At 41.4% G+C, this 252,699-nt stretch overlaps 3 protein-coding genes, 1 non-coding gene and 3 pseudogenes across 8 annotated transcripts; all 7 read left to right on the top strand.

Moving 5' to 3' along the window:
- The first annotated feature begins 23,160 nt into the window (after positions 1 to 23,160).
- Positions 23,161 to 29,389, top strand: HMGN1 (high mobility group nucleosome binding domain 1). The gene is made up of 6 exons (NM_001168994.1): positions 23,161 to 23,175; positions 23,496 to 23,528; positions 23,623 to 23,652; positions 23,735 to 23,782; positions 26,942 to 27,070; positions 29,342 to 29,389. The coding sequence occupies exons 1-6, from the start codon at positions 23,161 to 23,163 to the stop codon at positions 29,387 to 29,389; spliced, it is 303 nt and encodes a 100-aa protein (NP_001162465.1).
- On the top strand, positions 26,760 to 26,864 carry LOC116274825. The gene has a single exon (XR_004183592.1). It is a non-coding gene; the product is annotated as a small nucleolar RNA U13 (small nucleolar RNA).
- A 51,052-nt stretch (positions 29,390 to 80,441) lies between the features above and the next one.
- LOC100999282 lies at positions 80,442 to 81,413 on the top strand (annotated as a pseudogene). The gene has a single exon (XR_001900444.2). The product of XR_001900444.2 is annotated as a putative uncharacterized protein encoded by BRWD1-AS2 (transcript).
- A 502-nt stretch (positions 81,414 to 81,915) lies between these two features.
- On the top strand, positions 81,916 to 216,413 carry BRWD1 (bromodomain and WD repeat domain containing 1). Of its 3 annotated transcripts, NM_001169085.1 has the most exon segments (46): positions 81,916 to 81,964; positions 82,105 to 82,163; positions 82,306 to 82,335; positions 82,510 to 82,569; positions 99,769 to 99,919; positions 101,973 to 102,071; positions 102,433 to 102,593; positions 104,002 to 104,223; positions 118,597 to 118,697; positions 120,028 to 120,098; positions 121,524 to 121,624; positions 122,671 to 122,713; positions 124,717 to 124,718; positions 124,720 to 124,732; positions 124,735 to 124,801; positions 124,804 to 124,807; positions 124,810 to 124,826; positions 128,822 to 128,972; positions 129,212 to 129,346; positions 134,491 to 134,619; positions 134,787 to 135,012; positions 140,884 to 141,069; positions 143,921 to 144,104; positions 148,487 to 148,580; positions 150,965 to 151,096; positions 161,631 to 161,725; positions 163,444 to 163,633; positions 167,684 to 167,809; positions 167,898 to 168,005; positions 170,712 to 170,836; positions 171,564 to 171,646; positions 174,918 to 175,029; positions 175,648 to 175,709; positions 181,987 to 182,142; positions 182,375 to 182,495; positions 185,172 to 185,297; positions 186,961 to 187,033; positions 187,850 to 187,891; positions 190,702 to 190,845; positions 191,483 to 191,635; positions 195,310 to 195,476; positions 198,795 to 199,015; positions 201,221 to 201,388; positions 201,935 to 202,834; positions 204,193 to 205,110; positions 214,484 to 214,875. In NM_001169085.1, coding segments are annotated over 46 exon segments (6,969 nt in total).
- Positions 164,109 to 165,049, top strand: LOC103882596 (annotated as a pseudogene).
- A 1,903-nt stretch (positions 216,414 to 218,316) lies between the features above and the next one.
- On the top strand, positions 218,317 to 226,658 carry PSMG1 (proteasome assembly chaperone 1). Of its 2 annotated transcripts, none has more exons than XM_017956202.3 (7): positions 218,317 to 218,764; positions 219,938 to 220,044; positions 221,377 to 221,528; positions 221,820 to 221,882; positions 223,167 to 223,365; positions 224,551 to 224,687; positions 226,452 to 226,658. In XM_017956202.3, exons 3-7 carry the CDS (start codon positions 221,397 to 221,399, stop codon positions 226,524 to 226,526), a joined length of 606 nt encoding a protein of 201 aa, XP_017811691.1. In that variant the 5' UTR covers positions 218,317 to 218,764; positions 219,938 to 220,044; positions 221,377 to 221,396; the 3' UTR covers positions 226,527 to 226,658.
- Positions 226,659 to 229,809: 3,151 nt separating this feature from the next.
- Positions 229,810 to 231,877, top strand: LOC101001032 (annotated as a pseudogene).
- Positions 231,878 to 252,699: the final 20,822 nt, after the last annotated feature.

Here is a 252,699-nt window from a genome sequence, read left to right as displayed (position 1 = left end):
TTTGGGAGATCCAAGCAAGGTGATCACGGGCCCAGGAGTTTGAAACCAGTCTAGGTAACATAGTGCGACCCCATCTTTACAGTAAAATATAAAAATTAGCCAGGCATTGTGGCACGTGCCTGTGGCCCCAGCTATTAGGGAGGCTGAGATGAGAGGATCGCCTGAGCCCAGGAGGTCGAGGCTGCAGTGAGCTGTGATCACACCACTGTGCTCCAGCCTGGGCGACAGAGTACAACTCTGGTTCATTATTATGAACCAATTAAAATAATTATGCGGCTGGGTGCAGTGACTCAAGCCTGTAATCCCAGCACTTTGGGAGGCCAAGGCAGAAGCGGATCACACCTAAGGTCCAGGAACGACTCCAGCCTGACCAACATGGCAAAACCCTGTCTCTACTAAAAATACAAAAATTAGCTGGGTGTGGTGGTGAGCCTGTAGTCCCCAGCTACTCCAGGAGCAAGGCAGGAGAATGGCTTTTAACCTGGGGAGGCCGGAGGTTGGCTGAATCATGCCACTGCACACTCAGCCTGGGCGACAAGAGTGAAACTCTGTCTTTAAAAAAAAAAAAAAAAAAAAAAAAAAGGCGAGTAGCGGTGGCTCAAGCCTGTAATCCCAGCACTTTGGGAGGCCGAGGCGAGGCGGGGATCCGCGAAGTCAGGAGATGAGACCATCACAGCTAACACAATGAAACCCCGTCTCTACTAAAAATACAAAAACTAGCGGGTGAGGTGAAGAGCCTGTAGTCCCAGCTACTAGGGAGGCTGAGGCAGGAAGAATGGCATTAAACCGGGCGGGCTTGCAGTGAGCTGAGATCCGGCCACTGCACTCAACCTGGGTGACAGAGTGAACTTCGGCCTCAAAAAAGAATTATGCAAGAGGCTGTGGTTCTACAAATTTCTTTTTCTTGCTTTTAGTGAAGTCTCAGCTTAGTAGCCCAGGCTGGGTCAGTGGCGTCTGACTCACTCTGTCATACTCCAGTTTTCTATTCTCACCTCAGCCTCCAGTGTTCGAGCACCGCTTCACTCCAGTGCATTTTTGAAAATGAGGCGAGGGTTTCCCGTGATAACCGGGATGATCCCGTCTCTATTATATCGCCCATATTCCTCCCAAACATATATGAGATGGCGTGAAACTCCAGCCATCAACCTCTTTTCTTTTTTTGAGCGAATACCGGTCTATTGCCCAGGCACAGATGCAGTAACTTGAATCCAGCTCATTTAAAAGCTCCTGGGTTTACGCCATTCTCCTGCTTCAGCCTCCACCTCGCCCGGCTAGTTTTTTGTATTTTTTTTAGTAGAGATGGGGTTTCACCGTGTTAGCCAGGATGGTCTCGATCTCCTGACCTCGTGATCAGCCCGTCTCAGCCTCCCAAAGTGCTGGGATTACAGGCTTGAGCCACCGCACCCGGCCAGTTCTACAAATTTCTGTTCAAGAAAACATGTGAAACAAAGCTATTCTGTAGGGGTTGAGTGAATCCTTTCCCTGAAAGGACTTCTTGGTTAGTAAGAGACTTCTGAACTGACCAAAACAAAGAGCAGGAGCCTGGCTCTCCTCCATGGCCTTCCCTTCCACCTGGATGGACCACGCAGCATGGCAGCCCGGCTCCTGGCTCCTCTCTCACTGGAGATTGAGATGGATTTAGAAGGAGAAACTGCCTCTTGAAAAGTGATGACAGGCCAAGCACAGTGGTTCAGGCCTGTAATCCCAGCATTTTGGGAGGCCAAGGTGGGTAGATCACCTGAGGTCAAGAGTTCGAAACCAGCCTGACCAACATGGTGAAAACTCACCTCTCCTAAAAATACAAAAATTAGTTGGGCGTGGTGGCGCATGGCGCATGCCTGTAATCCCAGCTACTCAAGAGGCTGAGGCAGGAGAATCACTTGAACCCGGGAGGCGGAGGTTGCAGTGAGCCCACGTCACGCCATTGCACTCCAGCCTGGGCAACAGAGAGACTCCATCTCAAAAACAAACAAGAAAAACAAAAGTGATGCCAGCCCCGACCCCACTGGACCCCTTTCATCGGCCCCTAGTCTCTGCCTCTGGCTAAAGAGAGGCTCACCACTACACCCCACTGCCACATATCTTCAGGAAAAGGATTACCTAATTCCTGGACAGTCGAGAATGCCTAACCAAACAACAAAAACCCTGGAGCGTGTCCTCAGCTTTGCAGCAGTGGTGGGAGAGGAGCAGCAGCACCCGGGCTTCACAGGCAGCCCAGTTTGAAGAACTCAACCCTCTCCTGTTGCTTCCTGTGAGAAGCACTTCACAAAAGCACCAACAATGGAAGGCTGAGACCTTCTTCCAACACATGGAAAGCACTGTGAGAGCCAGGGTGTTTCAGCATGAGTCAGTCTACATCTAGTACAGGTTAAGATAATAAACAAAGCTCATAACAAGAAGACGACTGTTCATTTCTCAATGTTGCTGTAACATATTACCATGAGCTTGGTGACTTAAGATAACCCAACTTTATGATCTCACAGTTCTGAGAGAAAGATTCCTGAAATGGGTCTTATTGGGCTAAAAATAAAAGCAAAGCTGTATTCCTTCTGGTAGCTCCACGGGAGGATTCATTTCTTTGCTTTTTCCAGCTTCTAGAGGCTGCCTGCGTTCCTGGTCTTGGGTCCCTCCTCCTTGTCAAATCCAGCAGGCACAGTTCTCTGACTCCTGCTTCCATTATCACATCTTCCCTGGCTCTCCTGCTTCCCTCTTTCACTCTAGAAGAATCTTTATGATTACATTGGATCCATGTGGCTACACCAAAATAATCTATCCGTTTAAAATTGTTAATTACATCTGCAAAGTCCATTTGCCACAAAAAGTAACATATTCATATGTGCTGGGGATTAGGTCGTGGCCATGGTGGGGGGACGTTATTCTGCCTACTGTAAATACCATAATCATTTGTGAAAATGAACCAAGATGGCAGCAAGAGAAACTCCACAGAGAAGCCTATTGTTCGTTTATTAATGAACATGGTGTTGGTTGCCAGAGGAAAACCATAAGCTTCCAAGCACCGCTGGAGAAATAACATCAGTTGCTTCCAACCAATCAGTGTTAGATGAATCCAGGCACATGCCCCACCTCAGCCTGACCTGAGAATAGGGTAAATGGGACATATGTCAGAGGCTCAGGAGTCCCTAAAAAATTTTCAAATAGAGTTTCTTTTTAAAATGTCTGAACACCTTTTATTGCACATAAAATCTACCTTAAAGTGGACAAGATGGGAACCAAACATTGAAATCTGTGAGTTGAATAAATCCAGTGAAGAGTGTTGGTTTCAGCCAGAAATCAGTATAAATCATGAAAATAAGCGGATTTTAAATTCCTGGTCAAGGCTGGGCACAGTAGCTCATGCCTGTAATCCCAATAGTTCGAGAAGGTTTTGAACCCAGGAGTTCCAAACCACACTGAGCAACATAGCAAGACTTCGTCTCTACAATCAATCAGTCAATCAATTCCTGGTCAATGTGACATGGGTATTCAACTCTTAAACCCCAACAGAAATGATGACCTAGAAATAGGTGCCGGCTGGGGGTGGTGGCTCACACCTATAATCCCAGCACTTTGGGAGGCCGAGGTGGGTGGATCACCTGAGGTTGGTAGCTCGAGACCAGCCTGGCCGACATGGCAAAACCCCGTCTCTACTAAAAATACAAAAATTAGCCAGGCATGGTAGTGCGCACCTGTAATCCCAGCTACTTGGGAGGCTGAGGCAGGAGAATCGCTTGAACCCAGGAGGTGGAGGTTGCAGGGAGCCAAGGTGGCACCATTGCACTCCAGCCTGGTGACAGAGTAAGACTCCATCTCAAAAAAAGAAAAGAAGAAGAAGACTAATAACTAAAAATAGGTGTTGTTCCACTGTGAGCTGCATAGAGCAGGTGTATGCAAACCTAGCCCCAAAGGCCAAAAGAGCTAAGAGGCTGAAGAAAGAAGTTGACAAAACTAAGTTTCTCAAAAATAAATATTTAATAGAGAAACAAACAGAAGTAGCTCATACCTCAGGCAGCCATAGTAGGTTTCTGAGCCTGCACTTCAGAATGTATTGTGTTGTTTTGTGTGTTGTGTTTTGTTTTGTTTAGGGACTGAATCTCACTCTGTCACTGTGTCACCCAGACTGGAATGCAGTGGCATGATCATAGCTCACTGCAGCCTCCAACTCCTGGGCTCAAGTGATCCTCCTGCCTTAGCCTCCCAAGTAGCTGGGACTACAAGTGCAGGCCACCACGCCCAGCTAAGGGGTGTGTGTGTGTGTGTGCATTAATCAATTTTTACACTACTCTAAAGAACTACCTGAGACTGGGTAATTTATAACAGAAAGAGGTTTAATTGACTCACAGTTCCACATGGCTGGGGAGGTCTCAGGAAACTTACAATCATGGCAGAAGGCCAAGGAGAAGCAAATATCTTCTTCACGAGGTGGCGAGGTGGGGGCAGGTACCACCACCATCACAAAAGATCTCACAAGATCTCTCTCAGATCTCATGAGAACTCCCTTGCTATCATGAGAACAGCATGGAGGAAACCGCCCTCATGATCCAATCACCTCCCACCAGGTCCCTCCCTCAATAAGTGGGGATCACAATTCGAGATGATATTTGGATGGGCACACAGAGCCAAACCTTATCAATATGTGTGTGTAGATGGGGTCTCACTATGTTGCGCAGGCTGGTCTCGAACTCCTGAGCTCAAGCAGTCCTCCTGCCTCATCCCCACAAGTAGCAGGGATTACAGGTGCACCCTATCACACCTGGCTAATTTATTTTTATTTTTACTTTTTGTAGAGTTGGATTCTCACTATGTCATCCAGGCCAGTCTCTAACTTCTGGCCTAAAGCAGTCCTCCCACCTCAGCCTCCCGAAGTGATGGGACTGCAGGTATATGCCACCATGCCTGGCCAGAAGGTATTCTTTATATACAAGCTTTTAGGGCAAAATATGTTCCAACAATGAATGAAGAATTGGTGTCTGTTGGAATATTGCATTTTAGTATACCTGAATTGTTAAGCCTTTGTGTGTGTATATAGCTAATCTGAAGAAAAATAGAATGTAATAGGAACTATCTTGCTATGTTTAGTTTTTGGTTGTTGCTGTTTGCTAGAGACAGGGTCTCAATTTGTCACTCAGGCTGTAGTGCAGTAGCATGACTGTAGTTTACTGCAGCCTCGAACTCCTAGATTCATGCAATCCTCCCACCTCAGCCTCCCAAGTGGCTAGGACTACAGGTGTGCAGCACCACAACTGGCTAATTTTAATGAGGTTTTTAAAAGTGTTTATAAAAGATAATATTTAAGGTGATGGATATCTAAAAAAACCAGCTTTGATCTTTAACACTATATGAATCTGTCAAATGATCAAATGGATCCCCAAAATGTGTACATCTATTATGTATCAATAAAAAAGATTCCAGGCCAGGTGGGGTGGCTCAGGCCTGCAACCCAAGCACTCTGGGAGGCCAAGGCAGGAGGACTGCTTGAGGTCAGAAGCTGGAGACCACCCTGGGCAACACAGCAAGACCCCCATCTCTACAATATAAAAGAATAAAATAAAAAGAGTCCAAGAAATAAGTTAAATTATATATGTGGAAGGGTTCCCTGAAAGAACAAGAATTTACATCTTTAAATAAAGTAAAATGTTAAAAAATGGAAGTGTAGGCTGGGTGCGGTGGCTCATGCCCGTAATCCCAGCACTTTGGGAGGCCAAGGCTGGCGGATCACGAGGTCAGGAGTTCGAGACCAGACTGGTCAACATGGTGAAACCCCGTCTCTACTAAAAATACAAAAATTAGCCGGGCATGGTGGTGGGCACCTGTAATCCCAGCTGCTTGGGAGGCTGAGACAGAAGAATTGCTTGAAACCAGAAGGCAGAGGTTGAAGTGAGCCAAGATCGCGCCACTGCACTCCAGCCTGGTCAACAAGAGTGAAACTCTGTCTCAAGAAAAAAAAAAAAAAAGGAAGTTTAAAAACAAGCATTTCTGCAACATTTTAAAATACAAATATTAAATTATCCTAAATGGCAGCACTATTTATATTGCTAGATGGTGGTGTGCAACATTGAATTGTATGCTTTCAAATGACTAATTGTATCTTGTATGAATTTCACCTCAATTTGAAAAATATTGCTAAAACCAGATAACCTTTATTTATTTTTTATTTTTTGAGATGAAATCTTGCTTTGTTGCCCAGGCTGGAGTGCAGTGGCACAATCTTGGCTCACTGCAACTTTCGCTTCCCAGGTTCAAGTAATTCTCTGGCCTCAACCTCCCAAGTAGCTGGGATTACAGGCATGCACCACCACGCCTGGCTAATTTTTGTATGTTTAGTAGAGACAGGTTTCACTGTGTTGGTCAGGCTGGTCTCAAACTCCTGACCTCAGGTGATCTGCCTGTCTCAGCCTCCCAAAGTGCTGAGATTACAGGGATGAGCCACTGCGCCCAACCCAGATAACCTTAATATTTTATTTATTTTATTTTATTTTATTTTTTTAATGGAATCTCTCTCTGTTGCCCAGGCTAGAATGCAGCGGCCTAATCTCAGCTCACTGTAACCTCCACCTCCCAGGTTCAAGCAATTCCCCTGCTCCAGCCTCCCGAGTAGCTGGGATTACAGGTGTGCACCACCATACCCATTAATTTTCGTATTTTTAGTAGAGATAGGGTTTTGCCATGTTGGCCAGGCTGGTCTCAAACTCCTGACCTCAAGTCATCCACCCACCTCAGCCTCCCAAACTGTTGGGATTACAGGCATGAGCCTCCACACCTGGCCCCAGATAACCTTTAAAATGTTTTTATTTTAGTCCTTATTTTACACCAAGCCCTTCTCATAGGTAAAGTTCAATAAGTTAAAAATTAATCTTCTTATTGTTATTAGTACAGCCAACTTTATTTAGATCATAAATTTTCACAGGCTTAGTACTATGCCCAGAAATGTATCTCTAAATAAACTTTCATTTGCATTTTAAATTTGTTTTTATTTTATGTCACGTCACCTCTGTTTTAAAAATAATTAAAATATTAAAAGTTTTTATTTTAAAATAGTTTCAAACTTGTAGAAAAGTTGTGGCCAGGCACAGTGGCTCCACCCTGTAATCCCAGCACCTTGGAGGGGTAAGCCAGGAGAATCACTTGAGTGCAGGAGTTCGAGATCAGGCTGAGCACCATAGAGACAGAGACCCTGTCTCTAAAAAATATTCTTTTTTCTTAATTAGCCAGGCATGGTGGTGCACGCATGTAGTCCCAGCTACTTGGGAGGCTGAGCTCAAGGCTGCAGTGAGTTGTGATTGCACCACTGCACTCCAGCCTGGGTGACAGACCAAGACTCTGTCCCAAAATGGAAAGAAAGAAAGAAAAGTTGCAAAAAATAAAAATGGTGTCAAGAACATTCAATGTAAGCAGAGCTGGTGGTTCACACCTATAATCCCAGCTCTTGGGAAGCTAAGGTGAGAGGATCGCTAGAGGCCAGGAGTTCAAGACCAGCCTAGGCAACACAGAGAGACCTTGTCTCCAAAAAAAAAAAAAAAAAATCCATATCCTTAACTTAGATTAACCTAGTTCACTTTACTTCATTTGCTTCTTCATGTTCTTTCTCTCCCTCTGTTAAGCAGAATACTATACACCAGTGTCAATCACTGAGAAAGAAACATCATGCACTGATTACCAATCCCAAGGGAGGACCCTAAACACCTCGTTAGTTTCTGCTAAGATTCCTGCATTTGCTAGGAGATTTTGCACAAACTTATCTGCCCGCCTGAGCATAAGTCCAGGGAGATAGAACACTTGCACAAGTCAGGCAAAGCAACTTTATTATACCCGGAAAGGCAGCAAAAGCCAACAGAAGCCTAGGATCCATGGTCAGCAGGTCCCCAAGCCTCAAGAAAGGTGCATAGGACAGAGGAAGTCTCATCTGCACGAGCTCCACTTCACACTGCAGCTGAGGGACTCAGAGAGCACTCCACCGCTCCACTCTGGGTTTTATACTCTGGCGAGGACTTGACTTAACTGATCACAAGTGTTGCAGGACATCCGTTCTTGGAGGAACACGGAGAGAGCCTGGCTTGTTCCTCCTTATCTCAGGATGTTGCAATCTTGGTACATTCTGCCTGGCGAATTGCAAGCAAAAAGGGGGAGAGCTAGGTTGACCAAGGTTCTTTGGGGACTTGTTCTCTGTCTCTCTCTCCCTCTCTCATTCTTTTCTCTCTCTTTCTCACTCTCTCTGATTCTCTGTGTGTGTGTGTGTGTGTGTGTGTGTGTGTGTGTGTGTGTGACTAAGAATGTGCTCTGACATTTTTTTTTTGGAGACAGGGTCTTGCTCTGTCACCCAGGCTGGAGTACAGTGGCACAATCTTAGCTCACTACAACCTCCGTCTCCCAGGTTCAAGCGATTCTCCTGCCTCAGCCTCCAAGTAGCTGGGGTTACAGGCATGCACCACCACTCCTGCTATTAGAGATGGGGTTACACCATCTTGGTAAGGCTGGTCTCAAACTCCTGACCTCAGGTGATCCACCCACCTCAGCCTCCCAAAGTGCTGGGATTACTTACAGGTGTGAGCCACTTCGCCTGGCCTCTTACATAATTTATCAACTTCCATAATGTTAACATCAATACAATACTTTAATCTGCTATTTGTGTTCCAATTTTGTCAATTGACTGCATAATTTCCTTTCTCCCCCAGTATAAGATCTAGGGTTGGCAGGGCATGGTGGCTCATGCCTGTAATCCCAGCACTTTGGGAGTTCAAGGCGGGTGGATCATCTGAGGTCAGGAGTTCAGGACCAGCCTGGCCAACATGGTGAAACCCCATCTCTATGAAAAATACAAAAATGAGCTGGGCATGGTAGTGGACACCTGTAATCCCAGCTACTTGGGAGGCTGAGGCAGGAGACTCGCTTGAACCCAGGAGGCGGAGTTTGCAGTGAGCCAATATTAAGCCATTGCACTCCAGCCTAGGCAACAAGAGCGAAACTCCGTCTCAAAAAAACAAAAAGAGGCCGGGCGCGGTGGCTCAAGCCTGTAATCCCAGCACTTTGGGAGGCCGAGACGGGCGGATCACGAGGTCAGGAGATCCAGACCATCCTGGCTAACACGGTGAAACCCCGTCTCTACTAAAAAATACAAAAAACTAGCCGGGCGAAGTGGCGGGTGCCTGTAGTCCCAGCTACTTGGGAGGCTGAGGCAGGAGAATGGCGTGAACCCGAGAGGAGGAGCTTGCAGTGAGCTGAGATCCGGCCACTGCACTCCAGCCTGGGTGACAGAGCAAGACTCCGTCTCAAAAAAAAAAAAAAAAAGATCCAGGGTCAGGTATTTTATTTAAATTACATGTCTCCTTGGCCTCCTTTAATCTGAAACATTTCCATATATTTTCTTTGTTTTTTATTATGTTGACATTTTTGAAGATACAATTCCCCTGCCTCTAAAAAAAAAAAAAACTTTATGAGCCACAGCAGTGGATGTGCCTGCAGTCCCAGTACTTGAGAGGCTGCAGTGAGAGAATTACTAAAGCTGAGGAGTTGGTGACCAGCCTGGGCAACATAGTGAGACTCCACCCCTAAAAAAAAAAAAAAGTATTTCAAGAATACATACATAGTGAGACTCCACCCCTAAAAAAAAAAAAAAAAAAGCATTTCAAGAAACCGTTCTGAAAAGTAGTATAGCATTGTTATAGACGGAGTCTCACTCCGTTGCCACGGTGGAGTGCAGTGGTGCGATCTCGGCTCACTGCAACCCCTGCCTCCCAGATTCAAGCGATTCTCCTGCCTCAGACTATCAAGTGGATGGAACTACAGGTGCACACCACCATGCCCAGATAATTTTTGTATTTTTGTATTTTTAGTAGAGACAGGGTTTCACCATGTTGGCCAAGATGGTCTTGATCTCTTGACCTCGTGATCCACCTGCCTCAGCCTCAAAGTGCTGGGATTACAGGCGGGAGCCACCGTGCCAGGCCAATTATACCATTTTACATTCCTTCTGTCAGTGACTAACAGTGTACAATAGTTCCAGTTTCGGCCGGGTGCGGAACTCAGGTGCGGAACTGAAACCGCGTGTCTACTAAAAAGACAGGGTATGGCGCTTCGCAGTCCCAGCTACTCTTGGGAGGCTGGAGGCAGGAGAATGGCATGAATCTGGGAGGCAGCGTTGCAGTGAGTTGCATCACATTCATTGCACTCCAGCTCAGTAATAGAGCTAGACTCCGCCTCAAAAAAAAATGTATTTCAAGAAACTGCTAACCTGTTTTGCTAACCTGTTTTGCAAAGTAGTGTAGCATCAAGTATGCTCTTTTGAGACGGAATCCTCGCCAGGTCTCCCAGGCTGGAGTGCAGTGGCTGATCTCGCTCAGTGCAGCCTCCTCGGTTCACTTCATTCTCCTCTCCCAGCCTGCCCTCCCCAAGTAGCTGAGACTACAGGCCTCAGCCCCACCCACTGGCTAGTTTTTGTATTTTTAGTGGTGAGACGGGCTCACCCATGTTAGCCAGGAGGTCTCTCCATCTCCCTGACTGCGGATCCACCTACCGGCCTCCCAAAGTGCTGGGATTACAGGCTTGAGCCACTGCCTCGCCTTTTTTTTTTGAGACAGAGTCTCACTCTGTCACTCAGCGCGGGAGTGCAGGAGGCATGATCTCGGCTCACTGGAACCTCCTCTGCCTCCCAGGTTCAAGCCGATTCTCCTGCCTCAGCCTCCTGGGCAATTCAGGACCTCACAGGACCACCACCACGCCCAGATAATTTTGTATTTTAGTAGAGATGGGTTTCCACCATGTTGGCCAGGATGGTCTCTCGACCTCCTGACCTCGTGATCCACCCACCTCAGCCTCAAAGTGCTAGGATTACAGGCAGGAACCACCACACCTGGCCAAGCCATGAATGCATTTTATATCATTCTCCCTTCCTGGCAATGACTAACAGTGCACAAGAGCCCCCAGTTCGCCGGGTGTAGCCGACGCTTGGGGTCTCAGCACTTTGGGAGGCCGGTGCGTGATCACCTGAGGTCAGGAGTTCAAGAGCAGCCCGCCAACATGGGTGAAACCCTATTTCTACTAAAAATACAAAATTAGCCGGCAGGCAGGGCACCTGTAATCTCAGCTACCTGGGAGATTGAAGTGAGAGATCAAGCAACCCGGGAGGTAGAGGTTGCAGTGAGCCGAGATCACGCCCACTGCACTCCAGCCTGGGAGAATCTAGACTCTGTCTCAAACAATGAACAAACAAACAAAACACAGGGACTTCCAGTTCCCACATCCTCAGCAATACTTGGTGGTGTCAGTGTTTTTTTTGAGACGAGTCTCGCCTGCCGCCCAGGCTGGAGTGCAATGGCCGATCTCAGCTCACTGCAAGCCTCACCCCGGTTCACGCATTCTCCTGCCTCAGCCTCCCAAGCAGCTGGGACTACAGGCACCCCACCACGCCGGCTAGTTTTTGTATTTTTTAGTAGAGACGGGGTTTCTACCTATGTTAGCCAGGGATGGTCTCATCTCCTGACCCTGATCCACCCGCCTCGGGCCTCTCCCAAAGTGCTGGGATTACATGTGAGCCATCACACCGCCTAGTGTCAGTGTTTTCAATCCAGCCGTTCTAATAAGGGGTGGTGGTATCTCATTACAGTTTTCTGCTATATTTGCATTTCCCTAATGACTACTAATATTGAACACATTTTCATATGCTTGACATTCTTACATCTTTGATGAACTATCTGTTCAGATCTTTCTTGCCCCTTTCTTTACTGAGTTGTTCATTATCTATTATAATCTTGAGTTTATTCTGTGTACAAATCCTTTATCTGTAATATGTTTTGCAAACATTTTATCCCAGTCTGTGACTTGTCTTTTCATTCTCCTAAAACTGTCCTTTGAAAAGCGGAAGGTTGTTTTGTTTTGTTGTGTTTTTGAGACAGGGTCTTGCTCTGTCACCCTAGTTACAGTGCAGCAGCTCAATCACAACTCACTGCGACCTCTGCCTCCCAGGCTCAAGCAATCCTTCCACCTCTGCCTCCTAAGTAGCTGGGACTAGAGGTGCATGACGCTACACCCAGCTGATTTTTAAATTTTTTGTAGAGACAAAGTCTCATTATGTTTCCCAGGCTAGTCAGAGACAGAAGATTTTAAGCTATGGTAAAAGAAAGTGGATCAGTGGCTACCTGGGGCTTCAGGAGTTATGGCCAGGATTGGCTGCAAATGGACAGGTGGGATCTTTTCCAGGTGATTTAAATGTTCCAAAACTGGATTGTAGTGATGGTTGCACAGCCCTGTACATTTACTAAGAATCCCCAAGGCAGGTGCATCACTTGAGCCCAGCAGTTCAACACAGTCTAGGTAAGTAAATGGTGAAACCCCGTCTCTACAAAGAAATTTAAAATTATCCAGGCATGATGGCATACACCTGTAGTCCCAACTGGCTCAGGAGGCTAAAGCGAGAGAATTGCTTGAGGCTTCAGTCCAGGAGGTCGAGGCTGCAGTGAGCTTATATAGTCATGCATCACCACTCCAGCCTGGGCACAGGAGTGAGGACTCCTGCCTCAGAGAAGTGGAAAGAAGGAAGTGGTGGTGGAAAGGGGAAAGGGAAGGTGAGGGGAAGGGAGGGAAGGGAAGGGGGAGGGAAGGGGGGGAGGGGGGAAGGAGGGGAAGGACGGGAAGGGAGGGAGGAAGGAAAAGGAAGGAAGGAGTGGAGGGGAGGGAAAAGGAAGGAAGGAAAAGAGAAGAGGAAGGGGAGGGAAGAGGGAAGGAAGGAAAAGAGGGGAAGGGGGGAAGGAAGGAAGGGGGAAGAGCCCCTGTGAAAAAAAAATTAACACCCCACCAGCAGCATATCCAATTGGGTAGAAAAACATTATTTTTTAAAATGAGGCTGGGCGTGGTGGCTCACACCTATAATCCCAGCACTTTGGGAGGCTGAGGTGGGCAGATTACTTGAGGCCAGGAGTTCAAGACCAGCCTGGACAACATGGTGAAACCCTGTCCCTACTAAAAATAAAAATAAACAGCAGGATGTGGTGGCACACGCCTGTAATCCCAGCTACTTAGGAGGCTGAGGCATGAGAATCTCTTGAATACATGAGGTGGAGGTTGCAGTGAGCCAAGATTGTGCCACTGCACTCCAGCCTGGGCCCTGTCTCAGAAAAAAATTAAATTAAATTAAATCTTTTTAAAAATGAGACTGAGTGTGTTGGCTCACACCTGTAATCCCAGCACTTTGGGAAGCCAAGGTGGGAAGATTCCTTGAGGTCAGGAGTTTGAGACTAGCCCGGCCAACATAGTGAGAACCTGCCTCTACAAAATAAATAAAATAAACTGAGGCCAGGTGCAGTGGCTCATGCCTGTAATCCCAGCACTTTGGGAAGCCAAAGCAGGCAGATCATCTGAGGTCAGGAGTTCGAGACCAGCCTGGCCAACATGGTGAAACCCTGTCTCCACTAAAAATACAAAAAGTGTCTGGGCGTGGTGGCAGGCACCTGTAAACCCAGCTACTTGGGAGGGTGAAGTGGGAGAATCACCTAAACCCGGGAGGTGGAGGTTATAGTGAGCAGAGATCATGCCACTGCACTCCAGCCTGGGGGACAGAGTGTGACTCTGTCTCAAAAAATAATAATAAATAAATAAGCTCAGTGGCCAAGGTTAGAGGCTCATATCTGTAATCCCAGCACTTTGGGAGGCCAAGATGAGAGGATTGCTTAAGCCTGGGGTTTGAGATCAGCCTAGGAACATAGCAAGACCTCATCTCTACAAAAAAAAAAAATTATTTAGTGGGCATGGTGGTGCACACCTGTAGTCCCAGCTACTCTGAAGGGTGAAGTAGGAGGATTACTTGAGCCCCGGAGATGGAGCCTGCAGTGAGTGATGATCGCGCCACTGAACCCAAAAGGCGGAGGTTGCAGTGAGCCTGGGTGACAGAGTGAGACCCCATCTCAAAAAAAAAAAAAAAAAAAGATTCTGACATGCTACAACATGGATGAACCCTGGCGACATTATGCTAAGTGAAATAAACCAGTCACAAAAAACAAATATTGTACGATTCCTCTTGTATGAGGCATCTAAAGTAGTCAAACTGAGAAACAGAAAGTAGAATAGTGGTTACCAGAGACTGGGGGGATGTGGATATGGGAAGTTGTTTAATGGGCAGAGTTTTGGAGATCTGTTGTACCATAGTACTTAACACTACTGAACTGCACACTTGACAATCGTTACGATGGTAAATGTTATGATATGTGTTTTTACAAGAATTACATTTTTCTTTTAAAAAAGATATTTTTAAAAAGATATTAAAGCCTTTTAGGTATCAGATACTTCACTCACTGCAGGGTAAAATATGATGATGAACCAAATATGCCCAGACCTTGTTCTCTTATGGCTTAACTAAACAAACAACTGTTAAGTACTATAAATAATTATAAGCATGCAAAGCATTTTGAAGGGACACATAAGTTTATCTTGGTAACTGTCCACATCCTAGCTCCAAGTTGGATGATAGGTTTACAGATGCACATTATATTGTTTGTAAATAATATAAAATAAAGGAAGGATATGCATAAAATAAAAATGGGGTGTGTGCATTATTTAAGACTTTTTCAAAAAAGTCTCGGCCTACGCCTGAGGCTGGAGCAAAAATCACCATTGTACTGGTTCACGCCATTTTCCACTATGGACTATTAGCCACCGCCTGGGGTTAGTTTTAGACAGGCTCACAGAGGGTTCTCGATCTGACCCTGATCAGGTATGTCACCCGCCTCGCCAAGACTTTTTCAAAAAGTAGTCCATGGGTGGTGGCTCATGCCTGTAATCCCAGCACTTTGGGAGGCTGAGGGGCAGACTACCTGAGGCTGGGAAGAGTTCAAGGAACCACTAACATAGAAAAGAAACCCTGTCTCTACTAAAATACAGTAAAATGGGCATGGTGGCATGTGCCTGCAATCCTAGCTGAGGCTGGAGCATTTGGTGAGAATTTGAACCTATAGGAGGCAGTAGGGGTTGCGAGCTGAGATCACCACTGCACCTGTCAAGGGTGGCAGGGCAAGACTCAGACCAAACACAAAACAAAAAAGTAGTATGGAATGCTATTAAATACAGAAGGCCCTGATCTAATGTGGGGATTGAGCACGCAAGGGTTAATAAGGGATTTCATATACTTCATTATTTTCATCTCCCTCCCATGGAAAAATAGACTAGACTGATTAATAGGTCTGTGTTAGAAAATTTCCAGTGAAAAATGCAACCTGTGATCTCCGTGCCTCCCCTACAGCCCCACAAGTGACACACTGAAGAGACAATTCTCCCCTTTTCTTTAAGGTCAGCTCAGAGATGAGAGAGCACCCTGGAATGTTCCAAATTAAGTTTCACCAAACATTTCGAAAGTATTCAAAATAAACACACAAGTAAAATAGACTAACCTACGAGTCCAAGATTTCTCATTCCATTTAGAGCTATTAATGGAAAGAATAACTTCGCTGGCCCAGGCAACATAACAGGCACATTTTGATAATGAGAAAGTCCTTTTTGGATCAAACCTAAATTGATGGTACTTCACATATAGTTCAGGGTGTTGAGATGACCACATGGCAGAGTGCCACGGAAAAAGCATTTTGCAGCATGCAAATATGATCAATACAAGCAACAAGAGGAAGATGCAAAATCATGTGATATTAAAGGCCTTGGCTGAGCCCGGGAGCTCATGCCTGTAATCCCAGGGCTTTGGGAGGCCAAGGCACGAGGATCTCTTGAGCCCAGGAGTCTGAAATTACAGTGAGCTATGATCATACCACTGCATTTCCGCCTGAGTGTCAGAGTTAAGTCTCAAACACAAAAAAAGAAAAATGTAAAGCATTTAGACGACATTTTTTTCTGCGTTTAGTTATTATCCTGGCCAACATTCCAAACCACAGACGTAGGGCAACATCTAATCAAACTTAAGGCAGCTTCCTCCTGCAGGCTTCAGAATGGAGCGCCCCTCAGGCCATGTCAGATACACATGTCTGTACCATTGCCTCTGCTTTTATAGCTCACAAGAGACAGGGAAACCTTTAGCTTGTTCATGTGATTTCAAGAGTCAGGCAGAGGCCGGGCGCGGTGGCTCATGCCTGTAATCCCAGCACTTTGGGAGGCCGAGGCGGGCGGATCACGAGGTCGGGAGATTGAGACCATCCTGGCTAACACGGTGAAACCCCATCTCTACTAAAAATACAAAAAATTAGCCGGGTGTGGTGGCGGGTGCCTGTAGTCCCAGCTACTCGGGAGGCTGAGGCAAGAGAATGGCGTAGACTGGAGAGGCGGAGCTTGCAGTGAGCCAAGATCACGCCACTGCACTCTAGCCTGGGCGAAAGAGCGAGACTCCGTCTCAAAAAAAAAAAAAAAAAAAAGAGGCAGAACAAGTGCCTCTTAATATCTGAGTAGGTTTTGCAGGGAGGGGTTTCACTCAGGTCTTGAATATTAAATGGCTGCCCCTTAGAGGGTGTGATTATCCTCTGAAGCCACAAAAGCTGAGCTATATCGGAGAAAAGCAAGGGACCCTTCCTTTCCATATTTGGAAAACTGGGCTTCATTTGTGAGCAGGAGAGAATAATGTGACCAATTTATGGCTGGCTTAGTGTTCTTTTTAAAATAACAATCAGTACTGTGGACTACTAGAGGGATACATGCAATAACAGAAATCCAGTCATCGTCTCTAATGACAATTAATTACACAGTCATGTATCCATAACGTTTGGAAACAGCCTAGAAACATATGCTGCATGGTGAGCTATATGTCTGTATTTGTGTTTGGGTGTCTCTGGCCAGCTCATCCATCATAGTGATGATAGACAAGCTGTGTCAAGCCCTGTGTTTTTGCTCTCATTTGCGTCTTTTGCTTCTCATCCTTCTGCAGCAGCCTGGATATCCAATAGAGTGATGAGTGCTGAGCACTCACACGTTCTGACCATCACCTCCCTTCCTACCTTCTCCTTGGTTCACAGGCTTGGGTCACATCTACCCTGTTTATCTTCTGTCTTCACCATGTGGACAAACCAGCTCAGATCCTGGGCTTCCAGGGAAACAGTGTGGTCCACTACAGCAGTGTAGGATCCAGAGCTCTTCCCATTTCTTCCCTTCCCTTCCACTCTCTACCATCAGCTTTTTTTCTGCCCTGCCACTCGCTGAAACTGCTTCATCAGGACAATGGGTGACATATCTAGTTGCCAGCTATAGGCATTTTACGTTCCCCATTTGACCCCTCCACATGCTGAGGTTTCAGCTCTCACCCGAACATCTCTTTTCTTTCAAATATTTCCTTCCTCCTAAGCTCCAGGCCTGTAGCTGCAACTGCCTGCTGGACCCGGATATTTCCCAAAACGTAAAGCATCAACACCAGACCTACCAGCTTCCTCTCAAACTCTCTGCGTCCCTGGCAGGACAAATGGCTCCCCATCCACACAACCTGGTAGATACTGCTGAATACCAGGCCACATCAACTCTTCTCATTGTCCTTCCTGACAGAGCCCTCATTTGTTCAAGTGTCTACTGTCTCCACTCCGGCCCAACTCCAGGGGTGGGCCTGATTTGGTCAAAAGGGTATCCGAGTCCCCCTCACTGTGACTAAATTCTAAATTCTAAGAAAAGTCCATTGACAGACACTCTGAGAAAATAGACATTATTTGTCTGGATGCTGTAATCTGGATATGATACCTAGAATTTCAATTTCAGACAGAGAAAGAAGCCAACTCAGAAAGAGGCACAACAAAAGAGGAAAAAAAGAAACAGGCTGGACGCGGTGGCTCACACCTGTAATCCCAGCAATTTGGGAGGTGGGGCGGGTGGATCACCTGAGGTCAGGAGTTTGAGACCAGCCTGGCCAACATGGTGAAACCTCGTCTCTACTAAAAACACAAAAATTACCCGGGTGTGGTGGCAGCCGCCTGGAATCCCAGCTACTTGGGAGGCTGAGGCAGAAGAGTCGCTTGAATCCAGGAGGCAGAGGTTGCAGGGAGCCAAGATCGCGCCACTGCACCCCAGCCTGGGCGACAAAAGTGAAGCTCCATCTCAAAAAAGAAAAAAAGAAAAAAAAAAAAAGAACTTGGGACTGTGATAACCCATTAAGCTGCTAAGTCCACGACCCAGGGCAAGCCTATTATGAATCCCACATCCATCTTCTATTGTTGGAGATGATCTCCTTTCTCGTGGTTGATGCTAATTTGGGTTTCTATTGCTCATGGCCAAAAGTCTCTGTGCTCTGTCTCACATCAGATTCACTGAAGAGTCCTGCCATTCCCCACCAATATATATCCCCACTTCACCACCACTACCACGGATCCCTATCCCTACAGCCAAGATCCTAGTCATTCATTGCCTAAACGACTTTAATATGTACCCCTGGTCTCCCCCATCCCAAGATAACCCGATCCTACATCTCAACCTCTCAGGCTAAACTCTGTGTTTTCTTCCTTCAAGGTGCTTACAACTATGTCAAAGTATCCTGTTTACTGGTTTATTGTCTGTCTTCTCATGCTAGAGCACAAGTCCTATGAGGACAGGCAGCTTGGCTCTTTTTTTTTTTTTTTTTTTTTTTGAGACGGAATCTCGCTCTGTCGCCCAGGCTGGAGTGCAGTGGCCAGATCTCAGCTCACTGCAAGCTCTGCCTCCCGGGTTCACGCCATTCTCCTGGCTCAGCCTCCCAAGTAGCTGGGACTACAGGCGCCCGCCACCTCGCCTGGCTAGTTTTTTGTATTTTTTAGTAGAGACGGGGTTTCACCGTGTTAGCTAGGATGGTCTCGATCTCCTGACCTCGTGATCCACCCGCCTCCGCCTCCCAAAGTGCTGGGATTACAGGCGTGAGCCACCGCGCCCGGCCAAGCTTGGCTCTTTTTTGGGAGGGACAGGATCTCTCTCTGTCGTCCAGGCTGGAGTGCAGTGGCACAATCTCAGCTCACTGCAACCTCTGCCTTTCAGGTTCAAGTGATTCTCCAGCCTCAGTCACCTGAGTAGCTGTAATTACAAGCATGCACCACTATGCCCAGCTAATTTTTTTCTACTACTTTTTGTAGAGGCAGGGGTCTCCCTGTGTTGTTCAGATTGGTTGTGAACTCCTGGGCTCAAGCAATCCTCCTGCCTTGGCCTCCCAAAGTGCTAGGATTACAGGCAGGAGTCACTGCACCCTGCCAACTCTTTTTTTAAACCACTTTATTCAGGTATGATTAACATATCAAAACTGTACATATTGAACGTAAACATTTGGATGAGATTCGGGATAAGTATACACTTGTGAAACCATTACCACCATCAAGGCCATAAACATACTTGTCCCCTCGCAGTTTCACTGCACCTGCTTTATGATGATTGCTGCTATTTTTGTGACAAAACACTTCACATATTAAGATCCACTCTCTTAGTAAACTTTTAGTATACAATACTTTTTTTAAAAGAGATAGGGGTCTCATTATGTGGCCCAGGCTGGTTTTCTCAAAGTCTTGAACTCAAGTAATCCTCCCTGCTTCAGCCTTTCTCTATTGCATATTCATGGTGTCCTTGTCAAAAATTAGTTGTCAGCTGGGCCCAGTGGCTCGCGCCTGTAATCCGAGAATTTTGGGAGGCCAAGGTGGGTGGATCACCTGAGATCGGGAGTTTGAGACCAGTCTGACCAATATGGTGAATCCCTGTCTCTACTAAAAATACAAAAATTAGCTGGGCCTGGTGGTGTGTGTCTGTAATCCCAGCTACTTGGGAGGCTGAGGCAGGAAAATTGCTTGAACCCAGGAGGCAGAGGTTGCAGTGAGCAGAGATAGCACCACTGCACTCCAGTCTGGCCGACTGAGTGAGAATCCCTCCATTAAAAAAAAAAAAAAAAATCATTTGTCCATGAGAGGCTGAGGCAGGACGATGGCTTAAGAACACCTCCTTACAAGATACAAGGTCAAGTGCAGTCTGTGGAACGTATGCAGAAAGGATGACAAGAGAAGTGGAAGAGCTAAATTTGTAAGTGAAAATTTCTGACTCTGACATGTTGAAAAAATACTTTATTATAGGCTGGACGCAATGGCTTCCCTGTAATCCCATCACTTTGGGAGGCCAAGGCAGGTGGATCACGAGGTCAGGAGATTGAGACCATCCTGGCTAACACGGTGAAACCCCGTCTCTACTAAAAATACAAAAAATTAGCCGGGCGTGGTGGCAGGCGCCTGTAGTCCCAGCTACTTCGGAGGCTGAGGCAGGAGAATGGTGTGAACCCGGGAGGCGGAGCTTGCAGTGAGCCGAGATCTCGCCACTGCACTCCAGCCTGGGTAAAGCAGCCAAACTCTGTAAAAAAAAAAAAAAATTATATATACCCAGAAACGTAAACATAAGTGAACAGCTCAATTAGTATTCATGAAGTGAACATAGTACAACCAACATCCAGACCAAGAAACCGAGCATGAATAGCCAGCCCCCCAAATTTTTCCATTGCTCTCTCCTCCAGTCGCTAGTTCCCCACCTCAACCCCAACCAGGAAGCACTATCCTGTCTTCCAACAGACTGGATTCGTTTTGCCTGCTTTTGTACATTATATGAATAAAATCACACAGTGTACACACTTTTGGATTTGGTATCTTTCTCTCAACATTATGCTAGTGAAATTAATCCACATTGTTGTATGTAGTAGCATATGGGTCATTTTCATTGCTGACGGTCTTCCATTTATTCATCTATTCTTTTGTTGATTGGCATTTAGATTGCTCTGTTTGGGCTTATAACAAATTGTTCTGCTATAAATATTCTATTTCATGTCTTCTGGTGAAAATATATAAGCATTTTTGTTGTGTACCTTTCCAGCAGTGGAATGACTGAGTCCTGAAAGTAAGTGTCTGTTTAAGTTTAAAACATATCGCCAGCTGGAGATGGTGGCACACGCCTGTAGTCCCAACTACTTGGGAACCTGAGGCAGGAGGATTGCTTGAATCCAGTTCTGGGCTACAATGGGTTGTGCTGATCAGGTGTTTACACTGTGATTAGCACCACGATGGTGACCTTCCAGGGAGCAAAAGACCCGCAAGTTTACCTATGAAGGGGTGAACCGGCCCAGGTCAGAAACGGAACAGGTCAAAACTCCCACGCTGATGAATAGTGGAATCACACCTGTGAATAGCACTGCACTCCAGCCTGGGCAACAGAGTGAAACCTTGTTTCTTTAAAAAAAAAAAAAAAGGATACTGCCAAATAGTTTTTCATTTGAGTTCTGGCTGCTCCATTTGTTTGTGTTGGCAACTTAAAAAAACTAGGCCAAAGAAAACATCTGTGGACCATCAGTTGTCACCTCTGACCTAGCGCATCTTCGGTTCTTATGGGAGAAAGATCTTTATAAGGTAAGTCCAAAAGCATAGTGTTCCCTTGCTTAAAACCTTGCAGTATCCCTCGATCTTTGGATAGTGATCGAACTTCACGACCGGCTGCTCTTCTTTTTTTTCTACCTCTTTCCCCTGATCTTTACGTCCATTTTTCATATCTCCATCCCTGACACTTTAAAGGTCTTGGTGGGCTGCCACACTCTAGTAAGTCAGCATGCCTTGAAATATGCTGACCAACCTATGCCGATGGCTTCCCCTTTCTTTACTAGGCCAATTGAGTACTTTCTCTCCCCACTAAATTACTAGACCCAGTGCTTGGGATACAAACCTGGATTATCTCTACCCCAGGGACTTCACGGTGCCTGCCACAAGGCAAGTGCTCAGTGCATGCTTTTGCCACAGACTTGGGTACTCCCTGATGTTGAATTTTTTTAAGGTAATCCATGCAGGTAGGAAAGTGAAAAAAAACACTACACACGAGAAAGGGAAATTTTACCCTCAATCTCCCCAGTTCTCCCCAGAGGCAACCGCTGGTACCACTTCCTTGCGTATTCTTGCTGAGATATACATGGAATGTATAAGGATATATATTCCATCAATGCTATGGAGAAAATGAAACATTCCTCTGGGGGTCCGCGAGTGCTGGAGACGGTCGCGAACGGTTCGCAGGAGCTGCAATCTGAGAGCTGCCCTACTCTGAGCCCAAAAACGACCGTCGTGCACCTGCAGTCCTCAGGGAAATCTGAAGAAAGTTCCACAGCTTGGATTCCCAGCACTTTGGCAGGCCAAGGCGAGAGGGTGCTTGAGCCCAGGAGTTGGAGACCAGGCTGAGCAACATAGTGAAACCCCGCCTCTACAAAAAATACAAAAGTTAGCCGGGCATAGTGGTGCACTGTGGTCCCAGCTACTCGGCAGGCTGGGGTGGGAGGATCGCTGGAGCCGAAGAGGTCGAGGCTGCAGTGAACCGTGATTGCACCACTGCACTCCGGCCTGGATGACACAACGAGACCCTGTCTTAAATAAAAGAAAGGAAGGAAGGAAGTTACACAGAAAGGCCGCCTGCCGTAACTTCGCATCGGAGCCCCAGGTGTGCACCTGGGCGAGTGAAAGCGCAGCAAGCGTCCCGCGCCTGCGCACTGGCCCACGCCGGGCTCTCGTCGGCTCTCCTTCCCACGCCCTCCTCCAACGCCTGCGCACCAGGCCCTGTTTCACGCAGGCCTGCGAAGCTGGAGCCCCTGAATAGCCTTTCTTGCCGACTGAGGCGGGAGGAATTTGCTAGTTCCTGTATCCCTTGTCCTTCTCCCTTCCCAGTCTAAGATACCAACTATAAATGTTCGAACCCAATTCACCCCAGAGGGGAGGGGCCAGATGCCAGTGGCCTGAAGGCGCCCAGGTATCCAGAAGGATTGTGGGTGGGGACCTGCGGTCACGTGGCATGCTCCCGCCAATCACCGCGCAGACCGCACTTCGCAGCTCGGCTTCAAACAAACTACCGTGAGGTCGGAGCGCCACTGGGGCCCCGCCCCCTTCGCCTGGGCCTGGGGCCCCGCGAGACGGCGGGAAGGGGTGGGGGGGCGCCCGGGAGGGGGCGGGGCGCAAGGTCGAGTGACGGCCTCTCTCACCTATTCCGGGCGCGGGCTGAGCCCCACAGCCAATGGGCGGGGGCGGGGGGCGGCCCGGCCGGAGGGGAGGGGGAGCCCGCGGCAGGGGACGCGGGGGGAGGAGGAGGCGGGCTCCCAATCCGGTTCCATCCGGTTCTCCCACCGCCCCCGCTGTGGGTCTCAGCAGCTCGGGCGGCGGGAGGAGTGGCAGCGGCCAGGCAGCCCAGTTTCGCGAAGGCTCTCGGCGCGCCGCGGCCCGCAGGCACCCGGCACGCGCCTTCCCCGCCGCCAGGATGCCCAAGAGGAAGGTGAGCGGTGGCCGCGGCCCGCACACGCCCCCTGGAGCCGCCGTCTGCCGGGCCCCGCGAGGCCCAGGCCCCGCTGCACTCACGGTGGCGACGGGCCCGGGAGGCGCTTGGAGACCGGCGGGCGGGCAGGCGGGCGCTCGGCGGCCGCGGGGGCGGCTGTTCTGGAACGTTCGGCGGCCGGGGGAGCCAAGGGGGCGATTCGAACGGGGCGGCGGGAAGCCGTGACGTCACGCGGCCGGGCATTGTTCTCGGGGCCGTGCGGGCGCGCGAGTCCTGGGGCTGCGGCCCGCCTGCATTCGCCCGTCTTCTTGTCCCCGCAGGTCAGCTCCGCCGAAGGGGCCGCCAAGGAAGAGGTGAGTTCGGAGCCTTCTGCGGGGGGTGGTGGGTTTCCCGTGAGCCGCTGGCCTGCCTGTCTTTCTCGCTGACTCTCCTTTTTCTTTCTCCAAGCCCAAGAGGAGATCGGCGCGGTTGTCAGCTGTAAGTAAAGCCAGCCCCGTAACCGTTTGTTTTTCGCGGGTCGTCCCGGGTAAGGACGTTCAGTGCTACTTTTGCCTTTCAGAAACCTCCTGCCAAAGTGGAAGCGAAGCCGAAAAAGGCAGCAGCGAAGGTAGGCGTCGAAACGCGCATTGGGGTGCAGCGGGGCCTTAGGTACACTGCTCCTTAATGCGGGACTTTTCATTTTGATTAGCTATTTGAGCTTGCATTATATTTTAATAACTACGGTAAATAACTTTTCTTCTGGTCGGGGTAAAATGTAATGGATATATTCGTCTTGGTTTATAGGACTATATCACACTAATGCTGCTGCAGATGTTAGGAGACTTGGGACGACAAAAAATATTAAATATTAGCAAGTCTGCAAAGGAAATTTATTCTTTGCGTTGCGTACATTGTGGCTGGTGGTTGGCCTTTAATTGCGTGCTTGTACTTCCTCTTTTGAGGATAAAAGATCCAAGTTAGGACTGAGGCAGGGAACGTGTAAGTTTTTATATATACACTTTCCAAGCCAACTTGGGGAAATCTTAACCTTTTTACGGGGTGGGAATGGGGAGGTCAGAAGTTGTGATCTCTGAGAAAATAACCGCTACTACTCTAAAAGTGTTTTATTAGCAGTTATACAAAACTGTGATTTTGGCTGCTCCCTAATTCGTGGTTGCATGATTCGAATTGCAGGTCTGTAGAATGAAGTTGGCTTTGGATATACGTGTGTTTGATAACTTTCAGAGTGGAAAAGCAGAACATGTGTAAAACGTGTATAAACTTTGTGTTTGGATCTAGCATTGAAACCACCATCTGTAAAGCTCTAATGTTCACGGGGTGATTAATTTCTATCCTAAACTTAGGTGAAAGTTTGCTGTTTGAAGTCTCAAAAAATTTTTTTGTTAATGCCTTCACCTCTTTCCTAAAAGTGTAGGTAGAAGTGTAGCACTGCACAATCATCAGAAGAGGCAAGATTAATTTCCTTGACATTGAGGAGTTCTTGGATAATTACTAAATTTGTCCTTGTTAAATAAAGGTATAAAACAAAGATGTTTTTTCTTTTTTAAATTTTGTACAGAGCTGAGTGCAAAAATCTTAACTATGTTTTCTTTAACAGAAAGTTCTGTTTTTGTGATCCTTTTAAAAATAAAGCTTCAAGGAAGGTATGAGAATAGTATTTTTCAAGTTGCAATCTCATTACCAGAAGACAATGTGGTAATTCTCTGTATACAGTTAGAACAGCACGGAAACTTGATGAAGGCCTAAAAAATTAGCTGACCTTGTTTAAAATGTTGGTGTGAGCGGTATATTATTACTTTTTTGATTCTGGGTTGTTGGGGTTTTTTTAAAACTAATTGGCTGAAATATCTGCCTGTTTCCCTCTTTACATTTTTCTTATTTCTTATTTATCTTTGTCCACCTTGAGATCTACTGTAAAGTAAATTTTTTAATGAAAACAGTTCTAAGTTGGACTCTCAGTGGGTTGGGACATCAGATGTAATTGAGAGGCTAACAGGTAAGTCTTCATGTCAGTGTTCGTTGAGGAACGAGCCAATGAGGTCAGCCTTCTCCAAGGAAAAAAGGGAAGAAGGGATTTGTTCATTTTTACATCTAGTTTCTGTAATACACCTTTGACTTCATAGTTGATCAGACTTTAAACAGAAGGTAAGCACTTGGTGTATTGATTTTCATACTACATAGTAGACATGTTTTCAAGGCGTATCTGTTACAGTGTGTCATTTCCCTAGAACTAAATGTTTTGAAGGTCCAAACATTCGGGAAACTTGATTAATTTTGTTTTATTTAGCTTATCAGCTGATAATGGTTACAGGTGGTATTTTTGTTTTATTTAGCTTATCAGCTGATAATGGTTACAGGTGGTATTTTTGTTTTATTTAGCTTATCAGCTGATAATGGTTACAGGTGGTATATTTCAAATTCAGGGTATTACTGTGTATTCTATTTTAACTGTTTCCTAGTTTTGTATTTTTTGTATTGGAATGATTATGAAATTAATGAGAAATCTTTAGAAATCAGTACACAAGTGATTGTGAAACTTCGTGATAGCAATGTGTGTAGTAGCAGTTTTGTCTCAGATACACTTGTTATTCGAAGGATGTTGAAGTATTAAAAGTCATTATGCTGTCTGTGGAATCCTACTGTTAGTACAGAACACCCTGCAGTGATTTTTGTCTGTGGAATCCTGCTGTTAGTACAGAACACCGTGCAGTGATTTTTGTCTGTGGAATCCTGCTGTTAGTACAGAACACCGTGCAGTGATTTTTGTCTGTGGAATCCTGCTGTTAGTACAGAACACCGTGCAGTGATTTTTCCACCCACGTTAGCATTGAAGTTGTGTGCTTGTCTTTATGGCCCTTTAACTCAAGTAATTGGTCAGTATCCTTATGGGTCTTTTATACCACCCGCTGGGGGCTAAACTAATTTAGCTGCTGTTGCATACTTACTAACAAGAAATAAATGTTAAGCTTTCTTCTCAGTATTGATGGATGGTATCCAAAAGTATTTTTATGTTTCTTTAACATGGCTTAAATTTTGAACTTAACGTGTCAAGTTAGTATGGTCATTTTAAATACCTGTACTTTTCAGATTCTTCAAACACCTATATGAAAATGATAAATTCAAAATTGATTCTTTTAATTCCTCATTATATGATATCAAGGGAGTAACTGTAGCAGGATAGTCAACCTGACCGTACGGCATGGTGCTTTTTTTCAGGTGAATGATCTTAATGTGAGGGTTAAGGTCTTGTGAGGACAGTATTGTTCAAGTTCACAACAAATTTGGGGATGGGTGGGAATACAGTTGACGAGACTCCTCCGGTATTCGACTTCATTTGTCTTGTCATGTGGAACTGCAGAGAATAGTAGATGATGGCGACAGTGCTGAAGTATAGCTTGGGCTTTAGGATTTGTCATACGTCTAATGAGGCTTGACATGCAAGTATTGTTAAAATCTCCTTAGCATACGCTGTTTTCCTGATTACTGGGGTGAACCCTAAGTTGTCGCATGTAATAGGTATATCAGCTGTTGTGTGATAGACATTAATGTGACAGCTATTATGGATACAGTCTATACAAAATGAGATCCTTTCATAAGCTTGAAAATTGGGTTTTCACACTAATGTGTGAGATGTCCCTCTCAAACCTTGCTATGAAGTCAGCACCATTGTTTACATTACTTGTCTGACATGAAGAGAGAAAAGTAAAAACAAAATGTAAATAAGGGGTAAAGTTTGTACTTAAAATATATTCTTATTCTATCATAGGATAAATCTTCAGACAAAAAAGTGCAAACAAAAGGGAAAAGGGGAGCAAAGGGAAAACAGGCCGAAGTGGCTAACCAAGAAACTAAAGAAGATTTACCTGCAGAAAACGGGGAAACGAAAACTGAGGAGGTCAGAAGCGTGTGTGTGTTTTCACTCTAAACAGTAGATACTACATTGTACGTTTTTTGTAGCAGATAACAGTATTCTTTATAATATTGAACAAAGTTTTGTACAGTATCCCAAAATGAGTGGACAAATGGTTTATGATTTATCCTATTGGAAAGTAAATACGTAAATGGCTTAAGAGCAAGAAATTTTAATATGCTCAATTTGAGATATAATTTAATGTTTGTTTTGTTTTGATATTCTGGATGTTGCTTTTAAATATATTTTCGAAAGTTTATTACCCTTACTTGCATTTTTCCTGGCATATTTTTCACACTTTCGTTTCTAATGAAAATGTTTTGTTTGTATTTTTCTTTTCTTTTTTTTTTTTTTGAGACGGAGTCTCGCTGTGTCGCCCAGGCTGGAGTGCGGTGGCGCGATCTCGGGTCACTGCAAGCTCCGCCTCCCGGGTTCACGCCATTCTCCCGCCTCAGCCTCCGAGTAGCTGGGACTACAGGCGCCCGCCACCTCGCCCGGCTAGTTTTTTGTATTTTTAGTAGAGACGAGGTTTCACCATGTTAGCCAGGATGGTCTCGATCTCCTGACCTCGTGATCCACCCGCCTCGGCCTCCCAAAGTGCTGGGATTACAGGCTTGAGCCACCGCGGCCGGCCGTGTATTTTTCTTAAAGGTCTAAATAATATACATAAAGCAAGTAAAAAGACTAGTGTCATTAGTCTTTATTTTTAGAGACAGTGTCTGTTACCCAGGCTGAATCTTTATTGTTTTAAGCTATGAGGAAAAGATGTTTTTTCTTATTAACCAAGCAGTGGGAGTAGAGAAGGAACAAAGAAATGTGTAACAGGTTTTGATTGATTTGTTGTGAACACCACTGTACTCCTCTAGCCTGGAAGCTGTTTCTTAAAAAATAACTGCAAGGTTCAGCTAAGCCAGGCCTCTTTATTTTATGTTTGTTATATTAACTAAGCTAGAAAAGATAAGTAATTTAGTATATTGATTTTTAAGTTTTGATATTTAAATTTTGATACCACTTAAGAATTTGATAAATATCAAATTCTTTGATATTAAATTTGATGTTTATCAAATTCTTAAGTTATAAACTTATTCCTAAATTAAGAAATTTACAATCACAGTTTGTTTTTTTTTTTAACTTGTATTTCTTAATTCCCTTCTTTGTTTTTTCTTTTTTCTTTTTTGAGATGGAGTTTCGCTCTTGTTGCCCAAGCTGGAGTGCAGTGCTGGGACGGCTCACTGCAACCTCCGCCTCCCGGGTTCAAGTGATTCTCCTGCCTCAGCCTCCCGAGTAGCTGGGATTACAGGCATGCACCCCTACGCCCAACTAATTTTTTGTATTTTTAGTAGAAACGGGGTTTCACCATGTCAGCCAGGCTGATTTCAAACTCCTGACCTCAGGTGATCCGCCCACCTCGGCCTCCCAAAGTGCTGCCATTACAGGCGTGAGCCACTGCTCCTGACTTGTACTTCTTAATTCTAACCATACATCAAATATTGTGTGATAATAAGATAACATTGCTAATCTAGTTCTGATTTTAAAGGAAGAACTTGACCTAGTACATATTATCAAATTACAGTTGGTTCTCTCTTGTTTATAGCTGTGTTCTATTAATATAAGGCTGTCACAAGTATGAAACCGTTTCACATAGGGGAAATACAGGATTGGGTTCCTACAAACCTCTGATCACATTTTCATCAACTGATAAATACGTGACTTTGTTACATGTGTATTTCTGTTCAGACATGCCTTAATTAATGTATGTTAAATTTACATGGAACTCACTACCAGTAGCACTGTAATTCGTACCTGAACAAAGCTGTCCAACACATACGTCCTCTATGTGGCACATCACAGCCTTGAATTTAGCAACATTAGATAGCACTTGGACAAGATGCTAAGGGGCCATTTTAAACAGCAAAATCATCAGTAAAAAGCACAAAGATGTAAAATACGTGGCATTAAGTAGACCAGAAAAACAGTTGTTACGGCATCAGAGCTGAAACAAGAAGACAGAGTGACCTCAGCTTGGAATGTACATGTGGTGCAACTCACATTTTTTTGCTGCTCTGTATATGAACATGACCATGGAAGTGCCGCAAGTATTGATTTGGGGTGGGGAGGTGGTTACAAAACTTTTTTAACAAGAGTAGGTGACTTTACAAATAAAGATTATTGACTTTTGTAAAGACCTGATAGTTGCATATAAATAAAATGACAACGTTTTAAGTGCTAAAGATCTCAATTTCCTTTCTTTTGCAGAGTCCAGCCTCTGATGAAGCAGGAGAGAAAGAAGCCAAGTCTGATTAATACCATATACCATGTCTTACCAGTGGTCCCTGTCTCCCTTCTTGTACAATCCAGAGGAATATTTTTATCAACTATTTTGTAAATGCAAGTTTTTTAGTAGCTCTAGAAACATTTTTAAGAAGGAGGGAATCCCACCTCATCCCATTTTTTAAGTGTAAATGCTTTTTTTTAAGAGGTGAAATCATTTGCTGGTTGTTTATTTTTTGGTACAACCAGAAAATAGTGTGGGATATTGAATTACGGGAGGCTTTGACTGTCTCGGGTGCCAGCTTAACATTCCATAGATGGGGGGTTAGTTTTTATATCCTATAATACAGAGCATATTAAATGGCAATATGGAGTCAGTCCTGCATTTAATGTCTTGAACATTTTATTTTACTTCTATTCTCATGTTTTTTAGTAGAATTGTTTCCTAAAGAAAACCACTCCTTGATCATGGCGCTCCCTGTCGGAATCGTGTGCACTCTGTAACAGCTTTGGTTGTGGTAGTCCTGTTTGCCTAATAACTTTGTTACTGTGCTGTGAAAGATTACAGATTTGAATATGTAGTGTACATGCTATTCAGTTGTGAACTGGTGGGCCATACATAACAGCTGACCAACATGTGAAGATACTGGTACTTGATAGCCTCTTAAGGAAAATTTGCTTCCAAATTTTAAGCTGGAAAGTCACTGGAATAACTTTAAAAAAGAATTACAATACATGGCTTTTTAGAATTTCGTTACATATGTTAAGAACTGTGTACAAATTGAAATGTCTGTACTGATCCTCAACCAATAAAATCTCAATTATGAAAATATTTTGGAGCACATAGATTAAATTCTGGTGTACATCTTATTTACGGAATTTCCACATTTGAGCCTGGCCAACATGGTGAAACCCTGTCCCTACTAAAAATACAAAAAAAGTAGCTGGGTGTGGTGGCTGGTGCTTGTAATCCCAGCTACTCAGGAGGCTGAGCCAGGAGAATCGCTTGAATCTGTGAGGTGGAGGTTGCGGCGCGTCCAGATTGCACCACTGCATTCCAGCCTGGGCAACAACAGAGTGAGACCCTATCTCAAAAAAAAATTCCCTATTTGATCTTACTTTTTGTTTTTTTAAGTGAAATTTTTAATTTTTGTTTAATACAGTCATGGGTCACTACTGACTGGATACAGTCTGAGAAACACATGGTTAGGCAGTTTTTGTGCGTGAACATCATAAAGAGTGTTTACGCAAACCTCAGTGGCATAGCCTATTACATATGTAGCGCTGAATGGTTTAACCTATTACTGCTAGGCAACAGACCTGTACAGCATGTTGTTATGTGAAGACTATAAGGAGTTGTAATAGAATGGTAACTACTTGTTTATCTAAAGAGAAGGTACAGTATTACATAATACGGGACCATGATGTGGTTCATTTTTGGTTGATACATGAGACATAACTGCTTTAATACTTGCTATGTCCTTTGAAGTTGCTTGACTTGGTTTAAGGGAAAAACAATCCAATATCCTTTGAATCAAAGCAAATACGTAATTCTTAGCTCTTCGTATGAGGTTAAAAAAAGTATCGAGTAGGCCGGGCATGATGGCTCACACCTGTAATCCCAGCACTTTGGGAGGCTGAGGTGGGTAGATCACCTGGGGTCAGGAGTTTGAGACCAGCCTGGCCAAGGTGAGACCCCATCTCTAATAAAAATTTAAAAATTAGCTGGGCTTAGTGGTGGGCACCTGTAATCCCAGCTACTCAGGAGGCTGAGGCAGAATTGCTTGAACCCAGGAGGTAGAGGTGGTAGTAAGCCGAGTTCACACCATTGCATTCCAGCCTGGGTGAAAAAAAAAGCTACAACTAAATCTACTATGGTATGTATTTTCCAGATTTGCTTTCATATACATTGTATTCTCATTTTGCCCTCTAACTATAGTCTTTAGAGGGGGTGTAGGGCAACTGTTGGCTTGGCAACAGTGAAAACAGCCAGAGAACAGCCCTTGCTGAGGTTATCACTAAAGAGGGGTCCTTGGAACAGAATTCAAACCTCTTTACACGTGGTGTGTTGTTTTGCCTATGGGCTGATTAGTAGGCAAGAATCCTTTAAAAACAAGCCCTGTGGGATCATAGATCTCTGCACGGACTGCCAGAGCAGAGTTTATAGGGAATAGTGAGGATACAGTAAAAGCAAATGCAAAGGTTGGTGACGTGGGATGAACTGACCGCAAAGAAGCTTTGATAACCCCTGGGGGATGGGGAAGGACTAGGAGCCACCTGAGCACTGTTGGTCGTTACATGATGGAGGCCTGAAAGGGTGATGAACAGATTTGCCTTTAATTCTGAAGTGTAGGTAGAATAGATGAGTTTTTAAGCCTTTTAACCATAGAACCCATCTGCCAGTGTTTAGTTAGTTGCAATCCCCAAACTTCCCACCCCTGAGAGTGGTCATAGATGTTTTCGAATCACAGATTTTTTCAATCGTTCTATACTCGTTGTAATGACACATTTAAAGAAATCACTAGTTTTTCTTACAAAATAAAACAGGTACAGGGTTTTGGCTTATAGATTAATACCAAAAACATTGTAGAAAAGCATAACGGAAGTACTTTAAGATCCTACCTTGGCCGGGCGCGGTGGCTTAAGCCTGTAATCCCAGCACTTTGGGAGGCCGAGACGGGCGGATCACGAGGTCAGGAGATCGAGACCATCCTGGCCTACACGGTGAAACCCCGTCTCTACTAAAAAATACAAAAAACTAGCCGGGCGAGGTAGCGGGCGCCTGTAGTCCCAGCTACTCGGGAGGCTGAGGCAGGAGAATGGCGTAAACCCGGGAGGCGGAGCTTGCAGTGAGCTGCGATCTGGTCACTGCACTGCAGCCTGGGCGACAGAGCGAGACTCCGTCTCAAAAAAAAAAAAAAAAAAAAAAAGATCCTACCTTGAACTACTCTGTTAGGCTTTTCTACGTTTTTTTGGAGCAAGCCTTGCCTTGTTAAATCTGACCAATTACTCGGGTGTTTGCTAGCCCTAAGGCTGCACATTATCCTTTTTTTTTCATCTTACCCACAGGCAGGAACACCTTTTGTTGTTTTTTCTGAGATGGAGTCTCTCTGTCGCCCATGCTGGAGTGCGTGGTGTGATTTCAGCTCACTGCAACCTTTGCCTCCTAGGTTCAAGCAACTCTCTTGCCTCAGCCTCCTGTGTAGCTAAGATTACAGGCGTGCACCACCACACCCAGCTAATTTTTTTGCATTTTTATTAGAGACTGGGTTTCAGCATGTTGGTCAGGCTGGTCTCAAACTCCTGACCCACCAGTGATCTGCCCACCTCTCGGCCTCCCAAAGTGCTGGGATTGCGGCATGAGCCACCAGCACCTGGCCCGGGACACATGGTTTCTGTGAGCCAGCTTCCCAACTGTCAAAGGGAAAAAGTTTTTTAACTAAATAGCCCTGGGGGAACTGGGTGTAGTCACACAGTGCTGGGAGGCCAAGGTAGGAGGATTGCTTGGGCCTGGGTTCAAGTCAGCCTGAGCAACAGCGAGACCCAGTCTCTACAAAAAATTTTAAAAATCAGCCGAGGCATGGTGGTGCATGTCTGTAGTCCCAGCTACTCCAGGAGGCTGATGAAGGACGATCCCCACAAGCCAGGATTTGAGAGCTCTTGATGAGCTATCCATTTCGCCCACGGCACTCAATACAGAAGGTACAAAAGATCTTCTCAAAACCACTTGAGGCATGTTTCTGGGATCAGTACAGAAAGTTAGTTTCTTGCCCTTTAAATGAGTCGACAATACTTTTGAGTGAGTAGGAGAATGGTTGACTGGCTGTACCAGTATCAGACATCTAAAAGTATAAGGAAGAACTACTTATCAGACAGCAATTGGTTGATTAGAAAAACTAGTGAAGAACCCTGCATTCTCTTAGCTTCTCAGAGATTGAGCTTGGCGTGCGTCAAATGTGGGATTCAATCAAGTTTAAGGCACAGATCTTGAGTACTTAGTACTTGGATTCTTGGTAATCATGGAGGCCCAGCCCCAGTTCTGTTCTGTTGTAGCAGTTTGGGAAATGTGTATAAAAGTCTTGCGGGGTTAGGGATGAGGTTAGGGGGATGGACAGAGGCAGGGAGTTGACAAATAGATGTGTGTGTCATCATGAGGAGCAACTAATACTCATTGGGGGAAAAAAACTCCAGGAACCCTACCAGACAAAGCTAAAATCACCCATAATTAAACTTACTTAAACAACTATTTAAGTAGCTATTTAAAGATGCATTTTCTCAGATCCTATTCTATGCTTACATGATTGTGTACAAAGTGGTATCATTACATCCTATTTTGTAGTCTTTATCATACTGTATTCTTTCTTCTATGTTAATGAATACACTTGCACAGCGTTTGTAAGCACTGTGTAGTATTTTATTCAAGAATATATGATTTGTCAGACATTTAGACTTTCGTTAACAAGCATTGTAAAACTAAAACTAATCTCTGCTAACCCACACAGATCAACCCTAAAGATGTGTCTGCTATCACAATCCCGTTTGTTCAGGAGTTTGCAACAGAAATACTTGGTTGAAACACCAAGTAATTTTTGAAATTAGAATTGAGAATTTCTAAACATTGAAACTTAAATAGATGATGGAAGCAGCTCATCAATTGGTAACAACTGTTTTATTTCAAGATTGGCAAGAAGCTAGGATTACATTTTTTTTTTTGAGATGAAGTCTCTCTCTTGTCCCCCAGGCTGGAATGTGGTGATGCGATCTCTGCTCACTGCAGCCTCTGCCTCCTGGGTTTAAGTGATTCTCAGTCTCACAGCCTCCCGAGTAGCTGAGACTACAGGTGCCACCCTACAGGCGAATTTTGTATTTTAGTAGAGAGGCGGGGTTCGCTTGTTGGCTCGGCTGGTCTCAAACTCCTGACCTCAGCAAGTGATCTGCTCACCTTGGCCTCCCAAAATGCTGGGATTTCAGAGGCACCATGCAGGGCCCCTAATGGTTTATTACTTTATACTTTTTTGAGGTTTTTAAAAAAAATGTAATCCTGGTCGAGGTGAGCGAGATCTGCCACTGCACTCCAGCCTGGGTGAAAAGAGCAAGACTTTGCCTCAAAAAAAACAAACAAACCATTTCAATCCCAGAGAAGCTAAGCAATTATTTTTAGACAGAGTGAATTTTCTTCACATGTTTGGTTTTTCCTTAACTGCAAAATTTTTTTTAATACTTAATAGTTCATGGGTGTGGCAAAACCATAATTTGGCCATTACACTTTTAAGTTGCTCTGTTAGGGATACTACTGCTCATCGCGAGCAACTGGTATACTGAAGCCCTGGCCACCAGGCAGCCAGTCTCCGTGGCCATCAACGTTTTGGAAGCAAATAATAATGGATATTTTTAAAATAATACCTACAAATGCATAAAACTGAAAGGGAACAAAATGCATAGGGCAAATTTAGGAGTAAAAGCTCATTTACCTTTGGAGTATTAGACATTTTCTCAGGATTGGACACAAATTCCAATTTTAAAAGAAGCTACTATTAGAAAAAAAATCGGCCGGGGCGCAGTGGCTCTCATGCCTGTAATCCTAGCACTTTGGGAGGCCAAGGCAGAAGCGGATCACTTGGGGTCAGGAGTTTGAAACTAGCCTGGCCAACATGGGTGAAACCCTGTCTCTACTAAAAATACAAAAAATTAGCCAGGTGTGGTGGCGGGTGCCTGTAATCAGCTACTCTGGAGGCTGAAAGAAGGCAGGAGAATGTGAACTTGGGAGGCCCGAGGAGTTACATTGAACCGTGCCACTGCACTGAGTATGGGGCTGACAGGGAGTTAGACTCCATCTGGAAAAAAAAAAAAAAATCCAGCATAGCTAGTTCCACTTTAGAATTACACATTAAGCGTGGCTCACGCCTGTAATCCCAACACTTTGGGAGGCCGAGGCGGGAGGATCCACCCAGTCAGGAGATCAAGGCCACCTGGCTAACATGGTGAAACCTATCTCTACTAAAAATACAAAAAAAAATTAGCGAGCGTGGTGGTGGGTGCCTGTAGTCCCGGCTACTCGAGAAGGCTGAGGCAGGAGGTGCGTGAACCGGAGGTTGGAGCTTGTAGTGAGCGGATCGTGCCACTGCACTCCAGCCTGGGCGACAGAGCAAGACTCTGTTTCAAAACAAAACAGAAAAATAAAAGAAAAATTACATATTAGCTTCCAGATGCTGATTCACAAAAATCTTTTCCAGTGGAAAGAAGTAGAAGTAGATGTTTGAGATTTTTTGAGGGCATGGAAATACAGTGCCACGGTTAGTAGTGATGGAATTGAGGCAACCGCGCTGCAGACACCAGCTGGGGTAGCCTTCGGATCGTCATCAGGGCAGGGACATAATCCGTAGCTCCATTCCACCACCTCGGTTGCAAAATGAGCATTGACCTCACAACAGAAGGAGCTAGGATACTTGATAGCAGGCTTAACTGAAGAGATGATATGCCTTACCCAGGGTCAGAGCAGATCAGATCGCGGGGCCTGGCAGTTAATTGCACCATAAAAGCGTTTAGCCCTTCTATGAGTGGTTTTGAACTACTTGTGGTTGCCTTTTACCACCTGGCTTGGCAATATATAGTGTTGAGGAAAGCCTTTGAAACTACACCTAATTTAACCTTAAACAATTGCATTCTAATGGGTAACTTCGTACTCCATAAAAGTCTGCTGTGCTATTTTGTTAGAGAGTGGCTTTGTTAAGTCCTGCGGTGTTTCCTTACATCCTTAACTGTAAAGATTGCCTTTTGTGTTTTAGATTTAATCCATAACTGCAAATTGTTAAAGGGTATATATAATTTTATAAAATTTTATCTCCTGAAAAGCACTTAATGTGGTTACTCCTTAGAAAATTCTACTTTAAAATGTATAGTTTTAATAGTAATACATTGAAGTTATGCATGAGAGATTTTAAAATACACTAATCTGTTATGCATGATTCATAGAGAAAAAACATCGACCCAGTCTTGCATGCTTGGCTGTTTTATGTAAGGATGTGGTTGCATATTAAAAGAAAGCGTGCAAGATGGCCATTTCCACCCGTGCCGTTTAGATTTTTCAAAGAAATATATTTAGAGGACAGCCTTAGGTCCATCCGTGATTTCTCACTTTCTGCTTCCAGTTCTCCTTATTTCATCTATCTTTAAAGACAACATGAATGAAATATTAAATTCAGCAAACTTTTTTTTTTTTTTTTTTTTTGAGGCGGAGTCTGCGGCTCTGCTCGCCAGGGCTGGAGTGCAGTGGCGGGATCTCAGCTCACTGCAAGCTCCATGCCTCCCGGGTTCCGCCATTCTCCTGCCTCAGCCTCGAGTAGCTGGGACTACAGAAGCCTGCCACCCTTGACTAAGTTTTTGAATTTTTAGTAGAGCCCGGGGTTTCACTGTATTTAGCCAGTATGGTCGCCGATCTCCTGACCTCATGATCCGCCCGTCTAGGCCTCCCAAAGTGCTGGGATTACAGGCGAGCCACCGCACCCGGCCCGAGTCCATGGCTAGCACTGAGCTAATATGAATAAAGCAGTCTCCGAGACACCAGGATGGGCAGAGCCTATGTGCTTTGGTAGAGGGAGTGCTCTGCTCATACATTTTCAGGTCTCAGGTGGCGTTTCAAATTGTTGAGAAGAGACCACTCCAAAGGCGTTTCAGGTGGGGTGGTGGCTCATGCCACCTGTAATTCCAGCACTTTGGAGGTTGAAGGCAGGCAGATCACCTGAGTCAGGAGTTGAGACCAGCCTGATCAGCCTGAGTGAAACCCTATCTCTACTAAAAATACAAAAAATTAGCCGGGCCTGAGTGGTGTGCGCCTGTAATCCCAGCTGGGGGAGGCTGAGGCAGGAGAATCGCTTGAATCTGGAGGCAGGGTTCCGCAGTGACCTGAGATCATGCCATTGCACTTCAGCCTGGGGAACAAGAATTGAAACTCTGTCTGGAAAACAAAATAAAAATAAAATGTTTCAGTTCAATTGGATATATAAATTAGTTCTCTACTTCACACCACACACAGGAATAAATTCAGACAGATGTAACAATCCAAATGTAGAAAAACTCTGAAAGCACCAGAGGAAGGTATAGGATAATAGTTGTTTTTGTTTGTTTGTTTGTTTTTAGGATAATAGTTTTATGCTTATGAAGTAAAAGAAAGGCCTTCCTTCCTCTGCCAGATAATAAATTCAGAAGCCATAAAAAGAAAGGTAGGAGTATTTGACCTCATAACAATTTAAACTTTTATATGGCGTTGGTTTGTTTTAGAATGGGGTCTCGGCGGTATGGTGGCTCAAGCCTGTAATCCCAGCACTTTGGGAGGCGAGGCGGGTGGATCCACGAGGTCAGGAGATGAGACAAAACCCTGGCTAACACGGTGAAACCCGTCTCTACTAAAAATACAAAACTAGCGTGGTGGCGGGGTGCCTGTAGTCCCCCACTTGGGAGGCTGAGGCAGGAGAATACCGTGAACCCGGAGACTTGCAGTGAGCCGAGATCCGGCCATTGCACTCCAGCCTGGGCGGCAGAAGCGAGACTCCGTCTCAAAACAAACAAACAAACAAACAAACAAAAAGAGAATGGGACCTCACTGTCACCCCAGACTTGAGTACAGTGGGGCAACCATGTAGCTCAATACAGTCTCAACCCCTGGGCTCAAGGGGATCATTCTGCCTCAGCCTCTTTCGGTCCCAGTAGCTAAGACTAATGCTGCTCACCTGGCTTGACAGTTTTATGTAAACAAATACCTGGGAAATGTTAGACTGGGAGAAAATGTTTGTGACACATATAAGAAGGGCTAGATGTCAAACTATAGAAAAGAATTCCTATCATCGGCTGGGTGCTTGAAATGTACCTGTAATCCCAACACTTTGGGAGGCCAGTGGTGGGATCACCTGAGGTCGGGGTTGAGACCAGTCACATTAACATGGAGAAACCCCTGTCTCTACAAAAAATACAAAATTAGCTGGTGGTGGCAGGCCCTGTCCCAGCTACTCAGGAGAACTAAGGCAGGAGAATGGCTTGAACCCAGGAGGTGGAGATTGCAGTGAGGCAGAAATCATGGCGTGCCACTCCAGCCTGGGCAACAAGAACAAACTGTGTCTCAAAAAAAAAAAAAAAAAAAGAATTCCCTATCGATCAATATGAAAAAGAAAAATTCAATAGAAATGAAATACCACCATCAGGCCCGGGTAGCGGTGGCTCAAGCCTGTAATCCCAGCACTTGGCGGGAGGCCAGGCCGAGGCCCGGATCCGAGGTCAGGAGTCGAGACCATCCTGGCTAACATGGGTGAAACCCGTCTACTAAAATACAAAAACTAGCCAGGCGTGGTGGGGCGAGGCCTGTAGTCCCAGCTACTCGGAGGCTGAGGCAGGGAGAATGGCCTGAACCTGGGGCGGGGCTTGCAGTGAGCGAGGTCAGCCACTACACTCCAGCCTGGGTGACTGTGAGACTCCGTCTCAAAAAAAAAAAAAAAAAAAAAAAAAAAAAGAAATATGACCATCAATATGAAAAAAATCTAATAGAAATATTAGCAAATAATATGAAAGATAATTCACAAAAGAAATATAAATATAAATTCTAATATTTTTTTTGGAGGCCAGGCAGAGGATTACTTGAGGTCAAGAGTTTGAGAACAGCCTGGACAACATATGGTGAGACCCCCATCTCTATATTTTGAAAAATTTAAATAAAATAAATATTCTTCTATTGTGGTAAAATATCACGTAAAAATAAATTGTACCATTTGGCTGGGCATGGTGGCTCCACACCTATAATCCCAGTACTTTGGGAGGGGCTGGCTGGAGGATCACACAAGACCAGGAGTTTGAGAGGCACCATAGGTAACATGGCAAAACCCCATCTCTACTAAAAGAAATACAACAAATTAGCCTGTGGTGTGGTGGCTGAGCGCCTGTAATCCCAGCTACTTGGGAGGCTGAGGCAGGAGAATGCAGCTTGAACCTGGGAGGTAGAGGTTGTGAAGTGAGGCAAAATTGCCACTGCACTCCAGCCCAGGCGATAGTCGCGAGACTCCGTGTTGAAAAATTTTACAGGAGCCAAAGGGAGAATAGTTCGAATAGTTCAGATTGGGAGTTTTGTGTGTGTGTGTGTGTGTGTGTGTGTGTGTGTGTGTGTGTGTGTGTGTTTCAGTTCAGAACTGAGCTGAGAGCTTCAAAACAACAACAAAAAATGTCAAAGAGAATGAGGTTTCCCTCTGAAGGTCATCTGGGCACATTTTCTCCAGTGGGTGTGGTGGTCCTGAATTAAAGAAGTTTGGACCTTCTCTGGAATCATTTCAACCCCTTAGCTGGCATGAATCAGAGTATAAGACACTGTAAAGGCGGGAGCCCAACTCAAGAGCTGAATTGAGTTGTGGGTGGCTGATGAAGCTGCTGTGGCATCACTGTAAACAAATGCAGGTTCAGTCACTTGCTGGCAGAGGTCAATGGATTAACCAGAGTAAGGTCTGGTATAAAGACCAGCAGAGAACTTTTGGGTTTTGTTGTTGTTGTTTGTTTTGAGACTGAGTCTGGCTCTGTATGCCCAGGCTGGAGTGCAGTGGCGGATCTCCAGCTCACTGCAAGCTCGCCTCGGGTTTCACACGCCATTCTCCTGCCTCAGCCTCCCGAGATGCTGGGACCACAGAGGCGCCGCCACGCCAGCCCGGCTAGTTTTTGTATTTTTTTAGTAGAGATGGGGTTTCACCCGTGTTAGCCAGGATAGTCTCGATCTCTGACCTCATGATCCGCCCGTCTCGGCCTCCCAAAGTGCTGGGATTACAGGCTTGAGCCACCCGGCGCCCGGCCTTGTTTGTTTTGGGAATGGTCTCGCTGTGCCACCAGGCTGGAGTGCAGTGGTGCGATCTTGGCTCTGCAGCCTCCACTTCCCAGGTTCAAGCAATTCTCCTGTCTCAGCCTCCTGGTGGCTGGGCCCTACAGGTGCGTGCCCACCATGCCTGGCTAATTTTGTATTTTTTTAGTAGAGAGACAGGGTTTTAGCCATGTGGCCAGGCTGCTCTGAGACTCCTGACCTCAGGTGATCCAGCGTATCAGCCTCCCAAAGTTTTTAGGATTATAGGTGTGAGCCACAGCCCAGCTAGTAGAAGCTTTTTTTAAAAGGGACTTGGCACCCAGTTGCAGTGGCTCCATGGTGAGATCTAGCTTCTGGTGCCATTGTGGGCACAGCTAGGTTGTAAAGTAGCCATTGTCTGGAGAGGCTCTCAAGGTGGGAGAGAGAGTTCTGTTGCAGGCACATTTTACATTGTAAATTGACTGTTGTCTCTCAGGGCTGTCCCAGTGGCAGAAAGTTCAGCTCTAGAGCCTCTGGTAAGCACACAGTTGGATAAGCTTGCCCTGTAGAGTGTCTGGTGAAGGGAAGGTCAAGGTTATAAATGCATTCCTAAAGACATAAGTAGGAAGTGGAGAACAGGGGAAAGGAGGAAAGAAAAGAAAATAGCATTTTAAAAATAACTCATTTTCTTTATCAGAAAAACTCTAGGGGTACTCTGTTACATGCTAATCTGTTGATAATTGGCAAGGTTTCTAAAAGCATTTCTCAGTCAACTCTTGGCTGATCCATGCCTTTGCAGGCAGAGGAACAGTATGTCTAAAAAAGTTTGTAATTAAACCGCAGTGTGGCCTCTGCGTTTGAATATGGACATCTCAGTGTCGGCTGAGTGCATTAGCTCTTTTGGATTAAGGCTCTAGGAAAAGATCTTCAAGTTGCCAGAAAAATGTTCTAAGGATGAATGGGAAGCATTCAAGGAGATGGAGGCCACTAGAGAAGAATCTGTTGCAATCCCTTGATGTCCTGATCACTCTCTCTCCTTTACTCTTTCCTAAAATCCCTCAAGAAATTCCCTTTGTTTCACCAACAAAAGCTCTGGGCGGGCAGCAGTGACTCACGCCTGTAATCCCAGCACTTTGGGAGGCCAGTGAGACAGATCCACGAGGTCAGGAGTTCAAGACCAGCCTGGCTAACCACAATGAAACGTCTGTACTAAAAATACAAAAATTAGCTGGGTGTGGTGGCAGGCGCTGTAATCCCAGCTACTCGGGAGAGCTGAGGCAGGAGGAATTCCCTGAACCCGGGAGGCAAAAGGTTGCAGTGGGCCAAGATTGTGTCACTGCACTCCAGCCTGGGCTGACAGAGCTAGACTCTGTCTCCTCAAAAAAAAAAAAAAAAAAAGCTCTGAACTGGCTTCATGGCTGAGGATGGCGATCACGTGAGGCTTTGATCTCCAAAGATTCTCTCTTTTTCTTTTCTTTTTCTTTTTGAGAGATAGTCTTGCTCTTGTCACCCAGATTGGAGTACAGTGGTGCAATCTGCGGCTCACTGCAACCTGATCTCCCAGTTCAGTGTCCTGCCTCCCAGCCTCACCCTGGAAAACAACTGGGGTTACAGAGCATCTGCCACCACACCTGGCTAATTTTGTGTGTTACAATAGAGGGTTTCACCATGTTGGCTCAGGCTGGTCTCCAAGACTTAAGTGATTCATCCGCCGACCTCCCAAAGTGCAGGGATTATAGGTGCAAGCCACTGTGCCTGTCTCAAAATCCTTTTTTAAATAGAGATGCCAGTTAGATTCTACAATTTATATTTTACTATAGTGGCTTTGTTCTGTATATTTCTATCCAGCTACCCATTCTTCATCAATTCACCTTATCATTATCATTATTATTATTATTTTATTATTATTTTGAGAAGGAGTCTCTCTCTGTTGCCCAGGCTGGAGTGCAGTGGCCAGCGATCTTGGCTCCTGCAACCTCCGCCTCCCGGGTTCAAAGTGATTCTCTGCCTCCAGCCTCGGTAGCTGGGATTACAGGCACCAACCACCACATCCTGGCTAATTTTAAATTATTTTTAGCAGAGGCGGGGGTTTCTCATCTTAGCCAGGCTGGTCTTGAACTCTTGACCTCGTGATCCACCTGCCTTGGCCTCCCAAAGTGCTGGGATTACAGGGTGAGCCACGCACCCGACCCACCTTATTTTCCATTTATTTGTTATTTATTTTTGGGCAGTCTCGCTCATATCAACCAGGCTGGAGTGCGTGGCGAGATCTTGGCTCACTGCAGCACCCTACCTCCCAGGTTCTAAGTAATCCTCCTGCCTCAACCTCCCAAGTAGCTGGAATTACAGGCACCTGCCACCATGCCTGACTGTGTTTGTATTTTTAGTAGAGATGAGGTTTCACCATATTGGTCAGGCTGGTCTTGAACTCCCTGACCTCAGATGATCTACCTGCTCAGCATCCCAAAGTGCTGGGATTACAAGTGTGAGGCCACTGTGCCTGGCTTGTTTTCATTTATTTTAAGTAAATGCATGGGCACCAATTACACTTCCCCTAATAATTCCAGCATACACACATTATTTAAAGTTTGATATTTGTTTATGGTTCTATTTTTTTTTCCTTCAGAGGTAAAATTGCATCTGATAAAATGTTACAAATCTGAAAGCTTCCTGTTTGATAAAGAGGCACCTGTGGCAGATTATTGGTCGCTCATGCCGCAATCCTAGCACTTTGGGAGGCCAGTTGGGCAGTGCAGGTCAGCAGTTCCACACCAGCCCTGGTCAGCATAGAAACCCCATCTCTATTAAAAATACAAAAATTAGCCAGGTGTGGTGGGGCACACCTGTAATACCAACTACTTTCGGGAGGTGAAGGGCAGGAGAATAGCTGAACCTCTGCAGGAGGAGGTTGCAGTGAGCAGCTGTGATTGTGTCCTTCTCTCCAGCCTGAGCAGGAGTGAGACTCTGTCTCAAAAAAAAAAAAAAAAAAAAATGCACCTGCAACACCTCATCAAGATAAATTGCCCATCCCCACACCCCTCAAGAGAGTCTCTCATGCCCCTGCCCACTCGATTCTTGCCCCCAACCCTTGTGTCTTCACTTTTTCCAGCATAGATTAGTCGTGCCTGTTCTAGTTGTGCCTGTATAGATGGAATCATGCAGTGTACTCTTCTTCCACTCAGGAGAACGTTTCTGAGACTCACTTATGCTGTTTGCTTGCATCAGTGGTTCATTCCTTTTCACTGGTGAATAGGCTGCAACTTGTTTATCAGTTCTCCTATTGATGGATATCGTGGGCTGGTTTTTTGTTTGTTTTGTTTTGTTTCTTGTTGTTTTGTTTTGTTTTTTGGCTGTAGAAATAAAGCTGCGTAAGACATTACATTCCTGGTACAAGAGGGGTTTTTTGTGAATATATTTTATCTGTCTTGGATAAATATGGGTACAATATTATTGAGCTCCTGAGGTTTCCATAATTATGGACAAAATTGGACATGGTATTTCGATAGAAAGTTAAAAATTTGGCTACTATTAATAAAACTCTTTGCTATAGCCAAAAATACCAAAGAAAGATGATCTTTTCCAAAAGCAAGACCAAGCATGAATGCATGAACACTGTGTTCCTGTGCTTGGATCAGACACATGAGAACAGCCTGAGTTTAAGCAGTGTGAGAATATACCCTTCCTGACTGGGTGGGAGAGGGACTTTGTCTCCTCTTCCCACTTCTCTTCACATCTCAGAGCTTGGAACAACACTAGCACATAATAGACATTCAATAACCACTTGTTGAGTGAATTAAAGATCTGTACCAGTTACTCAAAGCAGGCCTGGGAGAGACATAGCCTAAATGGCGTATTTGAGGAACACCTGCCCAAAGCGTGTTTTAGGTCTTCTGGGCCTAGACAATGACTGAGACATTGGGATCTTGATCTAAGCATTCCAGTTTTTCCAGAATGGACAGGGAAATTTGGCAGTACCTATTAAATTAAATGTGGTATTTCCTATGTCCTGGCAATGCCATTCTTCAGTGTTTACCCTAAAAGTACAGAGTACAGGAGACAGAACCACCAAAGATGTTAATGGCAGAATTGTTTTGTAATGATGGAAATTGAAAATAGTCAAATGTCTCTCAGGTGGCATCAACAACTTCTGCTTCCTAGGTACTTCCATTCACTATATCTTTAATGCTTTAGGGACCTTGGAAAAAAACATGAAAGAAATAAAAACTTGTACTCTCATTCTCAAGTAAATTCTGCAAGAACTGTGAATGCTTTTCTTATAAATAAATCAAGGTTGTGACAAATGGAGCATATTATATATAAAAATTCCAGGGAGGCGATCTTGGTTTTAAAAAATCATGCCAAAAAGCTGACTGGGCATAGTGGCTCATGCCTATAATCCCAGCACTCTAGGAGACCGAGGTGGGCAGATCATTTGAGGTGAAGGGAGTTCAAGATCAGCCTGGCCAACATGGCTGAAACCCATCTCTACTAAAAGTACAAAAATTAACCAGGTGTGTGGTGGTGCACCTGTAATCCCAGCTGCTTGGGAGGCTGAGGGCAGGAGAATCACTTGAACCTGGGAGGCAGGAGTTGCAGTGAGCTGAGATTGAGCCACTGCATTCCAACCCTGGGGAAACAAAGCAAGACTCTGTCTCAAAAAAAAAAAAAAAAAAAAACCATTCCAACTTGCTACTGGTTCAGTTTCACTACTAGAAAAACCCAGCTGTCCTGGGGAACATACTTACAGTGCAACTGGATATACACTAGAAATTGTTAAAATGGTAGAAATGTCTATGTTATGTATACTTAACCATAATAAAAAACAGGATCAGTTGCCTTGTCAATTAATCCCACCTAGGCAAGGTGGTGGCTAGGTCACATCTCTGCCTGAGGGAAAAGCCTGAGATATCTCCTACTTTATTTTATTTTATTTTATGTATGTATGTATGTATGTATTTATTTTTTTAAGAGACGAAACTGCTCTGTAGCACAGGCTGGAGTGCAGAGGCATAATCCTCTTCCCTGTAGCCATGAGCTCCTGGCCTCAAGTCACCCTTCGCCTCCCAACCTCCTAAGGAGACTGGGATTAGAGCACATGTTACCATGCGGCTAATTTTAAAATGTTTATTAGAAACAGAGTTTTGGTAGGCTACCTAGACTGACCTCAAACTCTTGACCTCAAATGATGCTGCTGCCTCAGCCTCCCAAGAAATGCTGGGATTGCAGGCATGTACCATATGCCAGCCCTCCCTCCCACCTTTCCACGGCCTCTTAGTTTGTGGGCAAAGCCCCTCATGACCTCTCAGAAGCCTTCATACAGTATTAGTTGTTCATAATTGTAAAAACTGTAAAAACAAAACAAAACACCAAAAAACCAAACAGCTAGAAACCACTCCAGACATCCAACCACAAGAGAATGGATTAATACATTGCGGTCTATGTAACCAATGGCATATTAAACTACTTCAAAATGAATGAATCACAGTCCGCCCAACAGGAATGAACCTTTGAAACAATTCTGTATTGGTGAGAACATTTTGAGAAAGATGCTTAACCCTTCCCTGATCAGCTCTGTCCCTTTGCTCGTGCCATGTGTCCCACAGGCTGAATCCAACAGACTGCACTGCACTGGGGGCTTCCCACCAGCTGAGCTCCAGCCAGATTCTCCCCAACAGGAGACACCAGCAGGGCCAAAGAGAGACCCTGGAGTATCTCTCCCCTGCAGAGGCTGGTACTGGCAGTGGCTGCACAGCTGCGGCTCCCAGTGGACCTCACTCAGCCAGTGACATAGTGACCCGGCTCTCCAGGGCCTGGAGTGGCTCCCTGGCTCCATCAGGCCCTAGGGTGGTCACTGACTTTCCACAGCTGCTCATCCCTGGAGCTTCAGTGCGCCTGGTTGGTTTCCTTAGCTTTGGCCACAACTTGTAGTTCTTCAACACGATACTCTTCCTTTGAAGCATAGAATGAACTTTTGTTTTTCTGGCTGACACAATCTACATGAATGATCCCCAGTGCAGTGGCACCATCACTTAGCTCTCTCTGCAGCCTCCTCACTCCCAGGCTCAGTGATCCTCCTGTCTCAGCCTCCTGAGTAGCTGGTGCAGGTCCACCAGCCTGGATACGTTTGTTTTGTTTTTGTTTTGTTTTAGTTTTTTTTGTGTAGATAGGCTCTTGCTATGTTGTCCAGGTTGGTCTGCAAGAATCCTGGCCTCAGGCAGTCCTCCTGCCTTGCTCTCCCAAAGCACTGCAAATACAGGCAGGCCACTGCACCTGGCTGATTCCATTCTCACAAACTCAAAAGGCAAGGAAGCTAAACAATATGTTATAAAGGGAATGCTGCATATCTAGTAAAACTACTCATAAAAGCAAAGCCGAGATTCTGATATACATGTAAAGTTCAAGGTCAGTGGAGACCTCTGAGGGGACCAGCCACAGGGGAGTGCTATAGAAAGGGCAGCTTCAACCCGAGCAGTGGATCCATGTAATCCCAGCACTTTGGGGGAGGCGGTGGGCAGATCACTGAGGTTGGGAGTTCAAGTTAGACTAGCCAACATGGTGAAACCCTGTCTCTACTAAAATATGAAAATTGGCGCTGGGTGTGGTGGCACACGCCTGTCATCCCAGCTACGGGAGCTGAGGCATGAACATTTACTTGAACCTGGGAGGTGGAGTTGCAGTGAGCCGAGATGGGTGCCACTGCACTCTAGCCTGAAGCGACAGAGCAAGACTCCATCTCAGAAAAAAAGGAAAGGGCAGAAGGGCAGCTTCGGCGTGTTGATGGTGTTCTAGTGTTACATCAGTGCTGGCTTCAAAGGAGTTTATTTTAATATTGAGTGTTTACCTTACATCAACATTGCATATATTAATTTTGGCCAGGATTCTCACACCTAGAATCCCAGCACTTTCGGAGGTGGAGGCTGGAGGATCACTTGAGGCCAGGAGTTTGAAACGAGGCTGGTCAATGTAGCAAGACCCTTCTCCTCAAAAGAAAAATTAATAAATTAAGCAGGTGTGGTGGCTACACTTGCTAGCTAGCTGCACGGGAGGCTGAGGTGGGAGGATGGCATGGGCCCAGGAATTTGAGGGTTGCAAAGAGCTGTGGTGCACCACTGCATGCTAGCCTGTAAAAAAATACATTACAAAATAAAAGAATAAACAAAACAAAATTAAAACATTAAAATACATTACACACATGCTTTTATATGAATGAATTTTATTTTATTTTTATTTTTATTTTTGAGGCAGGTCACCAGCTGTGTCGCCAGGCTGGAGTGCAGTGGCGGATCTCAGCTCATTGCAAGCTCCGCTCCGGGTTTCACCTTCTCCTGCCTCAGCCTCGAGTAGCTGGGACTACAGAAGCGGCCACCTCGCCCGGCTAGTTTTGTATTTTTAGTAGAGAGGCGGGGTTTCACCGTGTTAGCCGGATGGTCTGGAACTCTGACCTGGGCGTGATCCGCCCGTCGGCCTCCCAAAGTGCTGGGATTACAGGCTTGAGCCACGTGCCCGACCTATGAATGAATTTTAAAAGTTAAAAAAAGTATGGGGGGCCAGTCACTGTGGCTCATGCCTCTAATCCCAGCTTTGGGAGGCCAAGGTGGGATGGATCACCTGAGGTCAGGAGTTTGGGGACCAGTTTGGCCAACATGGTGAAACCCCATCTCTGTTAAGTACAAAAAGTGTGAGTGGGGGTATGGTGGTGAGCAGCCTGTCATCCCAACTCGGAGGCTGAGAACCCAGGAGAATAAACTGAATCCGGAGGCGTGGGTTATAGTGAGCCAAGATGGTGAGAAACTCTGTCTCAAAAAAAAAAAAAAAGATCTCACAAGCAGAAGACTGGAAATGAACCTCATAGCATAACACTAGGCAATAAGGCATTTGGCAGGTACAGCCCGAGGGCAGGAGAAAGCCCTTCACGCCAAATTTCTAGTTATTTGATTCCCCAAAATGTCCAACTCATTGCTACTTTAAGTCCAGTTTGCGAGCGTAATTTACACTTTAATGGAAATTCTCTTTTTAAAAATTCTCTCTTTTTAGTAAAACAGTTTGATGAGAGTTTTGACAAACACAGCTGATGCCATCACAATCCAAGATCTAGAGGATTTCAATTACCCCAAAACATTATCTGACACCACTTTGTAGTCAGCCTCCCTCCACCCCAGCCCCTGGCCAGCACACAGCCTCTGTTCTCTGTCGCTAGAGTTTTGCCTTTGTAAAAATGTCATGTATATGGAATGATTATGTGTGTAGCCTGCTGAGCCTGGCTTCTGGGACAGAGCATGATGCTTTTGAGAGTCATCCATGTTGCTGTATTGCACCATGGGTTCATTCCATTCACAACAGCGTTACTTCGTGGATGTACCACAGATTTATTTATCCGTTCTAAGTTAAAGAACATTTTGATTGCTTCCAGTTGTTGATGATTTCGGACTAAGACCCTTACAAATAAATATTCATATCACGGGTTTTGTTAAAGATGAATTTCATAGTTTCCATAGGAGTGAACCATGGGTCCTGTTTCATGTAGGAAGTATGGGCCCACCAGTATCAATTGAAGTATAGGTGGATCCCAGGGTGTGTGTTGGTGGTTTGCGGGGGCAACCCTCAGGCATGGTCACTTGCTAGAAGGACTCACAGAATTCAGAAAAGCTGTTAAACATAATTATGGTTTATTTTTGATGGATGATACAGACTAAAATCAACTGTGAAAGAGGTTCATAGGGTGTTGGCCAGGAGGAAACCAGGTGCAAGCTATGTTGTCCTCTCCCAGCTGGCTCCCGTGAACAGCCCTTAATTCTCCCAGTATTGCCAACCAGGGAGGCTCACCTGAGCCTTGATGGCCTATATTTTACTGGGAGTGTGTTATTCTGTTATTCTTGCATAAAGAAATAAAGAGGCCAGGTACAGTGGCCATGCCTGTAATCAGCACTTTGGGAGGCTGGTGGTGGATTACCTGAGGTTAGGAGTTCCGAGACCAGCCTGGCCAACATGGGTAGTATCTCTACTAAAAATACAAAAAATTAGCCAGGTGTGGTGTGGTGCCTGTAATCCCAGCTACTCGGGAGGATGAGGCAAGAGAATGCAGCTTGAACTGGGAGGCAGAGTTGCAGAATTCTAGATCACACCACTGTACTCTAGCTGGGCAACAGAGTGCAACTCTGTCTTAAAAAAAGAAAAGAAAAAGAAAGAGACTGGGTAATTTACAAAGAAAAGAAGTTTAGTGGCTCCGGTTCTGCAGGCTGTACAGGAAGCATTATGCTGGCATCTGCTGAAGCTTCTGGGAGGCCTCAAGAGCACAGATCCGGCCCGAGGAAGGTGAGAAGGGGAAGCATGCACATCTTACATGGCCAGAGCAGGAGCAGAGGGACAGAGGGAAGTGTTACCCGCACAAACAGCCATATCTCCATGAACCAGATCTGTCACGAGAACAGCACCAAAAGGTGGTGCTAAAACAACAGTCCCGATGTTGCCCGGCACCCAGGGACCTGTTTATGAAGACAATTTTTCCACAGATGGGGATGGGATCATTTAGCATTGATGAAACTGTTCGCCTCAGATCATCAGGCATCAGTTAGATTCTTATGAGTGAACTCAACCTCCTAGATCCCTTGCACAATTCACAACAGGGCTCGTGCTCCTATGAGAATCGAATGCAGCTGATCTGACGGGGAGGCCCGGAGCTCAGGGCAATGCTGGCTCACCTGCTGCTCACCTCCTCCTGTGGCCTGGTTCCTAACAGGCCATGGACTGAAGCTCTAGGTCTGTATGGCCCAGGGGTTGGGGACCCCAGTGCTAAACCATTCTGGAAGGATCCACCTCCTGTAGTCCAATCACCTCCCATCACGCTCCCACCCCGGCAACATTGGGGATTTACAACTGAACATGAGGCGGATGGGAGGCCGGGTGCGGTGGCTCATGTACCTGTAATCCCAACACTGTGGGAGGTTGAGGCAGGTGGATCACCTGAGGTCAGGAGTTGATAGCCCGTCTCTACTAAAATACAAAATTAGCCAGGCGTGGTGGTGGTGCAGCATATAATCCCCAGCTACTTGGGAGGCTGAGGCAGGAGAATTGGTTGAACCCAGGAGGTGGAGGTTGCGGTGGGCAAGGTCAGCACCATTGCACTCCAGCCTGGGCAGCAAGTGAAACTCCGTCTTAAAAAAAAAAAAAAAAAGAAAGAGATTTGGGTGGGGACACAGATCCAAACCATGTGGGGATTGGTCACTCAGGCCTGCAGCACCCATGGGACTGACCTTAGCTTCTCAGATCCCAGCCCAGGAAGTTCCCAAGGACTCTCATCCATGGGAGATGCCAAAGGTCTAGGAGGTCACCTCCCAGAAGCTGGAGCCAAGGAGGCCAGCCTAAAGACAGCAATATGCAGATTTGAGCAACCCAAAAGGCCTACAGAGTTAGCCTTTTGCCCACATAACATGAGGGTGTGTTTAACTTTATGAGAAAATGCCAAACTGTTCTTCAAAGTGGCTCTACCATTTTGCATTCCACTATCAATGTAGGAAAGTTCCAGTTGCTTATACCCTTACTATAATTAGTTTTATTGTTGTTGTTTTACATTTCAGCCACATACTAACATAGTGTAGTGGTATCTATTGTGGTTTTAGTTTGTATTTTTCTAATGATGAATGCTGTTGAGATTTTTTTTTTTTTTTTTTTTTTTTTGAGACAGATTCTCCATCCCCTGCAGCCTTCTCTGGGTTCCAGCTGTTCTCACCTCCAGCCTCTCAAGTAGCTGGGATTACTGGGCCCCACCACCGCATCCTGGCTAATTTTGTGTTTAGTAGAGATGGGGTTTCACCATGTTGATTAGGCTGGTCTCGAACTCTCTGACCTTAGGTGGCCACCACCTCAGCCTCCCAAAGTGCTGCAATTACAGTGAGCCACCACCAGCCTATAGCTGCTGAGCATTTCTATGCATTGCTTTGTCATTCTTGGTGAAGTATCTATTCACTCTTAGCCATTTAAAAATTGGTTGTTTGTTTGCCCACCATTCTTCATGTATTTGAGACACAAGTCCTGCTAAGACATGTGTTTCTTAGTTTTTTTTTTTTTTTGTTGAGATGGAGTCTCACTCTGTCACCAGGTTGGAGGCGCGGTGGTGCAGCAACCGGCTCCTGCAACCTCTGTACCCGGGTTCAAGATTCCCCTGCCTTAGCTTCCCAGTAGTTGGGATTACAGGTATGTGCCACTAAGCCCGATAATTACAGTATTTTTAGTAGCGATGAGGTTTCACCATGTTGGCCAGGCTGGTCTCAGGGCTTCTGACCTCAGGTGATCACCACCTCAGCCTCCCAAAGTGCTGGGATTATCTGGCGTGAACCACAGCTGGCGAACTGTGTGTTTCATAAATATTTCTCAGTCTAAGGTTTGTCTTTTCATTTGCATAACTGTCTTTCAAGAGCTTCACCTTTTTTCACTTTGAAGTTGGGAGGCAGACAGACTGGGCAGAAATCCAGTGATCAGGATCCCGGCATTCTGGCGGCAATAATTCCCTCTCTCGCGAGAGTGGGCAGGGGAGTGTGACTTGCTTCTAACCATCAGAATACAGCAAAGGTGATGGGATGTCACTTTGTGGTATGTTACATATGATTGTAACTTTGTCTTGCTAGGAGATTTTATCCTCTTCTTGGCTTGTGTGGTTTGATAAAACATGTGGCAGTGTGAGAGGAAAATGTTTAGAAACTGAGAACAACCCGGCCGAGTGTGGTTGCTCATGCCTGTAATCCCAGCACTTTGGGAGGCTGAGGTGGGTGGATCACCTGAGGTCAGGAGTTCAAGGCCAGCCACAGCCCCAGCATGGCAAAACCCAGTCTCCACTAAAATACAAAAATTAGCGGGGTGTGATGGCCGGGGTGCCTATAATCCCAGCTAATTGGGAGGCTGAAGCGGGGAGAAGAATCACTTGAAGGAGGTTGCAGTGAGCGAGATGGCACTGTTGCACGTCCAGGCTGGGTGACAGAGCAGGAACTTTGTCTCAAAAAATAAATAAATAAAATAAAAAGACGCAAAACAACTTCTAGCTAACAGCCAGCCAGGAACAGAATGACCCTCAGGCCAAAGCCTTCCAGGAACTGAATTCTGCTGAAGACCATGTGAGCCTGGCCTGGATTCTTCCTCAGTTATTGCATTCAGATAAAACTCTAGTCCCACAGCCCACACTTTGAGCAGGCTTGAGAGAGAGATTCTGAGGCAGAGGACTCAGTTGAGCCATATCTGGACATCTGATCCACAGACACTGTGAGATAATAACTGTGTTTGTGTTTATTTTATTTTTATTTTAATGTTAAAACAAAGGTCTTTCTCTGTTGCCCAGGAAGGAGTTCAGTGTTGCAATCTTGGCTAGCTTTGCAGCTGCTTCCCAGTTCCAGCAATCCCTCCCTACCTCAGTCTCCTGAGTAGCTGGGACTACAGGCATGTGCCACCATGCCCTGCTAATTCTGTGGGGGTGGGAATGGAGTCTTGCTCTGTAAGCCCAGGTGGGAGTGCACTGGTGCAATCTTGGCTCACTGCAACCTCTGCCTCCAGGGTTCAAGTGATTCTCCTGCCTCAGCCTCGGTAGTTGGGCTTACAGGTGTGCACCACCACATCCTGCTATTTTTTTTGTATTTTTAGTAGGGGTGAGGGTTTTCCCCATGTTGGCCCAGGCTGGTCTCAAACTTCTGACCTCAAGTGATAAACCCACCTTGGCCTCCCAAAGTGCTGGGATTACAAAGGCACAATACCCTGCTAATTTAAAAAAAATTTTTTTGTGGCGATGAGTTCTCACTATGTGCCCAGGCTAATCCTGAACTTCTGGGCTCAAGTGATCCACTTCCTCAGCTTCCCAGCTTTTGAGGATTATAGAGCATGAGTCACATCCTGCAGGCCTGTTGTTCTTGGGTGTGGTTGCTGTAATGTACTCATATATCACAATGTCTATATTCCTAGATACATATAAAAGTATTTGAAGTGAAATGTCATAATGTAATACAACTTAATTTCAAGTGGTTCAATAAAATAAAAATATTATATATGTACAGTTAGCCCTTGGAATTACCACGAAGATTGTGGGTTACTGACCCTAAATAGTTGAGAAAACAATCCATGTACAACTGTTGACTTCCTCAAGAAACTTAACTAATACAAATAGCCCACTATGGTTAAGCCTTATTGATAGTGTAAACAGTCAATTAATATATTTTGCATATTATATATAATTGCCTGTATTCTTACAATAAAGAAACATAGATAAGCGTTTATTAAGAGAAAATCATAAGGGGCTAGGTGCAGTGGCTCACGCCTATAATCCTAGCATTTTGGGAGGCAGAGGCAGGCCAGATTGCCTGAATTCAGGAGTTTGAGACCAGCCTGGATAGCCTGATGAAACCCGTCTCTACTAAAATACAAAAAACCCTAGCGGGTGTGGTGGCGTGCCTGTAGTCTCAGCTACTTGGGAGGCTGAGGGCAGGAGGAGTACTTGAACCTGGGAGGTAGAGGTTGCAGGGAGAGCGAGATGGCCACACTGCACCTCCCAGCCTGGGTGATAGGGCAAGACTCAGTGTCCCAAAAAAAAAAAAAAAAAAAGACAATCATAAGGAAGAGAGAGAGAGAGAAAAAAATATGTATATGTATTTTAGAGTGTTACTCTGCTGCCTAGGCTGAATTGCAGTGGCATGATCATAGCTCATTTGCAGCCTCAGCCTTCTCGAACTCAACAATCCGCCCACCTCCGCCTCCTGAGTAGCTGGTATATAGGTGTCTGCCATGATGCCTGGCTAATTTTTGGGTTTCGCCATGTTGTCCAGGCTAAGAGAAAATATACTTATTATTTATGAAGTGGAAGTGGATCATCATAAAGGTCTTCATCCTTGTCATCTTCGTGTCTTCACTGAGGAGGAGGAGGGACAGGAGGGGTTGGTCTTGCTGTCTTAGGGATGACAGAGGCAGAAGAAAAGCCACGTCTAATGGACCCACACAGTTCAAACTTGTGTTGATTAGGGGTCAACTCTCTGTGCGTGTGTGCATGTGTGTATGTATACACATACACATAAGCAAATGTGGCAAAAAGCTAACAGTCTGTGGACTACATGAAGGTTATATAATATTTCTTTGTACATTCTTTTAACTTTTCTATAGGTTTGAAAACGTTCCAAATGAAAAGTTAAGCGGGGGAAAAAGGCAAAACAACAACAACAAAAATAAAAAAGATCACTTGGTTAATCAAAACACTGTTGCCCGGGTGCAGTGGCTAACGCCTGTAATCCCAGCACTTTGGGAGGCCGAGGTGGGCAGATCACTTGAGGTCAGGAGTTTGAGACCAGCCTGGCCAACATGGTGAAACCCCGTCTCAACTAAAAATACAAAAACATAGCTGAGCATGGTGGCACACGCCTGTAATCCCAGCTACTCTGGAGGCTAAGGCAGGAGAATCACTTGAACCTTGGAGGCAGAGGTTGCGCCACTGCACTCCAGCCTAGGTGACAGAGTGAGACTCTGTCTCAAAAATAAAATAAAATAAAAATAAAATAAAATAAAAATAAAAACACCATGATGATAAAACCTGCTATGCTTGTGCTTTGATATTGCTAAACTCAGCATTGCATTTATTTGAAATCTTGAAATAAATATCTTTAAAAAGTTGATGCTTTTGCTGAGGTATCTAAATTTAGATTACAAGGTTGCCATGGAGACACATTTGCTTCTTGAATCAGACCTCGAAAAGGTAGAGCTTGTTTTGGCAGGGCATACCTTATCTACTGGCTAGCAGAAAATGTTCTCCCTATGCTAATCAAATTTGGCTTTTACAGAACGACTATTCAGAAGATGCATTTGCTATTTGCCTACCGGTTATGAGTTAGGACAGACATTACTGTTCTGGAAGGAAGGAGCAAGAAGAAGCCAAAAATATTGGATAATGAAGAAAACTATATAGAGAGGATGAGATGCTTGTTTAGTTTTGGCAACACAGAAAGGATGTAATTCTTAAATATTTATTTACATGTGGAGGAGCAGTAGGTTGGAGAGGGACCATATGAATGGAGTCAAAAGAAATGGCTTGTGAAAAAGACAAAGGGTTTTATTGGAATGGGAAATTGTTTCAAAAATAATGTGTAAACTGGTCTGGCATAGTGGCTCATGCCTATAATCTCAGCACTTTGGAAAGCCCAAGTGGGTGGATCACTTGAGGCCAGGAGTTCGAGACCAGCCAGACCAGCGAGACCAGCCTGACCAACATAGAAACCCTGTCTCTACTAAAAATACAAAAATTAACTGGGCTTGGTGGTGTGCACCTGTAGTCCCAGCTATTATAGGAGAATCGCTGGAATCTAGGAGAAGGAGGTTGCAGTGAGTTGAGATCGTGCCACTACACTCCAGCCTGGGTGACAAAGTGAGACTCTGTCTCAAAAAAATGTGTAAGTTTATTGTAGATGTTTTCAAGGACATAGAAAAGAACAAAGAAGAGGCCAAGCATGGTGGCTCATGCTTGTAATCCCAGCACTTTGGGAGGCTGAAGTGGGAGAATCACTTAAGCCTCGGAGTTGAAGACCAGGCTGGGCAACATAGAGAGACCTCATCATTACAAAAAACACAAAAATAAGAATCAGCTGGGCATAGTGGTACATACCTTTTTTTTTTTTTTTTAGCTACTCAGGAGGCTGAAGTGAGAGGATTGCTTGAGCCCAGGCTGCAGTGAGTCATCATAATTGCTGGGACTACAGGTGCACACCACCAAGCCCAGCTAATTTTTGTATTTTTAGTAGAGACAGGGTTTCTATGTTGGTCAGGCCGGTCTCGCTGGTCTGGCTGGTCTCGAACTCCTGGCCTCAAGTGATCCACCCACTTGGGCTTTCCAAAGTGCTGAGATTACAGGCATGAGCCACTATGCCAGACCAGCTTACACATTATTTTTGACGTCAAAACTGCCCCTGCACTCCTGCCGGGGCGACAGAGCGAGACCCTGTCTCAAATGAAAGAAAGGAAGGAAGGGAAGGGAAGGGAGGACAGAAAAAGGCACAAAGGAAAAACAAAACCACTCAACCTCCTATTGTCTATCCATGCTTCCAGGATTTTTTGTTTGTTTTGAGATGGAGTCTTGCTCTTGTCACCCAGGCTGGAGTGCAATGGTGTGATCTCAGCTCACTGCAACCTCTGCCTCCCAGGTTCAAACGATTCTCTTGCCTCAACCTCCCGAGTAGCTGGGACTACAGGCACCCACTACCACGCCCAGCTAATTTTTGTATTTTGAGTAGAGATGAGGTTTCACTCATCTCTGTTGGCCAGGCTGGTCTCGAACTCCTGACCTCAGGTGATCCTTCCATCTTGGCCTCTCAAAGTGCTGGGATTACAGGTGTGAGCCATTGCACCTGGCCTCTTCCAGGATGTTTCCTACAAGAGTATTAATATAATGATGATCATGATAATGAGCAAATGTTCATCATATACTCACTACGTGGCAGGTACTGTTTTAAGCAGTCCCCTGGCCTCAAGTGATCCACCCACCTTGGTCTCCCAAAATCCTGGGATTATAAGCGTGAGCCACCGTGTGCAGCCTCATGCTGAAATTTAATTGCCATTGTAACAGTAGGTTACAATGGGAGGTGGGACCTCTAAGAGATGATTAGGTCATGAGGGCCCCGCCTTTATGGATGGATTAATGCTATTATCTCAGGAGTGGGTACTTTACAAAAAGATGAGTTCTTCCCCCTCTTGCTCTTTCTCTTGTTCTCAGTCTTCTACCATGAGATGATGCAGCAAGAAGGCCCTCACCAGATACTGGTCCCTCAGTCTCAGACTTCCCAGCCTTCAGAACTGTGAGAAATAAATTTCTGTTCATTATAAATTACTCAGTCTCAAGTATTCTGTCATAGCAGTATAAAACTGACTAAGACAATCACTAATCTTACTTAAATTTGAATGAAATAATTCTCTCTCTCTCCCTTTTTTTGTGTGTGTGTGTGTGAGACAGGGCCTTGCTCTGTAGCCCAGGCTGGAGTGCAGTGGCATGATCATGGCTCATTGTAGTCTTGCCCTCCCAGGCTCGAGTGATCCTCCTGCATCAGCTTCCCAAGTAGCTGGGACTACAGTTGCACATCACCATGCCTGGCTAATTTTTTTTTTTGGTAGAAACAGGGTCTCCCTATGTTGCACAGAGTCTCGCTCTGTCACCCAGGTTGGAGTGCAGTGGTGTGATCTTGGCTCACTGCAACCTCTGCCTCCTGGGTTCAAGCAATTCTCCCACCTCAGCCTCCCAAGTAGCTGGGAATATAGGCACGTGCCACCACATGTGGCTAATTTTTTTTTTTTTTTTTTTTCTGAGCTGAGAAGGAGTCTCACTCTTGTCCCCCAGGCTGGAGTGTAGTGGTGCGATCTCAGCTCACTGCAACCTCCACCTCCTGGGTTCAACAGATTCTCCTGCCTCAGCTTCCTGAGTAGCTGGGTTTACAGGCACCTGCCACCACGCCCAGCTAATTTTTGTATTTTTAGTAGAGACAGGGTTTCACCATGTTGGCCAGGCTGGTCTGGAACTCCTAACCTCAGGTGATCTGCCCACCTTGAACTCCTAAAGTGCTGAGATTACAGGCATGAGCCACCACACCTGGTCCACATATGGTTAATCTAAATTTTTTTTTTTTTTTTAAGATGGAGTTTCACTCTTCTTGACCAGGCTGGAGTGCAGTGGCACAATGTCGGCTCACTTCATCCTCTGCCTCCCAGGTTCAAGTGATTCTCCTGCCTCAGCCTCCCAAATAGCTGGGATTACAGACATGTGTCACCATATCTGGCTAACTTCATATTTTTAGTAGAGATGGGGTTTCACCATGTTGGCCAAGCTGGTCTCAAACTTTTGACCACAGGTGATCCACCCACCTTGGCCTCCCAAAGTACTGGGATTACAGGCGTAAGCCACTGTGCCCAGCCAGTTTTAAAATTTCTTTATGGAGACAAGTTCTCACTATGTTGCCCAGGCTGGTCTCAAATTCCTGGGCTCAAGTGATCCACTCACCTTGGACTCCCAAAGTGCTGGGATTACAGGCATGAGCCACTGCACCCAGCGAGGGTTTTTATCATAAAGGGATGCTGGATTTTATAGAATGCTTTTTCTGTATCTATTGAGATAATCATATGGTTTTTGTTTTTAATTCTGTTTATGTCATGAATCACATTTGTTGACTTGTGTATGTTAAACCATCCCTGGAATGAAACTGACTTGATCATGGTGAATTATATTTTTGATGTGCTGTTGAATTCAGTTTGCTAGTATTTTGTTGAGGATTTTTCATCTATGGTCATCAAGGATATTGGTCTGCAGTTTTATTTTTTTTAAATGTCCTGTCCTGGCTTTAGTATCAGGATGATACTGGCTTCAAAAAATGAGTTAGGTGGCCGGGCGCGGTGGCTCAAGCTTGTAATCCCAGCACTTTGGGAGGCCGCGACGGGCGGATCACAAGGTCAGGAGATCGAGACTATCCTGGCTAACACGGTGAAACCCCGTCTCTATTAAGAAATACAAAAAACTAGCCGGGCGAGGTGGCGGACGCCTGTAGTCCCAGCTACTTGGGAGGCTGAGGCCGGAGAATGGCGTGAACCCGGGAGGCGGAGCTTGCAGTGAGCTGAGATCTGGCCACTGCACTCCAGCCTGGGCGACAGAGTGAGACTCCGTCTCAAAAAAAAAAACAAAAAACAAAAAAAATGAGTTAGGGAAGATTCACTCTTTCTTAGTGTTTTCGAATAGTTTCAGTAGGATGGGTACCAATTCTTCTGTGAAGGTCTGGTAGAATTTGGCTGTGAATCCATTGGCCCTGGGCTTGTTTTTTGGAAGTTTTAAAATTACTGATTCAATCTCACTGTTTGTTATTCATCTGTTCAGGATTTCTATTTCTTCCTGATTCAAGCTAGGAGGGTAGTATGTTTCCAGAAATTTGTCCATTTCCTCTAGGTTTTCTAGTTTGTCTGCATAGAAGTGTTCATAGTAGCCTTGAATGATCTTTTATATTTCTGTGCTGTTGGTTGTAATGTCTCCATTTTCACTTCCAATTGAGTTTATTTGAATCTTCTCCCTTCTTTTATTGATTAATCTAGCTAATAGTCTATCAATTTTATCTTTTCAAATCACTTTTTCAGGCCGGGCGTGATGGCTCACACCTGTAATCCCAGCACTTTGGGAGGCTGCGGCGGGTGGATCAGGAGGTCAAGAGATGGAGACCATCCTGGCCAACATGGTGAAACTTTGTCTCTACTAAACATACAAAAATTAGCTGGGTGTGGTGGCGGATGCCTGTAGTCCCAGCTACTTGGGAGGCTGAGGCAGGAGAATCACTTGAACCCAGGAGGCGGAGGTTGCAGTGAGCCAAGATTGTGCCAGTGCACTCCAGCCTGGTGACAGAGCAAGATTCTGTCTCAAAAAAAAAAAAAAAAAAAAAATCACTTTTTCTTTCATTGATCTTCTGTATTTTTTTGTTTCAATTTCATTTAGTTTTGCTTTTATCTTTGTTACTTATTTTCTTCTGCTAACTTTGGGTTTGGTTTGTTATTGTTTCTCTAGTTCCTTGAAGTGTGACATTAGGTTATCAATTTGTGATCTTTCAGACTTTTTGATATAGGCATTTTGTGACATGTGCTTTTTCTCTATCCCAGAGGTTTGATAACTTGTGTCACTATTATAATTCATTTTGAAGACTTTTCCATCTTGATTTCATTGTTAGACAAAAATCAGGAGCATATTGTTTCATTTCCATGTTTTTTGTATAGTTTTGAGGGTTTCTTCTGGAGTTGACTCCCAGTTTTATTACACTGTGGTCTGAGAAGATACTTGATATGATTTTGATTTTTTTTTTTTTTTGAGACAGTGTCTCGCTCTGTTGCCAGGCTGGAGTGCAGTGGCGTGATCTTGGCTCACTGCAAGCTCCGCCTCCCGGGTTCAGGTTCAAGCAATTCTCCTGCCTCAGCCTACTGAGTAGCTGGGACTACAGGCGTGCACCACCACACCCAGCTAATTTTTGTATTTTTTTTAGTAGAGACGGGGTTTCACCATGTTGGCCAGGATGGTCTTGATCTCTTGACCTCATGATCCCGCTCGCCTCAGCCTCCCAAAGTGCTGGGATTACAGGTGTGAGCCACCATGCCTGGCCATAATTTTGATTACTCATTTATTTATTTATTTATTTATTTTGAGATGGAGTTTAGCTCTTGCCGCCCAGGCTGGAGTGCAATGGTGTGATCTCGGCTCACTGCACCTCCACCTCCCAGGTTCAAGCGATTCTCCTGCCTCAGCCTCCTGAGTAGCTGGGATTATAGGCATCCGTCACCACGCCCAGCTAATTTTTGTATTTTTAGTAGAGATGGGGTTTCATCACATTGACCAGGCTTGTCTCGAAATCCCTGACCTCAGGTGATCCACCTGTCTTGGCCTCCCAAAGTGCTGGGATTGCAGGTGTAAGCCACTGCGCCTGGCTGACTTTGATTTTTAAAAATTTATTGAGACTTGTTTTGTGGCCTATCATATGGTTTGTTTTGGAGAATGCTGCATGTGCTAATGAGAAGAATGTATATACTGTGGTTCTTGGGTAGAATGTTCTGTAAATATCTGTGTATCCATTTGTTCTACAATATGCAGTTTAACTCCAGTGTTTCTTTGTTGACTTTCTGTCTTGATAATCTCTCCAGTGCTGTCAGTGGACTGTTGAAGTTCCCTGCTATTATTGTGTTGTGGTCTATCTCTTTTCTTAGGTTTATTTGTAAATGTTTTATGAACCTGGGAGTTCCAGAGTTAGGTGCATATATATTCAGGATTGTAATACATTCTTGTTGGTTTGATTCTTTTATCATCATATAATGACCTTCTTTGTCTCTCTCTCTCTCTCTTTAAATAAAGTTTGTTTTACGTGATTTTGCTTTAATGTTTGTTTTATGTGATATAAGAATATCTGTTACTGCTCACTTTTGGTTTTCATTTGTGTGGAATACCGTTTTCCACCCCTTTACCTTGAGTCTATAAGAATCCTTATGTGTTAAGTGAATCTCTTAAAGACAGCAGATATTTGGTTTGTGATTTTCTTTTCTCTTCTGTCGCCCAGGCTGGAGTATAGTGGCACAATCCTGGCTCCCTGCAGCCTTGACCTCGAGCAATCCTCTCACATCAGCCTCTTGAGTAGCTGGGACTACAGGTGCACACCACCATGCCTGGCTAATTTTTGTATTTTTTGTAGAGAGGAGGTTTCACCATGTTACCCAGGCTGGTTTTGGACTTCTGAGCTCAAGCAATCTGCCCATCTTAGTCTCCCAAAGTGTTGGAATTACAGGCATGAGCCACTGCACCTGGCTAGTTCATGATTTTTTAATCCACTCCGCCAACATGTATCTTTTGAGTGGAGCATTTAGATGATGATGATGATGATGATGATGATTTTGTGAGATGGAGTCTAGTTCTGTTGCCCAGGCTGGAATGCAGTGGCACCATCTCAACTCACTGCAAGCTCCGCCTCCCGGGTTCACGCCATTCTCCTGCCTCAGCCTCGGGAGTAGCTGGGACTACAGGCACCCACCACCACGCCCAGCTAATTTTTTATATTTTTAGTAGAGATGCGGTTTCACTGTGTTAGCCAGGATGGTCTCGATCTCCTGACCTTGTGATCCGCCTGCCTCGGCCTCCCAAAATGCTGGGATTACAGGCGTGAGCCACCGTGCCCAGCCTAAGCATTTAGATTATTTACATTCAATGTTAATATTGAGATATGAGGTACTGTTCCAGTCATCATGTCAGTTGTTAACTACTTTGTTTTCTTCATTGTGTTATTGTTTTATAGTCCCTGCAAGGTTTTTTTTTTTGTTTTTTGTTTTTTAAGATGGAGTCTTACTCTGTCACCCACGCTGGAGTGCAGTGGTGCGACCTTGGCTCACTGCAACCTCTGTCTCCCAGGTTCAAGCGATTCTCCTGCCTCAGCCTCCTGAGTAGCTGGGACTACAGGCACATGCCACCAGGCCCGGCTAATTCTTTGTATTTTTAGTAGAGATGGGGTTTCACTGTGTTAGCCAGGATGGTCTCGATCTCCTGACCTCGTGATCCGCCCGCCTTGGCCTCCCAAAGTGCTGGGATTATAGGCACGAACCACGGTGCCCAGCCTCCCTGCAAGTTGTATGCTTTCAAGAGGTTCTATTCTGGTGCATATTGACTTTTTGTTTTTGAGATTTAGAACTCCTTCTAGCATTCCTTGTAGAACTGGTCTGGCAGTGACAAATTACCTCAGCATTTGCTTGTCTGAAAAAGATTTTATTTCTCCTTCATTTATGAAACTTAGTTTTGCTGCATACAAGATTCTTGGCTGATAGTTATTCTGTTTAAGGGGCTACAGAGAAGACCCTCAATTCCTTCTGGGTTGTAAGGTTTCTAATGGGAAGTCTGCTGTTAGTCTGATAGGTTTTCCTTTATAGGTTACCTGATGCTTTTGTCTCACTGCTCTTAGAATTATTTCCTTCACATTGACTTTATTTTTATTTATGTATTTATTTCTGAGACAGAGTTTTGCTTTTGTCACCTAGGCTGGAGTGCGATGGCACGATCTCAGCTCACTGCAACCTCTGCCTCAGGGGTTCGAGCAATTCTCCTGCGTCGGCCTCCTGAGTAGCTGGGATTATAGGCGCCTGCCACCACACCTGGCTAATTTTTTTGTGTGTTTTCAGTAGAGACGGGGTTTTGCCATGTTGGCCAGGCTGGTCTCGAAGAACTCCTGACCTCAGGTGATTCACCCACCTTAGCCTCCCAAAGTGCTGGGATTATAGGCATGGGCCACTGCGCCTGGCCTATTTTATATTATTATTATTTTTTTAAAAGGAGTTTTACTCTAACTGCCCAGGCTGGAGTGTAGTGGCTTAATCTCAGCTCACTGCAACCTGCCTCCTGGGTTCAAGTGATTATCCTGCCTCAGCCTCCTGAGTAGCTGGGACTACAACAAGTGTCTGCCACCACGCCTGGCTAATTTTGTGTGTGTGTGTGTGTGTGTGTGTGCGCGTGTGTTTGTTTTTTGTTTTGAGATAGAGTCTCGCTCTGTCACCCAGGCTGGAGTGCAGTGGCGTGATCTTGGCTCACTGCAACCTCTGCCTCCCGGGTTCAAGCAATTCCCTTTCTCAGCCTCCTGAGTAGCTGGGATTACAGGCATCTGCCATCATGCCCAGCTAATTTATTTTGTATTTTTAGTAGAGATGGGGTTTCACCAGGTTGGCCAGGCTGGTCTTGAACTCCTGACCTCATGATCCACCCGCCTTGGCCTCCCAAAGTGCTGGGATTAAAGGCATGAGCCACCGCACCTGACTGATTTTTTGTTTTTAATAGAGACAGGGTTTCGCCATGTTGACCAGACTGGTCTCGAACTCCCAACCTCAGGTAGTCCACATGGCTTGGCTTACCAAGGTGCTGGAATTACAAACATGAGCCACCATGCTTGACCCACATTGACTTTAGATAGCCTAATATCTATATGCCTTGGAGATATCTTTTTTCCAATGAATCTCCCATTCTCTGAGCTTTTTGTATTTGTATGTCTAAAACTCCAGCAAGTCAAGTGAAGTTTTCCTAAATTATTCCCTCAAATAAGTTTTCCAAACTTTTTCCTTTTTCTTCTCTCTCAGGAACAGCAATAATTGTTAGGTTTGGCCATTTTACATAGTCCCATATTTCTTGGAGACTGTGTTCATTCCTTTATTCTTTCTCTTTCTTCGAGACAGGGTCTCACTCTGTTGCCCTAGCTGGAGTGCAGTGGCACAATCATAGCTCACTGCAGCTTTGACCTCCTGGCCTCAGGTGATCCTCCCACCTCAGCCTCCTGCGTTGCTGGGATTACAAGTGTTGACAGGTGTTGCCATCATGTCCAGCTTATTTTTTGCATTTTTTGTAGAGATGTTGCCCAGGCTGGTCTTGAATTCCTGGGCTCAAGCAATCTGCCCACACTGGCCTTCCAAAGTGCTGGGATTACAGGCATGAGCCATCACTCCTGGCATGTGTTCATTTTTTTTTTTTTAAATTTTCATTTTTTTTTTTGTCTAATTGGCTTAATTTGATTGGGTTAAGCTTTTCTTCAAGCTCTGAAATTCTTTCTTCTTCATGGTCTATTCTATTATTAGAACTTTCCACTGCGTTTTGTAATTCCCTAAATGTGTCTTTTGTTTCCAGAAGTTCTGATTGGTTTTTCTTTAAAATATCTATCTCTTTAGAAAATTTTTCATTCATATCCTGAATTGTTGATTTCTTTATGTTGGTTTTTACCTTTCTCTCGTATTGCTTTGAGTAATTTAATAATCAGTCTTTCGCATTATCTGGTATTTCAAAGATTTCATCTTGGTTTGGATACATTGCTGGAGAGCTAACATCATCTTTTGGGAGTGTTATGAAATCCTGTTTTGTCGTATTGCCAGAGTCTGGAATTTTTTTTTTTTTTAATGGTGTCTCACTCTGTCTCCAGGCTGGAGTGCAGTGGCAGTGGCTGTGGCATGATCTTTGCTCACTACAACCTCCACCTCCTGGGTTCCAGCGATTCTCCTACCTCAGCCTCCCGAGTAGCTAGGATTACAGGCATGCACCAGCACCCTAGGCTAATTTTTTGTAGAGAGACAGAGTTTCACCATGTTGGCCAGGCTGGTCTTGAACTCCTGACCTCAAGTGATCCACTCGCTGGGGCCTCCTAAAGTGCTGGGATTACAGGTGTGAGCCACCGTGCCCAGCCAGAGTCTGGAATTCTTGAGCTGTGAATTAAATGGTTTCATATAACTTGGAAAATTATTAATTAAACTCCTGGAGTAGATGATTATGCCCCTCACAGTTGCTTCAGACAATGCATTAGTTTCCTATTGTTCCTGTTACAAGTTGCCGCAAACTCAAAGGCATTAAGACAATATGAGTTTATTTTATTGTTGTGGATGTCAGAAGTCCAAACTGAGTTTCAGGGAGCCAAAATCAAGGCATTGGCAGGGCTGTGCTTCCTCTGGACTTCAGAGAAGACTCTGTTTCCTTGTCTTTTCCAGCTTCCAAGGGATGCCTGCATTTGTTGGCTCATGGCTGCTTCTGCCAACTTCAAAGGACATCACTCTGACCTCTGCTCCCATTGTCATATCTCCTCTCTGACTCTGACTTTTCTCTTCTCTTCTCTTTTCTAGAGATGGAGTCTCACTCTGTCTCCCAGGCTGGAGTGCAGTGGCACAATCTCAGCTCACTGCAACCTCCACCTCCTGGGTTCAAGCAATTCTCGAACCTCAGCCTCCCCCAGTAGCTGGGATTAAAGGCACGCACCACCACATCTGGGCTCCCAAAGTGCTGGGATTACAGGTGTGAGCCACTGTGCCCAGCCTTGACTCTGACTTTCTAGCCTCCCTCTTAGAAGGATCCTAGCGATTGCATTGGAGTGGAGCCACCCAGATAATCCAGATCAGTCTCTCCACATTGAGATCCTCAACTAAATCATACAGGTTCCGTGGCAGTCCCAGTGACCAGGAAAAAATTGAAAGTAAATAAACCACAGCTGAGACGTCTTGTTTGCTACATAACATAATATAATTGCAAATTCCAGGAAATAGGGTGTGAATATCTTGGGAGAATCATTATTCTGACTATCGCAGATATGATGGAATTTTTTCTTTTGCCTTTTTAAACATAAACCTTTTATTGAAGTATAACACATTTCAATAACACACACACCCATACACACATAAATCATATGCATGTGGCTTACTGACTTATTCACCAAGTGAATACGTCTCAAATTAAGAAACCGAATATGGCTGGGCATGGTGGCTCAGGCCTGTAATCCCAGCACTTTGGGAGGCCGAAGCGGATGGATCACTTGAGGTCAGGAGTTCGAGACCAGCCTGGCCAACATGGTAAAACCCTGTCTTTACTAACAATACAAAAACTAGCCAGGCATGGTGGTGGGCGCCTGTAATCCCAGTTATGCAAGAGACTGAGGCAGGAGAATCACCTGAAGCCAGGAGGCGGAGGTTGCAGTGAGCCGAGATCGCACCACTGCACTCCAGCCTCGGTGACAGAGAGAGACTCGGTCTCAAAAAATAAAATTAAAAAAAGAAACTGAATATAACCAGAAGCTTCTGGTCATCATCCACATTCCAGAGATAACCACTATCCTGACTTTTTTCTTTCCAAACAGGGTCTCACTCTGTCATCAGGCTGAAGTGTAGTGATGCGATCACGGCTCAATGCAGCCTCAAACTCCTGGGCTCACATGATCCTCCCACTGCAGCCTCTGGAGTAGCTGGGACTACAGGTGCACACCACCACACCTGGTTAATATTTTGTATAGGCCGGGCACGGTGACTCACGCCTGTAATCCCAGCACTTTGGGAGGCTGAGGTGCGCGGATCACCAGAGGTCAGGAGTTCAAGACCAGCCTGGCCAACATGGCAAAACCCCAACTCTACTAAAAATACAACAACAACAAAAAAAACGTAGCTGGGCATGGTGACGCATGCCTCTAGTCCCAGCTGCTAGGGAGGCTGAGGCAGGAGAATCGCTTGAACCTGGGAGGTGGAGGTTGCAGTGAGCCAAGATGGCACCATTGCACTGGGTGACAGAGGGAGACGCCATCGTAAAGAAAAAAAAAAAATTTGTTTTGTATAGACGGAGTTTTGCCATGTTGCCCAGGCTGGTCTGAAACTCCTGGACTCAAGCAATCTGCCCACCTTGGCCTCCCAAAGTACTTATAGGCATGAGCTACTGCACCCAGCCCCACTATCCTGACTTCTAATACCATAGACTAATTTTGCCTGGTTTTTGAACTAGAGACAAGTGAAATCACATGGTGTGCCATCTTTGGTGTCTGGCTTCTTTGGCTCATTTCTTCTATTTGTAAGAGGCGCTTATGTGGCACATTCACTCCCACTTCCTTATAGTTTATCATTATTATGAATAAACTCCAACTTATTTCTCCATTCTATGGTTGGCGGGCATTTGGTTGTTTCCAGTTTGGAGCTATTATAAGTAGCTCTGCAGTTAGGTAAGAAAGAGAAATAAAAGTCACCCAAATCAGAAAGGAAGAAGTCAAATTGTCTGCGTATGCAGATGACATCATCTCATTTATAGAAAACCCTCATATGTATATATAGACAAGATCACAAAACTCATATATAGAAATTCCAAAGGCTTTTTTTCCCCACAGAAATAGAAAAAACAATCCTAAAATTAACACGGAATCACAGAAGACCTCAGAATAAGTAGCTCTCGTAGAAATACACTTGCACGTATCTTTCAGTGAGCACATGTAGGGGCTCTGTTGTGTTTATACCCGAGAAGCAGGTTGCTGGGCCACAGAGTGTGCATATGCTCAACTTTAGTGCAGACTGCCTGACAGCTTTACACAGTGTCTGTCATGGATTATGATCCCACGAAAAAACAGGAACCCATGGATCTGCACCCACATAAGCAAGCAAACAAAGAAACAAATCAAGGTGGGGAGAAGTAAAGCTCTTCCTCATGGAAGAAATGACATGAGTGTGTACACATGCACACACACCAACACACGAATGTGGTAGAATGTCTGACAGGTGGGGACCTGGGTTAAAGGGAACAAGAGGGTTTGTTCTGCTATTCTTGATTTTTTTTTTTTTTTTTTTTTTGAGATGGAGTTTCACTGTTGTTGCCCGGGCAACAAGATGGTGCGATCTCGGCTCACCGCAACCTCTGCCTCCCAGGTTCAAACAATTCTCCTGCCTCAGTCTCCCACATAGTTGGGATTACGGGCATGCGCCACCATGCCCACCTAATTTTGTATTTTCAGTAGAGATGGGGTTTCACCATGTTGGTCAGGCTGGTCTTGTACTTCTGACCTTGTGATCTGCCCACCTAGGCCTCCCAAAGGGCTGGGATTACAGGTGTGAGCCACTGTGCCTAGACTATCTAACAATTAAAAGTTTAAAAAAGCAGTACAATGGTTATAAGTTTAAGACACAAAGCAGAGACTTTGTGACACAGACCATTCAAAGGGCAAAGGGTTTTTGAGAAAAAGAACAGTCACTTTGCTTAGAATGATGTATATTATTTCTGTACAAATCAACAAATGTGTGTCGTGTTATGCGAGTCTCGTTTGCCATGTGAATACATCTCATATTAAGACACGGAACATAACCAGAGCTTCAGAAGCCCCATTCCAGTCTCCTCCCCATCCCAAGGGTAACCACCATCCTGCTCCATCCTCATCCCTCCCATTCCTCAGCCTGCCCTGTCCCTGTCCCCAGCCTCCTTGTTACACCATCGCCTCCCACTCCCTGCCTGCCCCATGCTCTAGGAATTGGCAATGGGTGAAGTTCAGCAGTAGGATGAGGCTTACGGATGGATGAACATATCTACTTCAGGTCTACTTTGTTTTAGGCCGTGACATGACACCCCTTGGGTCAAAACAGCATGTTAAAGTGGCTACACCAAAGTGGCTTCATTGCCGGAAGTACTCAGAGAAACAGAGTGTCTTGTACTTAATAACAGGATGATAGAGCCTCTAGCAGTGTCAGGTGGGAAAGAGGGTCAGGAAGGCTAAAAATCTCCAGGAGTTGGGCAAAGTGGTGCACACCTGAAGTCCCAACTACTTGGGAGGCTGAGGCAGGAGAATGCTTGACACCAGGAATTCAAAGCTGCAAGGGCCGGGCGTGGTGGCTCACGCCTGTAATCCCTGCACTTTGGGAGGCCAAGGCAGGTGGATCACCTGAGGTCAGAAGTTCAAGACTAGCCTGGCCAACATGGTGAAACCCCGTCTCTACTAAAAATACAAAAATTAGCCAGGCGTGGTAGTACATGCCTGTAATCCCAGCTACTTGGGAGGCTGAGGCAGGAGAATCGCTTGAACCGGGGAAGCGGAGGTTGCAGTGAGCCAAGATCATGTCACTGCACTCCAGCCTGGGCGACAGAGCGAGACTCCATCCCAAAATGAAAAAAAAAAGAGCTTCTCCCACCTAATGGAATCCATGCTGGGTGTGAGTGGGATATTCCACAGCCTCAGCTTCTCGTGGGGAATTTAGGAGGCTCTGGAAAACTGTTTGGGGGTCAGTGGGTAGCTTATGGATTGTAGATACGGATTTTGTATCTCCTGCTTTATGTAACTGTCAAATTTTACATCTATGTTCTTTGCAATTGAAGGACTGAATGCTTACATGTCAACCCAACTCCATCTTTTTGAGAAAACAATGCAGATTTTTAAGAGTATAGATAATTCAAAGTAGTAGGCTGGTCATTACTCTTTGTTCTTTTTTTTTTTGAGACGGAAATAGCTGTGTCACCCAGGCTGGAGTACAGTGGCATAATCTTGGCTCACTACAACCTCTGCCTCCCAGGTTCAAGTGATTCTCCTGTCTCAGCCTCCTGAGTAGCTGGGATTACAGGCGCCTGCCACCACACCCGGCTAATTTTTGTATTTTTAGTAGAGACGGGGTTTCACTGTGTTGGCCAGGCTGGTCTTGAACTCCTGACCTTGTGATCAGCCCACCTTGGCTTCCCAAAGTGCTGGGATTACAAGCGTGAGCCACCGTGCCCGGCCTATTACTCTTTGTTCTGATGCCAAAAGAGAAAGCTGGTGAACTTACACCTTAGTAATTCCAAAGTTACTAATTAGAAAGCATTAGCCACATGGGACCACTATCTGGTTCAAGGTAACTCTGTATATGTTATATATCTTTTCAGGGTAAAATTGAGTTTCTGAATTATTTATTTATTTTTAATTTTTTTTCTTTGTAACACTTTCACTTATTTACTGTGAATGACAAGATGTTCTCTTATATTCTGCTGTCTGAAAAGGCTTTATAATTAAATTCTGTGGAATGTGTAACCTTTGCAACGTTAGAATTTGGCAAGGCTGGTTTTTTGTAGGTTTGTTATAGGAAATTATATCTTTTAGTTGTTGTTATGGAAAATTAATCTACTAAAAAATTACAACGAACACACCCATTTTGTGATAATCCTTGCTTCCTGTGATTACATGAATTTTGTTTTGTCTCCTCTGTTTAAGTAACATGAATACACTGGTTGGTCAAAATGCTGGTCTAGGTCGGGTGCAGTGGCTCACGCCTGTAATCCCAAGGTGGGCAGATCACTTGAGCTCAGGAGTTCGAGATCAGCCTGGCCAACATGGCAAACCCTGTCTCTACTAAAAATACAAAAATTAGCTGAGCGTGGTGGCATGTGCCTGTCATCCCTGCTACTACGCAGGCTGAGGCAGGAGAATTGCTTGAACCCAGGAGGTGGAGGTTGCAGTGAGCCGAGATCAGGCCACTGCATTCCAGCCTGGGTGACAGAAAGACTCTGTCTCAAAAAAAAAAAAAAAAAAAAAAAATGATGCTGGTCTCTGCTGTCTTAAAGGCCTGTTGGAAGCAAACCAACCCATGTCTAACCCCATGCAAAGCCTCATTCTTTCAGAAGCTACGCTGGGTCCTACAGGGAGAGGTGCCCATCAAGTCATTTGCTCTCATGTAGGCTGGAAAAATCTGCCAGGCACAGGCGCCCTGGCTCCCGAAGACCCAGCCTTGGCAGGGATGGGCCTCTCCCAGCCTCGGGTGCCCACTCTAGCTGCTGGGACCCTGCACCCCTGCACTGCTTTGCCACTTCTGGATTCTTTATTGTTAGCCTCTGGAGACTGCCTGGCCTGAACAAATAATTCTCCATGCCATTAAGCCTAGATCGCCAGCAGATAGGCTGAGGGCTAATAAAGTACCTCTTGCAGCCAGAGTCTTCCACGAAGGTACTTTCCTTGAAGGAAGTGGCTGGTTAAGAATAAGATTTGATCCTAAGGGAATTAATGCAGGAACAGAAAACAGAAAACCAAATACCACATGTTCTCATTTGTAAGTGGAAGCCACACATCAGGTACTCATGGACATAAGGATGGTAATAGTGCATACTGGGGACTCCTAGAGCTGGGGTCGGGGGTGGGCAAGGGTTGAAAAACTAATTGTTGGCCGGGCATGGTGGCTTATGCCTGTAATCCCAGCACTTTGGGAGGCTGAGGCAGGCGGATCACCTAGGGTCGGGAGTTCGAGACCAGCCTGACCAACATGGAGAAACCCCGTCTCTACTAAAAATACAAAAATTAGCCAGGCATGGTGGTGCATGCCTGTAATCCCAGCTACTCAGGAGGCTGAGGCAGGAGAATCGCTTGAACCTGGGAGGCGGAGGTTGCAGTGAGCCAAGATGGCACCATTGTACTCCAGCCTGGGCAACAAAAGCGAAACTCCATCTCAAAAAAAAAAAAAAAAAAAAAGAAAGAAAGAAAGAAAAGAAAAACTGTTGGGTACTATGCTCAGTACCTGGGCAATATACTCAGGTAACAAACCTGCACATGTACCCCTGAACCTAAAATAAAAATTAAAAAAAGATTTACGAATCTGGATTCTCAAGTCAAAAATCATCTTAATCTCGTCTAATTACTAATATTCATATCTTAACCTTTGGTGGCTTCAATTTTTTAACTTTTTAAAAGCTTTTTAATTTTTATTTTTTGAGACAGGGTCTCTCTCTGCCACCCAGGCTGGAGTGCAAAGGCACAATCTCGGTTCACTTCAACTACCACCTCCTGGGCTCAAGCTGTCCTCCCCAACTCAGCCTCCTGAGTGGGTGGGACTATAGGCATGCACCACCATGCTGGCTAATTTTTGTATTTTTTGTAGAGGTGGGGTTTTGGTATGTTTTCCAGGCTGGTCTCGAACTTCTGGACTCAAGTGATCCTCCCACCCTGGCTTCCCAGAGTGTTGGGATTACAAGTGTGAGCCACTGTTTCTGGCCCTAATTTTTTTTTTTTTTTGAGATGGAATCTTGCTCTGTCGCCCCGGCTGGAGCGCAGTGGCGCGATCTCAGCTCACTGCAAGCTCCGCCTCCTGGGTTCACGCCATTCTCCTGCCTCAGCCTCCCGAGTAGCTGGGACTACACCTGCCACCGCGCCTGGCTAATTTTTTGTATTTTTAGTAGAGACGGGGTTTTACAGTGTTAGCCAGGATGGTCTCGATCTCCTGACCTCGTGATCCACCCGCCTCGGCCTCCCAAAGTACTGGGATTACAAGCGTGAGCCACTGCGCCCGGCCTCCTGGCCCTAATTTTTTAATGATAAGGTGGTTTCATGCTGTAATTACAGCACTTTGGGAGGCCGGAGTGGGAGGACTGCTTGAGGCCAGGCGTTTGAGACCAGTGTAGGCAACATAGTGAGACCCTGTCTCTACAGTCAAAAAAATAAAAACAAAAAAGATGGTTTTGTGTTCGACTATGGGTTTCTTTACCCTGTTCTTGGTCAGACTTGCCCGCAAGTGAAAAAGAGGGGCCAGGAAGCTTTCTCCAGGTGGCAAAGAGGGGTTATTACCGCAATTAGGTGTTAAATGTCATTGCCAGAATAAGTGCAGTCCTTGCCTTAGGTACTCAGATTGCATTTGCCCATTGCATAAGTCTCAAGGCCACAAGGGGACTATCTCCCGGTGGGATGACCCAGTGACCTGAACCTCTCCCTTCTTCCCCAGCCTCCCACTTAGACTTTCTCTCCATGCTTCTGTCCTTTCCTCTGTAGTCTTCCTCTTGGGTCTGCTGGGATCTTTCCCTCCCTCACCACAGCTCCAAAGTCTCACCTTGGGGGCAAGCAAGGCCGGTTTTGTCTCTTCATCTTTGGGATCTGTGAGACTCTGAGGAAACTAGAGGATACTGAGCCAGTTTGAGAGAGAGGCTGGGGGAAGCCAGGGGTGAGTGCGGTGTTCTGCGGGGGCTCAGGGAGATGGAGGCCTGTGAAACAGGCTGCTGGCAGTGGGTTGAAGCAGGCTGGCCATGGAAGGCATGGGGCACCTGGGAAAAAAACAGACAGGATGCCCTGTTCCTGTAGCATGGGGACCCTCTCCTAAAGCAGCCTCCATCGCACCACCTGAAAGTGTTTCCTTCCACTCACTCTTCCGCTCCAGAGACTTTGACTATCCTGCTGCCTTTGAGGGGAGCCTTGAGCCAAGGAGGCCATATCTCCAGGTATGTGATGGGCCAACAAGTTTCTGCAGATTGTCTTCAGATCTTTTTTTGAGACAGAGTCTCGCTCTTTCACCCAGGCTGGAGGGCAGTGGTGCGATTTTGGCTCACTGCAACCTCTGCCTCCCAAGTTCAAGCGATTCTCCTGCCTCAGCCTCCTGAGTAGCTAGGATTACAGGTGCCCGCCACCACGTCCGGTTAATTTTTTTGTATTTTTAGTGGAGACGGGAGTTTCACCATGTGGTCAGGCTGGTCTCGAACTCCTGACCTCAAGTGATCTGCCTGCCCCAGTCTCTCAAAGTGCTGGGATTACAGGTGTGAGCCACCGCACCCAGCCTTGTCTTCAGATCTAACCACAGTGGCTGAAAGATGTGAGTAAATGTTGAAAGCATAACTATCTCTAATTTGAGGGACTGTCTAGTTGAGCAATTTTTCATTAAACCACCAAAAAATATTTATTGCACGCCTACCATATGTATGTCAGGACTCATTATAGCCCTGTAGATGTATCAGAGAGCAAAACACACAGATCTCTGCCTGCCTTCATAGAACGGCAGGAGATAGACAATAAACAAAATAGACGGGGACACGTTACAGTAGGTTAGAGAATCAACAGTGCTATGGAGGAAAAGAACACAGGAAGAGTAAAAGAGAAATGGGCTCAGAGTGAGGATACGTTTAAATTGTACTGAGGGTGGTTAGGGAAGGTCTCATTGAAAACATGACATTTGAGCCAAGACTTGAAGGAGGGGAGGGAGTCAACCATGCAGTTTTTCTAGGGAAGAGCATTCTTGCACAACAAACAGCAAATACAAATGCCCTGAGGCAGCCATGGGCCAGGCCTGCATTGGGGACGTCAGGCCGGAGCGAGGCTGGAGCAGCATGAGAAGGGGAGCAGTCAGGTGAGAGGTCAGACAAGCCAGAGAGAGGCTATCGTGTGGACTTGGGCTTTTCCTCTGGGTCTGATGGGAGGCTCTGGAGGATTTTGACAGAGCAAGGACAAGTCTGTTTTTAGTTGTTTTTTTTTTTGAGATGGAGTTTCACTCTTGTTGCTCAGGCTGGAGTACAATGGCTCAATCTCAGCTCACTGCAACCTCCGCCTCACGGGTTCAGGCGATTCTCCTGCCTTAGCCTCAGCCTGCCTGGGAGCTGTAGTCCCAGCTACTGGAGAGGCTGAGGCAGATAATTTCTTGAACCCGGGAGGCGGAGGCTGCAGTGAGCCGAGATCATGCCATTGCACTCCAGCCTGGGCAACAGAACAAGATCCTGTCCTCCATTCCCTTCCCCACCAAAAAAAGATACGACTCTAAGATTTTTGAAAAGAGGTTAACGGCTTGGATGTGGTAGTCACACCTATAATCCTAGCACTTTGGGAAGCTGACAAGGATTGCTTGAGCCCAGGAGTTCGAGACCAACCTGGGCAACATGGTAAAACCCTGTCTGTAGAAAAAAATGCAAAAACTAGCCAGTTGTGGTGGTGGGAGGCAGAGGTGGGAGGATCAATTGTGCCTGAAAGATCGAGGCTGCAGTGAGATGTGATTGCGCTACTGCACTCCAGCCTGGATGACACAGTGAGACCTGTTTCAACAAGAAAAAAGAGAGAAGCCCAACTCCTTAAGGCGCAGGGGAGGCAGTGGTATTAAAGCCCAGAGCGGGTCTCTATGTGCAAAGAGAGTTGTCCCACACAAACAGCAGCTACTATCAACCTGTGGCTTGGCAGGAAGAGAGCTGGGAAAATGGAAACTCCAACCTCGCTCTCCTCCTACCCTTCCATCTTCGGCTGAGGCCTCTTACTGGATGAATCCCACTGGAAACTCAATGGCAAGGGAGCCGTGGCTTTACCGCACAGTCATCTTTCCTGGGTGTGGAGCAGGGAGGGAGGAGAGTAGAATGTCCTCCACGGTGTTAAAAGCAAGCCAAGGAGTTTGGATTTGAGGTGACAGTGAATGGGAAAGATGTGAACAGAGAAGCACTATGTTAAGTTGTACTTAGGGATTTTAAAAGTAGTGACAGGATTATCTCCAAAGAAGATACAGAAGTGGCAAAGAAAATAAAAATAAATAAATGAAAAAAAAAACCCATAAAAGTAATGACAGGATTAATTAAGTGGGGAGTCAGGGAGAACTTTGAGGAGGATACTCTTTGATGATTAAGGGCCCGAACTAAGTGACAATGGAGAGAAAAAGAATCATTCTTATATAACAGGCTCATGCTGAGAGCTGGGCATTGTTCAGAGAGCTTCACAGGCATGTTCTCTGGAAATGCTCACGAACACATCTAGCTATCTCATGATCCTTAAATAATGCATGGAAATGGTTTAGGACAGAGTCCAGCATACAAACATAATGTTATTAGCTGTCATGCTCATTTTAAAGATTATTAAAGAAAACAAACAGAAAAATATCTGAGCCAAGAGGTTGCCCAACTCCGACATCCAAACACACATTCTGATCCCAGCTCCCATGTTCCCAAGGTCTTGTCCAACCACACTGTGTTTTCTTTAGTGCTGTGAGAAACGTTTCAAAGTAAGAACGAGTAAGACTTGGAGACAGACATGGGCCAGCGCCTGCGAGCTGGGAACAAATAGGACAGAAGCCAATGGCAAGGGAGAGGCCGAAGTTGGAGAGGGAAGAGATAAATGTGGAAACAATTTGCTGAGGAAGGCAGGGACAAGTAGCATTAAGGGGACAGCTGGTTGGGTTAGATTTAAAGGGAAGAAAAGGTCCTGTGGGAAAGATGACACCACTAGTAGGTGGAGGAAGGGCCTCAGGAATTAAATGCAATATAATATCTACTAGTGACTAAGGGCTTATCAAAAGATCAGATACCTTCTTCATTTTTACTTTGAAAGTCCTCAAAAAATTGATCAAAGTCTGGGTGTGGTGGCTCACGCCTGTAATCCCAGCACTTTGGGAGGCCAAGACAGGAGGGTCATTTGAGGCCAAGCAATGCAGTGAGACCCTGTCTTTAAAAAAAAAAAAATAAAATAAAATAAAAAATAAAATAAATAAATACAATCTATCAAAGTGTTAACTCTCCTCTTCCTAGGGAATTTATCTAACAGAAGTCCAGGAAGATCAAGGTGGGAGGATCACTTGAGGCCAGGAGTTTGAGACCAGCCTGGGCAACAGAGCAAGACCCTCATCTCTACAAAAAATTAAAAAAAAATTAGCCAGGCATGGTGGTGCACATCTGTAGTCTCAAGCACTTAGCAGGAGGATTGCTTGAGCTCAGGACTTTGAGGCTGCAGTGAGCTATGACTGCACCACTGCACTCCCGCCTGTGTGACAGAATGACATACTGTCTCTAAAGAGGAAAAAACTGAAAAAAAGCCCAGGAGCCAGGGAAGACTTTCAACACATATTTTGTTGAATGAATGAAGTGATCCAGGCTTTTGTGCGCATTTAATTTCACCTCTAGGTGCTGATCCAGTTTGTGGTATAGTGTTCTGGAGGTCCAACATCATCTACTTCCTGCCCCTCAGAGGTATGCTCATGTTGTGTGTGCATCAACATCAGGATAGCCTCCTGAATGAACCTAAATTCAGTTAACATAAATTTGCATTAAAACTAATATTAGGCTTTGTATTATGTATCTTAGTTGTTTTGCATGATCTCCATTGCCCACAGATTTCCTTATATCATTTTTTAGAGTCTTTTGAAATGCACTCTAATCTACTAATTCATTCCATTTTGACCACTCTCTTATGTGAATTGTTGGAATCAGACTAGTTTGGTCACCATTTTGTAGATATGCATTCACATTTAATGCTGTTGGGCTTCCTAAGTGGTGACTTGGAAGGCCTTACTAAATTTTATTTTCCTCTCATTCACAGACAGATTTAAAAAAAAAAAAAAGCTTTCCATGCTTAAGCAAATTCTTAAACTTTATTAGCCTTAGTTCCTCATTCTTTTTTGAGACAGGGTCTTGCTCTGTTGCCAGGCTGGAGTGCAGTGCTACCACCATAGCTCATGACAGCCTTGAACTCCTGGGCCCAAGTGATCTCCTGCCTCAGTCTCCCCAACAGCTCGAACTACAGGCACCCAACACCATGCATGGGGTAATTTTTTCATTTTTTGTGGAGAGAGGGTCTCACTATGTTCAAGACCAGCCTTGAACTCCCGGGCTCAAGCGATCCTCCTGCCTTGGTCTTCCAAAGTGCCGATAGTACAGATGAGAGCCACTACAACCGGCCTAGTTTCCTCATTCTTAAAATGGGAATAACACAATCTAAGACTTGCCTGTGGTAAATGAGATTACACATATACTTATGTGGGTTTTCAAATGTCAGCTCTCTGATGCACTAGCTGTGCAATCTTGTGTAAGTCTCCTACTTTTCAGGTCCCATTTTCCTCTTTCGTGAAACGTGGCCAAGGGAGAAAGGACTCTGCAGTGTTTGTGTTTCAGTCTAAGGTAATACTGTCGACTTGGGATTGCAGTCCAGCCGCCACTTACCAGCTATATGCTCTTGGGCCATACTCAAATCCCTCCACGTCTCAGCTTTCTCCTTGTGCAGTGAGCCTATCATCGACATCTGAGAGCTGTTTATCCAGTCAGGAGTTGCTTGCCACCGGCTAAGACATTGGTTCCCTTGAAAATGCAACCCTATAGCTTAATGTCACCTGCTGTTAAGATTTTCCAACATTTACTTACCATATAGCTTTCTTGTGGTGAAACTCAAGTTATTTCCATTTACCCAAAAGCAAACCTCAGTGTGTACGTAAGGAATGGCTTGGATTGAATTGTGTGAGGAATACACCGATTCTTGCCTTGTTTGGAGACCACTTCTGGCGGGTACCCACTAAGGAGTTGCTCCTGGACAGTGTATTTCCTTTTCTTCCTCCTGGTAGGCACATGTGAGTTGTATCTGAGTCTTTTGACATCTGGGAGTTGAATGGGGAAGATATTCTCCCTCTCATTTTTTTTTTTTAATTTTTTTTTTTGAGGCGGAGTCTCGCTCTGTCACCCCCAGGCTGGAGTGCAGTGGCGCGATCTCGGCTCACTGCAAGCTCCGCCTCCCGGGTTTACACCATTCTCCTGCCTCAGCCTCCCGAGTAGCTGGGACTACAGGCGCCGCCACTACGCCCGGCTATTTTTTTGTATTTTTAGTAGAGACGGGGTTTCACTGTGTTAGCCAGGATGGTCTCGATCTCCTGACCTCGTGATCCGCCCGTCTCGGCCTCCCAAAGTGCTGGGATTACAGGCTTGAGCCACCACGCCCGGCCTCTCCCTCTCATTAGAAATCTTTTTTCCTATTCAAAATCTAGAAAGAATATTTGTCATGAACGCGACAGTAAGTCGTAAAAGGACTCCCAGGGCGCTTGCAAAGGAAAACTCATGTCATCATTTTTTTTTTTTTTTTTTTGTGACAGCGTCTTGCTCTGCTGCCTAGGCTGGAGAACAGTGCTGTGGTCATGGGTCACTGCAGCCTCAATCTCCCAGGCTCTAGCCATTCTCTTGCCTCAGCCTCCTAAGTAGCTGGGGCTACAGGTACACACCTACCATACCTGGCTATTTTTTATTTTTTGTAGAGATGGGGTCTCACTATGTTGCTCAGGCTGGTCTCGAACTCCTGGGCTCAAGCAATCCTCTGGCCTTGGCCTCCCAAACCACTGGGATTACAGGTGTGAGCCACTGTGTCTGAGCTCGTGTCATCATTTCCGATCTCCTGTAATGGTTACTATGCTGCCAACCACCAGAACTATAATTTCAGACAATGACCCGAGCTTGGAATATAAATTCTTGTTAATATCTTTTGGGGGTTTTTATCTTATGCCCTTGTTACAAAATGAAATGCACAACTCCTTGGTCAATCATTGAAAGTTTAAATTCTCCCCTGATGTCTTTGTCATTTGGTAACACTGGTAATCTTGCAGCATCAGATCACATTGTACCATAGTTATCAATGCACTGTAACTTCGAATAATCAAGTTGTTGCAAGCAGTTACTCATGTTAACAATCTAGCTACCAGCTTGTATGCCCTACCTTATTTGTTGGCACAACCTCAGCAAGCCCCAAACGAGATTTTTGTGATTCTTTTTTATTTCATCCCAACTTCATCTTGCAGACTTAATGTCCTATATATTTCTGAACTTGTCTCTTCACTATCCTTATAACCAATGCCCTCATATATCTTTTCTATTTCAGGGGTCTGTTAAGTGCCTCTTGGTCTTAACTTTCTCAAATCCATCCTAAAATAGAAAATGATTCCTTCCTGGCTTAGAATCCTTCAACTGCTACCAATTTCAGCTTCTGACATCATGATCCCATCCTCTCCGAAGTCACCCCAAGTAGTCACACTAAACTTTGGATTCCTTAAACTAAAAATTATATTTATGTCTTGGCCCTCTGTTGTTTCTATGTCTGAAATCCCTTTACACACATTGTAGGCCTGGATAACCTGAACTTCCCTAACATTTCCCCCACGCAGAGGCAAGTTGATCCTCCTATCTCTGCCCTAAATCGTGTCATTATTTGCTTACATCTGTTTCCCCTAAGAGACGCTGAAGTCTTTGATGGCAAAGCTGTGGCTCATTTCCCACTCCTTTTTTTTTTTTTTTTTTTAAATCACCATCACTTGTTACTGCTTGCTGAGTTAACAGATGTAAGGAGTTAACTTATTGATTGCACTAGCTCAAACATGTTTAGATTGTTACCTCACAGATATATATTTGAGACAGAGTCTCGCTCTGTTGCCCGGGCTGGAGAGCAGTGGCACGATCTCAGCTCACTGCAGCCTCTGCCTCCGGGGTTCAAGGAATTCTGCGTCAGCCTCTCAAGCAGCTTGGACTATAGGCGCGCACCCCCGCAGGTGGCTAACATTTTGTATTTTTAGTAGAGACGGGGTTTCACCATGTTGGCCAGGATGGTCTTGATTTCCTGACCTCATGATCCGCCCGCCTTGGCCTCCCAAAGTGCTGGGATTACAGGCGTGAGCCACCACGCCTGGACAGCCTTACAGGTATCTGTATCTATTTATAAATACATATAAAAGCTTTTGGCCAGGAGCGTTGGCTCACGCCTGTAATCTCCAGCACTTCGGCAGGCCGAGGCGGGTGGATAACCTGAGGTCAGGAGTTCGAGACCAGCCTGGCCAACACGGTGAAACCCCCGTCTCTACTAAAAATATAAAAATTAGCCGGACGTGGTGGCACGTGTCTGCAATTCCAGCTACTCCGGAGGCTGAGGCTGCAGTGAGGTGAGATCACACCACTGCACTCCAGCCTGGGCGACAGAGCAAGACCCTGTCTCAAGAAAATAAATAAATAAATAAAAAAGCTTTTGCTATTTGGTGTAAATAAAAGCCAACTGTATACGGTGCTTACTATATGCCAGGAACACATTAATTCATTAAATCCTCACCACTTTAGGAGGCAGGCACAAATATTGTCTGTTTACTAGTGAGGAATTATCTACGGTTTACTGGTAAGGAAAACTGAGACCCACAGGTTGTGACTTGCTCAAGGTCAAGCTGGTGGAGCCAAGACAAGGTGCAGGCAGTGAGTCCTGCCCCAGAGTCTGACCTGAACCACATTTAACCTCTATGTGGTGTGTGGGTTATTGCTATGAGTAAGAATCAGAACGTTAACGCGCACTCCAGGAAGGCAGGGACACCATTTAGGGTCACCGCTGTACTTTAGGGGTCAGAGCAGGGCAGGCTGGATGCGCTGAGGAAACTCATACAGTTAGGTCAGAAGCCTGGCAAGACAAGGGAATTCTCTGGTCCTCGTCCACCTCTCCAACCTCACGTCTACTAGTCTTCCAAGAGGATTCTAACTACAAATGGCTCCCGAGTTTCCGGCTTCTCTTCTCAGGGAGGGTCTGCGGCCCGTTGCACCGCCTTCTCCCCGCAATCCCGTTTTCCTGTCCATGCCTGGACGGATCCGGCCGAGCCGTCAGCCGCAGCTGCGCGCTGCTCCCCCGACTCGCACCCCCTCGGCGAAGCGCTGCATTTTATGTAATTTTCTACCAGGCTGCTGGCTTCTGGGGGCTGCGGCTGGGTCTCGGCGGCCTTCAGCGCCGCAGACGCTCCGGCAACGCCGGTATCCGAGGCCCCCGCCCTAGGCTCGCGGGTCCGGGCGGCGTTACCCCGTGCGGGAGGCGCGGCGAGCCAATCCTCACTTTCAAAGCTTTCGCGTCCTGGAAGTCTATCGTGGGGGGCAAAACGCGCTGACCCCAGACGACCGGTTCGTGAAATCACCCTTCCGAGCGACCCGGAGCGGGCGACCCTACCGAACCGCGGCTCGGGTCCCTTGCGGTCCCGCGTAGAGGACCCAGGTCCCGCGGGGGGCGGCGGTGACTCGCCCCCTCCGGCGGCCGCGCTTCCGCCCCCGGCACCCGCACGCTGCTGGACCGCCCGGCGTCGCGCTGCCGCCTCACAAAGCCTGGGCGGCCGCCTCATCGCGCGCAGGGATCCGGGCCACGCGCCCTCCCCTCCCCCACTCGCCGCCGCTACCCTGGGCGCCCAGGTCTTTGCCGCCGCGTCACTTTCTCCTCATCGAGTCCCCGGAGACAGACAGCGGAGCGAGGCTCACCTTCCCGGGCGGGACGCAAGCTCCAGTCCTCCCTTGGCGCCGAGGCCCCCGCCCCCCACGGGGGGACTACTTTCCGTCTCCTGTGAGGCACTACTTCCTCCCCCGCGGAGGCGTCGGACCAGGCGGCGCGCACGGCATGGCGGCGGCAGCAGCGGCGGCGGCGGCGGCGCGCGCCTGAGGAGAGGGGACGCCAGCCCGGTCAGGCCTCGGCGCGGCCTACACGCTCCGCTCGCTCGCTCGCTCCCGCCTCCCGCCCCGTGTCCGGCCATGGCGGAGCCCTCGTCCGCCCGACGCCCGGTGCCTCTTATCGAGTCGGGTAAGACGCGAGGCCGTGTCACCCCCGTCCTGGCGCTCCCAGCTGCTTCGGCTTCCCCGGCTCCGGCCCCGACCCCGTCCCGGTCCCGGGCCCCGTCCCCTCCCTGCCCGGGCTTGACCCAACTCCCTGTCTTCCCGCAGAGCTGTACTTCCTCATCGCCCGGTACCTATCGGCGGGCCCGTGTCGGAGAGCGGCCCAGGTGAGTGCGGGCCCGCGGGCGGCTGCGGACTTGGCGTCCCCGGTGTCCCCTCCGCCGCCGGGGGTCGCGGGTGGAGGGCGAGGGTGAAGCGGGCGCGCCCCGGGCCCGGCCCCACCCCTGACCGCGCGTCTCTCGGCCGCAGGTGCTGGTGCAGGAGCTGGAGCAGTACCAGGTCTGTGCCCGCCCGTCCCCGCGCGCCCGTCCCCGCGCTCCCTCGCGTCCCTCCTCCCGACCTTGCCCTGAGGGATGCTCGCCCGCGCCCCCCGCCCGCCCCGCGCCCCCCGCCCCCCGCCCCCCGCCCCGCGCCGGAGCGGTGGTCACTCGTGTGCGTTTCGTGTCTTTCCAGTTGTTGCCGAAGAGGTTGGACTGGGAGGGCAACGAGCACAACAGGAGCTACGAGGAGTTGGTGAGCATTGGGCACGTTTGCTCCCCGGGTTCTCCGTGCACCGCCCCCCGCCCCTGCCCCTTCCCCTCGCGGGGACCCCGGCCCGTGGGGTGCAAAGTGTGAGCCGCACTGGAGGGCGGCCCCAGGACAGCTGCCTTCCCCGCTGAATATTCTGTTTTGTTTTTGAGGCGGCCAGGTTTGTTTTGGCAGGAAACAGTCATGGGGGGCGGCGCGGGGCGGAGCGGTGGGGGCGACTCGCGGAGGTCCTGCGGCAGGGGTGGGGCTCCAGGTGCGGCCGCCTCTGCGGGGTGTGGCGTGCGCAGCCAGCCATTCAACGGGGCGGTTTCATCCGCTCCCCCCCCCTCCACCGCGCTTGTAACTCGCGCTCTGATTGGCCTCTCATGTCTTGCCCCGCCCGGGTCTGTCCCCCACTTGTTCCTTAGGAATAGAATCATTGGTCTCTGAAGGTGGAGAAATGTTCTTGTGTTGAGCTTATTTTTTGTTTTGTCCGCAGCAGCGTCATAAAAATCTTGCAGCTGTGTGAATATGCTACTGTAATACTTGTGCTCTTTTCTCCTGTACAATATTTGTTGAACGCCGTAGAAAGTTGACTGATGAGTTTCACACTGATTTTGCTGTAGATAATAAAGCGCTTTAAATAGACACTTTTTTTTTTGAGCTCGGTTAATCGTGCATTACAGTCTCATTTCTTTTGTGAACCTGGTTAATATCCCTATATAACTTGCTTTTATCTGTAGTTAACAGCAATTGCAGGGATTCGTTTGTTTTTACTGGAGACATTTTTCAGGAATGTATTTTTGCCATTTCATTATTAGGACAAAGGAAATTCGTTGATTGCAAGGCCATGTTCAGCATCTTGTATAAGGAAAACAATTGAGAGGGAAAAGAGCTTCTGAGTGATCTTTTACCACAGTTTGAAGACCTGTAACCCTTAAGCGGTAGAGTATGGTAGCAAGTGAAAAGAAGAAAAAACAGTTTTAGAAGATTACCGGTTTTGAATTAGAGACAACAGAAGAAACCAGAGGATATGTTATTTTCGTGAGCAGTTAAAACTTGAAGCCTGGTGCAAGTAGCAAGTAATTTTAATATTTGCCTTCTTAGATTTTGAAGTAAATACTTAAAAGTGGATGTTTTCAAGAGAATGAGTTATAGAAATTCTGATGATGGCAATTTGTTTTCTTGAATTTGACATTTTGAGGTAGTTTTTTTGTAAACGTTGAGGAAACATTTAAAGGACGCCCTCTTTTAGTTTTCTCCACGGATAATATAGCCTTATCGGTGAAGCGGAAAAGCATTGTTGGTTATGATGCTGTAGTCGTGCTACCTGAGAGAAAATAACTTGAAAGAAATGTAGTGCTGTAACTACTGGAAAAGTTACTTTTAAAATACATTTATAGGGGCTGGGTGCAGTGGCTCATAGCTGCAATCCCAGCACATTAGGAGGCCGAGGTGGGAGGAGCACTTGAGGCCAGGAGTTCCAGACCAACTCTGCCTCCACAAAAAATAAGTAACAGAAAAATTAGGCGGATGTGGTGGTGCGTGCCTGTGAGTCCCAGCTATTTCGGAGGCTGAGGCGGAAGGATCACTTGACTCTGCGAGTTTGAGGCTGCATTGAACTATCCTCCTGCCACTGCACTCCAGCCTGGGAGATGGAGCAAGGCCTAGTTTCTTAAAAAAACCAAAACAAAAAACCAAAAAAATTTATATAAGATTTTTGGCTTTCGTTGCTAGAATTGCTTAAAACCCTACTTACTGTTGTTTAAAGTCATTTAAATTCTGTGATAATACGGCTGTGACATATGGCATCTCTTATTGCCTCCCTGATTTGGTCTGTCTGGTGGGTATCCTTTCTTTTTACCTTCCTCTCTGCCCTCCAGTCCCCCAGGACTAAATGATGATGAGCCTCTTGTGTAGAGAATTATTCTTTTGTTAATGGTATATATACACCTTTTAAACTTTCAAAGTCTTTTAGAAATATCTTATTAAGAAGTATTCCAGGCCAGCTGTGGTGCTTGCACCTGTAATTCCAGCACTTTGGTGGGACGCTTGAGGCCAGGAGTTCCAGACCTTCCTGAAGTGAGGTCAAGGATGCAGTGAGCTCTGTTCAAGCCACTGTGCTCCAGCCTAGGTGAGCGAGACCCTGTCTGAAAACAAAAGCAACAACAAAGTTATTTCAAATGTACACATATGAGAATAATATAATGCACCTCTCTATACCAGCAACAAATTTGAATTATTATTTTTTTTGAGACAGTCTGGTTTGAGGAGCAACCTTGGCTCACTGCAACCTCTGCCTTCTGGGTTCAAGTGATCCTTTTGCCTCAGCCTCCTGAGTAGCTGGGATTGCAGGCACCTGGCTAATTTTTGTATTTTTAGTAGAGAAGGGGTTTCACCATGTTGCCAGGCTGGTCTTGAACTCCTGACTTCAGGTGGTCTGCTCGCCTCTGCGTCCCAAAGTGCTGGGATTACAGGCGTGAGCCGCTGCACCTGGCCAACAAATTTGGATTTTGAACATAACTAACTTGCTATATTTACTTTGGTTTCTGTTTGAGATATACATATGTTTTAATAAACTATCAATGGAAATCTTCAAACAAAAGCAATAGAATAATGACCCACCCATTAGGTGCCTGTTTTCCAACTTCAGTGATTATGAGAGAATGTTGCATATTGCCTGCTCCCTTGTTTTTAAGCAAATTCCAGAAAGTCGTTCATTTCATTGGTTAATGTGTTGAAATGTTTTAAGGCAAATTCCAGACACTACATTTTATCTCTAAATTTGTTGGAGTTCTTCTCTAAAAAATAAGGACTCCTTATTATATCATCAAGTGCCAATATGACAGAGTCCATATCCAGATTTTCTTTTTGTTCCCTAGGTGTCTTTTTAGAATTAGTTTTATTTAGTCTTCAGACAAGGTCCATACATGCACTGATTGATTTCTCTCCCCGCCGCACACTGGGTCTCACTCTGTTACCCGGGCTGGGGTGCAGTGGTATGATCACAGCTCACTGAAACCTCCATTTCCCAGGCTCCAGCAATCTTCCCACCTCAGCCCTCCGCCTCCTGAGTAGCTGGGACCACAGGCATGTGCCACCACACCTGGCTAAGTTTTTTTTTTTTTTTTTTCCTAGAGAAGAAGACTCACTATGTTGTCCAGGCTGGTCTCAAATGCTCCTGCCAAAGTTGGAATTACAGGTGTGAGCCACCACACCTGCCCTGATTTTTGTTTTGTTTTTTTGAGATGGAGTCTCACTCTATAGGCAGGCTGGAGTGCAGTGGCACGATCTCGGCTCACTGCAACCTCCGCCTCCCGGGTTCAAACGATTCTCCTGCCTCAGCCTCCCAAGTAGCTGGGACTATAGGTACGCACCACCACGCCCAGCTAAGTTTTGTATTTTTAGTAGAGACGGGGTTTCACCATGTGGGCCAGGATGGTCTCCATCTCTTGACCTTGTGACTTGCCCGCCTCAGCCTCCCAAAGTGCTGGAATTATAGGCGTGATTCACCGCACCCGGCCCCTGCCCTGATTATCTTCAATCTCTTCTTATCTTGAATAGTCTTGTTTCTGTGTCATTGATTTACTGGAGACCGAATCATTTATCCTGTAGAATGTTTTACATTCTGTATTTTCTGTATTTGTCTCATTGTTCCTCATGATGTTAACTTGTTCCTTTTTCTCAGTGGTTTTCATCTTCGAATTAGAATCATCTGGGGAGGTTTATAAAATCTGGTTGTCCATAGTATGCCCCAAACCAGTTAAATCAGAATTTTTGCGGTGGGACTGGACATCAGTATTTTAAAAAGCTTTTTAGGTGATTCTAGTATTAGTGTTTATAAAGCCACAATTTATCTTAAACTTGTGACCATGCTGTTATTCCAACCTGTATTTAGGGGCAAGAGTATTTTTGGTACTTTTGCTTCTTTTTTTTTTTTTTTTTTTTTGAGACAGGGTGTCACTCTGTCACCCATGCTGGAGTGCAGTGGTATGATCTTGGCTCACTGCAACCTCTACCTCCCAGGTTCATGCAGTTCTCCTGCCTCAGCCTCTTGAGTAGCTGGGATTACAGACATGTACCTCTATGCCTGGCTACTTTTTGTATTTTTAGTAGAAACGGGGTTTCACCATGTTGGCCCAGCTAGTCTTGAACTCCTGACCTTCAGTGATCACCTGCCTTGGCCTCCCAAAGTGCTGGGATTACAGGCATGAGTCACCTTGCCAGGCCTACTTTTGCTTTATATAAGAATTGAAGCCATGTGGGGTGACTAAGGCTATACAGAGATTGGAGAGTCTGAGGTGGGAGGATCACTTGGTGCCAGGGGTTTGAGAGCAGCCTGGGCAACATAAGCAATATCACATCTGTGGAAAAAAATTTTACAAAACCTTGGTTTACAGGTGTGAGCCTCCTTGTCCAGCTCCCAAGTTTCTAGTCTCTACCTGCACTGCTGTATTGCTAGACTGTATCTCATCAGTCACACTGCCATCATCAAGTGTCCCCAGGTTACAAATTAAATACCTATAGAATGATAGATCTCTATAGTCAATCACAATACAGAATCCGTAGAGGAAAGAAATTAGCTACCCTCAGGATGAAGGGTCTTTAGAGTTCCACTGTGAAAACTAAATAATAATGGGATTAGGCAGGAGAATCACTTGAACCCAGGAGGTGGAGGTTGCAGCGAGCCAAGATTGTGCCACTGCACTCCAGCCTAGTGACAGAATGAGACTCCGTCTCAAAAAAAAAAAAAAATTTTTAAAGGTAACTAGTCTCAATTTTTTTTTTTTTTTTTTTTTGTGAGTTCTGGTCTCTTCTTGCCCAGGCTGGACTGCAGTGGCACGGTAATGAATGGCTCACTGCAACCTCAAACTCGTGGGGCACAGGTGATCCTCCTGCCTCAGTGTCCCAAGTAGCTGGGACTACAGGAGTGCATAGCCACACCCAGATAAGGTTTTTTTTTTTTCTTTTCTAGACAGAGTCTTGTGCTGTCGCCCAGGCTGGAGTGAGGTGGTGCCACCGGGCTCACTGCAACCCCTGCCTCCTGGGGCAGTTCTCCTGTCTCAGCCTCCCGAGTAGCTGGGCCTACAGGTGCATGGGATTATGCCCAGCTAATTTTTGTATTTAAAAAAATTTTTTATTTTTTTAGATGGAGTCTCGCTCTGTTGCCAGGCTGGAGTGCAATGGCACAATCTTGGCCCACTGCAACCTCCGCCTCCTGGGTTCAAGCGATTCTCCTACCTCAGCCTCCTGAGTAGCTGGGACTACAGGCGCATGCCACCATGCCCAGCTAATTTTTGTATTTTTAGTAGATACGGGGTTTCACCATGTTGGCCAGTGTGGTCTTGATCTCTTGACCTTGTGATCCACCCACCTCAGCCTCCCAAAGTCCTGGGATGACAGACGTGAGCCACCGCACCAGGCCTAATTTTTGTATTTTTAGAGAGATGGGGTTTGACCATATTGGTCAGGCTGGTGTCTCAAAATCCTGACCTCAGGTGATCTACCCACCTTGGCCTCCCAAAGTGCTGGGATTACAGGTGTGAACTACTGTGCCTGGCTGACTGTGCTACCTTAAAAGACAGTAGTTACTAGTTTCCATAGGCTCACCCAACAACAAGTTATTTGTATCTAAGGGATAAAAGTTGAGTGATTTGTGTATTTTTGGATCATGTGTCTCCTTACGAATTTTTGCTAGCTTACTGTATTGATTCCTGAGAAAGATTTGTTAAAATCTCCAACTACAGCAGGATGTGGTGGCTCACGCCTTTAATCCCAGCACTTTGGGAGGCCAAGGCGGGCAGATCACTTGAGGTCAGGAGTTCAAGACCAGCCTGACCAACCTGGTGAGACCCCGTCTCTACTAAAAATACAAAAATTAACCAGGCATGGTGGTCCATGTTTGTAGTCCCAGCTACTTGGGAGGCTGAGGCAGAAGAATTGCTTGAACCTGGGAGGCGGAGGTTACAGCGGGCGGAGATTGTGCCACTGCACTCCAGCCTGGGTGACAGAGCAAGATAGCTCAAAACAAAAAAACAAAAACAAGAGCTCCAAATGTGATTCTGGATTTATCGCTCTTTTTGTGCTTTTTGAAACTGTTATTAGGTACATTCAAATTTAGGATTTTTGTTTTCCTATTGAATTGAACTTAAATATTAAAAAATACTTTATTCATCATAATCTTCTTGCCTTCCTATCTACTTTGCCTTACATTAAGATGGCCACGCCTACTTTCTTTTGGTTAGTGATGGCACAGCGTATCTTTTTCTGTCCTTTTCCTTTCAACCTTTCTGTGTTCACATATTTAAAGTTTGTCTCCTCTAAACAGCTTGTAGTTTTATGTGCCTTCTTTCAGTGATGTTTTGGTCATTTGTATTTTTGTTTTGTTTTGTTTTCCAGACAAGTTCTCACTTTGTTGCCCAGGGTGGAGTGCAGTGGCATGATCATGGCACACTGTAGCTCTGACCTCCTGGGTTCAGCCTCCTGAGTAGCTGAGACTATAGATGTGTGCCATCATGGCCGGCTAATTAAAAAAAATTTTTTTTTGTAGAGCCAGTGTCTCACTATGTGGCCTAGGCTTATCTTGAACTCTTGGACTCAGGCAATCCTCCCGCCTTGGCCTCCCAAAGTGCAGGGATTATAGGTGTGAGCCACTGTGCCTTGCTTATTTGTATTTAACGTAATTACTTAAACGTAATTGGGTTTCAGTCTACCTGTTCTTTATCTCATTTCTTCTTTATTCCTTCTCTCACTTTTTTTTTGATTAATCAAGTATTATTTTAAGATGACAGCAAGATTTCGAAAACGTAAAAAGTATTCTACTTACGCTTTTTTTTTTTTTTTTGAGACAGGGTCTCACTCTGTCACCCAGACTGAAGTACAGTGACATGATCACGGCTCACTGCAGCCTCAGCCTCTCGGGCTCAAGCCGTCTTCCAACCTTAGTCTCCTGAGTAGCTGGAACCACAGGCACGCACCTCCATACCTGGCTATTTTTTTGTAGAGGTAGGGTTTTGTCACGTTGCCCAGGCTGGTCTGGAACTCCTGAGCAAGTGATCTGCCCTCCTCAGCCTCCCAAAGTGGACTAACTATTCCTTCTTTCTTTCTTTTTTTAAATAACTCTTTTTTTTTTTTTTTTTTGAGATGGAGTCTTGCTCTGTTGCCCAGGTTGGGGTGCAGTGTCGTGATTTTGGCTTACTGCAACCTCTGCCTCCCGTGCTCAAGTGATTCTCCTGCCTCAGCCTCCAATGTAGCTGAGATTACAGGCGCCTGCTACCATGCCCGGCTAATCTTTGTATTTTTAGTAGAAACGGGATTTCACCACATTCACCAGGCTGGTCTTGAACTCCTGACCTTTTGTGATCCACCTGTTTTGGCTTCCCATAGTGCTAGGATTACAGGTGTGAGTCACCGCACCTGGCCTCTTTATTTCTTTTTTTCTTTCTTTGAGACGGAGTCTCACTCTGTTGCCCAGGCTGGAGTGCAGTGGCGAGATCTTGGCTCACGGCAAACTCTGCCTCCCGTGTTCACACCATTCTCCTGCCTCAGCCTCCCGAGTAGCTGGGACTACAGGCGCCGCCACCACGCCCGGCTAATTTTTTATATTTTTAGTAGAGACAGGGTTTCACCGTATTAGCCAGGATGGTCTCAATCTCCTGACCTCGTGATCCGCCCGCCTTGGCCTCCCAAAGTGCTGGGATTACAGGCATGAGCCACTGTGCCCAGCCCTCTTTATTTCTTTTTAGTTATATATCCTTTTAATATTCTTTTGGTGGTTTCTCCAGGGGTTTCAATATATATTACCAGTATACATTAAATTAGTTCCTTTACCACTTCCCAAATAAATAAAGTTATAACTGTTAGTTGTCACCATCTTGTAATAATTATTGAGCTAGTAATCATTTTTTTTGAGACGGAGTCTCACTCTGTTGTGCAGGGTGGAGTGTGGTGGTGTGATCTCGGCTCACTGCAACCTTTGTCTTCTGAGTTCAAGTGATTCTCCTGCCTCAGCCTCCCAAGTAGCTGGAATTGCAGGAGCATGCCACCACACCCAGCTATTTTCTGTATTTTTAGTAGAGATGAGGTTTTGCCATGTTGCCCAGGCTGGTGTTGGACTCCTGGCCTCAAGTGATCCGCCTGCCTGGCCTTACTAATTTTTTTTTTTTTTTTTTTTTAATTTATTTATTATTATTATTATACTGTAAGTTGTAGGGTACATGTGCATAACGTGCAGGTTTGTTACATATGTATACTTGTGCCTTGTTGGTGTGCTGCACCCATCAACTCGTCATTTACATCAGGTATAACTCCCAATGCAATCCCTCCCCCCTCCCCCCTCCCCATGATAGGCCCCGGTGTGTGATGTTCCCCTTCCCGAGTCCAAGTGATCTCATTGTTCAGTTCCCACCTATGAGTGAGAACATGCGGTGTTTGGTTTTCTGTTCTTGTGATAGTTTGCTAAGAATGATGGATTCCAGCTGCATCCATGTCCCTACAAAGGACACAAACTCATCCTTTTTTATGGCTGCATAGTATTCCATGGTGTATATGTGCCACATTTTCTTAATCCAATCTGTCACTGATGGACATTTGGGTTGATTCCAAGTCTTTGCTATTGTGAATAGTGCTGCAATAAACATACGTGTGCATGTGTCTTTATAGCAGCATAATTTATAATCCTTTGGGTATATACCCAGTAATGGGATGGCTGGGTCATATGGTACATCTAGTTCTAGATCCTTGAGGAATCGCCATACTGTTTTCCATAATGGTTGAACTAGTTTACAATCCCACCAACAGTGTAAAAGTGTTCCTATTTCTCCACATCCTCTCCAGCACCTGTTGTTTCCTGACTTTTTAATGATCGCCATTCTAACTGGTGTGAGATGGTATCTCATTGTGGTTTTGATTTGCATTTCTCTGATGGCCAGTGATGATGAGCATTTTTTCATGTGTCTGTTGGCTGTATGAATGTCTTCTTTTGAGAAATGTCTATTCATATCGTTTGCCCACTTTTTGATGGGGTTGTTTGTTTTTTTCTTGTAAATTTGTTTGAGTTCTTTGTAGGTTCTGGATATTAGCCCTTTGTCAGATGAGTAGCTTGCAAAAATTTTCTCCCATTCTGTAGGTTGCCTGTTCACTCTGGTGGTAGTTTCTTTTGCTGTGCAGAAGCTCTTTAGTTTAATGAGATCCCATTTGTCAATTTTGGCTTTTGCTGCCGTTGCTTTTGGTGTTTTAGACATGAAGTCTTTGCCCATGCCTATGTCCTGAATGGTACTACCTAGGTTTTCCTCTAGGATTTTTATGGTATTAGGTCTAACATTTAAGTCTCTAATCCATCTTGAATTAATTTTCGTATAAGGAGTAAGGAAAGGATCCAGTTTCAGCTTTCTACTTATGGCTAGCCAATTTTCCCAGCACCATTTATTAAATAGGGAATCCTTTCCCCATTTCTTGTTTCTCTCAGGTTTGTCAAAGATCAGATGGCTGTAGATGTGTGGTATTATTTCTGAGGACTCTGTTCTGTTCCATTGGTCTATATCTCTGTTTTGGTACCAGTACCATGCCGTTTTGGTTACTGTAGCCTTGTAGTATAGTTTGAAGTCAGGTAGCGTGATGCCTCCAGCTTTGTTCTTTTGACTTAGGATTGTCTTGGAGATGCGGGCTCTTTTTTGGTTCCATATGAACTTTAAAGCAGTTTTTTCCAATTCTGTGAAGAAACTCATTGGTAGCTTGATGGGGATGGCATTGAATCTATAAATTACCTTGGGCAGTATGGCCATTTTCACGATATTGATTCTTCCTATCCATGAGCATGGTATGTTCTTCCATTTGTTTGTGTCCTCTTTTATTTCAGTGAGCAGTGGTTTGTAGTTCTCCTTGAAGAGGTCCTTTACATCCCTTGTAAGTTGGATTCCTAGGTATTTGATTCTCTTTGAAGCAATTGTGAATGGAAGTTCATTCATGATTTGGCTCTCTGTTTGTCTGTTACTAGTGTATAAGAATGCTTGTGATTTTTGCACATTAATTTTGTATCCTGAGACTTTGCTGAAGTTGCTTATCAGCTTAAGGAGATTTTGGGCCGAGACAATGGGGTTTTCTAAATATACAATCATGTCATCTGCAAACAGGGACAATTTGACTTCTTCTTTTCCTAACTGAATACCCTTGATTTCTTTCTCTTGCCTGATTGCCCTAGCCAGAACTTCCAACACTATGTTGAATAGGAGTGGTGAGAGAGGGCATCCCTGTCTTGTGCCAGTTTTCAAAGGGAATTTTTCCAGTTTTTGCCCATTCAGTATGATATTGGCTGTGGGTTTGTCATAAATAGCTCTTATTATTTTGAGGTACGTTCCATCAATACCGAATTTATTGAGCGTTTTTAGCATGAAGGGCTGTTGAATTTTGTCAAAAGCCTTTTCTGCATCTATTGAAATAATCATGTGGTTCTTGTCTTTGGTTCTGTTTATATGCTGGATTATGTTTATTGATTTGCGAATGTTGAACCAGCCTTGCATCCCAGGGATGAAGCCCACTTGATCATGGTGGATAAGCTTTTTGATGTGTTGCTGAATCCGGTTTGCCAGTATTTTATTGAGGATTTTTGCATCGATGTTCATCAGGGATATTGGTCTAAAATTCTCTTTTTTTGTTGTATCTCTGCCAGGCTTTGGTATCAGGATGATGTTGGCCTCATAAAATGAGTTAGGGAGGATTCCCTCTTTTTCTATTGATTGGAATAGTTTCAGAAGGAATGGTACCAACTCCTCCTTGTACCTCTGGTAGAATTCAGCTGTGAATCCATCTGGTCCTGGACTTTTTTTGGTTGGTAGGCTATTAATTGTTGCCTCAATTTCAGAGCCTGCTATTGGTCTATTCAGGGATTCAACTTCTTCCTGGTTTAGTCTTGGAAGAGTGTAAGTGTCCAGGAAATTATCCATTTCTTCTAGATTTTCCAGTTTATTTGCGTAGAGGTGTTTATAGTATTCTCTGATGGTAGTTTGTATTTCTGTGGGGTCGGTGGTGATATCCCCTTTATCATTTTTAATTGCGTCGATTTGATTCTTCTCTCTTTTCTTCTTTATTAGTCTTGCTAGTGGTCTGTCAATTTTGTTGATCTTTTCAAAAAACCAACTCCTGGATTCATTGATTTTTTGGAGGGTTCTTTGTGTCTCTATCTCCTTCAGTTCTGCTCTGATCTTAGTTATTTCCAGCCCTCTGCTAGCTTTCGAATGTGTTTGCCCTTGCTTCTCTAGTTCTTTTAATTGCGATGTTAGAGTGTCAATTTTAGATCTTTCCTGCTTTCTCTTGTGGGCATTTAGTGCTATAAATTTCCCTCTACACACTGCTTTAAATGTGTCCCAGAGATTCTGGTATGTTGTATCTTTGTTCTCATTGGTTTCAAAGAACATCTTTATTTCTGCCTTCATTTCGTTATGTACCCAGTAGTCATTCAGGAGCAGGTTGTTCAGTTTCCATGTAGTTGAGCGGTTTTGATTGAGTTTCTTAGTCCTGAGTTCTAGTTTGATTGCACTGTGGTCTGAGAGACAGTTTGTTATAATTTCTGTTCTTGTACATTTGCTGAGGAGTGCTTTACTTCCAATTATATGGTCAATTTTGGAGTAAGTACGATGTGGTGCTGAGAAGAATGTATATTCTATTGATTTGGGGTGGAGAGTTCTATAGATGTCTATTAGGTCTGCTTGCTGCAGAGATGAGTTCAATTCCTGGATATCCTTGTTAACTTTCTGTCTCGTTGATCTGTCTAATGTTGACAGTGGAGTGTTGAAGTCTCCCATTATTATTGTATGGGAGTCTAAGTCTCTTTGTAAGTCTCTAAGGACTTGCTTGATGAATCTGGGTGCTCCTGTATTGGGTGCATATATATTTAGGATAGTTAGCTCTTCCTGTTGAATTGATCCCTTTACCATTATGTAATGGCCTTCTTTGTCTCTTTTGATCTTTGATGGTTTAAAGTCTGTTTTATCAGAGACTAGTATTGCAACCCCCGCTTTTTTTTGTTCTCCATTTGCTTGGTAAATCTTCCTCCATCCCTTTATTTTGAGCCTATGTATGTCTCTGCATGTGAGATGGGTCTCCTGAATACAGCAGACTGATGGGTCTTGACTCTTTATCCAGTTTGCCAGTCTGTGTCTTTTCATTGGAGCATTTAGTCCATTTACATTTAAGGTTAAGATTGTTATGTGTGAACTTGATCCTGCCATTATGATATTAACTGGTTATTTTGCTCATTAGTTGATGCAGTTTCTTCCTAGCCTCGATGGTCTTTACATTTTGGCATGTTTTTGAGATGGCTGGTACCGGTTGTTCCTTTCCATGTTTAGTACTTCCTTCAGGGTCTCTTGTAAGGCAGGCCTAGTGGTGACAAAATCTCTAAGCATTTGCTTATCTGTAAAGGATTTTATTTCTCCTTCACTTATGAAACTTAGTTTGGCTGGATATGAAAAGACCAGAGGCAGATAAAACCACAAAGATGGGGAAAAAGCAGGGCAGAAAAGCTGGAAATTCAAAAAACAAGAGCACATCTCCCCCGGCAAAGGAGCGCAGCTCATCGCCAGCAACGGATCAAAGCTGGACGGAGAATGACTTTGACGAGATGAGAGAAGAAGGCTTCAGTCCATCAAATTTCTCAGAGCTAAAGGAGGAATTACGTACCCAGTGCAAAGAAACTAAAAATCTTGAAAAAAAAGTGGAAGAATTGACGGCTAGACTAATTAATGCAGAGAAGGTCCTAAACGAAATGAAAGAGATGAAAACCATGACACGAGAAATACGTGACAAATGCACAAGCTTCAGTAACCGACTCGATCAACTGGAAGAAAGAGTATCAGCGATTGAGGATCAAATGAATGAAATGAAGCGAGAAGAGAAACCAAAAGAAAAAAGAAGAAAAAGAAATGAACAAAGCCTGCAAGAAGTATGGGATTATGTAAAAAGACCAAATCTACGTCTGATTGGGGTGCCTGAAAGTGAGGGGGAAAATGGAACCAAGTTGGAAAACACTCTTCAGGATATCATCCAGGAGAACTTCCCCAACCTAGTAGGGCAGGCCAACATTCAAATCCAGGAAATACAGAGAACGCCACAAAGATACTCCTCGAGAAGAGCAACTCCAAGACACATAATTGCCAGATTCACCAAAGTTGAAATGAAGGAAAAAATCTTAAGGGCAGCCAGAGAGAAAGGTCGGGTTACCCACAAAGGGAAGCCCATCAGACTCACAGCAGATCTCTCGGCAGAAACTCTACAAGCCAGAAGAGAGTGGGGGCCAATATTCAACATTCTTAAAGAAAAGAATTTTTTTTTTTTTTAAGATGGGATCTCACTCTGTCGCCTAGGCATGAGTGCAGTGGTGCGACCTCCGATCACTGCAACTTTCACCTCCCAGATTCAAGTGATTCTTGTGCCTTAGCCTCCCAAGTAGCTGGGATTACAGGCATGTGGCACCATGTCTGGCTAATTTTTGTATTTTTAGTAGAGGTGGGGTTTCACCATGGTAGCAAGCTGGTCTTGAACTCCTGACCTCAGGTGATCCGCCCACCTCGGCTTTCCAAAGTGCTGGAATTACAAGTCTGAGCCGCTGCTCTCAGCCTGGCCTTACTTCATGTATTATAAAAATTTCAAGATGTTATTAATGTTGTTTTAAAGTCAATATTCATTTGCTTACCTACCTATACATCTTTTCTGGTATTTTAAATTTCTTCCTCCAGTTCCGTGGGACCTATTTGTGGTAATTTTTATTCTGTCTGCAGAACTTACTTTGTTATTTCTTTTAATGAAGGTTTGGCTGGGCTTGGTGGCTCACGCCTGTAATCCCAGCACTTTGGGAGGCCGAGGCGGGTGGATCATCTGAGTCAGGGGTTCAAGACCAGCCTGACCAACATGGTGAAACCACTTCTCTACAAAAATACAAAAATTAGCTGGGTGTGGTGGCATGTGCTTGTAATCCCAGCTACTTGGGAGGCTGAGGCAGGAGAATTGCTTCAACCTGGGAGGTGGAAGTTGCAGTGATCCAGGATTGGGGCCACTGCACTCCAGCCTGGGCGACGGAGCAAGACTGTCTCCAAAAAAAAAAAAAAACACACACACGAAGGTTTATTGACAGTGACTTCAGTAGCTGTGGAATTCTGGTTCGTAGTCTTTTTTTTTTTTTTTTTTTTTAGCACATTAAAGATGTCCTACTGCCTTATGCCTTCCTTAATGTTGAAAATTTAGCAGTCTTGTTATTGCTCCTTTGAAAATAATGTTTTTTTGGTCTGGTTGCTTTTAAGATTTTTATTTGTTTTTGATTTTCAGCAGTTTTACTATGTTGTCCTGTAGTCATGATCTATTGCCGTATAACAAATTACCCCAACATTTAGCTGCTTAAAACTACACTGATTTGTTATTATCTGCCAGTTCCTGTAAGTCAGTGGTCCAGACACAGCTCAGATGGGTTCTCTGTCTCCTTTTCTCTGAAGGTGCAGTCAGTATTGGCAGAGGTGGGGTTTTAGCTGAAGGCTTGACGGGGGAGGAGGAGTAGGCTTCCAAGCTCATGTAGTTTTGGCAGGATTCAGTTCCTGGAGGGTTGTTTGACTGAGGGCCTCAGTTTCAACCTGACTATTGGCCACCCTCAGTTTCTCGCCCTTTTGGTCTTTCCAGTGTGGTACCTTGAGTTATCAAAAGATGAAAGCTGACAAGGCGGTAGAGTCTTAGCAAGAGGGAAGTCACAATTGTAACATAATCATAGAAGTAGTATCCTCTCGATATTACTGTATTCGAAAGTAACTGAGGGGAGGGTATTTCACAAGTCTGTGACTATCAAGAGATTTGGGCACTATTAGAGGGCATGTCAGAAGCTGCCTTTCACATGTGCACCTAGGTGGTTTTCTTTACATTTATTTTGCTTAGGTTCTCTGAGCTTTTTGAATAAGTGGTATGATATCAAATAGTTTAATGTATAATTAAAGTCCCAAGTGGAAAGGACAGAGGGGAGAAGTAGTTTGAAGAAATAACAAGCATTTTTGAACATCTGGGCCATCTTTAGGTCTGCTTCTATTGACCATTTCCCCTCTTGACCATGGATCACACACATATCTAGCTTTGTTGTGTATCTCATCATTTTTTGAGGTATGCTGTAACTTTTTGTGTAAAAAGAGTAGAGGCTGCAGTAATGTATTTACCCCTGGTAAAGAGGTGCGCTTTTCTCAAGCAGTTAGTGTGTGAGACAGGGTCAGTCTAATTTGTAATTGATCATCTCTGAGCTTTGTTAAATTCAGTTAATCACCGGCTTTGCATGCTTTGAGGGTGGCATCAAGACTTTCCCTTCCAGCAGAGTTTGACATTTGGCCCTCGTGAAATTCCTGAGGTGTCTTATTTTTTATATCGGAGTTGCCACCTTTCCAAACTTTGTGAGGTCTTGTTCTACTTTGTACCTGACTGCCAACTTTTTAGGTTGCTACAGAGTTCGCTCTGCTTTGTGGTCCTGCTCTAGGCTTTCCGTGTCAGAAGACATCATTCTCCACCCTGTTGTTCTATCTCTAGCCTTAGGAGGGCCCCTGCAGTGCATTTGGAATGTAAGGTTTCTTCAGGGCTGCCCTGGCTTTAGTGTTTGGGCCCTATGCAGTTGGTGAAGGCCTATGGGAAAAAATTGTGGTAGGTGTGCAGACTCACTGTAGCTGAAGCTCCTTAGGATTCTGATCAGTCATGCTGGCTACAAGTGGTCATTAAGTTTGTTAGAGGTTTGAGTGGTTTTTTCTTATTCTTGTCTGAGGTCAGCTGCCTCTCTGCTAGGGATGAAAGCAGCTATGAGTCCCTTTTCTTTAACTTTATTTATTTTTGAGATGGAGTTTCATTCTTATTGCCCAGGCTGTGAGTGCTATGGCATGGTCTTGGCTCACTGCAACCTCCGCCTCCCAGGTTCGAGTGATTTCATACCTCACCCTGCTAAGTAGCTGGGATTACAGGCGCCCACCACCACACCCAGCTACTTTTTGTGTTTTTTCTTTTTAGTAGAGATGGAGTTTCACCATTTCTGCCAGGCCGGTCTTGAACTCTTGACCTCCAGTTATCCATCCGCCTCGGCCTCCCAAAGTGTTGGGATTACAAGCGTGAGCCACCACGCCCGGCCTGAGTCCCTTTTCTGTTCCCAGAAAAGCTTGTACTTTCTGGGATTAGTTAATATAGACTTTCCTTTGTTTTTTCAGCTGTGATGGGTTTATACATTTTTTTAAGTTTATCCAGCTTGTTCTCATTGTAGAGATGAGAGCGATATCTTTTATCTTTTACATTGGAGTAAATAAATGATTATTTTTCATTTAAAATTATGAGAGACATGTAATTGTCTATAGTCATCCATAGGTATATCTACTTCTGGTTCCTGGCACGTAGTTGGCTGTCAATACTTACTGAAAGAATTAATGTTTTTTACTGCCTAGTGTATTGTTGAGAACCACTTATCCATGATTTAGATACTAATTGATGTCTTGTATGATCTTTGATATCTTAACATCTCTCTCAAAGATGTGTGCTTCGCTTACAGGCCAGTTAGCATAATTTTTTTTTTTTTTTTGAGACAGAGTTTCGTTGTTGTTGCCCAGGCTAGAGTGCAATGGCATGATCCTGGCTCACTGCACCGTCCACCTCCTGGGTTCAAGTGATTCTCCTGCCTCAGCCTCCCAAGTAGCCGGGAATACAGGCGTGCACCACCATGCCTGGCTAATTTTGTATTTTTAGTAGAGATGGGGTTTCACCATGTTGGTCAGGCGGGTCTCGAACTCCTGACCTCAAGTGATCCACCTGCCTTGGCCTTCCAAAGTGCTTAGATTACAGGTATGAGTCACCGTGCCCGGCCCCGTTAGCGCAATTTTGAATAAAGTCTTGATTTCAAGTCTTGAAATTAGGTTTTGTTAGCTCTGCAACCTTTGTTCTTTTTCAAAGGTGCTTTGCCAGGTCATTTGCATGTAAATTTTAGAACAAAATTGTCAATTTCTACAAAAAAAATCTGAAGTTTTGAGTGTTACAGTTTTGAATCTGTAGATCAAATCTGTAGATAACTTACTGCTTATTTAAGTCGTCTTTAATTTCTCTCAGCATGTTTTACAGTTTTCAGTTTATGCTTTTCACATTTTGCCAGACTTATCCCTAAGTATTTAATAGTTTTTGATATTATTAAACTGTTGTCATTAAAACTTGCTCTCCAACTAGGTCTTGTCCAATAAGCATGTGGCTCCTGATCATCTGTTGCAAATCTGCCAGCGCATCGGTCCTATGTTGGATAAAGAAATTCCACCCAGTATTTCAAGAGTCACTTCTTTACTTGGTGCAGGAAGGCAGTCTTTGCTACGTACAGCAAAAGGTACCTTAATTTGAAGAAGTGTTCTGCTTTGTATTAATAACCTAATAATGATTATAATTGTGAAGTAATGTAAGCATTGTGGAAGAAAGGTGATAATGTAACTATAAATCATGCTGTGGACTATAAAATTCTCTGCGTTTAGCATAGAACATTGAATTTTATTACATAAGTGTTTAATGGGTCCTTCTGGATTAAAAAGTTGATAAAGATATAGATGTTAAGCTAAAAAGCTTGAATTTATTCTGAGATGTTGTTTGAGGTTTTATCAATGTGAGTTCTTAATTTTCCATTTTGTAGCTCACTCATAACTTCATTGAATGTAACTGTATGTGTCTAATAAACTCTTTAAATGCTAGAAGTATTTCATTTGATATTTAGTTTCTGAAAGCCCTTTGTTATAAAGGGAAGTGATTTTCTAAATTTGGTAGCAGCTTGAAAACAAGCACCAAAAATGTAAAATTGCATGGTTCTTTTTTTACTAATTTAATTTTTTTGCAAAGTTATGTGCTAGCAAAATGTTTGAAATTGCTATTCTTTTTCTGTTAGCTTGGTATATATGACTCAGACTAAGTATATGTATGTGATATAATCTATGTGTACATGTGGCTAAACTGCTAATGGGCAAAGATTGTTGGTTCTTCTGATCCTGAGTATACATCAAGTTCATCCCATGATTATTTTTTATTATGAGCTATTGCTGATGTGATGCTATCTTTTAGATGCACCACCAGTATAAAGCTTAACTGAGAAAGAACACCCCTCCCTCTTAGTTCCGTACCAGACTGGTTTGTTAGGTTTAGTTGTTTCTTAGTGCTCTAGCCATGTCACCCTGTGGCACTAATCAGGAAACTGTTTATATTCTTCCTCTTCTGTGTCCCTATTCACTTTGTAATTAGCTGGTTATATGGTAGTTAATTGGTAGCCTGTTTTCCTTTGTTTTCTTTACTTGTGTCAAGCTCCATGTTGTTGTTTTGTGATGAGCAGTGATTTAGAACTGGCCAGACCTTAGAAGAGTCTTCAGCAAGCTGCCCTAGGGTAGGGGCATATTCTCTATTTGTTTTGTACTGGTACCCCAAGAGGATGCCTTGTAACTGCTCTTTGGTCATGATAGTGGAAATGAATCCGTTCATGTAAAATGCAATATGCCTGTTAGTTTGGGGCACCCGAGGCTCAGTAGAGGTTTAGTATGATGCCTTCCCTTTCTTCTCTGAGTTATGAAGAAACTAATTTCTGGCACAGTGTGACTGCTTAAAACCCTATGTTCTGCTATCTCCTATAGAGGAGAGCAGACTTTTTTTTCTTAGTGCATTTGCTGGTAGGTCAAGGAGGGATGGACTTTGAATTAGTGTTCAGAGTCACAGATCCTGCATATGTGCTCTTCAGTAGAGGATTTTCTGTGATCCTAAAATGAAGGGAAAGCTATGTAATTTATCAGTACTTCCTAAAGAGAGAGACTAAAGTCATGGCAGTATTGGCCAAATTAATTTTAAAACTGAACAAGTCATGAATTTTCATATAAATCAAAGAACTTTTTCCTTATAAAAGCTTCCATTTTTGAAAAGTTGGATCAGTTGTAAGACCTTTTATCTTTAGTATTGTATGATATAATTCTACATTGAAAAATAAACACTTGGCATGAAATGGGACTTGGAGTCAAGATCTGGTTTTCTGGTCCATCTTTACCAACCATTGCTGTAGATCTCTTTAAAGGCCCTAGAACCTTTGAGCCTCAGTTACCTCACTTGTAAATTGGCAAAAATACCTACCTCACAGGGTTGTTGTGAGGATTCAATGAGCTAATGTATGTTGAAAGCACTTTGTGAATTGTAAAGTGCTACACAAATGTTAGTTGTTGTTGCTGCTGTATCTGAGATGTCTTAATTTTCTTTTTCTTCAGAAATAGTCTAATAAACCTCCAGGGCTTTTCTGTTAAAGTATATTAGTTGGTAAAATGTTGAATAAACAGTTTATTACAATATACGTAAGTATTCTATAAAATCTTTCTTGGGGTTAACTTTCAAGATTTTATGTGTATCTAAAATTCATTTTAAAGACTGCAGGCACACAGTTTGGAAGGGCTCTGCCTTTGCTGCTCTTCATAGAGGAAGACCTCCTGAAATGCCAGTGAATTATGGTTCCCCACCAAATCTTGGTAAGTAAGGTTGGCCTTTGAGATGCCTGAAATAATTCTTTTTACTTTTCTCAACAACCTTTATAAATGCTGTATTAAAATTTAAAAAGAAATACTGGTTGAAATGTTTTGATAGTAATAAGTATCAAATATCAAATTATTGTTAAAATAATTACTAAAAATAAAGTTAATAAAAAAGAATCTTACTGTAGTAAGAAGTCTGTATTAGTGAATATAGAAGAATAGAATTGGGAAGAAATTGTGTCCTTAGGGTTTCTTGAACATAGATTTTTGTGACCCTCTAGAAATTGTTATTTGAGTTTTTCTTAGATTTTTCCATATTGGCTCTCCCTTAACCATTTTCATTGTTTTTATTTCCTAGTGGAGATACATCGAGGAAAACAACTCACAGGGTGTTCCACTTTTAGTACAGCATTTCCAGGAACTATGTATCAGCATATAAAAATGCACAGAAGGATTCTTGGACATCTGTCTGCTGTTTACTGTGTAGCATTTGATAGGACAGGACATAGAATCTTTACAGTGAGTTAACGTTTTAAACTTGATTTGGTGTCATCTAGAGTACTTCAGTGTGCTTCAGAATCATCTGGGAAATCTTACAAAATATGTAGTTTCTGTTTCCCATCCTCAGAGATTTTGACTCAGTAGGTATGGTGTGGGTCTCATGAATTCGTATTTTTAATAAGTGCGTCAGCTGAAGATAGTCAGGACTCCGTGCTGTTTTGAGATACAATGATTTAGAGTAGTGGTTCTTAAATGTGGTATTTAAGGATGCTTAAAAATAGACATACCTAATACTTTCCCTCTAGCACATTCTAGACTTACTGAATTAGATTACATTGTAATTAAATATATGTATTAACTGTAACCCCCCCAAAATAAAAAGCTCCTCAGACCTCTACAAGTGATTCATGTTCACATTAACCACTGGTTCAGGAAAGTGGGTTGATTATAAAATAACCCATTAGTGTTCAAGTAAGTATTAAAAACCTATCTGAAAAAATTTGGAATTTATCATTTTAATGTTTTAAGGGTAAATTAGGATAGGTGAGAAGTTTAACTTTGATTTTGCAGGTGTACAATTCAAGAGTAGATAATCAAGTGTTTCCTGAATGAATGGGTGCTGGCTAGTACTGTAAACTTGAGACTGTGTTGTTTGTGAGGAGGCTGTTCCCACCATTTTTGTTTGTTTTTGGGATTGCCACTTAGTCCTGTTTCTCACTATGAAGTATAGATCTGTTCCAACATTCATCACATTATTTAGCTTGGTGTGAATAGACTTTTCTTTTTTTGAGACGGAGTTTCGCTCTGTCGCCCAGGCTGGAGTGCAGTGGCGCAGTCTGGATTCACTGCAAGCTCTGCCTCCTGGGTTCTTGCCATTCTCCTGCCTTAGCCTCCCAAGTAGCTGGGACTACAGGCGCCAGCCACCATGCCTGGCTAGTTTTTTGTATTTCTTAGTAGAGGTGAAGTTTCACTGCATTACCCAGGATGGTCTTGATCTCCTGACCTTGTGATCCGCCTGCATCGGCCTCCCAAAGTGTTGAGATTACAGGCGTGAGCCACTGCACCTGGCCTAGACTAACATTTAACCATTGTTAGTTGATATAAGTGAGCCATGAACTTTGAGTTGGACTTCTTACTTTGCAGAGAACTTGGGGGAAAATAGTATTGATAATGGAGTCTGACCCATAGAAATGATAACTTGGCAGTATTTTTGTGTACACTTTCTTTGCCTTAAAGAAAAATACTGTTATTCCATAAGTGTTCTGACCGTAAGTCATAATTTATTACATAAATAACAAAGTATTCTATAGTTGGAAAGAGAGAAGTTAAAGATAGTTAATTTGGATGGCATATAAAAGGTATTCTTTTAATATCATTTAAAAGATTTGCTGTACTAACATTAATTTTTGGATATCTTTTTTCTTAGGGTTCAGATGATTGTTTGGTAAAGATTTGGTCAACACATAATGGCCGCTTGTTATCTACATTAAGAGGTCATTCTGCAGAAATTTCAGATATGGCAGTGAACTATGAGAATACAATGATTGCCGCGGGGAGCTGTGATAAAATTATTAGAGTGTGGTGCTTGCGAACTTGTGCCCCGGTTGCTGTGCTCCAAGGACATACAGGATCAATTACATCTTTACAGGTAAACTTTTAGCTTAGTGGGCACATTCCTATATATATTTTCACCTTTTTCTTTAAAACAGTTTCTTTGGAATTGAGAAGTAGTAAGATGTGTATTAGTAACTATATATTTTAAGTAAGAGAAATGATAATTCATACTTCCACAAATCATGGAAGGCTGATGAAATGAAGATCTAATGCATATTTACATGAAGGCTTATTGATATTTTGGGGTTTATGGTTGAACTGGATGACTGTCAGTTGCAAACTGGTGATAGATTGTTTTTCAACTTTAAAACTTGTGGATTTTGCTAAGGTGGTTTTGTTTTTTGTTTTTTGTTTTTTGTTTTGTTTTTTGAGACTGAGTCTTGCTCTGTTGCCCAGGCTGGAGGGCAGTGGCGCGATCTCAGCTCGCTGCAACCTCTGCCTCCCGGGTTCAAGCGATTCTTGTGCCTCAGCCTCCCAAATAGCTGGGATTACAGGTGTCTACCACCATACCTGGCTAATTTTTGTATTTTTAGTAGAGATGGGGTTTCACCATGTTGGGCAGGCTGGTCTCAAACTCCTGACCTCAAGTGACCTTCCTGGCTTGGCCTCTCTAAATGCTAGGGTGACAGGCGGGAGCCACCGCGCCCGGCCGCTTTGTTGATTTAATGTGCCTAAATATTTAAAGTTTTTTTCCACGATAAGCAGAGGATAATTTTGAACCTATACAGAGTAGACAGAATAGTATAAACTCCTATGTATCTGTCAACCCATGGCCAGTTCTTTCCTAACTGCCTCATCTTGTACCTAAAGCAAATCCTAGATTTTATATCATTTCTTCTGCAAATGTTTCATTCTGTATTTCTAAGAGATAAGGATTCCTCTTCCCCCCTTTTTTCATAGCAACTGTTATGGGAGGAAAAGATTCCTTTTTAAAACAACTACAACACTATTATCACACTATTTATTGATGTTCAAGTTTCCAGTTGTCTCGTAAGTGGTATTTTGTTTAGGTTGTTTGAATCAGGAGCAAAACAAAGCCTGCATGTTACAATCGGTTGCTATAGACTAAAGAAACTTAAAATATGAATTTTACCTACCTATGCAGTTAAAAAAAATTATCTTGCAGTTTCTCTGTTGAAGGACCTGGGTTATCTATAGTTTCCCCACAGTTTGGATGTTGCCAATTGTATCCTATTGGAGTAGTTTAATATGTTCCTCTGTATTTCTATTAAGTTGGTTATTGGATCTAGAGCAGTGGTTCTCTTTAATGTGCATGAGAATCATCTGGAGGGCTTGATTAAAACATTGTTAGGCACTACCCCCAAAGTTTCTGATTCAAAATGTCTGGGGTGGGGGTATGGGAATTTCATCACTGATAGAAAATTGATCACATTGAGGTGTAAGTTCTTCCATCAGAAGGCACAAAATGTCTAGTGTTTTTCTGTATTCCTCACTGATGATCGTTGCCTTACATCCATTAGTTGTTAGGGACAGAAAATGTTGCTCTTACTAGTGCAGAGTTCTTGGCTCTCAGTGTAACAGAAATTAATAGGAGGCTGGGCAGACTTCCCAGACAAGATTTATTAAGACTTATGCCGAGACTTATTAAGACTTGTGCCTAGCAGTGGCACATGCCTGTAATCCCAGCACTTTAGGGAGGCTGAGGTGGGAGGATCACTTGAGCTCACAGGTTTGAGACCTGGCCTGGGCAACATAGCGAGACACTACCCCCAACCCCAGAAATAGTTTGGCAAGGTGGCACACGCCTGTAGTCTCAGTACCCTGAGGTTGAGGGAGGATTGCTTGAGCCAGGAGGTTGAGGCTGCAGTGAGCCATGATCGCACCAGTACATTTCAGTCTGGGTGACAAAGTGAGACTGTCTCAAAAAAAAAAAAAAAAAGAAACTTATGCCTGAAACATTGGGAATAAGTGAGACAGTGAAGGAAGAAGGGTCCTCTGGCTGGCTCCCCAGGGGAATGCCTTGCCGTGTCTTAAGGAGGGTGATGTGCAAAACTCATGAAGTAGGTGAACGTTATTACATGTGTGGGGTGGAGCGCAGGGTGTGCAGATGTACTAAAGAATCATGCTAACACATATGTCGCATGATGAGAGGGGGAGATAAGCCCCTCTAGGTGAAGGTTTTAGTATTACAATGAGGCTCAGGGTTAGCATTGGTCCTTCTCCTGGCCTTGTGCACATATGGGCAATAGAGTTAACTCTCCCGAGTAGGATTCATGGCGGAATGCTGCTTGTTTTAGTTTTTTTAGACAGCTTACAAGGTCTGGTCAGTGAGTATGGGCCAGTGGGGATGGTGCTAAAATGGTGGTCAGTGGTCACGTATGGAGAAACATGTTAGTGGGGGTGGGCCAAGTCCTGTCCCTACTATACTGTTTCAGTGCTTTTCTATCATTTTTTGAAACTTATGTTTGGTTAGGCTGAAGTAAATTGTTAGATGATTTGTAAGGCTTTTATTTTGTTTTGATTTATAAGACTTTTAAAGGCACAGTGGTGTCTCTCATTAGAATTTGGTTAAAACTGGTGGTGGTTCAATTTTTTTATGCACATTCACCTAGGCTATATATTAGTGGTCACTTAAATGGATTTGGTGTGAACTTTTGTGATAAAAAGCGACTTTTGTTCTCTTCTAGTTAATATTCTCAAAGAAGAGAGAGTGAGTAGCTATTATGGGATGAAGATAGTTATAATTGAGATAGTGGTTTTTGTTTTTCGTGTTTTTTTTTGGCCCAGGCGGAGTGCTGTGGTGTGATCATGGCTCATTGTAACCTCAGCCTGGGGTCAAGGTCTGCCCATCTCAACCTCTCAAGTAGCTAGGACCACAGGTGTGTGCTACCAACCCCAGCTGTTTACAGTTTTTATAGGGATGGAATCTAGCCATGGTGTCCAGGCTGTTCTTGAATTCCTAGGATCAAGCAGTCCTTTTTCCTCCACCTCCCAAAATGCTGGAATTATAAGCCTGAGCCACCGCGCCTTGCTGAGATAGTGTTTTATTTTGGAAGTTTAAGCAAGACTTTTGGTTTCTCTACATGTAGTTAAGAAGTATATTGTTTTCTGGAAGATTTCATAGTTTGAAAATCAAATTCTTGCTAGGTTTCACAGTTAACATTTTATAGTTTGATATGAATGTATTGACAATATAGCAGCAAATAAGAACATTTATACTTTGAGAGGGTGCCTGTCTTAAAATCATCTTGGAATTCTTTGAAAGTGGAGTTCTAATCTTCCCTGAAATGATTCTTCTTGTAGTGGGGGCTCACGTGCGTTTATTGCTTACTGAGTATATCTGAACAATCTACTTGGTTAGTAGTACTTTTTATTTTGAGACGGAGTCTCACTCTGTTGCCCAGGCTGGAGTGCAGTGGCACGATCTCAGCTCACTGCAACCTCTGCTTCATGGGTTCAAGCGTTTCTTTTGCCTCAGCCTCCTGAGTAGCTGGGACTACAGGCACGTGCCACCATGCCTGGCTAATTTTTTGTGTTTTTAGTAGAGACAAGGTTTCACTGTGTTAGCCAGGATGGCCTCAATCTCCTGACCTTGTGATCCACCCGCCTTGACCTCCCAAAGTGCTGGGATTACAGGCGTGAACTACAACGCCCAAACTCAGTGGGTGATTTTAATAGCATCTGAACACAACTGATGAAACTGAAGAGAGAATTAGTGAAGTGGAGTTGAGGTCAGAAGAAAATAAATAGAACCAAATACAATGAGTAATCATTGCAGCCTTAGGGAAAATTAGAGGAGTAGTAAGAAGACTGATTGCTAGCTTCTTAATATAATGGAAGTTGATAGACAAGTAATATTTTTAAATTGCTAATAGAAAATGCCAGTCAATAATTCTGAGCCTATTAAAATATATCATTGAGGAATGAAAGTGTATTAAGTGCATGTTTAGACACTGAGAATTTCTTAGCAATCGAGCAACATTAAAGGGAATTCTAAATAATATTCTTTTTTTCTTTTTTGAGACGGAGTCTCGCTCTGTCACCCAGGCTGGAGTGCAGTGGCGCAATCTCGGCTCACTGCAAGCTCTGCCTCCCAGGTTCACGCCATTCTCCTGCCTTAGCCTCCCAAGTAGCTGGGACTACAGGTGCCCGCCACCACGCCCGGCTAAGTTTTTGTATTTTTTAGTAGAGACAGGGTTTCATTGTGTCAGCCAGGATGGTCTGTATCTCCTGATCTTGTGATCTACCTGCCTTGGCCTCCCAGAGTGCTGGGATTACAGGCATGAGCCACCGCGCCAGCCCTAAATAATATTCTTTAGGCAGGGATGTGATCCCAAGTGGAAACTTGGAGATGCAAGAAGGAATGAAGACTTAAGAAAAAAAAAAAAGTGAATGTGTGGGTAAATGGAAATAAACATTGGCTGTATAAGATAAGTAAATTCTGGGCTTCAAAATACGTATGGAATTAAAGAATGAATAGTGTGTATATCAGGAGGAGGTAACTTCAATATTCTAAGATCTTTGCATTGTTCAAGGAGTGGAAAATAAAAAAATACAAATTTACATTAGACTTTAAGATGAAGATGCATTTTGAAATCTCTAGAATAACAGCCAAAAGTATAGCAAGAGATTGTATAACTGCTAGACTTAATAGAGGTGGGGAGATATGTACTAATAAAGTAAAACAAGAAAGGAGAAAAAAAACAGTACTAAGATGATACTGGGTGGGATAGTAAATGTCAATATAAACATAATTATATTACTTGAAATACATTAAATGGGCTAAAGCAAGTCTCAACTGAAATAATTCTAAGTATATTCTCTGACAACAATGTAATTAAACAAGAAATTACTAACAGCCAGAATTAATAACAGATAATCCTCACTTTTTGTAAACTTTATGTATAGTTGACCCTCGAACAATATGGGTTTGAATTACATGGGTCGACATACATAGATTTTCTTCCACCTCTGTCACCCCTGAGATAGCAAGACCAACTCCTCTTATTCCTCCTCCTCCTCTTCAGCCTATTCCACATGAAGACAATGAGGATGAAGACCTTTAAGATGATCACTTCTACTTAATAGTAAATATATTTTCTCTTCCTTATGATTTTCTTGATAACTTTTTGTTTCTAGCTTACTTTATTATTAGAATACCTTACATAAAACATATACAAAAATATGTGTTAATTGACTGTTCATGCAATTGGTAAGGCTTTATTAGTAGTTAAGTTTTTTGGGAGTCAGAAGTTACATGTGGATTTTCAACTGCCTGGGAGGGGGTTGATACCCTAACCCCTGCGTTGTTCAAGGGTCAACTATACTTTTAAATAATCCATACGTCAAAGAAAAAAAAATCACAATAGACATTTAAGAATATTTCGAACTGATTAATAATGAAAACCTTACAAATGAAAACTTGAGGGAGGTACTCTTTGGGAGTCAGCTTTGAAGGCAGTGCCCAGTGATTCTTGCCTCCTGGCACTCAGGCCACTGTAGTCTCCTTGCTGAATAGGGTTGACTGGTGAACTTAAAAGATAATGAGAAAATGGCATAGTGTGACTTTCAGTGTTTCTGAAGTTACACTACACCATAATAAGATAGCCTTTGTCTTGTTCTCTTTAATCACTGCTCTTGGGGGAAGCCAGTTGTTAGGTAGATTGCACACTCAAACTGCCCTATGGAAAAGTCTTCATGGTAGTAACTGATGTCTTCTGCTGTAGTCATGTGAGTAAGTCATTTTGGAAGCATATCCCCATATTCCCAGTTAAGCCTTTATGTGACTGTGGCTCAGGTCGACATCTTGACTGCATCTTGCAGCCTCGAGACACTGAGCCAGACCTACCTAGCTAAGTTGCTGTTGAATTCTCGGCCCATAGAGACTATGGGATAATGAATATTTATTGTTGTCCAGTGCAGCTAAAAATTTTGGGGTAAATTGTTTCATAACAGTATATCTTTCTCCGCTGAAGTTGTGCTGAAGGGGAAATTTACACCCAATTGATGTATTAAAAAGAAGCTGAAATTCAGTGATCAACTGTATTTCTCAAGAAGTTAGAACAATAAACAAGAAGAAAGAAATTTTGAAGATAAGTGCAGAAATTAAGGACAGAAAAAATGTGCATAACAGTAGCAAGGATCAGCAAAGCCAGAAGTTCTTTGAAAGGCTAAAAATACTGGTGAAAGACAGGTTGTTCAGGGAACAAAAAAGAAACTTGACAAATAACCATTATCAGATTTGAAAAAGGGGTATCACTACATATCCTTCAGATAATAAAAAGAGGATATTTTAAACAGCCTTATAAAGGAAAATTGAAGGTAAATACAGAGAAAACACCAAGACATAAAAAGAAAATCTGAATTGACTTGTAGCTATGAAATGCATTGTATCTGTAGTTAAACATTTTCTCTACCTACTTATTATTTAGGTAAAAAATGTTTGACCCTAATCTCCCGAGGAAGCAATCAGACAAATCCAAATTGAGAAACTGTGAAACAAATCTCTTATTCCTCAAATGTTTGGTTTCAAGAAAGACAGAAAGATGGAGAGCTTTATTACAAGGAACCTCAGGAAAAGGGACAAATGTTAATATATGAGCTTTGATTTGGGTTCTGGATTTAGGAGAGAAAAAAGCTGTAAAGGATGCTTGAGAAATTTGGGAAATTTGAATATGGATTATATAATGTTTTATCAGTATTAAGTTTTTAAAGTATTGATAACTATGTTATAGTTATGTAGGAGAATGTCATTGTTAGGCGATACACACTAAGGATTTTAGGGCTGAAGTAATGTCTATAAGGTAGATTTGGATGGTTCATGTCAGTATGATATCGACTTCAAGAAGCAAGTGTTGCAAACTGTTAGCCGTTGGTGAATCTTGATGACCAGTGTGTGGGTGCTCATTGTACTATTACGACTTTTATTGAGATTAAAAATATTACAAAATTAAATATTTGCAGAAAATGAACACCATGCTATTACTACAACTGTTCATTTTTTTTAGTATTGCTAGGCAAGAAAGAACAAAAATGGGCTGGGCGCAGTGGCTCACGCCTGTAATCCCAGCACTTTGGGAGGCTGAGGTGGGCGGATCACGAGGTCAGGAGTTTGAGACCAGCCTGACCAACATAGTGAAACCCCATCTGTACTAAACATACAAAAAATTAGCTGGGCGTGGTGGCGGACACTTGTAATCCCAGCTACTTGGGAGGCTGAGGCAGGAGAAGTGCTTGAAGCTGGGAGGCGGAGGTTGCAGTGAGCCGAGATCGTGCCACTGCACTCCCCACCAGGCGACAGTGCGAGACTTCATCTCAAAAAACAAAAACAAAAACAAAAATATACAAACACTGGAAATAAAAAATTTTTATTTTCCAATAGTTTGATTGCCTACTTAAAATCCAAGATAATTGAAAAATGCCTTGACAGGTTGCAGTATATCTTGTGAAATAATAGCTATTGAACTTAGGTAGTGATGATGGCTGCACAGCATTGTGCATGCACTAAATGCCACTGAATTGTTGACTTTAAAATGGTTCATATGGTGTGTTTTATGTTATGTGAATTTTACCCCCCCAGGATGCATGAGTGAGCATACAGGAAAAGATTTTCATTTTAACAGTTAACAGGACAGCTAACTACCTTTGACGAGTACATTTTATTTATTTATTTATTTATTTATTTATTTATTTGATAGGAGTCTCGCTCTGTCACCCGGGCTGGAGTGCAGTGGCTGGATCTCAGCTTGCTGCAAGCTACGCCTCCCGGGTTCACGCCATTCTCCTACCTCAGCCTCCGGAGTAGCTGGGACTACAGGCGCCCGCCACCTCGCCCAGCTAGCTTTTTGTATTTTTTAGTAGAGACGGGGTTTCACCGTGTTAGCTAGGATGGTGTCGATCTCCTGACCTCGTGATCCGCCCGTCTCGGCCTCCCAAAGTGTTGGGATTACAGACTTGAGCCACCGCGCCTGGCCTTATTTTTTTTTTTTATTAAAGACAGAGTCTTACTCTGTCACTCAGGCTGGAGTGCAGTGGTGCGATCTTGGCTTACTGCAACCTCTTGTCAACTGGGCCCAAGTGATGCTCCCCCCTCACCCTCCTGAGTAGCTGGGACTACAGGTGCGTGCCACCACTCCTGGCTAAGTTTTTTTGTGTGTGTTTTTTGGGTGGAGATGGGGTTTTACCATGTTGCCCAAACTGGTTGAACTCCTGGGCTCAAGCAGTCCTCCGGCCTTGGCCTCCCAAAGTACTAGGATTATAGGTGTGAGCCACCACACCCAGCCTACATTCTTTTTAAATTTTTTGTTTTTAGGTGACCTATAATAATTATAGAAAGACAATACAGTGTGATGTTTCAGTGCATATATGCATTGTATAAGGATCAAATGAGGGTAATTATATCCATCATTTTAAGTATTTATCATTTATTTGTTGTGGTAATATTCAAAGTCTTCTAGCTATCTTGAAATGTCTATCACATTGTTATTTGCTGTACTCACCTTGCTATGTAATAGAACACCAGAACTTATCCTTCCTGTCTGATTGTAACTTAATACCCATTGAAACAACTTCTTATGGTCCCCCCTTCCTCCATACTCCCCAGCCATAGGTAACACTGTTCTGTTCTCTGCTTCTGTGAAATCAACTTCTAAAATTCAATAGTGAGATTACACAGTGTTTGCCTTTCTGTGCCTTGCTATTTCACTTAACATAATGGCCTTTAGGTTCATCCATATTACCACAAATGACAGAGGAGTATTCCGTTTATAATGTTCCATTGTTTGTGTGTGTATACACAGACACACTGCATTTTCTTTGTCTGTTCATCTGTAGATGGGTGTTTAGGTTGATTCATATCTTGACTATTGTGAATGGCACTGCAGTAAACATGGGAGTGCAGGTATCTCTTCAATATACTGATTTCATTTCCCTTCGGATATAGACCCAAAAGCATAGGCAACAAAAGCAAAAACAGACAAATGGAATTATATCAAACTACAAAGCTTCTGTACAGCAAAGGAAACAATCAGTATAGATCAAAGAGACAACCTGAAGAATGGGAGAAAGTACTTGTAAAATCTGTGCATCTGACAAAGGGTTAATATCCAGAACATAGAAGGAACTCAACTCAATAGAAAAAAAATTCAATTAAAAAATGGGCAAAAGACCTGAATAGACATCTCTAAAAAGAAAACATACAAATGGCCAACAGATATATGAAAATGTGTTTAACATCACTAATTATCAGGAAAATGCAAATCAAAACCCCAGTGAGATCCTACCTCACCCCGGAATGACTGTTCTCAAAAAGACAAAGGATAACAAATGTTGGGAAGGATGTGGAGAAAGGGGAACTCTTATGCACTTTTGGTGAGAATGTAAATTAGTACAGCTATTATGGGAAGCAGTATGGAGGTTCTCCCACCTTCCCCAGAGGCAGGTTCTCTCTCTTGCCCAGGCTGGAGTGCAGTAGTGTAATCATAGCTCGCTTGGCCTCAAACTTGTGGGCTCAAGTCATCCTCCTGCCTCAGCCTTCTGAGTAGTTGAGACTATAGGTGTGTGCCACCTCACCTAGTTAGTTCTTAATTTTTTGTAGAGACAGTGTCTTGCTGTGTTTCACAAGCTGGTCTTGAACTTCTGGCCTCAAGCAGTCCTCCTGTATTGGCCTCCCACAGCACTGGGGTTTATAGGCGTGAGCCACCATGCCCGGCTGGAGGTTCTTCACAAAAAAATGATTGGCTGTATATCCAAAGAAAATAAATAATACGTTGTTTCACAGCAAAAGAGAGGATCAGCCAGGCGCGGTGGCTCAGGCCTGTAATCCCAGCACTTTGGGAGGCCGAGGCGAGCAGATCATGAGGTCAGGAGATCGAGACCATCCTGGCTAACACGGTGACACCCCGTATCTACTAAAAAATACAAAAAATTAGCTGGGCGTGGTGGTGGGCACCTGTAGTCCTAGCTACCGGGGAGGCTGAGGCAGGAGAATGGCGTGAACCCGGGAGGTGGAGCTTGCAGTGAGCGGATATCATGCCACTGCACTGCAGCCTGGGTGAGAGAGCGAGACTTGGTCTCAAAAAAAAAAAAAAGGATCAGCATATATTGAAGAGTCCTTATTTCATCGCCTAACAAGTTGTAAAAGTAGACATTCTTAAGCTCATGAGCATGAGGTACATACTAGGTAGTCACTCCAAATGTGTAGATTTCAAGCATACTTTGGACTTTGGAAGTAGACACATGAGGTCTACTAAAAATCCTAAAATCCTAACGCCAAAGAGGACTTTGAGAAATCATAGTTCATACTGTTTCCTTTATGCAGGATTTAGCTAATCCATCTTAGAAAAAAAGAGACTATTTTTAATATCCAGAAATACATATTATAGTCATTGGCAACTGGCCTTGAGGGGGGGCATAATAAAACATGGTTGTATGTCAGTAATACTGCAATTGATGAAATGTTGCTATTTAGAAACAGTAAAAGGAAGGCTCCCGAGGTTAAAAATACCTGTTGGACACTAAAGAAAAACAAAACAAAACAAAACAAATCACAACTCTTAACACTTCAAGCTTAGAGGCTTCATTAGTGAATTCTGTTAAAACTTGTTAGAACTGCTGAGAGCTTAGTATGATGGTTAGATATATATATAGGACCCATGTCTTAAAACCAGAACTTTATTGTACACTATTAATAAGTAATAAATACAATGGAAGAAGAATTAATTCATAATAGCAACAAAACCCCTCAAACACATAGGAGTAAATTTAACAGGAAATGTGAAATATGTTTATGAAGAAAGATCTTAAAAATACTGGAGTCATGGGTTGGGGTAGGAAATAGTCTAAATAAGTGAAAATGCCTCTACCATGTTCGTGAATCAGAAGATTCAGTATTGTAAAGATGTCAGCTCTTTCCTGATTATGCAACAAAATCAGCATATTTACATTTGAAATGCCAATGATTTTGTTTTTATGGAACTAAGCCAGCCAATCAAGCTCATTTAGAAGAGAAAAATAAGCACGGACAGCAAAAGAAGAGCAAAGAATTGTTTAGCCATGCTGGAGATACAAAAATGTTTTAGAGGTGTTATAAAGAAAACAGTACAGTATCAGTCTATGAATAGACAAAGATATAAGTGGGACAGAAATAGCCACAAATTGCTTGTATGTCTGGGAATTTGATTTAGAACAGGTGACTTAAAAATATTTTTCCATGGACAGTTAGGTTTAGAATTCTTTTTTTTTTTTTTTTTGAGACGGAGTTTCGCTCTTGTTGCCCAGGCTGGAGTACAGTGGTGCAATCTCAGCTCACTGCAATCTCTGCCTTCTGGGTTCAAGCAATTCTCTTGCTTCAGCCTCCTGAGTAACTGGGATTACAGGTGCCCACCACCACGCCTGGCTAATTTTTTGTATTTTTAGTAGAGGCAGGGTTTCATCATTTTGGCCAGGCTGGTCTTGAACTCCTGACCTCAGGTGATCCACCTGCCTTGGCCTTCCAAAGTGCTGGGATTACAGGCGTGAGCAACGAGCCACCATGCCTGGCCTCTAGAATTCTTAAAGTACTCTGTGCAAGGTTGCGAGTTTTACTGTGATGGTTTACTTAAAAAAATATTTTTTTGTTCAATTAGCAATTCAGTGTGGAAGGTGTTTTAATTTTTTTAAAGTGAAAGTAAGTTTATTAAGAAAGCAAAGGAATAAAAGAACCTTCTATTTTAATTAACAAAAATATCCAACTACTAATATAACTTCAATTATACTACTTTTTCTCCTTACTTTTAATGAGATAGCCTGCAAAGGTCAATGTTAGGCCACATTCTGGAACATATCTTAGATATGAACAATCACTTTGAACATTAAAAAAAAAAAAATCATTTTTTCTTACTTTACTTTCTGTTAATGGCACTATTAGTCTTTGTTTTCTAAGCTCTTTCTTTGTCTTGAGTGTTTCGTGAGTCAGCAAGTTTGTTTGCCTTTTGCGACAGAGTCTCACTCTGTTGTCCAGGTTGAAGTGCAGTGGTGTGATCTCGACTCTTTGCAACCTCAGCCTCCTGGGTAGCTGGGACTACAAGCATGTGCCACCATGCCTGGCTAATTTTTTATTTTATTTTATATATATGTATACATACGTATGTGTATACGTGTATATATACACGTACATACATATACGTAGACATATATATGTTTATACACATGTGTATATCTGTCTACATATGTGTATACATGTATGTACACATATGTGTATATACAGGTGACTTAAAAATACTCTTCCTGGCCGGGTCCAGTGGCTCACGCCTGTAATCCCAGCGCTTTGGGAGGCTGAGGCGGGCAGATCACGAGGTCAGGTGATCGAGACCATCCTGGCTAACATGGTGAAACCCTGTCTCTACTAAAAATACAAAAAATTTAGCTGAGCGTGGTGGTGGGCGCCTGTAGTCCCAGCTACTCGGGAGGCTGAGGCAGGAGAGTGGCGTGAACCTGAGAGGTGGAGCTTGCAGGCTTGCAGTGAGCCGAGATTGCGCCACTGCACTGCAGCCTGGGCGACAGAGCGAGACTCTGTCTCGGAAAAAAAAAAAAAACTCTTCCATGGACAGTTAGGTTTAGAATTCTTTTTTTTTTGATACGTATATGTACATAATACATATACATACGTGTATATACATGTATAGTATACATGTATATGTGGACTATGTATATATATGTATATATGTGTATGCACATATGTCTACATATATACACGTGTATACATATGTATGTGTGTGTGTGTGTATATATATATGCACACACACGTATACATATATACACACATATTTTTTGGTAGGTGGAGGGGTCTTGTTATGTTGTCCATGCTGGAGTGCAGTGGCGCCATCTCAACTCGCTGCAACATTCACCCCCTGGGTTCAAGTGATTCTCCTGCCTCAACTTCCCGAATAGCTGGGATTACAGGCGCTGCCACCACGCCCACCTACTTTTTGTGTTATGGGCATCCACCACCACACCTAGCTAATTTTTGTATTTTTAGTAGAGATGGTGTTTCACCATGCTGGCCAGGCTGGCCTCAAACTCCTGACCTCAAACTCCTGACCTGAAGTGATCTGCCTGCCTTGGCTTCCCATAGTACTGGGATCACAGCCGTAAGTCACCATGCCTGGACAATTTTGTATTTTTTTGTAGAGACAGGGATTCGCCATGTCACCCAGGCTGGTCTTAAACTCTTGGACTCAAGCAATTCTCACTCCTCCGCCCCCTCAAAGTGTTGGGATTACGGGCGTGAGCCACGGCACCCGGGCGACTCAGCAAGTTTTGATGCTCCCCTCTTTTTGCCTTTCCTGTCCATTCTAGGGGGAGAAGGGTGGAGCTGTATTCCAGTTAAGCGTCTTGCTTCTTAGATTAACTGGGTTCCCTCTTGGCTTTTTATTACATCTTACCTCTTCTCTTTCAGTCAATATTATATATTGCTGTAAGACAAATCTTTTGACTGCTTTTGGTGTTTTTACTTGAAAAGTACAGTTACCCTTTAAACTGCTTTGATTACATACAGACTCTCTACCCATTTACCCCATTGCCCCATAACTTTGAGAAATGAACACTTTGTTCATATAGATCTTTGTTTCTATCATATACCATATTCCTCCTCACTTTTGAACTTGTGCTGATATTATTCCTTTGCTTAGTGTGTGTTTGTTTTCCTTGCATTTTCCTACTATTTAATCCTTCGTAGACGTCTCTGGCTAGTTGATCTTCCTTTCTCTAGCTTGCTTGTTTAGCACTTTTGGTATTTTATTAAGTACAGATGTTAGCCTTATTCTGAAGTGGCACTGCAGTATAGTTCTTGTGTTTTCATATATTACGGTTTTGTTTTTAATGTATTTAAATCATTGATCCATTTGGAATGTATCCTCATGTACAGTCTGAAGAATGGATTTAGTTTTTTCCAGATTGCTGCACAATTGTAACGCCATTTATGCAGTGATCCATTGTTTGCTCAACAGATTTGAGATAATACCTTAATTCTACTTAAGTTTTACATTAGGGTCCATTTTTCCCCCCATTTTTCCTTCCAATTTTTCAGTCAGCTTTCCTGGTTGAATAGGGTCTAGTTTTGGACTTTATTTTTTCCGTTGGTCATTCTGTCAGTGTACACCGTTATGTCTAATTGTTTTAATTATTGAGGCTCTGTGATATGCTTTAATATCTGATAGGACTAGATCTTCACCTTGTTAAAGTTTTTCTGGCTAATCTTGTTTATTCTGAAAATAGGCTTATTGAGATCATATTACATATAAATGAATGTGGAGAGGTTATGATTTTTTTCACTACAGTAGTATTACCTATATTTTGGATTTGTGTTTTATTTCCTTAAAGTGTCAATTGAAGTTAACTTTGCAAGAGTATTAAACTCTAACTTAAGTAGAAGTTCTGGAAACTGAATTGTATATGTTTTACTTTTTAGTTTAGCCCAATGGCCAAAGGCTCTCAAAGATACATGGTTTCCACTGGTGCTGATGGGACAGTTTGCTTTTGGCAATGGGATTTAGAATCCTTGAAATTTAGGTAAGTGGCTTTAATTATGTAACAAGTTTTCTTCTTTAATGTAGTTACAGTTTAGTCTAATGAAATGAAGTTTGATTATTAAGAGATTATGTATTATGGTTGCTTTTTTTACCTTTGAACTTCATTTTTATTATATATAGCATATGTGCCATATTGACTCTTTCCTGTTTATAATTATTTAGATAGCTGGATTTGTAAAAGAAGCATAGCTTTTCTATCTTAGCACATTTTTGTAAAGACAAAGTAAGGCATTAAAAAAAATAGGTGTATAATTGGAAATTCAGGCAGGAACATTTGAGAGTCATAAGACCTGTGTTGTATACCTCTGCTGTCTAATACAGTAGTCACTAGCCACATATGGTCATTGAACACTTTAAAATGTGGTTAGTGCAATTGAGGAACTGAATTGATAATTTAAATTTAAAACTTATAATTGATTAATGTGTTAGAAAACTTTTTTTTTCCTTTTTTTTTCTTTTTTTGTTTTTTGACACAGAGTCTCGCTCTGTCACCCAGGCTGAAGTGCGATGGCGCGATCTCGGCTCACTGCAACCTCTGCCTCCTGGGTTCGAGTGATTCTCCTGTCTCAGCCTCCCAAGTAGCTGGGATTACAGGCGCCCGCCAGCACGCCCAGCTAATTTTTTGTATTTTTAGTAGAGTCAGAGTTTCACCAGGCTGGCCAGGCTAGTCTCAAACTCCTGACCTCAGGTGATCCACCTGCCTTGGGCTCCCAAAGTACTGGGATCACAGGCGTGAACCATCACGCCTGGTCTATTAGAAAATTATTAAGTGTGTCTTCAATAACTTGAATATGTGAAATTTTCAACAAATTTTGGGAAATCCAAATAAAGATAAAATATTTTTGTTAAAAAATGAGTTGTCAAATTGAGATGTATTTTGAGTCTCAAATACACACTGGAAAATTTCAAAGAGTTAATACGAAAGAATATGAAAGTATCTTGTAATTTTATTAATTTGCATTATATGTTGATATTTTGGGTGTATTAGGTTAAAGGAAATATGATTAATTTGATCTTTTTATATTTTGTAAAAATACACGGAAATATGTGGAAATATTTGGTATACAATAAGGTATTATAGAAATAAGACTGTAGCTGGGTGTTGTGTGTCTGTGGTTCCCAGCCACTAGGGAGGCTGAGGCTGGAGGGTCCCTTGAGCCCAAGAGTTTGTGTCTAGTCTGGGCAACATGGCGAGACCCTGTCTCTTAAAAAATTATAATATTTAAATATGCTAGATTAAAACCAATATTTTAAACTGTGTTAATGTGGTAAAATAATCTATCTTAAAGCACCATCTTCTTCTTTTAAAGCCCACGTCCCCTGAAGTTCACTGAAAAGCCTAGGCCAGGCGTTCAAATGCTTTGTTCTTCTTTTAGTGTTGGTAAGAACTTCTTCACATTTTTTCTTAGTTTTTTTTTTTTTTTTAAAACATTTATTAAATGACCACTTTATTGCTAAGAACTTTTATTAGATACGTGGTAAATGACTTCTGATGTTTATTTTGTTAGGTTCAATTTATGATGTTCATTTTGTTAGCCTTGTTCTTCCAGTCCTCTATTCTGCCTTTGTCTGATTTCTGGTAGTAATCAGTGATATAAGAGATGTCTGGTAAAAGAGAGGCTTGAGGTGTCTACACAAGTGATTCCTATGCCTGTCCTATGTGTATGATAATCTAAACTTGTGATTTTCTTCGAACAGGCTAAACTGTGTATGTTTGATAGTTTAAATTTATTTCCCACACATATCTTGGTGAAATTATTCTTTTTCATTTTTTGTACAGTGAACTTGTGTGGTAGCTTTTTTCTTTTTTAGGATAGGTCAAAGACTTTTCCCTCATAAAATCTGAAAACTTGAACAAGCTAGGGTTAGGTATGTAAAATTGTTTAGAAAGCAGAACTTCTTTTCTTAAAAATATTTTTAGAGCACTGGTGCTTAATTGGCATTATATTGCCACCCTTAATAATACAGATGGGGAGGCCGGGCACAGTGACTCAATGCCTGTAATCCCAGTCCTTTGGGAGGCTGAGATGGGAGGATTGCTTCAGCCCAGGAATTTGAACCCAGCCCTGGCAACACAGTGAGAACACATCTCTTAAAAAAAAACAAAAACAAAAACAAAATGACCTGGGCATGGTGCACACACCTGTGGTCCCAGCTACTCAGGAGACTAGGTGGGAGTATTGCTTGGTTCCAGGAGGTTGAGGCTGCAGTGAGCCATCATCGCACTACTGCACTCTAGCCTGGGCGACAGACTGAGACCGTGTTCCCTGCCCCACCAGCTGGCTCACACCTGTAATCCCAACACTTTGGGAGGCTGAGGCGGGTGGATCACCTGAGGTCAGGAGTTTGAGACCATCCTGACCGACATGGTGAGACCCCATCTCTACTAAAAATACAAAAAATTAACTGGGCGTGTTGGTGTGCACCTGTAGTCCCAGCTACTTAGCAGGCTGAGGTAGTAGAATTACTTGAACCCGGGAGGTAGAGGTTGCAGTGAGCTGAGATCACACCGTTGAGCTCCAGCCTGGGCGACAGAGCAAGACTCTGTCTCAAAAAAAAAAACAAAAAAAAAAACACAAAACAGGAGGAGATTGTGAATGTTTCCAGATTGATTGAATTAATTTTGTTTTTTAAAGCTACAAATACAGTTTTATAAGCTCTATATTGTGAGTTAGAAATGCAACTGTTGAGATACACTTAGTTTTAGAGTAAATGATCTTTTCTTTTTATATTTTAATATAGAAATTTGATTTGTTCAGGTATTTGTTATAAACTGGATGTTTAAACTTTACCATTTTTGTTTCAGGTGGTATGTTTTTAGCCACAGGTAGTACTGATCATGTAATCAGAATGTATTTTTTGGGTTTTGAAGCACCCGAAAAAATCGCAGAACTTGAAAGCCACACCGTAAGCATCCACGTTTTAGAATCCTTTAGATTAATTGTTAATACTATTCCTCTTATTGCTAAGGGGCATTGCTATTGGCTCTACTTTTATTTTTAATTTTTTCTTCTGTTGAACAAATGAACTGTCATTTATAACTTTTTGATGGTATTAAGTTTTAAAATATTAAATCATAGTTGCATTTCTGAGATAAGTCATTGCTTGTGAATGTTATCTTTTAAATTTTTGAATTATATTTGACAGTTAAAATATTGTTAAAGAGATGTTTGTATATTTATAAAAATGAAAATGTCTAGGTACAATATAGTTTTTGTTAATTCTATTCTAATTTTAAATTAAGCATACAAGGAATTATATTTAAAGGGAGGTATGTCACTGGCAACTCAGATTAGCTCTTGAGAGGCCTGATATTTTACAGTGGTTATTTTAGCTTTATGTTCAAAATCTTGATTATGACAGTTGATCTGGGTGGGTTAGTTTTAAGTGGGCCTATTTATCTAACCAAGCCCATGAAATAAGAATGTGGTTTTATTAATGTATAGTAAGATAGAAAACTGTCAGTGTTCTGAAGTACTGGTCAGGGTAAGGTCATCTTTTGTTTGAAGCTTTTGGGAAAGCCAGTCCACATCCAGAGATTATTTGTTAAATACAGATTTAAATAACTTAAAACAACAATTTTTGTGTACAATTGAAAATGCCTTGTTTTTAGCTACTGTAAAGCCAATATTTTGAGCACTTTACACACATTTCACTTCCATATAAGTAATTTTAAACAGTTGTAATTATAAATAATGCTGTAAGTTTAGAAGCAAGGCTTTTTTTCCTGTTAGATGTGCCTTTCTTTCAAATGAAAGCTGTATTTTAGTAGTCTTGTTAGATTTGTAGTCTTCACTTAAAATTATAAAACATGTTGAATGATGGGGCTAAGCAACACAAGTACATATTTTGCTTGTTAAAGCAAATAGGCTTCTAGCATAAAACTTCATTTTTTTCAAATTCGCAAACCATGTAGATGATCATTTTTGTATTTCTCCTTTTCCCTCCTTTAGGATAAAGTAGATAGTATCCAATTTTGTAACAATGGTGATCGGTAAGTGTGTGTTTGTATATGTGTGTGTGTTATTAGGCAAATTACAATGTGCTACGTATTAGTGTAGCTAACCTGTCATTTTGCATATATTTTTTGCCTTTATATTATGATTTTTTATTTTGTTTTTTCGAGACAGAGTTTCACTCTCGTTGCCCGGGCTGGAGTGCAATGGCATGATCTCAGCTCACCGCAACTTCTGCCGCCCGGGTTCAAGTTATTCTTCTGCTTCAGCCTCCTGAGTAGCTGGGATTACAGGTGCCTGCCACCGTGCCTGGCTAACTTTGTATTTTTAGTAGAGATGGGGTTTCTCCATGTTTGTCAGGCTGGTCTTGAACTCCCGACTTCAGGTGATCCGCCCGCCTCGGCCTTCCAAAGTGCTGGGATTACAGGCGTGAGCCACCACGCTCGGCCATTATTTTTTATTTTTAGTTGACTAATTGTCTATGTTTATGGAGCAACTGTACTGTGGTGTTTTAATGTATGTTTACATTGTGTGATGATTAAATCAAGCCAATAAACATCTCTGCCACTTCACATACTTAGCATTTTTCTGTAGTCAGAACATCTGAAATCTCAGAAATTTTGAAATGATATATAATTAGCTAGAGTCACTGTCACTTTGTATATTGCAGATATTTGTTAGTAAATATATTAATTGAATGAAAAGTGTCTAGGGTAGGGGTTGGGGGAGAAACACATGAAATGTAAGTTTTTAGAATTGTAGTTTCTGCCAGCTTCTAGTGACCAAAAGTAGTTTTTCTTTGGCTGGATGTCTGATTTACTGAAAAAATAACGTGTAAGGATCATGAAATTTCTTGTTTGGGTAGTTTCTAAGAAACCACTGTGATTATATCCTGCAAAGAAATTATTACTTAAATCGTATCCTCCTCCTTTGCCTCCATTATGTGTCAGGTACCTTTGCTAAACTGTAATTGTTGAGAACTTAATTTGTTTTTTTTTTTTTTTTTGAGACGGAGTCTCGCTCTGTAGCCCAGGCTAGAGTGCAGTGGCCGGATCTCAGCTCACTGCAAGCTCCGCCTCCCGGGTTCACGCCATTCTCCGGCCTCAGCCTCCCGAGTAGCTGGGACTACAGGCGCCCGCCACCTCGCCCGGCTATTTTTTGTATTTCTTAGTAGAGACGGGGTTTCACCGTGTTAGCCAGGATGGTCTCGATCTCCTGACCTCGTGATCCGCCCATCTCGGCCTCCCAAAGTGCTGGGATTACAGGCTTGAGCCACCGCGCCCGGCCGAGAACTTAATTTGTTAATAGATTGATTTATTTTTACACAGTGTCCAACATGAATTAATTTGAATTAACAAATAAGGTGTTTAAAATGGAGCTATTGCCCTTATTTTCCTATTCTTCAAAACTTTTTTCTGTTTTTTTTTCTTCGTGGCATTTTTTTTTTTTTTTTTTTTTTTTTTGAGATGGAGTCTAACTCCGTTGCCTAGGCTGGAGTACAGTGGCGTGACCTCGGCTCACTGTACTGCAACATCTGCCTCCTGGGTTCAAGCGATTCTCCTGCCTCAGCCTCCTGAGTAGCTGGGATTACAGGCACACACCACCACGCCTGGCTAATTTTTGTATTTTTAGTAGAGATGGGGTTTCACCATGTTGGTCGGACTGGTCTCGAACTCCTGACCTTGTGATCAACCCACCTTGGCCTCCCATGGTGCTGGGACTACAGACGTGAGCGACTGCGCCCGGCCTCTTCTCAGCATTCTTATACATTGTATTCTCAAAACTTAAATCTGTTTGAAAAGCTATTGATTGAGTTTGAGGTGTGTTTTAATTTCATAGGGCCAGGCAAATCATAGAAAACCAAATTTTTTTTCCTATCCAGATATGCTCTAAATACCTGTCTTTTGAATTAACACCTGTGGATTGTCCTGTTGTCAGGACAGCTACATTACATTCTTTTTTTGCATGTGATTTTAATTGTAGACCTTGTTGGAAAGTGTGTGAATATAGTAAGATCTCTGTCTCTGCATGTCTTTAAGTGTGTCTCTCAGTGGTTATTTTGCAGAGACGGAACAGCACGGATTTGGAGATTTGAGCAGTTAGAATGGAGGAGCATTTTATTGGATATTAGGCTGAACTAGAATACATTCAGGGTAAGTTGAGATCTGTTACATTGTGTAGCAAAGAATAACATGTACTTTTTCTGTTGCTCAGAGCATTGACCACCTTCTTAGGTGTTGCATTTAAAAGCTTCCACAAGTAAAAAAGATAAAATTGACTCAAGTACATTAAGAGTGGAAATTGTACTTTTCTATGGATAGCATTTTTGAAAAATTTTAAAAGCAACTTAGAGCCAAGGCTGGGAAATAGGGTAAGCAAACATACTTTATTGTTAAGGTTAAAAAAAAAATTGAGCTCCAGCCTGGGCGACAGAGTGAGACTCTGTCTAAAAGTAAAAGTCATGGATTTTACTTTAGAATTTGTTTCCTAATTTTAACTTTGCACTTTTTCATACCAGTTTTTCTGAGAAATGTTTCCACATTTTGTCTTTTGGAAATCATGTCTGCTTTATTTCTATTAAAAATTTTTTTTTTTTCTGAGACAGGGTCTCACTGTGTCGCCCAAGCTGGAGTGCAGCGGTATGCTCGTGCCTCACTTCAGCCTTGACATCCTGGCCTCAAGCAGTACCCCCTTCTCAGCCTTCCGAGTATTTGGGACTATGAGCATGAGCCATCACGCCTGGCTAATTTTTATGTTTATTTTTTTGTAGTGACTATTATTCAGGCTGGTCTCAAACTCCTGGGCTCAAGTGATCCTCTCACCTCTGCCTTCCAAATGCTTTGTTTTTAATAGAAATTGACTTATATTCTCTGCTGTAGCTCAAAGAATTGTATTGCATTTTCAAGATAAATTTGATCTTATTTTTGTGGAATTATCTGTGATGGAGAATGAAAAGTATATATACTGGAAATTTGATAACCCTTGTTTATAAACAAATTAAAAAATTTTATATATGACAATGTTACATCTCAGTATGAAAGTGAGTACTGTCAATCCTTGATTAGTTGAAATAATGAAAGGGAATGGGGGTGAAGATAATTTAAAATCAATTTCACCTATTATTGTTTTATTAAGCAAAATAGAAACATCAGTGTCAAAACTGGAATGAAAATTTTTAAATGAGACTGAAAACTGTTTAGTTTTCTTGCTGACACACTCCATCCATGAAGGGGACTTTTCCTGTAATTTTCTTCATGAGAAAATATCTTCTCATTTTAAGTTTTCTTGTTTTCAAATCTTGAAAAACAAGAGTCTTTTGTATGTAGGAATTGATTGATCTGTTTATTTTAGTGTTTTAATATTGGCATATCAACTTGATGAAATGCAACATACCTGTTAGTAAATTCAAAGTTATTAATTTGTGGCTGGGCGTGGTGGCTCACGCCTGTATTCCTACCACTTTGGGAGGCTGAGGCAGGCAGATCGCCTGAGGTCAGGATATCGAGACCAGCCTGGCCAACATGGTGAAACCCTGCCTCTACTAAAAAAAAATACAAAAATTAGCTGGAGATGGTGGCATGTGCCTGTAATCCCAGCTACTCGGGAGGCTAAAGCAGGAGAATCACTTGAACCTAGGACACAGAGGTTGCAGTGAGCCCAGATGGAGCCACTACACCCCAGCCTGGGTGACAGAGCTGGACGCCGCCTCAAAAAAAAAAAAAACAAAACAAAAAACCTAAGTTATTAATTCGAAAGCCTTTTAGCTTAAAGTGAAGAATGGAGTCTTTGCCTTTATTCCACTTTACTTTTTTTTTTTTTTTTTTTTTGGAGACAGAGTCTCGCTCTGTCGGGAGTGGTGCGATCTGGGCTCACTGCAAGCTCTGCCTCTTGGATTCACTCCATTCTCCTGCCTCAGCTTCCCGAGTAGCTGGGACTCCAGGCGCCTGCCACACGCCCGGCTAATTTTTTTTGTATTTTTAGTAGAGACGGGATTTCACTATGTTAGCCAGGATGGTCTCAATCTCCTGACCTCGTGATCCACTCACCTTGACCTCCCAACGTGCTGGGATTACAGGCGTAAGCCGCTGTGCCCGGCCTCCATTTTACTTCTTAATATTATTCTACCCTCAACACCAATCAATCTAGTTAGAATTATTCTCTCTTCTGTGTGTGTTTTCTTTTGTAGTTACGTAGATAGCTGTTTTATAGCACTCATATTTTTATAGCTGTATTCTTTTCTTTTTTTGTTTTTTTTTTTTTGAGACGGAGTGGCACGATCTCAGCTCATTGTAAGCTCAGCCTCCCGGGATCAAGCGATTCTCCTGCCTCAGCCTCCTGGGTAGCTGGGATTACGGGCACCCGTCACTACGCCCAGCTAATTTTTGTACTTTTTGTAGAGGCATGATTTCACCCTGTTGACCAGGTTGGTCTGGAACTCCTGACCTCAAGTGATCTGCCCACCTTGGCCTCTCAGAAGTGCTGGGATTACAGGCATGATGAGCCACTGTGCCCGGCCTTTGTTAATTAAAACATGTTAGATGCTTGTATTTTTTTTTTTTTTTTTGAGACAGAGTCTTGCTCTGTCACCCAGGCAGGAGTGCAGTGGTGCAATCTTGGCTCACTGTAAGCTCCACCTCCTGGGTTCACGCCATCCTCCTGCCTCAGCCTCCCTAGTAGTTGGGACTACAGGCGCCTGCCACCACGCCTGGCTAATTTTGTTTTTGTTTTTTGTTTTCGTATTTTTAGTAGAGATGGGGTTTCACCGTGTCAGCCAGGATGGTCTCGATCTCCTGACCTCATTACCCGCCTGCTTCGGCCTCTCAAAATGCTGGGATTACAGGCGTGAGCCACCGTGCCTGGCTGATGCTTGTAATTTCTTAAAACATATTCTATTATTTCAGTACCTTTAGGCCTTCCCTACCTCACTGTTGACTGCTATAATACAGAGACCCTTTGCATATAGCTTTTTTTTTTTTGAGACCTAGTCTTGCTCTGTCACCCAGGCTGGGTGCAATGGTGCGGTCTTGGCTCACTGCAGACTCTGCCTCCCAGGTTCAAACGATTCTCCTGCCTCAGCCTTCTGAGTAGCTGGGAATACAAGTGTGTACTACCACACCAGGCTGATTTTTGTATTTTTAGTAGAGATGGGATTTCACCATGTTGGCCAGGCTGATCTCAAACTGCTGATCTCGTGATTTGCCTGCCTTGGTCTCCCAAGATGCTGGGATTATAGTCGTGAGCCACTGCTCCTGGCCCTCCATAACACTTTTATAAAGGATGAAAAACATTCCAGGCATGTGTATCCAAGACCATTCTTGCCAAGGGGCCTATAGGAGTAGACTGTAGGAAAGTTGTATAAAGAGATGAGAATAGGCCGGGCGCGGTGGCTCAAGCCTGTAATCCCAGCACTTTGGGAGGCCGAGGCGGGTGGATCACAAGGTCAGGAGATCGAGACTATCCTGGCTAACATGGTGAAACCCCGTCTCTACTAAAAATACAAAAAACTAGCCGGGCGCGGTAGCGGGCACCTTTAGTCCCAGCTACTTGGGAGGCTGAGGCGGGAGAATGGCGTGAACCCGGGGGGCGGAGCTTGCAGTGAGCCGAGATCGGGCCACTGCACTCTAGCCTGGGAGACACAGTGAGACTCCGTCTCAAAAAAAAAAAAAAAAAAAAAAAAAAAGATGAGAATAGTCCCATTTGCAGTTCAGATTGAACGTCTGTGTGTCAGTTATTTTTCTAAACATTGGGGATATGAATATGAGTTAACTTATTTTTGTGTTCCTAAAATTTTTTTGTCTTCTATGGAGAGAAACAGTTGAAAGTAAGTGTTAGCAATAGATTTGTATTCAGAGGAAGGAAATAATAGGAAAGAAATAGGGAGAAAAAGCATTGCTTTCATAAGCAGTAGTGGTGTCCTAAAATCTGCGCTTATTCAGTCTCTGTACTATTTCTAAATTATCCCTTCTTCAGGTTTTGCCCTAAACTGTTTCTAGAAAATCTGTTCTGGGTCAGTTGTGATGAACTCACTGTAGGGTTGACGAGATAGGCACATGGGTTGGATTTCTTTATTTTTGTATTGATGAAGGATTGTATACATTGTATAGCCGACCATCTAAATAAGTTTACATGTTGTGTATTTTTTTGTTAGGGATTTATCTTCGGAAGAGGAAAGGTTTATGAAACCTAAAGTAACAATGATAGCTTGGAATCAGAATGATAGCATTGTTGTCACAGCTGTGAATGATCACGTCCTCAAAGTGTGGAATTCTTACACTGGACAACTGCTTCATAACTTACTGGTAGGTAGTTTCTGGTACAGTGTAACAAATAAGATTTTTTGAACTATGATTTTAATTTTTAAGCTATAAAAATATACTGAACAAGTTTCTTTCATGTAAACTATGAAATGATTAGAAATTTTTATAATTATAAATTATTGTCTAATACAATTTTAAAAGTATATGCTGTAACAGTATGTATTTTTAAATTTTCAAGTTGTAACTTGTAAACCCTCCTTAATGTTACGATTTTGTTAAAGGGACATGCTGATGAAGTATTTGTTCTGGAGACGCATCCCTTTGATTCCAGAATTATGTTATCTGCAGGACACGATGGCAGCATATTTATATGGGATATTACAAAAGGTACCAAGATGAAACATTATTTTAATATGGTAAGTGAAGTGAGATGTACCTTGATACATGCTTGAATTTGTTTAGAGTGTTTGGGTTACAAGGCTTAGCCAGAAATTGATCTGCTTGTTTTGGCAGTGTGTTTTTACAAATCAGCATATTCAAAGCCTGCTAAATATTTGACAGTTACATGTATATACATACATACGTGAAATTCTCTGTATGACTGATTTATATGAGGGAGACATTTTTAAGTTACTTGTTCAGCATTTTGTGTGCCTGTATGTGTTTAAATTGGTAAAATTATGGCAATTATAAAAACTTTTTCACTACTTGAATTTATTGAAATATTTGATAACGAATAGAAATATAAAAGTGGTAACATAAAATAATAAAATGACATTATTAATATTCAATATTAACCAAATATTACAGTATTTGATTACTGGATTTTTAGTAACCCTGGGCTGGGTGTGGTGACTCTGAACTTCCAGCACTTTGGGAGGCTGAGGCAGGAGGATTGCTTGAGCCTAGGAGTTCAACACCAGCCTGGGCAATGTAGTGAGACACTCTCTTAAAAAAGAAAACTCCCAAGATGGTTGATCTAGAAATAAAACATTATTAGATTTTCCTAACCTTTTTCTTTTTGCACAGGTATATTCTTTAAAAAAAAAAATAGAAAAAAAGTTTGCATACGTGTATTCTAGAACCAAATGAGGATACTACTGTATGTTTTTAGAACTTCTTCACTTAATCATAATTATAGTTACTAATCAGGAAATTTAACATTTATAAAATAGCATTATCTAGTCAGGTCTATATTCAAATTTTTTTGTGTTGTCTCAGTAACATCTTTTTAGATAAATTTTGCTCCGTGGACCAGAATCCAGTTCAAGCTCATGCATTGTGTTTAAGTGGTTGTATCTTTCTAGTTTTCTTTTTTTTCTTTTCTTTTCTATTTTTTTTCTTTTTGAGACGGAGTCTCGCTCTATCGCCCAGGCTGGAGTGCAGTGGCGCGATCTCAGCTCACTGCAAGCTCTGCCTCCCGGGTTCACGCCATTCTCCTGCCTTAGCCTCTCAAGTAGCTGGAACTACAGGCACCCACCACCACGCCTGGCTAATTTTTTTGTATTTTTTAGTAGAGACGGGGTTTCACTGTGTTAGCCAGGATGGTCTTGATCTCCTGACTTCTTGATCTGCCCGCCTTGGCCTCCCAAAGTGCTGGGATTACAGACGTGAGCCACTGCGCCCGGCCTCTAGTTTTCTTTAATTATCATCAGGCCCCTCTCAGCCTTTTTTGTTTTTCCTCTTTATTGGCCTTTAACTTTTGTTGAATATTAGCAAGTATTATTACAGAGTGTCCTCAGTTTTGTCTGATATTTTTTCATGATTAGATTGTTACAGTTTTTTAAATGAAGTAAAACATAAATGATATTGTGTCCTTCATGAATCATGTTAGGAGGCACGTGGTGTTTATTTGTCCCCTTATTATGGTGATAATTTTCTGTTTTTTTTTTTTTTGGAGATGGAGTTCTGCTTGTTCCCCAGGCTGGAGTGCAGTGGTGTGATCTGGGCTCACTGCAACCTCCACCTCCTGGGTTCAAGCGATTCTCCTGCCTCAGCCTCCCGAGTAGCTGGGATTACAGGCACCTGCCACCACACCCAGCTAATTTTTTGTATTTTTAGTAGAGACAAGGTTTCACCATGTTGGCCAGGCTGGTCTTGAACTCCTGACTTCAGGTGATCACCTGCCTTGGCCTCCCAATATAATTATTGAACTAATTTTTTTACTAGCTCTTTTGAGACTAATCTAAATAACCTGTTTCTTATTAAATTTTTACCCACAAATATTGGATCCATTGAAGATTTTCCAGTGGCATCATTCCTTCCATATTTATTAGTTGGCATCTTTGCGTACAGTGGTATTTTTTTTTTCTCCTCCAACTTTTAAGTTCAGGGGCTACCTGCTATGTGCAGGATGTGCAGGTTGGTTACATGGGTAAATGTGCTTGCACGTAGTTTTGTAATCTTATTTCATGTAAAAATCTTTTTTTGAAATTTTTACTTTTAAAGAATTTTTGGATGTATTTTTGAGTATAAATTCATCCTGTCTCAGAAGAAAGTTAACTTTTACACAATTTCTATTGTTGAGTACTTAAGTGGTTTCTAAAATATGTATGACACTTTGAATAGCCTTGTACATGATTATTTCCCTGAGATAAATTCTGAAGGAATTATTGTGTAAAAGGGTTTTAGCATTTTTAAGGCTTTATATGTGTGAGACATTTTGTGAGTTTACTCTTCAGCTTATACTGAGTTACAATTCAAAGTGTACTTTTTTTTTTTTTTGAGACAGAGTCTCGCTCTGTCACCCAGGCTGGAGTGCAGTGGCGCGATCTCAGCTTACTGCAGGCTCCGCCTGCCGGGTTCATGCTATTCTCTCACCTCAACTTCCTGAGTAGCTGGGATTACGGGTGCCTGCCACCACGCCCTGCTCATTTTGTTTTTGTATTTTCAGTAGAGATGGGATTTCACCGTGTTAGCCAGGATGGTCTCAATCTCCTGATCTTGTGATTGCCTGCCTTGGCCTTCCAAAGTGCTGGGATGACAGGCGTGAGCCACTGTGCCTGGCCTGTGTAATGTATTTTAGATGCAGTGTAGTAGCATCCTGTTGATGAATTCTTAGACCTTTGAGTCTCAGGTTCTTAGACCTTTGATTAAATGCATTCTAAAACATTTCAAATAGTATGACCAAAGTACAAATACACGATTAGGCATCTCTGAAAGCTCTGTTTCTGTGTGTTCAAATTATTGGAAAAAGAACTAAGCATTCTCGGACAATTTTTCTATCGTTTTAAAATCCATAGGATAACATCTATTACCTTAACTATCCTTTGAAACTCAGAACTAATATTACATCCTGAATTTAACTCCTCAAAACAAAAACTACATTAATTTAGGCTTTAAGCAGAATATTAGCGGAAAAATTCTATGCCAAAGAATAATCTGAGAAAACTTTACGTGGGCAACAATAATCTTTCCAGTTGCATAGCGAACATTGGCCTTGTTTATTGACATTTCCTTACTGCTCAGCTGAGAGGCTCATAATTCCTAATTCTAGATAAACTAAATAGAGTTGTCAGTTACTAATAGCAACAATATTTCATGAATACATAATAAACTTTAATGTGACATTTTTCTCCAGACACAGTTGCAGGTTGCATTTTGTCAGGAATCATTGTATAGGACGCTTCAAATTACAAGTGAATCCCCGTTTTCCTTGCTCTGCTTAAATAGGTTTGCCCACTTGAGAAAACTTTCATCTCAGCAAGTATTCTTTTGGTGCAGTTAAGTCCACGTGTACGACGGGAAGAGTTGCTGCCACCATCTTCAGCTTGCCAGCTTTGAGATTTTGCCACTCCCTCTCCACCAGTGTCTGCTTTAACTGACTGACGGTCCCAGGCCAGGGATGCAAAGTGGTACACAGGCGCAGGTTGTGCTGTGGCACAGGTGGCTCCTGGAAGGACCATGTGGATGAATCTGTGTTCCTATGTTTTAATGATCAGTTGGAGGAAAAAAATATATATATACAGAAACACAATTTTTTCCTTTTTTTTTTTTTTTTTGAGACGGAGTCTCGCTGTGTGGCCCAGGCTGGAGTGCAGTGGCGCGATCTCGGCTCACTGCAAGCTCCACCTCCCGGGTTCACGCCATTCTCCCGCCTCAGCCTCTGAGTAGCTGGGACTACAGGTGCCCGCCACCACGCCCGGCTAGTTTTTTGTATTTTTAGTAGAGATGGGGTTTCACCATGTTAGCCAGGATGATCTCGATCTCCTGACCTTGTGATCCACCCGCCTCGGCCTCCCAAAGTGCTGGGATTACAGGCTTGAGCCACCGCGCCCGGCCTCCTTTTTATGTTAAGAGAATATGAATTAATATGCACATCTTATTCAGCAATCCTCTGAATATCCGAGTAACTTTATTTTTTCCACGTTCGATAATTGGCATCCATTCATGCGCAGCAATAGTGAGGTATCACTATTCAAGCAGTGACTTATTTGGGTGTGGACGTGAGTTTGTTCTGGCACTTGCTGAGCAGATGTCTCATTTTTCCAACACAGAACACACAACGTTTAGTTACTGGAAAGTTAAAGGTGCAGACAACAAACATGTATAGCTCTACCCTGCAGAGTTAAACAAATAACTAACAACTATAAATTGATAGTATTAAACTAATAGACTTTACAGTTTAAAAGGAAGAATAAAACAGTATAAAAATAATCTATTTAAGGTTACACTCATGATAGATTTAGAGCATCCTTTCTGAAATCTCTGGTAGTTTGAAGTTCAGGTAATTGTGACTGTGGGCTTTTCCATATATAGGCTTGAGATCTGGCAGCATTGCCAAATTTTGCATGGTGCTTAGTCATCTTGGTGAGCTGAAGTAGAGCCCTCCTTAAAATCTAGGAAAGTGTTCATTTTAGTTCACGAATACCAAATTTTCTTAATCTTCATTCATTTATCTTGTAGCTTATTATCCTTTTATTATATATAAGACAAAAATTTATGAAATTATTTATAAGAAGTAAAAGAAGCCTTCACTTTGGATTGGGTTGTTAGCTTTCATTTGAGCACTTGGAGAACTGATGCTTAGAAGAACTTTGAAGACCTTTTTCTAGGCTAGTTATATCTAAAATGAATTTTATTTTTTGGGACTAGCGATTGATGTATATGCTTAATGAAACATTTGTTTTTATTTTTATTTTACAGAGTCTCACTCTGTCACCCAGGCTGGAGTGCAGTGGAGTACAGTGGTGCAGTCTTGGCTCACTGCAACCCCTGCCTCCTGGGTTCAAACGATTCTTGTGTTTCAGCCTCCCGAGTAGCTGGGACTACAGACGCACACCACCATGCCTGGCTAATTTTTTGTATTTTTAGTAGAGACAGGGTTTCACCATGTTGCCCACGGTGGACTCGAACTCCTGTGCTCAGGCAATCTACCTGCTTCCACCTCATAAAATGCTGGGATTACAGGTGTGAGGCACCATGCCAGGCTGAAACATTTGTTTTTAAATTTTTTTTTCAGAAGGGTTATATTGTCACAGGTTATCCACATTAAACAAGTTTACATAGCAAATCACTTGCATAGAATTGGTCCTAACTTTTTTCTCTTTGTGTTTCCTAGATTGAAGGACAAGGACATGGAGCTGTGTTTGACTGTAAGTTTTCACAGGATGGAGAGCATTTTGCCTGTACAGATTCTCATGGGCATCTTCTGATATTTGGTTTTGGATGCAGCAAGCCATATGAAAAGGTCATTTTTAATACTTTGTTGTCGCATGCAAGTAGTAGTTATGAGCTGACAGTTTAGCTGACTGATTTGATTTCCTTGTTTTTCTAGTTTTAATTAACTGTTTAACATTTGTTTCCTTTAATATGTATGAACCTTAAAATGTCATCCTGTGAACTTCATTTTTCTAGATTCCTGATCAGATGTTCTTCCATACTGACTATCGACCACTTATTAGAGATTCTAATAATTATGTCTTAGATGAGCAAACTCAGCAGGCTCCTCATCTTATGCCTCCACCATTCTTGGTAGATGTAGATGGAAATCCTCATCCAACCAAGTATCAGAGATTAGTACCAGGCCGAGAAAATTCCGCAGATGAACATTTGATTCCACAGCTGGGCTATGTGGCAACAAGTAAGTGCAGTCCTTTGTTTTTTTTTTTTTTTTTTTGTTTAGTTGTACGTGAATATCTTAAAGTATAATATAAAGAATTTCCTTCCCTTTAGATCCCCCAGTTATTAATATTTTGCAATATTTGTTTTATCTTTTTTTTATCTGTGTATTGTTTTGAACCATTTAACTTCTGGACCTCATGCACCATTTACCTCTAAATAAGAACAACATTTTCTTACATAACCATAGACACTTATGACAGTTAGGACATTTTACATTCAAATAATATCAAATCTGTAGTGTATATCCAAAAATTTCCAGTTATTCTAATAATGTCTGTTTATAGCTTTTAAAATTCTCCCAATTTGGGACCACATATGAAATATGAAATTTAGTTGTCATAGTTCCTTCATTTCCTTTAATCTGTAGCAGGTTGTCGGTTTTTGACTTCCATGATATTGATGTATTTGAAGATTATAGGTCAGGAATTTTGTAGAAGGCCTCAATCTGGGTTTGTCTGCTTCCTCTTGGTTAGGTTCCAGTTATGCATTTTTGACAGAATACAACATAAATGATGTTCTAGTCTTAATAGAGCATCCGGTCAGGATGCTTATGATTGTGGTTTGTCTAATTACTGGTAATGTTGTTTTTGAACCCTTGGTTAATGTGGTGTTTGCCAAGTTTCTTCACTATAAACTTAATATTTTTCTCTTTATAATTAATGGTAATTTGTGGGGAGGTATGTCAATAACCTGTTCATTGTCAAACTTTACACTCAAGTTTTAGGACCCATTGATGAGTTTTGCCTGAATCAGTTGTTACTGTGAATACTGCAAAGTGGTTATTTTCTAACTTTATCATTGTTCCGTCATTGTGTCATATGTATCATTGCATATGACTGTCTATTGCTCACCCCTTTATTTATTGATGAGGCTCATTACATTTTAGTATGGGCTTCTGTCTGTGGTTAGTGGGTTATATTATTCACATAATCCTTAGGTTTGACTCTCAGAGCCTTTTGAAACTGTCCTTTCCCAAGTCCCTTATACTTTTTCAGTCACTTCTTTCCTTTTCTGGATGTAGGGTGTTCCAGGTTTGTCTTGTACTTTTCTCTGTCATAGCCAAGTGCCAAGTTCTTTTTTGTGTTAATAGCAGGGCAGCGTTTCTCTACAGATATTAAAGAAAAAATGCTATTTGTGTTTTTGAGGATTGTGTTTTTGAGGATGAGGATTTATTGAAACTAAATCACCAGCTACATATAAAGTTAAAACCTAATGTAGATTACTATATGCTGGCTATTTCAAATGTTATTTTTTATTACTTTTATTGAAGTGTACTTTATATACAAAATTCACCAATTTTAAGTGTACAATTCAAGAGTGTGTGTGTGTGTGTGTGTGTGTGTGTGTGTGTGTTTATTTTTTGAGGCAGGGTCTTACTCGTTTGCCCAGGCTGGAGTGCAGTGGTGCGATCTTGGTTGACTGCAGCCTCTGGCCTCCCAGGGTCAAGTGATCCTCCTCCCTCAGCCTCCTGAGTAGCTGGGACTGTAGGCGTGTGCCAATACATCTGGCTAACTTTTGTATTTTTAGTAGAGACAGGGTTTTGCCATGTTTCCCAGGCTGTCAAATATGTTTTGACAGATGTTAAATAATCAAGTAACCACCACCACAATCAAGATATAAAACATTTATACCGCCCCCAAAAGTCCCCAGGACCTGTTTGGAATCAGTCCTCTCCTTTCTCTCAGTCCCTTGTAAACAGCGTTATATTTTCTGTCACTTTAATTTTGTCCTTTAAGAGGGTTTTATATACAAAGTGTAATCTTTTTTTTTTTTTTTTTTTTTTTTTTTAGGAGACAGAGTCTTGCTCTGTTGGCAGGCTGGAGTGCAGTTGCACAATCTTGGCTCACTGCAACCTCCACCTCCTGGGTTCAAGTGGTTCTCCTACTTCAGCCTCCTGAGTAGCTGGGACTATAGGCGTGTGCTACCACACCCAACTAATTTTTGTATTTTTAGTAGAGATGGGGTTTCGCCATGTTGACCAGGATGGTCTTGATCTCTTGACCTCATGATCTGCCTGCCTCGGCCTCCCAAAGTGCTAGGATTACAGGCGTGAGCCACCGCGCTTGGCCACAAAGTGTAATCTTTTGTGTCTGGCTTCTTTGACTTAGTATGGTGCTTTTGAGATTCCTTAGTGTTGTTGCATGTATCAGTAGTTTGTTCCTGTTTATTCATTGGGGCAGATAGTGCCCCATGAAATAGATGGGTATATCATCATTTGTTTTTGCATTCACTGATGGTTAAAGGTTTGTTTCCAGTTTGGGGCTATCATCCAGATTGAAACATCCAACTGTCACGTGGAATTTGTCATTTCTCTCTTGAGTTTACTCAGTTCTTTATGTATTTTAAAGCTCATTCATTAGGTGCATACACATTTTGGATTGCTTGTCTTCTGGATGAAATAATTCTTTTCTCATGAAATGTTTCTCTGTATTTCTGAAAATATTTTTTGTTTTGAAGAGTCTTGTTTCATATTAATATAGCCAATTCAACTTCTTTTGGATCAGTATTGTCATGGTATATCTTTTGTCAATTCTTCCAGCTGATCTGTGTCTTTATATATCAAATTTGATAACTTGTCTTTTAATTGGGATTTAAGTATTAAGTACTCTATTAAGTGTAGAGTGTTTACACTTAAATGTTCATATAGTATGGGTTCGAACATAGAGTATTCCTATTTGTTCCCTCTATATTCTTTTCGTTCTTTGTGCCTTTTTCCTTTTTCTTTTTTTCTTCTTCTTTGGGATTGGTGATTTTTTTGTGTTCCATATGACCTCCACTAATTTCTTATTAGCAATACCTGTTTATTTGTATGTAATGATTGCTTTAGGGCAGAAATTGTCAATGTGTGGTTTGCAGGCCCATAGGTGTATCTGCAACCTTTTATGGAGTCTGCAAGGTCACAGCCATCTTCATAACAATACTGAGATATTTATTTTTTTATAGTGTTGACATTTGTACTGATGGATCACAGGTGGGTAGAAATAAACTTCTGGCAGTGTAGCACAAATCTTGGTTGTGGCACCAAAATAATAGGAGTTATTATATCCTTTACTGCTCTGCATTTGAATACATGTCTTTTTAATATTCTAGATATTAAAACTGGAAGTGTGCATAAAGCACTTCTGCTGTGTATTCTGGCTCCTGGGAACTTGAACTATTTTCTGCCCTGTGGGAACTCTGCAAATTTTTTGCGCAACTGCTTTTTTATGTTTTCCCCTCAGTAGTGGAGTTCTACCCCATGCGTACACATATCAGTATTTAATTAAAAAAAATTTTTTTTGAGACAGAGTCTTGCTCTGTTGTCCAGGCTGGAGTTCGTTGGTGTGATCTTGGCTTATCTCGGGTTCAAGCAGTTTCCCTGCCTCAGCTTCCCAAGTAGCTGGGACTGCAGGTGTGCGCCACCACTCCAGGCTAATTTTTGTATTTTTAGTAGAGATGAGGTTTTACCATGCTGACCAGTCTGGTCTTGAACTCCTGATCTCAGGTAATCTGCCCGCCTCAGCCTCCCAAAGTGCAGGGATTACAGGCGTGAGCCACCATGCCCAGCCATGTATCAGTATTTAGTCAGATAATTGATGGGACCTCACTACAGATCTCTGGAGCTTTGTGTGCAGTTCACTCTCCTCTGATATTCAGTCCTGCGTATTTTAACTTTCCTCTTCCAGCAAACTCTCATCTCTGTCTCCTCAACTCAGTTAGATCTGTGGATGCTGTTTGGGTTCTCTCTTTTGTTCTGTAACTTGGAGACTACCTCCAGACAGTAATCTGGAGCAATCAAAGGGTTTGTCTCCATTGTTCCCCTTCTCTCAGGGATCACAGTCTTGTGCTGCCTGTTGTGCAATGTCTGAAAGCTTTTGTTTTATGTATATTTTTTCCAGTATTGTAGTTGTTTATGGCAGAAGGCCACTTCCTCTATCAGTTAAGCTTTCATGGGTAGAACCCTCTTTCAGTATTTCAGTATCGATTGTATTATTCCATAGAGACAGTTAACATTGTGATATTTGAGAAGTTAACAGTTAAGTGTTCTGTGCTATGAAAGAAAAGTTAAGCTGAGTGCAGTGGCTCACGCCTATAATCTTAGCACTTTGGGAGGCTGAGGCAGGCGGATTGCTTGAGCTCAGGAGTTCGAGACCAGCCTGGGCAATATAGCAAGACCTTGTCTCTACCAAAAAGAAAAAAAAAGGAAAGCTATATAGACTTAGGTTATTTTGGTTTATGACGATTAGAAATCTTCTTTGCCGTTTTCCCTTTAGTATCATGTTGTAATCTTAGAAATTTTGTGTTATAAGCAATTCTAATTAAAGTCTTCTTATCTTTTTAGATTAAGGCTCTACTGCCTTTTCAACTCATTTTTTGAGAGTGATAAAAAGTTACTGATTTTTAAAGACAAAGTTAATATGAGATACGACATTTAGCTCTTTTAAGTTCTTCATGGGTTTCCATAATAAAACAAAGACATTATCAGTAATATGCAAGGGAGTCTTAGTTAGCAGAATGGAAATGTGACCCCCCTTGCCCATCCCATAATACTATATGAGGTTTCGCAGTTTCTCTGTATGTTTTTATGGTGGCAAGTTATATTTTTGCATTCCTTTTGATTATTACCTTATTAATCTCCTTTATTTTTTATTTAATTATTTATTTATCTATCTATTTATTTATTTATTTATTTGAGATGCAGTTTGACTCTGTCACCCAGGCTGGAGTGCAGTGGCATGATCTTGGCTCACTGCAACCTTTGCCTCCTGGGTTCAGGCAGTTCTCTAGACTCAGCCTCCCGAGTAGCTGTGATTAACAGGTGTGCGCCACCAGGCCTGGCTAATTTTTTTTGTATTTTCAGTAGAGACTGATCTTGAACTCTTGACCTCAAGTGATCCACTTGCCTTGGCCTCCAAAAGTGGTGGGATTACAGGTGAGAGCCACCACGCCCCAGCTGTAATCCCAGCACTTAGGGAGATTGAGGTGGGCCGATCACGAGGTCAGGAGATCGAGACCATCCTGGCTAACATGGTGAAACCCCATCTCTACTAAAAAAAAAAAAAAAAAAATTAGCCAGACATGGTGGCGCCCGCCTGTAGTCCCAGCTAGTCGGGAGGTTGAGGCAGGAGGATGGCCTGAACCTGGGAGGCGGAGCTTGCAGTAAGCCGAAATGGCGCCACTACACTCTAGCCTGGGCAAAAAGAGTGAAACTCCATCTCAAAAAATTTCTGTACTTGAAGTAAGAATTGATGGGTACTAACTATGCTAAAAACATACCTAAGAAAGTAATTTGAGATTAGTAGGAGAGGCTTATGTAATGACCACCATCAATTTCACTGTTCTCCGAGGACTCTTGGGGCAGGGGGAGAGCTAAAGTTGTCTGTTGAAGGCTTAAAAAAGGTCTTACCTCCCTTATTTCCCCTTTCTTAAGACATAGAGAAGAAATTAAATCTCAGGGATTTTCTTGACATTGAAAATGACCCATAGTTGCTCTGTTCCAGTTAGAGACTCTGGGGAATAAGATTTTAGTGAAATATATCGAGTATAGTGAGGGGCATTAGTGTGGAAACAGCATAATAAAGTTTTACAGAAACATGTTTCCATGTTTCCACTTGCAGGAATTTCAGAGGCTGCTTTGAGGTTTTCGTAGTATTTAGTCCTCTACAGGAAGACTTCTGTTGGCTTTGAATCTTTTCTCTGACTTCTTGGTGACCATGTAGAGTATCTTTTTAAACTGGTTATTTTTCAAAAATGGGAATTCTGACCATTGTTAATGTATTTTAATTTGTACCCTAACTAAATTTTGTTTTCTGCTTTTATATGATTATATACTAAATAATTGAATTTGTAGGTGATGGAGAGGTAATTGAACAAATTATAAGCCTGCAAACCAATGATAATGATGAACGCAGCCCAGAATCGAGTATTCTTGATGGAATGATAAGACAGTTGCAGCAGCAGCAAGATCAGAGAATGGGAGCCGATCAGGATACTACTCCAAGAGGACTTTCAAATGGTGAAGAAACACCCCGGAGAGGTAATAGATAATGATAAATATTTTACCTGAATATGGCTGCATTGAAATTAAAGAGTAAATGAAGTCTTTGTCACGTACATGCAATGTGAGAAACTTGGGTAAACATTGTATTTTTACAGCTTAATTAGTAGTCTGAAGGTGGCTTTATGAGGTGTAAGGTGATGTAGTAACAAATGGGTATTTGAGTTTCAAGTACTGCTGAAGCCTTTTGTGCTGTAAATATACAGTATTTACAAAATTGTATTAAATAGGAGCGAATAACAAATTGCTTTTTAAAATAAAAACATAGTTCTAGCTTTTCTTTGCTTTAACATTGGTAATTTTTGAAAAACTGTATTGGGTAGAGTATGATTTTTCTTATTGAATCAGAAAGTTTGAAAACTTAATGAGTTTTCAGTGTTGAGTCCTTAATAGTGCAGTGTAGAAGTAAATACAGAACAATCGCCAGTCTCCTCTAATTTCCGCTATTTACTTTGTTTCTAGTCCAATGTTATTTAAAAGTTTCGTTATTCATTTAAAATAGTACTTTTTTCTCTTAGACTTAGAGCGTAAGACTTTATTTTTTTATTTTGGAAAGGTTGGAAGAAGGATACTATGAACACCCATATATTTTTTACCTAGATTCCTTATATTACTATACTTGCCTTAGCTTTTTTTGTGTGTATGTGTGCACACACACATTCCTCTATGTTTTTCTGAAGCGTTTGAGAGTAAGACTTGTGACACTTTATACCTTAATGCTTCATCTTGTATCATCCAAGAACTAGAGATACTCTCTTACATAACCATAATACAGCGATCACATTCAATAAGCTGAATATAATTGTTGATATAGCACTGCTATCTAATTTTGAGTCCTTACTTACACTTCCCAGTTGTCTCAATAACTTATCCTTCCTCATGCCTGTTTTTAGAAAAATTTAGAATTTAATGAAACCCTGCTCATTACATTTTAGGATTATGTATTTTATTTTATTTTATTTTTTTGAGACAGAGTCTCTCTGTGTCGCCCAGCCTGGAGTGCAGTGGCTGGATCTCAGCTCACTGCAAGTTCCACCTCCCAGGTTTACGCCATTCTCCTGCCTCAGCCTCCCGAGTAGCTGGGACTACAGGCGCCCGCCACCTCGCCTGGCTAGTTTTTTGTATTTTTTAGTAGAGACGGGGTTTCACCGTGTTAGCCAGGATGGTCTCGATCTCCTGACCTCGTGATCCACCTGTCTCGGCCTCCCAAAGTGCTGGGATTACAGGCTTGAGCCACCGCGCCCAACCTGTGTCTTTTAATCCTGAAAAGTTTCCTCAGAGCACTGGTACTTTGGAAAGATTCGGGCCCGTTGTTTTTACAAGATTGCTCTCAATTTGGATTTGTCTGATTATTTCCTCATAACTGGATTCAGGTTAAACATTTAGACAGGAATACTGAATAGTTGATACTATGTCCTCAGTCTGTCATGGCAAGAGGCACAAGATACATAAACGCATTCTTCTGCGCCTACTGTATTGCCTGAACAATATATTCTAGAAATCCGTATCAGTTCACAGAATTCAGAATTCTTCATCCTTTTTTTTTTTATTACAGGTTCGTACTCCTCCTCTGTGTGGAGTAACTAATCTTTGTAATCTCTTTATGGGCATTTAGGTTGTTTCTTATACTTTGCTGTTATAAGTGATGTGATAAATAGCTTTATGCATGTTTTCAAATTGTTGGAGAATAACGCTATGACTTGGGCAGTTAAATTTGGAATTTATATTTCTCATTTCAAAAATGTTTCTTCAATGTATAGTATTTTAATATAAATGCTTGGTTTACTAGTGGGGCATTTAATGCCATTTGAAGTTGGTGACGCATAGTGTGTTCTCTGATGCACATTGGTACATGTGTGATTGGTAAATACAGTGTGGTACATAGAAGAGTGCAGAAGTTGCATTCACTTGTGGATTTTCCCTAGGCAAGAAGAGCTGGCATGGCTGGAGTACAGCTCTATAGCTTCCCACAAGAATCAATATAACCCTCAGGTTTTCTGTTGTGTTAGTAGCAGGAGCCCCTTCACCTTGTATTGTAAGAAAATAAGCACTTTGTCTGGGACTTCCTCCTCAGAGGCTGGTCTCTGTGGCTTCCAGCTCATGGGAGGTTGCTCAGCCTCCTATACCCACCTTAACAGCAGCCCCTCAGGCTCAGAGCTTCACTGTTGTCTTCATTGCCTCATCACCCGCTTGCCCAGCTCTAGTTTAAGCACGGCTGGCATTAACCCACAACATTTTATTTGTTTGACTTTTTAATAACCATCTTGACAGCTACTTGCCTTGGTGGCTCAGATTATCTCTTGAGAATCATGAGTATCATGATTACTGTTGTAAGACCACCTTGATTTCAGATACCTGTCTTCAGTTCAAAAAGACATTTTTTTAGTGTGCAATTTTGAAGACGGCACAGTTTTTAGGAATGCATATATAATGTAAAATGTACATTTTATTTCTGAAAGTCTAGTAAAAATTGAAATTTAGGTTTAATAGTTAATGTTTGTTCAGTATTCTACATTTTGATCTTAGTCATGTTAAGATTTTGTCAGGCTGAGTGTGGTGACTCATGCCTATAATCCCAGCACTTTGGGAAGCCATGGTGGGAGGATTGCTTGAGGCCAGGAGTTTGAGACTAGCCTGGGCAACATAGTGAGACCTTGTCTGTACAGAAAATTAATTTAAAAAAGATTTTTCTCACAAAGTGTTTTCAGTAGATACTTCTCTTAGTTCTTTATTTTTGGTGGGCATCTTAGGTGAACGTGTGCTTGTTACATGCTAAATGTATATTAGTTTAAAAGTGTATTGGAATCACTTCCTGATCATTTTTTCCTAGGTTTTAGAAGACTGAGCTTAGACATTCAGTCCCCTCCAAATATTGGTCTGCGTCGTAGTGGACAAGTTGAAGGTGTTCGTCAGATGCATCAAAATGCTCCACGCAGTCAGATTGCTACAGAACGTGACCTGCAGGCTTGGAAACGAAGAGTGGTTGTACCAGAGGTACCACTAGGCATATTTAGGTTTGTTTTAGGATATCTATTTATAATGTTTCTGTCTGTGAAAATATATTCATATGGTTATTTACACATTCTGTATTCCATTAATTGTGTAAATAATTGTATAAATATTTTAGTAATGAGTGGAAATCTTACTATTAAATTGTGGTAGGAAAATGTCAAAATTATTCTCTAATGTTTTTACTATGTTAAAGGTTTTCAGAGCCAGTCTCGTTTCGTTTCTTTTTTTTTTTGAGACGGAGTTTCGCTCTTGTTGCCCAGGCTGGAGTGCAGTGGCGTGATCTTGGCTCACTGCAACTTCCGCTTCCTGGGATCATGTGATTCCCTGCCTCAGCCTCCCGAGTAGCTGGGATTACAGGCTCCCACCACCACGCCCAGTTAATGTTTTATATTTGTAGTAGAGACAGTGTTTCACTATGTTGACCAGGCTGGTCTCGAACTCCTGACCTCAGGCGATCCGCCTGCCTCAGTCTCCCAAAGTGCTGGGATTATAGGTGTGAGCCGCCGCGCCCGGCTTTGTCCTTTTTTATCCATACACACACACAAACCCACTTTTGTCCTTTCAGTATTATTTTGAAAGAAATCCTAGATGTAATATTATTTTTGTCCATAAGCATATTAGTGTGTATTTCTAAAAGGTAAGAAATTTAAAAATGTATAAAATAATGCCGTTACCATACCTTATAAAAACCATACCTTGGTTTCTCAGTATAACCAAATATCCAGGCTGTGTTCCGGTTGTTTCAGGTGTCATAAATGTTTTCAGTTTTTTGCAAGACTGCTTCATAAATGATAATTCTATTAGAAGGCGCACATAAATAGCCTCTTTTTGTGATGTTAGCAGCTATCAATGCTTAATGTGTAGATCATTAATTTATTAGCTGTTATAAAATCATGATTTTTAACTCTATGAAAACTTCTTCATTTATTATCTTGGACACTTCTAAAAATCTACCCAAGTATACTTAATTATCCAGTAGCAAAGTTTGTATAGGAAAGGCAGAGTAGATGCTTATTTCGCTTTAAAATAAAGATTTATTCCTTTTCATTATTCAGCAACGACCAGTTTGTGTGTGTGTGTGTGTTTTAATGTATAAATCAAATAGCTGGGGTTTAACTTACTTCTGGTATTCTTTATTGATTTTTAAATTATCTGTTTTCTAGCTATGAGGAGCCTCTTTTCAAGGCTCCCTATCCTTTCAAAATGACTAGTAGTTTTCCATAGCATCCTTACTATGAGACAGGGGAAGGTATTATAGTTCATCTTGTAAATTTTTTGACCTATATCTGAAATTAGTCTTTTAAGCAGCCCTATTTTCTTTGAGACAGAGTTGCTTTCGTCGTCCAGGCTGGAGTGCAATGGCACGATCTTGGTTCACCACAACGTCTGCCTCTGGGTTCAAGTGATTCTCCTGCCTCAGCCTCCCAAGTAGCTGGGACTACAGGCATGTGCCACCATGCCTGGCTAATTTTGTATTTTTAGTAGAGATGGGGTTTCTCCATGTTGGTCAGGCTGGTCTCGCACTCCCAACCTCAGGTGATCCGCCTGCCTTGGCCTCCCAAAGTGCTGGGATTACAGGTGTGAGCCACCACGCCCAGCCTAAGAAATGATATTTTATATTGCTTCTAGGCCTTTTGGCTAAGATCAAGTGTAGAAATGATATTTTGTAATTATAATATGGACAGTAGTTTGGTGCTGAGTTGTAATGTACTGATTTGAGTTATTGAAATGGAAGCAGCAGATACTTTTTTCAATGATATCTAAAATGTTTCAGTATTTTCTCATATTTGTGTCTCATAATAACTTAATAGCTTGAAGATAATTTTATAAATTTATCTTTGTGTTTTTATATGTTTAACCAGAAGAGTTTCAGTGAATGCTGGAGTGGTATTAGATAGTACTTATATATTGTTCTGTGAATTTGGGAAGGACTAGAAAACAGTGAAAAGCAAAATGTGGAACTGTGATGAGAAATACAAAAAATCAATGTGTATATAGTATGCTATAATAAAGTTTTAAATTGGCATCTAAGTCTTATGGTCATCAGGACCAAAACTGTCATTTTGGGATGCTTTTTATCAAAACCAAGGGAAGCAAACAGGTGTCGAGAGAAAGACTTGAAAAATTAGTTTCTTAAACACACAAGCATTTATTTTCTTATCTGAAGGAAGACTAGAAATAATCTAAGGCTGGAATAGTGGTTCCACAGTTAATCAGAAACTGAGACTCCTGTATTTCTTATCTCCATCATGGAGCTTGGCTTCTAGTCTTTTTTTTTTTTTTTTTTGAGACAGAGTTTTGCTTTTGTCACCCAGGCTGGAGTGCAATGGCATGATCTCGGCTCACTGCAACCTCTGCCTCCTGGGCGCAAGCGATTCTCTTGCCTCAGCCTCCAGAGTAGCTGGGACTACAGTCATGGGTCACCACACCGGCTAATTTTGTATTTTCAGTAGAGATGGGGTTTCACCATGTTGGCCAGGCTGGTCTCAAACTCCTGACTTAAGGTGATACACCTGCCTTGGCCTCCCAAAGTTCTGGGATTACAGGCATGAACCACTGCATGCAGCGTTGGCTTCTAGTCTTAAGGTCACCGCATAGTCCAAGATAGCTGCTGAAGCTGTAGCCGTTACCTATCTGTATTTGTGATGTAGGTTGAGATTTAGAACAAAAGAAGAAAGATGTTCATATGTCAGAAAGGACGTTTCTAGCCAAGGAAACTTGCTTTAAGTACCCACGTGGCATTTCTGCTTATAACTCATTGACCAGAATGTTGTCACTCGACCATACTAAGCTAAGGAGGACAGTAGGTAACACAGTGTCTATTTAAAGCAGCAAAGAGCCTGGATAAAAATTGGGATTGTGTTTCTAAGGAAGAAAAGGAGAATGGCGGCTAGCTCTCTGCCATAATATAATTTTCATAAAAAAGAACATAGCTTTTTCTAGCATTTTCTTCTAAAATAAAGCTCATGTGAGATTTTATAAAGGCGATACTTGATTGAGATGTGGTGATCATTGCCCATGGCAACAGTTCCAATAGTGGAAACAAGGGTGAATTTTGCATAACTGTATGTTAGGATATCATTTGATAAGGATCAAGAGTATTTAAAAATTTGATTTCTGACTATAAAAGTTTGTGTCTGTTGTGAAAAATTTAGGTAATAGATATAAAAGCATAAAGGTAAAAGACAGCTGTGCAGAGCTATGAGCATATAATGTTGCTTACCAGTAAAAGTAATTCTTTTTGTGCCTGGGATTCAGGCACGTAGGTTTTTTTTTTTTTTTTTGAGATGGAGTTCTGCTTTTGTTGCCTGGGCTGGAGTGTAATGGCGCAATCCTGGCTCACTGCAACCTCCATCTCCCGGGTTCAAGCGATTCTCCTGCCTCAGCCTCCAGAGTAGCTGGCATGCCCAGCTAATTTTTTGTACTTTTGGTAGAGACGGGGTTTCACCATGTTGGCCAGGCTGGTCGTGAACTCCTGACCTCAGGTGATCCACGCGCCTTGGCCTCCCAAAGTGCCAGGATTACAGGCGTGGGCCACTGTGTTTGGCCATATAAAGATTCTTTTAGGCCGGTCTGTGGGCTTTAGTGCGTGCTGTGGGCTGTGTGAGTGTGGGCTGTCAGGCGTACTTAGAGAAAAATGCAGTTTTCTTAAAAATCAGTTTTTGTCCTTACAGCATTCACTCTTACACTCTGTCGAGTGTCTAGTTGTATCTTGGAGCATGGCCAAGATTTCAGTATTAAACCTTTTTCCTTTGAGTTGTTAAAGTAAACAAAAACATAAAAGCCACGTGCTTTTAATAATGTTCCAGTTGGAGAAAAGGGACAATCAGTCTTTTCCAGAGAAGAAAAATGATTTTTAGTACCTTCTTCTTGGTGGCAGGTCCTTTGCTTTGAAATTGGTCACAATAACATAATCTTTTTGTTGTATCATGTGAGTGAAATATAGGTGATTAGAAAAACCAGTAACATTGTAATTCTTGTTTTCTGTAAATTATCAAGCATAGCTTGAATAAATGTGGAGAAGGCAGACTCTGTGCTTATTTTTTCTTTAGAGAAAGGAATTGCAATCTTGGAAAATCATAAAGACGTTTTGAAAAGCTATTATGGGAGATACTGTTTGAATTGGTCCTAATAGGACCAGTCAGAAAACAAATGAATGAGTATTTTTGCCTCAAATATGAAAAATAGGTCCTTCTAATGGCCTCTGAGATTTTATTTATATTAATATAAATTTTTAACAAGTTTTGTTTTAACTTTAGAGATTTTGTGTATTTTTAAAGTATATAAACTTATGATTTATAGAATCAAACTGGTTTTTGTTCTTTATATCCTTTAGTTATCCATCAGTTCAGTAGTTAATATAACTGGGTATTTAAATTTGTAGGAAGCTGGAAGACTTCCGATTAGAGAAAGGTGAAGAGGAAAGAAATCTTTATATAATAGGAAGAAAAAGAAAGACACTTCAGCTCTCACATAAGGTAACCTAATTCTGTTTTCTTAGCAAATTAGAAATTAAATTGAAATTTAGAGTTTTCTTTTTGATTTATAAAACTCAGTAACTTTCATCTGAAGTGGAGTATTTCTTGCTTAAGGTTTTCTGTTTGGGATTTAAAATAGTAGACTTAAGTAAGGTTATACAGCTGTTGGAAAGGAGTAGTTTGAAAACTTGAGAAAAAATGCCTAGTGCCTAACAATGGTATTGAGTTCTTAGTTACTAAATTATTTGATTCTGAATTTTCGTTTGGTTCTTTTTTTTTAGGGCTCTCAGTTTTCTACTAAAATTCTCATTGTTTTAATTACTTGGAAATCAGCCATAGCTATTTTAAAAACAGAGGTCTGGTAATTTCATTTTTTCCAATGTCTTGCTTCTCTGTGGACCATTTTCTATTGCCTATTGATTTTCTTTTTTATCATCATGTTTTTGTTTCTTTTTTGATTGTTAAATGTTAGAAAAGATTTGAAGCACAGGATGGCTTTGTCCCCAGAGAAGATTTACATTGGCTTCTGGCAGCCTTCTAGGGCCACTCTCAAGCCTCTATTGCCTTAACCAAACAAGAATGGGCTTCAGTTCCTTGAGATTATTGTTCTGTCTGTAGTTTACCTACAGATCTAGCCTGTAGCCCTTTGGGCTAACAGCCAAAGCCTGGGGGATTTCCCTACATATAGGAGGCTAATTGCAAATTTATTAACCTAACTCATGAGTTAGTCTGTGTTTTTTGCTTACTTGCTAAACCTTCCAGCTTCCTCTTCTAGAATGAAATTCTAGGGTTAAAAAATATGTACATATACACACACACATGTCTTCTTTTTTTGATCTTGGTTCTGTGATTCTTCATAACCTTTTAAGGCATATAGTGCCTTTAAACAGATTTGTTAAAAAATATGTTTTACCAGATTTTCTAGTTTTTCTTAGTGAAAGTTTGGCCCACCTACGTGTTAACCTATTATCACTCATGAAATTCATTAATAGGAACTTTTGCCAAAATCAGTACTGACAAATTCAGTTCATTTTAAGATCAACCAGTAATAATGTTGAAATTCTAAAACTGACCAATGCTCATTAGACAGATGCCCACTCATGTGAAAACTTATTTGTGCATAAATTTAAGGGATATGTGCTCTCATTGGGTAGTCTCATCTGCCTTTGGTGGTTGGGGAATGGCATGCCTTTTAAAAAAACTAAAACCAGTATAGTTATTTTATTTGGCTGATTTTGAATGGTTATTCTGTTTTGATAAAAATATATTTAAAACATTTAGGTCATTTAGGCTGATTCCATGTCCTATGCTATTGTGAATAGTGCTTTAGTGAACATAGATGTGTATATGTCATTATGGTAGAATGAGTTATATTCCTTTGGGTATATACCCAGTAATGGGATTATTTGGTTGAATGGTAATTCTGAGTTATTTGAGAGAGATCATCAAACTGCTTTCCACAGTGGTTGAATTAAGTTACAGTCTCACTAGCAGTGTATAATCATTCTCTTTTCTCTGCAACTTCATCAGCATCTGCTATTTTTTGATGCTCTCCACCCCCCAGGTTTTTTTTTTTTGCGGGGAGGTAGGGTCTCACTCTTGCCCAGGCTGGAGTGTAGTGGTGCAATCATGGCTCACTCACTGCAGCCTCAACCTCCTGGGCTTGAGTGATCCTCCCACCTCAGCCTCCCTAGTAGCTGGGACTATAGGTGTGTACCACCATGCCCAGCTAATTTTTTGTTTTTTGTTTTTGTTGTTGTGTTTTAGGGGCAGGGGTTTCTCCACGTTGCCTGGGTAGGTCTCGAACTTCTGGGCTCAAGCGATCTGCCTGCCTTGTCCTCTCAAAGTGCTGGGATTACAGGTGTGAGCCCCCACGTCTGGCCTTGACTTTTAAATAATAGCCATTCTGACTAGTGTGAGATGATATCTCATTGTGGTTTTGATTTACATTTCTCTAATGATTAGAATGTTGAGCATTTTTTCTTTACACCTATGTATATAGATAGTGAGACGTTCCTTGAGAAGTTGCTTACTGCATCATAATGTATGAATATATATTTTTCATTTCTGAGATGTATACTTTTAAGGTGACACCCTTTCAGATTATTGTTATTTTCCCTTATTCTTGGTAAACCAGTTAACTTATAGCATAGTTTGGAAAATGCCCATCTAATGTGCGTTTTCTCGTGTTTTCTAAGGACCTTAAAAGTAAAATTACTAAGCTTGAGTTAAAACTGTACGGCAGAAATACTACCTTCTTTTTAAGCTTTTCGTTTTTTTCTTTTTGCTTTAAATCCTTTTGGAAACTTGATAGAATTCCCATTTTGTTGATATTGTCCTTATTTAGGTGTTGATTTTCATTCGCATGTGTTTCTGTGTTTCAGTCGGATTCAGTGGTTTTGGCATCACAGTCTAGACAAAGGACATGTAGGCGTAAATATCCAAATTATGGTAGAAGAAATCGTAGCTGGCACGAGTTATCTTCTGGAAATGAGTCTTCAAGCTCCGTAAGACATGTAAGTGGAAAACTTTAAAATGTTATAATCTTAAATGAATTTGTCTTAGTTCTTTACTTTGAATGAATATACCCCAAATTTATATGAAAATATAGCATTCTGCAGAGATTAATATGAAATTTCACATTTTGAATGTTAACAAAAACTTTTAATGGCTAAGATAGTCACACACACCGTACACTTGTGCAATCCAGTGGTTTTACATGTTGAGCATCCCAACTCAGAAATTCGAAATGCACCAAAATCTGAAACTTTATATAAACTTGATGTTCTAGTGTGCATTTCAGATTTTGGATTTTTGCATTTGGCATGTTCAACCTGTAAGTGCAAATGCAAATTTTCCAAAATCTGAAAAAATACAAAATCTGAAACAATTCTATTCCCAAGCGTTCTGGATAAGGGGTATATAACCTGTAGTATATTGACAGAGTTGGGCCATCGTCACGACCCCTGTTAAATTTTTAAAACATTTCATCATCCCTAAAAGAAATCCTATTCCCATTTGCAGTCACTTGCCAGTCCCTCCCTCTCCCCCAGCCCCTCACAATCACTGTTATATTTTCTTTTTTTTTTTTTTTTTTTTTGGAGACGAAGTCTCGCTCTCTCGCCAGGCTGGAGTGCAGTGGCATGATCTCGGCTCACTGCAACCTCCACCTCCCGGGTTCAAGCGATTCTTCTGCCTCAGCTTCCCGAGTAGCTGGGACTACAGGTGAGTGGTGGCCCAGCTAATTTTTGTATTTGTAGTAGAGAAGGGATTTTCAACATGTTGGCTAGGATGGTCTGGATCTCTTGACCTCATGATCTGCTCGCCTTGGCCTCCCAGAGTGCTGAGATTACAGACGTAAGCCACCACGCCTGGCCAGATGGGCTCTTAAAATACGATTTTGTGACTGGCTTCTTTGACATTGCATAATGTTTTCTCTAATGATTAGTAGGTTGAGCATTTGTGTAGCATGTATCAATACTTCATTCTTTTTTTTATTTTTTATTGCCTAGTAATTCTCTCATTGGATGTACCACATTTTGTTTATCCATTTATCAGTTGATGGACATTTGTATTGTTTCCACTTTTTGGCTGTTATGAATAGTGCTGCTTATCAACATTCATGACAGGTTTTTGTTTAGACATGCATTTTCATTTCTTTTGGGTCATGCTGGGAGATGGTATGCTGAGTCATATGGCAAGTCTTACGTTTTAACTTTTTGAGGACCTGCCAGACTCCTTCAGATTGGCTCTACCATTTTATATTCCCATCAGAAATATGAGAGTTCCAGTTTATCTACATCCTCACCAATGATTGTTGTTATTCCATTTTATTTATGTTATCTTAATGGCGTGAAGTGTAGTATCTCTTGGTTTCAGTTTGCATTTCCCTAATGACCAGTAATGTTGAACATGCTTGATGCTTATTCAGATCTTTTGCTTATTTTTCACTTTTTTGGGGGGGAGGGGTCTTTTTATTGCTGTAAGAATTCTTTATGTATTCTGGATACAGTCCTTTATGACTTGTAGATATATGACTTGTAGAAATTTTATTCCATTCTGTGGGTTGTCTTTTCACTTCTTTGGTGGTGTCTTTTGAAGGATGAAAGGTTTAAATATTGATGACATTCATTTTATTTTTTCCTTACTGGCTTGTTCTTTTGCTGTTGTGTCTAAGTCTTTCTTTAATACCTTTGATTGATTTTTAATAATCATGTAAGCTGTTGGTCTTCATTTTGATTTGTTTGAGGAAGAAACCAATTTTTTTTGGTAAAGAATATTTAATAGGCTGGGCGCGGTGGCTCCTGCCTGTAATCCCAGCACTTTGGGAGGCCATGGTGGGCAGATCACTCCTGAGGTCAGGAGTTCAAGACCAGCCTGGCTAACCTGGTGAAACCCTGTCTCTACTAAAAATACAAAATTTAGTCGGATGTGGTGGTAGGTGCATGTGATCCCAGCTACTTGGGAGGCTGAGGCAGGAGAATCGCTTGAACCCGGGAGGTGGATGTTGCAGTGAGCCAAGATCGCGCCACTGCACTCCAGCCTGAATGACAGAGTGAGACTCTTGTCTCAAAAAAAAAAAAAAAAAAAAAAGAGTATTTAATATTACAGTGTTAAAATTTCCTGATTGAGTAATGTTGTAAGGAATAAAGTGTTATGTATGACTGAAAAGTTCATTTAATTGTCTTATGATGCAGTAGGTTAATAGTTAAGCATGGGGTTTGAGTTTAAATCTAAATTTTTTTTTTTTTTTTGAGACAGAGTCTTGCTCTGTCGCCAAGCCTGGAGTGCAGTGGTGTGATCTCGGCTCACTGCAAGCTCTGCCTCCCAGGTTCAAGCGATTCTCCTGCCTCAGCCTCCCAAATAGCTGGGACTGCAGGTGCCTGCCACCACGCCCGGCTAATTTTTTTTTTTTTGGTATTTTTTTTTAGTAGAGATGGGGTTTCACCATGTTAGCCAGAATGGTCTCGATCTCCTGACCTCATGATCCACCTGCCGCGGCCTCCCAAAGTGCTGGAATTACAGGCATGAGCCACCGTGCCCGGCCTAAATCCAAATTCTTTTACTTTGGCACTTTGCTTTGCTTTTCTGTGCCCCTGCCTATGTGATATGTACCTCAGAGGTGCAGCAATATGTACCTCAGAGGTGTTGTGAGAATTAATCAATAATGTCAGGTGTTTAAAATAGTACCCATTACACAATAATGTTAGCTATGATTATGATTAAAACCATCTGTTTAAACTATTTTTATTTTTTTGAGACAGGATCTTGCTCTGTTGCCTAGGCTGTAGTACATGGTGCAGTCATGGCTCACTGTAGCCTCAAACTCCTGGGCTCAAGCTATCCTCCTCCTTCAGCCTCTGGAGTAGCTGGGATTAACAGGCACCAGCCACCCTGCCTGGCTAAACTATTATATTATTTAATGAGAATGTTTTTACATTTTTTTTTTTTTGAGATGGGGTCTTGCTCTGTACCTCAGGATATAAATATGAGTAGGAAACAGTTATTTTATTATCTGTCATTTTTATGTTGGTTGACCTTTTTCTTTTTTCTTTTTCTGCATACGTATTTCTTCCAAAGGTTCTATATGTAACTTCCATTGTATGACGTAAGCAATTGGATAGTCAGGTTATATCATGGTTTGGAATAAAGGATTATATATAGACTTTGCCTTTGGGAGGAAGGTATAGTATCCTAGTCTGGAAATAACTGTTTTACCATGCAGCTCTGTTCCAACCTCTCCCCCTCAAGTACCTTGAATTTGCCTAACATAATAGACATGGGATGGTTTCCTTTGGGAAAACTGTTACATGTAAGGTCATTCTAGAAAGTCTAGGGTGGTATGTAGTGGCGTTATCATTATTGACATGGAAATACATGAATTATTATCAAGGATATACAAAATCCTAGAATCAATATGTAAAAAGTGCTATAAAAGGGCTAAACATTAATGCATTTTATTATGCCTCGGAGGCACTATTGTAAATGTTTTATGCGTTATCTAATTTCATCATTCCAACAAGTAGGAATTAAGGCACTCTTATAATCTCTTTTAAAAATGAGGAAACTGAGGTACAGGTATGGAGGTTCAGTAACTTTCCCACATTTATATAAAAAGTTAGCAGCATGGTTTTAATCATAATCATAGCTAACATTATGCTTAGCATAGAAAAGCTAAGCAAAGTGCCAAAGTAAAAGAATTTGGATTTAGGCTGGGTGTGGTGGCTCATACCTATAATCCCAGCACTTTGGGCGGCCGAGGCGGGTGGATTACGAGGTCAGGAGATTGAGACCATCCTGGCTAACATGGTGAAACCCCGTCTCTACTAAAAATACAAAAAATTAGCCGGGTATGGTGGTGGGCGCCTGTAGTCCCAGCTATTGGGGAGGCTGAGGCAGGAGAATGGCGTGAACCCAGGAGGCGGAGCTTGGAGTGAGCTGAGATCACACCACTGCACTCCAGCCTGGGCGACAGAGCAAGACTCTGTCTCAAAAAAAAAAAAAAAAAAATTAGCAGCATGATCTCAGAGCAGAAATCCTGCCTTCCCGAAGCATCAGTTCACTTGAGGATTTGGGAAAATTAAACTTAAAAAAAAACATTTATTGAGTGCCTCCTATCTGCCTGGTGTAAATTTTTAATTTTGATGTAATTTCAGACATAAAAGTTCTGAGAATAATAAAAAATTCCTTTGTGTTTACTAACCTGAATGTTAGCACTCTCCTGTTTGTATGAATATATTTTAATCCTTTTGAGAGTGAGTTGTACGTATGCCTCTTGATATCTACATATTTCCTTGTGTATTTTCAAAAACAAGTGATATAATTATCAAAATCAGGCTGGGTGCAGTGCCTCATGCCTGTAATTCTCAGCACTTGGGGAGACCAAGGTGGGAGGATTGCTAGAGCCCAGGAGTTCGAGACCAGCATGGGCAATATAGGGCAACCCCTCCTCCACAAAAAAATGAGAAAAAAATAATTAACTGGGGGTGGTGACCCACCTGTAGTCCCAGCTTCTCTGGAGTCTGAGGCAGGATAATCACTTGAGCCTAGGAGGTCGAGGCTGCAATGAGCCTTGGTTGCACCACTGTACTCAAGCCTGGGTGACAGAGTGAGACACTGTGTCAAAAAAATGAAACAAAAAATGAGGCAACAAACAATATAATGTTGTTATCAGATCTGCAGATCTTACTCAAATTTTACCAGTCAGTGGTCCTGATAATTTTCGTAGCAAAAGAAAATCCTAGATTATGTGTTACATTTTGTTGTGTCTGTTTAGTAACCTGAATCTAGTCAAGTTCCTCAATTTTTGTTTTAATGTTGATATTTTTTGATGATTTATGACTAGTAATTTTGATGATTAGGGTCATGCAGTTTTGTCAGTATTACTACAGAAAATACACTATTCTCAGTGCATCACATCAGAAAGCACATGATTTGTGTGATACGTGCTTTGATCACTTCCTAAGGTGGTGGTGTTTGCTGGTTTCTCTATGGTAAAATTACAGTCTTGATTGTTGGATTTACTCCTTGATCCCTGGGCTGCAGAATGGATGTGTTAGCAGGCATGAAAACAACATTAGTCTCCTTTGGCATCCCCATCAGAGCTCTTGGGTGGCTAGGTATATTATCCACGAGCAGTAATATTTAGAAAGGAGTCTTTTTTTTTTTTTTTCTGCTCAGTAGGTCTCAACAGTGGGCTTACAGTATCCAGTAAACCGTGCTGTAAATGATGCTGTAAATAGATTTGCTGCCACCTAGGCTTTGTTGTTCCATTTCTTACACACGGGCAGAGCGGATTTAACATAATTCTTAAGGGGCCTAGGATTTTTGAAAAGGTAAAAATGAACACTGACTTCAGTTAAAAGTTACCAGCTGCATTAGTCCTAACGAGAGTGAGCCTGTCCTAGAAGCTTTGAAGCCAGGCATTAACTTCCCTCTAGCTGTGAAAGTCTTAGATGTCGTCCTCTTCCAACAGAAGGCTATTTATTTCATTTGCATTTAAAATCTGTTATTGTAGCTATCTTCATTTTATTATCTTAGCTAGATCTTCTGGATCACTTGCTGCAGGTTCTCCGTTAAAGCACTTGCTGCTTCACCTTACACCTTACACTTTTATGTTATGGACATGCCGCCTTCTTTCCTTAAACCTCATGAACCAGCCTCTGCAAGTTTCCATCTTTTCTTCTGCAGCTTTGTCACCTCTCAGCTTTCATAGAATTAAAGAGAGTTAGGACCTTGCTCTGGGTTAAGCTTTGGCTTAAGGGAATGTTATTGCTGGTCTGACCCTCTATCCAGACCACCAAAACTTTCTCCATATTAGCCATATGGCTATTTTGCTTTCTTATCATTTGTGTGTTCACTGGAATAGCATTTTATATTTCTAGATTATTCATATAAATGAAATTATACAATATTTGTCCTTTTGTCTTTGGCTTATTTCAGTGTAGTTTTATTTTGCATTTCTCTGATTATGCATGAAGTTGAACAACTTTTCATATGTTTATAGTTAAGAAAATCTTTATGAATAGTCTATATATGTCTTTTAGCCATTTCTCTTGTGCCTTTGTTCTCTCCCTTTCCCCCTCAGTTTTTGAGTTCTTTATGTGTTAGATGTGTTAGTTCTTTCATATATATTGAAGATGTTTTCTTCCATCTTGTCAGTTAGTGAGGTTTTTCTCTGTCATTGTATCCTCTAAATAATTATAATCTGTGTGTGTGAAAGCCATTGATTTCAATACGTTTAATTTTTTATGTATCCTGCCTTACTGAGTATTTGAGTTAATTCTATCATTGATTTCTCTGAGGTTTTCAAAGTATATTCTCGTTTACAAAAATATATAGTTTTACTAGTACTCTTCTAATTTTTATACCTCTCACTGATTTCTCTTGTCTAATTGTATTGTGTGTTTAGTACTTATGATGGTGAATAATGGTGGATATAGTGGACCATCTTACTGTTGTTGATGATATTATTGTTTCTACCATTTTCACATTAAGATGCTTTATTTTAAGTCTTTACCATATATATGTATATGAGATACATATATATGAGATAGGGAGATTTCAGCTAATGCCTTTTTTTTTTTTCAGTTTTCCATTGTTTCCATTATTACCTATTTTGAGTGCTGTTTTTAAAAAAATGAGGAATGACTGTCTATGGTATTTTCTTTTAAAATTATTAGTAATATTATGATTTTTCTATTTATATCTATTTGGTATAATTTCAATTAATGCAGATCTTTAAAAATACAGTAGTCCCCCCTATTCCTGGTTTCACTTTCCAAGGTTTCAGTTACCTGTGGTCAGCTGTGTTCTGAAAATATTAAATGCTGCATTCCAGAATTAAACATTTTGTAAGTTTTAAATTATACACCATTTTGTGTAGCATGATGAAATCTTAAACTGTCCTGCTCTGGCCCGCCCAGGACAGGAATCATCCCTTTGTCCAGCATATCTATGTGTTACCTACTTGTCAGTCAGTTATCAGATTGACATCACAAGAAAAACGGTGAGTACTGTACAATAAGATACTTTGAGAATAAGGTATTTGGACAGGGAGAGAAAGCAACTACATTCACATAATTTTTTTTGCAGTGTATTGTTATTTGTTCTGCTTTATCATTGTTCCCATACTGTGTCTGATTTATAAATTAAACTTTATCATAGGTATGCATGTGCAGGTAAAAACAGTATATACAGAGTTAGGGTACTGTCCACCATTTCATCTATCTGCAGGGTTTGCAGAGTTGGGGGGCAGTTGGAATGTATCTCCTGTGGATAAAGGAGTACTGCACTAAAACAAAGATAAATAATGTAGAATATTAAATCTATTTGACCTTTTAAAATAAATCCTGGTTTTGTGTTGTGGTAAACTGTTCTCCACCTGTGGTATGAATTCATTCTACGTTGTTTGCAGAGGTGTGGAGATGGCAATGTGTATGTATGTGTTGGTTCCATTCAATTTTGGTTTAGAAAAACTATGGGCTGTAGAGTTAGCCCTAGTTTCTAATTCCAATTCTTATACTTACTTTCCTGTGACTTTAGACACATTACTTCACATTTCTTAGCCTTAGGTTTTGGTGTATATAAAGAGCTAGTAGTGGGCAGGTAAGAACTTGGGAGATAACACAAAAGTCACAGGCAAAGATGGATCTAGGTTTTGTGAGGTTAGAAGCTGATATAATTTTAGGGACCTTCTTTAATAAAATTACAAATAGGCACCAGGGCTTAGTTAAAATTAGAAGTTAAATTGTGGGCTTCCAAAACTTTAGTAGTATTAGCTTTATGTTAACTTCTGTGCTTACAGAAGTGTTTTGAGAGTTAGTTGAGATAATACAGATAAAACATTTCACAGGGTGCCTAATTTCAGGTAGTAGCTTTTAAGAAAGGGTCTTTATATTACTGTTATTAAAAAAAAAGTCTACTTTGAGCATAAAAAGCAGAGTTTTGTTCAGTAGTTCTAGAGCAGTAGGCCTTAGGATCTGTATTCCTAGAGTAGCATTTACTCACATTTTGAGAAACAGTTTTGAAGAATATGTTGGCTTTGATTTTGCCTATTCAGATGAAGTAAGCAAAGTTAGATGTTTCCTTGAAATTTGGTTGGTCAGTTTTTGATTCTTAATGGCATTTTCATTATCTGTTATAGATACACCTAATATAAATGGTAATGCTACAAGAAAAGTTGATGTCTCAATTTAAAAATACCTGCCTAGAATCCATGACCAGAACTTAAAGAAGACTTCAGCTGTTAGGATTGTAGGAATCAGGCAGTCTTGTTTCCCTGTTTTCTCTTCACTGACTTAAAAAAAACCCACAGCAACTTTATTTTTAAGAGCACAATAAGTTCCTATGTACTCTATCTGTCCTGTAAAGTTTCTCCTATTAACCTTTTGAGTTAGTTCAAGCTCTAGCTGTTGAAATGAATATTATTACATTATAACTAAATTCTGTAGTTTACATGGGGTGGAGGAGTCACCCTTTGTGTTGTACAGTTATGTGGGTTTTGACAAATGCACAGTGTTATGTATCTATCATAATAGTATTATACCAAATAGTTTCACTGCCCTGAAAATGCTCTGTGCTACACTTACTCATTCCCCCACCCATACCCCTGAACTCCTGTCAACCGTTTATCTTTTTACTGTTGGTCACATGCTCAGTCTCCCCTACTTTGAACATCCTGCAGCAGAGTGGAACATTTGCAGTCAGTGAGTCTAGACTGACACATTATCACACCAAGGCTCCACAGTTTGTTAGGGTTCCCTTCTGGAGTTGTACGTTCTGTAGGTTTGGACAAATTTACAATGTCATGTATCCACCATTATAATATCATACAGAATGATTTTATTGCTCTAAAAATCCTCTGTGCTCTACCTGTTCATCTTTCTCTTCCCAGCAGCCCCTGGCAATCACTGATTTTTTGTCTCCAAGTTTTATCTTTGTAAAATGCCATGTAATTGGAATCATATAGCTAGTAGCCTTTGCAGATTGGCTTCTTTCATTTATTAATATGCATTTACATTTGCTACATGCCTTCTCATGGTTTGATAGTAGTAGTTGTTGTTTTTAGCACAGAATAATATTTCATTGTCTGGACATATCATAGCTTATCAGTTTACCTACTGAAGGATGTGTTGGTTGCTTCCAAGTTTTGGCATTATAAAGTTGGTATAAATACCTGGATGTAGGTTTTTGTGCGAACATAATTTTTCACCTCATTTGGGTAAACATCAAGTGTGATTGCTGGATCTTATTATGTTTATTTTTATAAGAAACTGCCAAACTGTCTTCCAAAGTGGTTGTACCATTTTGCATTCCTTAATGAATGAGAGTTCCTGCTGATCCACACCCTTGTTAAAAAATTCTTGCCAGCATCATTTGTAGATTCAACACAATCCCAAACAAAATCCCAGCAAATTAATTTTACTGACAAACTAATTTTTCAAGTTTATATAGAGAGGAAGAAGATGCAGTATAGCCAGCGCAACACTGAAGAAGAATAAAACTGAAAGACTGACACTCTACTTGGCATTAAGACTTACTGTAAATCTGCAATTTTCAAGACAGTGATGCTGGTGAAACAATAGATCAATGGAACAACATAAAGAGCCCAGAAACAGACTGACACAAATATATTCAAATGATCTTTGGTGAAGGAGCAAAGAGAACTTGGTGGATAAATTTATTATTTTCAGCCAGTGGTAGAATAACTGGACATTCACGTACAAAATAAACGAATCTTAGACACCAGTTCTTTCACAAAAATTAACTCAAAATGGATCATAAGCTTAATGTAAATGTAAAACAAAAAAACCATAAAACTTCTAGAAGATAACAAAGGGCAAAATCTCTGTGTGTCCATGAGTGTGGCATTAACATTTTTAGATACAGTATCAAAAGCACAATCGTGAAAGAAAAAAGATAAAATATTTGGATTACACTGAAATGAAAACCTACTGTTCTGGGAAAGATACTATTAAAAGAATGAAAAGATAAGCCACAAACCAGGAGAAAATATTCGTAAAACTTATATCTGATAAAAGACTTATATTCACAATATACAAAGAACTCTTAAAACCAAGCAATAAGAAGGCAGCCTAATTTAAAAATGGGCAGAAGATCTAACAGACACCTCACCAAAGAAGATAAACAGATGACAAATAACCATATGAAAAGCTACCAAAATATGTCATAGTAAATTGAAAACTAAAACAATTAGATACACCTATCAGAATAGCTAAAGTCCAAAATGGAAAACATTTACATTGACTTTTTATTAAATTTACTCAGAATGGCCTATTGTATCACTTTTTTTGCTAATGGTGGTAGTGTTAAATCTTATGGATGTTCTCTTTTTGTCTTATGCTTTGATAAGGAAGGGATGTAGTGAAGAAGTTTGCTTTTTAAGTTTATCTAATTATATTTTTACTGATTACCATTCATTTTTCTTAGATTATTTAATCTTATTGGGGAGGATTGTGTACAGCTTTTTTCTGGACATTTGTTATTTAACTTCAGGGATCAAGATTTTTTTCCCCCTTCACAAATTAGGAGACTTCCTGTGATCAAAGTGAAGGTTCTGGTTCTTCGGAAGAGGATGAATGGAGAAGTGATAGAAAAAGTGAAAGTTACAGCGAAAGTTCAAGGTATCTGTTTTTAATTGTGATCTTTTAAGCATTTTAATCATAGCCTTGGATGGAATCATACTTGAATTTTATTTAAGAGACAAGAATTTGCAACTGTGGAACAGTTTTTAATACACTTAAAAGGAGACAAAAACTAGATTAACAGCTGTTCCTGTAGAAGTATTTCAGGAGTTTTTTGTTGACTTTAGGCAGTTGACCCAGTGCTGTTGAACATGCATACTGAAAATATGAATTTAATCTTGGCTGTACCTAAAAAGACTAGTATCTAAAGTATGTCTGGTAAAACCACAAGTATATTCATTATTATTGCATGTGTTGAATTTTTGTTAGTTTCGAGATCCAAATTTCATGGGGCCAAAATGTCAGCTTCTGGTTCTTATCTTGGTGCGTGTCACTTTCATTTATCTCAACGAGTGCTCAACCCAGAAAACTGGACGTTAATCTCTCTTGTCCACCTATCCATAACATGGCTAGAAAATTCTCCTTCTTGAATATCACTCAGATCATCTTTCTTTTTTTTTATTGGTGCTGTATTGGTCCAAACCATTATCACATACTCTCTGCTTCCTTTCTTGTCTTGTTTTACTTCATTATGACAAGGAGCTAGAATGATTTTTTTTTTTTTTAAAGAACATAATATATTATCTTTTTTTAAACAAATTTAATTGTGGTAAAATACACATAACAGAAATATCATAACCATTTAAAGCATGCAGTTCAGTACTGTTACGTACATTGACATAGTTGTGCACCCAGTCTCCAGAACCTTGTTTATCTTGCAAAACAGAAATTCTATACCATTTAAAGAACGATTCTTCACTTTACCCTTCCTCATGTCCCGGGCAACCACTGTTGTACCTTCCGTGTCTTCATTCATTGTCTTCTAATTCAGCTTTTCTTGAATTTTATCCAAAACAGATCCTCTTATAATTTTTATAAACACACTCTTTTTCTAATAAATACCTTTTTGTAATGTGTTCATGTGTGTATTTGATAGAGATGAAAAGGTGTGTGGTTGGTTGAAGTTGGGCCAAGGATGGCCCAAGTAGAGACCTTTATTTTTATTATTATTTCTGTTTGGTGAAGCTAGTAGTGGACCAGGGACTAGTTTTTTATAACTAGTTTCCTCTTTGACTCTGATTTTGTTAAGGTATAGCTAGGACTAGTCTCTTTCTTAGATTTCTGTCATAACAGGGAGACTCCTCTTGGGAAGAAACTGACTACTTAGGACTTTCAGTTTGGTGTAACTGTGCTTCCCTTTAGCTTCTCAGTGTATTCACTGATGGCTTGTGATTCCAGTTGGAATTCCTGGTCTATATGTCAGCTTCCTCCAACATGGGGGTAGTGGTGGGGCCTATTTTTGGGGTTTTGTATGATTCTTACTGTTTCCATAAGTCTGTGTTTTATTTCCTTGAAGGAGTAATTGTTAGTTGTCTTGCATCATATTTTATCTACAGTATACTTAAAATTTTTTTTCAGATTTATATCCTTCCTTCATTTATAGTGTTAGTGAAGATTTCTCTTTTTCTCTCTCTTTGTTATGATTTTCAGTCACTTCAGTACTTGTTGGTAGTGAGGGGAGAATGCTCAAGTTAAATCTTTCTGGTATCTTCCTTTTCCTTTTTCTCCTCTCTCTGTTCCCTCAATTTTATATGATTGACTTGGTATCATTGCTTATATTCTGGTTCCATTCAACTGAAAGCACTCTCCTTTTCTAGTGACTCTTCATCTAGATATTCCGATTGGACAGCTGATGCGGGCATCAATTTGCAGCCTCCGTTAAGAACATCATGTCGTCGACGAGTTACTCGATTTTGCAGTAGTTCAGAAGATGAAATATCTACTGAGAATTTATCTCCTCCGAAAAGAAGACGAAAGAGAAAGAAAGAAAATAAGCCTAAGAAAGAGGTAAGAAAAATGTATTTTTAAAAATAGCATGTATTGTGATACCCCAGCTTTACCCTATTTCAGATGTTATTTTAACATTTATCGTGATACTGGCATGGTGGTGCCTTGGGTGTCTTGGGCTGTGCTCTGGGGCTGGGCTGGGCGAGCTGTCAGCCCTCCTTCGGGAATCTGCACTCTCAGGGTGCAGCAGACACCTTATGTGTCTTGGGGATTCTGAAGGGCACTGTGGACTCCCCTATCTCCTACTCTCAACCCCTGTGGATAGCAGGAGCTCTGGGGCATGTGGGAAGGAAGGGAGCATCTGTCAGTCCTTTGGAGGGTTGGGTGGGGGCAGATTTAGTGGGACTTATAGAGGAGGCCTTTGATTCACAGATGCGGAGTCCTTTGCAGGACTGGGGCCCTGGTCTCTCCGCGAGAGACTTGGCATCCACCAGTGTCGTTCACTTCTAGTCTTGAGATGGAACTGCCATGACTGCATGTTTCTGGATGTGTCAAAAAGCAGGATTATCTCAAACCTTTAACATCCTGTCTAAGCACAGGTCTGATCAGAGGGCTGGGTACAGGCAGATTGGCCCTGGTGCCCTATGAGGAGACCGTGGGATTGGGGTTGCAGAAATTCCACAAGCCTCTTGCCACCTTTGTGAACCATATGACACAGATCCAGCAGGACAGTCCCAGAGACAACTGGGAATTGCCACGATGGTTTGGGATGTGGCCATGGTTTTCTCCACATATCTGGAGATGGGAGCTGTGGTGCTCTTGGGCTGCCTCGCAGTGAAACTGGGTGCTGGCATAGGGCTGATAGGCAGAGTGGCTGCCCTGCTGGGTGCTCATGTGACTATCACAGATCGAAAAGTAGCATTAGAATTTTGTAAATCGAATGGTCAAGGCAGTTTACCTCCTTGTATCCAACCCAGAGCTTTTGTTAAGGAGTTGACTTGGGGAAAGAATTTGGGGAGTTTTTCTCATAGAGATTTTGACCTGATACTTGGAGCTGACATCATATATTTAGAAGAAACATTCACAAATCTTCTTCAAACACTGGACCATCTCTGTAGCAATCATTCCATGATTCTTTTAGCTTGCTGAATTCACTATGAACAGAATAATTTGAGCAATGCTGGAGAGGCAGTTTACTGTAAGGTTCACTATGATACTGAGAAAGATGTACACACTTACACAGAAGAGAAGCCACAGCAAGGACCTACAGTTGGCTGTCATTTATAAGAATGCTGTTACTGAGGGTGTCGATTAAGGTCCTTAGAGACAAAACACATGTGCAGTTTTAAAACAAAGCAGTCCTTTGTGCCAACGGTGTGACTGATTGATTGATTTTTTGAGAGGAGTCTCTGTCGCCCAGCCTGGAGTGCATTGGTGCCATCTTGGCTCACTGCAGCCTCTGCCTCCTGGGTTCAGGTGATTCTCCTGCCTCAGCTTCCCAAGTAGCTGGGACTACAGGCCCACGCAACCACGCCTGGCTAAGTTTCGTATTTTTAGTAGAGACATGGTTTTGTCATGTTGGCCAGGCTGGTCTTGAAGTCCTGACCTCAGGTGATCTGCCTGCCTTAGCCTCCCAAAGTGCTGGGATTACAGGTGTAGACCCACTGTGCCTGGCCATTGCTGTAATTTCTAGTCATATTTACTCACTCTGAAATTCCATTAATGTTAAAAGATTTAGTGTGAGATTTTGGTTCATGCTTCTGTACCCCATATTGCTCCCTCTTGATAAATAGTTTTCACTGATGATGTGAAGCATTGGTATAAAGGCGTCTTTAAACTAGCAAGCTTGTTTCGGCGAGGTTAAATCATACAAATAATTTTAAACACCTTCTGAAATACATCGTATTTAGCCCAGTTTTCTGATTAACATGTTCCCTGAGCTGTTAGTACTATTGAAATCTTTTTCCCCATTTAAATTGTAAATACTCTGGGTTGGTTGAGTGGGATGTGAGTTTTCTGGGGTCTCATATTATGCTTTTTGGCTTAATTTCAGGTTTAAGTATCTAAACAAAGGGATAAGTAAAAATAAAGTTTTAGTTACTTTCTGAGAGTACCTAAAGTCTTGGACTAGAATATAGGTTATCTTTATCAAATCAAAAGCTGTGGTTTTCCCCCTCAGCTTTACCATGTCTCAAATGTTGCTTTAATGTAATTGTTTCCTAAGCTTTCCATGCCTTCTTAATAATATATAGGATAACAGTAAAAAAGATTCTAAGTCTCATCCCTCCATTAAGAGGTTAACTTCCCAAACATAAGCTCCTTCTGTATTGTACTTGTAATTGCTCGTTCAGTGTCTGTATTACCCAGTAGACTGTAAGCTTCTTGAGGGCCAGGAATGCTTCTTTATCTCTCATTGTTGCTTCCCCAGGATCTAGTATTAATATATCAAAACCAAATAATGAAAAAGATACATTCCAGTCAGAGGCTTTTGATTGTTGGTTTAAATGATTGTTATATTGTTTTATGATTGACTTTGATACACTTCATGAAGTCACACATAAACTTTTAAAAAATTATTTGTATGTATGTATGTATGTATGTATGTATTTATTTATTTCGAGATGGAGTCTCACTCTGTCACCCAGGCTGGAGTGCAGTGGTGCCATCTCGGCTCACTGCAACCTCCACCTCCTGGGTTCAAGCAGTTCTCCTGCCTCAGCCTCCCGAGTAGCTGGGACTACAGGCACACACCACCATGCTCGGCTAACTTTTGTATTTTTCATAGAGACAGGGTTTCACCACGTTGACCAGGGTGGTCTTGAACTCCTGACCTCAAGTGATCCACCCGCCTCAGCCTCCCAGAGTGCTGGGATTACAGGTGTGAGCCGTGGCGCCCGGCCATGCTACTTTATTATTAACACTTCTCCACCTCCACTGTTCTGAGTAGTGGGCTTGACAGTTAAACCTTTCCAAATCCGAAACTTAAAGAGAAAGCTCTATTTTGCTCAGAATCTCACAGCAACACTTATTTTCTCCTGTCAATTTCAACACTAGTAGTAGACTTCAAGGAATTTTAAGGTGCTTTCTTTTTTGTGTGTGTTATTGCTATGTTTACCATTTTCATTTTACATGTCTGTCTTCATACTTGTCTCTTCATTGTAATATCATCCCTATTTATTTGTGTACACTGTGCTGATTTCAAGCAGGTAGTCATTCTTTAAAGATGTTAAGTCGTTGTGTTTATCTATTGCTGTGTATAACAAACCACCCTAAAATTTAGGTGTTTACATGGCAAACATTGCGTATTTCATGTATTGGTGGATCAGGAATTGGGAGCTGATTAATTGGGTGATTTTGGCTCATGAGGTTACAACATGTTGACTGGGGCTGCAGTCATCTGAGGACTTGAGGAGTGTTGGACGTTATTCTTTCTGAGCTTATTCCTGTGGCTGTCGGCCTCAGTTCCTTGCCACACAGGTCTCTCCTTAGCTGGCTGCTTGAGTGTCGTTATGATTTTCCTCAGAGTGAATGATTTAACAGTAGCCAGGGATAAGCCCCAGTGCCATTTATGACCTAGTCTTAGAAGTTGCACATAATCTCATCTGCTTTAGTATATTTGGTAGAAGTGAGTCATTAAGTGTAGTCCACACTTAAGAGGAGGAGACTTCCACTTCTTGAAGAGAGAGAACTATCAGGGGATTTGTGGGCATATTTTAAAATCACCAGTCTTACAACCTACAGTCAAGAGGAGACTCCCTGTGATGATTAGCCTGTGGTCATACTCAGAGTGGAGTCTTGGCAGAACAGGCTATGTGTAAAAGAGGATTTAGGTTGGGTATTAGCCCCCTAAAATGGGATGTAAAATAGCACGGAGAATCTATGAGAAATTTAGGAGATGATACTAGGAAAATGTTAGGTAGATTTACAATGCTTTTTATAAGTGATATATTCCTATGTAAAGGAACTAAATATATATACTGTGTAAAAACTAATCATTAGATGGACGTGGCAAAAATAGTCATTCTGAATGGTGAAGTTTCTTTTATTTTTCATTCAAAGAGTGCATGCCCGTTGCTAATCTAAGAAACTTTGTTCTCTTCCCGGTGGTAGAATTTGCGGAGGATGACTTCAGGAGAGCTTGGAAATATGGAGCATTTATATGAATTTCATCCTCCAGTTTGGATTACTGACACCACACTTAGAAAATCTCCTTTTGTTCCTCAAATGGGTGATGAGGTGAGAGTAACACAAATTTAAAAACACAAATATGGAACATAAAATTTATATTGCTCTTAATTTTTAAATGCATATTTCCCTTTTGTAGGTAATATATTTTCGACAGGGTCATGAAGCTTATATTGAGGCTGTGAGAAGAAATAATATTTATGAATTGAACCCTAATAAGGAGCCATGGAGAAAAATGGATCTTAGGGTAGGACGATGGCATTATTAAATCATTAAACATTTTAGCACATATATAGTTAAATTATTTACAAATCTATTTAAAAACCTGTTGGAAACATATTTTATTACTTTCTTTCCTACTTGATAACATTTCTGCTATAACCAAACCTTAAGATCCTGTGGGAATGGCTTGTCAATGGGCAAAATTTGTATGTTGCTGATTGGTATGTAAAACGTTAAATGCAACAACCTAGAGTTTCAGAAAGGCAGCTTGGCAATATATGTATTATCAATCTTAAAAATGTTTATGTACCGAAGACAGATTTTCAAAGGGAGAAATGCAAGTTTTCAAAAGAAGAAATAAAAATTGGAAGAAAGGTTTAACCTCATGGATATTAAAATAAGGAAATAATAATTTTACCTTTTCAGTACTTAGTCAATTTTGTGATTTTGTTTGTTTTTAGCTCAAGAAAGAATTCCACATTTTAGCAAGTGGCAAAGATGTTGGTTTGTTAACAGTTATTCAGATTGCTGGTGGGGTGTGTGAAGTGGTCCAGGCTTTCTAGAGGATATTTTGGCAATAGGAGTTGAAACTGAAAAATATTTGGAACTTTTAATTCTGTGATTTTACTCGTCTGGTAATTTGGAAAACAAACAGAAATGCTTGTAAATACATGAGTATTGTAGTTCACTCACTGTTTACAAAAACAAAGCTGGAAAAAAAAATCAAATATTCCACAATAGTGAATTAACCAAATCATGGTGCATTCACACAATCACTTACTGTGTACAGCCCATCTTGTACTTGAAGGTTGAAAAATATTTGTGGAATGAATGATGGATACATTTACACAGTGTATTACTAATAGGAAAAATGGGACGTGAAATTGTATTTCTGGTTATGATAGCAAAATTTTAAAAACATTTGTAGCCAATCAAAAGAAAAACATCAAAATGTCAATGGTGATGATCTGTGGGGTAGTATTACACATGTTTTTTATTTTTTATATTTTTATTCTACACATTTTGATACTTTTAAAAACTTAGAACATGAAGAAAATACTAATTTTAACAAAGATAGCTGTTTTTAACACTTATATTCAACTTAATGACTCTGCTTCTATGAGTTAGGCTTTATATACATTTGAGGTTTTATTTATGTCTAACTTAGGACTATGTACCTAAGTACAGTCCATCCTCATTATTCTTGGATTCTGTATTTGTGAACTGCATGCTTGCTTTATTTGTAATCCCCAAAACAGTATTCTTGGAGCCTTTTGGTCATTTCTGTACATGCTCAGGGTGGTGAAAAATTTGACTTGCCTGACGAGCATGTTTCTAGTTGAGGTTGAACAAGGTGTTGCTCTGCCTTCTTTTTTTAGCTCTCGCACTGCAAACAAGTGTCCTTTTCATGGTCTGTTCAGTGCCACATATTTTCCATTTTTGTGCTTTTTGTGGTCACTTTGCTGTTTAAAATGGCCCCTAAGTATAGTGCTGACATGCTGTCTAGTGTTCTTAAGTGCTAGAAGGCTGAGATGTGCCTTATGGAGAAAGTGTGTTAGACAAGCTTCATTCAGGTATCAGTTAAGTGTTTGCAGATCAACAACATATTAAATAAGGTACCTTTAAACAGAAACACATAAAGCCAGGTTATGTACATGCTGGTTTACTACAGTGTTGGGACCAGAATTTTGCAGGAGCCTATCCCTGTATATCCTCTACAGCACCGATTTAGTATTTTCGTGTTCTAGATGACTTTATAGAACATAACTACTGTGAATGATGAGAACTATGCTTAGCACTTTGGTAGATTACAATAATAACATTTGTTCAGTGAATAAGTGGATGAATGATCTGTTGTATTCCTAGTATCAGAGAAGCAGACATTGGGGGGAGGGTTGACTATGGCAAATCCATTTGATGGATACTCCATCCAGGTAGGGACTTTCACCTGTTTCCTGTCCTGTCCCTACTGCCTAGAAGAGGTCATAGGATATGGTAGATTCTCAACAAATATTACTTAATGTATTAGGCAGAAATTTAATATCAGGATTTTGAAGAACACTTAGGAATAAGTAGAATGCTTACACATTTTCACTGCATAATATAAAACTATATAAATAGAAATGTGCATTGGCTGAGTGTGGCAGGTCACACCTATAATCCCAGCGCTTTGGGAAGCTGTTGTGGGAGGATCACTTTGAGCCCAGGAGTTCGAGACTAGTCTGGACAAAATAGGGAGACCCTGTCTCTACAAATAATAAAAATGTAGCTTGGTGTGGTGCCATGTTGTACCTGTAGTCAGTCCCAGCTACTGGGGAAGCTGAGGTGGGAGGACTGATTGAGCTCGGGAGTTTGAGATTGCAGTGAGCCATGATCGTGCTACTGCCCTCCAGCCTGGGCAAAACAGCGAGACCCTGTTTCCAAAACAAAGCCAGAAGGAAATATGTTAGATTTTTAACAGCGGTGGTTGTTAGATATTACGCTAATCAGAGATTTGTGTTTTCAGTCTTATACTTTTATAGTGTATTTTCTAAAGGATGTTCTTTGTATTAGAAACTATATTAAATATGTGGAGATTAGCAAAATTGAATGTAATTAATGGTATTGATTAAACTTGTCTGCTGGTTTGGAAACCTAAATTATAAGTTTACTTAATATAACAGTATGTGGAGAATTATAGTATTAAGGAATTGCTTTTATTTTAACCATTAAAAATATATGTCTGTTAAAGGATCAAGAATTGGTTAAAATAGTTGGAATACGATATGAAGTTGGGCCCCCTACACTCTGTTGCCTCAAACTAGCATTTATAGATCCAGCAACTGGAAAACTTATGGACAAATCTTTCTCTATTAGGTATGTATTATTTTTTAAAATGGAATTATTTAAATTTAAATTTGCCATTTTGCTGATGTAATGATTAGCATGCCCTTCCCATTCAACTCCAGGGTAACTAGTAGAGCACTGTGGATAGCCTAAGATGTGGCTCGAGTTTCTGATGGCTAGGAAACCCATCTCCCACACTGAAGTCATAGTAGGCATGTCACAGTTATGGTTAAGTGTGGGCAGTCTGTTTTATATGGTTTTCATGCAACTTACGTAGGTGGAGATTTCTGACATACAGGTCAAATTTTTTCTGCCCTTTGTGTTTGAAAAAATTCGGAATAAATAATTTCCTACACCTAATAGGGTTACCACTAGTCACATGTGGCTGTTGCTCACTTGAAATGTGGATGATTTGAATTAAATGTGTTAAATGAGACTTGGCAGAGTATGAGGCATAAACATTTTTTTTTAAAAGAAATGAATGTGTTGTGAATGTACACATTGCATTTTGAAGACTAGTTATGAAGAAAAAATATGTAAGATATCTCGTTTTGACTACATATTGAAATATTTTGGATGTATTTAAAATACGGTATGAAATTTACTGGTTTTTAAAAATTTCACTTTTAAAATACAGCTGGTTGAAAATTGAGAATTACAATTGTAGATCTCATTATGTTTCTTTTGGACAGTGTTGCTTTTAGACTATATAACCTGCTATGTAGAGAGTTTAATGATTTTTTAAATTTTTGTCTAGATATCATGATATGCCAGATGTTATTGACTTTCTTGTATTGCGTCAATTTTATGATGAAGCAAGACAGAGGAATTGGCAGTCTTGTAAGTCTATCCTTACTAAGTTTTATATACCCTTAAAAATTAATCTCATGTTTTATTGGTCTAACTTTTTGGCTGTGGGACTCTTACTTATAGTGTATACAAACATGTAAATTCTGGAAGAGATATAAGTGACCTATAAATATATTTTACTTAACACTTGGTACTTACTGATTATGCAGACTTTTTTGGCGGGCGGCGGGGCAGGTCGGGCAGTGTCTCCCTGTGTTTCCCAGGCTGGAGTGCAATGGCGTGATCTGAGCTCACTGCAACCTCCGCCTCCCAGTTCAAGTGCTTCTCTTGCCTCAGCCTCCTGAGTAGCTGAGATTACAGGTGCGTGCCACTATGCCCAGCAAATTTTTGTATTTTTAGTAGAGACAGGGTTTCACCATGTTGGTCAGGCTGGACTCGAACTCCTGACCTCGTGATCCACTCACCTCTGCCTCCCAAAGTTCTGGGATTACAGGCGTGAGCCACCATGTGCGGCCCGATTATGTAGACTTTTTAGACAAGCAACTTTTCTTCTGTTCTTTTGGTTCATAACATTTGGAAAAGATTATTTTCACTCCTTGACTATAGGCCAGAGTAGACATACTTCCTTTCAGACTTCCTTGTACTATATTGTATATAATTATCTTTGATGTAACATTGGTATAATTTACACAATTACACCAGGATCTAGAATGATCAGAAGGCTGAAAAGTAATTTCAGATTTCACACTGAAAATGTTCTGGTATACCCAAGTATTTCACCCTTGATATCGTAACAGTGTAGACTTAAATGAGAAGACTTGACACTGTTTCGTTAAGAAATAAAAAATGCATATACACTTACGCTTTATAACCATGTAATGTATAGGTGGACAGAAAAATTAAAAAACTAAAATTACCTTAATGTAATTTTACACATTTGAGTAAAATTACACATTGGAGTAATTTTGGTACCTCAATGTAGGCACTAAATTACTTGAATGTGATTTTTGTGGTGATCATTTAAGGAGGACTCGCTAATTCAGAGTTGTGTAGATCATTAATCTCAGGATATAACTGATAATTGAATGAAGTCATTAGGCTGGGTGGTAATAGCAACTGTTTCACAGGTGTACAAATATATGTTCGGTATGGAATGCTATCCTAGGAGCCTGTTTACTGAGTTAGAAATAGGATGGTTCATTCTTTTATCAGTTCTTGGATTTTTGTTGGAAATACTAAGTTTTATCCAGGCTGTGTCATCTGGTGTACACATTCATAAATGATATTAAGACATTGATCTTTCTAGTTACTGCAGCTTCTTTCTTTCTTTTCTTCTGTTTTTGAACACAAGGTCTTGCTCTGTTGCCCAGGCTGAAGGGCAGTGATGCAATCAGAGCTCACTGCAGCCTCAGCTTCCTGGGCTTAAGTGATCCTGTCACCTCAGCCTCCTGAGTAGATGGACCACAGGTGTGCACGACCATGTGCAGCTAATTTTTAATTTTTTTGTGGAGACAGGGTCTTGCCGTATTGCCCAGGCTGGTTTTGAATTCCTGGGCTCAAGCAATCCTCTTGCCTCAGCCTCCCTAAAGTGTAGGAATTACAGACGTGAGCCACCATATCTGGCCATTGCTACCTTTTTCTGTGAGTACTACAAGAAGGCAAATTTTAGATAAAGTCCCTCATCATCCTCATCTGACATGAAAGATTGTCAGGGCATATGGCTCCTCTTTATAGATTATTGTCCTGGTAATATCTACACAAGTAATCAGGATTATTTTGGGAGTAGATGAAGAGAAAATTTTTCTTGAAGAAAAACATACAGCCACAAAAATAACATGAAGCAACATTAGCAGGTTGTATAGTTGTGTTCCAAATAACTTTAAAGTTTCCCAGCTATTATGATTTTTCAGTCCCCATGAGAGCAAAAAAGAGGCTCTCATTTTTGCCAACATGTCCATTAAATTTTTTTAAAACTGAATTATCTACAGTTAAACTCTAGAGATGGAGTCCCAAATGCCTCCTGTAATTTAGCGGTTTTTGTTTTATTTTTGTGGTTGAGAAATTACTGGACCAGACGTGTTAATACTACACTTTAATTCATTTTGCTCCCCCATATTTGCTCTTACCTTTTTGCATGGAATTTGAGTAGTATGGCAAGAAGAAGTTGCTTGTTTTCATTTTTGCAGTGGATTTTAATCCTTCTCTTGAAAGGCCAAAGTAGGTTTATTTGAAAAGTCTTAACATAAGATTACCAGGGTGATCAGCTAGCAAAAACATAGAAAAGACACTTTTATTATGAGAAAACTTAATTTTTAAAGGCTCCTTTTTATTTAAAGGGTTGTTTTTGTATGAAGAAATATTTTTATCTAAACTGAAATTATCTTCTAGTATTAGGTAAATAGCAAGAAAAATATACACTTAATTTTTTATATCAAAGACTCACTCTCTTCTAACATGTTTTTGTATTAGGCCTCAAAATTGAGGCAGCTGATTTTTATTACAATAATTTATTATTACATTCAGTTGTAATTAATGTTTGTTAAATTAGGGTATTAGAGATTTGGACAAAATCATAGTGTGGTTTATCTCAAATTGTAAGTTTAAAGCTGTAACAGTCTCCTTAGATTTCTTTCAGGGGCTATGGTTTCAAGTGATTTTGAAGTAAAATATATGTAAAACTCATGTTTACATACGTTTGAAAATATACTAAAGACTGTAAAACATGTAGGTCTAGTAGTTGTGGCATTATTTTTTTTAAACCTTTGAAGAATTCACTGTAAGCATACTTTAATTATTCAAGACCGTTTGCCAGGTATATTATATTCTTTCTTGGGGATAAATTGTAGCTTTAACTTTGATTTGTTTCTATAAAACTTCCCTTGAGAAAAGAATTGTTGATCTATATACCGAAGAATCATCAGTGCTGGATAGGTGACTTTTGTTCTTTCTTTTAATTGGTTTTGTTTTGTAAATGGTGGGAAGGGTAAGAGGGAAGAGATATAGTTACTACAGCAGTTCATGTTTGTATAGTAATGAATGCTAAACACAGATCTAGTGCAGTTTATTTCACTGGTCGAAGTCTTAGTCTTAGAGTTGTTGGATACATCTAGAAATCCATTTAATCTAAATGTTAATTTTTTTATTCCATGTTTTTCTTGGTTTGTTTAGGAGCTCTGCTTGCCTGTTTTTGTATTGCGATTTTGGCTTCTTTTTTATCTGTATCATATGGTATTTTGTAGATTAAAAAATGTTAATGAATGTTAGCAGAGAAATGCCTCAGACTTGATCATTTCTCTCCTAGGTGACAGATTCCGCTCTATTATTGATGATGCTTGGTGGTTTGGAACAGTGTTAAGTCAAGAGCCATATCAACCACAGTATCCTGATAGTCATTTCCAGTGTTATGTTGTTAGGTTTGTATACAGATGAAAACTAATCATTTACAAATAATTCAGTGTGGCAGGTTGTTGTATGAATAATACATTTCTGGTTTTTAAAAAAAACATGGTTTTTATCTGTCATTAAGTCATGTCAGGCTGACCTGAAATGTCTCTCAGACATGCACCTTCCCTTTGTTTCCTATTCACTAGTACTCCCCTTGGTTCAGGTTCTGCTTGCTTCCCTGGAACTATTTCTGTAGCCACATTTCCTTTGCCTCGTATTGTCAGTGTCCTAGTTCAGAAGCAGATATTATATCATTAATCTTCTTCAAATAAACCTTTGATGCCTTTTCATTGGCAATGGAATAAAAACCACTGATTGTGGCTGTGGTGGAATTCAAGGCTTCATGCCTTGTCTTTGAGTTATTGTTCACTTTGGGTGCAAGCCGCATAGGATTTCTGGTTTTGTTCTTAAACCTGTTATTTTAATAATATATCCTTCTTAAAAAAATTTACTGTTAATATTTAAAATTGTATTGCTGCAGTGAGGTTAATTTTCATATTTTGTATCTTTTACTTTTATAATGGATACCTATTATCCACATTTTGTTTTCATGAAAGGCTAACCAGAGATTTGTTGTTTTTTAACAGGTGGGATAATACTGAAATTGAAAAACTTAGCCCATGGGACATGGAACCAATTCCTGATAATGGTATATATATTTGTTAAATAATGAAAACATTTTATTTTTAAATAAATAAATAAATACCTTAGTAGTTTGCTGTCATTTCTCATGTAACCCTGCATTAAACTTAACTCCTGGCTGGGCGCCATGGCTCATGCCTGTAATCCCAGCACTTTGGGAGGCCGATGCAGATGGATCACTTGAGATCAGGAGTTTGAGACCAGCCTGGACAACATGGTGAAACCCCATGTCTTACTAAAAATACAAAAAATTAGCCGGACATGGTGGCGTGTGCCTGTAATCCCAGCTACTTGGGAGGTTGAGGCAGGAGAATCGCTTGACCCCAGGAGGCAGAGGTTTCAGTAAGCTGAGATCGCGGCCACTGCACTCCAGCCTAGGCGACAGCAAGACTCCATCTCAGAAAAACAACAACAAAAAAATCCAAAAAATGTAAATCCTTCATGTAGCGTCTACTTTTCCTACCTCATTTACCTTTGGTCTTTTTACCTGTGGTCTTTTACCTTTGGTCTTCCTTCAAGGAAAAGATCAAACTTGACTTCCGTCTTCTGCCTTACCTCAAGTTGTCTTATTATGGATTTTCTATTCTTTTCCTGTGAGAAATAGACAACTATTTAAAGCCAGCCTGTTCTCCAGTGCTACCATCCCACTGCTGTTGCCTTCCAAGGGCCTGGTACCTACACTTAGCTCATCCCCTTCAACAATTTTAATTTCCTCCTACCTTTCTCCAGTCAGGTTTGAATATGTCTCTTATACCTTACATTTGACTTCATCAATCATTTTTGTTACTAAATTATTTCCCTTTTGCTAAACTTTTTGAAAGGGTACTCTATATCTCCTGCTTCCATTTTGCTCACCACCAGGCTTTCTTTATGTAAGTGTTTTTACTGATTTGTAACATCCTTTGATGTTTTTCTCTTTTTATTTATAATTTTCAAGAAAATCTCGGAATATCTGCATTTTGATACTTCTTTTCAATATGTACTCTCCGTTTTTTTTTGTTTGTTTGTTTGTTTTGAGATGGAGTCTCCCTCTGTCTCCCAGGTTGGAGTGTGGTTGCACAGTCTCGGCTCACTGCAAGCTCCGCCTCCTGGGTTCACGCCATTCTCCTGCCTCAGCCTCCCGAGTAGCTGGGACTACAGGTGCCCGCCACCAAGCCCGGCTAATTTTTTGTATTTTTTTTAATAGAGACGGGGTTTCACCATTCACAGGATGGTCTCAATTTCCTGACCTTGTGATCCGCCCGCCTCGGCCTCCCAAAGTGCTGAGATTACAGGCATGAGCCACTGCGCCAGGCCTGTGTACTCTCCATTTTTTATAGCACTTTAAAAAACTTCATTTTGAGATAATTTCAGACTTAAAAAATGTTACAAAAATAGTACAAGGATTTTCTAAATACCTGGATTTCCCTTCTTATACAGCTAGCACATTGCAGTGATCAAAATCAGGAAATTATTATTAACATGATACTATTGTCTATAGACTTTATTCAGATTTTGTCTGTTTCGCTAATATCCTTTCACATTTTGGATTTAATTGTCATGTCGTCTTAGTCTTCTTTAATCCGGTATCCCTCAGTTTTTCACTGTCTTTCACGACTTTAAGGCTTTTGAAGATTACTGGGCAGTTATTTTATACAATTTCCATTAGTTTGGGTTTGTCTGATGTTTTTTCTCGATTAAATTTAGGTTTTGCATTTTTGGCAAGAATGTCAGAGAAGTAATGTGTCTTTCTCAGTGCATTATTTTAGGAGGCACATGATGTCAATCTGTCCATTAATTGAGTGTTTAATAGTTTGATTTAGGGGGTATGTGTCAGGTGTCTCCAGTGTGAAGTAAATACTTTTTCCATTGTAATTAGTGTCCCATGGGGATATATTTATGTGTTGCAAATAATCCTGTTTCTTATCCTGCTTCCACTCACTAATTGTAGCATCCGTTGATGATTCTTGCCTCAAATAATGATTTTTTTCCATTGTCTTATATTTATTAGTTAGAATTCTACTATAAGATACACCTCCTTTCCCATTTATTTATATTAGTATGTACTCAGATTTTTGTAAAATAAAATCAGTGCTCAATTGTTATCATTATTTTGTTGCTACCTTATTGCAGATTTGGCCACTGGGAACCTCTTCAAGTTGACTCCTATGTCCATTTGATAGTTTCTTTTAAATCGCCTTTGAGTGTTTTCATAGCTGCTGGCACTATTCAGTGTTCAAGGCTCACCTTGTAGTTTCCCTACCTCAGCTGTGGAATCAGGCAGTTTTTCGGTGGCCATGGCCTGTTTCATTGGAGAATGGCATTTAGAAACCAAGATATTTCTTGTTATTGATGAATAATATTCCATTGTATGGATATAACACATTGTATTTATCCATTTATCAGTTGATGGGCATTTGGATTGCTTCCATTAATTGGCTATGAATAGTGTTTCTGTGAACTTCATGTGCAAGTCTTTTTTCTTTTGGGTGCATATGTATGAGTGGCTTTGCTGGGTTACATGGTAACTCTGTTTAACCTTTTGAGGGCTGACAGATGGTTTTTTGGAGCAGGAATACCATTTTACATTTCCAGCAGCAGTGTATGTGTGTTCTAGTGTTTTCACATCCTGGACACTTGTTTTTTTAACTTATAGGAAGTATTATTGTGGTTGTGATTTGCCTTTCTCTGATGCCTAATGATACTGAGCATTTTTTCCTTTGCTTACTGGTCATTTTTATGTCTTTGTAGAAATGTTCAATTTCTTTTTCTTTCTTTTCTTTCTTTCTTTTCTTTTTGAGACAGTCTTCCTCTTTGCTCAGGTTGAAGTGTAGTGGTGCAATCACGACTCATTGCAACCTCCACCTCCCAGTTGGTTCTTGTGCTTCAGCCTGCTGAGTAGCTGGAACTATAGACATGTGCCACCCAGCTATTTCACCATGGTGGCCATACGAGACTTGAACTCCTGGCCTCAAGTGATCTGCCTGCGTTGGCCTCCCAAAGTGGTGGAACTACAGGCGTGAGCCACTGAGCCTGGCTGAGAAACATTCAGATTCTTCACTCATTTTTAACTGTGTTATCCATTAGTTTTGGATATCATAATTTCTTCTGTTCCCTTAAATAGTCTCTGTATCTCGGGGCTTTTCTGGTTTTGTTTTGGTTTTTTTGTTTTGTTTTCTTTTACTGTTTCATTAGGATAATTTTTATTGCTGTGTCTACACTATGTTAGTGTAAAATTTTTTCCATATACATCTTTTTAGTTTTATGTTTGAAAACATTAGTTATTATTGCTTTGTTTCATGAAATATTAGCTACACTTACAGAGTAAATCATATAAGTACATCACATATTTGTTTCATACACATTTCCTGAATGCCTACCGTTTGGGGGACATCAAGTTAGGCACGAAATAGCCATTATGAGAAAAAAAAGATTTAGTTTTTCCCCTCAATGATTATATACATTCAGAAATGAATAACACATACTGTGCTCTTTTGAAATTTTTTTTTTTTCTTAAGACATAGTTTTGCTTTGTCACCCAGGCTGGAGTGCAGTGGTGCAATCTCGGCTCACTATAACCTCCACCTCCCAGATTCAAGTGAGTCTCCTGCCTCAGCCTCTTTAGTAGCTGGGACTACAGGTGTGTGCCACCATGCCTGGCTAATTTTTGTATTTTTAGTAGAGAGAGGGTTTTGCCATGTTGGCCAGGCTGGTCTTGAATTCCTGACTTAAGTGATCCCCCTGCCTTGACCTCCCAAAGTGCTGGGATTACAGGCATGAGCCACCATGTCTGGTGTTGAATCTTTTTATATTTTTATATTATATGTTTATATTTTCTTTTGGAATGTCTTATTTGCTTTTATCACCAGCCAATGTATTATAGTATTCACCTTATTGCTTGTGGTTTTCATCTCTAAAAGTTGGATTTGGTTGTGTTTCATGTCTTCCATTTATATATGTTTTTAATGAACATGTGTAATATAATAACTACATGTCTTTGCTAATTCTAACATATGTGACAATTCTGGTTGGTTCATTAATCTCTTCATTATGAGTATTTCCTAATATATTACCTGCCTTATAATTTTAAATATTATGTCAGACATTGTGAATTTTACCTTGTTGGGTGCTGTATATTTTTGTATTCCTGTAAGGGTTAAACTTTGTTCTGTCACACAATTAAGCTAGTCGGAAACAATTTTATCTTTTTAAGATATGGTAGATGGGTTTGGAGCAGTGCTTATCCTAGAACTGATTTACTTCTGACTTCTTAGGCAAGACCCTTTTATGCAGTCTATCCATTGCTCTGTGAATCATGCAGCTTTTCAGTCTGGCTGGGGGGAACAGGCATGGTTGCTGGCCCTTTTGTGCATCAGGCCTTTGTTATCACAGATCTTTCATTTGGTTCTTTTCCTGGCTTCCTGTCGTTTCTTCACGCATGTGGGTTGATCAGTATTCACCAGAATACTTGAGGAGACCAGCCCAGGCAACATAGTGAGACCCCTTTTCTCCCCATTAAAACAGACACGCACACACACCACTTTCTCCCTACCAAAACACACCCACCCACACCCCTTGCCCAAAGTCATAGTTTTTAGGTGGTATAGATGTGATTTGAACTCATATCCCGGCTTTGATAAACCAGTGTTTTTTAAAGCACTTTATGTTGCCTGCCCATACAGCCTCTTTCCTCTTCCTTTTGATGAGATAAAATATTGAAAGCATAACTGTGAATTACAGTATAAAAATACACATTTTAGCTTATTAGGGCAGTGGGATGTCTCCGCCCTCTTCCCCCACATCTCTTTTATGTTCATGCAGAAAATAAAATGGAAATCCTTTTTCTTTTTGCAAGAACATGAATTATAAGCTTATAGGAATCATTTATCATCCATATTTAAAAAATTTCCATCTCTCAGCTGAAAGACTACATCATATGAGTTAATTCTAATAGGTCAACTTTATTGAAGTTAAGAGCATTCCCAAAGAATGCTCTGTATAAAACTTGTGTGTATGTTTGCAGGAATCTTAACGGATATGGTTCTAGAGGAAATGCTCCCATGAGCATTCTCTCCACCATTTAGCAGCTGTTAAAATGAGGCACTTCCCAATGCCCTTGTTCCCTCATTGTGAACGTGCTCTGGTAGTCAGTACACAGTAGATGACATTTCTTATTTTTATGTTAGAACTGATTCAATAAGCTAAAATATTCTCAGCTTCCTCAGATTCTTTCTTTCTCTCTCTTTTTCTTTCTTTCTTTTTTTTTTGGAGACAGTCTCGCCCTGTTGCCCATGCTGGAGTGCAATGGCACAATCTTGACTCACTGCAACCTCTGCCTCCGGGTTCAAGTGATTCTCCTGTCTCAGCCTCCCTAGTAGCTGGGATTACAAGCGTGCCCCACCACAGCTGGCTAATTTTTGTATTTTTAGTAGAGATGTGGTTTTGCCATGTTGGCCAGTCTGGTCTTGAACTCCTGACCTTGGGCAGTCCACCCACCTCGGCCTCCCAAAGTTCTGGGAATACAGGCGTCATTCACCCCACCCGCTTCTCCTTATTTTTCAAAAAATACCAGTCTGTTTCACTTGAGCTTTAAAATTTAAGAAAATTAGCCATTTGTCATGTGGGATTATTTTATCCATTTTGACTTGACTTTTTTTTTTTTTTTTTTTTTTTTTGAGACGGAGTCTCGCTCTGTCGCCCATGCTGGAGTGCAGTGGCCGGATCTCAGCTCACTGCAAGCTCCGCCTCCTGGGTCCACGCCATTCTCCTGCCTCAGCCTCCCGAGTAGCTGGGACTACAGGCGCCCGCCACCTCGCCCGGCTAGTTTTTTTTGTATTTTTTAGTAGAGACGGGGTTTCACCGGGTTAGCCAGGATGGTCTCAATCTCCTGACCTCATGATCCGCCCATCTCGGCCTCCCAAAGTGCTGGGATTACAGGCTTGAGCCACCGCGCCTGGCTTGGAACTGTATGTAAGCTTAAAATTTTGAATATTGTCAGGTTCAGTTTGTGTTTTCAGAGGCCTTGGGGTTAAGTTTGCCTCCTTGAAGAAATAGACTGAAAACTGCAATACTGGCACTCTTATTTTTAATTTTTAATTTGTTAGGGTAGGTAGATTGTGTTTTTACCTGAATGTAAGCAATCTGTTGATCTCAGTGAGTAATTTTAAAAGAGTTGCACATTTGAACTCTATTTTTGACTGTGGAGATAACCTAGTTTTATAAGCTTTGAAAACTGAATTTTAATATAGTATATATTTATTTTTTGTTTTTTTTCTTCCCCTCTTTGTTTTTTATGGTATATATAGTTGATCCACCTGAAGAATTAGGAGCTAGTATTTCTGTCACATCAGATGAGCTAGAGAAATTGCTGTATAAACCACAAGCTGGTGAATGGGGTCAGAAATCAAGAGATGAAGAATGTGATAGAATTATCAGTGGTATAGATCAACTTTTGAATCTTGGTAAGTTTTTTTTGTTTGTTTAGGATGAAAATTTTTTTTCAATTTTTTTCATAAAGGTATTTAAAAATACTAGCATAATTGAGGTTTCTGTTCTTTTCTACATTTTGTATTGGTTATCTTTTAATTTAGTCTGTAATGTTAAATGTAGCCATATCTTATGAATGATTTCTAGAGAAGTGCCACTAAAGGCAATGGATTTATTGATTAAAAATTCTCCTGTCTTCCCTAACAGATATAGCAGCAGCTTTTGCAGGCCCTGTTGATCTGTGTACATACCCGAAGTACTGTACTGTAGTAGCTTATCCAACTGATCTTTACACAATTCGAATGAGACTTGTTAATCGATTTTACAGGTTAGTAGAAACCTGCTTTCAAAATAGTTTAAAAAGCTATATTTGGCAATATTGACTAGGGTAAACAAAGGAAGAGATAGTGGTAGAATTGGGGGCTGATGAACATTTTTGTTTCATTATTCTCTTTCATTGTCAGATGGTGTTAGATGTCCATGGGTAGGTGTGGGTAGGGCCGGGCAGAAGATTGACTACCATATTTCACCCTCGATTTTTTTTCAGTGATTATTTCCATATCACTGAAATTTTACTTTTATTCCATTTATTTCAGTAACATTTCACTGGTACTTTTCTATCCTCATACATGATTGAAGACATAATTTGTTTTAAAATTAACAGCCACAATTGAAGAAACAGTTGTTTTTCTAATCACGTAACTGAGCTGCAGAATCTTAAGGCCTCAATAAATGTTGTGTCTTATTATTTGAACAATAAGACCTTCTATTTTAATTATTCTTGGTAAATAGTGGTTTTGTTTCTCCAGTGGTTTTCATTTGCCAAACTCATGACAGATGGTTTAACAGGGTGGCTACTGCTCCCAGGAAATTCTGTCAGATGAATCCTAATTTCCAGTGCAGCAGCTGTTGGCAGTCTTTCATCAAAAGTCCGTCCATCAGGAGTTACCTATTGTGATTGGCCAAGTAGTTTTGCTTTGGCTGCCAGGGCTTCATTCTGTTGAATATGATATTCCTGAAATCTCTTGGATAATCTTTGTGTCATTTAAAAATGTTTTTGTAGGAGGGCAGGTGCATTGGCTTATGCCTGTAATCCCAGCACTTCGTGAGGCCCAGACAGGTGGATCACCTGAGGCTAGGAGTTTGAGATCAGCCTGGCCACCATGGTAAAACCCTGTCTCTACTGAAAATACAAAAATTATCCAGGCATGGTGGCACGTGTCTGTAAGTCCAGGTACTTGGGAGGCTGAGGCAGGAGAATCGCTTGAACCTGGGAGGTGGAGGTTGCAGTAAGCTGAGATCGTGCCACTGCACTCCAGCCTGGGTGGCGGAGTGACACCCTAAGCAATTAAAAAAAATAATAATAAAATAAATATTTTTGTGGGCGCTAAATGATAAGACCACATGGACACAGGGAAACAAAACACACTAAGGCCTTTTGGAGGGTGAGAGGAAGGAGAGGATCAAAAAAAACAACTCATGGGTACTAGGCTTAATACTTGGGTGATGAAATAATCTGTACAACCAACCCCTGTGACACAAGTTTCCCTGTGTAACAAACCTGTACTTGTACCCCTGAACTTAAAAGTTAAATATATTTCTGTAAGCAGTGTTCTGAACAGGTGGTCTCTTCAGACTTTACTTTTGTTGTGGTCTTTAACACAGTCCAAAAAGCAGGTTTCTGTAAGTTTATTGTAGGTCCCAAGAAATTCCTTAAACTGTTCTGAGTAGATTCTGTTATTTACACAGCCATATACTTCCAGCCTTTCTGGTGCATGAGTTTCCTTTCTACTCTGGAAAAATAGTTGTTCAATCTTTCCTTGAGTATCTCCAGTAAGGCCTGATATCTTATTTAAGCACAGGCTCTCACATCCGACCTCAGTAGGAGGCTGAGAGTTGTGGGGCTGGTCAGGCCTGGCTAGAGAAGGGAAGGTCCGAGTCAGGGCCTCAACCCTCAATCTTTAGTAATCTGTTTTTCTTAGAAATTTTGTTAAGTTGTTAGATACTGTATTTTTTTTCTTTGTATGTTTAAATTTCTATGTAACTACATTTAAAAATAATATTTATATAGTTAATACTTGGTCTCTTTGGCCTTTGGAAGATTAATTTCCCAGAGGCACTGACTTTTTATCTTTGGCTTCTAGAACACTGGTAAGTATAAAATTTCCTATTCTTAATGATTTTTACAGCAGTTGATTGTATTTTAACTTATAATTCAACTAGTTTAACAAATTATAAAAAGTCATCTTGAGTCCGCATTATTGATATAATTTATCTCTGTAATTTAACACTGGAATGTGCATTCCACTCAGAAACCACTGGATCGTTTACAGTGAGACTGAAGCTCTTAGTTTTTGTTTGTTTGTTTTTTTGTTTGTTTTTGAGATAGAGTCTTGCTCTGTCACCCAGGCTGAAGTGCAGTGGCATGATGATAGCTCACTGTAGCCTCGACTGCCAGGCTCAAGTGATCCTCCCATCTCAGCCTCTTGAATAGCTGGGACTACAGGTGCGCACCGGTACACCTGGCTGATTTTTTCATTTTTATTTTTGGTAAAGATGGGGTTTTGCCATGTTGTCCAGGCTGATCTTGAACCCCTGGGCTCATGCTGTTCTCCTGCCCTGGCCTCCCAAAGTGTTGGTGAGTCACCTTGCTGGGCCAGCTTTTAGGGTTGATGATATTTGATGTATTTTCTTTATTGAGATTCAACAATTTTAAAAGGTACCTATTGTGAAAAGGGAATGTAGTTTTGTTGGTTTTCTGTATGTGATTAAGTAATTTGTTAAGATGTTTGTCCTCTTCAGTTCAGCATAATTGCTTCGGTGTCCAGTGTAATTGCCTATGACTATGATCAAGTTGAGAGCATTAGAAGGTTATTCATTATAACTTTGCACTTATGGTTTATGGTTTAATTATTATTTCACAGTTGTTTAATTCACATGCTGCATTTTTTCACTTGGTTTCTATCTTCTCATTAAGCCGTAAATTGTCTACTTTATTTTGAAGGAGGCTGTCTGCGTTAGTTTGGGAAGTCAGATATATAGAACATAATGCCAGAACATTTAACGAACCTGAGAGTGTAATTGCAAGATCAGCTAAAAAGATAACTGACCAACTTTTAAAATTTATCAAGTAAGTAATCTCATAGATATTGTGTAAAAGTGACTGCATATTGTGCTATTAACAATCATCTAGTTTTACTGGGCGTGGTGGCTCATGCCTGTTAATCCCAGCACTTTGGGAGGCCGAGGTGGTCAGATCACTTGAGGTTAGGTGTTTGAGACTAGTCTAGCCAACATGGTGAAACCTCTGTCTCTACTACAAAAATACAAAAATTAGCCGGGCGTGGTGGCAGGTGGCTGAGGCAGAATTGCTTGAATCCAGGAGGTGGTGGTTACAGTGAGCCCAGATCGTGCCATTGCACTGCAGCGTGAGTGACCAGTGAAACTCTGTCTCCAGAGGAAAAAAAAAAAAGAAAAAAGAAAAAATCTAGTTGTATTTTTTACTCAGAACTATACTCTTTTAATGCTTTAGTTTAGGTGACATTTCTTTACATACATAATTTCAGTAAAAGTCTCAGAAACTGAATAATTCAGTTTTTCAACTTTTTAAAATTCTGAAATAATTTTATACTCCAGAAAGTTGCCATTTGCCTTTCATCTAGTCTCCTCTTAGGTTAACATTTTACATAACTGCGGTATACTTATGAAATGTTAAAAAAAAAAAAAAAAACTTGGTACCATGCTATTGACAAAAAGTGTAGAATTTATTTGGATTTCACTAGTTTTTACACCCTTTCATGTTTCAGATCTAATCCAGAATCCCCATCAAATGTAGTGTTTTGTTTTCTTAGTCTCCTTCAATTTTTTCCTCTGTCTTTATCACTTCATCATTTTTATAAATGTTACTTATTTTATAGAGTATACTTAATTGGAGTTTGGTTATTTTCTCATGATTATGTTGAATTTTAATCTGTTTCAAATTATGTCCTGTGAAAATGTTTGTATACGTGTGAATATTCTATAGATTTTCTTGTATTCAGGAGTCAATTAGGAATCAAAGAATATAAACTGACTTGGAAATTGAGACCCAGGTTCTAGTCTGCTGTATTCTAGTGAGCATTCTTAATTTAGAAACAGTGCCATCGTTTTCAGCATCTAGCTGAAAACTGGGGAGTAACTGATTCCTGTCAGCTTTCTTGGGTTGATTCTGTCCTAAGTCTTGGGGGACTCATACTTAAGTTACCTCCTCCCTAGAATCATCATCTTTTTCTTCAGGAAAATTATATACCCATATTTGTTTCCTTTATGCTTAGATATCCGTATTTTAGCATTCTTTTTCTCCTGTGTGTACAGTAAGATAACTATTTGCTTTAATTTCAATTCCTTTTTCATATATATATGTGTGTGTGTGTGTATATATATATATATATTTATTTATTTTTTTAACCTTAAATCAACTGTTTTCCTGGTACTTATTGTGTGAATACTGCTAGTGATGATACTTAGAAAAACTCATCCATATATTCATCCAGTTGAGGCCATACATATATTATTTCTGGATTACCTGCTTAATCTGGATACATACTTAACGGAAAACAAGAAAAACCTTCAAGATTCTAAATTAGGATTTAAGATGACTAGTTATGTTCACAAAGGGTTGGGGAAAAACCTGATATTCCTCTGTTTGAAATTAGGCATGTATAGGTTGGCGAACTGTTTATAATGTATAATTTGAATCCTTGCCAACAAGTCACTACATCTGCATACTATTAAAGTGAAAATTTGTTTTTTAGGAATCAACACTGTACAAATATCTCAGAACTTTCTAACACATCTGAAAATGATGAGCAAAATGCTGAGGATTTGGTATGAAGTTTGTTGATTTTATAATGGTTTTTGTTAATTTCAAATGGCATTTTTAAAAAGTGAAGAAGAAAATGTTGGCTTTCTAGTATCAACTCTTGCAGTAGTCCAACGAATAAATAGGGCATTTGATAAAAATATATTTTTGAGTTTTCTAGATGATTTATGAGGTAATTTGTTTTAGCTAATATCAAAATATAAGTGAATAATTTTAGGTATGGAATATATTCTCTTACTATATTTTAGCTAGTGAAAGGTGTATTATATAAAGTACCTTGGAGACTGGGCACAGTGGCTCACACCTGTAATTCCCGTGCTTTAGCAGGCTGAGATGGGAAGATCTCTTGAGCCAGAAGTTTGAGACCGTGTCTCTACAATAAATAAAAAAGTTAGCTGGGGTAGCGCATGCCTGTACTATAGAACACAAAATCCAGAAACTATAGGAATCTGTATGTTTCTGGGGATTTGTGGATAGAGGTAAAACACAAGTTTTCTGTTTAGGAAATGCATGAAGTGTCTTTTTATAACTGTAATTTTGAATTTTAGAATTAGTTCATGTTCTTAGGGAATGAAAAAGGATTATTAGGAATGACTGTTTTTTTTTTTTTTTTCCAAGCCTGGGTGCCACAAAGATCATCTGGTAGTCTTTCTTTGGAGATTTTGTTAATAACATGTTTTAACTCTAGTAATACCAAATGTCTTTGATATGTTATTTATTAAGATTATATTTTCTTAATCTTAATAATTAACCTTAATAATTAAGGTTATTATTTTCTAATGAGACTCTAAATACTTAAGGTGCTCTGATTTTATTCCTAGGATGATAGTGATCTTCCTAAAACATCTTCTGGAAGAAGGAGAGTAAGTTACTCTGCATGGCTGACTTTTGTAGTTTGCTTTTTCTTTGTTTTAAAATCAATTCAGGATTTTAGTTTTTGTCTTTGAAAAGTTATATCAATGTAGACACTGAATATTTTATTAGCAAAATGGGAGAAATTACTGGAAAGGTTTAGTGGGAGAGTTGGAATTTGTACTGTATTATCAGAGTGAGGTGGAGTAAGAAGAGGCCATTCAAAAAATAGAGGATACCACAGGAAAGACAAAAAAAGTAGAGAAATATGGCATGGCATGTCCCTAGACTGTTAAGGGCACTACACCCGACTGGTGTAGAGGTTGGATGTTGAAGTGACCAAAGTGGCTATGTCTGGCTATTATGATTGGGGTAGATTATGGTGATATTGAAATCCAAGGATTTCATTTAAAGTAGAGAATCAATTGAACAGTCAAAATAGATAACACAGTTTGAAGGATAAGAAGAAGTGTATTAAAGGAGATGAATTAGGAGTTCATTGCAAGAATATAGGGTGAAGGATGGGTAGCTAGTCAAGGATATTTGCATGGGAATGGAGAGGAAAGGAAAATTATGAGACCTTTTTAGGGAAAACTAACTAGGATTTGGTGACTGAACTTTTTTAAAAAATGGAGATATGTTGGGACAATGAGGTTGAGGGGTAAGGAGAAGGGTCTATGGAACAAAGTTTATAAAATTGGGTAATCATAATGTATCATCAGCAGGCTTTGAAGTTCAAATATAATAGAGTAATTAAAATGAAAGATTATTAATATGAAAATGCTTAACATTTTAAGATCATTTTAAGTTTCCTCCAAATGTTCCTTAAATTTAAGCTTTTTATGAAATATTAATTTATACCATGTGCTTGCCTTCCAGAACACTGAAAAGTTAGACCTGAAATAGTCTAATATGATTAGTTATTTTCATATAATTTTTATTTCTAGACTCCCAAGTATCGGGGGGAACCCCACCCCCGATATTCAATGTGGGTTCTTTCCTATTTCCGTAAGTGTCGACTGGTCTGAGAAATAAAGGAAAAGAGTACAAGAGAGAGAAATTTTAAAGCTGGGTGTCCGGGGGAGACATCATATGTTGGCAGGTTCCGTGATGCTCCCTGAGCCGTAAAACCAGCAAGTTTTTATTAGCGATTTTCAAAAGGGGAGGGAGTGTACGAATAGGGTGTGGATCACAGAGATCACATGCTTCACAGGGTAATAAAATATCACAAAGCAAATGGAGGCAGGGCGAGATCACAGGACCACAGGATGGGGCGAAATTAAAATTGCTAATGAAGTTTTGGGCACGCATTGTCATTGATAACATCTTATCGGGAGACAGGGTTTGAGAGCAGACAACCTGTCTGACCAAAATTTATTAGGCGGGAATTTCCTCGTCCTAATAAGCCTGGGAGCACTACAGGAGACCGGGGCTTATTTCATCCCTTTGGTTTCGACCGTAAAAGACAGCCATCCCTAAAGTGGCCATTTCAGAGGCCTACCCTCAGGGGCCATTCTCTTTCTCAGGGATGTTCGTTGCTGAGAAAAAGAATTCAGCAATATTTCTCCTATTTGCTTTTGAAAGAAGAGAAATATGGCTCTGTTCTGCCAGGCTCACTGGCAGTCAGAGTTTAAGGTTATCTCTCTTGTTCTCTGAACATTGCTGATATCCTGTTCTTTTCTCAAGGTGCCCAGATTTCATATTGTTCAAGCACACATGCTCTACAAACAATTTGTGCAGTTAACGCAATCATCATGGGGTCCTGAGGCGACATACATCCTCCTCAGCTTACGAAGATGATGGGATTAAGAGATTAAAGACAGGCATAAGAAATCACAAGGGTATTGATTGGGGAAGTGATAAGTCTTCACAATTTATGTTCAGAGATAGCAGTGAAGACAGGCATAAGAAATTATAAAAGCATTAATTTGGGGAACTAATAAATGTCTGTGAAATCTTCACAATTTATGTTCTTCTGCCATGGCTTCAGCCGGTCCCTCCGTTTGGGGTCCCTGACTTCCTGCAACACCCAAGTGTTTAGTTTTTGTATTTATTTGCTATGTCTGCTGCAGCAAATGACAAATTTAGTTGCTTAAATAATAAAAACGTATTACCTGATAGTTCTGTACATTAGAAGTTTTCATGGGTCTCTAGGTCAGAATCATGGTCTTGGTGTGGCTAGCAGCTCTTGGGGAGAGTTATTTGCGTTTTCCAGCTTCTAGTGGGTGTCCTCACCTTGGCTTCAAGTCCCCTTTTTCCATCTTCAAGCCCACAACATAGCATTTTTCAGTCTGTCTCTGACTCTGACCTTTCTGCCTCCCTCTTATAATAACTTTTGTGACTACACTGGGTCCAAGCAATCAATTCAAGATAATCTTTCATCTCAAGGTCTATACCCTTAATGCAAAATACCTTTTCTCATGTAAGGTAACATAGTCATAGGTTTTGAGGATTATGATGTGAACATCTTTGGTGGGGCCATTTATTCTGCCTGTCACATTATCAGGTATGCTTCATATTCTGGGAAAACAAATATTATAAACCTGGGAGGTGAGAGGTCATGGAATAGCCTTTCACTAGATAATGTACTCTCGTTAGAGTATGCTTTTCATAGCTAACTTTGTAATATTTCTGAAATTGGTTAAGTTGTATCAAAATGTGTTATATGAATAGTTTAAAAATTTCATTTCTGGAAGAGTGTGTTGAGAGCAACATATATGACATTATTGCGTTTTTATAGAAGACAGTAGATCAGTTACATTTTTGCCACAGTCTTACACCAATAGTGTGATTTTTCTTAAGACTGTGAATGTATTTTTAGGTCCATGATGGAAAAAAAAGCATCAGAGCTACCAACTATGTTGAAAACAACTGGAAGAAACAGTGTAAGGAACTAGTGAACTTAATTTTTCAGTGTGAAGATTCTGAACCATTTAGACAACCTGTTGATTTGGTTGAATATCCAGTAAGTTTCCATTGTTTAAATGTTTGGGGCTTTTCTTGCTTTGCAGTGAGGAAACTGGGGTAGAGTTATTAAACTTTAAAGAGAAAGATACCTAGGCTTTATGTTAACTTTTTTGCTCTTATCACTAAGTTAGTGGTAGAAGTAGTGTTTTACATAGTTTTCTTCAATTTATAGACACCCTTGTAACTCATTTAAGAATTTAGACTTAGGAAACCAGTATTACATAACAATGGGATGGATCTACTTAGATTTCTAAGTAGGGCTAGCACTAGGAAAACTATGAATTGGATAAAAGTGTCGTTTGCACTCTTTAAAAAGGGAAATTGAAAAATGACTTTATAAAAACAAGTTGGATTATAACAGCACAGAGTGACTGTAGGACGCTTGGAGTATATACAGCAGGAAATAAAACCATCCCATGTGTCACTAACAATAAATAGACATTAACATTTTGGTATATTTCTTTCTATCTTGTCTTTGTTTTTATACCTCTTTTTAAACATTAGTAATGAATTTTAAGAGTCCTCTAACCTTTTCCTCTCTTCCATCATTTCAAATTTTTTAGAGATCTGATGGCATTTACATTTATAAAAGCAAAAAATGAATCTATGAATTAATCATTGTTTTTAAAACCTAGGACTACAGAGATATTATAGATACCCCAATGGATTTTGGAACAGTAAGGGAAACTCTGGATGCGGGAAATTATGACAGCCCTTTGGAGTTTTGCAAAGACATCCGGTTGATATTTAGCAATGCAAAAGCATATACACCAAACAAAAGATCAAAGGTAATTTTTAAAGTGGTTTATTGAAAAAAACTGCCTGATCTGTGTAGATAATTTTCCAATGTAATAGTAATTTTTTCCACTGTAATTTTCACTGTGTAGTAGAGGTTAGAACATTAAAGATAAATGAATAAAGTGAGAGTATTATAAAGAAAAGAGCTTCTGCTACTGCCCAAATATCTTTAGTTTTTGCCTTTCATCAGTTGATGTTTATCATAATCTCCTTAAGTTTTATAAGCAAGTGGGGATTAATGGGAGTAGGTATCAACAGAAAGTGAACAAATTTGATACACAGAGTAAGAGCCTCTGTGTTTTGTATGTTTAGGGATCTTAAGTGGATTGGAAACATAGATCAAGACTGTAAGAATATTAAAAGTAAAAAGGAAAATCTGATCGTGAGACTACTGACAGCATAAGAACATTTGGATTTGAAGAAACAACACATGAGCTCTCTGATTAAGACCACAAATAATGTTATAGAGCCAATGGAGGCTCTTTACTTGATGTATTAGAAGCTAATATTATGACACAGGGTTTTTCTTTTTCTTCTTTTTTTTCTTCTAGCCTACTCAAGTGAAGTGGTGACACTGGGTTTTTGAGAATAAGCTTTATATTGAAAGTTGACTCCCAAGGAGACAGGAGTGAATTTCAAATCTGACTCCTGTGCTGGCTTTAAAGCAGTATTTTTTTTTTTTTTTTTTTAAAGAAAAGGTTCAGGGTATGGATTCTGAGATTAGTAGGTGATTAGTGGAAGGAAAGGAGAGGTCTGGAAAGTCTTTGGGCATGTGTGGTTATTTCTTTATGTTATTTGATGGGTTGCGTGTGCAAATTTGGGGGAAGTTAAGTGTGAAACATGCTGGAAATTCAGGCTCTGATGTAGGCAGGCTCATTCTGTGCAGATTCCACTTGGCCATGCTGGTTTTAACCAGTTTCAGCCAGTTCTTCTTATCGCGTAAGCAGAGGGAGTTTCAGTGTTTTAGTAGGTTGGGTTTTTTTTTTTTTTTTGTCATTTTGTAAACTTAAGAATTTTTGTTAGTTATTGGTTTCTTTAACTCTTTGGGGCACACAGTTTCAGTAGAATGTTTTACTAAAATTTTGTTAACATGTTACACATTGGGTAACTTTTCAAAACTTGATGAGGCCTGTAATCCCAGGACTTTGGGAGGCCAAGGTAGGCAGATCACTTGAGGTCAGGAGTTTGAGACCAGCCTGGTCAACATGGTGAGCCCTCTTCTCTACTGTAGATAAAAAAATTAGCTGGGTGTGCTGGCACTTGCCTGTAATCCCAACTACAGGCATTAGGCATGAGAACCGCTTGAACCTGGGAGGCATAGGTTGTGGTGAGCCGAGATCATGCCACTGCACTCTAGCCTGGGCAGCAGAGCAAGACTCCATGTAGTTTGTGTGTTGAGTAATTGTAAAAAGTCATATTTAAAGTAAAACACTTGTTTGATCTTACAACATTTTTTGGTGTCTGCAATCAGTGACATTAACTATTTTGCTTTAACTGCATTTCCCTGTCATTACTTAATATTAGACTCCTACTGCATTACTGCCTCTAGTCTCAATTTGAGAACTCTTTGTTGGATTCAGGATTCATACTGCTTGCTGGATCAGTTTAACATTCAAGGCTAACATTTTTCCAAGCTTGGATTTTTGTCAGTCACCATTTGTAAGACTGTATTTTTTCAGAGACAAAATAAATTTCATTCAAGTCTTCCCTGCACCCCTCAAATACATGTTTGAGGATGCACACCATACGATTCACCACTGAAAGCTTTTAGTTCAGTGGTTTTTGATATAGTACATTGTCAGTTGTTCAAAACTATGGTTAACTATATATAACATTTGCCATTTTAGCCATTTTTATGAGTACAATTCAGTGACATCATTTATATTTATAATATTTCTAAAACTTTTTCATCATTCCAGACAGAAGCTCTGTAACCATCAAGCAATAATTTCCCCTTACCCCCAGTCCTTGGAAACTTCTAACTTCTGTGTCTGAATTTGCCTGTCCTAGATAAGTTCATATAAAAATTGAGATCTTCCCATATTTGTCCTTTTGTGTACAACTTATTTATTTCACTAGTGTAATGCCTTAAAGGCTTATGCATGTTGTAGCATGTATCAGAACTTTATTCCATTTTATGGCTGAATAGTATTAAAGTGTGTGGTTATACCATATCTTACTCATTCGTCTATCGACGGCCAGCTGGGCTGTTTCTACTTCTTGACCATTATGAGTAATGCTGCAGCAAATTCTGGAATACACGTATCTGTCAGAAACCTTGCTCAATTCCCTTGGGTATAGACCTAAGAGTAGAATTGCTGGGTCATTGGATAATTCATGTTTACCTTTTCCAGGAACCACTACACTGTTTTCCATATTGGCTGCACCATTTTATATTCCCACTGGCAATGTATAAAGGCCAGTTTGTTCACATCCTTGCCAACACTTGTTACTTTTGAAGTTTTGTTTTTGTGTGTGTGTGTTTTTTTCTTTTTTTTTTTTTTTTGAGACCGTCTCACTCTGTTGCCCAGGCTGGAGAGCAGTGGCGAGATCTTGGCTCACTGCAACCGCCACCTCCTGGTTTCAAGCAATTCACCTGCTTTAGCCTCCCGGGTAGCTGGGACTACAGGTGTGTACCACCATGCCCAGCTAATTATTGTATTTTTAGCAGAGATGGGGTTTCACGGTTGTTGGCCAGACTAGTCTTGAACTCTTGACCTCAAGTGATCTGCCTGCCTCGGCCTCCCAAAGTACTGGGATTACAGGTGTGAGCCACTGTGCCTGGCAGAATAAAATTCGTATATATGAAATATTGAAAATAACTGTCAAAGATTATTTCAGATTAAGTATAACAAATTTCACATTCATTTGTGAGTGTATATATATATGTATATGAGAAGCATGTAAGAAATTTGTATATCTCACATACTTTTTAAAAAAGTTTTCTAGCATTGGAGTGTCTTCGCCACCACTGCCATGCACAAGACTTATATTTAACTTTTGAGCATCAGACTTTTGCAATTATTTTCAGGAAAGGTTGTGGAGGAGTATAGAGTACTTCTGTACATGCATAGCTGTATGCAAAAGTATTTAAGATTTGATGTTATTTAATTATAAACATTGTTAAATCTTTCATATGCATTAACGTTCTGTGTTATACTTTCTACCACTGGATGCAAGGTAGTTTTGTTTCATTTTAGAGTTAGGTGGCATTAAAAACAGATTGCAGATAGAGTCTGGTATATAAAAGTGCTTTTGTTCCCTTGCCCCAAAGAGACACAGTGCTTCTGTAGCCTAAATAGCAGCCCTAAAACCAATCAACTTCCCATCTAACTTTGGGAGAAGGGTATATTTTTGGGTTTGTACATACAGATGTTAGAATAGGCAAAAACAGTTGAGATTCACTGACATATAGACACAAGTCCTGAATGTAGATGCTTGACTTCAAACTACTTTCTTATCATCCGAGAGGTATATATTTGATACTTCTTATTTCTAGATGTCACTAAGGGAAGGGGGTTGGAAATAGAAAAAAAAAATGGGTGACAGCCATTACCTGTAAGCAGTGATATAATATATTGCAAGTGATCTCAATGATTACAATGATTTCTCAAATACTTTTAAGGCTATTTTGTAATTCTACTTTGTTTTTATATCTTTGCAGATTTATAGTATGACCTTGAGATTATCTGCCTTATTTGAAGAAAAAATGAAGAAAATCTCTTCAGATTTTAAAATTGGTCAAAAATTCCATGAAAAACTTCGAAGAAGCCAGAGGTTCAAACAACGGCAAAATTGTAAAGGTGACAGTCAGCCTAACAAAAGCATCAGGTAAATTGGTTATGGCAAGCTTGCTTTATTTATTTAATTTTGGAGACAGAGTCTCACTCTGTCACCCAGGCTGGAGTGCAGTGGCATGATCTCGGCTTACCACAACCTCTGCCTCCCAGGTTCAAGTGATTTTCCTGCCTTAGCCTCCCAAGTAGCTGGGACTACAGGCACGCACCACCACACCTGACTAATTTTTTTTATTTTTAGAAGATACAGGGTTCCACCATGTTGGCCAGGCTGGTCTCCAACTCCTGACTGCAGGTGATCCACCCACCTTGGCCACCCAAAGTGTTGGGATTACAGATGTGAGCCACCACACCCGGCCTATTTATTTCTTTTAGTTTTTATTTATTTTTGGAGACAGAGTCTCTCTCTGTTGCCTAGGCTGGAGTGCAGTGGTGCAATCTTGGCTCACTGCAACCTCCGCCTCCCGAGTTCAAGCAGTTCTCCTGCCTCAGCCTCCTGCGTAGCTGGGACTACAGGCGCACGCTGCCGTGCCTGACTAATTTTTTGTATTTTAGTAGAGATGGGGTTTCACCGTGTTGCCCAGGCTGGTCTTGAACTCCTGAGCTCAAGCAATCCGCCTGCCTCGGCCTCCCAAAGTGTTAGGATTGCAGGCATGAACCACTGTGCTTGGCCCTATTTATTTTTTGAGATAGGTTTTAACTGTGTTGCCCAGGCTGGAGTCTAGTGATAGGATTATGACCACTGCAGCTGCAACTTTCTGGTCTCAAGCAGTTCTTCTCACTTCAGCCTCCTGAGTAGTTGGGACCAGAGGGGTGTGTCACCAAACCTGGCTAATTTTTAAAAATTATTTTTTGTAGAGATGGGGTCTCGCTATGGTGCCCATGCTGGTCTTGAACTCTTGGGATCAAGATCCTTCCACTTCAGCCTCCCAATGTGTTGGGATTACAGGCGTGAGCCACTGCGCCCAGCCTGTATGCATTTTTAAAAAAATTTAAGATTGTGTATTTAATCTTTACTGTGCATTCTGAAAAGACTAGTCATGGGTTTTAAAACTTGAAAGCATTTCTGTGAATATAGAGCTGTTGTATTGGTTTATAATTCTATAAATATGTAAAATTATAGATTTTTTCAAATCTTATTAAGGTTTATTTAAAGTATCACTTGTATTTTGCATAAGAATTGGCTTTTTAATGTAGAGCCAGGGTCCCCAACACCCACTCCCTGTGTAGACTGGGCCACACAGTAGGATGTGATTGGCTGACAAACAAGCATTACCACCTGAGCTCTGTCTGCTGTCAGATCTGCAGGGGCATTAGATTTTCACAGGAGCAGGAACCGTGTTGTAACTGTGCATGTGAGGGATCCAGGTTGTGTGCTCCTTATGAGGATCTAATGCCTGATGATCTGAGGTGAAACAGTTTCATCTTGAACTCTGCCCACTCACTGGCCCCAGTCCCAGTCTGTGGAGAAACTGTCTTCCACAAAACCAGTCCCTGATGCCAGAAAGGTTGGGGAGTGCTGATGTAGAGAATAATGTGATCTTTATGTATGTCTTTTGAGCATTTGATTGTGTAAGGGAAAATGTACCTTTGATACAATGTACCTCAGTATTACTGAGGATTATTCGTAAAGAAATATAAAATGAAGGATTTACTAACTTTCTCAGTAATTGTATATTTATTTACATTCTATATTCTTTGACTATGTAGTTAAGATTAATATCACATTTACAGGTACTTTACATTGTTGCAGTATAAAAATTGAGTTGTGCAATGTTTAGTTTGTTTCCATTTATATTTTCAATGTGCAGCATATCCCCTTGATGGGATTTCTTTGTGGTTGCTCTAGGGACGACACTATGCATCTCAATCTATTGCAAACAATCGATTTTATATTAATACTACTTCTATTACATACATATAGGAACTTGGCTGTAGTATAGCTTACTTCCATCTCCCTCCTAGGTAGTGGTAGTATCAGATCACACTTTTTTTTTTTTTCTTTTTTTCTTTTGAGAGGGAGTTCTGCTCTTGTTGCCCAGGCTGGAGTGAGTGTAGTGGTGCGATCTTGGTTCACTGCAACCTCCACCTCCCGGGTTCAAGCAATTCTCCTGCCTCAGCCTCCAGAGTAGCTGGGATTACAGGCACCTGTCACCACGCCCAGCTGAGTTTTTGTATTTTCAGTAGAGACAGGGTTTCACCATGTTGGCCAGGCTGGTCTCAAACTCCTAACCTCAGATGACCCACCCGCCTTGGGCTTCCAAAGTGCTGGGATTACATGTGTAAGCCACTGTGCCTGGCCTTATATTTACTTTTGTTCTCTCCCTTGATGATTAATGGCATTTAAAATTTTTGATATTACAGGCTTGAGTTTTATTATACAGACAATTACTTCTTTAAAGAATTGTGATTACCTTTAAGCTTCAATGTCTAGATACCACTTAAAACGCTGTTTTGCTTTTAAGAAGCAGGGTCTTTCTCTGTTGCCCAGGCTGGAGTGCATGGTGTGATCATAGTTCGTCGTAATGTCAAGCTCCTGGGCTAATACAAGTCTCCTGAGTAGCTATGATTGTAGGTGTACACAGCTATGCCCAGCTAATTTTTAAATTTTTTGTAGGCATGGGGTCATGCTATGTTGCCCAGGCTAGTGTTTGAACTCTGGCTTCAATTGATCCACCTGCCTTGGCCTCCTAAAGTGCTGGGATTACAGGCGTTTTCAGCCATTTCTTATTGTTTTAAAGGAAAATAGGATTATCTCAATATTCATTCATCCAGATTTCTCACATGCCTTAAACTTCCACTCTCCTTTCCCGTAATTCCTGGCCTAGGGGCCAACCATGGTGGATGGGTGCAGTTAGATGTAAATAGTCTGGTGTTGGGACAAAAATCATTTTGTTCTGATTCCTTTTTTTAACTTTTCCTGTTTAGGTTGTGTTGATTTCTCCTCTTAACCTTATTCTGTCTTTAGGGACATATAAATAAGAGAGGAGAAAGTTGGGTTCTATCGAGGCTTAAATTGGTAGTATGAATGAATGCCTATATTACATAAATGTTGGTTCCTCTTAGCATTTAATCCAAAGAACGTAAGGTATTCAAATAATTTTCTGTAACTCTTACTTGGAACATTTGTTCATTACTCCAAATTTGAATAACAGTATGTTAAATTTAGAGTTAGGAAATACTACTAATAATCAGTGCCAGAATAAAATGTTAATAGTGAATATTTTAATGTTTTGATCATAAAATTACTCAGTTTAAGAAATATGATATACTTCTATTTAGTCATTCTCTGTGAACCAGTTATCTCTATATTTTGTTAAATACTGTTTCCTTTGTTCATATGTTTGACCAGAAACCTCAAGCAGAAGAGGTTAAAATCTCAGATAAAAATAATTCCTGAGTTGGTAGGTTCTCCTACCCAGTCTACCTCAAGTAGGACAGCTTATCTTGGAACCCACAAGACAAGTGCTGGTATTTCTTCAGCTGTTACTTCTGGTGACTCCTCAGATTCAGCAGAATCATCAGAAAGGAGGAGAAGAAATAGACCTATAACAAATGTTTCTACGTTATCTGGTGAGAAGTGGAATATTTTGTTATTTCGTTGGCGAGGACCCAAGTGGCCCTGACACTGAAAGAACTTATAGTTTAATGGAAGAGATAAACAATAAACATGGAACAATTCGATTATGTTCCATAAGTACCAGTGCTTTGTAAATGGTACATTTATACTGAATTTTCAATTATGTGATACATCGATTCTTCACACTTGGTGTGCAGCATTTGAAGTTTTTGTATCTTAATTTAAAAATTAAGAAGTACTGGCCGGGCGCGGTGGCTCAAGCCTGTAATCCCAGCACTTTGGGAGGCCGAGACGGGCGGATCACGAGGTCAGGAGATCGAGACCATCCTGGCTAACACGGTGAAACCCCGTCTCTACTAAAAAATACAAAAACTAGCCGGGTGAGGTGGCGGGCGCCTGTAGTCCCAGCTACTCGGGAGGCTGAGGCCGGAGAATGGCGGGAACCCGGGGGGGCGGGCTTGTAGTGAGCCGAGCTGGGGCCAATACACTCCAACCTGGGCGAAAAAGGGGGAAACCCTCTCCAAAAAAAAAAAAAAAAAAAAAAAAATTAAGAAGTACTGATAATCATGTAAGTTCAAAGCTGATGACCTAGTAAATTCTAAACTCTTCATGTTGTTGCCATCCGGTAGTGTAACTGCAGCTGATGCTAACCCTTTGTTAACATTGTACAAATGAGGCTGTGGTGTGTATCTACTTCTGTATTGCTCTGAGTGGTTTTGCCGACTTATGACAATAGCATACTATTTACTATTATAATTGAATCATTTATGCACGTCTTCTATTAACTAGTATTTCAATAAATAGTAATGACAGCATTGAAAAATATACAGATAAAAGTTTGGAATGGAAGTGGACTGTGATAAAATGTGGAGAAAGACAAGCAAGTTCATGTGTGTCACATTAGAACTGTACATTGTTTGAAGGGATACATTCATAGCATGGAATGTCCAATCAGAGTATGCTGGAGTAATTGAAAATGGCACTAGGGATAAGCGGACACATTACAGCCTAGTAGCAACTATGAGAAAATGCACTGAAGGAAAGAAGGATGCATTTTGTGCATATGAAAAGACTGTGTTTTGGGGAATGTTACAAACAATAGGATCAAACAGGTAGAGTACAGTCACAGTTTAGTGACTTTCAAGCCTTGCAGAAGAGTTTGGATTACTGAATGGGTTCCTTATTGAGTGAGAGAGTCACATTGTTTCGGGAAGATTAAGTTTGGCAGTGATATGCAGGGGGAGGGGAAGAGCCTGGAAACAGGGAGTCAAGGTGATAGATGGTAGAGTTGACAGAAGTAGCTGAGGTGGGCAAACAGCAGAACAAGTTCAAAAGATGAACCACAGTTTGGTGTCTGGTATTTTTGTATCACAGCCAGTTTTCTTTTCTTCTCTCTCACACACTCTCTCTCTCGTGTAGCTTACAGAAATGACCTTACTATGCTATTAGGAAGGGGTAAAAGGATGGTGAGACATGCAAACTATGTCTTCTGAAATGCTGGACTTGAAATGATGGTGTCTTTTTTGTATGAAATGCCTGTCTGATATCACAGAAGGAAGTACATGCGGAGCCAATTAATTTAATTAATTTATTTTTGAGACAGAGTCGCTTTCTGTCACCCAGGCTGGAGTGTGGTGGCATGATCTTGGCTCACTGCAACCTTCGCCTCCCGGGTTCAAGTGATTCTTCTGCCTCAGCCTCCTAAGTAGCTGGGATTTCAGGCTCCTGCCACCATGCCTGGCTAATTTTGTATTTTTAGTAGAGATGGGGTTTCACTATTTGGCTAGGCTAGTCTCGAACTCCTGGCCTCAAGTGATCCACCCACCTTGGCCTCCCAAAATGCTAGGATTACTGGAGTGAGTCACCGTGCCTGGCCTGCAGCTAATTAAATTTTTAATTGGAAGTCTGTTTATAAAATACATAAAACTATGTTTTGTAAATCTATGCTAGGATTAATCTGTTATTTTTAGAAATAGAAGCAAAAACTTTATTTGGAATGCTGATTATGTACCTTTTAATACTCTAAATTTCATCAGCTTTTTTTTGGGAATGGTTTTTAAAAAAATACATTCTAAGCATTTTAGGAATCTGCTTTTGTAGTAACGTTATGTAATGTTCAGAGTAATGTTATGAACTGCTTGCTTATGTGTGTAAAGACAGCAGAATATATGTAACTATTTACACTTTATTTTTCCTAGAAAGTGAAATGGAAGATTCTTTAGCTACCTCTTTGTCATCGTCAGCTTCCAGTAGTTCTGAGGAAAGCAAAGAGAATTCAAGAGCTCGTGAATCCTCCTCACGTAGTGGGCTATCTAGAAGCAGCAATCTCAGGGTAACCAGAACTAGAGCTGCTCAAAGAAAAACTGGTAAGAGACTCAGTAATACTTTTGTGGGATGTATATCAAAAGAATCCAAAAGTTATAAATTGAATAGATTCTTGATTTAATGCATCTACATAAGATTAAGTTAATGTCCTTTATGTTCTTTAGATTTAGGAAGGAAATGAATTTTGGCATTAAAAAGTGAAGAAAAGGCTGGGTGTGGTGGCTCAACGCCTGTAATCCCAGCACTTTGGGAGGCTGAGGTGGGCGGATCACCTGAGGTCAGGAGTTTGAGACCAGCCTAGCCTGGCCACCATGGTGAAACCGTGTCTCTAGTAAAAATACAAAAAATTAGCCAGGCATGGTGACTGGTGCCTGTAATCCCAGCTACTCGGGAGGCTGAGGCAGGATTTGCACCTGGGAGGCAGTGAGCCAAAATCACACCATTGCACTCCAGCCTGGGCAACAAGAGCGAAACTTCATCTCCTCCCTGCCTCCCCCAAAAGTGAAGAAAATCATTAAAATAATAGTCATTTAAAAATGTTGAAATAAGGAAAATCTTTTAAATCTTATTGTTAACCTTATTTCTAGGTCCTGTTTCATTAGAAAATGGATGTGGCAGAAAAGCCACTCGAAAGAGAGTCTATTTAAGTGATTCTGATAACAATTCATTGGAGACTGGTGAAATTCTAAAAGCCAGAGCTGGAAATAACCGAAAGGTCTTACGGAAGTGTGCTGCTGTAGCTGCCAATAAGATAAAGTTAATGAGTGATGTAGAAGAGAATTCTAGCTCTGAAAGTGTCTGTTCTGGTCGGAAGCTGCCTCACCGCAATGCTTCTGCTGTAGCTAGAAAAAAGTTATTACATAATTCTGAAGATGAACAGAGCTTAAAGTCTGAAATTGAAGAAGAGGAGCTAAAAGATGAAAATCAACCATTACCAGTGTTCAATTCTCACACTGTCCAGAGTAATGTTGATGAATCTGAAAACAGAGATTCAGAGTCAGAAAGTGATTTGCGGGTAGCCCGGAAAAATTGGCATGCTAATGGTTACAAGTCCCATACTCCAGCACCTTCAAAAACGAAATTTCTTAAAATAGAGTCTTCTGAGGAAGACTCTAAAAGTCATGATTCAGATCATGCATGTAACAGAACTGCTGGCCCATCAACGTCTGTGCAGAAACTTAAGGCAGAGAGCATCTCAGAGGAAGCAGATTCTGAACCAGGAAGATCTGGTGGTAGGAAATACAATACATTTCACAAGAATGCGAGTTTCTTTAAAAAAGCAAAGATTTTGAGTGATTCGGAAGATTCTGAATCTGAGGAGCAAGATAGAGAAGATGGGAAATGTCATAAAATGGAAATGAACCCAATTTCAGGAAATCTGAACTGTGATCCTATTGCTGTGTCCCAGCGTTCCTCAGATCATGGAACTGAAACTGATTTAGATTCAGATGATGACAAAAAAGAAAAACCAAACAGTTTTATGAAAGGTAATTCAAAACACGTATCTTTGTTCACTGATTTACTCTCACCATCCTTTTACTCTTACACACACTGATTTTTTTCCCCCCTGAAAAATTTTCCCTTGAAACTTTTTTCTCTTTGCTGTTTCTTTCCCTCCCATGCATTCTGTGTTAGCCTTTTCTGTTCATCCTTTATATTCTTACATGCATGCGTAACTTTTTATTGAGTATAGTTTTATTCACCTAACAGGCAATCTTGGCCTTAAGAACTATGCCTATTAAAGATTTCACTTCTTGTATTGATGATGGGGATACATTATATTAGAGATGAGCTTGACTAAAGCAGAGAGGGGCACATTTATAAGCTGTGGTGTTGACAGCTTAAGCAGTAGACAAAAAGGGTAGGACTATTTAAAAGGGATGTTAGTAATGGCAAATAAGACAGTTACTGAGCTGTTTCTATTAGGAAGTTTTTCTAAATGCTTTCCATTAATAAGCAGTTTAGTCTACATTTCTTTTATGAAGTAGGTATGTACTAGCATTCATTTTACAGGTAGTAACTGGAGCACAAAGTGGTGAAATAACTTGCTAAATTCAGATTGTACTCCTGGTACATGGGGATTGATTAAAAAAATACTATAGAGCAGAGGACAGCTAAAACTAAGATGAAAAGTATTTGTGTGATTGGAGCTTGCAGAGTTATGGGGAGTTTCAGAGAGGCTAAGTGTTAAGTGATTAGTTTGCATATGCTAGTGCTATGGTAAATAGAGTTTAGTTGTATTCATGTTAATATTATAGTGTCAAGATCATGGGATGTTATTGATGAGAATGTGATGAATTTGTGAATGGTGCTGAGGATGAAAAAGTTACTGCTTTAAAGTACAGTCATGTGCTGCATAACAGTGGTGGTTTCATAAGATTATAATGAAGGTGAAAAATTTCTGTTGCTTAGTGAAGTCATCATAGCTGTCCTCTAGTCCTAGTGTAGTGCATTACCTTTTCTGTTTGGATACATACACACATACTTTCCATTGTGTAACAACTGCCTGCAGCATTCAGAACAGTAGCATGTCATAGAAGTTTGTAGCCTAGGAGTAACAGGCTATACCATATAACCTAGGTGTGTAGTAGGCTGTACCATAAGTTTGTGTAAGCACACTCTGATGTTTGCTTAAGACGAAATAGCCTAACGATGCATTTCTCAGAACGTATCCTTGCTGTTGAGCAACATATGACTATACTACGAAGTGTGTACCATTTCATTCACTGTGATACCCCCTTCAAATTAATATGAATTCTGAATTTGTTTTTAATACTGAACATATAATTCCTTTAGACTTAATTACTTACAAAAGATTAATAGAAATCTACTCTTTAACTTTTAGATTCTACATCACAAGACAGTGGACAAAGCAGAAAACTTTCCAGGAAAAGGGTCTGTTCCAGTGACTCAGACAGTAGTTTACAGGTAGCTAAGAAGTCATCAAAAGCCAGAACAGGTCTCCTAAGGATTACTCGAAGATGTGCAGCTACGGCTGCCAGTAAGATCAAGCTCATGAGTGATGTAGAAGATGTCAGTTTAGAAAATGTGCACACTAGAAGCAAAAATGGAAGGAAAAAACCTGTCCATCTTGCTTGTACTACAGCTAAGAAGAAACTGAGTGATTGTGAAGGAAGTGTACATTGTGAAGTGCCAAGTGAACAGTATGCCTGTGAAGGCAAGCCACCTGATCCTGACTCCGAACTTAGTACAGAAGTGCTTAGTCAGGCTCTAAATGGAGACTCAGACTCTGAAGATACGTTGAATTCAGAACAGAAGCACAGGCATACCAATATTCACAAAATAGATGCATCTTCTAAAAGAAAAAGTTCCTCTGTAGCATCTTCAGGAGAAGATTCAAAAAGTCATATTCCAGGGAGTGAGACTGACAGGACATTTTCTTCAGAGTCAGCTTTGGCACAAAAAGCTACTGCAGAGAATAATTTTGAAGTGGAACTGAATTATGGGCTGCGCAGGTGGAATGGCAGAAGACTCAGGACCTATGGAAAGGCTCCTTTCAGTAAGACAAAAGTGATTCGTGATTCACAGGAAGCAGCAGAGAAGGAAGTAAAAAGGAAAAGATCGCATCCTGAATTGGAAAATGTGAAACTCTCTGAAACAACTGGGAATTCAAAGTGTAGACCTGATACTAGTTCCAAATCATCAGATTTGGGATCTGTAACTGAATCAGATATTGACTGTACCGATAATACAAAAACCAAAAGGAGGAAAATGAAAGGAAAAGCAAAAGTAGTTAGAAAAGGTAAAACTTTTACAGCTAACATATCTAAAACTGTGAGACGTCAGAGACAAAGCAAACGCCCTAGGTTAAGTGTGGATGATAATGACTGGGAGGATTTGGACTATGCAAAATCTAAAAGAGTTCTTCGACGTTCAAAAATAAAAACGAGAAATCAGGGTAGAAGGACTGTGAGATACCATGATGGGGATGATGATAGAAGCTTAGAAAATGTGTTAGATTTCAATGGTTGCACCTTATGACCTTGAGGGAAAGCCAGTTCATTTAAGAGGAAATGGACTGGAATTTATGGTGAAAGCTGGCTGTTAAAATTATTTTTTTGTCTTACAATTCAGGGAATATATTTATATTTTTCTATGAGAAGTTATGAATGTGACTAAATCATGACTGTTATTTTTATTTGCACTTGCTGGTCTTTGTAGCAGCATTCAGCACAGGTGCCAAAATATGCTTCATTTTGGGGGCAGATCTATTTTGACAGTATTTGACTACATATAGCAAGAGTTTGAAATATGTTAAACACTAGACATCCTGGTTATCAAAACCAATGAGCATTACTTTCATGGCAGCAAGTGTCATGCAGTTATTTTCTGAATTTGTCAAAGAGGCAGTAGTTTCTAACCCCTGTTCTTAGTAGTTATAACAATTTCACAATATGTTTACAGATTCTTCATAAATACATGCATACTGACACTATAATCATGGGAGGTGTAACCATGATTAGTAGGCAAGGTACCTACCACTTTTTTTTCTTTCCCTGGCTACTTGAGTAGAATGCATTATACCAGATCTAGTCATTTTCATTGAAATGGTTTCTAATTTTCTTTCCAAGTGCTGTTGGGTTTTTTTCTTTTTAAGGAAAACGTGATCACTTTTATGTTATAAACTTGAATTTATAAAGTGCTAGTAAATTATTTTTAATGATTTGAGTGCATGTTTTAAACCTCTAAGACCAGAGCATAGTCATAGCATTTTCTTTTAAATTGTGCACTAACAAAATGCTATATAATTTGTCTTCTGTCCAAGATCTCCGGGTTTCCATTGTAAGGGATTTAACCAAAATCTTGCTCTTCCATAATCTTACTCTGTGAAATAGAGGAATTTGTGTGCCTTAGATTTAGAAGTGTGTTCTTTAATAGAGTGTACAGGGCTAAAAGAGTATTTAAGTTAATATGTAGGTTTCCCCCATCTGTACTGCAATTGTAGAGTTGAGTTTTGTTAAAGAGTACAATTGCAAATCTTATCTATATAGGAAAATAGTTAAATGTCATTCTGCATCTCTTTGTTTTAGTTTACTGCTTCCATGTGCAATCCTAAGCATTCTTTGCTGGGGCAACTAAATATGTCTTTATTAGTGACTTCTAGTCCAAATGTAAGAAATGTTTCGTGGGAAAATAATTTTATAATCCATTTAAAGTGAAACTTTATCACACAAATAGTACACTTATTTTCTAACCAAATACTTGATAGGTTATGCTACTCCAGTGTAGGTGGCCACTCCTAACTTGTTTGTGCCTGAAGATGGACTTGATTCAAATGGTTTACATATTTAGTGGGTAAGGGATATGTTACAGTACCCCACCTGTAAGTTATTTATTAGCCCTAGTTGTGTTTAGTTTCAGACAAAATTAACCCTTTTCTCCTGTGTATCTTTGAAATGGCAGGTAAGGTGAAGCATCAGACTGGTATCAATGTTAGACAGTGTTATTTATTAGCCCTAATTGTGTTTGGTTTCAGACAAAGTTAACCTTTTCTCCTGTGTATCTTTGAAGTGGCAGATAAAATGAAGCATCAGACTGGTATTAATGTTAGAGAATGTTCTGAAGTGTTCCTATTTGTAGTTATCTATTCCACTTAACATAGTAGGAGGTACATTTTCTTTCTACTCTGATGCATGGGGAAGGATGTATTTGGACATTATCAACTGAGATAGGTGGGAAACCTACCTCTCATTTGTGGCTTAGAGAGCTATCACCATTTCAGAACTATGATGCTTTTCTTCTCAGAGCTTGTGTTAAGTATACAGTAAACAGATGGATTCATGGTAGTTGTCCTTGACTAAGACTGAAAGGACTAATGGGATGCCTTTTACTCCCCTAATTTTAAGAGCTGGCGATAGATGTCAAATCCATTAATTTATTTAAACTCTTCTTAACCTTCTCTGTTTTATAACCTTCTCTGTTTTATAATCTGTTCTCAGGTTTATAACTCCATGTTTACCATCATTTGCAAAAAGATACCAAAAAAATCCATAAATAAATATGGAATACATTAATAAGTACATACATTCTTTTGGTAAAATGATATTTTGACAGTTTAGGCTTCGTTAATAGAACTGTTCTCATTCTTTGGATTGCATTAATTATTGGTCATTGACTGGTCATCCAATTACTATTTTTTCTTTCAGTCCAAAATAGACCCTTGCATACAGAAGTGGTATTTTGGTTTTTAATCAGATTTGGTTTCATCAGAAGCAAGAATGAACCTGATGTCTTTAAAAGCATAGCTGACAATGGTAGCTTCTCAAGTTATGAAATAAAACTAAGAGATAATGGAGAAAATAATTTTTATGGGTTTTTTTGGTTATGGTGCTATTCCTAAGGTTAACTTTGAATATGTGACACACACACTCCTAAGTACCTTTAAGGAAAATTAATAAATCATTAATAGTTAAAAATGTTTACATTGAGCACTAGAACATGTTTGGCTTTTTTTCTACGTTATGCAAAATGCCCAGGGATTTAATGCACAGGTGTACTTTATTATTTAGGGTCAGTTTGTAGTATTCTTGAGAAAAGATAAAGGGTTATAATTTGACTGTGAACTGATCCAGAAATAAGTGCTGTACTTTTCCACTGCACTTGAAGTTCAGCTAATGGTGTATGTGAAAAAAACAAAAACTACTTTGGTTGTGTATGTCCAAAGTCCTATGGTTTTATTCATTTATGGTTTTAAAGGCTTTGAGGTACTCAGATTTGATTTTTGCTTTCTTGGAAAGACTCACTTTACCAAGCATATAAAGGAAAAATGATTTCAAACATTCACGAGATAGATAAGTGTTAACAAAGCTTTCTTTTTTTGTGTCCTCCTTATTTAAAATGGTATACTTACAATGTGAAGTAACTTAGGAATAAAAGGAAAAGTTTATCCCATATTCAAGTAATTCCTAAGGTCGGCCTCCCTTTTTGTAAGTGGCAAATATCTGATTAAATCATTTCTCAGTTTATTAATCCTTGGAAAGAATGATATAGCAGTTACTCACAGCTTGTAAATTACAACAGAAAGGTTCCTTTCAAATAGTAGAGTTGCACCTAAAGAGGAAATTGGGTTTATAAGAAAATGAAGGCAAAGAACTTAAGATTTAAGAAAAAGCACTTCAAAACAGAAGGGCAAATGGAAAAGGAGGATATAAAATAAACCAATAAAAATACCATCTGAGGGTGTTACTGTCCAAAAGTAAAGAATAAGATGCATTACTAAGCCCTTTGCACTCGTTATGACCTCATAAGTAAAAATTATTAGAATAATAAGAGGTGCATACTACATTCCCTCTGTCTTCTAGACTTTTTGTTTTTGTAGAAGAATCAGAAAACAATTTACTAACCTCCCTGTTTGATATTAAAAACTAAATAGGAAGAATTTTAATATTTTCTGTCAGTACAAGTTGAACTTGATTGTGCCAACTGAAACCCCAGAGATTTGTATATCAGTAGAATGCAAGAACATCATTAAAGGTGCTTACAGTCTTTTTTGTTTTCCTTTCCACTCCATTGTATCAATTTTTTGAGTAACTTTTAAATGGCTAGAAAATGGTCTTTTTGCTTTGCCCTTTTATAGCTGAAATAACCAGCTCCATTCTTTTTCATGAATAGTAAGTTGATATATTTATCAGGTATCTTGCAGTTGTCACCAAATACTGTAGTTTTCTGATGTTGTATGGAAATAATAGTTCAATTATTCTAATGTGATGGAGTGCAACAAGTCATTGTAGAACTTTTCACCTGTGAATGTTGAAGTTATACCTCTGAGCTTCTGCCATGGATATCAAGGAAATAATAAAGCAGAAACCCTAAGAAATTTGCAACTTAACAGTTTGAGACTGTCTATTATCCTAGTATTTGGGAAGAGAAGGAATGAATTTGTCAAAACTAGGTGACAAAATAGAGCATTGTGGGAAAAATTGATTCCAACTAGATTAGCAAATGTTAATCCCTAGCTCAAATTGTGAATACTAAGGATTGATAAGTAAACTATGTAATGCTAAGGGCTGTGTTGTCTTTTCTTATGATTTTAAGTTTTAAAGGCTGTTAAATTACAGAGATGTTGCCTGAGGATACATGGGGATTCTCAAAAGTAAGAGATTTTTACCCTTTTCATAATCTGCCTAGCTGGATCCTAATATATTGTTAAATTGGTAGAAAAGTATCAAGATTTTAAATTGATGTCTGCTCAAGAATTGCTTTTCTAGATTTGATGGAGGGAGGGGGAGAGTCACATCATTTGGATTCTACAAATCTGCAGGCTCTATCTTTGGCAACAGGTAAATAACTAGACTATACATCTGTTTCTCAAGTATGGCAAGACCAATAGTTTGAATTTAATTATCAATGCTATGGTATACTTTCTGGTCATATTTTAGTTATGTCAATTTTAAGGTAAGTTTTTTCATTTATTAAAGCCTTTAAATGAGATTTTAGACTGCCAAAGAGAAGAGGCAGTCCAGTTGACCTAATTGAAATGAGATGACCAGTATATAGAGCCTAGATGGACTACAGCAGCTCTACCTCTTTGTTTTATAAGGTAAATCATTTTAAAAATTGCCTTTTTTGGGCCGGGCGTGGTGGCTCACACCTGTAATCCCAGCACTTTGGGAGGCCGAGGTGGGCGGATCACGAGGTCAGGAGATTGAGACCATCCTGGCAAATACAGTGAAACCCCATCTCTATTAAAATACAAAAAAAAATTAGCCGGGCATGGTGGCAGGCGCCTGTAGTCCCAGCTACTCGGGAGGCTGAGGCAGAAGAATGGCGTGAACCCGGGAGGCGGAGCTTGCAGCGAGCCAAGGTGGTGCCACTGTACTCCAGCCTGGGCAACAGAGCGAGACTCCGTCCTTTTTTGATCAGTGGTTAAAAGTTAAAGGGATCTTTAATTTTTAATATATTCAAGTTAATTTTCTAAGTGTGAAATCAGTCCTTGGACTGCAACTATATATTCACCTACAAAATTCCAATCATAAAATTACAGGAGCCTGTCAAGCAGATCTTTAGTTTTCCACTCCACATAAGATCGTTAATGTTCTAAATTAATCAATTCATTTAGATGAATAGATTTTTTGTCAATTCCTAAACAGAGTATAATAAAGTTAGCATTTTCATCTTAAGCAAAAGGGTTAAAAAACAAAAAGCACTACTCCAAGCCAAATACATTCTAGCTGGTTAATTCCAGACTTGTCCCAAGTGGTTCCCCCACCTCTTTTCCACTGGTAATTTCTTTTCATGCAGGCAGAACATAGGGTGCGAGGGCTGCGAGTTTTACCTATGAGCTTGGATAGCGGAACTCCAGGGAGTCAGGAGCCCTGCTGGAAAAGGGGTTTGCCACTGGATTGTCTGTGGCCTGGTTTCTTTCCAGTACTACAGTAATAGGGTAGATTGAAAACAAGTATTTACTTCTGATTCTGCCTACATTTACTGTGAAATGCTCTTCAAGTATCACTTCTAAAAAGCAAATTAAGCAGTTAAGTATAAGGTCCCTGAATTCATATTTCAAAATAAGGCTTTTATGAGATTTGTATTAAAAATTGCAATAGCTATCACAATTCTTTTGTAGAGTTTTTCTAGGGGTGAGAGAAAACTATTGTGATGAACTAGATTAGTTGTAGTTCCAGAATAAAAAAAATTCAGGGTTGTGTGGTGCCCATCATTGAGTAAACTGAACCCTAAAAATAAAGAAGCTAGTGAACTAGTTTATGGAATTACTTGTCGGTCTCTTGACCTGATACTGCCATACTGCAGTGTTACCAGCTCCCCCCAGAAAATGGAACTGTTCAAAAACACAGCAAGTTACAGAAACCATTTTATTCTACAGCCATTGGGATACTTCAGCTTATGGGATGTTTTTGGAAACTTCTGCTTTGGGAGGCATGAAGATCATTGATAAATGTTACTTGCTTTCTGAGTTTTGGGGTCATTTCATTGCTTATCAATGAAGGGCAGACACAGGAGAGAATATCTCAAGTCTTTTCTGATAAAAAGGCTTGCCTGAGGGAGCTTATAACTTGCACCTAGGGGGTTTACCCACTATGTAGATTTGCTTTATCCACAACCACAGCGACCGATCATGTCAAGATTCTAGGAGCTTACGAAAGAGGCTAGTATGTTTTCATTTTGAGTCAGATATTCTTTTCTCATTCTCAAATCTGTTTTAAATGCTCCAATTTAAAAAATGCCAATGAAAATTCTGTAATGCTTTTGTAGTAGTCATGCAGTTTACTTTGAATTCAGGAAAACAGTTTTGTATGATGAAATATTGTGCAGAATCTGTAAGGTAGCTTAATTTAAAGTCTAATTAGAATATGATTAATCCTTAAAATTTAGGAACTAGAGATTGTGTTGAGTCAGAACTGTTATGTTTGTATCCAGGTTTCTATTTACCACAGACACCATCTTAGAATACACACATATCTGTGAGTTATAATTTAAAGTGGTCATTCAGGTAGATGATCATGGAGTGCTACTACAGATGTAAATTTTTACACTACTGATGTGTTCTTGTCATACCCAAATAGGGAATCACTTCCAGGAAAACAACAGTCCTTAAGCACTCAATGACTTTCTGAACATGTGACTGAAACAAGACCATCTGAGACAGTAGGACTGGTGGGATTCTACTGACTTTTTAGTATCACATGGCACTATCACAAATGTATTGTTAGAGCAGCAGCATCCAGAGTTCTTAAGCTCGTACCCTAACACACAAATTTGACTTCTAACCCTGAAATATCCTATATATATTTCTAAAACTGTAGTTTTCTTGAGAATAAAGCACTTTATAATTTACTCAGTTTTCAGTAATAAAATTAACACTGACTTAAAAGTATGTATTTAAAAAAATTCTCCACACTTTTCTGTCTCCCTCAGATTGTTTTTATCCTTATTCTATGAAATTCCTGTTTTGTTGTCTGAGATTCAGCTTTATCAATTTCGAGTTGCTGTGTACAATGTAATTCATAAATTCTCCCTCCTTTGGGCATAGTTATTGAAGTTCAAGGTTCCTTAAAAAGTATTTTTAAAAAACCTGACTTTAGTTTTTTTTTTCTGCAGAATCTTAACTTTTCCATTATTCCGGATGACAAATAAACATTTATTAAAATGTCTTACAATTAGTATTTACTAGGTTCCTAAATTGTCAGTATAGGTACATTGATCACACATCAAAATGGAATTTCTGCAACTTAAAGCATTTTGTTACAAATAAATTTTTAGTTGAAATATAATTTTAGCTACTATTTGGATGAGTAGGTTGTTGAGAATGAACCAGTTATTTTTATTTTTTTCAAAATGCAAATGGTGCAGCTAGTTGATAATAGTATATTCTCATCCTACTATAAAGTGCAAATTTCACCTTAATTTTGCATGTTTTGAAATTTTTGTTTACCCTTTGTAGCACATTTATATGATTTTAGCATTTGCTAACATTGATTTAATGTGTTAAAGATTCATTTTGGATATAGGGTTGATTTGTTGGAGATACTAGTTCATAATTTTAAAATTCCCAAGAAAAGTGTCTTTGAAGTGGTAAACACACTACACTTTAAGCCACTTCTCTTCCCACAGAGCCCAACTGAAGGAGGTAAGGGCATGCTGCATGGGAGTAATGCCATGATGAGCGTCTTACTCTGGTAAAATGCCATTCACAACGCCTGGAGACCAAACACTGAACAAAACATAATGCCCTTAGAAATAGAATTTCACTGGAAAAGCATGTGAATCACATAAGTTGGCAAAAGGAACTGATGTGTATGTGGTGGGGTTGGCTTTGAATAAAGTATATCCTAACCTATTCTGGGGAGAACACTTAAGAGAAGTGTGAAATCAGTTTCATAGACTTATGGAAAAATCTGAAGTGCTTGCACTGTGAGGGCAGAGGCCTGCCTCATTAATCTGGCTGTATGAACATGTCAGTCCACAGAAGCAGTTTTTACCTGTACTCATCTGCCCTTTAGTCAGCTTAGTGACAGAAGGGCAAACATCTTCATAGAAGTTCAGAAGGTTGGCATTGGGAGTTTCATTGCTACAGAATAATAGTGTTATTACTTGATAGTACCTGACTAAAAGACTCTCAATTTCTAGTACTTAGTAGTAAAAAGAATGTGGTGGAGTCCTCCAGAAGTCTAGTGTGGGTGTAGGATATCAACTGTAGTCATTTCAGTCATCTACAGCCTTACCGTTTGAATGCTAAGTGTCTGGAAACTTCAGGCAGGGTCCTACAAAACAAACTGCCATCAAGACTGGTGTGTACCATGAAGGCAGTTTTAGATAGTTTGTTCATGGCTGCAAGAAAAACCTAAAATTCAAAGGCCAGTGAACTTCAGATACATAAAAGGAGTATCACTTCTGTTCTAGAAGAGTAGTAATTAGACTTGTTTGTGAAATCTGAAAATTTGGCTTTGAGACACTGGTAACAATAAACATATCTGAGCTCTCCTAAGTTTGGTCAGCACGGAGTAGTAGGTCTGGCATCATGTGGCTGTGCACAGCTCCAGTGGGATTTCAAGCCCCTTCTAAAAACTGCCTTTGTCTGCATGAAGGACTTAACTCTCCAAAGTGTTTTTGTCTGGCAAATCCCTTCACAATTTTCAGCTGTCGTCTGAATGCTTCCTTAAAGGAAGCCTTCCTTGATCCCTTAGGCTAGGTTAGGTTTCTAGTCTGTGTTCTCATAGCACTCTGCACTTTTTAGTTCCTTTAAGCAACTCTACATATGTGTTATTTTTTAGAATTTTAATCCGAATCTCGTGTGTGTCACATACCTAGGTCAGAGAATACTGGAACAATGAAATTAAGATTTAGTAATTCAAATTATGTAAAATGCTGATATGTATGTTTTTGGATTAGCAGCTTTATGATGCCAATGCTGAAGGAACTTTTCACCCCATTCTTACAAGTCTGCTACTGTTTTAAGTGACATCCTTAGAGTTGTAGATAAGCAAATGTAAGGTTATATCAATGCCGAGCCCTTAGTATCACATTTTAAAATTTATCATTTAGCAGTATGACTTTTAAATTTGTTTCCGAATGAGTGTTGTTGAGGAATGTTAGCAGTAGTAAAATCTTGTGTTACAAGATTTTTGCATTTACATGAACTTTCACTCATTTTTCAGAATTTGTTCCTAGAGACAGAAAACCCAATACAAAAGTGAGAACATGTATGCATAATCAGAAGGATGCAGTGCAGATGCCTAGTGAAACTCTGAAAGCAAAAATGGTACCTGAGAAAGTTCCCCGCAGATGTGCTACTGTTGCTGCAAATAAAATAAAGATAATGAGTAATCTAAAAGAAACGATCTCAGGACCAGAAAATGTCTGGATTAGGAAGAGTAGCAGAAAACTGCCCCATCGAAATGCTTCTGCTGCGGCTAAGAAAAAGTTACTGAATGTTTATAAAGAGGATGATACAACCATAAATTCTGAAAGTGAAAAAGAGCTAGAAGATATTAATAGAAAAGTGCTTTTTTTAAGGGGGTTCAGATCCTGGAAAGAAAATACACAATAGTGACTATGAGAATGTAGAAGTGCTATCTGAAAACAATTGGGCTACAAGTAAACTGGCAGTTACATTCTGCTCCCAGCTCTAAAATTACTCCCTTATTGGCATCTTCGGAGGAATTTTCTAAAAGCCATAATCCAGTGGGTTCCTTCCAGTCAGCTCTTGTACAGACACGTGCTCCAGGGAATTCTGAGGAGGAAATAGATTGCAGAGTCTGTAGGTGGAGAGGTGGAAAGAAAAGACAAATGGCCTGCTATAATTATGACTACTATTCCTTCCCAGAAAGCAAGGCCTTGAAGACATGATTCCTTAGAGGAAGAATATAGTGGGAAGTGTACAGGCTAGGAAGAACTTGGAGTGAAAAAATTTCAAAATCTCAACCTGATGCTAATTTTAAGGGTTCTCCATTAGAGTGTAAAAATTAAGACCACGACAACTATGGTGTCATGAGGAAAAAAAATCAGGCACTTTTCCAAAGGAAGTGCTAATGGGCCTATTTGACTTCTGAGTGAAGCAAAACCTACCTAGATCCAGTCCCTATAATTCACATCCCCAAAGGTCAAAAACAAACTAGGAGGACCTGGGAATGTCAGCTGGAGATGTTGATTATTGAGTTCTGAAGTAGAGTGTTGGAAATAGGCAATTAGAGAAAGTCCATTGATGTCATTTTGTTTATAATATTGTAGTTCATACTGAATGACCACTTGATATGACTAATTCAGGGAATATATATTTTTATATGAAAGCTATGAATGTTACTATCACGGCTTTTCCTTATTTTTACTTTTATGTAGCAGCATTTACAGAAATGCCAAAAATGTGCCTCATTAAGAGGCAGGTCTTAGTTCAGATAAAAATAAAATATATAGCTTAAGATCAAAACAGTCATATTTTTACATACAGTGAAATATTTTATGTTTCTCTACAGCACCTTAAAAATTAGAACTTGAATACTTTTGAGTACTTATTACAGTCTCATCCCAACAAACTTTAATGGTAGCATGTTTGGCCTATTTCATCGTGGCCTCTGCTAGGATTAGAAAATTTGGTCGTGGTATAACACGTGTATTTACAATAGGATTTAATTTGTTGTTAATATGTATTTGTTGAAATTAAAATTGCCAGATTAAATGAATGTACTGTCACATCTTTTTAACATAGTAACGTGTTATTGGAAAAATTAAGTTGTTGAAAGTAAGTTGTTTTCCCACTTAAAAATATCTAAGTATATGATCTGCATGTGTAAATCTGAAAAACTAAATTACAGAAATCTAGGGTTTTCTATTTCTTTTTTAAGTCAAATGCATTTTTTTTTTTGTTGTTATACAGATGAACCAAGTGTCCAAAATACTTGAGAAATTTGTGGTTGCATGTCTGTTTTAAAAAAAGGCTTTTGTTTTTTAGCATAAGCCAGAATATTCTAACCTACTAAGTCTGTGTCCTTTGCTCCTTTTGTAGTATACTTTCATCTAAACTACTGATCCCCAGTATGTTGATGCACAGGTGAGAAGGGAAGAATTCCTAATAAACTGCTATTACTTTTAGGTGCATGGGTTTTGATTTTTGAGTTCTAATGAAATGCTTAAACTTCTTTCCAGTTCAAAATTTACTTAATTTACATTTCTTGAGTCTATTATGTCCTCAACAAATAACTATAAAATGAAGTACTTAACTCTCAGTGAAGACTATTTTATGCAAAGGTTTTTTTTTTTTTTTTTTTTTTTTGGCAATTTCAGTGTAACGAAAGAATTTAAGCTTTTAATTTATAATTTGCTGTGGTGGGGTTAATTTCTGTCAGTATTTGAGACTGTATTATCAGTCTTGCATAATGGAATCCTTTTTTGGCTAAGTATTTAATTCGAACATATTTGCCTTTTTAAAAAGTGGCCTAACTTATTGTAACTGCATGAAATAAGCATTTGCTTAAAACTTAACATTGTAAAATTGTTCTCTCTGAAATGTGTGCAGAATTTAAATCATGGCCAAATGTATTACTATTACCCTATTTACAGTAATTTGCTTTGCAGAAAATATTTCTTCATAATGGAACTGTGAAATCAAATTGAAGATCTTTACTGGTAAAAATGACAAATTAACAAAAGGACTAAGACAAGTGGTGCCCAAACAACCTTTTTATTCTGCAGTTCCATCATTATAATAGACCAATTAACCCAGGAGTCCTCATGTTTTAAAACATCATTTTGGTAATCTTGTTTATTCCATCGCACTAAGGATATCCAAAGTTTCCTAAGCTCTTACTGGCTAGCAATTTAGTCTTAATTTTATTGCTAAATGTTCAAATTTTGCTTCCAAACTCACACTTTTTTTTTTTTTTGCAGATGTGTAGATCTGCTAAACACTAATTTTATGTAAATGATTTTGTTGATCATTATTTTTCCACATCTTAAAATGTTTCTGGCAGCTTTGAGATTTTATCTCAACAGGCTCTCTCTGACCCCAAAGTAGTACTCACCTTTGTGACTACTGACAAAGTCACAACATGCAGGCGATGTCATGTATTTCCGTACAACTAAATCTAGGAAACAGTTTTTATTTTTCATTGCATTACTGCATATTTTCATTTTCATTTAAATTATGTCCCCTTTTTCTCTTGATTGAAACAGTGCTCCTCGAACTTTGTCTTCCAGCACATTTGAAAGAGAACCAATTAATCACACATTTTGCTTAATTAAAGGCTATTTAAAAAGAAACATTTTGTATTAGAAAATGGCCAAGTTTAAAAAATACACTTTTTTACATTCTCATAAAAATGTTTTTAAAATCGGCTTGACAACCATCAGCTTTTGAAATGTGAATACCTATTGCCAGAGTAAAAGTCTCATTTTTATACCACCACGAAGCGCTGTATTTCTTGCTGCCCTTGCGTCCGCCCGTGCCCGCTATCTGAGGGCGCGCCTGGCTCCGGGGGCCCCCAGTGCCACCGCGCGGCCACCTACCTGGGCAGTCGAAATTTGGAGCGAGTGCCCTAAGGTTCCCCCAGTCTCTCCTATCGCAGAAGGAAAAGGGACGAAAAGGGAAAGGCCTCACAGCTTCCGGACGCTACTGCCAGCGGCGCCGGCGCCGCCCCTGCATGCCTGGTTTCGCTACCGCCGCGACCGGAGGCCTCCGCACCTCCTCGTCGCCCGCAGGGCTCAAGCTGCGAATGAAAGCATTTGGGGGCCAGACGCGGTGGCTCACGCCTGTATCCACGCACTTTGGAAGGTCAAAGCAGGAGTATCGCTTGAGCCCAGTAGTTCGAGACCAGTCTGGGCAACACAGCGAGACCCCAACCCCACAATCTGTAATTTAAAAACAAACTGCGGGTACTCCTGGCCCAAGGCGTGGCGTGCGCGGGCGGGCCCTGTAGAGGGCGTGGCCGCAAGCTCTTGATGCGTCTAGGGGCGTGGCGCCCGCGCCGTGGGGTTGTGGCCGCGAGCTCGGGCTGTGCGCGGAGGGCGTGGCCTGTGCGGGGCGGGACTTATTGCCTGCGCGGTGAGGGAGCGTGGTCTCGCGCATGTTGGCGTGCGCCGTCCGGCGGCGCCGCAGTTGTGTCCAGCAGGTCCCGGGGCGGCTATGGCGGCCACGTTCTTCGGAGAGGTGGTGAAGGCGCCATGCCGAGCTGGGACAGAGGACGAGGAGGAGGAGGAGGAGGGGCGGAGGGAGACGCCCGAGGACAGGGAGGTGCGTCAACAGCTGGCGCGGAAGAGGTGAGGCACCCGGATAAGGGAGGCGCGCTCTCCGCTGCTGGAAAGTGCGCGGGCCTTGCAGCCGCGACGGCACCGAAGGCCGGGGCTCCGCGGTCTTCCGAGTAATCCCCGCAGTTGCCGCCGCTCCGTGGCTCTGCTTGGGCCCTGGGTCTCCGTGAAGCCGCGGAGTCCGTCGGCGCCAGCCCCAGGTGGGTGCGGTGCTCGGGTGGATCCGCTGGCGTTTCGTGGATCCAGGGTGAAGCCGCTGTGGGAGGGCTGGGTTCAAAACCGTTCTTTAAAGGCTTCCTGGAGGCTTGGTGTCTTGAGGACTCGTGATCTTCCCGCGTCTTGTCACATTATCTTGGGCCGCAGCGCTCCCGCGGGTCCCACGACGTTTGTCGTGGATTGTTCACGGACGCACCGATTCCCTCAAAACTTTTTAAACCTCCACCCCACACTTAAATTAGCATAATATTTCAGTAGCAGATGAACACTCTTTAAAAAAATTGTTTCCAAACACATAAAAATGTGGGAGAAAATAGTCAAGTGAGCCCTGACCCCTAACACAACCAGGTAAATTCAACGGGAAGATTTTGCCACGTTTATTTCCTCTCCCGCCACTCTAAGCGAATTCCAGTCATCATGACCTTTCACAAATTCTGCATTTTTCAGAATACATCTCAAACGTTTTAGGGATTTTCTTACATACGCTATTATCACCTCTAACAACACTAATACTAACTTTTCAGTATGATTTCATAGTCCATGCTCACTCACGTTTACCTAGTTTTTTCAAACATGATATTTTACAGTGGTTTGTGTGAATGAGGATCCTAACAAGGTCTACAGGTTACGTTTAGACGTGTCACTTCATTTAGAGCAGCCTCCTCTTAACCCTCCTAAGAGACAGGACTGGCTGACCTGTCCAGTGCCCCACACTCTGAATTTGTCTGATAGCTTCCTTGTGGTATCACTTAACGTGTGTTTCACCTGCATGTCCTGTAAATGAATGTTCATTTGTAGGTTTGGTCAGATTCACATTCAATGTTTCGTCGGCAAGAATGCTTCTACTAAGTGGTGCTTTCTGTTTCTTGTTGCAGGCTATCCCCAAGTTGTCTCACTTTTAGGGATCTAAGATTGATCCTTGGGTCAGGTGGACAGCCTGACCACTATTTTAGAGTTCTCCCTAAACACGTATGCAATAGTTTTATATGTTGGTTATCGTTGCCTGAGTCCATCGTTTTCTGACGATATTAGTTATATTCTTTATAAAACTAACGTGCATTTTATTTATTGTAATACATACATATAGTGCCCTTTTGCCATAATATGATACTGTTTGTATTGAAGTTGCTTTAGTTTCATCTTGTTTCTTGTGTTAGGGAGGTGCGGCTCCTTCGAAGACAAACAAAAACATCTTTGGAAGTTTCTTTGCTAGAAAAATATCCGTGCTCCAAGTTTATAATTGCTATAGGAAATAATGCAGTAGGTAAGTGAAAATGCAGAAGACTTAGTCATTTTGTTGAAAGAATGAAATATAAAGTTACTTATATTCTTCCATCATAAAAGATTTAAAATGTTTGGTACTTTAAAAAGCCACAGCAGAGTGTATTTCTGAGTAAAATCTCTCTCCTGTTCATGTTGCATCTTTTTTTTTTTTGGTAGAGATGGTTTCTCGCTGTGTTGTCCAGGCTGGTCTTGCACTTCTGTCCTCAAATGATCCTCCTGCTCTCAACTTCCCAAAGAGCTGGGATTACAGGTGTGAGCCACAGCAACTGGCCTGCATTATCTTTTTAATAAACTGAAAAGGTCAGATTTAGGCTGGGTGCAGTGGCTCACATCTGTAGCCCCAGCTCTTTGGGAGGCCAAGGCAGGAGGGTCACTTGAGGCCAGGATTTGAGACCAGCCTGGGCAACATAGCGAGACCCTGTCTCTACAAAAAAAAGAAAAAATATAGCTAGACATGGTGGTGCTTGCCTGTAGTCCTGGCTACTGAGGAGCCTGAAATGGGGGGATTGCTTGAGCCCACGATTTCGAGGCTGCAGTGAGCCATGATCCTCCCACTGATCATGCTCCAGCTTGGGTGACAAAGCAAGACCCCAACTCAGAGAAAAGCTTTAAAGAAAATGTTTTTAGCCTCGGGAACTCAAAACTCAAGGAGCTGTTTCTAGTGTGTTGACGTATCTGGATTTATATAAATGTTTGTGAGTTAATGGACTCCTTTGAGAACACAATGAAAACTCCAAAGACAGTAATAATTATCAACATGTTTAAGTACTTAAGTTCTAAGGTCCTTGCATGTATTAATTCGCTTGGTGGATTAAAGTAAAAACAGTGTAGAGTGCAGCTAGGACAATATACATGTACAAATACACACATATACCTTAATATTTTTAGGGTGTTCACAGGTTCTGATGAGAACATTCAGGAAACCCAGTTAAGATTCCTTCCTCTGTAAGGTACCCCTAGTGCTTGTAGAACATAGTAAGTGCATGATGGCAAGTAACTATGGACTCATTTATATAAAGTTCTGCTGGCCTAAAGGTTTTCAGAAGAGTATTACCCCATGAGCACGTGGTAGAAAGTCTGTCAGCAAACCTGCCTTCTTGATCCCTAGCTCTAGGATTGTCTTAATCAGGGTGTGGCCTTTTACTTCTTGGGAGCCTCAGTTTCTTTTTCTGTGTAATGGTGGTATTAGGTAGATGGTCTTGAATGGCTCTTACAGCTCTCAAATTCTACAGTAACTTGAGCTTGCTTTTTATTGAATAGAAAATACAGCTTGCAGAGCCAAACACTAACTTATGTGAATTGTTTTTTACAGCATTTCTGTCATCATTTGTTATGAATTCAGGAGTCTGGGAAGAAGTTGGTTGTGCTAAACTCTGGAATGAATGGTGTAGAACAGCAGACACTACACATCTGTCCTCCACAGAGGCTTTTTGTGGGTTTTATCATCTCAAATCCAATCCCTCGGTAGGTGGGACTTGTGTGTTCGAAAAGTAGTTATTTAAGTATCACTTATATGGTATTTACTGGTAGTATACTTTAGTATGGCAAGTCTTTCAGTTGCTCTGTCAGTGCACTTTTTCTGATACTAATCACCAGTAGTGGTTTGACTCTTAAATTTTAAAGAGAGTAGGTCAATAGTGGAGCCAGGAAAATAAGTATTACCTAAGTGTTTTCATTCACATGTTACATATATGGTGATAGTTTGGGGTGTGTGTAAAACTTACTTGACAAAAAACGTGGAACTTGACTTTTCAGGTTTTCCTCTGTCAATGCAGTTGCTACGTTGCAGAAGATCAGCAGTATCAGTGGCTGGAAAAGGTAAGAGCGAAATGAAAACCTGTGAATGGTTAGTCTACAGGAGTTTTCATTTTTTATGGGTTCGGTGTCTTTTAACTTAAACTTATGCAGTCAGATATTTATTTCTTTAAAATATTGTGGGAATTTCTTTTGGAATATAAAGAATAAAAGAACTTGCTTATTTAACGTGACCAACCAATTGTGTTTTATACTTCTGTGACCTACCATCCTCAATGCTGAGGTACAGAAGTATAAAACACAGTTGGTCCTCAGCATTGAGGACGGTAGGTCACAGAAGTATAAAACACAATTGGATTCCTCCCGCCCATCTTTCCTTGTTTACATCACTTTAGATCTTATTAAAAGGTAAAAGGGTTCTTAGAAATCTCTCAAATCCAGACTCTTCCTGTTATAGAAGAGGACAGTTAGAACCACCGTGATTGAAACTTACCTATAAGTGTAGTAATTCCAAAAATGAATTTCATAAGAGTTATTTTTCAGGTGTCAGTGATAGGTGGGAGAGGGAATGAATGTCAGGTGTGTACTTGTGACTTTTTTCCTCTGGACAGCAGGCCTGTAGTCACTATTCTGGCACTCTGACTTCATTTACTCCACATCACAGGCCCCTTAAGTAGGCAGTGCTGGCATGACGTGTTCATCTGTTCTTGTGTTGCTATAAAGAATACCTGAGGCTGGGTAATTTATTAAAAAAAAGAGGTTTAACTGGTTCACAGTTCTGCAGGCTGTACAGGAAGCGTGGTGCTGGCATCTGCTTGGCTTCAGCTGAGGCCTCAGGAGCCTCCAATCATGGTGGAAGGTGAAGGGGGAGCAGGCAGATCACATGGTGAGAGCATGAGAGAGAGGAGGAGCCAGCCTATTTTGAACTACCAGCTCTAGTATGAAGTGAGTGAGAAGGGAGAAGTCAGTCACGTATCACCAACAGGATGGTGCTAGGCCATTCACGAGGGATCTACCCCCATATCCAGTCACTTCCCACCAGGCCCTGCCTCCAAAACTGGGAATCACATTTTAACATGAGATTTGGAGGGGACAGTTGTCTAAACTATATCACCCTAGTTCACTAATGAGGGAAGTGTCTTGGAAAAAAATTGCCCACCTAAAAAGCAGAACCAAGATCAAACCCAGGTTGAGACCGCAGGTGTGTTCTGTTTCTCCAAGGCACACTCCCACCCCTGCTAGGCATGTTATTATTGTCTGTGGTGTTAGGTGAATACCTAGAGGAATGTTTCCATTCTGTAACAAAATTATGTGTTTTTTTAAAATTTTAAATCAATTTTATGTTAGGTTTTTGGCTCCTGTCCAAGGAAGAACATGCAGATAACTATTCTCACATGTCGACACGTTACCGATTATAAAACCTTAGAATCCACTGGCAGCCTTCCTTCTCCTTTCCTGAAAGCCCTGAAAACACAGAATTTCAAAGACCCTGCGTGTTGCCCATTGCTAGAACAACCGAATATAGTACACGACCTTCCTGCAGCAGGTGGTATTAAAATTTGTAACATTTACATTGTATCTTATTGCTTTATTGATACTTACTACTTTCACCATTAGAGGTCTTTTTGAGGTAGTTTACTAATGATGATTGATACCAGTATATTGCTGTTAGTCCTCAATATCTGTAGTTACAAGTGCAGTATATTTAGTTTGAGTTTTCAGATTTTCCAGACAGTTATTTGAGGAGCTCGGGTTTCTTAACTGTTAGGCTTCAGACATGCTGTGTTTCTTTTTGGTCTTTGATTATTCAGAATGCAAGCCAGTGTTAAATATAAATTATTGGTGCATGGAAAGTTGATAAAGTATGTTTTAATTATCAAAATAGAAATTTTGAATATTGAATCTTGATAGTTGCTTTAATTTTTTTTTATTACTGTCACATCTGCCATCATATGACAAAGAGACTACCATTTACTTTTCAGTGGGTAATGTGTTACATAATTGTTATTATATGAACTGTATTAAAATGGGTTTGGTTGGGGTTTTTTTTTTTTTTTTTTTTTGAGACGGAGTCTTGCTCTGTCGCCCAGGCTGGAGTGCAGTGGCGCGATCTCGGCTCACTGCAAGCTCCACCTCCCGGGTTCACGCCATTCTCCCGCCTCAGCCTCCGAGTAGCTGGGACTACAGGCGCCCGCCACCACGCCCGGCTAGTTTTTTTTTTTTATTTTTAGTAGAGACGGGGTTTCACCATGTTAGCCAGGATGGTCTCGATCTCCTGACCTCGTGATCCACCCTCCTCGGCCTCCCAAAGTGCTGGGATTACAGGCTTGAGCCACCGCGCCCGGCCGGTTGGGTTTTTTTTTTTTTGCTTTCAGTGTTTACTAGAATGAGAAGTGGCTAAATATTTTACTTTGTGTGTTTTTTATTTATTTGTTATATATACTTCATTATGGTCAGTAGAATTTTAATCTTTCAGCTACTTAAAATCATCTTAGCTGTATTTTCAGGAAATGTAAAGTTAATATTTGCAAAAGAAGAGATTATTAGGAAAATAAATTGACTTTGAAAGAAAATCTACATTATAATTGGTTCAAAATTGCAGTAAATACCTTGATTGAAAGAGGCAGCTGAGATAACTACTTTTAAAAACAGCCTTTTTTATTAAAGGTGTTTTAAAGTAACATAATAGAAGACTTACGTGTTTATTATTTTTTTTCTTGTATATTCACAGTTCTGAGTTACTGTCAAGTATGGAAAATCCCAGCAATTCTGTACTTGTGTTATACTGATGTGATGAAATTAGACCTAATTACAGTGGAAGCTTTTAAGCCTATACTTTCTACCAGAAGCTTGAAGGGTTTGGTTAAGGTAAGGTTTTAACTCATTTAAATTAATAGCTGAGTTGTTACAATGAGCTTAGTAACATAAATGTATGGTGTCATTTTAAACCTAAGCAGTGCTTGGAGACCCATTCATCTCAAAGTGAAGCTTCCTAGTCTGGCAGTTTGAATTTGTCATTGTCTCTTCTGTGTGTGTCTGTAACTTGACAAATGCTTTGTTCTTGTGTGACAGATTAATGCAATGCAATTAAATCCCAAATGTCTATGTGGACAGATGGTTTTACTGTTCAAGAAGTTTCTAGAACTACTTTGGAAGGTTTTTAAAAAAATTTTAATTTAATTTTTGAGAACGTTATTTTTGAGTATAGTATGGATCAAATTACTATAATATTTACCCAATTTTACAGAGAACTGGATATGTGAAGATGAGAGAATTACGTGATGAACCTCTTCCTTACCCTTGGTTTATACCTTTGGGCTCATTTTCTAAAAAAAATTGGAACATGTACATAAAAATATTTGCCTGTAATCTCAGGTAGTTGAGGGATTCCATTGCTTTCTCTTAAGAGACTTTTTGGAAGTCCACAGTCTCTGGTTTAAGCACAGTTTCTTTACAGGAAAGAGGTTGTCACAACATTGTCCCTCAGCCTGGTTTTATTCTGGCATGGCCATTAGTGTTAAGGCTTTTGTGATAAGTTGTTGGAAGTAGCTCATTTCCCAGGTCTCATAAATTAGTTTGTTAGTAGATTGTCAGCTCCTTGTGGTAATGGACCACGTTTTTTAATTTTGGTATCCCAAGTTTACCACATACCTGGCATGTTGAATAAATCCATCAATAACCATTTGTTGAAGAGTACAGCTGTAAAACTCTGTAATTTAGTATACTGCAAGCTGATCTTTCAAATTTGCTAGAATCAGGGATAATCTTTCTGGCACATGGAGTTAGTTTATTTTTAGCATCTCTTTCAAAGTATATGCTGAATGTCTTGTTTGTTTAAATAGCCAATTGCCTCATCTCACTTAACTTAGAGATGAGTTCCCATGGGCAGGGGCTGGGCCGTTTTGTTTACTGCTGTAGGACTGTGTATAGTACACAGGTGTGTCGTAAACATTTGGACTTGTTCTGAAACTTGGAAATCATCTGTCATTTGGGGCTTAAAGAAACTCAGCTTTTATGACTATACTTTCAAGTGGAAATTTAACTCAGCATATTCATTTTTGCTTTGAAGATAATGATTAGCGGGAGGGTAAGATGGTGGTTCTGCAGGGGGCTGTTTTCTTAATGACCAAATACATCAGCCTGAGTCAGTTCATTGTTTCTGACCATTTAAAAGTGGTATTTTCAATAAGGTGGAATTATTTTGAATTCTTGCTGTGTGGCAGAATAGTTGATTTGAAAGACGGATGAATCTTAGGGGGTAGAGGTGTGCAGAGGGAAGCAGTGTGAGCAGAGTGGGGAAGTGTGAGGAGAGCCATGAGGAGCACGGTGTTAGTGGAGAGGGGAGGAAGACATCTTGCGGGGAAGGTCGGGCGGGTTGGCGCGTGGACTTCCTCTGGAGGCCGGGAGAGCATCAGAGGCCAGGAAATCATCGGCGAGTGTGGCTGGGAAAGGGCCTGTTGAACTGACTTTCCCACTTGCTTTTTTGTTGAGAAGGGGAGAGTAAAGGGCGCGCCTGTCCCATGGCTGTTGTCTTTAAGTCTCGAGTGTGGAGATTGTGGGGTTTGGGGAGGGGTGTTACCTCTGCCTGAATCCCTGGGGTCTCACTGTATTCATTGTTTTCTCTCCTTTCAGAATATTTCCCAAAGCACTGAGATACTAAAGAAATTGATGACAACAAATGAGATTCAGAGTAACATTTATACATGATCTTAAACATTGTTTTGTAATGTGTCTTACTTGTCCATTCCTTTAAGGGGAGCAGCGTGCACTCTTTTGTAGATTACTTTTGGGGGATATATTTTGAGAATGATGAAACGGAATAAAATTGTAAAAAATTAATTGTAGTTTTAATTCCTTATTTATGATATTATTCATAACCAAAATAAGCCAGGCATTTTCCTTTTATCCACTAGGTGGGAGTATTGTTGTATTTGAATATTTTGAGGTACTATAGTTAAATTTTTATCTTATTTATTTATTTATTTATTGAGGCTGGGTCTTGTTCTGTTGCCGAGGCTGAAGTGCAGTGTGCTATCATGGTTCACTGAATCCTTGACCTCCTGGGCTCAAGCATTTCTCCTGCCTTGGCCTCCCAAAGTGCTGGGATTATAGGTGTGAGCCACTGTGCTCAACTTTAGTTAAATTTTTCAAAGCTATAGAGATCAGCAAATTATATTCATGTGGCAAAGTGTAGTTAATTAGGTGTAACTGTTCACTGACCTGTTGGTAATTCTTAATATGTGGAAAGTTTCTGGATATTTTAGGAGTCCTGCAGTTTTTTTGTCTTGTGGATAAAAATTGATGACAAGGTAACAAAATTATGTATTTACTAAAAATGAAACAGAAATGTGTATTCCTCACTTTTTAGTAATATCTGACAGATAGCCTCTTCACCCAGACTTTCCTAGGACTCTCTTTCAAGGCTGGCTCTGTGCGTATCAGCAGCTCTCTTACAGTCATGTGTTACCATTAGGAGTGTGAATGGAATCATGAACCCGGAGTAGCCACACGACTTCACAGGACCACAAACTGAACTGCATTCATGAAATTAAATTTTAAAATGGTGGAGTTAAATGCTTATCTCTTCTGCTTTCTTTTTCACCTTTTTAGTTATTGAATCATTTACATCCTGCAGATTTAGAGTACTTACCCATTTATATTTTCTAGTTCCAGTTCATTTACTGTTTTTGGTAATGATTAGAAGTAGGGTAAGGAGATACTGTGTTCTGACTCCTTCTTGAGTAAACTTGGTTTCCTTAACATAATCAAGTTTTGGAAGTCTTGTGCATGGTGTGTTTATGAATATATCCTGAAGGCAGAAATCTAGGCATTTCCCTTGTTGCAAAAAAGTTTGCATTTATTCAGAACTGTGTCTGCAGAGCCGTGAGGTAACATCATATGACATGGAATCTGGTCCTAGCTGGAGCTAGATCCTCTTCTTGTGCTGAGGGTCAGTGTGGTAAGTAAGGAAGAGTAACCTTGGAAAAGCAGACTATGTTCAATCCCAGGCCACCCCTTACAGGCCAGAGGACTTTGGGCAGATGCCTTGAAGCTTCCTGAGCAACAACTTTCTCAGCTGTAAACTACAGATAATACTGGTGACAGTACTCCCTGGTGGTTACCTACTTCCCTTGGGGTCCAGGTTTTCATCTACTTAATGAAGGAAATTCTCTGCTTGCTTTGCTGAATTGTGAGAATAATGATATAAGAATGCTTTTGAAGAACCGTAAGGTGGTATTTCCATGTTGACACACCTTCGTGTGCCCCACCTCAAAGCCACTGACTGTAATGTGGTAAGAAAGGAGCGGGGAGCTGCTTTGGGGGCAGCCGGAGCTCTCATTCTTCATTCCTTCTTGTACTTCCTCCTGCTAACTTGAGAACCGTGGAGCTCGGCAGTGTCAAATGGCTGAGTGGAAGTAGTTGGGGGACAAGTTTTGCATCAGCAGTAATCCTGGGAGAAGCCTGGAAGCAGATAACTCTGGGCGTTGTAGTTATAATTTTGGTCAGGAAAGAATCATAATTGCTTCAGACTTCTCAGCAGTAAACCTCTTCTTGTGATAAGAAGCAGGCAGCAGGTGCAGGAGTTGGCCGTCAGCGCAGCAGAGCCACGTTAGGGCCAGATACCAAGCCAGGTACGTGGTGCTTGCCCATAGTCCCAGCTACCTGGGATGCTGGGGCAGGAGGATCGTTTGAGCCCAGGAGTTCGAGTGTAGCCTGAGCAGACATCAGGCCTGGGTAGGTTTCCCAGTCAAAGGAGAGTACCTGAAGAAAACAAGCAATAGGAAGGATAGAAACAGCATTAAAAATGCGGAAGAAGAGCATTCTGTTGAAAAACATGACTGTAGGAAACAGCTGTTTTTTAAAAGTCAGGAACCCCTGCTTTTTCCAAAAGTAAATAACGAGATGTATGAGAAGCAGCAGCTAGCTGAAAGGAAATTTTAAAGATATCGTGGAAAAGATTTTAACAGGCAAAACTTCAACTTTAAAATTAAAATCAGTATTATATAATATTAAAAAACAGAACAAATAGTATGTGATCTAAGTTGTATATATATTACATATATATAAAATAGTGTGTAATACAATGCCGTTATGTGGAGGACTAACTTGAGATGGTGTCCTAAGATGCAGGACAGAAATGGAGAAGTAACAGATGACACAGACAAGACATTATATGTCCAGTGTATTAGAACAGTCCACAGAAAACCAGTAGGATGTGTACAGTCACGCACCACATAAGGACGTATCAGTGGCGGACCGCATGTAGACAGGGGTCCCATAAGATCATAATGGAACTGAAAAATTCCTATCGCCTAGTCTGTGGTAGCCATCCTAAGGTCACAGCTCATGTGTTATTTGTGTTTGTGCTGTTGCTGGTGAAAACATGCCTACTGTGCTGCCAGTTATGTAAAGATCCAGCACATACAATTATGAACAGTACGTGATACTTATAATAAATGACTATGCCACTGGTTTATGTACATCCTATTTTTTGCTATTTTAGAGTGTATTCCTTCTACTGATAACAAAAAGCGAACTATAAAACAGGCTCAGGCAGGCCCTTCCGGAGGTATCCAGAAGAAGGCATTATCATCACAGGAGATGGCAGCTACATGTGTGTTATTGTCCCTGAAGATCTTCCAGTGGGACAAGATATGGAGGCAGAAGACAGTGATATTGATGATTCTGACCCTGTGTGGGCCTAGGCTAATGTGTGTGCTGTGTCTTAGTTTTTAACAAAAATAAAAAGCAAAAAACAAAACTTTTTTTTTTTTTTTTTGAGACGGAGTCTCACTCTGTTGCCCAGGCTGGGGTGCAGTGGCCAGATCTCAGCTCACTGCAAGCTCCGCCTCCTGGGTTTACACCATTCTCCTGCCTCAGCCTCCCAAGTAGCTGGGACTACAGGCGCCCGCCACCTCGCGCGGCTAGTTTTTTTTTTGTATTTTTTAGTAGAGACGGGGTTTCACCGTGTTCGCCAGGATGGTCTCGATCTCCTGACCTCGTGATCCGCCCGTCTCGGCCTCCCAAAGTGCTGGGATTACAGGCTTGAGCCACTGCACCCGGCCAAAAACCAAAACTTTTGATTGGAGAAAAGCTTATGGAATAAGGATATAAAGAAAAGTATTTCTGTACAACTGTACAGTGTATTTGTGTTTTAAGCTAAGTTACTAGAAAAGAGTCAGAAAGTTAAAAAAAATTTAGAAAGCAGAAAAGTTACGGGAAGCTGAGGTTGACACCAGCAGAGGCAGCAGCTGGAGCAGCTACAGCCTGCGCCCTCTCCCACCTGCCCTGGGATCTCTCCCTTCTTTCTCCTCCTCCATCACCTTTTCTCCTCCTCCTCCTCGCCTTTCTGCCCACCCCTATTGTTCCACCCCTGCCCTGCCCCTGCCTGCTCTTTTTTTCCCTCAGTCGCCTCCTGCCTAGAGTTCTTGGTTTTCATCCCCACTGGCCAAGGACTTGACCACTCCCAAGTCCAGCTCCCCATAGCCCTGCTTTATATGGACACTGGTATGATTGAAGTTGGATTAAATGTCATTCTCACCACCTGGCTACTTATGCATGGAAAGGAAGTTGGCAGTATCATCAGAAAGAAAGGAGAATCAGTTAAGATGCATGAGGAGAGTGGCGCATGTATCAGCATCTCAGAAGGGAGTTGTTCTGAGAGAATTATCACCTTGGCTGGACCCACTAGTGCCGTCTTCAAAGCCAGATTGGAAGAGGATATCAGTAGCTGTGTGACCAATAGCACAGCTGCCAGTAGACCCCCTGGTCACCCTGATGCTGTCGATCCCTGCTAGTCAGTGTGGCTCATTGGAAAAGGTGGTTGCAAGATCAAGGCAATACGAGAGAGTACAGGGCTCAGGTCCAGGTGACAGGGTATATGCTCCCCAACACTGCTGACTGAGCCATCATTATCGCTGGCATTCCACAGTCCATCACTGAGTGTATTGGACAGGTCTGTGTGGTCATGTTGGAGTCTCCCCCAAGCGCATGGCCATCCCATACTGGCCCAAGCTGTCCAGTTCTCTGGTCATCTTTGTGGGTGATCAGGACAGGTACAGCACAGGCAGCGACAGTGTGAGCTTTCTCCACACCACTTCGTCCATGTGCCTCAACCGTGACCTAGAGGGACCACTTCTAGAGTTGACCAAGCTGTACCAGTTGACAATGCAACAAACTAGTTTTCCCACAGTGGATGGCAACGCTGGGATTCAGTGCAGGTTTGGATGCATCTGCTCAGACCACTTCTCATAAACTCACCATTCCAAATGATAATGGCTGCATAATCAGGCGTCAAGGCACCAGAATCAATGAGATCTATCAGATGTCTAGAGTGTAGATCAAAATTGTGAACCCAGTGGAAGGGATCTACTGATAGGCAGGTTACCATCACTGGATCTGCTGCCAGCATTAGCCTGGCTCAATGGCTAATCAGTGTCAGGCTCTCCTTAGGATGAGTGGCATGGGGAACAGCTAGAACAGTGCAGATTCACGTACTATAACGCTGTTCACCACCACCCACCATCAATCTATAGTTTCTGAACAGGCAGCCATGCCAGGTTTTAAATAGTTTGTGAAATTTCGGTTTTTACACACTATCATCCATTCCTTTATTTTTTATTTTTTAAAAAATGAGATGGAATCTCACTCCATTGCCCAGGGTGGTCTTGAACTGAGCTCAAATGATCCACTTTGGCCTCCCAAAGTGTTGGGATTACAGATGTGAGCCTCTGTGCCAGCCTGTCATCCACCCATTTTTTTAAGTTAAGGTGTTTTAATTCCTTTCTCTGTTCCAGTGTTGATGCTGAGATTTTATTTAGCAATATAGATTTCTCCCTGTTTTTGTAGTTGTTGTTTGTTTGTTTTTTGAGATAGGGTCTTGCTCTGTCGCCCAGACTGGAGTACAGTGGGGCAAACATGGCTCACGGCAGCCTCGACCACTCAGGCTCAAGCAGTTGTCTCACCTCAGACCCCCAAGTAGCTGGGACCACAGGTGCATACCACCGCATCCGGCTGATTTTTGAATTTTTCGGAGAGACAGGATTTCATTATGTTGTCCAGGCTGGTCTTAAACTCCTGAGCTGAAGCAATCCACCTACCTCAGCCTTCCGAAGTGCTGGTATTATAGGCGTGAACCACTGTTCCTGGCCCTCCCTGTTTTTGTTTTTTGGCTTATCAGTTTTTCTGTTTATTATGAAAATGTAAGAGTGGGATGTTAATACATTTCAATTTAGTTCTGTAATAGGAATTTTTCAAAAAATTTAAAGGTGCATTGGAGCTTTTTCTTTGTGAATGGAAACTGGATGCCACAGTGAATAACAAAAAAAGGCTGCAAAGATTACTTTATTATTGGAGAACAAATTTTTAAAAAATTTAGTGTAACCTGTGTACAGTATTGATAAAGTCTACAGTAGTGGACAGTAATGACCTAGGCCTTCGCATTCACTCACTGACTCACCCAGAGCGACTTATAGTCCTGCAAGCTGCATTTGTGGTAAGTGTCCTATATAGGTGTGCCGGTTTTTGTCTTTTATACCTTATGTTCACTGTATCTTTTTTATGTTAAGATATGTTTAAATATGCAAATATCCACCATTGTGTTACGTTGCCTACAATATTCAGTACAGTAACATGCTGTACATGTTTATAGACTAGGTATGTAGTAGGCTGTAGAATCTAGATTTGTGTAAGTACACTATAATGTTTACACAATGACATAATCATCTAGCGACACATTTTTCAGGATGTTAAGCAAAACATGATTGTATATCTGTCTATATAGATGTCAGGGAAATTGGCTTACCTGATTATGGAGGCTGAAAGTCCCACAACAGGCTGTCTGCAAGCTGGAGACCTTGGGATGCGGTAGTATGGCCCAGTGCAAGTCCAGAAGCCTCAGAGCCAGGGAAGCTGATGGTGTAACTCTCAGTCCTAGGCCAAAGGCCTGAGGGCCTGGGGAAATTGGGGAGGGACACCAGTGTCGGTCTTGGAGTCCAAAGGCTGGAGAGCCTGGAGTTGTGATGTCCTGTTCAAGGGCAGAAGAAGGGTGACCCAGCTCCAGGAGAGAGAGAATTCACCATTTCTTCATCTTTTTCTACCTGGGCCCCCAGTGGATGGATGGTTCCTGCCCACATTGAGGGACAATCTTCCCACTCACTCCACAGATTCATGCTAAACTCTTCTGGAAACACCCTCACACAGACACCCAGAAATCATGCTTTACCAACTCTCTATGCATCCCTTTGTCAACCTGGTACTAAAATCAAGCAGGAATGGCTATACTTAGATAAAACAGACTTTATGCCAGAAGCAGCAAACAAACAGTTATTATATAATAGGAAAGAGATCAATCTAACAAGGAATTAACAACTAAATATATGCACCCAACACTAGAGCACCCGGATTTATAAAGCGAGTATTTCTAGATTTAAAAAGAGGTAGACTCCAACACAATAATTGTTGGGGACTTCACCTCAGTCTCAGAATTAGATCATCTAGACAAAAGTAACAAAAACCCATTGGATTTAAACTAGACTTTAGACCAAACGGATCTAACAGACATTTGTAGAACATTTTACCCAACAACTGCTGAATACACGTTTTTATCATCAGCACATGGGACATTCTCCAGGATAGACCATGTATTAGGATGCAAAACAAGTCTTGACAAATTTTTAACAATTGAAATAATATCAAGTTTCTTCTCAGACCACAGTGGAATAAAAATAGAAATAAGAGGAACTTTGGAAACTACAAATACATGGGAATTAAATAACATGCTCCTCCTGAATGATAAAAATTAATATGGAAATTATTGAAACAAATGAAAATAGAAACAACATACCAAGACCTATGGGACACAACAAAAGGAGCCCTAGGAGGGGGGAACTTGTAGCAATAAACAGCTACATCAAATGAGTAGATAGATTTCAAAGAAGCAATTCAATCATGCACCTCAAGGAGCTAGAAAAGAACAAACCAAACCCAAAATTGTAGAAGGAAAGAAATAGTAAAGGTTCAGAGCAAATCTAAATGAAATAGAGACTAAAAACATACAAAGGGTCAATGAAACAAAAAGTTGATTTTTCAAAAAGAAAAAATTGATAAACCCCTTAGACTAACCAAGAAAAGACCCAAATAAAATGGGAAATGAAAAAGACATTATAACTGATATCACAGAAATGCAAAAGATGATCAGAGACTATTATGAATAGCTATATACTACCAAACTAGAAAACCTAGAGGAAATGAATAAATTGGTGGAAACATACAACTACCAAGATTCCAGAAGAAATAGAAAACCTGAACAGATCAGCAATGAGCAGTGTGATTAACTCAGTCATGAAAAGCCTCCCCCAAAAAAAAGCCTGTGACTGGATGAATTCACTGCCAATTTGACCAGCCACATAAGAATTAATACCAATTCTCCTCAAACTCTTGCAAAAAATCAAAGAAAAAATAACTCATTCTACAAGACCACCATTTCCCTGACACCAAACTAGACAAGGACACACAAAAATAGAGAACTACAGGCCAGTGTTTCTGATGAACCTAGACACAAAAATTTTCAAAAAGAACAAAAAACTAGCAAACAATTCAACAGGGTGCCAAAAAGAGAATACACCATGACCAGGTATAATTTATACCAAGGACACAAGGATGGTTTAACATACGCAAATCAATAAACATGATACATCACAACAGTAAATGAATGACAAAAACCATATGATCATCTCAATAGATGCAGAAAAAGCATTTGATAAAATTCCACATCCTTTTATGATAAAAAGCTCTCAACAAACTAGGTACAGAAGAAACATACCTTAACATAATAAAGACTGTATATGACAAACCCACAGCTAACATCATACTGAGTGGGGAAAATCTGAAAGTATTTCCTCTAAGAACTAGAGCAAGACAAGGAAGGATGCTCACTTTTACCACTTACTCAGTATAGTACTGGAGGTAGAGCCAGAGCAATCAGGCAAGAGAAAGGAATAAAAGGCATACAGATTTTTAAAAGAGGAAGTCAAATTGTCCCCCTTTGCAGATGAGATTGTTTTAACATTTAGAGAAACCAGGAGACTCTACAAACAAAGCAAAATACACAGTTAAAGCTGATAAGCAAATTTGGTAAAGTTGCAGGATACAAAATGAACATACCAAAATAGGGTTTCTATGCACCAAAAATGAACTAGCTGAGAAAGAAATCAAGAAGGCAATCCCATTGACAAAAGCTACAAAAAAATACCTAGGAATTAATTTAACCAAGGAGGTGAAAGACCTGTAGAAGGGAGATTATGAAACACCAATGAAAGAAATCGAAGAGGACACAAATAAGTGGTAAGACATCTCGTACTCACAGATAAGAAGAATTAATATTGTTAAAATGACCATGTTGTCCAGGACAATATGCAGATCCAGTGCAATTCCTATCAAAATACTAATGCCATTTTTCACAGAAATAAAAAATCCTAAAATTTATATGTAACCAAAAAAGAGCCAGAGTATGCACAGCAATCCTGAGCAAAAAGAACAAAGCTGGAGGCATCACACTACCTGACTTCAAAATATATTACAAGGCTATGGTAATCAAAACAGCATGCTATTGGTATAAAAATAGACACATAGACCAATGGAACCAAATAGAGAACCCAGAAATAAATTCACATATTTATAGCCAACTGAATTTTGACAAAGGCACCAAGAACATAAAATAGGGAAGGACACCTTCAATAAATGGTGCTTAGAAAATTAAATATCTATATGCAGAGGAATGAAACAAGGCCCCTCTCTCACTGTATACAAAAATCAACTCAATGGATTATAGACTTAAATATAAGACTTGAAACAATAAAACTAGAAGAAAATATAGGGGAAACACTTTAGGACTGGTCTAGGCAAAGATTTTGTGGCTAAGACCTCAAAAGCATAGACTGCTGAAAAATAGACAAATGGGACTGTATTAAACTAAAGTACTTCTGCACAGCAAAGGAAACAGTCAACAGAGTGAAGAGACAATGTGTTGAATGGGAGAAAATATTGGCAAACTCTTCATCAGGTAAGAGACTAATATGCACGAAACTCAATAAAAAAAATAAATCTTTTAAAAAGTGAGCCAAAAATGAGTAGACAATTCTCAAAAAACGAAAAAAAACCCACAAATGGCCATCAGGTTGTAAGAAGAAATGCTCAGCGTCATTAAATATCAGGGAAATGCAAATCAAAACCACAAAGAGATATCCTCTCACCCCAGTTAGAATGACTGTTATTAAAAAGACAAAAAAATAGCAGATGCTGGTGAGGATGTGGAGGAAAGGGAAGTCTTATACATTGTTGATGAGAATGTAAATTAATACAAACACTGGACAAGTATGAAAATTTCTCATAAAACTAAAAGTAGAACTACTGTATGATCCAACAATCTCACTACTGGGTATTTAGCCAAAGGAAAATAAGTCAGTGTATCAAAGGGATAACTGCACTTGCATGTTTATTGCAGCACCATTCACAATAGCAAAGATATGGAATCAACCTAAGTGTTCATCAATGGATGAATGGATAAAGAAAGTGCAGTATATATACACAATGAAATACTATTTGGCCACAAAAAGAATGAAATCCTGTCATTTACAGTAAAATGGATTAAACTGGATATTATTATAAGTGAAATAAACCAGACGCAGAAAGACAAAACATGACATGTTTTTGGTAATGTATGGGAGCTAAAGAAGTTGATCTTATGCAGGTGTAGAATAGGATGATACATATTAGAGGTTGGGAAGAGTGAGTGGGTAGGAGGGGGCAGGGATAAAGAGAACGAGCTTAACAGGTACAAACATACAGTTAGATAAAAGGTATTAGTCCTGTCATTCAACAAAAAAGACTACAGTTAACAACAATGTATTATATGTTTTAAAAGAACTAAAAGAGAGGACTTGAATCGTTCCAAACACACAGAAGTGAGAAATTTTCAAAGTGATGGACACCTCAAATATGCTGACTGGATCATTACATATTCTATGTATGTAACAAAATGTCATATGTACCCCATCAGTATGTAAAATATTATGTATCAATAAAAAATAGAAATCATTGTATAAGTATCCAGACAGATAAAATGATTATCTGTCTTATTCATTAACTGTTACTACCTAATGCCCACACTGAAACTTGGAAGCTTAAGATAACTAGTATTTATTTCTCATGAGTCTGTAGGTTGGATGGATGCTGCTGCTAGTCTGGGCCATGCACAGCTAATCTTGGTTCATGCAACTATGTTCATGTATCTTAGTTGAGTGGCTGGGGCCTGGCTGGCATAAGATCGTCTTGGTTGGGATAATGTGACCCTCTTCCATGGGCCATTCTTCTTCTATAGCAGGTGAGCATGGGCCTGCTCAGACCTGCCTAGACATTTCTTGTGTTGATTGTAGAGGAACAAGAGAGGGGACAGAAACATGCAAGTGCTTTTTCCAGACTCTGCATCAAGTTTCCCATGGTCACAATGGCCAAAGCCATTTGTGTGGCCACCTCCAGAGGCAGTTTGGGAAGGCACCATGAAAAGGAATAGGTATGAGGGACAGTCTACCCTCTGACCACAATTACTCATGCCCTCCCACTGGCAAAATATGTTCACCCCAATTCTAAGACAGTCAAAGTCTCATCCAGTCATGGTACCAGACTTGAAGTCCAGGATCGTGTAATCTAGGTTAGGCCCACACACATCTTCTCTTGATACAGAAACCTACAAACTAAAAAGTCAAGTTGTCTACACTCTACAAACCTAATATACAATGGTGGGACAGAGGCAGGTCACTGCAATAAATGCTTCCATTTGAAAAGGGAACAAATAGAACACATAGAGCAGTCAGTAGTCTATAACAATTCTGAAATTTCAATGAGAAAATATTGCCAGCCGCCTACTCTGGGAGCAAGAGATGTTCCTTGATTAAGCCCAGTTTCTGTTCTCTGGCAGTTTCTCTCCAGTCTTGTTCTTGGCTCTTTTCTAAGATATCTTTTTTTCATCACATGCCGTGCCTGCTTCCAAAGAAATGGCCTTTTATTGGCACGTGAGGAGCTTTCTTATCCATAGAAAGAAGAATGTCTGAAATACAGTACCCTTAAAAACATTGTGGGCTTTCTTTATGTCTACTTATAGTCCACTTTGTGCTCCAAAAGTCAAAGAACTGAAGGGTCTGGAGTTTTGCCCTACTTGCAAACCGACTGACAGATTTCACTCATTTCTAGGTTAGAGACAGAGCATTTTCTTACAGGATAGCAAGAAGTGTGTGCTTCATGTTTTTGTCAGCATCCATCATCCCCTAAGCCCCACAGGGATGATGAAGAAGAGTCCAGGTGGGAGCTGTGTGTCACAACTGAGGAACCTTCAACTTAGGGAGTCCAAATCTTTTATGATGGGCAAACAAACCTGCCCTTTTCTCTATTTTACCACATAGCAAATCTGCCCTTTGATCTAGGAGATAGCATCTCTATCTTCTAAGACTGTTGGCTCTACAAACAGCCTTGAAGAGAGAGTACTTCTGCTCTCAAGAAGTGCAGAAATGTGAGCGACCCATGAAGAATTGTATTCTGATAGTATTCACCCCTTGTATCTGTACCATTACCATTCCATTAACCACTCTGATTAATCTGACCAATAGGATTTGCTAACAGCTCAGATGTAGGTATGAATGGGAGGAACCCAGGTTGATACCAAATGTGTAGTCTGAGCAACTGGAATGGAGTTATTTTAGCTGAGATGGGGGAATGCTGTAGACAGAAACCCAGACATTCTGATTTGTATACATCAAGTTTAAGAAGTCAACTAGACATTCAAGTGGGAGTTGTTGAATAGGCAGCTGGGGCGGCTAAAAATGGGATTTGTCTGAAAAGATTGCATATAGTGCTGGCTTGGTTGAGATAACCAGGCAATGAGTACAGAGAGAGGAGGACCAAGGGATGAACCCTGGGACTCTGCAGTGTCACGTGGTCAGGGAGATGACAGGAGATGGAGAAGAACCCATGGGAGGTAGGATGAAACCATGGTTTCCTGGAAGCCTGGTGAAGAATGTGTTGAAGCAGGAAGGATGGCTCACCTGGGTATAGTGCAACTGATACACCAAGGAAAATGAGGATTGATGCTCAGTCACTGGACTTAGCATGTACTGGTTGGTCAAATGAGTTATTTGTATACTTTATATTGAAATTGTGAGTTACAGATCAATAATTATTTAGATGCAAAGAATTTGTAATTATATTCATGCCAGTAAATTACTAATTTAAAGGCTAATAGTTTCTGGAGAAAAGTAAAAAGCAGAATGAACACAAATGGCACTGTGGTTTGAATGTTTGTCCCCTCCAAAACTCATGTTGAAACTTAATTGCCATTGTGATTATATTAAGAGCTGGAAGCTTTACAAGGTGGTTAGGCCACAAGGGTTACCCTGTCATGGGTGGGGTTGGTGTTGTTATGAAAGGGCAGTTTTGGCCCCTTCTTGCTCTTTCTTGGCTCTCTGCCATGTGAGGAAGAGAGTTAATCCCTCACCACCTTGGAAGTGGATACCAAGCCCTCACCAGACACCAAACCTGCTGGCACCTTGATCTTGGACTTCCCAGCCTCCAGAACTGTGAGCCAGGACATTTATGCAGAATTCCATTCATGATAAATTACCCAATCTCAGGTATTCTGTTACAGAGGCGCAAAATGGGCTGAGACAAATGTTCCAGTTTATCTCTTGTTTTTGCCAATGGAGACTTGTTACTGAGTTGTGTTCAAGTCTTGCAGTCTTTTAATTTTTATTTTATTAATTAAAGACAGAGTCTCTGTTGCCAAGGCTGGAATGCCATGGCACCATCATAGCTCACTGCAGCCTTGAACTCTTGGACTCCAGTGATCCTCCCACCTCAGCCTCCTGAGTAGCTAGGACTGCAGGTATGCCACCATGCTGATAGAGTCTCACTATGTTGCCCAGGCTGGTCTCAAACTCTGGCCTCAAGTGATCCTCTCACTTTGGCCTCCCAAAGTGTGATTACAGGTGTGAGCCATCAGGCTTGGTCAAGTCTTGCAGTCTTTTTTTTTTTTTTTTTTTTGTGACGGAGTCTCACTCTGTCACCCAGGCTGGAGTGCAGTGGCCGGATCTCAGCTAACTGCAAGCTCCGCCTCCTGGGTTCACGCCATTCTCCTGCCTCAGCCTCCCGAGTAGCTGGGACTACAGGCGCCCGCCGCCTCGCCCGGCTAGTTTTTTATATTTTTTTAGTAGAGATGGGGTTTCACCGTGTTAGCCAGGATGGTCTCGATCTCATGACCCCGTGATCCGCCCGTCTCGGCCTCCCAAAGTGCTGGGATTACAGGCTTGAGCCACCGCGCCCGGCCAAGTCTTGCAGTCTTAATTTGGGTTGGGAGAGGGTCAGAGAGAAGGAGGATGCAGAGAAAGATGAAAGGAGAGAGAGAAGGAGAGCACTGATGACTGCCTGGAATTCTGAGTTTTGGGTAGAGAAATAGGTCCAGCATTGGAACTCTTGATAAATCAAGCTTCAAGAAAAGCTTAGATAGATGAGACTGGGCTGGGAGCCTTTGGGGGCAGAAGGAACTCAATTTGCATGCTGTGCCATCTAATTCTGGGAGGTTCTTGATTTAATAATCTGACTTTAGAATACCTCAGTACTGGTTATCCAATTTGTGGTCCACTCCTATCACATTATATACAATTACCACAAACATTTTGAACATGAAAAATATCACCAGCCCCTATTTGGTGACCTCTTTAACTCAAGAACAATCTGGCGCTGTTCAAATAAACTCCATTAACCACAAATAGAAGCCTTATCTCAGCATAATCTGTAAATTATATTTTATCTTTAGTGAAATTCCAGGGTGATATCACTCCTCATTAACACCTTAGAAAAGGAAACAAGGGGAGATGAAAGCGCGATCGTTTTGATTACTGTTAACACCATAAAAATAATCCAGGGTTATCGGCAGATTTATTTGTGTTGCCTTTGGTTTCATTATAACAAATCCGTGAGAGAGAGTGCCCATAAAAGGTTTTCAATGAAGCCAATTCAGGGTAGTTACTTGTAGGAAATGATAACTTTAGAAGCCAGAAATGTCAGTTTTACTTATTTGGAAAAAGGACAAACAATATGAGCAAAACCTCCCTCTCCTTCCTGCATCTTCATTGCCATTTGTGGATGCCACCATCCTAAAAAGGAGCTACTGTGATTAACCAGAAGAGAAGGAAACTGATGCTTTTTAATTCCCTGCAGTGCACTAGACATGGTGTGTAGACAGTTTTAGATTTGTCATTTCATATTGTAGGGGAAGCAAAACTTTACTTCTATCCTCTTAGGGTCCCCGGCTAGGCCTTGAAATCAGATTGGCACAAGAAGGATTAACACGAGGAAAGCACACAGATTTTTACATGTACACGAGAGTCCCCACAGGAAAACGAAGACCCAAAGAAGTGGCAAAACCCAAGTGCTTAGCTACTGGGTTGAACAAAGAGAGGCAGTTGTGAAAAGTAACTAAGAGATGTGGGGAAACGAAAGGAAAATAAAAGTTATTTCACAAAGTCTGTTTGTACAGAATTCTCTGGATCTTTGACTCCCCGTCTCTAGTGATAAGAATGATCCTTTCCTCCCGCTAAAGGGAGGGTGCCTTTCACATGGGAGTTTTATTTCCTGCCTCTAGGGGGGGAAAAAAAAGTGGGTGAGGCTGGGGTCAGAGTGCCCTTCTTGGACCTGTGGTTTTTCTAAGTTCCTTCGAGTCAGAATGCTCCTTATGCCAAAGTGGCATATTGAGATGGTACATTCTGCCATCCTTCGATATCATCCTTGAAACAGGCCTAGAGATGAGGCCTGTTGTTCAAACAAGGGCACTAAGGCTTATGGACGTTAAGAAAGAAGTGGATTCAGACTCGGCTCTGTGTTCAAAGCTTGCAGGGCCAGCTGGTTGATTTGACTTTGCCCAAGGCCAGTCGGACCCTCTAGGAATCATGGCAGCAGATATTGGCATAGAAGACCACCTGTGGGCACATGGAGTCCCCCTTGGCCCTGAGGGCACAGAGAATGCCATGGTTCTGGGGCCTTGCAGCTGGAATAACCCAGAAAGAACAGAAACCCTAGGGCTCCTGGAGGAAGCAACTTTGCAGGGACTGCAACCCCAAAGAACCAGATTCCCTGCCTCAGCAGATAGCGGCATCACAAATCTCTGCATCTCACTGTGGGTGGGCGCAGCACAGAAGGCCAGACATTGGTCAGCCCAGTTTGCACCAGGCTAACCAGACTGGTATTAGACAAGGTTGAGTTGTGATCTCTCCAAGTCCTGCGGGTGTGTTCTGATCACAGTTTCTGCGAACTTCGTACCTGGCTCTCTGGACACTCATTGCCCTTGTCTGAATTCAGAAGTCTTTGTCCAGAGCCTGTCTCCTGCTGCGTCAATTTCAAAACTGGGTGGGAGGCTTCATAGAGCATGGCTCTAAGTTCTACACTCAAGTCGTACTGGAAAGGAAATTCAAGGTCATTTGGGCATGTCAGACTGAGGATTTTGGGAGTTGTTTTGCTAAGAGTAAGATACACCGAAAGTTGGAGAACTGGCCACAGAACTGTGCTTTAGACAGCAAAATGGTACTTGGAAGCCTGTCTTCTGGGAGCGTCAGTTCCTTTGACTGAGGCTGCTGAGGGCCAAGGCGCCATCCCAGGGCGCACAGGGTCCACCTGCTGCGTCAGGTTAGACTCCAGATGGCTGCACCTGCTAGGCCTGGCTGATAATCCTGATGGCAAACACTTTGTGCCAGCCCACGCACCCAAGAAAAACCCCTGTCTTCAGGCAGGCCTGGCAGTTTTGGCAGTCCAGGTTGGTTTTTTGACTCACCCCAGAAGAGGTTGGGCTTCTCTCTTTGGCCCCAGAATGCCTCCAACTTCAGGAGAAACTGGGCCACTGGGCCTGACAGGGGCCCTAGAATGCGCAGATGGCATGGCTTGTCCTGTCTGTTAGGCTCAAGCTCTGGGGACTGAGCCAGAGCTGGCCTGCAGTGGGGTCCGTGGGCCAGGCGGAGCATGGGCACCTCCAGGGCCTTGTGAGGGGCCATGGGCCACTGCTGGACTCTGAGCTCGCACACGTTGGTCTTGCCTTGCAAGTGTTCTGAACAGGGGTGTCTCCATTGGGTTCGATGTGGGGCTTTGATGTTTATAACAAGCAACCTGCTTCTTGGGCCACCATGTGGCAGCCAGCCTGCTGAGCATTGCTGTGACGCCTCAGGAATCCAACGCGTGTTCTCAGACATCTGAGTGCTGGGTTTAAGCCACGTATTAATAACTTGGCCATCTGTTCAATCTCTTAATAGGAACTGGGAGATTGTTCATATATTTGTGTCTATACATTGTGAAACCCATATGAAACATTACTGATACCAAAATAGCTCAAAGTGTACTTGTTCCAAAGGAAATAGCCATTTACATCTGATTGCTCATAGCCATGGCTAGCTTTAAAGGATTAAAATGTGCAATTGTTATTGCAAGTTCGCAGAAAGAGTTGAACTTTTGAGATATGAAATCCTTATTCAGCAATTGTAGATGTTATTTATAACCCCAAAGGCATTTCTACTTTTTAATTCATGATCTGTTTAGATTTTTGACTGAACCTTCATTCTGTTTCTCTCCATGGAACTCTGTCCTTCATCAGCCAACATACTCTTTCTTCTTTCCTGTTCTAGAAACCCCCAGCCTTCTTTCCACCTTGCTAGTCCTTGAAGTTGCTGTCCTGTCTTTTGACCTTCTGCTGCAGCACTTCTGGAAGAATGTTCTGTAAGGGTAGGTGAGGCAGGCCTAACTCACCAGAGGCCAGTACCTCCTAAATATCCAATCACCTCTTCTCAGCTTAGCCCCATCATAGAGAATTTTATTTTACTTTGTTTTTTGAGATGGAGTCTCACTCTGTCGCGCATGCTGGAGTGCAGTGGCGCAATCTCAGCTCACTGCGACCTCTGCCTCCTGGGTTCAAGCGATTTTTCTGCCTCAGCCTTCCTGAGTAGCTGGGATTACAGGCATGTGCCACCACACCCAGCTAATTTTTGTATTTTATTTTTGAGACCAAGTTTCACTCTTGTTGCACAGGCTGGAGTGCAGTGGCGCGATCTCGGCTCACTGCAACCTCCACCTCCCGGGTTCAAGCGATTCTCCTGCCTCAGCCTTCCTGAGTAGCTGGGATTATAGGTATGCACCACCATGCCCGGCTAATTTTGTATTTTTAGTAGAAGATGGGGGTTTCTCCATGTTGGTCAGGCTGGTCTTGAACTCCCGACCTCAGATGATCCACCCACCTCGGCCTCCCAAAGTGCTGGGATTACAGGCATGAGCCACCGTGCCTGGCCAAATTTTTGTATTTTAAGTAGAGATGGGGTTTCGCCATGTTGGCTAGGCTGGTCTCAAACTCCTGACCTCAAGTGATCCACCCACCTTGGCCTCACAAAGTGCTGGGATTACAGATGTGAGCCACCTAAAATTTTCTTTTAAAATAAAAAAATTAGCTGGGTGTAGTGGTGTGTGCCTGTAGTCCTAGCTACTTAGGAGGCTGAGACAGGAGGATGGCTTGAGCCCAGGAGTTTGAAGCAGTGAGCTGTGACCACACTACTGTACTCCAGCCTGGGAGACAGAGCGAGACCCTGACTCTAAAAACAAAAAACACCCTCAGCCTTGGAAGACTTTGCCTTCCATGTGTCTCCAAGCAAAGGTGAGGGATCTCTGCAGTTGGGAGTCAGGGGCCCAAAACAAGACGCTGACACATGCGGAGAACATGAGAAAAGAAAGCAAGCCCGGGGGATTCCCACAGTTTAGAAGCAGAATTTTAGCCCCAGCACTTCATGATTCTCAGGAATTTATCAGCAAGTAGGAATTAGAACTGTCAGAACACACTGTGTCTAAGGAGGGCACCATCTTTGAAAAGGAGAAAGGTCATGTATTTGGATATGTGAGTAGTGAGTGCAGATCTCAGCCCCCAGACCCTAGGGCCTATACATGTGCTTTACTTTCCTATAACTGGATGTTAGCTTCTCTTTTGGGCCCACGTTGCACCATGACAGGAATAGATTTCTGCCAATTCAGAAATGGCCCCTTTCCCTGGGTGTGTTCCCATGTCAGGGACAGACCCAGGGCTATAGCCTTGAGGAAGCCACAGTGGGAGGGCTCATTTTCAACCTTTCATGCTGGCATCTATGGACACAGCCTTGTGGCCATTCATGCCACTGTGGTGACTGATCCATATTCTCCAAGTGCTGACCTCAGGGACCTCTTAGGGCTATTTCTGCCACAGAGGGATGCATTCAGATGTGCTTGGCTTGCTGAGGTGTCCAGGGGCAGTGAGGACCATTTCAGGCCTAGCTTCTAGACACCACAGGAAGGTATTACTTCTGCTTCCACTGCAGGGAGCCCATTCTGTTTCTTGTAATTCAGTTATAAGCATGTCTGGTGCAAATTCTGGGGTCAGACACTTCGCTGGGCTCTGCCCTCTGATCATGGGATTCTGTGATCTCACCCTCTGCCTAGTCCTGGCTTCCAAAGTGGGGTATACTCAGGGACCCCAACAACACACCTGTGCTCTTTGTCTCCCTGTTCTTTGTCCAGATGCCCTTTAATCCCATCTCTGGGGACAGGAAGAACTGGTTCAGACTGATCTTGTATTTCTCATCTTTCTGTGTAGACCAAGACCTCACATTTTGGGACTTTAAATGCCCAGAGTTTAACTCCTATTCTCTAGACTTTGGGGTGTCATCTGTTTACATGGCATGGGGTGGGGAATGCAAGAGAGAGGCATGGGGATCAGAGATTTATGAGGAAAACAGGCCTCAGTCACCACTGCAAACGCTGTGGGCAAAAAAACATTGAAAGAATATTTGCTTAAATTTTAGTCCTTGTTTTTAGGTGATAGAGAACTCATTAAACAGGAGCAAAAGATATAAAAAGTCAGAAGTTAAAAAAAATTTGGTAGTTTTTTGCTGTTACTCTTTTTAAAAAAAGTTTTCAATATTGAGAGTGGATTACTTACATACTTAGGGGGAAAAGACTCTGATACAGTTTGGCTCTGTGTCCCCACGCAAATCTCATGTCAAATTGTAAACCCTAGGTTTGAAGGAGAGACCTGGTGGGGGGTGACTGAATCATGGGGGTAGACTTCCCCCTTGCTGTTCTCATGATAGTGAGTGAGTTCTCGTGAGATCTGGTTGTTTGAAAGTGTGTAGTACTTCCCCCTTCTCCCTCTCTCTCTTCTCTGCTCCAGCATGGTAAGACATGCTTTCTTCCCCTGTACCTTCTGCCATGATTGTAAGTTTCCTGAGGCCTCCCAGCCATGCTTCCTGTACAGCCTGTGGAACTATGAGTCAATTAAACTTCTTTTCTTCATAAATTAACCTGTCATAGGTAGTTCTTTATAGCAGTGTGAGAATGAACTAATATAGACTCCAAATGAATGAATTATGAAAAGGAGACCCACTGTGTTTCATTCTTAGATGTGTCTGCCTTGGATCTCAATTTAGAATGAGCAGTCAGGTATGCTCATCAAATCTTTTGTTAATCTTTATAACAAAGGTTAAAGATCTGAGTTAAAAATTTGGATCCTTCATTTTCCTCTGTCCACTCTTTGGCACGTGCTTACTTCCAATTGCTCAGGAGGCAGTGATGGACAATGAATGCAGTTTCTGTCCTTGTATTTTGTGGTCAGTGAGTGTCTTAGTTTATCTTCTGTTGCTATAACTGAATATGTGAGATTGGATAATTTATAAAAGCAATTTATTTCTTACAGTTCTGGAGGCTGGGAAGTCCAAGGTCGAGGGGCTGCATCTGGTGAGAGCCTTCTTGCTGGTGGGGACTCTGCAGAGTGCCAAGGCAGCTCAGAATATCACATGAAAAGGGGGCTGAGAGTGCTTGCTCAGGTCTGTTCCTCGTTTTATACAGCCAGCTGTCCACTCCCATGATAACCCACAAATCCATCAATCCATAAATGGATGAATCCATTGATGAGGGCAGAGCCCTCATGACCCAGTCACCTCTTAAAGGCCTAATACTGTTACACTGGGGATTAAGTTTCAACACGGGTTTTAGAGGGGACAGACATTCAAGCTATAGCAGTGAGGAGCCAGCCTGGTAGATGCCTGGGTCTGACACCCAGGTCCTATCTTTAATGAGCAAACTCGGGGCAGCCACCCTTACAGACTGTCCATCCTGACAAGGCTGATTTTTGTCCAGGCTATGACATGGTGGCAGAAAAGTACAGTTGCACGTTCCATATTTGAAAATTTGCCTATTTGCTAAAATTTATTTGTAACCTCCAAATCAATACTTTGGGACGATTTGTGGTCATTTGAGTAGACACACACAGAACAGTGAAAATTCTGAGGTCCCCAATACGCATGTTCCCACCTGAGGTTGAAGCAGGCCATACTCTGCCCAGTTGTTTCAGCCTCATACATAGATGGCCTGTTGGGGGAGATGGGAGGGAAGCTCCAGCTCTGGGCCATTTGGACAGGGTTGAATCCTAACTCTGGCACCTGTTAGTGGGGCAGCTTCTGCTGAGTCACTTAACTCTTCCGAACCTCATTTTTTTTCTCTTGTAACATAAAATAGAATCTATTTGGGTGAGTTGTCTTAGGATTTAATCTTGACTCTATGTGAGATAGGTATATTCTGAATATATGCAAATATTTCCCCGTGGAGCAGAGGTTCAGTGTTTCCTAATTCAGTGTTCGTGGTGACTTCTACATGGTCACTACTATGAATAGTGAGAATCTACACTACCTGGCTTGGAAGTCTCCAGCCACAGAGACTCCTGTTGGGTGGACATCTCTCAGGGTGACGGTTCTGTTCTCTGAGGCCTCTGGGAGGCTGGGAGTTGTGTGGACAGCAGGATGGTGACGTGTCGAGGAGGAAGAACCATTGTACTGCAGGGCAAGCCTGGATATGAAGGTGTGGAGAGATTTCTGCAGTCAGGGAAGGATACGTCCTGCATTCAGCACTTGCGGAGAATGGGGAGGAAGATGCCGAGAGAGGGGGTGGGGGCTATACAGGATCCATGCTTCTGTGGTGTGGAGAGCAGTCCTTGGGGCTAACACGTCAACACATTGCAGGAGGGAAAGTCCAATCATATTTATAAGTTCCTCTTTCCTGGATTTAATATTGGGTTATTCTTTATTCTTTACTTTTTGTTTTTTATAGACAGGGTCTCACTGCCACCCAAGCTGGAGTGCAGTGGTGCAATCATGTCTCACTGCAGCCTCGACCTCCTGAGCTAGAGCAATCCTGCCTCAGCCTCCCAAGTAGCTGAGACTACAGGCACATATCACTACACTTGGTTAATTTTTAAAATTTTTTGTAGAGAAGGGGGTCTTCCTATGTTACTCAGGATGGTCTGGAAACCCTGGCCTCATGTGAGCCTCCTGCCTCTGTACTGGGATTACAGGAGTAAGGCACTGCACCGGGTCTGGGTTATTTTTCAGACATGGTTTTATTTTTCATTTTCAATGACCATTTTTCCCTGCCTTTGGTTGCTTTGGAGCTTAAAAGCACAGTTCTTGGGATGCTGCCACTGCATTTACGTCATAGCACACAACCACTATCCTAATCCTTTCATTACCAGTGAGACATTTATTTTTCGAAGTCTTCCATCTCAGCGGAGTGGGATATATCATAGAACTTCTGGGGTGTGTGACTCTCCCTTCTTCCCTTTCCTGTCAGGGCCAGTGCAGAACCTTTGGGCTGGAGTTCAGTCTCATCACTGATCTTTCTGCAGCTCTGCTGGCTAGAGCTGAGGAGGGCAGGCAGTGGTGCAAAACCTTGTCCCCTTTCTGGTGTTATGGACTGAATTATGTCCCCCACCACACCCACTGTGACTGTATTTGAAGGAAAGGCCTGTAAGGAGGTAACGAAGGTTACATGAGGTCATAAGGGTGGGACCCTCATCCAACAGAACTGATATCCTTAGAAGAAGATGGAGAGACACCAGAGCTCTTTCTCTGCAGGCACACAGAGAAAACGCTATGTGAGGTCACAGGGAGAAGGTGCTGTCCACCCATGATGAGAGAGGCCTCACCATAAACCAGCCCTGTGGGCACCTCAGTCCTGGAATTCTAGCCTCCAGAATTATGAGAAAATAATTTTCTGTTGTTTCAGCCACCCAGTGCTTGGAATTTCATTAGGTTAGCCCAAGCTGCCTGCTGCATTTAATAATGAAGAGTGAGATCAGGGCTCCTCCACTCTTGTGCCCTGGAGCAGGCTTCCCAGACCACCTCCTTAGCCTCCATGCAGCCGCTCCCACTTCCTTACAGGAATCAGATGTTCCTAGTTATGGGGCTTGAGTGGACTCGATCCTGAGCAGTGAAAGCCAGTCTGCACATTGAATTCCTTGGGCCATGGTGATGAGTTCAGGAGTGAGCATATCGGTTCAACCAGAGGGAAGCCCAAGGCTTTTGTTCAATGGCCGAGGAAAGAGAAGTTCCCTCTCCTTGGATGTAAGTGAGGAAGCCTCTAGAGTCTAGAAGCTACTGACAGACCTCTCACTACCACAAGGGCTTGAGGACCAAGACAGCACAGTGAGACAGATCCAGTGGCACCCCAGAGCTACTGCTCTGAAGAATGTCATGAATATCTGGCCCAAGCTGCACAGGACTTTTCAGTTACTTGACAACATAACTCTTTCATTGCTTCCTGGGACCTGCCACTGAAAGCCTCCTAACTGGAACTCTTTCCTACCAACCGATGCTCCCACAGCAGGCACAGTGAGCGTACAGGAATAGAAAGCTGATTCCTGGTACTTTGCAGCTTGACTCCTTTTAGTGGCTTCCTGGTTTAGAGGGAATAAAACCTGGGGGATCTACTTCTGGTATTGGTAGTATGAGAAAGTCAAGGGATTTCCTTTGGCAGAAAGTAAGTAAAAAATGGACAAAATGATTAAAGACAGTCATTTCAGGCCAGTGGAAAATGATCAAAGACAAGGCAAAATTTGAGAAGAGTTTACTCATGAAACTGCTACAGCATTTGCTAAGAATGCTGATCTGTGAGCTTCCTGCCTGGAGGTATTCTGTGATTTTGGATATAATAAGAAATATATATTTAGTCTTCATCCCTGGGCTCCTGACACAGACCTCCTAAAACCTTTATGATTTCCTGAATAGTAAGCATGCTAGGAGCATCTTCTGTCCTAGCATTTCGTCTTTGACCCTGGTTCCTGACAAGAGCTCCTAAGTCCCTTCGATTTGCCTGGGTGATAGGAGCCTCTTTTGTTCTAATGAGGTGACTCTTGGTGGGCTCCTGGATAGCTTTAGGATTGGGAGTGGTCACCAGAAAGACCGAGCCATGATGAGAAGCTTTGAACTTTTAGCTTCAATCCCCATCCTTTGGGGAGGAGAGAGGGGTTGCAGATTGAGTTAATTGTTCATGCCTGTGTGATGAAGCTTCTATAAAAATACTAAAAAGATGGTATTTGGAGAGCTTCTTAGTTGGTGAACACATGGAGGTGCTGGGAGGGTGGTGCACCCATAGAGGGCACGGGTGCTCTGCACTGCTCCCCCACACTTTGCCTTTGGCATCTCTTCCATCTGGCTGTTCCTGACTTGTACCTTTCATAATAAACTGGTAAACATAGGCAAATGTTTCCTTTTTGTGAGCTTTGTGAACTGTTTTAGCAAATTAAGCCAAGGAAAGTGTTGTGGGAACCCCCGATTGATAGCTGGTTGGTCAGAAGTTTGGGCAGTTCAGACTTGTGACTGACATCTGAAATGGGGACAGTCTTGTGGGACGGAGCCCTAAAAGGGTCTATACTAACTCCAGGCTTCCCAAAATTCATGTCTTTCTCACAGGAAAAATGCATTCATTCCATCCCAGTAACCCCAAAAGTCTTAAATAATTCCAGCCTTAATTCAAAAGTCCGAAGTCCAGAGTCTCATCTAAATATCCTCTAAAGCAGATGTGGGTGAGACTCAAACTGTGATTCATCCTGAAGCACATGTGAGCCTATGAAATTCAACAAGTTATGTGTTCCCGAATACAATGGCAGGGCAGGCATAGGACAGACATTCCCACTCCAAAAGGGAGAAACAGGAAGAAAGGGATAACAAAGTCCTAAGTAAGTCCAAAACCTAACAAGGCAAACAACAAGTAGAAAATAGAATTTGTGGCCAGGCGCGGTGGCTCACACCTGTAATCTCAGCACTTTGGGAGGCCGAGGCGGGTGGATCACAAGGTCAACAGTTCAAGACCAGCCTGGCCTACATGGTGAAATCCTGTCTCTACTGAAAATACAAAAATTAGCCAGGCATGGTGGTGGGCGCCTGTAATCCCAGATACACGGGAGGCTGAGGCAGAAAATTGTTTGAACCTGGGAAGTGGAGGTTGCAGTGAGCCAAGATCGTGCCACTGCACTCCAGCCTGGGCAACAGAGCAAAACACTGTCTCAAAAAAAAAAAAAAAATTCATGAAATAGAAATATGAATAGCTCTATACATTAAAAAAAATTGAATTCATATTTAAAAACATTCCTGCAAAGAAAAGTTCAGGTTCAGATGGCTTTATTGGTGACTCCTGTCAAGCATAGCAAACATGTAAGGAACAACCAGTACTAATTTCACCCAGAGTCTCTCAGAAAACAGGGGAAAGGAAAAATTCCCAACTCATTTTTTGTTAGTATTATCTTGATAACAAAGTCAGACAAAGGCATCACAATAAAAGAAAACTACAACTCATTGTCCCTCTTGAACATTGCTATAGTCTGAATGTTCTTGTTTCTCCAAAGTTTGTGTTGAAATCTAATCCCCAATGTGTTGGTATGAAGAGATGGGACCTTTGGGAGGTGACTAAGTCTTGAGATTAATGTCTCATCAAACAGGGTTGAGGGAGTCTTTTGCCCTTCTGCCATATGAGAATACATAGAAGACGCCATCTGTGAGGAATGGCTCCTCTCCAAACATGGAATCGGCTGGTGCCTTAGTCTTGAACTTTCCAGCTTCCAGAACTGTGAGCAATAAATTTCTGTTGTTTATAAATTCCCTAGTCTAAGGTATTTTGTTATAGCAGCTGAACAGACTAAGACAAATATGATAAAAAATTCTTAACAAAATATTAGCAACTTCAGTCTAACAACATATGAAAAGTATAATATACAGTCACCAAGTGGTGTATATCCCAGAAATAAAATTAATGCAATACACCATATTAATAAAATAAAGGAGAAAAAACATGCAATCATCTTAATAGAGGCAGATAATATATTTGATAAAATTCAACGTCTATTTATGACAAAAACCCTCAGCAAACAACCAATAGAAGATAAGTCCCTCAGAGGATTTGTAGATGATAAAAAGCATCTACAAAAAAGCTATGGCTAATACAAAACTTAAAGCTGAAAGGCTGAATGCTTTCCCCCTAAGATGAGTAACAAGACAAAGACGTCCACTGTTGCCACATCTGTGCAGTATTGTACTAGATATCCTAGCCAGTGCAATAAGGAAAGAGAAATAAAGGACTTACACATTGGAAAGAAAGAAGTAAAATTATCTTATTAGTGGATAACATGATTATCTATGTAGAAATTCCTAATGTATCTACCAAACAGCTACCAGGACTAATGAGTGAATTTAGCCAGGTTATAGGATACAAGCTCAATATACACAAATTAATTGTATTTCTATGTATTGATAGTAAACACTCTTAAAATACAATAAAATCCATTTGCAATAGCATTCAAACAAAAAATATTGAGGAATACATTTAACAAAAAGAAGTTCAAGATCTATGTTCTGAAATCTAAAACACGTTGATAAAAGAAATTTTAAAAGATCTAAATAAAATGGGGGATATATCATATTTATGAACTGGAATACTCAGTGTTATTAAGATGGCA

The sequence above is a fragment of the Papio anubis genome, chromosome 4 (assembly GCF_008728515.1).
Source record: "Papio anubis isolate 15944 chromosome 4, Panubis1.0, whole genome shotgun sequence".
Taxonomy (NCBI): Eukaryota; Metazoa; Chordata; class Mammalia; order Primates; family Cercopithecidae; genus Papio; species Papio anubis.
This window is presented reverse-complemented; position numbering and strand designations above follow the sequence as displayed.

Bases quoted from the DNA above. Each gene is read 5' to 3' on its own strand.
- BRWD1 (XM_031664882.1), top strand. From the start codon at position 128,850: ATGAAACCTAAAGTAACAATGATAGCTTGGAATCAGAATGATAGCATT. The intron at 187,034-187,849 runs GTATGAAGTTTG...TTTTATTCCTAG, and splicing joins AGCAAAATGCTGAGGATTTG to GATGATAGTGATCTTCCTAA. The intron at 190,846-191,482 runs GTAAGTTTCCAT...TTTAAAACCTAG, and splicing joins TTGATTTGGTTGAATATCCA to GACTACAGAGATATTATAGA.
- HMGN1 (NM_001168994.1), top strand. The intron at 23,783-26,941 runs GTAGGCGTCGAA...ATTCTATCATAG, and splicing joins CGAAAAAGGCAGCAGCGAAG to GATAAATCTTCAGACAAAAA. The intron at 27,071-29,341 runs GTCAGAAGCGTG...TTTCTTTTGCAG, and splicing joins GGGAAACGAAAACTGAGGAG to AGTCCAGCCTCTGATGAAGC.
- PSMG1 (XM_017956202.3), top strand. From the start codon at position 221,397: ATGAATTCAGGAGTCTGGGAAGAAGTTGGTTGTGCTAAACTCTGGAAT. The intron at 221,883-223,166 runs GTAAGAGCGAAA...ATTTTATGTTAG, and splicing joins AGTATCAGTGGCTGGAAAAG to GTTTTTGGCTCCTGTCCAAG. The intron at 223,366-224,550 runs GTGGTATTAAAA...GTATATTCACAG, and splicing joins ACACGACCTTCCTGCAGCAG to TTCTGAGTTACTGTCAAGTA.